This window comes from Leptosomus discolor, chromosome 10 (assembly GCF_034619465.1).
Source record: "Leptosomus discolor isolate bLepDis1 chromosome 10, bLepDis1.hap2, whole genome shotgun sequence".
In the NCBI taxonomy this organism is placed as follows: domain Eukaryota; kingdom Metazoa; phylum Chordata; class Aves; order Leptosomiformes; family Leptosomidae; genus Leptosomus; species Leptosomus discolor.
In genome coordinates this window covers 19036485-19324842 of record NC_141400.1, presented here as the reverse complement: position 1 = coordinate 19324842, position 288358 = coordinate 19036485, and the positions used below count along the sequence as shown (strand labels likewise).

The following is a 288358-nucleotide window of genomic DNA, read 5'->3' as shown; positions in this document are numbered from 1 at the left end:
AGGGTTCTCCGCTGTTCATCCTTTCTGTCTCTGGGACTCCTTTGGGATGTAAAAGCTGTCTGGGGGCAAGTTTCTCACTGGCAGCTTTTCCAGGAATTTGTGTTTAGCTTCTTTTTTCTTCTTAAGTAGCAGCCGCTGAGCACAGATGTCTGGATTGGCAACAATTATGAACCCAATTAACCCAGTTAATGGCACCGCAGCCCTTTGTGAAGTGACAGATTATTGCAAGCAGACACGGTACAGCCACTCACCCCTGTCGCATGCCCTTGTGCCACTGAGAAAATGGGTGGAGGTAGGAACCACCAAGTGATTAGCCGTTATAATGCTGTTAATTAAGTATTGGTAGGAAGTTTGCTATAAAAATAGAACTAAAACCTTCTTCATCTATTTTGTCTATCCAATGTTTGGCACTGTGTTATTAGTTCACACAAAATAATCTTAGCCCAGCATCTGGGTGGCAACTTTAGAAGAAGATGTGAACATGAAGCAAAGCGAGAGATTCAGGAGGTGTCGCCCTGCCACGAGGTATTCATTGAAGTGAATAAGTGAAGCAAATTCAGATCAAGCAACTCCTGAATTTCACTTGGGTCACCCATTCCTGCACCCCTGTGACAGCAGGCCATGTGCATCTTTGACCAGGATGGCAAGCTGGAGCAGCCAGGAGCTGTAACGTGCCCCGACTCCACAACCTGAAGTATGCCGGTTTGCAAGATTACAAACACAACCTGTTACTGCAAACCGGTGGATGGTTTCTCAGCTTCACAAAGACTGCACAAAGTAGGTGAATGCAAATTGCTGATTTTTTTAGGTAGATCTTCCTGCAATCCCTTCTGCCTCTTCTGGTCTGGTTAACAACAACAGCAGCTCACGCTTGTTGCTGGTGGATCCCACGCCATTTTACACAAGTAATTCATATAATTTTCCCCAAATTAACCAGCTCAGGACTCTTGCCACCCTATTCACTAGTTCAGTTACTCCCTTGAATTAAACTCTTTTTTTCTGTGCTGTGTCACAAGGCCCATTTTGCAGAGGGCTAAACAGAACAGCAGAGTGCCGTGGGAGACGGTGCAGCCAGGGAGCAAAGCTACTGTGGCACGCAGAAATGCTAAAACCGTGTTTCAGAGGAGATTTTAAGAAAACTACAGATAATATCTTGTACTGTGTTATCCATTCAGATTAAATTGAGTGTAATCCCTACCCCTATCGCTGCACCACTAAATGCATTTAAAAGAAGAGATTTATTCCCCTCCTGTTATCCTTCCTTTCTCCTTTCCTCTTGCACTCCATGCTACTTCAGAAATAAACAGTTCAGCATGAAACTTCTGCACTCTCCATCGTCTCTGGGAAATGTCTGGACTAATGTTCATTTATTTCAAGGCTCTCTTCCTCCCCTCTGCTATTATGATTCAGGACTTCAGGGATCCATTTCGTAGGCTGGCTTTAAAGGTTACTCCCTTTAGTACCTTAATACCTCTTACGCTAAGGTTATTCTGCCATTTTCCCCCTTAGAAGTCTTCAATTTTTGTTTTAAATGACAAACATCTCTTCCAACCCTTTTGAAGAGAGCTCCCCATTTTTGCACTGCTTTTCCAGCTCTTTGTCTTAGCACATCCTGGTTTTGATTGCAAATAACTGCAGCAATTCTCAGAATTCTTTGGGTGCTCTGGTCATTTACAGCCAGCGATGAAGTAGACTTTTAGGTCTTTCTGCATGGTCATCTGCATTCAAGAGCGAGTCTAGGCTTGGCCCCTGTTCTTGGTATTTTTAATTAATTTTTGGGAATAACTGGGAAATTGAGCCTTGCCAGGACAATAATGCTCACTATGTAAATTCTAATCCAGAATAGGCAGCATCATTTGGCTTTTGAGTTGACATGTTTCTCTGATTCTCCACCTTCACAACAGCACGACCCACCTCCTGCTGAGCTGAGATCTCTGTATCACTTATCGCCGTGAAAAGGGCAGAATGTAATAAATTTAATATTTAAATTCGTGATTTGTTGCTTAGTTACGTAAGTCACGACGGAAAAGCAATAATACTACATGATTTATGTAAGTAAATGACAGTCCAAATTTTAAGGCTTAATCATTGAATATTCATACTATGTTTATGCAAGCTATTGTCTACAGGGGAGGAATGTCAAGAACAAATTCAACGTCTTCTCTTGAACATTTTTAAGACAAATAAATGAAACCTGACAAATAAATTATTGGTTAGTCTGAACACTTGGCTGAGTTTTACAATTACATCTGTAAGTACGGTTGCGCACAGGGCAGCTCTTCTTTTTGCATGAAATTTTATCACCACGATGATGGACAGATTCTGCTCCCTAAATTCTGCTGTAATGCACTGTGTATTCGAGTGAGGGTCTGTACAGGCGCAGGGTGTGCTTCAGGAAGGGAAGGAATTAACTATTGAAGCATAATGTCTTCAGTTCCTCAGGGAACAATGAAAATGCATTTCCCCTTGTCTGCACCCTGTACAAAATATCCCTGGGACAATAGGAGAGCCTTTTTTTCCAGAAGAGCGTATACTTGGGAACCTGAAAAAGAAATGCCTTTGCCGTGACAGATGTACAGCAGCATTTAAAAAGTACTGTCTACTGAAATAAGGAGATTTGCAGAGTAAAGAACGAATACATTTCCTCATTACTTCAGTTGAAGAGGTATGAAGATTTTCGTTTTCAATTGAATGTGATAAATTCCTTTTTTTAAGAAATAATCTATAAATTCAAAAGATTTATAAATTCCTCTAAAATGCATACTTTCCCATAATATGCCAGGCTCTCTGAGTGGCAATCAGAGATAGAAGATGAGCTTCTTTTTGTGCACATATGCTTGGAGTGGTCCAGGAGTATGATTCAGCATTTAATGAAGTTAATAGGCACAGTCCAATAGAGTCTGTATCCGGCCTTTAAACACTAAATATCTTCTATATAACTTTGGGCAATCTCTCATTTCTTTTTATTAATTTAGAGCTTGTTCTCTCCTGCATGTTAGGAAGGGATTTATGTTAATCTGACAAGTACTGAATGGTCTAGTTTAAATTGCTGGCTACTGCTGCAATGTCTGGAAGGAAGACAAACCATGTCAGCTTTGTTATGTGATGGAATTAGAAGTCTGGAATTTAAGCAAAGTCCCAACATTTTTTTATGATTCTTTTAAGTTTACAAAGAAAACTACCCTATTGTCTGTCTGCTTACGTACATGGAAATGGTGCCAAAGCCTTCCTTGCTCAGCTCTGCCTCCCTGAGCCGTGTCGTTGAAGAGAATTACTTTCTTTGGGTTGTTGCAGGATTCTGCCTTGAGTAGTTTTGCGCATGAGCTGGATAATGCTTTTTCAACCAAATTTCATTTGAACTAAAAGTCCTGCAACAAAACCCAGAACAGGGGTGGATAAAGCAATGGTATTTAGGAAATCATACGTGGCCTTGAACAGGCACAGCCTGCAAGCCCCGTGGGAGCAGCTCTATTCATTCATCTACTGTTCACAAGGAGGAATGAAGTCAAGTAGCATCAGGGTTGTTCAGAGATCAATGGCTAACTTGCCTGAAGAGTTAAGAGTCATTTGACCGTAATAATTGGACCTTATATTGACTTTGTGATGAACAAGACTCTGTCATGAGAATGTAAACAATCTGGGAGCTGATTTGAACAGGTGGGCTCCACCGTGGTTTGGCAACAAGAAAATACACTTCACCTGTCAAAACATACCTTTGCACAATTTATGAGCTGAGAACGTTCAGTATGATGGAAGATAAACTTGTTACAGGAGAAATGATCTGCCCTCTAAGAGCCAAAGGAACTGGGGCTGGTCTGCACTGCTCAGTCAGGTGGACCTCGAGCATGATCCCTACCTGGGTTGGAAGGGCACTGGGGAGAGGAGAGGGGCTGCCTCAACTATCCTTGAGGGGCAGGGAGGGAAGGAAAGGAGGGGTTGTCCTTCAACAGGAGGAGGTAGGGAAGACAAACACCCTTTGGGCACTATAACCCGTGGTGGAGAGATACGTTTGGCAAAGAGAGTCTGTCCCAAAAGACCTGTTCACTCCCTGCCCATCGGATGTCACTTACAGCTTTGAATCAGTGGAACGTCTTGTGAGGTTTCATTACATGCAACAGATTTCAGCTAGTCAGCCTCGAGTGGAGACATGAAGAAAGGGTAAGTTTACCCAAAATTTCCTAACCCTAACTAGCTGAAGTGACTCTTACGCAGAAGAATGTTCTGGGCACTGTAATTCAAATTTATTTAGCCTTTCCAGAGCACTCTTCTCTGTCCTCTCCCGACATAATTTCTTGTAACATGGAAAATACTAATTAATTCTTCCTGTTGTGTAGCTGTCTCTGTACTCTGGACACAACGGGCTGCTTGGTGCCACTGTGCTGGTAGGAGAAGGGTGTCACCGTCTTTAGGGAACACTTAAGGTCATCACGCATCCTGCTGAAGTGACAGACCAGGCTGCCTTGGCTATAGTTTTATAAGATGCCTTTTCCTGTTTGTTACCAGAAAGTTCACTATCAGTCATGGGAGCTGGAAACTGGCCTTTCTCTGTGAGGCATTCGTTAGGTACCTCAGTAAGTGTTTTAATCGTGTGAAGGCAAAAGCTGAGGCCCAGCTCCACAAAGAGAGCTTGCCATCAGAAGGGGCCAAGAATGCTCCTTTACCTCCTGTGCTGGAGGTCATGTTTCTCTCTATCTTCTCATTGTTCGATTCCATCTACCCAGAGCTACCTCAGGGTCACTGTAAACTCATGGGAAAGTAATCATGCATCTGCCTGTAGAAATGATGTAACCTGAATCTCAAGAAACTTGTGCTAAATCAATGTGTTAATTGAAGCACTTTCTTGTTGAGACGAGAAATCCCTTTAAAGGCAGAATTTTTGGAGCAGAAGCAATGTAGAAATTCTTCAGGAAGGAAAATCTGAGAAAAGGGCCTTTGTTTCACCACTGTCGTGCCATACTAAAGGTACACCTTAGGAAGAACTGATATTTAAAGCACAAATAAAGACTTTCCACCTAGGGAAGAAGTCTAACCATCTGCCTCCCCAGTATACAAGAAAGCAGAATACAAAGCATTTTAGTTATAAGTTCTGGAAGACAGATTGTCAATAGCCACTGATGCCTCCAAAATGAGAGGTTCAAATGGAAACTATTAATGCATTCAGTATGTACTCAAGTGTTTCTTCTGTGACCCGTTGTTGTTCCAGGAAAGAACTGTTCATTTTTCACGTTAGATGGCAAAAATGCCTCTTGCTCCACTCTTCCATTAACCATAAACATATCCAACATAACAAACTTCATTAGACTTTTCTCAATAGTATCTCACCCATCACAGGTAGTTAAATGTCTCAATTCAGACCACTAATCTCAAGTTCTTTTAAGGTGACCTGGATTCTTTACAATGAGTGTCTTCAAAAAGTAACCCCTATTCTATTCTTTTTATTGTGGCCATTTTTTTTTTTTTTTTAATGCTGTCAGTAATTATTTTTTCCATTTTTCCCCAGAATGAAGATGTCTGAAAGAAGGATCATACTCATCATACATTTTCATTAAAGATGATGATACAGGTATTATGTGGTGCAGCACAGTTTGAAGTATAATGTCTTGATCCCACCTGTTTTTAGTTGGGAATACTGTGAGCAGGTCCTCTGAAGAGTATTGCATTAGTCCTTGCAGGTCTTCTGTCAAAGCCTTTCTGTAATTGAAAGGTGCAAGGCAAGATTAAAGTAACCAAATTAGTGTCTCCATCGCTGGCAGGGTTTACTGAAAAGCAGAACATTTTTATGCACTCAGTATTTTCTTGCTCAAGGCAAGTTGGATATTTTCTAACAGATTATCAGCAGGCGGTAATATTTTGATGCTCTAATGCTACCAAAATAAAGACATCACAAAAAGCACACTGTATGATTTTTATCTCGAGGAAATCTAATGCAATATGCCACTTCAAATATTAGTTATGTGTCCTTACACCATAAAAAACAGTAGGTATTTTGACTGCATAGCAGAAAATCTAGGTACAACCTTTCCCAGCTGCATGATGTTTCACTTTTACCTTTTTTAATACAGCATTATAAGGCAAATATTAGTAATGCAAAGAGCTTTCAAATCACACTACTTGAAAGTTTAGACTCTTGAGGAATACAGCAGTCCCTAAAGACACCGAGCACCACCAGGATAAGCAGAATAGACCTTCCCTGCCATGTCAACAAGTATTTTAAATCCTCCTTGAAAAAGCTCCACAATTACATTATGAGCGAAAGTATCTGAGCAAGTAAATACTCCCTGATTTCCCCTGATACAAGGGCATGCTGTCTGCCAGTCGCTGAGACTTTTCAAGATCACTTTGCAGTTCAGGCAGGAGCTGATGAACAGCTCATGATAGGTAACGAGGAAAAAACTTCACCAACTAGGGAGCTGGGAAACCCTCCAACAGGAGAAGGGAGTTTTCCTGTTTATCCCACAAACGATCCCTTGCAATGAGAGGGTTAAGGAAGATGGACAGAGACACAAGAGCTGCCCATAGCAGTGCCCTTCTGTTGCTGACAGATTATCTCTGTAAAATGCCAAATATTAAAGTAACTGTCCCCTAGGCTCTAGAGGGGAAGACTTCATCTCAGTTTGCTTGGAAAGAGAACTCTTCCCTTATTTCCTAGCGAGTGGTCGGAGACACACAAGTGAGAAGGAGAGCAGATCTGCTGGGGTAGGGGAGATCTCACAAACGAGGAGGGGAGAAGAGAGAGGAGCGCAGTGTTCATGGGGTGAATCCATGTCTTAGCACCAAGGAGTTTTTCCAGCCGGGTATTTTGTCACAGACCTTCCTGTCAACTCGTAACGAGGGGGAATATAGTGGGCGTTCGCCAGTTAACGCTGCTGGGGCAGTGAGACAGTTACAGGAGTAAAATCTGGTCCATCAAAAGAACTGAAGGCCAGCTATATCCTAATACTTACTGGTATTGCTGACTGAAAAAAGCCATTAGAGGTAATAAGTAACGGAGACTGATGTTGTTGATGTCTTTGTTAGTCGCCCTTCCCTCCTCTGCAGTGGTGCAGCAATACTGCTCCTTGCAAAAGCCACAGCAAAGCAGCGAATGTTACCTGAACCAGCCTTTTTTCTAAGTGTTTTAGCTGCCCTTAATGTTATAAAATTAAATTAAATAAAAATAAAACCAAACCCCTAACACAGCAGGACAAGAATCAATTTTGCTTTAAAATGGTTAGTCAAACGTGGTGCTGAGCTTATATAAGCAAAAACATGACCAAGTTTTGCACTTTTCCTCCACAGCCCTCCTTCCCTGCAAGGTCTTGTGGCTCCGTGCAAAACTCCCCACCCAGCTGCTGTCCTGCAGCTGGGTCAGGGCGAAGGCGCCAGGTCCATGGGGTGCCTGGGGTACCAGGTATCACTGCAGACCTGCTCGAGAAACTCGAGGAAGTCTCTTGATTTCAAACCACAGGTATGCGATGTCTCCAATTAATATTGGCACAATCTTGTAGCATTTATTTTCTGTCCATTTTCTAGCAAAGTTGTTTATTGACAGATACACTCAAAGAAACAACATTTTAGCCTGAATGTTCATTCAAATAAACTGCTGAAGCCCAAAACACGTGGCAAAAGTTCGTTTCCCAGGGTTACGGTCAGTCAGGGAGCAGGGGTTTACCAGGAGCCCAGCATGTCCCTCCTGCACTCAGAGGAATACCTTGTAATGAAACATCCATGAGAAAGTCTTATGCAGCTTTGAGGAATTATTTAAGACTAACTATGCTTAAAATCAGCAACTTTTTTGGTGGATAATTCACACACAATAAGGAAGATGGGATTTGGCAAACAAATTGTGCACTCAACAGAAGATGCTAAAGAGCTTCTGTAGGTTATCAAGGCATTTTTAGGCTCAGGGTGCCTTTTGAGCGTTTCTCTAAGCTACCTGGTTTCCAACCAGCTGTATTAGAGCATGGTCCCACTGGATGTGAGTTGAATTTACATAGCGTGTTCAATAATCAGAGTTATGATCATTTACACAAAACAAACAAGACAAATATTTAAACAAATAAAGAGTCTATGATTTTATGAAAGCATGACGACTGCATAATTATTTCTTTCCAGGCACTGCAAATTCCTGCATGGTTTGAACTGGTGTTTTCAGAGTGTAACGTTTAAAAAAGAGGAGAAAAAGTGCCGGGGCAAGTCTGAGAATATTGCCTTTCGTTGTGCTGGTGCCACGGCAATGCGATCAGCCAAGAGGACTTGACGGGCGGTTGGGTGGGCTCCTACCCTGTTCCTCAGCATTGTCCAGGTGCCCACATTGCCCACTGGGAAGGAAAGGCTTTCCACATCTTGAAGAGCTCAGGGCCCAAAGGCTGAAGCACACCCCCCAGGGGTGCCCAGCACTGCAGCTGGCATATTTCCTCTACTATCTTTCATTTTCTCATCCTCCTGAAACGTGAAGATTAATGACTTTGCAAAGTCTGCCCAAGCACTTTCCTCTTGATGTTCCACTTGAAGACTCCCAGTTTCCTCAGCCACTTCCACATGACCCAGTCGCTGGGACAGTAAGCCCCGTTTTGATCTGAAATTCTTCATATTAATAATGTCATACATTACGTTTGACAGCCTCTAACTGATTCTCTGACTTTTATATGGCAAAAACTTCTGGCAGTGTTATTGGCTTTCCCTTTTTTATTAACTGCTCTGACTGGCAGCGAAATCCCCAGCAGAAGCGGATGCTCCCGGGGGAATTTTTCAAAGGTTAGATCCTCTCATGCTGGTGCAACGTTTTTGTCATTATTCAAGAAGACAGATTAATCACTTCTTAGGCCTATATCCTAATCACAGTAGGGAAAAAAAAAAAAGTCAGTCAGGTGCTTAAAAAAGGTTTAAGCATTTAAATATACTTCACAAATTTAGTCCCTGGTAATCAAGCACTGGAACAGGGAAAGCAGGAGAGGGGAGAAAGAGACGACGGAACAGACGGTCATTACGAGCCCAAAGAGAACGAAGCGATACAGCATCAGGAATGGAAAATAGAGCTGATGAGATGTAGGAAACTGGGTTTTTTCTTAACAAGAAGGTTGAGACTAGCACAAAGTGTACTGACCCTGCAAGCAGAATAAAAACAGTAATAATTCACAGCTTCTGAGGACAGTGAACCTACAAGCCAAAGTCCCTCGCAAATGGATTCCAAAGGTTATGCTACAAAGTATCACTGTGGTTTCTCCAAAAAACATAATCCTGTACTGCGTTCCTACAGTGCAAACACATGGGCCAAGAAAAAACACAGATTTTTTTCACCTTGTCCAGTTGAAAAGCACACTTTTTTTTTTTTTTTTGCTTCAGTTCCTGCTGTCTTGTGTTGCGTTTTGCACATCACCCGTTGGTCTCAGCTCCATCCAAAGAGTGATTGCTCTCCACATGAGGCGATTCTCATGGCATGAATCTGGGCTCTCCAAGATCTCCATCTCAGCCTCTGGCTCCGGCAGCGGTTCCAGTGCGAGACCGAACTCACCTGCCTGGTTTGGCTTCAAAATTATCTGGATGATGTACGAGCACATTGGGTCAGCTCAGCACTTGTAGGGGAGAAATGAGACCGCACAAGGATCTCAGCGCCACATGGAGAACCGTGACTACATATTTCCTGAGAAAAAGAGATTGCCGGGAGCCCACGGACTGGGATCAGGTTAAAATATGTGTGTTTTCTAATCTCATAGGTTGCTAAGTGTGGCTGAAGAGCCATGGAGGTCTCTGCCTGAAATCTGCGGCCGCCCTCGCTGCTCTGGAGGGTTTATAACAAAACTTTTCCCAGTAATGACCAAGCAGCAACGGTACGTCCAGCTGCCACATGAATCCCAAAGAGAGAGCACTGTCTTGCCTGATCACGTCTTCTTGAAGTGACACACAGTGGGAGATGTCAGACTGTATACATTCGCCTTGTGACTGGTAAGAACTGTATTTAAAAAAGGTGATGGGGGGGAGGGGTTAAAACAGGGATTGCTTGAACATTAAGTAAATATTGGAGACATGGCTGGAGCCATGTCTGAAAATATCCATAGTATATCTTTATGCATGTAGAGGATGATGCTCAGAAAGAACAGGGATGACTTTTTTCTTTTTTTAATTGCTCTTCTTTGAGGCATTCTGGAAATCAGGACCAAGAAGCGCAACGTGGAGCAACTGATTGCGCTCTGCAGCAAGGAATGGAGAGAAGGTGTTTTCACTCTGAAGGTAAAATACCCCATTGGGGAAAACTTGCCCTCTGAGCACAGTGCTGAGGTCTGGATCAGTACTGGTATAGTCCCAGCACTACCTGCATCTGCAACAGGTCAGAAGCATCCTCTGTTTGTCAGAAGAAGAGACAAATTGAAGGATTTTTTCAAATCCTTCCAATATATCTGTGAGCATGAATGACACTGCTTTTATCTCGCTGGGTTTTAACATGCTAACTTTTCTGTATCTTTTGGGTTTCAGCTGTATCTCTTCGTTCGAGCAGAGAAATATTTCCAAAACACAGATATGCAGAGATAAACCCTCTGTTTCTCAGGCGTGTGTGGGTCTTGGTGGTGCTGGTGTTGCTGGGAGTCTTCTCTTCCCTTGTAGCATGCAATCTCTATTTTCCTCTGAAGAGATGCTTATTTTAAAATCTCAGTTAACATATGCTGTGCAGGCGATGAGCAAAGGAGAGAATAGACTGGAAGCTCCTGCTTGGAGGCAATGCTTCCAATTTTGGGGAGGGAGAAGAAAGTACACCCGTATGAGTGCGATCCTTGACCCAATGTGGGTCAGGGAAGGGGACTGATGCTGGGGCTAAGAGGAGTGGGCAGGGGACAGGAGGGGGCAACCAGCACCGTGGGCAGCTCCAATGCTCAGGCTCGGTTATAAGCTGGCCCAGTGGTCACCCCTCGGTGACAAAATGGCATGATTAAAAGAGGGAGCAGAATTAATACCAGATCAAAATATCAGGCAGAAAATTAATCAAGGAAGGAAACTATCTGGACTGATTACACTGAGCATAAATTCCATGTAGCTGGCGTTACTGAAACCAGATGAGGAGATGGGGGTGACTGGAATATTAAAGTCATTTTTTTATGATTTATTTAGCAGCTTCTGAACGGGCCAAAGGGGAGGGACACTGTCAAAGGCGTCATTCCTTGTTGGAGCTAGTGACAGCTCAGAAGCAAGTGACCTTCTGGGACTAGGGGTTAAAATATGAGCAGATAAAGTACAGAACTCGTTATAGCTGCTACTGACCCCAGACCATGTCCTCGGAACATGCATAAACACCCAGCTTCCCAGTCCCCTACAGCACAACCTCACCCCACGCTGAACATTGTGTACGGGCCTGTAAAAATTAGATGAGATCAGATGCTAGTTTCATAAGTATTGAATCCCAAGGAAATGGTATATCAAGATGTTATTTTAACAGACCTGGAGAATTCGAACACCCAGCTGAAATTTAGCACTGGCTGAATATACATTATTGTAGTTTTGCCACCTCAAACCTGGTTTTCATGTATTGCACGAGTACAAAACCATTAGCATCCATGTATGTGCATGCCTGTTCAAAGCACACCCACGTGCACACACAGAGGCACACATGTGCGCACACACACACAGAATGCATTGGCAGACCCAGACTGGAGAAGCTGGAAACTACTGAACCAAATCAATGAGAAGGAATTTAAACAGTTCCAATTATCATTCGTTTCTTTGATTTAAAAACCATTAGCGGATACCAGGGAAGTAACAATTAGGTGTTAAGAGACTGAAGGCCAGGTTAATTTATGAAGAAACAGGTTGATTTTCTAACAGAAATCAACAGTAGCTCGTTTAATTCAATTCAGGCATTTCATTTTATTAGAGGTATATTTGCTATGGTACATATCTTCGATTATCTCTATAAAAGGGACATTAGGGGCATTTTGCTGTTAACTCCATAAGGGAGGATGAAATGGAAACGCAACGCAGGAATGCCCTCTGGTAATTTTCTTATAAATCTGAAATGTTAGATTTACAGATTCCAGGAAGGTTAGCTATTCATAGGGCTACAAGGGATGCCCACAGTTACACCTGATGGAGAGAAACACTTGGGGAAAGATTTCGAGTCATGTGCTTTGCTTTTAGGTTAAATATCTGGAGATCAAGTGGGGAGAACATAGGGTAAAACCTGGGTCTGTGTGTCCTCTTGCAAGACACCTTGGACTGGGCACTCTCAGATACTGTATAAAGATGAGAAATCTCGGATCTGATCTGATTTGAACATTCCTCTGTGCTATGGCCAGCTGTAGCGGGTGTGCAAGTCCTGCTGGAAGCAGCAGTGAAGTAGGTGTTGCAGCTGTTTCACAGGGTAGAGAAACAGCAAAGGACGCAAAATCCTGTTTTCCATGATGGTGGAGGAGATCCCTGGTCTCGGGCAGTGCCTGGCCTTCGGGGCTCTTTGCTTACTGTATCACCTTGACTGGACGCCCTGTGCGAAGCAAATAGAAAAGGGAAAGAGGTCAGTTCTTTTGACTGCAGTGGATGTCAGTTCTGGGTTATTTCTTCACGGGCAGAACTGGATCCAGAGGGGAAAAGATGCTGCAGGGCCAATGGCAAGGGACAGTGCTGAGCCTTATAGTTTCCTACAGGTTTGGGTTTTTTTTTTTTTGCTTTCCAATAACAATATCTTAATCTCCTGAAACATGTTTCTGTTTCAGTGACTACAGCAAGCAGCGCGCTGCGTCAGTCACCACACTGGCAGCATTATCTTCGGGCTATTTTTTCGGCCTGAAAGGCTTTGTGTCGACGCTGCTCGCCTGGCCTACCGGCTGCGGTGAATTTCTTACCATGTTCCTATCTGCTGCCAATACACGGATGAAGATCACTTATTCCTCAAAGTGGGATATTGTGTGGGAAAAACCAATGGCAGCAGCCACAGCCTGAGGAAGTGCTATGGGAAGGGAGGAAAAGGAAGAGGCTGAAGATGAGGACAAATCCAGGAGCACTGAGAGTCCTTTGGTAAAATGTCCCAGGTAATACCAGTTTGCTGGCATTGAGTCTGTACAAGCAGTGTGGCCAGAGGTGGTGACGAGCGAGGGTCCCAGCTGCTTTGGCCCTTCACCTGGGCTGGGTAAGACCTGGGTTTCTCAGCATCTTTTCTGACTCTGGCAGCTCTTGTGACCAAGAAAAGTGTCCTAAGAACACTTCGTCCCTCCCATTCCTGTAAGCTGGTGTTCTCCTCGCTAAAGGTGTCCAGGTCTGCAGGGAAGGAGCTTGCAGGGTGAGCAGGAGGTGCAGGATCAGACCTTGCCCCAGTCAGACAGTGCAAGTGCTTAAAACTGGCTCTTCCCCTTCTAGTAGAAAGGCTGATGGTACCAGCTATTTCTAGGGTAGTGTCACACCAGAAAAAACTTAGAGAGTTGTCAAATCAGAATGAAACCAAAGTTGATGAGTTCATAATTTGTTGCAATATATATGTATACATCTGTAGTTATATAAACATCATATATAAAAAGTGTATATAGGTATAGGTATACCCGTGCGCACATAAATACGTGTGTGTAAAGTTTGGTGGCGTTACTGCTGTGGTTTTCTGGCCAGTCCCACTCCCCCAGGTCCCACTGGTCCCCAGGCAAGCTGGGGGCTGACGACAGCCCTCGTGTTCAGCTCAGCCCTTCTCGCCACTCGCAGCTCCCGCTGGGGCTCAGCAACGGGAAACGTTCTCATTCACTAAAAATTGCATTTTCATGTGACATTTATTTCAGTTGTTTGATCTTGTTGTCCTTATTTTCATTAATGAGAATACGCATATGGGCCCATGTACAATTACTTACCGTGCTGAATCAAATGTGAAATGGTAACTCGGAAAGATAAAAGGCTTTCTAATGCTTTATCAGTTTTGTGAGCTAGCTACTCCTGTTTCTATCTTGAGCTTTAAATATTTGCATTAAGATCCAGATTGCAAGTAACCGGTCTCAGAATAGCATATGAAACAGGAATTTTAAATGGAAATGTGGAATGGGAAATGTGGCATTCTGGAGCCAGGCTTATCTGAGTGTGCAGCAAAGATGCGTCAGTCTGCTAAAGCAGCTCCTGCCGCTCAAAAGGACATTCAGCAGGGCAAGCCGGCTGCTTTTTTTTCCTGACTTGAAAATGCAGGCTGCCTTCCTGCCATCTTTCTTTCATAATGCATTTTAATCAAGTCACAGGATGGAGAATTTGCAGTCAATCCAAGCCAGGAATCTATAATCTCAACCAGAATTACTTTATAAATAGAAACAATTTAATACTTTTGTATGAATTTATGTCCACTATGTGGTTTGGATTTAATATGAAATGCGTTTGCCGCGCACCTGGGTGGAAAGTGCATAAATGAAAGCTGCGGGAATGATTTAATTTGTATTTTTGCTGGTCATGCGAGGTGTGTTAGTCACGTTGATGGCTGTTCGCAGGCAAGCCAATTAACGAAGTGCTTTCTCTCACATTCTCCCTAGCAAAATCACATTAGTTAAAACAGCTTGCACACAAGTGTGTTGTATCATACATAATGAGGAAATAATTAAAGAACCAGCCATTCTGATTGAAATATGTCTCTGTGAAAGAGGAGCCAGAGCTGTAGCGGTCTCTGCCCTCCATTTCCATTTGCTGGGTGTGCGCAGGAAGGGGCGAGCGCAGGAAGGGGCGAGCGCTGGTGCTTCTGGTCCCCAAGCCCAGGGATTTTGGGGTTGATGGTGTGACAGCTCATGACCATGAAGCACTGACACAACACCATCATGGAGCACGAGAGAGATGGGAGCTGAACCTGAATGTGTTTGATAAACTCATCAAAATGGCAGTGTAAAGACGTGGGCTTGTTGCAGCAAATGCTGCTGCTGGATGTCTCCACTTGAGCAGGGGCCACTTACACTGATGGAGAGAGGATGCCCTGAGGGACAGGACTGGACCAAGCTGCTGAGCTCCCTGGCTTGTGTTTGCCATCGTAAAGACTTTAATTTTGTCTCTGTGATGTGCACGTTTATGAGCAAACAGCAAAGTTTTGTGCGTGTCCACTCTTCAGTCCCTCCTGTATACCCTGGGGATGTTTTCTTGCAGCCCTGCCAGGGATGACAAGTTGCTCCTGTGTATCAGCGCTTCTCATGGGTGCAGACATGCAAAAACCAGACTTGACATGAAGCACGTCTGCCCAGGAGCGGGGCAGCGAGAGCAGCGGTACCTGCTGTCACACAGCGTCTTCCACAGCAGCCTCGGAGTAACAGAAATTAATGAGGGCTGTGGAAAGCATAAAACGTAACTGATGAGTTAAGGATCAAAATTAGGGCTGGGGATAAAGAATAGAAAAATTATGGTAAATAAAAGAACTGCTGACAGCAACGGGAAACGAATTATTTTGTACAGCAGCTATTGCTTAAAGCTCTTGCAAAGGACTCGAGGAATTACTCACTTCATGCTAATTCAGAGTGTCCCAAGCCCTGGCAACTGCTGATAAGAGAGAGATGAGCACCACTCGCTTCAACATGAACGCGTTCAAAAGAGACACAGAACAGCAAAGGGAAGCGGGACCCAGGCTGGGGTGACTGTTGTCCTCTGTGCCGATGGCAGCACGGTGCTGGGGGCCAGCGGTTTGGTTTCACAGCGTGACCCCTCGGTCAGTTCTTCCATGGGTTAAGCCGCCTGCCTGGGAACTCTTGGCTTTGGTAGGGCGGTTCTCCAGAGGAAATTACCAACGTGTCATCTCAAACAGCTCCATGTTCTCACAGAAGATCATATCTCTAGGTTTTATTTAACTGATTTGCTTATTATGTTTTAGAAAGTTTTCCACTAAGGAGAACACAGGAAACAGTGTTCTTCATAGATAGTAAACTTGTCATATATACATATATGTGTGTATGTGTGTGTATACACCCACACATGTACACACATATACATGGCAGTTATTGCAAAGGTAGTGCATAATTTTTTTCCTGTTACGCATTTTTTAACAACACAACTTCGATTACTACATTACTGCATTAAGAGACTCCTTCTGCACTCTGGTTCACACAGGCTTTAGTCTGTGCTTGCAAAGACAGAGGCTGTCACAACGTTCTCAAGTTAAACACGCTGGAAGCCCAGCATAAAAAGGCAGGGCTGTGTGCAGAGCTGCTCGTTTCTTTTTGTCTATACATACATATTTATATGATACAATTAAAGGAAGAAAACCACCATAGTATGTAGGCAAAGCTGTATTTTTCTTTAAAACAGGTACAGTAAGAAAAAAAGCTACATTCAGACTGAAAGGAAAGTGAAAAGGAACATTTAATCTGAAATACTAGAGAAATCTGAGGGAATTTTTCTGAGGTTATGTCACCCTCTCCGCATTTAATCACATTATGAGATGGAGCAGGATTGAGGGCAGAGCTTTTGTTTCATGTCTTCTGAACTCTCTTCATCCTTGTTCATGCTTCAGCAACCTATTTTTTATTTCCTTTTCCCAGTGCAATCAAAGACAGAACATGGATTAGAGCCCTGAGAGCAGCTTTAAACGCAGTTGAAACCTGCACTTGGGTAACTGGAGTGAGAGTAAAAGTGTCCTAATTGCGGAGATTACTTGAAGTTTAACAAGGCACCTGTGAAAAAAATATCTCTAGAAATGATAAATCAATGTTATTACCGCTGGTTATTCTTAATTTAGGTTGTTGGCCTTTAAAGAGGACTTTGCTACCTAAGTTGGAAATTGGAAGGTTGTGCTAGACTGAGAAGGTGTGATTTTGAGTAGTGTTCTATCACATGGGACAGAAAAGTTTTAAAAACATGTCTAAGGTACACTGATTTTTCTTCTAACCAAAAATCTGTATTTGTGGCTAGACCCTTCCATTACTAAATTGATCCACATTTACCTCCATCTGCTGTGACCTTGTTAAGGGTTCCTCAGCAATAACGAAATTGTAGCTACTTTCAAAGGCAGCATCAGTTCCCTGCTCAGTTAAAACCCCCTGATATACCAGAGGCGCAGCTCTCCGTGGCGTGGTGCAGTCCTGGCTGGTGGCTTTGGTTTTTCCTCGGGGAGATACTGCGGTGGTTGTGCCAGAGTCTGCAGAAGTCACCTGCACCCGGGGTTGATACTGAGTTTTCTTGTTTAGAAAATTAGTATTGCAAGTTCCCAATCTTTGTTTTTTAAAGTCACTTCTGTTTATTATGTTCATAACCATCAGACCAAATACATTTGCATTTTGGCCTACGAATAAAATCTGTACATTTATTTTCATTAAGAGGATTATATTGTTCTTGTTCGAAACAACATGGCAAAACATCACAATTACTCTGAGTGATCATTGCGAGTGTAGCCAATAATTAGTGACTGATTTGGGGAAAAAAATATTCACTCGGGAAGCACAATAATTACCCACATATTTCTTTGGGTCAGGCAGTCATGTTACATCAAATGCTAGATTTATTATTCCATTTAAATCATTTTGAAATAATTAAGAATTGTGTTGTGCATCTGAGTGAGCAGATCCAAAGTACAAAATCATACATCTAAATTATGAACCGAATGGAGCATTGCTAGCAAATATGCAAAGCGAAATACTTTTCTCACTTCTGAGGAAAAAAGGAGTGAATATGTATTTTCTACATCACAATACCCCAAAACAATTACTGTTTTGTTTCCATTTGTTTTCCTGTGTCTGAAAATGTGCTAAAACTAAACAAAAAGGTTAAAATACAGATCCAAATAATAGTTGGAAAATTTCAGCATCTCTGCAGTGTTGGTGAGCTGCACCTGTAGGTACGATCAGGAACGGCCTTGACCGACTGCAGCGCTGCATGAGGTTTAGTTTCTTAATATCAATATGTATAATTTGATACTGATAACAAAGCAAAGCTGGCTACCTGTTGAGTGGGTGCTACCGAATGTGTTTGGGTACCATAACACAGATACCACGCTGTACCAGAGAGCATCCAGTCACTCTCGGGTCACCTCCACGAGCACTAATTCTTAAGAATAAAGGGCTCTGTGACCTTATTTCTGTATTTCCAAGGGATGAACAAAAGGTGCCTTTGGCGAACTCAACAAAACACCATTTTGACCAAAAAAAATTTGTTTCTAGGCACTTCAAACTGATCTATTGTCTCAGTGCTTTAACTTGACATCAGTATAATGGCAATAATTTGGAATGTGTCCCATATTTTCTTCTGTAATTTCCCCTTCCTCCTCAATATACAATGAATCATCAGAAGATGTTTCTATAAAACATGTATTTTTTTTCTGGGTAAATCCACTCAGCTGGAAGCAGTGAATTTTTTTCTGCATTGCCTTCAGTGGAATTAGTATCAGTAATGTTTGCAGTAGCGACAATGTATAGTGCTTAGGATATTTTATTATTTAATTGTGGTTCAATGATGGTTAAAATAATTGCAATGGAAGAATTAGGGATTTGCAAGTAAAAATATTACTTCTGGAATAAAAGAAATGCGGAGAGGAATGCGGTTACTTAAAAAACGGTAATTTTGTGCAGAATTTGGTAATTTCTCTAAGGATTGAAAACTATTAAAACTACTGCTTGTAAAGTAAGTGTGTTGACAAGTATCATCAGTCGTGCTCCAGTGCACACCGTGGCTTCTTCCTTCGATGCACACACAGGTTTAACACCGGAGATATTTCCCTGGAGCACGGGGAAAGGAGCTTCCTGCAGCCCCAGGGCTCCGTCGCTGCCTTGCAGAGTATCGCTGGTTTTCCTCCTTGTGATGAAAATCGTAACGATTTCACAAGATGCCTTGATAACGACAGGAGATCCAAATGGCGGTTTAAGAACTGCAATGATTTGCAAAGGAGGCTGCTGAGACCCAGGCTGACCTGTGGGTGGTTTATCGTTATTTATTGGCACAGCGGCACTATCCTTCCCTCTGGGCCAGGCATGGTGCCACCCCCAAGGGACTGGTCCCTGCTCCAAGCACCTTGCAGACGGGCTCTGACTGACAGACAACAGGCCGATGGGCTGATTTCCCAGCTGTGTCACTGGAGGGATCCTTCGGTTCATGCTTATTCACCGGTCTGCAGGCCAAATCTCTTCCCTCTCCCGTTGTTGGCCATAACTGGTCTTCCATAGCCTAGCATCAAGCACCGAAATACCGTATGGGGAATTTTTTACAGCCTCTTGTTGCCCTTCGGGGGCTTGTGGTGTGAGGACAACACGCAAAAAGAGAATAACGATCCCTATTCCAGCAAGGTCGGTGGTGCTGTGCAGTGTATAGTCTTTGTGCAGGGTATTGCGTTTAGCAGCAACATTAAACAGGTAGGCTTGGAGTAAAGAGTGCATGTCAGAGAAGCAAGAAGCCACTCTTTTTCTTGGTGAAGCTCAGCTGTATTAGGATGGTGGACTTCTATTTATTTTTCGCACTGCTTACCTTTATCAGATGCTCATAAAAGGACCCATGTACTGCTGGGATATAACATGATGTAGGTGCAAAGAGCAGCGTGTCCTGGTTAAACAACACAAGCCTCTGCTGCAGGATCCCTGCTCCCGGGGGGCAGGGAAAGTTTATTCCCCAAATACCAAAGGCATTTAATGGTCAAGTCAATGGAGCAAAGTGCTGAGAAGAGGCCGTTTTCCCCGGCGTTGCAAATGAGCGTTGTCTCTTCTGGAGCCGTCGTGCGAGGGGCTGTCAGGAATCGGGAATGAAGTATTACAGGATGGAGCTGTAACATGGCAGGCACGATGGCTTTTGAAACCACTTTTATCCATCTACAGGCTTCAAGGCATCATTTCTAACGGCGAACAGACCCGTCTAATGGAAAGCCTGCTCCCGAACGTCACGCAAGCCGTTTCCATGTCTGTAAGGCTCAGTAACCACCGTAACCCCCACCAAGTGCCAAAGTCAAATATCAGTATCGGGGCAGAAGGGTATTGCCAAGTGTTTTGGGCAGTGGTGGGTGCCCCTGTCAGTCCATCACCCTGAAACATCACATGGCACCTTGGGCTCGAGGAGCTGCTGGCCCTGACAGGGCAAGTGGCTTGTGATTGTGTCCGGCAGCCTCTCCAGGAGGTGTGTAATGCCATCATAAATCCTCCCCGATATGTGACTTGAGAAACAATAAACGCACAAAGTGAATGAAACTGTGTCAGACAGGAGCGGGTGCTGTTTGCGAGGCCAGCTGGAGGGGTAAGCCTCTTCAGGGGATAAATCTGCTGCATCAGGCTGTGCTAACGCTACCTGAAATGACATAAAACAGGAGAGAAAAAGGTGCTTGCTTTATTTGAGGCTAAAAAGCACATTCCTGTCTGATCTCTCTGTGTTCTTGGCCCAGGCTTTCCCAGAGACCCATTGGCATCCAGTCCCATATTCTCCAGAAACACCTGGGGTGAAAATGCCTCCAGCCCAGTGAAGTCTTCAACATTAAAGCTCTTAATGCTCAGAAGGACAAAGCAATCCTTTGCTTGGATTTTGTTTTCTAAAAAAACCCACAAGGCATGATGTCCTTGGTCACAGAGGAAACCAACCAGATGAAATGATTATTTTTTTTTAAAGTTGGTATAATGTATATCTATTCATGGTTTTTAAAATATAGTGGGTTTTTTCGTTTGTTTGTGGGCTTGGCAGGAGGACAGCGTCTCCCTTGGGAAGCTGCAGAGTGGCGCTGGAGCAGCAGCCAAGAGGTCTCCAGGGATAACAGCTACCGAGAGCGCTTGGGTCTGAGCCCCCACATCGGGATCCTCTGCAGGACTTTGCTTCGCGACAGCCGAGCTATCTGCTGCTGCTTTCCCTGCCCACACGGCTGAGGCACATCTTTCCTGCAGGGCAGAACCTGTTTGCATGCAGAGCGCTGGGCAGGACTTGCTCTGTAACACACAGACTTTCTTCATGCTATTTTATGGCAGGTTTTCCTTTTGTTCTCAAGTGAACCAGATCTACTGCTTGCAGGAAAAAGGATTGGTTTGACTTGCAAAAATTGCAGCCCCTAGGTAAATAAGTAATATTTGCGGAGGAGGTGATGGGAGTGGGCTGTGCTGGACACAGCCAGGAGAGCGGTGGGCTGCTTGTAATGGGGGGTTCTGCCACGCTGGGCAGAGCTTTGGCCGTTGTACCCACCCTGCCCTCTGGGGCAGCAAAACCAAACCTGTTTTCAGAAGACAAGCAAAACTTCAATGATTTAATAGGATGAGATGCAAATGCCAACACAGCATCACTGGTACCCACGAGCTGGCTAGAGCACATCCCCCCAGCAATGACCCCTGTGCTCCGCGGGTCTGTCTGGAGGAAAGGCACAGCAGCATCCTGCTTCTGGTTTCTGTATTTTCAGTTTTTTTCCCCAGTTTCTAGCAATTGCACTTTTCTGCCGCTCTGCCTCTCCGGAGTTTTTGCTGACAGGACAGAACTGCTGGTATCAAACACATTATTCATTGTGATTGAGTGCCTAGTAATTACTTCATATATTTTTTCAATTCTCAAATTAAAACCATTTACTAGCAGGAACAGATGTTAAATTCAGGGCTCTTGTTGATTGTTAGTGTGACACACACATGAAATGTTTTAAACGAGAAGGCTGATTGAATTTTAAATATGCTGATCACACTGGTGGAATTGAAAATAATTGAAACTGGGAATAACTGAAATGTTTCCAAGAAAAGAACACAGAGGTGGGGCTTGTTTTTCAAACTCCTGATTGCATAAATCATGTTAGATTCTGCGGATTAAATACAATAATTTACTGTATGTTAGAATACCAAACACGGCTGTCACTTGAAAATGGCAGGAGAAAAGAATTTTAAAAACAAGGCAAAATCTATTTTCAAATCAATACTTCAGGTATTATCCACTTGCTTGTAGGAGCTTGATTTTCTTTGTTTGCTTATTCAGTAAAATTACATTTTTCAGGAAATCCTACATTGTTGCTTACCAAGGGATTAGTGCCCATCACGAAGGCTGAGCAGATCTTTTGCAGTCCCTTTGCCTGTAGAAAGCCCCAGCTCACTGTCCCAAACTGGAGAAGGTGATGGTTTCACTCTGCAAGGGCCAGTGGTGAAAAAAAGCAAGCAAATTATTCTGCAGCACCCAACAGAGGTGGAGGTAAAGGCATCACTGTTAAAATAAGGTGGATTTTTTTTTAAGTCTGTGGACAAATTTTTCTGTGCAGGTACTTGTAAGAAAATAACAAAAATCCCACTGATATATTTATGAGAAAAATGTCTGTTTTAATAACAATGGAATATTTTGCAGCATTCCATTTTCTAGCAGCTCTCTGCTGGACAGGTGGCTTCTCTGGGATGCTCCTTGGGAGGGAGCTGTGCATTCTGCTCCCATGCCTGACCCCCAAGCCGCTGGGAGTCTGGCATGAAGTCTGCAATATCCCTTCGACCAACCCATAAGGTGGGTTATTTTCCAGGGAGACTTAAGTACTGTCTGCAGAACACTTTGCTATATTTGAATGAGAGAAGCTGCATGTCTTGTATGTAGAGCTTGGTGGGTTTTTTTTTGGTAACCTAACTTCACAGGATTTATTGCATACCAGGAATGAAAATTTGAGTTTGGAAACCAGTACAGCACCAATTGCAATTAACCTCCGCAACCCCCAGGTAACCCCCAGGGGCTGGGTTTAAATCACATTGCTTTTAATTAAGTTTAGTGGCCAAGTACTGCTTGTTCTAAAACATTTTACTGGCACTTCTTCTGCAACAAAACGCTTTAAAACCTGGATGTGGTGCCAGCTTGACCCTGTGTGAACCAATGCCAAAAAGTGACAACATAGGGAAAGGAAATGCAATTTGAAAAAGCAGTTTCTGAGCAGGTACAACTTTTATTTGTTACAAAACACTTTGGTATATATATACTTTCCTCTTACGTCTGATATAATTTACAGACTTGTAACACTTGCTGAACTTCTCAAAATGAGAAAACTCCCACTGAGACAGTAAATTGTTGTTGCATTGAATGATCCTTGTCACAATACGTGCCACATTAAAGCAGCCTGGCACTGATACTGGAGAAAGTCTTCTGACACACGTCGTCTTCTGGGGCTGTCACGCTTTATTATGTTCATGATCCATGGAGGAAAGGTTGCTAATAGCACACGTTGACCCACTGGTGGTAATTGCTGTGAAAACATTATTCAAGCTTATTATGTTAATGACAGAAGGATCAGGCGCTTCCTAAAAAGTTAGTACAGCATCACCAGAGATGCTTTATTTATTTAACTGATTGATCATTTAAAGGTTTATAAAATGCCTCTCTGTATAATAACGCTGCATAATCATGTACACACAAATTAAACAATCCGCAAAGCTAAAGGCAGAACGGTTGTTGCAGATCCGATTTTCATGTAAAAACTCAAGACTTTTATGGGCTTATTTACATAACAAGTCACGGTCTAGTCTCCTTTACTAGTGTCAGCCCGCCGTGGAGTTGGCTTCAGCTGTAAATTTTTACAGTTTGGAGCTAGTGGAATATAAGAGAACGGTTCGCATCTTTTAGTGATTTGAAATATTTATTTTTATTGAAGAAAACAGTGTAATTTTCTTCCAGCAGAATGATCTCTTCTTTTAAAATGTGATGCTTGCACACTTTCCCAGGGCAAAGTTACGACTTTTCTCCCTAGTTAATGCCTGCAGACTGCCTCCTCCGTATGTACTCTCTACCAGAAACAAATCTACTGCAAACTCTGGGTCTGAGCACTCCTGATCCCTGGAGGTGGGGGAAAGTATAGCTCACATGGCTCTCTGACTGGTTAAACAGAAAGGGATAAAAAGATCTTTACAGACAAGATGTAGGGTAGACATGGCCTCCAGCTACAAAAGTGCGGCAGAAACAGACGAACTATTTCTAAGTATAAACGGTCTGACCAAGGGATCGTAAGGGTCTCTACCAAATTTGGTGACAATAGTCTCTAAACCAGACACGGCTGAGCCAGTGAGGAAATAGCCGAGTGGAAGCTATGAGCCAAAGCCTGGAGACCGATGCAGTTTTGTCAGCAGAGCAGGAGGAGTGGTGACCAAGAGCAAAATGATGGCCAAGGCTATTCTGCTCTTGCTTCTGGATTAGCCCTCCATACTTCCTCTAGGCTCAGCCTTCAGGCTCTCAGCTCATTTCGCAATGACTTGACTTGCAATCAAAGGACAGTTGTAACAATTTCGTTTGAATCATCTTGGATCACAGAGAGCTCTAGAAACGGACTAGTAGACTTTCATGTTCAGAAGAGGCCATTCCACATTTAACCTATATATCTATTGCTACGGAATTTCAGATCTTTTGAATCTATTCATGTGTTTGAGAGATCTGACAAAATGGCTAAAACCAAACACATCTGAAGAATTTCTTTTCTCTTTCTTACCTTCCTGCCCCATCTAGTGCAGAACCACGCTTCCTTTTGCTTTGCAGCTGAAGGCATTTTTTGCATTTGAAACCCATACCAAGCTGCATAGAAGGTACCTCAAAATGCAACACCATTTGAGAAGTTTTCAAATAGTGTGGCCAAAATTGACATTTATGTCAGCCTGTATGAAATCAGTCCTGCATCTTTTTTAGCAGTTATGAGTTTGAACTTCTACATGAAACAGAAAGACCAACCCTTTACAGATGGACTGTATAAATAAACCTTTACTTAGACATCCTTTAGAAAAATCTGTGCTTTATTGCAAAAAGTCCCTAGTCACACTCCTCTCTCATGTATTAGAAAAAAAACCAAACCAAAACAGATATTTGCTGTGTGTTCAATGGTTGGAAGAGATTGCAGGTTTATTACCTTACTTTCCATCTTATTTTTTACTGGGCAATTCAAATCAGAATGAAAAAAAACAAACCAAACCAAAACAGAAGTTAATGTTTTGACATACCTCAGTTCTCGCCACCTTCCCAGCATCTGTGTTACATTAAAAAAAAAAGCAATCAGATGGACGGATGAGTTTTCATGGCTCTTTTTGTTCACAAGGGGCAACATCTGTTTCTCCTCAGCCTTTTCCTCCTTTGAACAGGAAATGAAATACAAATTACTAAATTAAAGTAACCTAAGGAATTAAATTAACTATATATAAGGAAGTTCAGGCTTGAGTCTCTTCATTTCTGTCCTTTCGAAGGTTCTGCCGCTGGAGCTGAGCCGGTGGGAGCATTGTCCACTTTGCAGTCATGCTGCTGGCTGCCACTCCGACAGAGTGTAAGGGTGGGTGCACGTCTGCATCTCTAAAGCTATTGCAGCCCTGCCAGCTGCTATTGATTAAACTGTATTTGATATTGCTATTGGTAGCTGATCAGTGCCAATCATCTTCATTCCCAGCTTTGAAAAGTCGGAGGTATGGCTGCAGCTTCCCCGACCGGTCCATTGCATGAATACTGATCAAGTGCCTCGGCTTAGGCAGGAGTCATTAAAAGAGCAGCTGATGTGTCGGTGATTCAAGTGTTTCTGGGGAGAGTTTACTGTTCTGAACATCCCCGTGTGAGCCCTAGATTCTGATATTCCGAGCACGAAAATCATCTTTCCAGATAGAAATTCAACAGCTCTCCCCAGAACTACCTGCTAAAACGCAGACAGTAGATTAAATATTTACTTGTTCCTTCTCAGGTACTTCTGATTCTTCGGGAGAATTGAAAGCGGTGCTAAACACAGAGGAGCAGCTGGGCAGCAGGAGGAGAGTGCCCAGGGCTGGGGCTGTGGGCTCGGTGGTGGTCCCCAGCTGAGCCCCGCTGGAGCCTGGCACCCGTGCCCAATAAGGCGCTGGGGAGTCCCCTCACGCACTCTTTGCACTTAGATGTTGTAGATGCTGTGTAAAAGGTGTCCTGGGGTTTGACACTGCAGACTATGGAAGTCCAGAAGATCTGCTGGTTCAGCAAAGTGATGATACCTGTACCTAAATTCCCCTTAAAAATCACTGCAACACGAACGAGTGCTTAGCATTTAAGAGACTGCATGGTTTTGAGTATGAGGGGGTTTAGGTTTGAGCATGGAGCTATACCTTGGGCTGAAGTGCTTTGAATCAGAGCCTGGAGAAGGTCTCCTACTGTTAATTTTTATAGGCTTGAGATACGAGCAGTGTGCTGGCAACTGAACTAGTAATTTTGTTATTTAAAATCAAATTAACTAGGATTTCAGCTTTCGTGCTTTCCCCCCCTTATTCCATGCTTCACCTCCCCCTTATTCTTAACTAATACCTGTGCAACCATTGAGTAGTTTGTTCTATTTCATTTCATTAGAAACTGATGGGGCCAAAATAATTCTGTTTTTACTGTTGGTGCCCAGCTAATGTTTCCTTTTATCTCTTTATTCAAACCATTCACTTGGCCAGAAATTGATGCTTGATTGTCATGTAAACTGCTTTTCAAATGCACTTCTGAACTGCAAAAATATAGGAGCGGTCATACAAAATATTCCAGTAATTTTGGTCCAAGTGACAAGACACAGCAGATGTTAATAAGGTCAGGATTTCAATGATAACCCACCCGAGTGATGCTTTTTTGTGTGATTTGTAAAGGTGGATTATAAACACATCCAGCAACAGTCAAAAAAAGCAATTTAGACACAATGATCTTTTTTCACTCAACCATATGGACTTTATATCACTCACATCCTTCACTCCACGCACAGTTTTTTTCCTCTCTTGCAAAGCTGCTTGCTGTAACAGCTGTGCAGTGTACAGAAAAGCCTGAAATCTGAACTAGACAGCACACTGATCTTGTATTTGCAAATAGATATGAATTTATTGCAGGAGCGGGGGATAACTGTTTCGAGTTTTGCAGGCTTCTCTGCTTTGGAAATGACTGGCAGAAGGTCAATGAATATGTGGAAAGGTAATAAGAGAACTTTGGCAGGTTCGCTCTGCAACTCATACTTTTTATGCATTCTATTTCATAAAAGACAGAAAAAGGAACTTCAGTGCAATTTACTTTGGAAGTTAATTGGAGCAGACATTCAAGTCTTAAGTAAATCAGCTCTATATCATTTGACACACAACATTACTTCAATTAGTATGACTTTCACCATTATCTAGACAGAGGAAAAGATGTGCCAGGCTAATCAGAATATTAAAGTGACACTAGCATTTATATATTATGAATATTTACTTAACAAATGAATGCATGATAAATGAGATTGGTCTAGAAATCTTTCTCAGCAGAGAAGACGTGGCTTTTTTTCTCCCCTCAGGAAATTCTTTCTTCTGTCTAATCCAGTTATCAAATGTTCAGTGCATCTTAAGCTGATACCTCCTTCCCCTCACTGAGCAGCTCATGTCACAGATCATACAGGTTTTCTGCACATATAGGGGTCGTATGCCATTGTCTGAACGGCCCATGAGGCTGAAAGCTATTTTGGGGCAGCTCTTTCACACATGATTTTACACCAGTTAACCCAACCACAGATAACGGGTCCAAATCTGGAGCATGAAGCCCCATATTCAACCCAATTTTCACAGTCAGAGCATTGTGGTCACAGGGTCCATAAGTTAATGTGTGGCCTATCTAAAGCTGAACAAGTTCCAGGTCCAATGCCAGTGCAGATGTGCCTGTGCTTAGGGCTGTGGACATACATCTTCTCTAACGCTCTCCCAGTAAGACTCACGTACTCTTCAGTATGTTCTCTTACAGTTATTTCTGGGTCACGCAGGCAAAGCACAGCTCGACAGCCGTATGTAGGGCTCAGTACACAGCCACAGAAGTACCTGCCATCCTCCAGAGTCTGTGCGGTCATAGGCTTTTTTGTGAATTTTGTTTGATGGAGTTTTTTTGCGGAAGAGGCATGTTTTGGGGACCAGAAGACTAAAAATAGCCTGTTTCCTATATAAAGCACGTTAACAAATGCTGACCTCAAGGTCCACGTTGAGACTTTACTTTGAAAACTCACGGTCAAAGTGAATTGTGCACATTTCCTCCATCTGCTTCTGCAGGTAACTGCCTGGAGAAGGACATAGGACAGGCAGGCTCTTCCCATCCACCAGGCAAAGGGTAGGGAATATACAGGGATTGGCTCCTCCGTGCTGAAAGCCCCAGGAATTTTTAATAACTTCTAGTCTAGGGTGGATTAATCTTGAGGATGTAAGAAAAGAGTCCTTTTAGCAGCTCACTGCTGAGCGTAGCAGTGAAATGTAACAGAGGGTCTTGTCCATAAAGGTATATCAGGGCTACAACTTCCAAGGTTTCGGTGCTTTATTTCCTGCTCCTTTGAACATCACAGAGCCTGGTGTTCCATGTTTAAGATGTGTTTAGCTCCAACGTTGGAGTATAGCACTTCATACAGTAACCTCGTACTGGTGTTTTCATGATCATTTCTTGGCCATCCAGCATGCCAGTATCTCCGTGTCCTTGCGCAGAGCAAGTGACACCTTCCAGCAGCCAAAGAACTTGGATTGCATCTTATCTAGAGCTCAGCATAGTGGGTAGCTCTCTAGTAGCTCTGTTGGGAAGGGTAAATCAGCTGTCTCTGCTGGATTTTCCCACCACATACAATATCTTAGGAGGGGACTTTGTTGTGTAGGTGACTCTGGTGTGGCTCCAGTGTTGATTTATTTTGTTTTATTTCATGCTGTTCAAGTTTGTTCTTACTAAAGCCTTTAATCTTCTTGGAGGGAAGGCGTTGACACAAAGTTGAAAGTGTTGACACAAACCATCCTTACACTCGATGACCCTCAGTGGGATTTGCCCCAGACTCTAAAAAGAAGAAAAGGGGATTATAAGAGCCCATGATTGCTAGTGAAAGCACAGCTACAACGGTCTTTCTTCCCAACGAACCTGCTGAGGCTCTCCCAGCAGTTTCACCCACAGTGAGCACACAGATGATGCAGCCCCATGCTTGTGCTGGGGGCTGGCTGTCTTTCCCACCAAGACAGATAAACTGTGAGTATTACCAGACTCCTGCCCATTAATACTACCTTGTTGGCTTCTCCTTAAACACAGGAGAACAGCAACTGCAAAATCCAGCAGCAAGCAAGGCTCATTTTCTTGGAGTGTGTGATGACCACTGACAGGGTTTGTATATGTGTGGCTGACACGGTAGATTAATTTACAATAAAAATGCAACTTGCACATAAATGACATCAGGAGATATCTTTAGTGCTATGCTCATCTGCCTGAAGGGACAATGTGGTTTTCTATTACTGCTAAGATGCACAATAGCATTGCTTGGCTGATTTGGTTTTATTTTTATATTGTGCTGCCAGTTCAATTACAAATATAGACAAGCTGCATTAATGGCAATAAAGCATCCGTCCTCCAAAAACCAGCTTCCCCTACCATTTAAACAGTGAGGGAATCTAAGAAATTACTGATGTCTCCTGAAAATGTGATATCATTTTGAAAAAGGTAGGTGTTAGGATTGATACGGTTCCTTAAATACATTGTTTTGCCCAAGTGAAAACATTTTTGTTGATCTTTTATAGCACCCTTCAGGTCTGGAATAGGCATGTCACAGCCACGGCAAGAGTAGATTTCTTAATCAAGAACATCCCTTTCTGTCACGTCCATTTGCCTAGTTTGTTGAGTTTACAAACCTTTGGAAAAAAATCGCAGTTTGTAGACACTTAGCTACGATATTTAAGATTTTTTTTTTTAAAAGTTGTATTAATCCAGGTTTTTGAAAGGGTCAGGCTGTGGCCAGGGGCGCTTCCTGCAATTGCATCTCTGACAGCAATGTGTATGCAAGGAAGGCAGTATGATGAAGTTGCTGGATTTCTTTTTTTAGGGCTTGATATTGTGACCTTAGCAATACTCTTTTAGCATAGCTTCTGCCTTTGTCATGCGTTTGGATGTGTGTGAGGCTGTGTGTGTCCTTTGCCACATGTAGAAGTGACCTAACTTCCACGCTCTGTCTTACCCTTTTTATTAACGTTGTCTTGCCATCAGACAGGGGTTGAATCCAAGAAGAGTCGAGCGCAAGTGGATTCTCCTGCTGTCTTATTGTCTGCAGTACATAAATCTTGAAAAGTGTGCTTTGAATGGGGAAGGATACCAACTTAATGATACATTTACTCTAACTACGGCTGGCCATGCACAGAATCCTAATGTGTGCTGCAGCCTCTTTATTGTAACAGATGTTGCTCTCCACTTATAAAGTAAGTTTATTGCATTAGCTGCCTGTAAGCAGTTTACTCTCTAGAAGATTCATAAAGTAAATTAAAATTATCTAATTATTTGTTATCTAATTTAATAGAGAGATGGTCTCGATCTTCCGATATTACACATATATTATTATATTACAAGCCAGTGTGGCAGAGGTCCCTTTCTGAGCTCTGAACAGCTACTGAACATGAAGAAAAACCTCTGCTCACACATAGACACGTCTCGGGATCGGCTGTGGTAGCTTTACCAGGGAGAAATCAGTGGACTATGACTTTCATTTACAGATATTTTTCTGTGGATACCTGTCCCTCTGCCCGTTCACCTGTCACCTAGCAGAGTCCTGCTGCTCTGGGCAGCTTGCTCTGCAGTCGAGAGCCCAGCTCTGCTGCGACATCTCTGACGTGTCCCTTCTCACAAGGTTCATCTTCTTCCAGGTCCCTGCAGGGACGTCGCGGCACAGGATTTGCATCCAGGCAAACAGGAACGCTTCAAGCAGACCACAGTGGTTTCTAGGCTTAGCTGACGGCCAAAACAGTTTTTATTTACTAATCCTCAGCTATTTCTCTTCTGCACACCTACCTGACCATCTTGCTTCCAAACTTGATGAAGTGTCACTTCCCTCCTGCTCTCTGTGCTCCTGGATTTTTCGATAACATCTTTGACCTCAGTCTTGCAGGTTCTTGAGTCAGGGTGAAAGAGGCCTGGGTCCATCTCCTGGGAACACTCTGAAAACCGCAGCATGGCCCGTTGACCTGTGCTTCGTGTTCAGCACGGGGTGAGAGGGGTCTTGGTTTGGAGCAGAAAGTCCCACACACTTGGAGGTGAGAACAAGCGAGCCCTGCTTTTATTGTAATGCTGCTCTGTACACTTTATCCTGTAATTTTCTGAGTCATTATGACAAATTGCTCATGCTGATGTCACTCATTTCCCCACGGATCTCTCAATGCCCAAGTCAGCCTGTAGCAAGCTGCAAATGGTATTTCAAAATGAAAAATCACAGGTGTTTTCTGGGTGTCATCCAAAGAAATGAGTGTGGATTTCAGGCAGAAATCAAATCAGACCACATGGAAATAGCCCACTGAACCTCTCAGACAGTCAACAGATGGTAGCGGTGACATGAAGAGTCAACCTCCTCACCTGGGAAACTCGTGGCCACCAGCAGCAGAAGTATACATTTAAATTAAGTCTTCTCTAAAAAGCTTTTAGTAAGGAAGGGCTGAAACAGCAGTAACACCACATCACAGACTTTGGAGATGTGATGGGAGAAACAGGGGAAAGAACATCCTTTGCTGCAGACTGTGTCCTGACTGCTAGACGTAATGAAAACCCACATCATCTTCAGAGAGCTGCTTGATTTTATACATATATATAGATACATATATACACATTTTGCTTCTTTGCACTTATTCTTTATTCTTTGGGAAGAGGCGCCCTGTGGTTTTCCAGTGCCAGGCACACATGCATGTGTGCTCTGCTATTATTAGACCACAGTAATGGCTTTTGCTGGCAGCTAATAGAGGACCATCCTGTAAAGGATCTTTTGAGACAATGTTAGTGCAGCCCTGATTAGCTATTTACGGAAGAAATTGCTTGGAGATAATGTAAGGTTTTTGTTAATGCAATTTAAAGTTCTGTACATTTCAGTGCTACGCAGGAAGAACTGTAATAAAGTAGTAACATCACCTTCATGCAGTTAATATTTGTATTGTCTTTACTAGTTTATTCTGTTCCATCCCTGATTTGCTCAAGATGTTGGGGAAGTCCAATATCTTTTCCTTATCCCTGTCTCCACCTGACAACCACATTAATACACGTCATTTAAAAAAGAAGATACGAAACCCTTGGCAGGATTCCTTATGTCTTTGCTTAAGCCCAATGGATAAATATAGTTTATGTAGCCTTCATTGACACTATCTGTTTCTGATGATGGAGAAACGAATAATGCAGTTACTAGAGAGCCTTACTCTCGGGTTATGTGGGACTCTGAACGAGTGCCTAAGTGTCACGCTGTGTTGGACACGTCAGAGTAGACCCAGGGCTGATGTAAACAAAAATCCATTTCTGAAATGGAAGATATGAATATTCAGGTAGACGCTTGTTAATAATCCAGCCTCTCGTTTCTGGAAAGATTTGAATGTACAAAATTATGAATAGCACTTACCATCACCAAAATGTAGCTACTCGTAAAAGCACATAAAATGCCAAAATTTATACAAAATGGCAGAAATAAACCATGGGAGAAAAATTAAAAGTACATATTATTTGAATAAGAATTAGTTTATGTTGAGGTTCAGGATTTCCCCGTTGCTGCTGCTGCTTCTCTGCAGCGACTACAATTGAATTCCTGAGATTCCTGCGTTAGTTGTGAAAAGACTGTCACAAGGTGTCTCAGCTTTAATACTGCAAGAACTACAAATCCTACATCTGTAGGAGAATATTTTGTGTTCGGCTTTGCAAAAATAGCTGTAGGGAAGCTATGGTGCTGGGTTTTAATGTAGTGTGTTGTTCATGATAACTACTTAATATTTCGCTCGTATATTCCTTTGGGTTCATTTAAACATCAGCTCTCCTAAGCACTGCAGAAAGATGTAAAATGATAAATTAAGTTAGGTCAAAGAGGAGAAATTATTTTAAATGAATACAAATATCAAATTTGTCTGGACTTTTAATGAATTGAAACACCACAGTCGCTAGAGATGACAGCGTTGTAAATCCTATTTATCTCTACTAAAATGTCCTTATTTTTTCCCTCACTCCTTCTTCCTGCACTCATACATCAAGTCAGCGCAGTGAGGCTTGCTCCACTAAAGTGGAAGTAGAAGTCAAGAGTTCCAGTCCTGGGTACCCATGGGGCCTCCTTTGGGTAACGCCTAACTGGTGCATACTGGGATTGTGCAGACCAAACCTGTCAGGGCACGGGAGGGTGTGGTGTAACCTGTATATGACACACTTCCAGTTGCCATAGTATTTGCTGGATTTATTTGTATTTATATATGGCCACTTTTAAGTAGTGATCCTTGACTGCCCCTCAAAGGTTATGACTACGTGTACCCCAGGCTATGCCATACAACCTCAATCCAGTCTTTGCCTCTGGAGTAAAGGTACAAGAACAATTTATTGAGGGTTTGGGGTTTTTTTTGTCATCACAGGATGTTTTTCGTACAATCCTAATAATAACAATTAATGTATGTGGCATATATGACTTCTGCGGTCTGGTAATAAAAGGCAGAGGCTGCTGCATTGCCCTGTCATTATATCATGTGGTGGCACAACCAAAATGTAGTTAATAAAATGGGACAAATTATTAAATAACTTAAAATTCACCCACTAAGACAAAAATATTATTAGTTTGTGAATATTTGTTATGGGACTGACGAGTTTAATGAAGATTTAAACATCATCTTCACTGAACCGATGCTACTTAGCTAAAATATTTGTTGCCGCAGGAAGATGAAATTGCATGCCCCATGTAGTGACCATAAAGCATCTTAAAAATGAAAAAAAGCACGCTGATTTAAACGTATGGTTCTGCAGTTAATTACAAACCGGTGCTGCAGCTGACGAGCTGCGGGCTCAGCAGCACAGTCCGTGAGTTGATTCACCCCAGGGCTCGGCGGCACAACCCCACTGACACCATCCAGGAGTAGGATGTTTGCTTCACATCTGGGTAGGGATCTGCCTACCCTGCAGGACCTTGTCTTCAAAGGGAATTAAGGGCATAAATCCCCATGTGCTGGACTGAAGCCATTAGTGATCGTATTATCGATACTCTTAACAACCCTCTGAAATATTACAGGTAGAAAGGATTTGTCTTTTTTCTTTTCTTTCTTTTTTTTTTTTTTTTTTTTCCATTTTGAAAATGTCTTTGCCTTCATCAATACCTGAGATATTGGCAAACCCAGTATTCCTATTGATTGCTCCATATTCAGAAGACCGTTGCTCCTTCCAATTATTTTTTTATGCCAGTAGCCCGTCAGGGCTCTGATCCTTTTTTGTTCTGGACACTGCACAGAGAAGGGAAAGCAACTCTTGCCCAGAGAGGCAGAAGGTGCAAGGACATCTGCGCTTCTTACACGGAGCAGAGTGGCAGACACCAGTCCTGCAATGAGCATCATTGTTCCTTGGTTCCTGCTTCACCTTTTCGTGTGCCCGTAGCAGGGATGAACATCTCCTGGGCAGCTCCATGCACGTTTTGCAGCAGGGGTATGTCCCTGTCCCTCCTCCCACCCCACTGATGTCGCTCCATGAGGTGGCATTACTCCCATTGCCCCTGCCATCCGTCTTGTCCTGGGGTCCACCCCTGAACCCAGGCACTGAAGGGCTCTCACGGACATTCCTCATGTTTAGCATGTGGGTGGACACCTGCAGTGCTTTACTCTGCTGCCTGTGGGAACTTCTCTGCTGTAAGTTGTGAGAGGTTGAAACCTCCATCATGTGTTGAGTTTCATCCTGCAAGGCTTTCACGTCTTCCACGAACCATCTGACACTTTGATTGAATCTAACCTCAAGAGCAAAAGTAAGTAAATAAAGGGAAAAAAAAAAGAGGTGTTTTTTTTTTGCTGTAGAAGCTTGCTGGGAACCATGAAGTGTGTCCTGATCTGTTAAAGGATTATAACAAGGTTGTATTCGAGTTCTTACAGTTCTTCTTCCATTCAGCACAGTCCCAGTAATCAGAGGGTGTCCTATCCCCATCACCCTGGAACAGTCACCCCCGCCGGGTGAACAGAGCAGCTCTGGGTCCCTGGTGGTGCTGGTGACACCTGCAGAGCCAGACCTCTGGTTCCACCATTGGTGCTGGCCCTGCCTCCACGTGCCAGCGAGCCCAGACCCGCCGGCGGGTGCAGCCAACCTGTTATACCCCTTCCCAACACTGTCACACCGGGAGCCTCTTCCACCTCACGCAGCCAAGCAAACGATGCCGGCACAGAGCGGGCGGGAGGGCCAGGCTGTCATTCGGCAGCAGACACGAAGCACAGGACGTCCCAAGGCTGGCGGAGCCTCAGCTGCGTGCCCGCAGCCTCCAAAACCCCCGTGCTCCTTCAGCTCCAAACTCCAGACACAGCAGCCAACTCACTACAGCCCTTCATAAAGTTCATCTAACAAATATTTTTCCCTCCGACAGGGGAAAGGACAGCAGGTCCTTGAAGATGCCACGTTCACTTCATTTGAGGTCTGGAAACCGACAGCCTGTACCTGGGGCTGGGTGACCCGGAGCTTTTTTTGGCACTGAGCTCTCAGCAACCTCATGGCAGGCTCTGGACCATCCCAGCCTTCCCAAGGAGGTGTGAAAGTGAGTGTAAATCTTCCCGGCTATCACTCACCCATCGATCGCCAGGCGCTTGGCAGCGGTCTGAACAGTTTTGTGAACAATGCGTGCTACACAGCCCGCATCCATTAGCCACCTCTCTCCTCTCTCCTGCAACACCCCAGATACATTATTTGCCCCTGGTGAGCATCTCCTTCCAGGCTTGCATTCACACCGTTGTCACCACAGCCCCTAATTTACTGGTCAGGGTCTGCTTTTCCGTGGTGTTTACAGCCTGGCTTAATAGAGTGTCTGCATTTTGTTTGCTGCGGATGGTAATTCAGGGCTTTGTTTGGCTGCCTTAAAGAAACATTTTGAACCAACTGCCAGTGGGTTTGATTTTATTGCTGGAAGGATTTAAACAAACACAAATTTAACATGTTCACTATCATTACTTGATGTTTTGGGAAGACTGTATCGGCCTCCATCCTGCTTTGGCGATATTTTGAAGGGATGTTTGACACAAACTTGTGCCTTATGCAGAGACCATTTTATCTGATACTGTGGCCGTTGGACGCTGCACCAGGAGACCTTTTCCCAGTGCTCTCATTCATAAGGCACCAGTAGATGTTGCTAATCAATGTAAGCCTGGTTATAAAAATCTGGCTTGCAGCAAGCAGCAGCCTCTTGGCTCGTTGGAGGGACGGTGGCCAGATTTGCCCTGTAGAGTGCCGTACTCTCACTTTCAGTATAATGCCAGGTAATTTTGCCAATTGTCCTTTTTCCTCCCTGTGATGATAACATGGACCAGTACATTTTATGGTCTTGCCCCGGAGAGGCAGGTCCTGCAAAGCAGCTGGACTCCTGCAGCTCCCGTCGCATCCAAGGACACCGGGGTGAGCAGCAGGAGTTGGGAGTCAGCCTGTAATTAAAAATTGCATCTTCCCTGCTGCCCTTATTCCTCCCACAGTTGCCAAAGCCATCCTGCCTCTACTAAAATATGCTCTAGTGTGTCTGGAAAACTAGTGGGTGAATTGCTAGTGGATGAAGCATTGTACCACTTGCACAATGGTTCTTACTACTGAACAATTTTTTTCCCTGCTATTTGTCACACACCGACGCAAGAGCAGGAGCTTTAGGGTGTTTATTAGCACATCCCCGAGTACCCCAGGCCCCTGAGCCCTCAGGGCCTCTGACAGGAGAAAACAAGTGAAGCTGCGTTCGCTGACCGTAACACAAATTGACTGCTACTTGTGCTGATGTTTTCAGCGTAATTCATTGAGGCTTGAACACGTTCGCTATCTGCATAATTTCTCCTTGAATAATTTTACTGCCATATGGGATACTGTGGACCTGGAGCTGCCGGCTCTGCGTATAACCCCTCGGTGCATTAGTGAGTCTCACTCGGCGAGCAGGGCACAGCAACCTCCGTGTCCCTGGGACTGAGCCCCCGGTTTCTGCTGAGTCTCCAGTGCAATATTGTCCAGCTGATGTGGTTGCATGAGGGTTGGTTTGCGAATACCCATCCTGGTATGAGACGAGGTCATGAGCGGTGACGGTCCTGCAGACCTTGGGGCAGGGCATAGAGAGCAGCCCGTGCTGGTGACGTGAGTTTTTAGGGTACAGAGAGGATTTTAGCTTCCAAAGCTGTCAAGTTGGGTATTTTCATCAGCACTGACTCGAGCTTCTAAAGTCAAATAGTGTTCAAGAAAAATGACCAGCTTAGCCTTGCTACATAGGAAAACTTTAGAAAATCTTCAAAAAGCTCCTGTCCTTTACCATTTAGCCTTAATGCAAAGCATAACCTCTAGCAGTATATGCTGCAGTTAATATTGTTGACAAGCTAGGATGTCTTTCAGTGCAGACTTCATGTCTTAATTAAATGGAATTTGTTTCAGCAAATAATGCTTGTCAAAAGTGGGGATTTTTTTTGCCTTAGGACTATTACGAAGATGCTATTAGACATTTGATAATCAGCCATCTGTGTCTCAGTGTTACAATAGCTCTGTGTGAAGACAGACTAATTTTTTCCTAGGCCAAAATTATGATTATAAATTAAATACACAGACATGGCAGGCTAATATTAAATATAAAAACCACAGAGCCGTAGTGCACTGTGCATGAGAAAACCGGGAGCTCACCTATCCCAACCTCATTGCTTCTAGGAGAAGGTCTGCCACCAGACTGGTCTGCAGAGGGGCCAGGTACGGTGTTGGCTGTTCTTCACTTTCCCTGCACCATCGAGGAGGAAGGCTCCTGGAGAAGCGTGTGGTAAGCTGCACGGCTAACCCAGAAAGACAGGTTGACATCTTTGACTCCATCAGCAAGGGCCAAAGGCTGCCCTGGTTGGCACCCTGCACAGCCCCATTAGCTGCTGGAGGATTTCACAGGGCTTGGGCTGACTTTCGCCACTAGGAAAGGGTTTGCTGAACTGCAGCCCTGCCTGCACCGGGCTGTGGTGCCTTCCTGAAAGACGTTCACCCCTGGCAGTGACAGGCGACAGGTCCCGTCCATGCCTCCAGCCCTTCCTGCACATTGCTGTGTATTATTTGCCCAGTCTGGATCTGCAAGCTCCCAGCTGTAAATACACCTTTAGAAACCTGTGCATATAAACCACACACGTACATACAGAAATTACACTCAGATTTTTTTTTTTTTTTTTTTTTAGGGCGGAGAGGAGCCCTGCTCATCACTTCAACCGGGTTTCAGCTGCGTGAATACACCCACAGTTTAAAAAGCCATTGACTGCAGATTTATATCCCGTGCAAAAGGCAGACAGCATCCTGTCAGCAATAATCCTAACACCCAAAGGATAAAGCAGACACTGTCAGAATGAGCTTTTGTCAAGTTTTATTGTAAAATTTGAAGAAAAAGAGCATTTATGTTATCTATAGAGAGCACTTTGTGTGAGTCTTTTTTTACCCCTCCTCTTCTGCACCAGTTTACTGCAAATATACCGTGTGAGCAGTACAATACAACACATCAAAATAAATGCAAATGTATTTTGAACGTTGCATACTAATACCGTGTTGGTACAAATCTCTACTAAAGTTGAGGTATTAAAAATACTTCCATATATTTTATAAGTAAGGGGGGGGAAAATTCACATGTACAAACTTGATATGAGGAGGCTTTTTCAGGCAAAGCTGATTTTCATTTTTCCATTACACATTTTCCAGTGTATGTCTTCAGTGCTGAAAATTACTATTAGCCTGTCTGGAGACAAATGAACCTGACTTTTAGCAAGTCTTAAAGGGCAGGGACGTGCTGTTGAGACGATGTAGCTGTGTATGTACAGGGCAGTGCACCTCTGACACCAGCTGTGCAGACACTCTGATGCTAAGGGGGAAAGAAAACCCACCCCAAGCCCACCCACTGAGGTTCCCAAGGTTTTTTCAGCAAGTCCTGTGGGTTTCTTTCGATTCACAATCAGCTTTTGTCTGCAGGGTGAGTGGAAGATACTGGTTTTGGCGAGAGTTGGGAGCACTCAGTGATTTCAGATATCGATGAAGTTGGGCGGGGGGGGAAATCAGCCGCTGGAAATGCTGTTCAGAGACAAGGGGAGAATGAAAAAAAGAAAGGTGAAAAAAAAGGCTCTGGAAAACAGCCCCTGATCAATTAGCAGCAGGCCACTTCATACACTTATCTTACGGCTTTGCCTGTATTATTTTGCTTGAGCTGTGCTACATCTCTGGTGGCTGGTCCCCGAGCTCCCCTCGCACGCTTCAGCCCGGAGCAGTGGGCAGGAGGAAGGTTTCCCTGTGGCTTCGCCTCCACACCGGCTCATTGCCATGGCAGGGTGGGAACTTCTTTCAAGATCCCGGTGCTTTTTCTAGAGTTGTGCTTCATGGTGGACCTAAAAGACACGCTGGAGTCCAGGATGAACAAGGAATCCACACAGACAAGTCATGGGCTTGTGTGTCCAAAATGTAAAGCTGTAGGAAAAGAGGCAAATAGTTGTCTACTAAAATGCAAATGAGGGCTGAACTGTTGCTCTCTGTTCTTCATGATTCGGGTATTGACAGAAGTGTGGCATTTTCAGCCACAGCATTCAAATTTAATCGCAAATCTTCCCTGGTTTTCAGGGTCCTCAGTGAAGTTTGGGGATAACTCAAAAAAGCTCTCAGCTCACAGTCCCCTTTTACCTTTTATCTATCTGGAGAGAATAATAGTTTGTTGGGTGGTTATTTATGGCCATTGAGTTGCCCAAATATTCATCCATGAAGAAGGGGCAGGATGCTTGGGACATCCTGTGCTTGGGAAAGCTTTGTGCCTTCAGAAGTGAGAACTTACAGTGTAGTTAGTGCACTTCAGGGATGCTATTAGTTTTCCCCATGCACATTCAGAGCTACCAGTTGTAAGTGTGTTTTAAACTATGCGAACAGAAAGTACCCAGCAAACTGACTCCATGAAGTCCCTGGCTTAACGGCCTCGGCACCAGCTCGCTGTGCCAGGCTCAGTGCTCCAGCATGAGGGGCTGGATGAAGCCACTGGATGGGCACAGGGAAGGACCAGCCATGGACCACTAGCACTGGATCCTGCATGTTTAACCCAGCAACTGCTGCTTTCCTTCCTAAACAAACAAACAAACAAAATCCCAAACCTGTATATTTACATCAATCCTCTTACTCCCCCCTTCCCCATGCAGTGTTCTGCTATACGCCAAGTGTCCAGTGGAGCTGATTTTTAGGTTAATGCAGGACACTTTAGCTACCTGGGCAGTGGGCTCTGGCACACTTTTCCAGTCTCACTGGTCAGAGCGCACAACTCAAGTCTGTATTTCCTTGGTGGCGGTAGCGATGCAGGGCAGTACTGTGCTTTCTGCTCCAGCATTTTCCCTGCCCTATTGGTGTTAGAAATTGCCAGTACCCACTGTGGCTTTTGGTGATGTGGTTCACGTGTGGCCTCTCACAGGATGTTGTCTACAAATGTGACTGGATCCTCTTCCCCCATTAAAAAACAAAGGCTATTGAAGGTAAGAAAATTTAAAAAAAAAAAAAAAAAAGACATAAAGAGCTTTCAGGCTTGAGAAAATGCCTTGAGAGAATAAAATCTGCTTAAGAAATCACAAAGCTGATGTATCTACTGGATTGAAATTATTTTACAGAGAGAAAACACTGAGTAATTTTGGCTGTGAGACAAAGACGGCATCCTGCGTGCCAACGGTTGGATGCCAGAGCCAGCCAGCTTCAGAGCTGAAGTTGTGCTTAACACAGAGCTGGCTTTGTGCTGAGCAAGCTTGGGAACTGGAAAACTGCCGAGGGAGCGGGGCTCGCTGGCGCTTGCTGTCTGGGTCGATATGTGGTGTCGTCCCGGAGGAGTTCAGATGCGCTCAATACAGCAGGGCATTTTATTTGCACTAGGACCGGGTGTGCTGATGATCTGGATGAAGAGCACAACCTCAGGCTTAGCTGTCAGGTGGGATATAGACCATTTCAGACCAGCCACTTGAAAGAAAGGGATGCTAGGGAGGGTGAATTTGTAAGCCGCTATCTAGCCTCTCTTTGTGGTCCAGTGATATTTTGGAAATTATTTTTAAAGTAATTGTCTTGGATTCCATAGGACAGGAGCCCAGTGCAACGCTCCAAGTAGAGAGAAATATAATTTAGCTGTTCATACAGAATTGTCTGCACAACAGGGTGTTCAGGGCTGATGTTGGGAAAATTCTGCATTCTTAATGCTCAGAAACAGCTTACAAGTGGGTGATGGCCTGCAGGGTGCAGCTGTGCTAAAACAGATGAGGGTTGAAAGTAGGAAATAATTCAGTTGGTTGAAAAAAGATAAACACGACTAGCAGATGCCTTATTACTCTTTTCCAGCTTTGTTGGACCTGCCTAAAGAAAAAGAGAGGTGGGAGTTGATGCCAGCCCAGCCTCCCTGCCTGACCCCACTCAGCTCAGGCTTTGCAAGCCCTCGAAGCAAATCCTCGGCAGAAATTATGCATTTTCTTATGCAGAAACTTCCCTCCACTTTCTGGAAGTCAATTAACACTGAGTTTACTGTGGCCTTAAATAAAACATGAACAACTCTTCCTCTGCAATACTCCTGGCAGTAAAAAAAAACAAATTTCCTGTTCAGGAGAGCTCCACTCTCTGCTCTGCCGGGATTACGGGCTGGTTGAAGTTCCAGCCATCATTGCACCCTCTTGTTTAAGTTAAACTGGAAAGCCGACGGCTCTTGGGTTGGGCATCCAACAGCACAGAGAACAACGTGGCCACCAAGCCACGCACGGCATCACGCACACGCAACTCTGGGGAGAAACCTTTGCTAATCTGGGAATTTGAGTTTTACTTCTGGAAATGCCAGTGCTCTGACCTTTGTAAATTGGGATGGGCTTCGTGTTTGATTTAGTGATTGTCTTGTTTACTGGACACAGCTGGCTTTCTGCTCTCTGCTGTGCTCACTGCCTTTATCTGATGGCTTTGGACAAGTGTCAGAGATGCCATAGACTGCCAAGGGTTCGATGCTGAAGTGCTTAATTAAACAAGCCTCTAGGCCATGGCAATTTGCATGGCAGAAGCACCACAGCAGGGCTCTTTTATTTTAATTTTTATATTTTAAAGTTAGCATGGGAACCGGTTAAAAAAAAGAATGACTTTTTAGGTTTTTCTTTGGTCTTGCTTTTTGTCTTGCAGCTACAAGCATTTGGAAAAATACGACCCACAGTCCCTGTTTCCCAAACTTGAGACGAGACATGCAAGAGCCTTATTCACCTTTGAGTGTTGTGCCGCTCGCATGAGCTTCCTTCCCTTTTTCAGGACTTTTTTTTTTTTCTTGCAATGGGGGGCACATAAAATTACAAGAAGGAAAAAAAACGAGAAGAAAACAGAGCTTCTTTACTAGCCAGTCACGTCTGTGAACAGGACTATAAGTCACCTGAGCACCCTGTGTCAAGGGTCACTAACAGCAGCGTGCGAAGGCACTGGTGCATCTTCTCACCAGGGTGTGCAGGGTGAACCTTTTGTGCCATACACGCTACTGAACTGAGTCATGGGCGTCAATTCAGCTGGTGCAGAGAGCAGATCGGGCCAAGAAAGTAGTAAGTTCTCCTGGTCATGCTCAAACCATCCTGCTCCACGTGTGGAGGCTGTAAATCCCACGTCATTGTCCTGGGCATCCATGGGAGTTCAGCAGCTGAGTTATTTTGGCAAGTGCATCAGGCTGGGCTGCCACAGCCGGCTCGCACTTCGTGTGATAAAAAGATAAATGAACAGTTGCAGCTCTGTGTTTGCAGCCCCCTTCACCACACAGCCCCAGCCCGGGCTGCAGCTCAGTCCTACCACTCGGGCACGAGCTCGGAGTTAGCACCTTTGCATTTTGGGGGCATCCTAATCTTTACCAGATGTGAGCAGAGGCGAGATTCCTGCCTGCCTGTCTCTTCTCTGTTTTCAGGATCATTTAGAAAAACCCTCCTAGGCTTGCTATTTTATTCTTTATTTTTAGAGATCAGTGTTAAAAAAAAAAGGAACCTTGTGGAGGCAGGATAAAAAGAAAGGTGACATTTCAGGTGTCTTTTTCTTCTTCTGGCAGACAGGAGCACTACATTCCTGGGCTCGCTGTGCTTGCCTGGGAATTTGTCCCGTCTTCAACACCAAACATTGTCGCACCATGTCTTATACAAAAGAAACACACAGATTTTCCTGGTCTCTACACAGAGAGATTTCCCTGTTTTATTTCAGTCTGCTTCAAGAAGTAACAAGGGGAAAATCACCCTAATAAAAACCTCTGGCTGCAGCAGGGACTGGGTAAAGCAGGCAGCGGTCTGGGTGGGAGGAGACGGCGGTGCTGGGGCAGGAGCTGTGCCCACACCACGGCCGAGGCACCGCACGCCGCAGCCACCAGGGTGGAGATGCACGAAGGGGAACGGAAGGGTGAAATCCAGAAAGGAGTTCAGAGCATTTGGGGAACAGCAGCTGGTGGTACCTGCCGTGAGAGCACACAGCTGGCAGAGGGGATGGATGCCAGGGAGGGCAGAGGCTTGCGGGGCTGGGGGAGGGAGTGCTTAGGAGCCAGCGGCAGCACTAGGAGAGGTAAACACAACACTGAGCGCTGCTTTGTTCACCATTACCTGACTGTACTGTAGGTTTCTGGGGTTTTTTTTTGGGTAGCCCAAGAGAAAATGTGCAAAGCAGCAAGTCAGGCAACAAACACAGCCTTCAGGGGGGAGGCAGAGCAGGAGTTGCCATCCGGTACGGAAGGCAGGCGCTGGCTGCTCGCCTTGTGGGATGCGCTCCATTCAAACACGCAGGATTTTTCCCCTGGTTTTCTAAGGGAGAAATTATCCGAGCATGAAGTGGCGAGTCATAGGATGCAGAGCAGACAGGGAAATCCCAGTCCCAGGGGCTCAATGAAGAGCAACAGCTACATCCCTACTCCCTAGGGACGTTCACTTAAAATAAAGCCCTGAATGGGGAGGGACAAAGCGAGTCCTGGGGAAAAAAATATCCAGGCATCATGGCACGCCTGTATCTTTGATGAATAACCAGGTTATTGCATTCATGTCAACTCTTACATCTCCCCCAGCCTCAGTTCCCACTTTCCTGCTCAGTTTGTTGACCTGCTGCAGGGTCACACGTGGAATCAGCTGTTATCTCCTGACAGAATCGAGATCTTGGCCTTTTTATCTGTTTTACACAAGTACCTAGCACTCTACCGGGCACTCTAGTAATTAAAACCTAATCATGGTATAAATCAAGTAAATAAGGACTTGCCGACAGGTCATCAGGACCGGCGTGTCTCTCGGGCAAAGCCGTGTGCGTGGAGGTCAGCGCAGCCCAACGGCCCCGCTCCTTCACGGCGGGTGCCCAGTTTGGCACTAAACCCCCCCTCGCTAAGCCCCTTCTGCGGGGGTGACCGAGCGACCCTGCCACTTTTCCCATCTCCCACCCATCCTGCGAGCATGGCCACCGCTGCCCACTGAAATCTGGTGGGCCTTTTGTTGATTTTTCTGTAGTGGTAAAAATATCAAAGCATTAAATGGTAAGAATGTGTTAATTATGGTCACAGATTCCAAATTAAGGCACTCGTGAGATTTCTCTCCAACTTAAAAGAAAAGTGGATGGTTTCTAAGTAGTCATTGAACTGCACAGCTAAAGGTGTTAAGTAAAAACTCTCATTCAGAAAGTGAAAATATTGAAGAAAACACTAAGACAAACCAGCATTTCCATTATACTGCTGGTTAACCTCAATGAGGAACAGAAAATGCTTCTGATCTGGGGACTAGAGACATGTTCTCAACCAGGGCCTATTTTTTCCATGATTCTAGTGTCAGAATACCCAACAGATATATATGAGTGTCATAGGATAACTAAGTGGTCATTAATTCAATTTAAATTCATTTCAATTAATCACTGTGATTAATTAATTATTAGCTAGGAATTAATCTTGAATTGGTGAACAGGAAGGGAGTGGGAAAGAAACTGCAAACAAGGAAATGTCTCTTTTTGACAGAGCTGAAAGGCAAAAATGAGTTGAAACATTTTTTGAGTACATATAAAATTTCTGTGTCATAAAAAAAATAAAATCAGAGTAACAAATGTGCAGCACTTTAATGTCAGATTTGACTGTCATTGGAACTGTTCACAAGTAGTGTGGACAATCTAAGTTGTACTTCATTTTCTAAGTATGATATATAACCATTAGGATAATTTAGAAAACACATCACCAGAACTTGGGCTGAAGAGGGAAGAGAGGGAACATCTTTGGAAGGTCCAAGTGGGGTTTTTCAAGTGAACGCAATTCCAGTATTTTGCGACAAACAGGAAGAAGTGAGGTCTGTTACACATCTTTCACAGCCTATATATAAACCAGCCTCAAGAATATTTACCTGAACAGATATATACAGTTGGGTTTTTTTTAAATATTCTTAAAAAAGTAATATTTGCTTGATCTATGACACAATGAACGTCTCTACAGGGAAACTTACCATAGGCATAATAAAATATTCAAGAAGTCATAAAAGATAACACGAGAGCAGTGTTTGGCCTTGGTAAAACACACTTAGGATGACTGCAATGTATGGATACAGCTATGTTCAAGAAAGGAGTTGTGCATATTTAAAGGTACTTACAAAGCTGGTCTTCTCCTTTCCTTGACATGGGTATGTTTGCTAACCAGATGAGTAGAAAATCATGGACACCATGCATTGCTAAAGGAAGGCTATGCCAATCTGTTTTCTATGTTGCAATGATGGGATAGTCTCTTCTAACCCCTATGGCTCATAAGTGAAAAGAGATGCAGGTTTCAGCCTACGGGTGTTGAAGGGCAATTTCAAGGACTCCATGTTTAATGAATTCATAGGATTCAGCTCCCCTTCTTTGTCTGTCTGAACAGATTTTTATATATTCTTTATAGAACCGAAATGGTTTAAATTACTTCAGGTCTACAGCCATGCTAAAACGCTACTCTTTTGGTAAAGTTTAACATTTAAAGCAAAGATTACTGGTGTTAGTCTGCATCCTTCTCATTTAAAATCCCTCTGTGTGCACTGTGAAATGGGTGACTTTAAGCATCTGTGTTGGAAAACCATTACTGCGCCGCTCCCTATCATCGGGTGCGCTCAGCAGCTGCTTCCGTACAAACTCTGGGCAACGAGATCATCCACAAAACGAGCTGGGACTTTCGAAAGGCCAATGGGTGGCTCCGATGCAAGAGATGTTCACCTTCCGAGGGAGTTTTCACCCACCTCAAGACCCCATTTTCAAAGCGGCGCGGGGGATGCAGCCACTTGGACGCGTCCGTTCGTGGTGGCAGTGGCGCTCGCCTGGTTTGCACTGCTCTGCGAGGAGCCATAGCTGCTCCTGCCCTGATCACTTCATGGTGACGGGTACGGAAAGTTACAAAAAAAAAAAAAAAAAAAACCTAGAAAAGTTTTTGTATCTTCCAAATGTGCGAACGGATCTAGATTTTTATGGGAACTCAACTGAAATTTGTCAATGCCAGCTGTTGCATTCTAGGGTAATTCAGCTGGTTTTACATGAATCTCTTTGCTCATAACTAAAAGATAATTGACTATAAACAAGTGTACTATAAACGGGAAGAAGATCATCACAAAGAAAAATTGTTTCCCAGGATGTCTGGAAAGAAATAGGCAAATTAAGGCTATGACTAGAAAATGAGTGAGTTTTCTATTAAAAATACTCTCTCTCGTTGTAGCTATTATTTTATGAAGAATCAAGTGACTTCAGTGCAACTAAATATTTAATGAGAGAAACTAAGAATTTCTAGAAGTGTTGCTGCCTCCTATGGGAATAACCCTAACTAGTTTGCTGCCCCCCAAAGAGCAGATTTTGCTTATCGTGCCCAAGCTGACCACGCTCACAAGCTGCTCGAAGACTAATGCCCCCTTCTCAACAAAATTTTTTACAACTTCTAACCCCCTCCCCCCCACCCCCGGCTCCTCCCCCAGCCCAGTGTTTCCTGGCTTTTACCCACTCTAACGGCCTGGATATTTCATGCCAAATTTCTCAAATACAGTCCCACAAAACGCATTAGAAGAGGGGGGACTCATAACGTTGCCTTCAGTAGTACCAAGAGCAAAATTAAGCGCAGAAGAGAGCGAGCTGACAGTTACTATTTCTGTTAATGCCTCCTTCTGAAATCACAGCCGTGAATCCTCCCAAAGCCATCCTGCAGAGAAAACTGATCAGTTTTCATTAAATTGCTCTCCTAGGTTTCTGTGGGTTGAGAACTGCTCTCTGATGCTTAAGTTTCCCTCATCATCCAAAGGCGAATTTTAACTGCAGTCATCGCTTCTGTAGTCTCTCTGTGTTGGGGTGGGGTAGTCAGCACAGCTAACGGGCAAGGTATGCAGGAAAGCAAACTGATGGCTTGAACGGAACATAAAAGCCCCTCAGTATGGAAACTCAAAATTGGTTTTGTTCTACAGAATCTCTAGGTTTCGTGGCTTATACGGTATCTCAGTGGAGATATTATTCGCTTCCCAGCATTTTTCTCATAACCACAAATCATACCCCCAAATAAAAAATATCCCTTCAAAACCACTTCCTATTAGCAGAGCATACCTTATATTATAAAACTCGCAAGTAGACCAGTGTTGTACCATGAAGCCTATACAGGTTTTTTTTGTTTTTGCTTTTTTTATCCCAGTGTAAAAATATACAATGCTACTGCTCACTTGTTGCAGTGTAAAGGTCCAACTGGTACTTGCCTGCTGAAGGCTCTACTGCCACTGCCCCTTCATACCTCTCCAACCCAGACCACTGTGTTACCCCTCCTTATACCTGAAACCTCACAGCGTAACGTATTTTGCCTCCCATTTATAACAAACAATGAATCTTTAGCTGGTGTAATGAGATACTGTCCAAATAATCCACTGTCTTTCATAATTCTGTTGTAGTTGCTCCAGGGCCAGTCTTTGGATGTGATAGGGTCCTTTAAATTCTTCAGTACATTCATTTTCCCCGTTGACAGCTCTACAAAAAGCACATCTGTGTGCAAATGTGAAGTAGCATATATATAGTACTGATTGCCTTCAGTGAAAGAGGGTTGAAATGTCAGATCAGATACGTGTATGTCTGTTTGTAAGTCATAAATCAACTTGATTTCCCCTTGGACGGTTACAGCCTGGACTTGGATCCTGCCACTGTCTTCATCCGCACTGACCAAGTAGCGTCCATCCGGTGAGATATAAGGGGTGCCCGAGACGTCGCCGTTGGGGCCGATGACAGCATCGGTAACACTGTCAATAATGAGCTGCAGCGATGCAGCCACCGACCTATTCCTCCTACACTGGACAAAGAAGTAACCGCCCAGGTGGGTATAAGCCATGGTCTGCGGTACGCAGCTGTAGTTTTTGAAGCTGATAGTCTTGATGTGGGTCACCGTTTCCAGGTCAATTTTGTGAACTGCGGATTTCGATTGGTTGAAGATGAAGCCAAACCTGAAACAGAAAACACGACACTGAAGTCATCTCTGGAGACATGGTGATATGCTTGAGAAGAGATGAAAGTCAGCAGAACCGGGAAACTCTACGCTGTTGGTTTTGGAAGCGTGTGCAATAATGCGGTCTCTTTTCTGTAAGAAATCTCTCTCTCATTTTAGTGCTTCTAAACTGTGCTAAAAGGAGGGATATCTTTCAGTTATAATTAGCAACCTGATCCTGGAAGCTTGAATATGTGCTTGGGTATTTGAATAACATCTTCATGAGCTGAAGCCTTTTATCGGGAAGACCAATTTACAATCGGAATGATATCAAGGCTTGGGTGTTCTGTTGTGTTGACCAGTTGTGTATTTAATCTGTTTCAGGTCTAGAGAGATGTCATTCAATATATACTCAAGACTTTTCCAATCCCAAAATAGAAAACCGTTCAAAATCAAGCGTATTGCTCCCAGGCTGGGGCCAGGGAGCAACTTCAAGCAATATGTACAACCACGGAGCGAAGACCATGTCCAACCTCATCTCTTCAATTAGAGCACCAGGGGGTAGCTGCGATGTGTGTTGGCTACCCGTGGTGCCTGGGGACCACTGCGGGGGCTGGCAAGGCTGAGGTGTAGAGCAGACTTTGTCAAGCACCATCCTGCCAGCCCAGGGAAGGTGTAAAACATTTCTCGAGGAACATAACCAGCCAGGGCGCACTGAAGGAAAGGGGTCTTTGTTTTCTGTCTCAAGAGAGGGCAGACAACAGTGAGCAGAGAATAAATGTTCTGTAAAAGATGTCTGCTGCAGCACATCTGACCTTTGCTGAAGACAAGAAAAGGTCAAGAACAGCCAAGAAAGGTTTCTGCTTAATTTGAGAAGGAGCCCATAGAAACAGCCTGTTTGTGTTCCCCTGGATTCACAGGTCACTGATACTGACTGACGAAAACTAATTTTACATCGAGTACCTTTTCATCCATTCAATGCAGACAGAAGGAAATGAAGTGAGCGCTTAGTTTTATATCTCTTCCCCAAAAGATGTAAAATTGCTTTGTGAAACCTGGAGGACAACGTGTTTGCGTGCAGATAATGTATATTTTGCTTAAAACACTGGGTTTATTTCTTTATTCTTAACCCATCCGTCAATGAGACGTCCAGCAATGATTTCCCTTCTAAAGAATGAGTCAATGTAGTGTATGATCCCATGAAAATCACTGGGCCAAGCCTTTCATTTTCCCATTATACTCGCATCCATTAGAGACTTCAGAAAATATCTGCAGTGGAGATTCGTAGTGCATTGTGTGTGGGGAAATTGGATATGACACTTGTATTTCTCCTGGCTGAATGCATTTTAAGTACACTTTAAAAAATGCTTTCCCTTACAGGATTTTTTTTCCAAGACTTCCTTAATACTTGGCCAAATGCCCGAAGAAGTTAAAAAATGGTTCTTATCATAAACTTTAATTTAAAAAAGTGGGTCAGAATGTGTTTTATGTGCACACAGCTGCAGAAGAGGAGCAGCGCTTGCATGAAATCTGTGATAGGAAATCTCAAAGAAAACCTTGCACTTAGAGAGTTTTTAATAGACAACAGTCTACCCTGGGAACTAATAAAAATGGATACATTTCTAGATATCCATCTGAAATAACATGCAGCTGAAATACATATGCAGGAATATTTGCATACAAATATTTTTTTGGCTTGCAGAAGAGATTGCTTATATATTCACCTTCCTGGGAAATGGTGGTCTTGCCATTTATCATTTCTGAATGGAGAATTTAGAACATGATCTCAGTAAGTCTCATTAGACTGTGAGCAATTATTTTTCTGCGCTGAGGGCGAGAGAGAATGGATAAAGATCTGGCCCTGAACAAACAAATTAGGAAATTAGGCAGGGCATTGTCTGCTTTGCACATGGAAAACTATAGACAATTACCTACATTTAATATTTCTGACAGAAAATCATCTGTATACAGTTGATCAATCACACTGAAGCAAGAAGACAATAAAACAACAAAAAGAAGTGTCACTGTTCCACCTTCCCGCCTTTGAACCCAGACCATACCCTCTCATCCCAGGCTTTAACAGTCAGCAGAGTCATTTACCTCCTGGCAATACTATTAGTGGTACTTAGTGGTATATTAGTGATACTTTGAAAGCAAACTGGAAAAGTGAGGTAGGGAAAAATTAAGAACGACAGCCATGAAGTATGTCTCATTATTTCATATTTTAGGAAGCAAAGTTATTTATTTTGGATCAGATTCAACACATAATCATTTCAGTGTGACCACCCTGTCCTTGCCGTACACTGCAAGGAACCTAAGATTAAGTAAGGGGTTACATGATGATTTTTCGAGTGTTTATCTTAGTTAACTATATTGGGGACAGAAGATGGTTAAACAGTTGTTATAACATGGTAAGAATAGTATAAATAAAGAATAGCTGTGCAGTGATCATCAATTTTGATAATGTTAATGGGATGCTTCCTGTGCCTGCTGAGAAGCAGCCAGTATTACTCCAAGTTATTAGTATGTTAGTTATAAATCTCATTAACCACTACATCACATTAACATTCAAAACTGATGGTTCATAGAGGTGGGTTTTTTAATATGCAGTGCATACCATTTTTCTGCTCAAACCGTACACCTCACACAGAGATCCAATATTTGAACAAGTTGGAAACACGTGGAAGAACCGTGCTTTACGCTTCAGGCAGAATAAACTTCTACCACTGCAGGCAATAAATCTTTGACACAGGTTTCTGCCCAGATCCACAAAGCATTTTGAGGCAGGGAAGGCAACTTTCTGGCCATCAAATTCCCAGCACAAGCAAGCCAGGGCAGCGTGTCACACTGCTGCAAGGAGGCACGGCTGTCAAGCTGAGGGCTGAATGCCTGTGCATGGTCTAAGGGAAGTCCAGGTTTGTTTCTGGCTGCTGCTTCATTGATTCACTGAGTATCTACTGGTAATTTGCTCGACCATTTCTCCATTTTACATGTGAAAACGGGGATAAGAGCTTGATCATAAATTCATTCATTCACATTTGTAAAGTGCTGTGAGATTATTCGAAGGTGCCTGCTAGAAGAGAGCAGCATGGTCACTGTTGCTATTCATTTAAGATAATTTCTTACCTAACGTGATTAATAATAAGATTTGTAGGTGGTATAAAAAAGTCATCCACTCCTTCAAATGGTGCGCGGATAACATGCTGATCCTCCCCTGCGCTTGCCTCTGGTATTACCTACAATAAACACACACAAGGAAAAGCAGCAAGTAAGGCAGAAAGGTAAATACAGATTACACAGTCATACATGGTTCCGAATGGCTCTTCCCAGGGATGTAGCAGACTCGAATTGATTAATGACTTCAAAATATTGTGTGGTGTAGCTGCCTTGAAAAAGGTGCGCTAATAAATAGGATTTGAGGCTTGACATTTGTAAGGTAAGTACCCAACTTGACTTTCATAAGATGCTTATATCTCGAGAAAGAGCAGTCATGCAGGAGCTGAAGCAGTGTGACAACACTAAGACCATAATCATTTATTCCTCACTGTCTAAAATAAACGTTTATTTCATGGTCATATTTATTAACCTCACTTAAATGCACAGCAATAATTTACCAGCTTGAAGGATCAAACACTAGCTCACAGCAGTTAATTATCACTTTGAAGGAGAAGAACTGTTCATCCATCTACCATGTCAAATTCAGGGAGAAGCAGAGAAAGGCCCTTTGGCTGTTCCCCCTGTGCTGTCCTCCCGCACAGCGCACACCTCCACGGCCGTGGGAAATCAGCTCCTCCACTGCGCCGGAAAAGGAGAAGTTTTCAGTAGTTAAAATGTTAAATACTCAAATTGTTTGCTCGGTTCAAGATGACTTTAGTCCATTCATTAGGAACTTGCTGCTCTGATGTGCAACAGTAGTTGCTTTGAATTTATAGCTACGTAATTCATTAAGGAAATGCTAAAACCCTACAAGGTTTAGTTCAGACAGCTGTTCTGGTCGTGCTATTTAGATTTCTTCCAATTAGAATGCTCAAGAAAGACGCCCGCTCTTGCACAGTGCTTTCAGAAGGCCAGACATTCGCTTCTCACAAGGCAGTACTGGCTAAACAACAGCACCCCATTAGTCGGCTGCACGGGCTGTTTGATAAATCCTGACTTCCAAAGAACAAGTGGAAATTCAGCTCAACCTCTGCAGTAGCATCCTGTTAAAAAGAGATATTTTATTGCATGTCTGTAACTAACAACTGCAGGTTTTAGGAATGAACTTTGCCAAATTAGTCACTGCCCACCTTTTGGGAGAGACAGTTGGAAAAATGAAAAGATCTGCTGATGCCAATGCTAATCTCGTTTTCTACATGTGAAACTGTGCTTCATAAAGATAACAGAGAGGACTATCTGAGACTTGGAGCCTTATAACAAGTTTCCAACTGTGCAGATGGTGTGTTCTTCTTAATAATCACATGCTTGTGCCATCTCTCCTTTAATTACAGAAATCTCTCACAGCTGGATGGAAGAAATTAAGTCAGAAAGGGTAAAGAGAGCCCATTTTGTCTCCTTAAAGCCTGTACAGGAAACTGCTCATCCCCAGGTGAGACAAGCTGGTGGCATTGCCTCAGAAACCTTTGTTTATTTGCCTTGGGCTCTGTTTCTGGCATCTTTTCCTGAAAACGCCCATGCTGAGTTGCTGGTCCACTCTTCGTTATTGAAAACCCGCAGGCTGCAGCCATTGTCTTGGATGAGCATGTGGCTGGTGGGGATGGCTTGTCCCACCTTCATGGGGAAGCATCTCCAGCAAAGCCTTGGGCAATCCCATGACTAAAGTAGACTCCAGATTTGTGGGGTTTTAGGCCAGAACACACATCCACCCTTCTCCTCTGCCTGCTGGGGAATGCTTTAATGAAGACCTAGAAGCAAACACTTCTGGTAGAAGGAGTATTCACATGACACCTGTTTTTCCAGAAAGGCTGGGCAGCAAGTGCCAGAAAATAACTGCTAGAGCAGGGTATGTCTGGGTGGATCAAATCAGCTCTGGTGTCCGCTGTCATACGACATACCGCAGCAGCAAAATGCCCAATTAGATGCCTGCACTTAGTGTTTCTCTACTGTCAACAGAAGAGTGAATCCTCCAGGGCAATCCAGACATGGAAGCTAATTCAGTTGTCCAAACCTATGCGCATTACTGTCCCAGAGAGCTCAGTATCACTGTGGGTCTGATGGTGCTGAGTGTGGAGCAGCCCCAGGGACTTCACTGGCACCCCTCCAGTCCAGACACTGGCACCCCATAGTAGAATTTGTCCCCGAGGTTTTACTTTTGCTGTTTATGCTTTTTTCCATGATGTAGAGAGCTCTCTTCTGCATTATACTATGAAAGGAACAATCCTACCACATTATGCTCTAACATCATCCAAAAGGAGGCTGGAGGCTTGTGAGAGACAAGCGACAAAACAAAGTTTAAGGAAAATAAGCAGTTATTCAGTGCACTGGCAGAAAACCTGGACTTCTCCTACATGGAAGACAGAAGAAGTAAATGCCTTTACCAAACTGGAGAACAGGGTGGTCCTGCTGAATGCATAACAAGGGTGCCAGGCTAGTAATCTTGAAGGAGTTATGAATCCTGAGGCACAGTACAATTCAGTCACCTTTTAATGCTTCTTTTATGTGCAATGCCCCCAGATTTTTTGCAGACAAAAATTCGCAGGTCATCCTAACATCCGAGAAGGGTGTGCCGCAGCTCTGCAGCAAACATGCACTTGGTCCCTACCTTGGGCTTATCCTTGAACGTGTTGCTTGGCCAGACTTGCACTACCAATAACCTGAAGAGTAACAGATTTCTCCGTAAAAAGTACAGTCCTTGTGGCTTCTTGGTACCCACTGCTTTTAGACCTCAATCAAGTTAAGAAGGAACCACACTCATGCAGGCTGCACAAACGAGCTGGAGCATCGCAGGCTCGCACTGCTTGCAGTCAGCTGCCAGCCCTTGCTGTATGACTTTACGGCGTTTGGCTCTGTCATCAGCCTTAAAACAGAACAGACCTTGGCAACAAAGCAGCCCTGCTGCCAGCCTACGGCACAGCCATTGCTCACAAACAAATTAAACAGCAGGAAAAATATGTGAGGATGGACGGAGGAGGGATGAATAAAACACACTAGATATGCAAATGAAAGAGCAGCTTTATATACAGACCATTACACGCTGTTAATTACCTACAACCAACCAGGCACCAGCTTGCTGCTGATGACGCCAAGCCGAGGAAGGGGAGAGGCTCAGTCGTGTCAGGACTTACCTGCAGCGTCGGTGAGGTCTTCCGCATGTCGCCCCAGCTCAGCACCCAGACTTGGTCATGGGACTTGTCATAATGTAATTTGGTTGGCAACGGGTCAACATCCAAGGACTTAAAAGAAAAAAAAGCAGAGGTAGGTATTTACACAGTGACCCAATTGCACATGACGAATATCGTACCAAGTTCTGCAGACATTGCCATGCCCCACCGTCATACCCATTCGTGCAATCAACTGGGGGAACAGCAGCAGCACCAGCAGTAGAAAAATCCCCCTGTTCAGTGCTGTTTTCCAGCTAGGTATCACTCCATCTTATGCTGTTACTTATAGCCAGGAGATCAGGGGCCAGTTTCTGCTTGAATTATACCCACACCAGTTCATTCCTCCCAACCTGCTTATAACCGAGGTCAGGCAGGGGCTCAGCGAGCATAAGCCAGAAATCATTTCAGCATTGTTTTAGCACACTAGCTGCAAGCCTGGCTGCAGATGCAGCCCCAAGATGATGATAAACAGCCTGTGAAGGAGTTTTTTTCCTGCCAGTGAGGTTACAAAGAGCGTGACCCCATGGGTGAAAGCAACACAGGCTCAACTTTTTAGTGATGTCAGCAGATCCACTGGGCAAAGTGGTCTTTTGCCACTACCAAATAAAGCATTCCCCCTGTAAGTACCTGCACGGCTTTCTGAGTCTGGATATCAATTATGATTACTCTATTCTGCTTAGGCTGTGTCACATAAATGTACTTGTCTCTGACATTGACCGCTGAAGCCCAGAGGCAGGACTGAGTGCCTTCACCTTCCACTCTAGGACAGATCTCTTCCTGAGGAAAAAAAAAAAAAAAGAAGAGGAGAAAAGGTTTAATTTCTACAAGTTCAGGGCCCGGAGCAGCAAGAAGCTTAGCCTTGAAAATCACAGAAAAAAAAACCATGGGGATTCCATTAGGATGATTTTTTTCCCCTTTCTTTCCTGGAAAACATGAAATAATTATTTTATCAGGTAGCACACCGCAGCCTGGCTCTACCCGGTGACATTAAACAGCTGGACCTCCTGCAAACTCACATTGAATTTAAATAACCACATAGTCTCTGGATCTATCTTTTGAAGTACACCGTGGTTCATCAAGACTTGGGAGTGCTGTCAGCATTTATTAGCAATAGAAATATCGCTCTGAGCTTTGCAAAACCAGAGATTTACATTGATTGAATCGCAGCTTTGTATTTTTCATAAAGTCTTCATTTTCAGTTCAGGAGAATGTGCTCAAAGATGCTTGTGCTTAGGGAAACAGCAGCAAAACAAGTAGGGTCCTACAGTCTATTGCTCCAACACAGAGACTTCCCCTGTTCAAAAGGAAACAAGTCCTGTTCACAACTGCCTGATGCCATATTGTGTCTCTGATCCTCCACTCACCCAGTCCTGTGCAAAACTGGTCTTAGCTTTAGGGGGAGCTCACTGGTACCCTAAGTTTGAAGAGCCACACGTGATCCCACACAAGCCTCTGCACGCTGGCTACTCCTCATCGCTCCTCCTCCTGCCAATTCGCTTGATGTGAAGGAGCATTGGTGTGGGACCAGGCTGTGGTGTGGAAACAAGGGCAAAGCTAAATGAACACGTATATATTTCACTGAGCACAACTCTTGGCTTTAAATCTTGTCAATACAACAGCCAGGTCACTGTAAATAATGGCACAACCTCCCTAAAAGCGATTAGAGCAGCGGAGCTTCTTCGAGGAAAGAAGAGGTACAAGAAAAAGCAACCCCCACACCAGGTCTGTATCAGAGCGAGGGTTCTGGATAAAAACATTTCACCCCTAAGCAGCCCAGCTCTGTCAGCTCAGTACCTTGGTGGAGACCACGTGTAAGCATTGAAGATACAAGACTCAACAGCATTTTCCCTTCTGACCCTCCAGCCAGGCTGGGGATCTACGCTACTGCAAGCTAAAACATGCTACAAAAGCCCAGCCTTGGGCTTCCAGCAGCTGTTCAGGAGGCAAGCACCTGACAGCCTCCAAACTGCCCTTCTCATCCTCGGCTGTGTGCTTGGGCTCTCACAACACAGCATCTCCCCAAAACCAACGGGAGCACGGAAAGGTCACTGGCCTTTCTGCTACAGCGCTCAGCTGCAGCTGCTCTATCTGGTTTTGTGCCCTCTGATGGCAAACGAAGAAACCTTTGTTGTGGAAACCCTCCTAAAGTTGCAGGCTGGTGTCAGTGCCTATGTGGCAAACACTCAAGATACTAAAAGGGAAAAAGAGAGGGAAAAAAATTCAGTCCTCCCTATACCAAGGGAAAGGGCCCTATGATATCTGTAGGAAAACCTTAGAGGTCTCTCTGAAAGGCAGTCAAGTAATGACGTTAAAAACCCCTTTTATGCCCACCACTGTGCTGACATTATTTCCTTAAGTGTCCTCTCTCCTTTGTTCTTTTCAAGCTGTTTCTCCAGAACCACCTCTTCAATATTTACAGCTCTTTGGAAAAGAAACATAAGATTTCTGTCTTTGAGTAGCAACAGCTCAAGTGCGGCTTAAAACTACTAAGCCCATGCTACGGACCAGTCTTGGGGTGAGCATCAGTCTGGATTTCTACTAACGTATATTAAAATCTAGTGGAAAAAAATCCAGTATCAACCATAAATTTATTGAGATTTAAAAAGCACTGAATAAAGACTCACAAGAATATCCTGACCCATGGCAGCAGAGCCTGACCCAGCCTGCTTGGGCTCACGATAGGGACCTTCCTCTTTTATTCCTCCCAAAATTCAAAGCAAGGCTGAGAAGGGAGACACATTCTCAGCTTTCCATTTAAAAAAAAACCCCAAACAACTACATAAAGGAGTGAATAAAAAAGCATTTTTGGATGTTTCAGCACTTGTGTTGTGTGAGAACTGACGGTTTCATGAGCATGCACACGGTGTTTGCTATTGTGCAGGAGCATATAACACAGGCCGTTGAAAACCTTGGCCTCATGGGGCCTCCAGGCATGTGTTATCCCACTTGCCACGTTGAGCTCCACTGCGTATGAGCCACTGCTTGATGTTCCACTGACACCTGAACAAATTTTCCCTGTGATTTCCTAACGCAAGGGTTAGGTAAACTCAGTGCTGGCAGAAAACGCCAGAGAGCAAACAAGGATGGTGCGGGCCTCTGGTTCAGCAGCCAAAGATGCAGAGGACCAGCATGCCAAAACCACCTTATGTCCCTGCTGTGGTTTAACCTGGGAAACTACTTCTAAAGAGCAGAAAGTAGCCTGTTCCTTCGCCTATAGAGCCACCAGTAAAAGGGGACAGTCAGCACCGGTGAGCGATGCGTGTGCCTCTCTGCTATTGACTTTTTTACTTTCCCCACAGCCCAGTTACAACTTTTGGGGATGGATATGTAAACAGTTCTAACAGGACAACTGAAAGCCTTGGCCTACATTTTGACAGGATAACTACTGAAATTCTCTGCAGCGTGTCAGTAATCCCCCATGGCAGCCCTATACCTTCTGTGGTTCACTCGATTTTCAAGAGAAGATGACGATATACCTCAAGGATGCCACATGAAGCCCACCAAGCTCCAACATCACTGTGTCAAATGGCTCCTTTAGCAATAACAACCTTTGAAGAGATTAAGAGAAAGTTTCCCAGCTGTTGGCTGTAGCTGCTGGGTTCAGGACTTACATAACTTGTGAAAATCCTCTCTTCGGGCTTGATGTGTCTCCGGATTTCACATTCGTTTGGCTGAAGGACTGTGATCCCATCATCAGAAAAGACATAGAACATATTCCCAACACTCAGGCCTTGAAGGGGGGATAAAGCAAAAGTAGTGGTAGGGTTTTTTTTTTTAATGTTTCCATAGCTGTTAGGACTTTTTTAAAGAACTCTCCCTCCTCCCCCAACAAACAAAATCTGCCTTACATAAAAGTTGGTCATTTGGATGCAGTCGGTGCATTCACAAAATCAAATTTCATGTCACAACGAGGGCTTCAAGGAGTGAAGAGGTACAGACACATTCAAAAATGCATTGCCTTGGTGGCGGCGGCTGTACACAAATAATTATGTTCAGGTCTTGTGCACGTGTACCAAAAAGCGGGATTTGATTACAAGAAGCCCCTGTATCGCATTGTTAACTCCCTCAGGTTACGACTTTGTTTCTTCTATGATTTCATGGAAAATAGCTTGCTAATGGTTTGAAAACTGAGAGAGAAGCTTTAGTTAAAGGTAGCTTGACTTCTTGTAACTGTGATGCAAAATGGAAGTGCTTAACATCTGTTCCATAAATGACTATATATATATATTTCTCTATTTTCTGCAACTATCTGGATGAACTAACTGTAGCCACCAAAACAAATACATTTTTGAAATCTTGCAAACTGTAATTCACAAATGTGGAGTAGTTCAGCATCGCAATAGCACTCATTTATCCAACTGGGGCATTCCAGGAGATTTGGGAAACTGGCTGTCTGTCATTGCCTTGCTGTTAGGAGATCGTATTTTATCATTTCTGTCATGCAGAAATGCCTTAAACCACTGATAATTTAGTTGTTCTTCAGCTACATGCAACTGCAGTAACGAGCATCTTTAAGAAATGTTCAGGATCTTTTCAAACACTCTAGTTAGAAAGATCCAAGCATCATTTCATCTTTTTCATACCACCACCAGTAAGTGTTTGCAATGACCACTGTCACCCCCAGTAATATGGATAGTGTACTTATCTGCCAAAGACATGGTGATGTGAAAATTTGTAATTTCTAATTAATAACATTTTACCATGGAGAAATAAGGTCCCAGTTCTACAGAGCTGAACAATGTTCAGTGTCACAGTTGCCTCGGTTGGTCCTGTGGTGGCAGCTCTAAACACTGCTCACAGCTACAGAGTTTCTCACATCTCTTAAGTGTTTGCAGGATTGAGGTCTAAATCATCATAGGAAAACTTCACAGTGAAAACAGGTATAATTTGGATAAACGCATTTTTGGAAAATTTTGTAAAATACATAGTATTTAGTAAGGCTAGAAGGGGTTTTTTGGGTGCTAAAAACCCCTCTTCTTGCGCCAAATAAGTGGCTTCAGAGTACAATGTCTCAGCACATGGTGTTTGCTGTACTGACAACGTTCAGGTTGAGTCTCTCTAAACCATACCACAGAAATACCCCAGTTAGGGCATCAGGCGGGTACAGGAGCCGTGATCCTTAAATGTGATGCCACAGTGAGGGATCATGCATGTAGGAAGAAAAGCTACCGAACTTCCATCGAGAATTAAGTTATCTTTATGGACTAAGGGCTATTTTTTTCTGAGTAAATTGTTAAAACATTTAATTCGGGTACTTCGGACCAAAATCTGCGCTCACAGCATGCACACAACTCCCATCTGCTTCAGTGGGATTTGAGTGAATCCATCAGAGGGCAGAATTTGACCCTGGCTGGAATGAGTGCACATATTTTCACGAGTAAAGGATTTTTATCCTAAGAAGTAGAAACAAGAAGGCAACAAATTATGACCATTGTGGTGATGCTTATTATTATTTTCATGCATAACAGCGTGATTTTGTCTGATGATCCTATTACAGTGAGGGTGTATTTCAGAACTAAGACCTTAATTAGTCACAAAAATGCTTTGATAATAATTTTACCCCAGCGGGTTTAGAGTTAGTGACTTGGCAAGTCCCACTGCTTATTTTACAGTAAAATGAGTGCAAGTTTTTCTGCCGATTGGTTAAATATGATACAAATTACTAATAGCACTCACCCTCTTTTTAAAAAAGTTTACCAATTTAAAATACCTTTTCAGAGAGTCATCTTCACCCTGAGCAGGTTTTTTTACGAGACAAACTAGGTGTTTTACTGTGACTTACAAAGTATTTGCCAAGTCTTGACTGGGGTACATCTCTGAACAATCTCACGGGCATCGGTAAAACAGACTCCACTCTTGCTTAAACTGCTGCAACTCCTCAGTCTGGGGAATTATTTCAGTGCAGAGGTGGGCAATGGAGAATTTTTCCCCCTTTTTAGTTGAAGACATTTCAGGATGGATGACATAACTAGTTCAAAAACTCAAGGCTTTATAAAAGGCAACATACCTCATCTGTATAACAAAAAATCCTCATGTAACAAAAACCCCATTAAGAACGGGGAGGGTATCCTAAACAGAACTGTTCTTATTTGAACCATTCCAGATGAAGGTGACCCTAACATCTTTGTGTTTTAAAACCTTTAGGAGGACACCTGATGAAAACAAGAGTTTTCTTTATTTGAGGAATACAGTCTCCATCGGAGCGTACCTTTGTATTTCCCTCCTTTGAGATTAAAGGGCAAATTTGTCACTGTGGAATACTCTGATCTGATAATTGAATAATTTTCCTCAATTTAATCTGAATGCTTTTAGAACTCAAATTTGGTAACAAAAAGGCTTTCAGTTTTTTAGGTGCATACTTCCATGTAACTGAAGATTGCCTGCTGGCATGATATGCTCCCTTTATCCAGGTATAAAGAAAGCAACACTCACCGCAGAAATGAACACCGGCATGAAAACAAATCTCTACCTTATGTTTGGGCTACTCGTAGTTTTCTCAGTACAAAATTAAAACCTAATTTGTCCATTGCATAAATATTGCACATGCTTCCAGTTCCACACTGAACTGGCTGGCCATGGTATGTGCACTCATTTCTGGAGGTTTTACTTGCGCGTGGTCTGGGAAAGGATTTGAGAACAGACTGATAGACTGACTTTTAAAATGACCAACTACTTGTGTTAAAACTTTGACTTGCAGCAAAAGCTTGTTCTACACAATACCCTGTCTAGGCATTTTCCAAACAGCTTTAGTTACTAGAGAGCTTGTGGGCATGAGGATGTGATCATTTTAAAGGAGCTCAAGTCTACCAATCCATTTGTTAATATTGCTACTTACACATGAGTTTTCATTTTAATGGAACTGAAAGAATACATTAAAATGTACAAATAAAAATACCATTCCTCTCTTCCAGCTTTCTCTGTACCAAGATTTCACATGCTAAAGTACGTTCAATGGATTCTTTGTCTAGAATGAATGTGCTGATCAAATACTATAGAACAAGACAGGCAGGTGAATAAACGTGCTCTAAAGATACTGAATTGTTTAGGCACATCAATAGTAAATCTGCTTTTACTGCCCATGGTTTCCCTGCACATTGCTCATGCTTTTATTTAAAATGTGCAAGGTTGAAAAGCAGCAAGTCCATACTTGTTTAGCAGAATTATTATAAGACTTTCTGCAACCAACAACTTAGTTGTTCTTTAAACATTATGATACTTCTACATCTGGTAGGGTTATCCAACTGCTTGCTTTAAAAAGCAGCATAAGGGATGCTGTATATAAACAGCCCTGTAGCATCCTGCAGATGATGCTGGACTGATGAGATGCATTAGAGATTTCACTTGCAAGCAGAAGGGAAATAGCAATTCTTAGTGCCCATAATGCCATTTATGGGAACATCAGCAGCAGAGAGACACTCTTCATTGCCGTGCACCGGGCACTTGCAGATGGCGTATTTGGGAGTAAATCCTGGCGAGCTGTCTTGGGTGGCTGGGCCACCTCTCGTGACCTCCAGCCAACTGCATCTGCTGCATCTACGTGTCTGCAGCCATCAGCGGGACAGTAGGTACGCACCGGGTGTTTGCATACCTGGCTGAGGCAGCACTGGTCACTAAAGGCTGGCACTTTCCTTCTGCCCCTAAAATCCTTTGGGCCAAGCCACAGCAATCCAGAAAGCTCCAAGCCCAGGGCATGAAACACAACTGTCATTTTGGGTACCTGGAGACACTATCGATGAAAGGGTCTTTGCACCCTCCAAAGGCAGCGTGAGTGTGCAGCGCTTCCCAGAGGAACAACGGAAGGAAGGGGTGTCCTGCAGCGACAGCACAGAGACCTTCCCTACAAGGCTGGAGGGACACCAAGGTCCCAGCTTCCTCAAACGCAACTGGCAGATGGAAGGACTGGCTTACGCCTGGACTTCAGTCCAAGAACCTTCCTCCAGTGAGCGGACACCCTGCTCACAGCCCCCAGGAGCCTCCCCATCCACACAGCCGGGCACCGCATCTCCGCCGGCAGAGATGGGCGAGCTGCGGGAGAGCTCCTCGGGCCTTTGCTCGATGCGTCTTACTGCGCGCTTTGGAAATTCTGACAGCACAAGCGCGCACAAAATCAAATAAATTTTCATCTCAAGTGCCTCCATAATGTCTTTGAGACAATTAGCTGTTTAGGATGTTTTTTTTTTTTATTAATTTGGCTTCCAAGATACACAGATGTTGACCTTGTGCAGAGCACGCTGTACATTTGATCAAACTAGAGATCTTAACTGCCTATTAAACCAGGGAGAAATGGGCAACCTTTATCCTACATTGATTTAAAGGATAGAGAGAAGCAAAATCTGTTGTGGGTTGGTTTTTTCTTTGCCTAACAATCAAGAACACAATTTTTGTTGCTCACCTAGTAAACATCAATACACGCTACGGAGGAGGAAGAGCTTGAATTGCTTGCTTAAAAATGCAGTGTATTGAATTTATGTCTTACTTGTTCAATTATGGTAATTTGGGAGCACTTCTGACACTTGTGCAATTGCTAATGCAACTCGAGAATCTCAGGCTACCCGCATTAGTGGCAGTTTATATAAAATTCACATTTTTATATGTTTTATGGTCATCTATTATTTCATAGTGGGAAAATGCAAGAAGTTACAGGTACGATTTCTATTAGGAGAGTGACATCTCTTATTTGAATAGTTTAGCTTTTAAATGTCTGGTCTGTACTTAATCTGGTAACTGTGAAAGTTGATAGAGTTAGTGGCAAGTCAGTGGAGAATGGCCCATCATGGAATTATTAAAGCAGACAAGCACATTATCACTACGACAAAAGAACTTTACTGCAGTACCTTCCTCTCGCCACAGTATGTTTGCAACTGCAGCATCAGAAAATTGGGAAAGCCAGAAAATAATCAGGAAAAGAAAAAAAAACAACAAAACAATGTCAAAATTTTCATTGCAGCAAGTAACTGAATTAGTACTCATGTCTACATGAACGGTTTAATTTGTGAGAACTTTGAAACATTCATTCAAATAAAATATCAGGAAAGATAGTTGTAAATACATTTGCTCCTTCTAGAGACAATTCTGAAGCTTCGACGTGGGAAAAATCCTCCCTGAAATGAATCCAACCTTAGCCTGCGCAAGGATCAAAGTCTTACTGGACAGAAGACACTACCTGCAGATGGAATTGCCATGGTACAGGCTATGATTTTCTGTGCAGGTTCAATCAGAAGCCTGAGACTGGCAGTTACACACTTTGCTGCGTTTCTTCTCGGAATTTCGTGCAACTACCTTCTCTTTTAGGATTCAAATACTCCTTGAAAGTACATCTGCATTTGAATTTCTGTTTCAGATACATCCAATTATTTCTCAACATACTGCAATTTCCCTTGCTCGAGGATTCAAGGGAAAACGACCCATATTAACAAGGGTACATAAATCTATTTAATAAGGAATAGAAAGTATTTTGCAAAGAATTGCCACGAGAGCACATATTTACTGCTAACTTCGTTTTCAATTCTTGCTCTATATAGCCAGAAAAGTAGCAAAAATCCCATTTGCACCCAGCCTTTTAGCATCACCATAAACCCAGGCTATCTCCCAAGTAGTTAAAGACAGCAGAATTAGGAAGGATCAGGCCTCTGGGAGCTTTTCCATTGGGGCGACCAATCACCTCCTTCATTAATTGTGTTTTGGGGACAGTGTGGTCAAGATAACACTGCTGCACTCCTACAGGAGACTTGCCACTGAGAGTGGCTGCGAGAATATTTGTCTTTGAAGTGGAAGATAATTTCACACCGAGGGAAACCTATTTTGCTAGCTCGTGATGTAAACACAGGTAAAATAAATAATTCAATCAGAACATTTTTCAAGCATCTAAATATTTGAGAACTTCGACTTGTAACTGGCTTTAAAAGAAAAAGCCTTGTACAAAGATCAATGAAATTTATTTTCTGAAACCGCACATAATTTGACAAAATATTAGGTTTTGGATTCTCTGATATCTAAAACTACTGCCAATTTGTTACTTTGGTAAAGATGTTATCCACGGCACACCTAGTGCAATTCTGGCACATGAAAGGCACCTTCGCCCTGGATGAGGAGATTTTATCTTCCCCACGTGATTCCTTCCCATAACAGTCAACAATCCTCTGATCAAAGCGCAGACAAAATTGTCGTAACCCTACGAGTAACAGTCCAACATACCGCATGCAACTGCACATATACCTTTACATTTAAATACTCTTTAAAGAAATAATTACACGGAAAATTAAGCTTACGGGTCTTTCTTGCTGAATCTTCTATGAAAAGTGAAGATATGTCCTCATCCACTCCCACCTCATTTTTAGCAATGCAGGTATAGGCACCGGTATCTTCATATCGAACGCTACTGATATGAAGTTCGCTTCCGTTTGCTGCAAGAAAGACACCCATAAACAGTGTTCCTCACTGCTGCTAATTGCTTTTACTGCCCTTAAATTGCCTCCCACTGCCGTCGCAGCACCCGGCGATGGCTCGGGAGGGTGGCTTCACCACACCATGTTTCCCTGTACATAACCAGAGGTATCTGGGGGATTCTTGGGAGAGATGATGTTTTGCTTCTTTCCATTAGCACATACACACTCTGTGCCAGAAATGAACGAAGAACGATCCCAAGTGCAAACAATAAATTACATTTCATTCATTTCTTCTCGTTAGAAAAAACCCAAACACTTCAGCTTTACTGGAGAAAAAAACAACTAAAATTTTGCAAACTGTTTTTCATCAGATCTCAAAAAACTTGTGTTTGGGAGGGGTCTCTCTACAGTTCCTCCTATCGTTCTGCTTTCTAGAGCGGGACTGGTGCCTAAAACCCTTGGAAGATTTTGAGACGTCGCACCCAACCATGCAGGGGTATCTGCTGTCAACACTGGCTGAGTGCTGCAATACAACACAGCCAGACTGAGGGGTGTTGGGGCAGGTTTTTAACATTTTTACACAGAGAACTGCAAATAAATTTTTTTGCCTTTCATTGTGTCTGTTGCATCCTCATTTGAACAAGGACCGACAGGAGCCCAGAGCCTGGTTCCTGCTGCAGAGGTGGGTGTGAGAAGGGAGGTGAACCACAGCTTGATTCTCAGCAACTTGCATCCACTGTAGGGCTTATACCTCAACAAATAATTTAATGTATTTCTCTTCTGACTGGCACAGCTGCACACAACAGGTGAGGCAGTGGAGAACCAGGCACATTTTCTTTTAACAGAACGCTGTTACCACTTATATCAATCAATACTGCATTTCCCAAGAAATTCACAGGAGAGAAAGGTAAAAAGAAAGAATGGGAGTTTTGTAACATGATTTCCCACAACTGTGGCTTAGTGAAAGTACAAGAACTTCTAGTTTAAAGTGCAAAATAATCCTCCTTAATCCCTGTCTACAATACTTTAATTAATCAAAATTCTGTCCTTACCTAGAAGCGTCAGCTGTTTGGATAGTTCTGGCATGATATCAATGCCGTTCTTCAGCCAGGTAATTCGAGGATTAGGGATGCCTTCAGCGTGACATTTGAGGCTTGCTGACACACCGGGCTCCTGCGCCTGCGTTTCGGGGTAGACGCGAATCACCGGTGGCACTGCAGGAAACAAGGAATCGGGGACTTGAAACTCGCCTGCTGGGGGCCACCCCTGGCCGGTGGCCTGAGAGGTGCTGCCTGCACACAGCGCTGGGAAGAGGTCGGATCCAGGATCCCGGGAGAGAAGCAACGTCCTGCTTGCAGCGCAAGCTGCTGTATTGATTTTTCTACAGCTCAACTTTGGGGGCAGAAAATAGAAAATAATAATAGAGTAAACTAATAAACCCACGCCAGGGAGCAACCCTGAGATCTGATTTTGTATTTAGACTGTTCTTGCTTTCTTTCATTAAGTGACTGACTGAGCTTAAGTAGCTGGATTAAAACCTAAGGCAGGCACTCACATATTTAAAAACTAAAGTACAATCTCCAGACCTTCACTGCATCTAGTAAGGAAGGAATTGGAGTTCTTGCCTATTAGAAGTAGCATATTATTCAACATTTTAACTAAATAACCATCAGGAAATAGCCTGTACATTCGCCACCTGTTATTCTGAACAAATAAAGTGTTTATAAATTACTTTTCCTTTTTTTCTGAGAGGCTTTCAAAACATGACTTACCTTGTTTCAGGAAGGCCCCTTTGAACTATTTAATATACTCAATTGGCAGAACTACTAATTATATTACAATTTCAGACAAGTTCATTGATTTTCAATCATGTTGCTTTCCTTGCTCAAATCAACAAGGCTTAATATCACCCATTAACTATTTCTTAATAATTTACTCACATAGTTTAAAGAGAATTTGCAATACTGCAATATCAGTGACAAATATCAATAAGACTCTCCTTCCTTTCACCTCAAGGGACATAATAAAAGGAAACGCGAGGATGTGCCGTACCGTCCCTGACGGTATTTGAAGAGTGGTCAGCTGTGTTTCATAATCAAGTGGCCAACTTTTCTACCAGATTAGGCCATTTTGGGACTCATGATGTAACTGTTGAAAAGTGCACAGTTTTGTAAAACCACGGTCAGAGTCAAATGTGGATGTGATCTGTGGCGCCCCAATTTCTTCCTGAACGAAAACCAATAACCTCTGCTGGCACTAGTGGGGGACTGAGGAAAATTTGTGGGTTTTTTTTTCTAAGAAAGCCTGAATGAGTTAGTAACAGACTTCTACTGGAAATCACTGGCTTAAGGTACCTAACTTACTGCTGTGTTTTTATATAGCCATCATTAGGCTCCAGGACCAGCAAAATTAAATTGTCTTAACAGTTTCTTTAGAATAAAATGAAATCTGTGTTTGGAGCTTGCTTTGTGTCTATAGATCCAAATGGGGACAGTTTAAATAATTACATTCATCAGCACACACTTTCCATCTTTCTATTTCTATTTTTCATGGGCCTTACCAGAGTGAGATGCATTTTACTTCTGTCTTAACCTACCAGCTGCCAGGTATTAACCACAGCTGAGTCATCAGCTTGGAAGGAAATCAGCCACGACAGAAAGCCCTCAAGTCTACTTGTTTTTTATAGCTTTAAAAGCAAGAGATTGTTCAAGTGTAATCTGAGAGGAAATGCCTAGGGGCAACTGGAGAGACAAAAAAATGGGGACTTCTACCAAAGGAATGGCTTTAAACTCCACCTCTGCACTGGACGTGCGGGCTTACTTCCTCCTCTTCTATTTCCTTTACTTGAGAAGAAAAGAAAATGTGTTGTAAGATGCAGGGCAGTGAGTAAAACACCATCCAAAAACTTTTAATCAGGAGGTTACCAAAAAGGCAAGGTTTGTTTCATTAAACTGAGTTTTCAAATTCTAAATAAAAGCATTTACTAGCTTTTTATCTTCTCCTCCTCCCATTACTTTCAGGGTTGCTGCTCCTCCCGACTTCGGGAGGTGCCAGATCAAGCGGAAGGCGAGCAAAGGAAGCGAACTGCTGCTGGAAAGGGCCGGCAACTGTCAGAGCCACCCCTGCCTGCCTTTAAGAGACAGTGCCCAAGCAATTCAGGGGAATAAGACTGAGATTTGGGAGCTTCTCATTCGGTCTGTACCTCAGAAAATTAATTTAAATTTCTGCAAGTCAGTGTCTCCAGGCGCGGTAGGATAAAGATAGTAATTTTTGATCACTTTGACATAATTTTATGAAGGTCCTGCACTCAATGCTTGTCTCACCTATGACTGGCTTGCTACTAAGTAATGTTTTTAGAACGAAATGATTCAGGAACTGAGGTCTGCTGAAAGCCTGCGTGATTTATTCAGACTCATAGATGGGAGCTGGTTTGGCTCCTACAAACGCATAGGATAAAACTTACAATACCCAAGGAGGTTAGATGCCCAAATCCTGGTGAAGCCAACTGACAGTTAGTACTTCATGTCTCCAGGTACCTCCCCAGTTCTCCAGATGGCACAACCTGCCTTCTCCAGTCCCCAAGCCCTGCTGACCCTCTCCGCCTGGCGGTTTGCCCGCCCCAGCCCCTTGCAGCCAGCTACATGAAAACCAGCTCCGGGGCGAAGCCTGTGAGGTCCCATGCCCCATGCAGAGCTCTCCTCCTGCCAGGACACGGCTGCCTGGCTCCGGGAGAGATGGAGATCCCCAAGCCGGGCTCAGCTCCTTCTTTAACATCACCCAAACGGCCAAAGGCACCAGAGCAATTTTACTCCACGCCTAGTGGTTTTTTGCTCACCCACCAGCTCTTAAGGGAGAGAGAGCTCATCCCAGACATCACCTATTTCATGTTCTCAAAACCAGCATGGGTTGATATTTTCTTGTGAAGGTTTGGTTTAGCTTTCCTCTTCATATGGGCACTCATGTCAGCACTCCCAACCACTGCCACAACGGTCATGTTCCCTAGAAACAGGGCACTCCTTCACAAAGCAGAGCTCACTCACATCTCTCAGGTTTTTGCCTCGCACCACGTTAGTCTGCATGTGACTAATCCATGTATTTTACCTGCAGAGCTGACAACACACCAGATTTATACTGCAGAAGGTAGCTCAGGAGTCCCAGACACTGAATCAATGCTCTGCATGAAAATTAGCTTAACTTGAACTTATAGCAAGGTGTCTTTTCAAGAGTGATTAATAAGGAAACTGCTTGTTTTTACCTACAAGTACGTGTTGCACCTCCATTCCTGCTCTCTTACCATTTTCCTGCTCCTTCTATTTTTAAAATTTTTATTTCTTCTCCCTTGTCTTACACAATTCATTGCACAGGTAAATTATTGCATGCAACTGCCTTGTGATAACAGCAAACTGCAGAATGCATTTTTATTGTCCTTGCTACAAATGAATACATTCCAAGTAAGCACATTTTACTTTAAACTTGCAAAGATTTCAGCTCCAGACTTTGGAATATATGGATTATCCTTTGGTATTTCCCTTGGTGAAGATATATCATTGCTAACCATTACTGTGTCTGCAGTCAAGGGCAACATAAAAATGCCATTATCTTAAGCAAAGTAGGAAAAAAGAGACATTCAAACAAGTACGAGATTGGGTAGATTGCCTACTACTGCATACTGAGTGGTACCTTACTTGTGAGCAGACCAATTCATTACTATAAACCAGCTCAGGTGATAAAGCACACGATGAGCACACATGGTGGTATCAAGCCCCAAAGACACACATTGCTGCTATAGGACCTGTATACTCCTAGGCTCAGTAATAATTAACAGATTAATCATTTATTGAGATGTTTTTATCTTTCCATTTATGACTTGAAAGGAGTTTGCAGCATTATATGTTTTCTCTTGAAAAGCCACATTAACAAACCATCCGTGTTTAAAACATCTCTCTGTCACTAGAAAATTTGTCCTATTGGACCCTTATGATTGGGCTGAGGGTCAAATGGCTTTTTAAAACTGTTTTCAAGGAATACAATATTCTGATTAATGCTGATGTTTTCCAGAGTGCAGGGACCAAGGAAAATGATGCCCTACACTCAGCAGTCTCTTGATTTGCAAACTATCAATTTTCATAGTTGATTACAATTTTATGAGATTCTTTATCCTTAGCAACTCTTTTTCTCTTCAAAGTGATAGATTGCTTTTCTTCCCTACAGTTAGTGTATGCTGTACACATTTCCCAAGCAATATCCCTACGTAGGAGAGAACATAATTTTCCTACTGTTCTTGGCTTCTCCTGATCAAAGGCGCCAGCACGCAAGATGAATTTTTCATTCTTAGACTTTGTGCTGCCTTTCAGCACGTTCTTTTCTTCCAAAGACATTAAGGGCCAGCTGTGTAAATACACTGACTTAAATTTCACCACTGCTGTGAATCAAAGATTGATGAGCTCAACCCAAACCTACCCCCTTCAAATGTCACATGTAGGCTGCCTTCCACATTGTGTGCTTTATGCTTCTTGCCCAGAAGATGTGAGCCAGTGGTTCAGGGCATTCATCTGGTGGTCTTCACATTTTCTGCCTAACAGGATTCTCACTTCTGCTTGTCGAAATGAGCATCTGGATCTGCCCATGTTATTTGTGGTATCCTGAACGACCTAATACAAAGGGATTCAGCAGCTGAGCAAAACAAACCTTCTTTTCCCCTTCAGAAAGGCTGCCTTGGAAAGGATCTGTAGGCAAGCCTAGACCGTGCAATGCCTGAGGATGAGTCAAACAACGTGGAGTTGCTTTTAGCATTGCCTTATGGTCTGGTTAAACAGCCCAAGCCCAGTCCTGCATGCTCGTGGCTGGGTTGGGCTGCACAGGTAGAGCAGCAAGCACCAGTGAAGACACTGCTGGCCTGCTGTGGATAAGCGCGGGCCCGTCTTCCAGCAGGATTTGACTGCAATGGAGTGAATTTACTTTCCTTGGGCAAGAAAAGGAACAACCATGACAACAGAATGGGACAAAAGCAAGGCTTTCTATGGATAAACTTTTGATAAATTTGATTAGTCGGTAGTACCTTCAACTAGAGCTCTGAATCCCAGAAACCTTTAATTTTTGTCAAAGCTGGGCTCCAAGCTTTCTGTTTAAGCTCATATTTCCCAGTTTTCTATATCACCTAATCAATGAGCTGTTACAAGCCAGTGTTATGTTCTAAAAAGAGACAAAGAAGAAAGCAAAATAAAGAGAATATAGTATGTTGGATAAAAGCATATGAAGAGGGTGCATATAACTAGGATCAGATTCTTTTAAGGAGAAAAAGGCAATAAAAGGAAAATAATTTGTAAGCTGGACTGATGGGCCTCGGTATGAACAGTAAGCCAGGGCCCAGGTGGTACAAAAAGGATCAAAGGACAGTGGAAGAGTTACTGCAGCTTTGAAAACACTGAATTAACTGAAACACAGTCTAAAAGTTGGGACCTGCCTGTACAGACACAGTGAGATTGGGAAAGGTTTGCAATAAACCCTTTTACTTCCAGTTGGTTCTCCTCTCTGCTCTTTCCCAATAGAGAAACCTGGAGTTTTCTCTATTAAAAAGAAAAAAAAAAAAAATCTGTCAGTTTTCATGGAATAAAAAACCCCTGTGTTTTTGATGTTAAAAGTGTATCAGTCCCTCCCTGGAGGAGACAGGCGAGCGGATACACCCGAGTTCTGGCTGACTTGGTTCTGTCACATTCTCTTACCATTTCAGTCCAATACAGAGGAGCAACAAAAAACTCCCATGCTGAAGATGGAGTTTTTAGTTTGATACAGACAGACAGAGACAATCCCCAGCGCTGAACAGAGCGCATCAATTATACTTAGATTCTCGGCATCTTCACTCAGTTCAGCTTAGCTCAGTTTCTTCCCTCTACTGCTGTCAAGAGAAATTCCTCAATTTGTCCTTTAAGTTACTAAAAAACGAGAAGGATTTCCTGAGCAGGGCTCTGCCTTGGGAACCCCACCACGCATCTGAAGGTAAGCAACGCCGTCCTGTCATCGGTGCTGTTGCCCCAACATCGGTTGCTGGTGGAAGCCACGACACAGGCAGAAAAGGAGAGAATTTAGTGATGCGGGCAGCCAGCCAGCCACGTCAAGAATGGCAAAATCCCCGCTCTGCAAAGCCTAATGGCTCACGTGGGAATATCAGATGCTGTAAGACAAGGATTTCTAGACCACGCAGTGTTTTGTAGCAAGCCTGGGTTGATACCAGAATGCATGGCATTTTTTGGAAGTATTTAGTGACTATATGGCAACATTAAAAAGCCAACGTGGATAGTGAGGATTTTTGTGTAATGGTGGTGTTCTGTTAGTAAGAAAAACCACATGCAGCTGTGGTGTGAAACTTCCATTTGAAAAGAAAATGGGATCTTTCAACAACAAGTTAAATCTAACTGGCAGGCATGAGTACGAAACGAATCAATCCCTCCCCGCACTCCATCTCGCTTTCCTCTCATTCTGGTTTTAGTTTCAAAGCCTTTGGGCCTTATATTCTCAGTGATGATAAAGTCTACATTGTTGTCTGCCAACTAAACTCCATTCAGGCCTCATAATATATCACATAATATACACGGGATTAAGTTGTTAGCTCGCTTTTCTTTCAACTGCCATTCATCAAACAAATAGCACTTTGAGGAAGGAAACCTATTTTCCCAGCTGCAGCGTGCACAATCTAGTTATCCACATTGCTGAGACTTTACAGTTTACTATCTCAAAAGATGACAAATTGTCATGTAGAAACATTAAGTCAGTTTTCATTCAAATCAATTGGACGCTTCATGCTCTCCTCCAAGTTCTCGCTGCGGGTGGGGAGCACTGAGACTCGTCCTGAGGACCTGAGCTGCAGTGAAACCTAAAGCCCACGTCCACCATGGCAGTTCTTAAAGTGCATAAATATCCCTTTTTACTGTTTCTCGTCATTAACCTGTGCATAGCTATCTGCTTTTACCACTTGAAAGCTCTCCTCTGTAGGAGTCATCTAGAGAAAGAACTAAATATTAATTTTCCTTATAATATATCCCTTGTAATAAAGTCACTGTATTTTCCTGTAAAACTACATATTTTTACACCAGAGCATGTCAAAATCTACCCATAGTGAGCAACGGGTTACCCTGTCTCCTGTTCTGGAGCCACTGCTGGTCATACCAGCACATGTAAATATGGGTTTAAAGTTGGACAACGATTCTGCTGCTGGGGAGGTGGACACTCCGCGGGCTAGTCCCTCGATGAAACACCGGTTTAAGCTAATGCAATTTTAAACTAAATCCAACTGACTGAGTTTGAGGGCAGAAGAAAGATAGCAAACGCCTGAATATAAGTTCCACCAGGCGCAAATGTGGTCCAGGGGACGAAGGTGAACGAGAACACTGGAAGATGGCCCATGTGATCTCCTCACCTGTAAAACGGTTCACCTTCATTTTGCAACCCAGCGGGCCAGATCTTTAGCCAATATAAACAGCCCTCAGCAAACCAGGCAAGAATCTGATACATAGCTGGGTGTTAGGCAGCTAGTTTTGGAAACACTGTGCTGTATTTATTTAAATATCCTGGGCTATTTCACGCAGCAGAAATTATCTTCTGGAAGAAGAAATCATCGAAGCAACACTTTTGTTGACAAAAGTAGTAATTAGTCTAAGAGATCCTTTGAAACACTGCTCTTAACTCTATGGAAATGTTATTGACAGGTTGTCTAACAGTTAAGATACCTGCCGAAGCCCAGGTAATTACACACACCGCCCCTTGGTACTTGTCTTTTTGATTGTCTGTGTGATAGCAGGAGTGAGCAAAGCCCAAGCTGCCTTCGCTCTCGTGCACAGACCATTTCACGTGTGGCTTTTCTCCTCTCTGTGAGAATGAGATTAACACGCAACTTTGCTTACGGGAACGTTTTCATGGATTGTCATATATGCCAGTATTTACTAACCATTCACCTGAAGGATGTGGGTCTGATACAGCTCTTCATAGCCGTAGGCATGACAGGTGTAATTGCCCATGTGAATAGTTGTTACCTTGGTGATGTAGAGGGAATCGTCTTCTCCAAAATCCTGTATGTAACAGAAGACAGGAAAGGTGCATTATTATTTAGTAAAATATTTTAAACACCACATGAAGGAAGACTACCTGTTCTGTGGTTTTGATAGCACTGCAGCTTGGGAACACAGCTTGAATTTTGAACAGTGTTTTGAAGTTCATAAATCAACACGCGGGGAGAAAATGAGCGGCAATTTAAGAGTAAGGCAAAGCAACTCACCTGAGAACATGAACTTTTGTGCTGGTTGCTAACAAGGTGCTCTTTGCACGTAAAAAAGATGGCAATCTCCAGCTGTTTAATTTATGGGGGAATTTAATATCTACCCGTTAACCTCAGACGCACAAAATGCTAACTTCTGGGTGGGTTAAGGTTTCCTTTATCTACGCCGGGTCTCAGAAAATGCACTGTAACCTTGATGAGAAAGAACTGAAACTGTTTGTCACTTATCTCAGACAATATCCTAGGCAGGAGACAAGGAAGAAGACAAAAAGCATTTTCTCAAAGAAACTTGTTTTGATCTGTAACTGCTTGACAAGTATCTTCCTTTATCCCCTTCATCTTCCTAGATCCGCTCTTGCATTACTTCAATTTTTGATTATGTATGGGGAGAATATGAGTTAGTAGACAGGTTTTGGCACTTGAATATGTTGTACATGTTCCCTGCTTAGGAATTTATTTCCAATTATAGTTAACAGAACCACAGCACCGATGGGTATATGAAGCAGCTTCTCTTGTTACTCCATTAATGTTCAGACTCCTGCAGCTCCAGAATGTTTGTACTATGTAAACCGAGAAGGATACACTTAAAAAACAGTTCAAAGAATGATTTTTCTTTAATTAGCTCCATGTATGAAGCATGCTAAAGTAAACTTTTTGCAGAATTTCACTGCAAAAGTATGGTAAAATTCAACTTGGAGCCAGAGTGGCACAAACCCAGTACAACAGGGTGAGTGTCGAAGAGGGGTTTATCTTGTAAAAAAAATTTTTCAGAGACTGCTGCCACCCTGCCCAGCACGGCCACCAGGAGTGATGTGCAAGCGCAGCGCTGCAGTGCGGTGAGGAGGTAAAAACTCACAGCCAGGATCTTCCAGCATGACTTGATCGAACCTACCAGGGCGGATGGTATAAAACAGGAACGTAAATTTGCTCTTGATTGGGAATCAAGAACTTGGGTCCCAGTTTCTTTGTGATGGAGAAAGGGAACCCGTGCACAGAGGTGCTGATGCTGCTCCCTTTCCCTGCTGCCCCCATGCCAGGTCCAATGCTACAAGGAATCATCCTCATCCACACCGTTACTGCCAAACCCCCTGCCACATGCTCAGAAATGATGAGCAAGAGTTGCTCAGTCATCGGATGGGCTTCTTCCTAAACCAAAACCATTTGGGGCTCCTTATATCTCACATTCCCTGCCTCCCCAGGGTGCACCCGCTTTACAGTTTGAAGCTTTCCTTTCCAGCCATGACACTTTGAGCATTTTTCCAAGGAAGCTGCGACTCGGAGGCAGACTCACAATGCCAGCTGGCACCCTTAAAGAGAAGTACCAAGTAGCTCATATCTCTTGCAGTATGGGATTGATCTGGCTCTACTTCTGCTGGCTCTTGAATCTTCTCCAGTAACTTCTGTCTGGCACCAGAGAACTGTCTCCATGCCTCTCCTCTCAGTGGCAGGCCAGCACTGGCAGGGGGGAAGGGAAGTTTGGGAACTCGCCAAGTTTTCAGACAAGGCAGGTTGAGAGTGAGCACCGAGAAACAGCGTTTACAGGGAGGACAACCACCCTTCCCAACGCACAGACCTTGACCTGAGAGGGTCAGACATAACCACCCTGGTTCTGCTATCTGCTGCCCTAAGGCACGTGCTGCCCCACTGTGCAAATGTATGAACAATTATAAAGAACAAGATTATAAACAATTGTATGAACAATTATAAAGAACGAGATTATAAACAATTGTATGAACAATTATAAAGAACAAGAGTAAATCCATAGATGATCCTCAAATTCATGATCTATAATCAAAAGCATCTCAGATATTACTGCCACCCTGGGTGTCAGGCAGATTTGGCTTCTACACTACGGGATAAGCTGGTTAAGCCACCCAATACTTTCTTACAAATATCTACTTAAAATTTCCCATTTCAAGCATTTGCCTGTTTTCTGGTCAGCTAGATCTTTCCTGACAGAAAGCAAAGATGCGTGAGTAACTGCAAATGGAAAAGATACCAACCCTGTTCAAATGGTATTTGCATGAGATAGAGAAAATGCTTGCAGTGGAGGGGACTTAATAACAGTTTTTAAAGTTAATCCCAAAGCAACTCAAATTGAGTTTAGATCAATAAAAGCAGGATGGCTACTTTTACCAAATGATTTATACGGAGTTGTGGAAAAATAGGACAATAAAATCTTCTCCGTTTTAAGTATGTTGCTTCCTTTAAGATGGCTCAGAAAAATATTATGAATGCTTGGTTTGTGCTCTGTAATTGTCTTTTTATGGACGATCTGTTTTTTTCCAATGCATACAAATGTATTAATATAAGTAAAGACCCTTGCAAAAACAAAGTGATGCAAGATTATAGTATTATTCTCTTCCTCTCCAAATGCGTATTTCTTGTAAAGAGAAGCTTATATTGGTAAAAGCACGGTTTATAACTTCTAAAAACTATTTTCTGACTTCTAGCACTTGAAGAAGGTTATCAACGATGATTTAGGTTAACATCGTATCATTCACGTCAGGCATAGAAGGAAATTATCTGCCCTGTATTAGAAACTTGTGTACACACAGTAAATTCACATAAGACTACAACGTTATTAAGAACGGCCGGTATTAGATGTGGGAAGGAAAAAGTGGTTACGAAATTCAGGTTCAATACTGAACCTTTTGTTGCTACAAAAAGAATACTGAATTCTCTAACAAATTAACGTCTGACTCTGTGTGTTTATTGCAGCTCACGGTTTCTCCCTGTGCTTCCCTGTGGATATAATTAGTACATTAGGATTTCACAGTTACATTTTATATATATGCACGTATTCTTATGCACAAGCACCTTCTGTGCGTATTTTATAAGGGTATATTTGGAAGTGCTGTAAAAACCCAAGCCCTAGAGCATTAGGAAATGATGAGTCTTTGATTCCTTAACAGCCTCTAACTCCACATCTTGCACTCCTCCCAGCCAGGAGTCCTGCAGCGCAGCGGGCAGGCAGAGGGCAGCCCTGGTATTTGGGCTCTTTCCCACACCCCTCCACACTCTACGGCCTTCAGGAGCTCTCAGGAGCTGCTCTTGTGCATCCCTCGCCACTGCCACCGGATCAGCCGGGTGAAGCTAACCCTGACAGCGCGCCCAGCTGCTGTCTTGGTTTGCTGGTGAGAGGTCCCTGACGGGGCATAATGCCGTAGTGCCGCACACCATTTTACCAACCTGAGAAGGAACTGCAGGTCAACAAGGACTTCTTGCCCCTCAAAACCATGTAGCAGGCAAGCGGGAGCTCTTTGAACAAAAGTTTGTAGGAATTGTTTAGCGCAAAATGTTTTTTGAGACTCAGGTCCCGAGCTCCATCCCTCCAACCAAACACACACACGTAAGCTTGCTGGGAGAACTAGCAGGGGAGAGGATGGGGTGGGCAGAGGGAAGAGGAAGAATTCACGCTGGAAAAAGGCAGAGGAAACATTTAATGAGCTTTGACTTTTCTCAGATGGCTTTTGCTTGCAGGTTTTCCAAGTCACCACAGGCCTGAAAGCAGTCAGAAGGAACCATACACACCTATAAAATAGATGGGAGCATAATTCTTCTCTCCCTAAAACCATCCTGCCTTTAAAGCAGAGTATCTCAGGGCTGCCCAGAGTCTCAGTGTGTGCTGCACCTCCCTGGGAAGTGGGGGTGCCCTGCTCCTACCCCCAGTAATGCCCAACAGTGAACTGAAAAGGTATTTCTATGTATCATCCCATGAAAAAGGATAGGCCACCAGGAGAAAGGCAAAAAAGTAACTTCTGAGACATGGGTTTCCTCACTTACCACTGAAGGTGGAAAGGAAGAAACAGAAGCAATGAAAATAGAGGCAGAAACCATTCTAATCCCGCAAACTGATAAGCCTTGCATCAAAGTGGCCAGATAAGGATAGGGTGTACATCACCTCTATTTTATGAATTTAATTAAAAAATAACGTTACATGTTCCGGTAAAAAAAATAATTCAGCAAGCTAGGCTTATAATTTCTCAAAATTGATAAGGTCAGCTCGTGGCAGATGATGAATTGACTTCTCCAGCAGTTTCTCTCATGCTTTCTTTCCCTTTTTCGAATAAAAAGTTCTCTGCTCTTTATTTGCTTCTTTTACATCTTGCAGTTACCCTTCCAATAAAGGACTGATTAAGTGACCTCAGAATATGTTTTAATTTTCGAGATTACAGAAATGCACCACCTTGCTTTTGAAAATGATAACAGCTCAGTAATCTAAAAAGAAAAAAAAAATGTTGCTACTGCACACAGTCCATTTCAAAAAATAACAAAGCAGATCCTGGAAAACGGATATGTACTTTTTTTGGTATTGTATTTCCTTTCCATCATTACTGATTACCCAAGGCATCGGTCTCTCCAAACTGAAGATTTTTCATATTTATTTATCCCATTCCTCCCTTCTAATGCATTCCCTGGTCATGCAATCTGCCGTGGCTCGGAGACACCGCGCTTACAAATGCGTAAAACATTGCATATTGCTTGTAAATCTCATTCGCATTCCATCTCAAGTGAAATCCAAGATATGACTGTAATGCCACAAATCTCCTGCGCTGACACTCAGGAACGCAGCCGGCACAGAGGGAGCCCACATTAACCCGGGGCTGCCGAGCCAGCGGCCGGGGACGACACCGGAGGGTGCAGGGCACTGGGCGCCTGCCTATTTTTGCCCATTTCAGATGCTTTTTCATGAAGCTTTCTAACATGTCTTGGGGCTGTTTCAACACAGAGCAGAAACATATTTTAAACCCTTTAAATGTTTGGCAAAGTTTCTTGTTTTCCAGGAAGTTTGAAGAGGAATTAGCATAGAGTAGATTCAGGCTTATTATTCTTTAGGATAACTTCCAGTCACCAGAGAAAAAAAAATACTTGCCTTATAGCTCTAAATAGGAAGAAGGAACAGAAAAACATGTCCCAGTGACACCAAACCAGACGAGCTCCCCATCTCTCCACTGTCTGGCACACGTCACGCCACGGTATGGCAGTATGGGGTACACACTCCCGCTGCCCAGCCCTTGCGATTTTAAATCCACATGGTGATTTTAAACCACCCCATGAAACTCATGGGGGTGAGTCCCAAAGATGGTTGAAATCCCCCCACCATGCTGACTTAGAAGTGTCCATAGCTGAAATAATGATAGAAGGAACGGAGCTCCCTGAGTGTTTTTTTCTCTTAGGAGAATCCCACCAGTTGCTGGGATTTCTTCCTAAAATAATCATCATCATCTTCACTTTTAGACCCTTCCATTTCAGGCCCTTCTGCCAAGCCCAGAGGAGCTGGGAGCCTTCCCCATTTGGTTTCAGTCCTGGCACTGGCGCTAGCTGGTGTCACTGATTTTCTGTGGGAGGACATTTATGAAATAAGGGACATGTGAACAATCCAGCCTTTCCAAAGAATCTGAGCTGGGACGTACTGGAACTGCTGAAAGCATCAACAACTTCCGGTGCAGGGGGCACGAACATCTTACAGGTGCAGGAGAAGAGACAGCCGCCATTAATGACACAGTTTTAATTTCTTGAAGAAGATGGGTGTGAACATTTGTGAACGTGACTTGAACATGACTCGTAATGTGGCCAGTCGGGTTGGACTATGGGCTGTTATTTGCAATGAAGCCAATCAGTATTTATTGGGTGTGGTCGAGGGTTATAAATTGCACTGGAAACACGGAAATAAAGGTTCACTTGTTAGATCACATTGATCGTGTCAGTGTTCTCATGCAGCTCCCGCAGTTTTCCACTAGACAAACACCATCACCATTTCAGAGTAACCAGCACAGCAACAGAAATGTCTTAACTATTTCACATCAAAAAAGCTTCCCTGATCCTCAGAGTCCTAGAAATCTCTCTGATAATATTTACAGGATTTTAAAACAAAATGTACCCAAGTGTTAAATGAGATGATTATTATGCAAAATCTACAACAATGGCTATCACTTTGAAAATGATTTCTCCTCACTAATCAAATGTCTCTGATCTTTTTTACAATAGATTCATGAGTGATTCATATAAAAATAATAAAAACTAAATTAGTCATGGGCTCTTAAATCACTTTCTTTGGTGCTTTTAATAATTCATTTCCAGCGTCAAGCTGAGAACTTATGCTTCATTAATATTATTTGTTCTTGGTTTTACACATGCTATCACTTTAGTAATTTACATGGAGAAAAATTCAGCCTTAAGCAAATGCCAGAAAACTATTGCAAACACAGCCTGACGGGGTATTAATTTATCTTTTCTTCTTTTTCTGCTCAAAGAATTTAGCACAACATAAGACTTTGCTGGTGAGCCAAGAAAGTTTTTGGCTTGAACACATGGAAATGAACTTTATAGATAGTTGTGCAATTATAATATAGATAAAAATGGATGACTTTTATATCTTGAGAAACTCAGAGACAACACAACTAGGACAATCACGGTAAGTCTTCCTGATGAAGCTGTTGGAAGGGAGGAATTAGCATACCAGGGATTTAGGGAAATGTTTCTATTAATTGGATCTACTGGATGTTTCAGAGAAGTGCAAAGACCACGACTGAACAGGTAAGTACCAATCTTGAGGGGAAAATACATTCATAAACTCCAACCTTCTCCCTACAGTACAGAGGTAGGTAACTGAAATTCACAGATTTTGGTCCCTAATTCAATTATCAGTTGCAACAGCCAGGGCAGGTATGGGAGACTGCCACTGATTTCAGAATCTAAATTCATCTCATTCTCAATTTTTTTCTAATGCAGTCTTTTAAGCATGCCAGTCTAGTTACTAGTCTTGATACTTCACAGCAGATGGGCTCACTCCTTTCTTCTTGCTCAATTTTAGAAGATTCACGCTGCATTCATAGTTCTACTTTCCTGCTATAACACCCAGACCGAGTACGTGCAATTCATCTATAGGAGAGTTCCATCAAACATCTCAGGTTTCTCAAAGATTTCACAAGGTATGTGCCCTATATGCCTCTAAAAAATGCAAGCAAAATAAAACCACCCCAGAGTAACATCTTCCTCCACAAAACCAGGCTGTTTAGGAAGGTGAAGTCTTATACTCCACCAGCTACTCAGGAGCAAGTGAACAACTCTTTTTCTCCATGAAGGTATTCCTGCATTTGCAGTACTCACCTCCAAACTTGGGTCTGTGACCTAAAACCGAGCTATTCCAGCGAAGACGCAAGTGGATACAAGTTCTGTGATCTTCATTATTGCAAAGCGAGAGACTACATATTCTGAAAATACTGTATTAATTTTCCACTTAACCTCTATTTTTGAGCCTGCGGAGACCAAACATACTGTAAGCGCTGTCCAATTTCTTAAACTTTGATTTGAAAGAGAAGAAACTTGGCTCCCTACATGCGACTTCCTGTAATTTACTCCCATCACTGTATTACTGCAGCGTGTAGGATGACACAGGGTTTGATTATTCTAATGGCCCAATTTCTATTAGCAGGGTATTAAGTGGGGTTATTCACACATGATCTTTTTATTATTTAACAGTGAAACTACATTAAAAACATCAACAGGAATATATCGCCTTCATACAGCCTGTTTTAATGAGAAATCTAATCCAAGTGACCGGCACTTTAAAGGTTGGCCGTTTGCGTTGGGTTTCAAATATTACACATGGAAAATGGACATTTACAGGAACATACATGAAATGCGTATCAAGGCAGGTAGGCACAGATCTCCTAAGAGCCATGAGATATACACGGAGGTGAATCCTCCCGGGTGCACAGGTAGATGTGGAATATGAGCAATCAATGACTTAGAAAGTGGTCTGTGCCCCCCAGGTCTGCCCCTTCCACATGCTCTTTGCACTGTGGACCTGGCAGAGGTTTGGTGGGCAGAGATGGAGGCAGGCTTGGATTCAGCCAGAGTAAGGCACGCAGAACTGTATGGGGAGGAGGAAAACCTGTTTGGAGAAGAGAGACACTGCTTCTCCCCCAAGCAGGGACTTACACCTCTAAGCTCAGCCTACGTGGGTCAGGTGCCTCCAAGGTCCTGGGTGATGAGAGGAACCCCAGCAGCAAACCCCAGACTTCCTGCACATGGCCTTTTCAACGGTAAGAATGGCTGAAGGTGAGAGCAGATGTCTCTCCAACTGAGTTTCCTTCCCTTGACAGGAGGCAATGGCCAAGGAGACGCATGGGAACTGGGCGAGCCTTAGCAGGACACGCTGCTGCACTCCCATCAGCTGCTGCTCAGCCATTCCCAAACCGGGGACTTCATCTTTGTGCTGAACAGCTTCTCCCTGGACTTGTCTCATCACAGCTTCAACCCATCTGCCTTTCAGCCTGTGTGACATCCTGACGCTGTAATACAACGCAGGACGTCGGATGGAAACGTTCAAGACTTCTCCAAGAACTGGCCACGTGGTCATCTTACTGGATGTTTCTCAGTGTGCTTTGTGCAAGATGAGCCGATTGATACATGCAAGTGACAACAGCAATCAAATGACATGCTGCATTGTGTTAACTCCTGGGAGAACGCTTTTTAAGGGCAATTACCGATTTTTCATCAAACAAGGAGAAAAGCAAGTCATAAAGTAGCTGCACAGCACTCTTGCTCCCCCGCGCTTTTAATTCCCTGCTGTGTTTTCCATCACATGGGACTTGAGTCTGGAGTCTTGCACTTGTCCCTGGATGGGATTTGTTGGGAGAAAGAGGACGTGCTATCCTACCTGGCACCAGCAGAAATGAAAAAAACTGTATTTCAAGAATCTGTGATGAAAAGCTTATTTTTGAACTAATGATCTAATGAATTTATGTTATAGCTACCTGCATTACACTCGGTAATTCATCAAATTCTTATCTACCAGTATTCTGTAACATTTGTTTTCTTATGGTAATATTCTCTTCTCTGTTGTTTGTGCATGCCTTCACCACGCTTCTGAAGGAATAACTTTTGTTTATAAATTTACGTATGTTTCTCTGGAGATAATGTCAAATCATGTGAAACAATATCCTATAAATATTGTATAAATACACTTGACTCCATGAGGAGTTTATTATATTTTCAAATTGAGGAATGCTTTCATAATCACATATTTGGGAAAACACACTGCTTGTTCCTAGGGGGCAAAAGTACATTATTTTGAAAGATAACGCATTTTAACCACTTCACTATTTGTAGTCAGAAATCAATTTATAGCTATCACAATCTTATCATTTGCAGCTACATTATAGTTATTTTCTGCATGACAAAAGTTGATGTGACTTTTTTAAAGTATAGCTCTACAGGGACTTCTAATGGATAAATAATATGGATGGGTAATTTATGGATAAATAATATTTTTATGCTAAAAGCAATCTTAAAGGCTTGCAAGAAAAATTGTTTAATTACATGTACCATTAAGATGGCTCTTTCGCAATAGCTATGTGACAACTCATTAATAGAGTTCTTCACAGACAGGACAAGACAAATTATTAATACGTTGCTTATGAAACCTTCTGATTAAAGAGCGCAATGAAAAATTATTAATATTTTTTTTGCCAATCAAGATATCACATAAAAATGATTTAAGTAATGCACTTAAACAACCAGGCTTTACGGTAATCTTCAACCTTTCTGTTCTGCACAAATTTAGGATTATCTAGGTTTTGTTGACTGTCTTTGTCACTTCCAATATTAACCTGGAACACAGTCAGCTTTCTCATACCACATTTGTCACGAATCTGGAGAGAATAAAGCCACCAAGGACTTTTCAGTGGTGCCTCTCCTGTGCTGCTCTCACACCTAGTTGGAAGGATTCGGTATTTTCCAGAGTTTGGCTTCTATTTTCATCTGATTTCTTGAATTAGCATTTAGAAGAGAAAGAATTTAATTGAAATATAATACGAGGATTTTTCCAATCCTGTAGCTTTAAATGTGATTACCTCTGTGCTATGAGCAGGGAGGATTTTCTTGAAGTTAGAAAGGTACAATTAATCTCCTGTTGCACTTCCAATTAGCCAAATTGCTAACCTTATTGTGAAAAGCAGAAATGCAATCGAGTTTCTGCTTGAGGCGTACTAAAAGAAAACTGAACTAATTTAATTAACTGACTTCAAGTATATTAGGAAGCACACCGCCTTTACTTTCCTGCTGTCAATACCTTTAAATAGATTATTGTTTAATCTGAGTTTCTGTACCCATGAAAGGCTGAAGCTTTGAACCGTCTGCTGCCACCCACCCCGACCCACGCTGTTGAGCATGCATGGCGGCACGTACTGCCACACCACAAACCTCAAAGCAAATGTTGATGCTACTTCCACGCCACACACAAGTACCAACCCCAAACACAAGTGTGTTCACGCTGCAGATAACAGCGCTCATGCGCCACGAGTACAGGACTTCTAAAACTTGTGATTAATCTAAATAAAAAGACTGGATTTACCAGCTGAAGGACCATCTCTTCATCCTTGCTACAAGCCAGAGAGGGGACACACCTGAGCTCAAGAGCCCATAGTGGAAGGGGGAAAATAAAAGATGGTGACCCCCAAATTGTGTCACCTCAAGTAACCAGACCAGAATACAGATGGAAGTGATATAAATAGAACATAAAAATCGTTACAGTTGAATTAAAGATGAAAAAGGTGTGGAGGTGTTTATTAGATTAAAAAAAAGTTGACACGCGCTAGCAGCAGATGTTATGTGACAAGGTGATGGAGGTCATAAACTGACACGTGAAACACTAAAATTGAGGCATAAAGCCTGTTTTTGCTCCTTGTAAGAATCTCAGAGTGCTCCTTTGACATAGCTTCTCAGTGATATACTAGTTCAAACAGATCAAAAAGTGATTTTTTTTTCCCCTACTGTATTGCATGGTGCTGTCCTAGGGGGTGTTGAATCATTCAGCAACCAGTTTATGTGGAAGGGCATAACTCTTGCTCTTAACATTTAACAACCAACGAGAAAGAGACTTACTCATAAGTAAACCAGAAATCCATTTGGGCCAGTAGTAAATTAGGGAGGAACTGGCATTTCAGCCTGAAAATGTACTTCTCAAATTTCTGTTTAAAGCAGTAGGAGTTGCAAATGAAGCCTCAGAGCCATGTGTTATCTACCCTTCAAGGATGTGTTTCTACTCCAATTCCTGGGCTGTCATTTTGTGTCCAGTGCACACATGAGCTTTAATCATTTAAGATTAACGTGATCATCACCAAACTTCCATAAAGGTAAGATAAATACCTAGAATTTCCATTATTTTTGGCCAAAAAATTCTAAGTGCTCTTGAGCCTCCAGAGTGTGAAAATAAGATTTCAGAACACGAACGCTGCTTCTAGCCCCAGCTCAGCCTTGAGCCCAGCAAAACTTACCCTAAAAACACAATGTCTCAGATCTATCTAGTGAATACAACAGCCAAAAGAAAAGGCTCTTACTACACTCTGATCACACAAAGCTGTTGAATTCGCTCACTCCAGATTAAACTAAGCACACTGCAGCAGGTGTAATTTTTACTAAGCTCAATCTGTGTCAAGGAATAGCCCCGTTCTGAAGGATACTGCACAAGGCAGTAGAGGCAGCAATCTGCCAGGTCAACCACCTGCACAGCTCATTACGCCACACTCCGAGCCCAGAGGCGAACGCCTGACTTGGCGCAGCACAATTTGGCAGGTTTCCAGGTATTTCTAGTGCCAGTAACCCCAAGGTCACTATTCTAACCCTGGCGCTGATGGATGTCGATAAGAAATCCGGTCAGGCACACCGGCCTCGGGCTGGCTATGCCACCCTGCGCGGCCCCGTTGCGCTTCCTGTACAGTCCTGCGCCGACCCTGCAGCGGGGGGTTTGCTGGTTGCATGGGGCATTTCAATGTCGTGCTCCCAACGGTGACAAGAAATGCATTTTAAAAGGGTGATACTTGCTTTGATGAAAAGGAAAGAATGTTTTGATGGTTATAATTACTGAGTTTGTGCACACAGTCATCACCTATACACAGTAGAGATGATTTTCCTGCTAAGGTAGAGTCAACAAGTAATGCACTGAGTTGCAGTGCGTATTTCTGTCCCGTCTGCTGTAATTTTCATGTATTAATGCAGAAGAGTAAAACAAAGATTTTTTTACACTTCAGCAATCCTGGATACACAACAATTTAGGGAGCTATAGTATTGACTGTAACAACTCCAAATTGAGTGGTTATCAAATTAACAAGTGCTGAACAAAAATATAAATCAACTCTTGCTGTAGTGTAATTAAAACAAAACCTGATTTACTGTGTACTGTAATGTAAAGAGAAATGAAATACAGACCATATTTTTTGCACACTACTTTCCACTCTCTCTGTAATTAAATGTTATTAAATCAATGAGTAAGTTTATACCATTATTTAGGTATTGTCTTTACTACAAACTGTGACTCACACATCAGACCAACACTGCGAATTAAAAGAGATTCATCTTCCTCCCTGCCAGGGTATGGTCACACCCCACTGAATAATCCCCTATTTTAACTGCTCAACAGAAACAGTAGCCAAGGAATGAGGGACAAGAATTGGCTGAAAGGCAAGTGAAACAGGAAGAACAGAGATAAAAATGTATTATTTGATTTAGATACAGGAGAGATTTCATTACCTAACACAAAGGAATTGTTTCATGCTCTTGATGAACCTGTTTCTTTGTACTAGGAAAGAGATCCCTAAGGACTTAATGGTCTGGAGAGCTGCTTTCCCCTGGGTTTCCAGGGCTGCTGTCTGTGGACCACAGGTTACACCAAACTGAGCAACAAGGGATGAAGTACCAGTGCTATTTAAGTGCTGGGTTCCTACAGCACTGAGTTTTAATTCCATAATAACATATTCCAAGTACCCCTGATCTCAGCTGCGTGCATGCTGTTTCACTTCTATACCTGAGACATATTCCCATAAAACCAAAATATCACACCAGCATCCAGTTTTCCATAATAATAACAAGATAAAACGTGTTCCCTTAAAACTATCATCTGTTAAATGAAGTCATATTCAACGCCCTAAAAAGAAAATGACAAGAGTAATTCCGGACTTACATTGATGTCCTCCAAGTCGAGGAAGTTGAGGATGATGCCGTTGCGCTTCCAGATGATGGGGGGCCGCAGCGCCCCACGGATGCTGCATGTCAGAACAGTGCTCAGGCCAACCGTGATGGTGGTAACGCTGATCTTCTGGTTCTCTGGCAGGCTCAGCCGAACCACCTCTGCAAAAAGCAACAAAGCCAGAATAATAAATACCAAATACTACAAAGCAAAGCTGTTCCCCTTCTCCCCCTCTCTGCCTTTCCTCTTCCTCATTCCAGGAATAACTCTGAAGGACTTTGACAAGGAGATGGATTATCTATGCTATAAAAAACACCCTAAACAATAAAGCCAAGAGACACAGAAATAGAATCTGCCACAATCAAGCTTGCTGCATCATTTTCCTGAGGCAACTAGCGGTAGTTGTGGCATTAGGGCACTAAGACGGGTCCTGTGGCAAGCCTGGCTGCGATAGTTAAGTCTACAAAGCTGTCAGCAACAGGAGGACAAGCAAAGGCTCTCCTGCCTGAGACTGTCTGTGTTTGTTTCTCTAGAGGACTCCTGCCAAGGTCCTTTGAAAAGGCACAAGAAGGAGTCAGGTTCTTTCCTTGAAGAAGCAGAATTAAGATAAAACTGTTGTCACTGAAATACAAATAAACTCGGTTTTAAATTGCTCAAATATTGAAAGTCACCAAGCACGAAAATTCATTTACCAAACGCAGCCACATATAGCATCTGAGATACAGCTGTTCTTCTGACCAAGGAGTGAGAAGCTTTCTCATATTTTCTTTAAATTAAAAAAATCCAGTTCTTTCGAGTACATATACCACACAAAAGCAACACCTGAGGCAGCAGGCCTTACTGAAATCCACACCAACATCTCTCTGGAACCACACATTTCCTACTGGCCAATGCTCACAAGATGTGTTGGCATATTCTGCCATGTGTGGCCACACAGAGAGGTAACACATTTGATACCAGGAGTACCATGGGTGCAGATTGTCATTATTAAGCATTCCAGCAGCAGCGAGTCGGCAACAGGGCAATCAGGTCACATTGTCAAGGCTGGTGCCTTCACAACTTTATCATTTGCATGATGTTTTGTGCTTACTCTCATTTTCAGGCTCTGCAATAAGAAAAAGCCTTGAAACTATATTGCACGTAAATGCTGAAAACTGGTCTTTCAAGGTAACGGCCCATTGAGACGAGCAGGGAATGTCCACAGCACTTTGGTGCTACATTGCTTCAGCCAACTCAGAAACTTGGGCTGCGGGATGAAACACCCCCTCCTGGCCCCAAGGTCCCTCCTTCCTCATGTCCGCCGGCATTCACTGCGGTAAAACAGGGATCAAAGCAACTGATGCTGCCTCACACAAGGACATGTGGTTTGGGAAAAACCACCTCGAGCAGCGCCGACACCATAAAATGGCATATGGGGTCAGGTTAGTCCCTCCCCTCAGCTGGCAAAATTACTCTTCACCTTGACGACCCACACAAGACCTGCGTTATCACTTACCGTGTATCTGCGTTGGTAAGATCTAAATGCTGTCTGCACTTTCTTCCAGCCCTCTGAAGAAGCACTGACTTTCAGTGACTTCAAACACTCATTTTTATCACGTCAGTTTACAGCTTAAGATGTGATTTTTTCCTTAAAAGTTAACAGCTTTGGTGGGAAAGCCATGCATTTATGGGGCTTACGCTATGGAAAAGCATGGAATAAAAATTAAAACCCCCAGTTATCTACTATTGGAAGCACCATTTTCCATCTCTTCACACATCCTCTAATTAAAAAATTGCTTTAACACCTCTTGAGTAGTGAATCTGTTAAATCTGTTCATAAATATTCATAAAATAGTCAGCATATTTCAGTAGCCTCAGGAAGCCTCACTTCAGTGCACTGGTCTAGCAACTGATTGTGAACGCTGAGTGCAAAACTCGCTTGTGCCGCAGCACCCGAACAGCGCTGCACCCCTTCTCCTCCTGCTTCTTCCACCTAAGCGAGAAGTTAATTGAATGTGCCACAAATTGTATGCCCCGCCGCAGACGTGAGGCTGACTTCGGGCTGCAAAGATCAATACAGCGTTGCACGCTGTGTCTGCCAGCGGTTAGCCATTATCTCGTTTAATATTCCTAGCGCTGCTGTAGAGAGAGCACAAGCTGTTCCAGAGACACGGCAGCTAGAGTTTTGATATATGGTTGATCAAAAATAGGAATGTTTGACCAACTTACTGCTGCTGTTTGGGCTGTGGTGGCTCCTGTAGGCGTTACATGAGAAGAGGGCCTGACACGGACAGATCGTCAAGGAGTTTCTGCACCCGAAGCCTTAAAATCCAAAGGGGGACATGGAGGAAGGCGGGAAGAAGAACATAACCCACCCAAGGTCACAGAGCAGGGTGGTGGCAGTGCCAGGAGCAGGTGATACATCACTAAATCACAGCGCCCTCAGGTACCTGCCGGAGATCGGAGACACGGCCGCTCAGGGCCTTGGACAGTGCCCGCAGGGGCGGTGAGGTCCCAGCCCACCACCCTCACCCAGCCGCCTGCAGCACCTAAGCAGCGCACAGGTGTACAATAATGCACTTATTTTCTGCATAAGAGAGAGCTCCTTTTTTATGAATAAAATATTTGGAGTGCACTTGACAGGATAAAGAACTGATAATTACCATAATTTGTAGCACAGAGTAGGGCTAATGAGGACATCTTTTCTTGAGGAGAAATGAAATAGAGGGTCATTCATTTAGGAGACAATTGTTTTTTCATCTTACTGCTGTTTTCCTTAATTTCCTCTGCTGTTCCCAGCACCGCCTTGAGTTCCCTCGCTCATGCTGGGCTCCCATCACCTCCCTCTTCAGCAACATCTTTTGAGCGTTTTGTTGCAGTAGAATTTAAGGCTCCCTGCCCATCTTCCAAAGGACAAATAAAGAGGCTTTCATTTTACATTTTAGAAGCACAGCAATGAAGAATACATCAGCTCTTAATTAAGGAGACACCTTGCATAGCTTCCATTCTTGGATGAACCGTATCAGGGCAAGAGAGGATTTTTTATGTTAAAGCATGTAATTAGTACAGACAACTTTAACAACACAAACACACTCCTTTTTTTGAGTATTTCTATGGAGTATGTTTGAGGGCATCTTATTACCAGTACATTTGAGGGCATCTTCTTAACATCTAAAAGCCTTTCCACTAATACAGGATTATCCTGTGTGGCTTTAGTCATTGCTTTACTGTCATAAACAGAAAAAAATTTCCTTACATAGCCAGGTGTACTGGGGAGGAAACAGATTCCCTGAAAGGATGCAAGAGCTGGGCTTTTAAAAAATCTTTTCAAAACCTCAGCATCTTGTACTTAAGTTACAGAGCTTAGACACACTGATGCTAGTTGGATTATGTGTACAAATTATTCAAGTCACCATAAAGATTTTGTGTAGAGCCTCTAGATTAAGTATTGAACACTGTTCATTTTATTTAAAAAAAATCTTTAGGAGATAAAAGGATTTTTACCACATATACAAAACTGAGCAGAGCAAACGGGTAATACTCGAAGTGCGCTCGCTTGTAGAATACAGGCTGGAATGGAATTTCGTCCCCAAATCAAGCGATTTTCTGTTTATTTGGAAATTCTGCAGGATGATGCGTGCAAAACAGCTTTCTGTACTCGGTAGGTTCAACCAGTATCAGTCCTAGCTGGTCACATCTACCAAGTCATGTCAAACCAGGTACTCTTCTCTGGGATGTCAGTTGAAGCAACTCCTCAGTCTGTTCCGGCCAGAATGAAGAAAGGTTGCTGCCAACTATTCTGCCATCAGAGAGAGATGCTACCATCGGAGAACGAGATGCTACCATTTTTGACTCAACTTCTAATAGTTCAAGAGAGAGGTAAAGCCTTCACAATAACAACCTTTAAGAAGGAACAGGTGGAGCTGTATCCCTGCGTATCAGAGGTCCCGGTGTAACCTTTCATGAGGTGCTGTACCGAACGCAGAACAGACTCACAGTCAGTACAAAGCAGCCAGGACACCGCAGACTCTGCTTTGGTGAGGGCAGCAGCTCAGTGCCTGAAAACCACGTGGCTTCAGCAGTTAGGGCAGTGCCATCTTCAAACCTGTCTTCCCCATTCAGGAGGGTGAGGGATGGCTTCCTGAGTGCCGGTGGTCGGTGCCAAGAGGTTATTCAGGGGAAGGATCACTCTGTCTTGTCTCTCACACCTTTTCTTTCTACTACTATATTCAGTCCGAGAGAGGCTGTGAAGCACCGTGGACCTTTGGTGACCCATGTGTAGTCATTCTGATGTTCTTATGTAAAATTTCTTGCAATACCAGGTCCCACGGTGACACCTCTGAGAACATGAAGTCTTACTAATTCCTTTTCTTGTTAAAAATGTCAAGATATCGTCGAACACTTTCCTCAGCCCCTCCTTCGCTCCAATTTTATGTCTTAAGGTGCTAAGCTGGAGTTGCACTGCACCTTTGCAAGCTGTGCATACTAATGTGAGCAGGTATTACTTGTTGTGCTGTTTTATCACGGAAATCTTTTTCTCTGCTGTCATTTGCAGCCCGCCAAAGGCAATCATAATTTCACAATGAAGACATGTATAATTGAGGTCATTACAGGGAGCAACCTGGAATGAGCATCTCTGGAGAAAAACTCATTGATTTAGCACTGCATGGAGATAATTTACATAGTAAATGCCGGTTGCCTGCCTGCCTTTGCTCATGCTACACTACATACAGAAACAGATTTCACACTTTAAAAAAGTGCTTAATATCATTAATCCAATCTTTTCCCTTAAATCTAAAGAAAACACACTTTTTTAACGCATTGTTGCCAGCTTTAATCATCGTTACATTTGTTCATGGATATCTTGCCTTTCTAGAGCAGCATATGGAGCAACTGACTCTACTGCTTAGATTCTGCTTAGGGGACAGGGCATTACTTTTTTAAGCCTGTAACTTGCTCTCAGCAGGGAGAGAATGAACCAAAACGTAGCCTTGTTTGAAGCAACGGGAGGATGACTTTCAAAGAAAGTCTTGAGCACAGATTCTTGCCCCCAAATTAACACTCCTGAGCAAAGAGACCTGTCGTTTGTGAACTGAAGCATGGGTAACGCAGTCCTAAATACATCAGCAATGTTTCCCCAGCAATGGTTCAAGTCAGGATTGATTTAATGGGATGAAAATTTTAGCCTCCACTCAATCCCCCAAGTCCTGCAGCTGTGTTTATGCACTGCATTGCATTAGTAAAATCTGTTTATTGCCTTGTGGCCCAATATTGCAGCATGAAGGTCAACGGTGATTTTAGCATTTCTTTCAATAGATAAAAGAGTCTTCTCTAGCTGAATACATTCTCAGGTGAGGAGCTAACTTTATCAAGAAAACAAAAACTATTAATGGATCAGAGGAAAAAACGGGATATATACCTTTTATAATTCTGTTTTTCCCCAATAATTTTGATGAGATGTATTTGGCTTTGCATAGAGAGTGGAGAACCATTTTAGACCCTCTTAAATTTGCAGCGACTGCAGCTAATTGATTTTAAAATGACCATGTTGTATGTGAGATGTATTCATAAACTCTCAATTGAACACGGAATTCGGCCAGCCAAACAGTGACTCTGGTGATACCCTTTGGGAGACCCTGGGATAAGATGTGGTCATCTAATTAGTCACTGCAGAGAGAGATGAAAAGAAATGAAGGGCAGTCCACAGTGGGTCTGAATCTGTAAAGCACTGTATAATATGCTTATAAATGACTTGCATTAGCATGTGACTTAGTTCCTACTCTACTCTATAGAGCAAATAAATGAATTAATAAAAACCTTAGTACACAAATCACCCTGGGTTGGCACGCCTTTGCAAACCTGTCACACCGGCTGTTTTTAGGACTACCTTCAGAAGAAGTGTTGCCATGCTGTCACCTTTGGCTGCTGATTAAGGTTCAAAAAGCCCATCTCACCTCGAAGTATTTGCTCTCTCCTCACTTGCCCAGAGCCAGGTGAAAGGACTATCCATCACCCAGCCCCAAAAGAAAACTCCATTTTCTGAACACCGACTCAGAACTAAAGGAACGTCAGTCATGCTACTGAAAATGTTTATGTTATTAATTAACAACATTAGAGCTGTTAATGAACATGATTAAAGTTGTTCCAAATTAATTAACCCAGAGGATTCCTACAGCTCCCCGCATCAGCTCAGAGCAGGTGATCAGAATGGGGCTTCTGGCTTTATAACCTGTGAAAAACACCATCAAGAGCTGGCTCTGCCTCTGGCCACCTTTGGTGTCACCCACCACTGCCCAGCTGGCCTCTGTGGGATATTCCAGGAGTTCAGTTTCTCTCAAGAGGTATGACTACACACCGTTCCTCTAAGGCTTGTAAGCTTAATTAATGTGAATAATAAAATGATTTCTACAGCTAAGTAGAAACGTTCGTATCTCAGCTTTATTTTGTAACTGCAATAATTCAAGTTCTTAATGTAATTTATAAATCCTCAGGACCTTGGGCATGCTATTCAGGAAGCATTTTATTGTAAATTCTCTACTAAATTGGTAATGCTGTTTTCCAAGTCATAAAAAGGCATAATCATATTTCTAGCAGTATGAAAGAATTTAGTACCTCAAGCCCTCTCCTGTCATTACTCTTGAAGGCCACAGGCTATGACTCCCTGAGGTAGGTGCCAACCTTGCACTGAAAGCTAAAACCTGTCTTGTCATGGAATTCAGAATAAATGTGTGCAAATCACCAGCAATATTCAGCTCTGGAGTGGTGCTAGAGGACAAGACCCCGTCTCTCATCCCTGTCAAGTTGAACAACTCTTCCAGTCTGTGTGACCATGACTTTTAGATGAAACGTAAGAGAAAAGTAGCTATTAAATCCCCTAAATATTACGATGCCTTTTATTTTTCTTCAGCAACTGTGTTCATAATACACTATCATTGACATATCACAGAACGTTTGAGTTTGAGTTGGAAGAGACCTTCATCTAGTCCAACCCCCTGTCATGGACAGGGACATCTTTCGTTAGACCAGGTTGCTCGAAGTAGTTGATTATTTAGATAACGAGAACAAGCTGAATAAAACAAAGCTTAACCTGAAGGAGGAAAAACAATAATCTTACATCAGAGTTTGGTCCACCTTCTAACAAAGAGGGATTAGGACTCCACATGCAGACCAGGCTGCCCTTGCTCCTGTGAAATACCTGCATATTCCCCCGAACCCTCCGAAAGAGTGAAGAGATGCCCCAGGGGAGGATGAGCACCATTTCCAGCCGTTGGATTCGAGAGCAACCAGGGATGTTTCTCGCCCAGCTTTGCGAGGAGGGATTCAGATCTCCTCAGCTTCAGAGATCTGGAGGCCAGTACCACCCCTGAGCCGGTCTCTCAATCCCTATGCGGGGCCCTGGGTCACCCCGCCTGGCTTGGCCACGTTGCAGGACGGGGTGAGTCGCTCCCAAGGAAGGCCAATTTCTCACATTGACTAGAGGGAAACTTCAGGTGAGTAACTCCAATAGGGCCACCTGCACTGGAAATGCCTACATCTGGAGACGCAAGCTCTGTTCAAACACCTGCTTAGATTTTTATCTAAATTACACATAAATTCCTTCAAAAAATCATACCCATGCAAGAAAAGAAGCCCAGCTTTCCCGTATGAATTTCTGTCAAGAGCATTCACATAGCTAATAAATTTGCTAAAAATCACCTATATTTACTTTTAACCAGCGCAGCTTCTTTATCTACTGTCGTCTAAAGATCAATTTCATTTCTTTCCTTTTTTAAAGAAAACAAGCAACACACTTTCCATCACGAAATCCCAGCACTGCCCTCCTGTTACTAATCAGGAGAACATTTAGTTTGTGCAGAAAGGGATAATTCATTCATTCTTGAAAGTACATGAATAAATATAAGTTGTTCAGTGCTTAATTATCTAATCTCCTGAGAGTGATAAGTGACGGATTCATTATGTAAATAGGCATAAGTAGTCTATTTTAGAGAATAGTTTACATAAATGCATTTGTTTTTATTTTAAATTCCTATTTCCCACAGATTGAGAGCAGTGTTGATATGATTAATTTTTGATAAAATATTCCCGTGTTGTGTCAACAGTGTCCTGACTAGATTGTAACAGCCACGCGTTTTCCTAGTCAGTTGATTAATCTGAAAAGAAAATTGCTAATGGTCTAACAGGCTCTCCTAATTACTTCTGGTAGTCACATCAGTTAAACATGGGACTCGAAAGACTTGTCTCTTTTTCTTAAGAGTCAAAACCATTCTATAGTAAATTATATATGTACACTACAGTATACATACTCTCTGAATAACTATGGGAGTATTAAAATCTCTCACTGAATCCACAGTAAAAAAGAGTATTATGTTTTTTGGGGACAGATGTGGTGCGTGACAGCTGCTCTCTGTGTTTTGCACCCTCTATCCTATCAGAATTGAAAGAAATAAATAGTTGTTTTGCTACAACAGTTGTCTCTTATTCAAGGGTGATTTCAGCATTTCTAGGAGTTTAAAAGTTTTTCCCAGTCCTTCAGAAATTCCTTAGCTTTGAAATGAAGAACTCTTTAGCATGGGCAGGTTCTTTCAAGTCAATGACACTTTTAGGAACAGCCACTATCTATATTTAAACTACCATATTTCAGAGTTTCAGAGGACCAACACACATATGAAACCACTGAACTTTTTTTTTGTAACTTCTGTAAGTTACAGCAGCTGAACTGATTTATACCTGATTTAAGGCAGAAAAAGATAGCTTCTGGTGGAGGATGTGGCATGCCAAGTTTCTCCCTGGAGTGAATTTTTATGGCTGCTCTATAAACCCCTAGGGTTTATCATGGAAATACTGTCAAGACCATTAAGTCCAGCATGACTTGTGGGAACCGCTGTAATGTGTACATAAATTACTTTGGAAATAGAGACAAGTCAGGCCATGGGATATTTGGGGTTCAAGAAGCATTCATATATAGTTTAAAACCACTGAGACATCAAAACTGGCTGCACTGAACTGCTCCAATCTCTCACTCTCCATTCATTTTACTTTGAGCTCCTGCCCAGCATTATGCAATGAACGCAATACACTGAAAAATGCATGAACCAGGAAACAAGGAGCCTAGAAAAAAGCCCCACATTGCTTCTAAACTGTGGATTATGGGTTTGTAAAAAAAATCCCAAGCATTTAAAATCAGGTATATTTATTTCTTTCATATTCCCACATTTACTGTGTTCATAAACAACCAAATCAGTGCGAGCATACCTTTTGAGTTGTAAATAAGCATTAGTAATATTTTTCATGGAGCTTTCATTGCTCTTTCTATGCATGACTGCAAATTTAGTTGCGGCGATTATATGGACTTTGCATCTTTTCTGACTGTAGCTACGCTCAGGATACTTAACAAATGCAAGGACCCTGCTCCCCTGTGCTCACACCATCCCAAGCCAGAACCTGAGCTACTTCATCCCCCGCCTTCACCTTCCACTCCAGTCACTGCCCATTTGGGTTTTCAGTCATTAAAGTTCAGCTTCTCTCCGAGGCTTTTGGTCATTTTCCTTACAAACAGCTTCCTGGGTCCCAGGCCAGCAGTAGAAAATCAGAACACATTTCATTTCTAAATTACAGTTACATAAGCAGGGAAAAACCAACGCAATAAAAAGCGAGCAGCTATAAGGCATACCCAGATATTTATGCCATGCACCCCTGGCTGGACGTGGGACTTGCACAATATCACTCAGAAACGCTGCCTCCCAGGCTGCAGAGCAGGATTACGGACATAAAGACTCCAGCTATGGTGGGGCGCAGCTGAACCTGCATCTTGAGGATGCATTTCTCCTTGTCCCGACGGTGCTGGTGGTCCTGCCTTGGAAGGTGAAGCTTCAGACCAATTTAACACCTGCTGCAGTGATGTATAGATCTGGAGCTGGCACGAACGGTGGAAATTTGGCTGGGGGGGACCGTGCAAGGTTGCAGCAAGGTTGCTTCGCAGCAACATTTATCCAGATAACATCTTGTATTTTAAAAATACATCAGTTGATAAAAGCTTCTGCGTCAGCACTCTCATCCCTGTCCTTCCCATAGTCAAAACCACTCAACTAAAGTTTAGGAGAAAGTCAGAAATGTGCAGACAGACGGCAGCGATTTGCAAAGAAACGGGTAATTAAATACCTGTTGTTTTGGGGTTTTTTTTTGGAGAGGAAGGTGAAGGGAAACCAGAGAGCAAAGAACACTATCTAAAGAAAATCCCCTGGTTCATACTTTCAGCACATCAGTTGCTGTGGGCAGGTTTTCTCCTGGTTAAAGCTTTTCAAGCCCAATCCCCTGCAGTTATGAGCCTTTTAACAACGGCACAGAAAGGGCTGGGTAATTCACCAGTGCTCCTGAGCCATGCCTGGCAGGCAGCTAGGACTTTTTTTTACAAAATTTTGAACCAGCACTTCAAAGCCAGCGTAGCTCGGTGTTTGGCGTTTCCGTGGGTTCAGTCTCTGTGGGGAATTGCAGGATGGACACCAGAAGGTTTGGAAGGGAGCAGCAGTGAAGGGGTAAGTGCAGGCTTCATGTGGCCGCCAAGGAGGCTGCTCTGGTGGAGTGGAAACCTCTGCAGAGAGCTTCAGAGATCGGGATGAGCGGTGGTGGCGGCAGGAGAAGCAGCTTTAAAAGTCCTTGCCCAGACAGTGAACCCTGCTCTGCCTCAGTTTCCCCCATGGGAAAGACCTCGCCAGGCCATTCTAGGAATAACACGTTTGAAAAGATTTCTCAACGTCCACGGTAATAGGGGCCACACAAATACCCACAAGCATGTTGTGTCTGTGGATTTCTCATTAAAACTCCTCAGAGGTTCACAGATAAAACCCAGATATAAAACTGAAATTTAATTACACAGGAATACTTTGAAGCAGAGATTTGCAGCTACTGCTGTGAGAAACTTAAATTCCAGTAATACAAGAATGATAAATGCTGCATCCTTGAAAGTAACAGGAAAAACAAATCATCCAGGCTATCATATTAAAAAGCATATTGAAAAGCAAGATATGCTAGCAAAATCAAACGTGGCCAGTCATACTTTCTGTACCAACCAACATTAGCTTCTTGAAACTTTTAAATCTGCAGAGCAAAATGATTTATAGAAGCTGTTCTTTATCATTCAGGCTTATAAGTCTTATGTCACATAAAACCCCCTGGCATTAGAAGAACATTCAGATTGCAAAGGGAAGCAACAGCAGGAAAGCAGAGCAGAGACAGCCTGCATCACCCGGGTCGCACACGCGCCTTTCTTAATTCCATCAGCATACGCTATTTTTGCACAGAACAGACAGGGCTTATTTAGAGAGCAGCTATTCAACACTTTGTTTTTCTTATCGTACATCCTCAACCTTATTTTCAACCACTCAAACGTAGCTCTTGAAGGCAGAAACGATTCATTTCTCCCTGGATTTTTCTGTAACACCCTTCACTGTTAAATCCGCTTCAGAAACGCTCGTGAGCACCTTTGACATGTTTGCTCTAAGTCAGCTGTGCGGCCTCAGTGGGGGATTATTTGGCACAAAGTACTCTTAGCCCTTCTGCCTCATTTCTGCTCAGCTCCAGCCTGCTCCCAGCTCCGACTTGGCCAAGACCTCCTGTCCCTGCCGAGCTTCAGTTCCCCCCCAAGGAGGGCTGGTCCCAGTCTCCCTTCCCCACTGTCACAGCACAGCTCTTCCCATCGCCTCCAGATTTGGCATCTGCCTTCCTCACACCTCCTGGGGCTGGCACAGGCGGACGGGGACAAAGCATGGCGCAGTCCTGCTCCTGGCTCTGCAGGGAGGGCCGCCGCTGCCACTCACCAAAGGAATTTCTCTGCCAAAACCTAAGAAGTATTTCCCCAAGTCTGTGCAAACTGCACCTACGTTTGCATCTTCAAGCTTAGCCCCACTCGGGCTGCTTCTGCCCCTACAGCCCTCAGCCCACCTCTGCTCTCCTGCCATGCCAACCTGCTGCCACATGTTCTTAGTCATCTATTACAACCAACCACATTTAAAGTAACGAGCATATTTCTGTTCCTTCTTCCTATGAAAATGGTCTTTTTTCCTCCCTATTTTTTAATTGTTCCCTTCTCAATATCCACCAACTGTATCTCATTATCTCTTTGTATGTGATATTAATTGGCTCTGTGCTACCCACCGCCTTCTTCCCATACAGGCGGTTATAGACCACATCACGGAGATTCCTCTGGTACTAACAGAATACAATCTTAGACATCACCATTTTGGTAATGGCTGTTAAATATTGACTTTTAAGGCTGATTACAGTAGGTACATGCCTTGTTTATGTTTAACGATCACAAATTAAAATCAGCTCAATAAACTGAACATTTGAGAAATGCACATTTCACTATATATAATGAATTATTGCTGGTTAAATCTATAACTTAAATACAAACACAATCTTTAAACATATATTTAACTTACAACAGCCCAGAAATCGAGTGGGCCAAATGAAAGCTTGTTTAATGCTAAAATATTTCCCAGCACAGCCACCATATGCCAAGTGCCACAAATAACAACGTTCATCACATCAAGAGTCTGGGGATAGTTTCTTTTTAAGATCTTTAGCACAGTGCTCATCACAAATATTACCAACCAGATGCTCTGTTTTTCGAAGAAACAATTCACTCGTAACGTGAAGAAAAATCCCCAGAAATTCTCTCAGACTGCAAGTGCGTGCCCACAACAACCCAGGCACAGAAATGGTTAACCAGTGGCCTTCCTCGTAGTCAGTTCCTCCCTGAACAAGAGCCTTCCTCACCTGCTCCAGCCAGACCTTCCTCCCCCTCTATTTTACGCCGCTATGCAGACACAGAAATAACATCCAAAATATATTCATTCACTCAGCAAAGGTCAGGTACAAATTAGTACACCATAAAAAGCCACTATCTTGTGCAGCACATCAGCACTGATGGCTCAATTGCTTTTGCTAATATTGTACCTAATAATATCTCTGTAATAGGAAAACCACAGAAAGCAGTATTAAAGCATAGCTACTCTCACGATGGTAATGTCAAAGTCAAAAATGTCCAACATAAAGCCAATACAATACAAATAAGATCAGTGGTTGGCTTGTACACGCCAGTGTGTATTATCCATTGTGTAAATCATGGCTTAGATAACGAAATGATTTTCACAAACGTAACATGACATTCATTCACTAAGATATAACGCATACCTGCAGGGCATTCGGTGAAAAGCCTTCTGCAGTACTTTAATTGAGGTATGGCCCTTTGCGGCTTGTATCTGTTCAAAGTAATCTCAAATCCTACATTTTTAATTGGCTCAATTGTATTACTATTAATTTGGGTAAACAATTAATGGCAAATTATGGAGCCATTATTTTGTTAGTCCCAACACTGTTGCAGCAACAGACATGATGCCTGAACAAGGTTTGGTTTGGATTTTACCCATGGCTGGTGAGACACAGCACACCAAAAGGGCCCAACCACGATCAGGGACCAACGGGGCAAAACTTTGTTCAAACATATACTCAAAAAACAGTTCAGGCCCTAGAGAGCTGCAGTGGAAATGCGCAACAGTGCGGGAAGAAGGCGTAGGAAACCAAGGCATGGTTAGATAAAATGACTTGCGCTGTGCAGAGCAAACCTTGACTCCCTGCTCATAAGCAGTACTGCCAACCCCCCCAAATGTCATAAATTATTGTGGGAGGAATTATTTATACCCTATCCCTGAATTCTGCTTTCCGATGTTCTCACTATGGTGACCAACTCAGCTGCAAGAATTTGGGATTTCTCTGTCTCTAGCAAGACCCCAGGTGTAGGAGTGAGTGTTTCTGGCAGTAGCTAACCCTAGGTGGAAGGGATTTAATAAGCATTAGCTTAATTATGCTGTTCAAACCAAGTGACATGCATACCCTTTCATTTATCTTAGTTACGCTTCATCTTTTGCCAAACCTCTAATTTCTCTACCTTTTCTACTATTTTCTCCCTTCCTTTTACTAAGGCTACACTGAGCAAGACATCAAAATGCCAATGTGTGGAAATGAGAAGATTGCCTCTGATCTTACAAAAAGGGCACTTCGTAAATGCCTCAAACTAGTGCCAAAAGCTGAGAGACGCAGCTTTGTCAGCCCAGGTCAGATCAAGGAGGACTGTAATTTTCCAGCCCCGTTTCATTAAGAGCAGAGGATGGCAGTGCTCAGCGCTGCTGTGAGCAAGGCAAACCTCACCTCCAAGCATGGGCAACAGGAACTTTTCAGGAAAAATCCTTCAGGCCCTCTGCAAAGTGGTGGTCAGTTGGCTCACTGCACAGGCTCACAGCACAGCAAGGGCTGTGGGCAATGCTTGAGAAACCTTGCCAAGTAGGTTGGAGCAGAAGTATAGGATCAGGTCCTGGAACTATTCAAGCGCTCTCTGAAACGAACCCTGCTCATCTGTGCTTTGGCTGTCCCCCTGCAGCAAGCCACCGACTGCACCTGAAAATGAAGACCATCATTGGTGTCTTAAGATGTGCACCGAGGACTGACTTGCATAGGCATCTCTGTTCTTTGCCCCAATTTAAAGCTAAGCCTGTAATTTTAAATCCCTCTCTGAAGAACGGCGCTCTCCTTACACTTCATGCACTGCAAATCATTAACTTTCAGTATAAATCAAGAGCAATGCTTATATAGGAAATGCCAAGGATGAAGTACTGAAGTCAGGGACATACTGTGAAAAAAGGCTCTTAATGATTCAGAGTAATATATTTCAGATGTTTGAGCAAACAAAGCATTCATAAACCACCGCAGAACAGCGCCTTTCAGACTGAACGGAGCCTTTATTCCCAAGTTACAGATAATAGTGATTGAAGGAAGGAGAAAAGCCAAGGACACTCAACCAGGTAAAGCAGTGCTCCCCGATATTTTCAAGCAAAGAGGCATAGAAATATTTCATGTCGATCTTCTGTAATACTGCCTACTGCAGTATGGAAACTTGCTTAAATTATTTTTTCCTAGCTTCTTCACTCAGCAATACCAAAGGGTATGAACTGCTCATCAAAATTTATGCTCTGTGTTTAATGAAAAAGCATGCTTCTCTCCTGCAGGGTTACAGAGGTTGGAAGGTGAAAGGCAGGAGATCCCTCCTTTCTAGTCTCCCATTAATACATGGCACAAGGGGTCTGCCCACCAGCCATGTACATCCTTGAAGACCACCCTGAGGAGAAGCCTGGCCGTGACGCCTGCCAGAGCACTGCTAGCACACTAGAGGAAAAACCTGCATGGGATGGTCTCTTGCGAACACAGTCTTGAAAATACTTTAGGTCTGAGGTGGCCTCACTCGAGGACCACGCGGACCTTATCACTGAAGCTTACACTTCGCTGCAACTTGCAGTGGGAGACGCAAACCTGCACTTGCTCTTGAGGCATGAAATGCGGCAAACGTCCAAGAACTCAAAAGGGTATTTCATGACAGAAGAGGATGTGAGTAGTTTATGTTTGATGACTAATAGAGAGTGGGAGAAGCTGGCATTTTCCCAGGATGTCAAGGTTAACAACAACCCCTCTATTACAAAAAATGTTATGGGTGAATCTTAAATGACTACAGATGGTCAGGTGTTGATTCTGCATGTCCTTTGAAAGACAGTACTGTCAGCAAAACAGTGCCTTCTAACCAAATTTTGAAGTTCAATACTCTGTCAGCAGGAAGAGTGTTGGCTCTTTAACTGACTCATCGAAATACTGTTCTTTAGTTTCCTCTAGTGACTTTCCATTCAAGTACTGCTCTGTGGCTGGTTCTCCAGGACAAGAATATCTTCACAATTCATAGCTGGGGTTTTTTTCTCTCCCCAGTAATATTCCTTTATGGAAAGAACGTAAAAAACCTTGCTTTACAGATGGTGAGCTGAAGCAGAGACAGACGTTATTTAGCTGCAGTTACACAGTGTATCTGAACCAGAACGAGACACATGCCTTTTTTCCCAAGGTTACTCTTCCAGCTTCTCCGAGATTACTTTATAATCCCATTACAGGTGGAATAGCTACGTACACACAGCTGCCTTCTTGGAACGTTCATCTTAAAATGTGAGCAAGGGTTGAGTTTTCAGTGGTCATCATGCCCTGTTCTGACCTTGGCTTCTGCAAGGGTTTGCAGAAGGGAGAGCAGCGACAGTTACCATCGAACGTGAAAAAACAGTCTGAGAGGAGACTTGGGGCTGAGTTAAAATATATGACCTCTGAGTTAACACCTAACACCACAAGAAATGTCATCAGAAGATTTCCTGCACCTTCATGCTGTTACATTACACTATAAGCCATCTGAGCTGGTATTGCTGTAGTCTTTCGATCCTTGCCCGGCTTTTGTATGTGCTCTGGAGACCTGCACACCAGCTACCCCTCCCCATGAGCAAAACAGGGTGTGCTACCCTGTGGCAATGGTGCCTATGGGACCAGGACAACAAGCCACCTCCTTGGCTGTGCTGGATCTTCCTTGTCTCTCTTCTACTTCAGCTGGAAGCTTTACTTCATCTCCCATTTCTGATGGGGAGATGGCCCCATATCCTAGGCAGGGTGCCCTCCATGCAGGTCAGGGCTGGGGTCCCGGCAGCACTGCTGCAGGGTGCTCTACTCCTCCTGGGCTCCCTCCCAGCTCATCATCCCAACATCGCTGTCACATTTATCATTGGGCGATGCATGCAAACAGAAAATACAATAGCCTAACTCATTTATTTCCACTTGTTATTGATGACCTTTCATGACTTTCCTAACTCCACCTCGCTCCACCACTCATGAGTTATGAGGTCATCCGTAACTCAGGGAAATAAATGAAGTTTCCCATCAGCCTATTGTATATCCCCATTTATTACCTTTTTATTACCAACCTTTAAAGTTTTATCCCCTAGTATCTTGTTTTACAGTGGCGTAACATTCAGATGCAGGGATGTATATGAATCAGGCCAAAACGGTTCAGTTGAGTTGGGTTTCAGTAGAGGAAGAGCTATGCTGACCCACAGATACAAATGCTATTTTTTCCAAGCCGTCAGACCATGTCTGAGCCTCTCCAACCAAATTATGCCAGTGCTCGGGATCCTGTGTTTGTACTAACTGAGGTACAATACTTCCTTCTGACTATTTCATGTTAAGATCATTTGTGGACCAGGGTTTGCCATAGAACTGAAAAGATGTATCAAACAAATCATTGGTTCAAAGGTTTAGAGATGATGTTTAAGGGCTAGCTGCTAGATGATATGATGGCTTTACAGCATTGCATATGAGAAGCTGAATAATGATCCTTTAAAAAGCTTCAGCTGCAGCATTCCTGAGCAAATGCGGTGCTTCTTAACAGAATCACTTTTGTCTTTGACCTGTCAGTAAAATGCCAGAAGAATTAAATCAGATGGTACAGTAATCCTCAAGGTAATACTTAAATTCTTGGCTGTATTTATCGCAGGAGATCCTCTGCTTCAGATGCTTTAACGACTAGTTTTGCAGGACACGGCAGCTGGTACATCCATCTTCACAGCCACGCTGCTTCCCATGGAGGTACTGCAGCTTCTTTGGGGTCCTCAGCTTCACAAATCATGAAATGAGCCATGGGCAGGGGACAGCCCTCCATGGGGAGGGGGGAGAAATTTGGAGCTACAGACTCCATGCTGGAGTTGGGGCAAGAGTGGTCCCTTCTCCATGCCACAGAAAACCAAAAGGGTCAAGAGGCTGCCTGAAGTCTAGAAGCAGAATAAACCATGAAGAAGGCTAGAGCTGTCTTCCAGGAGTTTTGCATGACACAAGAAACCGCAGCTGCAGAAATTAACTGCTGATCAGCTTAGACAAACGTGAAATAATTAGCCCATGAGCAGAGAACCTATCAAGAGAGCAGCTGCCAACTGCTGCAGTCATGTGCAACACTCGACAGGATGTGAGCATTAACTTATTAATTTATTTATTTTGAACAGAAACCCTAGAGACCACCATTTAGTGCACAGTAAGAAAATCAAAGCAAACCTATCGTGTTATGAGAAAACAAACAAAACATTGTGACTTCTCTTCTTGCTTACCATACCTAGGTGGTCATGGCAAGAAGCAAAGTGTCACTGCCCTGTAAAATGGATAATACAGCCCCAGAACCAGCTCAAGACCAGAAAGGTTGAGGGTACTGCACAAATAAAGTCCTCTATTTTAAGAGGAAAACACTGGGATCACCCACTGAAGCTTTCAAAATGCGAAAGAATTGGAGAGACCTGATAATACTGATATATTGCCACACTTGCAAGGAGTAAGAGAGTGCTATAATAAGGAAATATGGGCAGACTGGAGAACTCAGAGCAGCTTCATAAAATAAAACAAACAGACTTTCAAAAAAATTTTTTTCAGGCAATTAACTGAAGTCAAGAACAGGAAGGGAGGGCTGGCTTGTTTCCGAATGGAAGGTTAGAAAATGAATAAGGACAAGAAAATGATCTCTGAATCAGGACCAAATTCCACAGTTCATGGGACCATTTCTGCTGACTTTCTCTAAAGTAATTTGCTCTAAAAATACAAACATAAATGTCCTTCCCTGGACCCAAATGAAGGTTCCCCCTACCTGGATAGCGGGGAGCTCCCCAGCCCCAGTTCATGCTGAAGGGCTTATTCCCCACAGCTCAGGAGAGGAGGTGGGAACAGGGGGCAGGGGACTTGTGTCAGTCTTGAGCCACAGCTGGGAGCTGATCCTAGAAAAAGAACAGCAGAGCCATGGTTCCCTTCCTGAAAGGATGCTCAAACCCATGTAAATCTGTCCTGGAGAAGGAATACCACGTGCTTAAATAGCCACTGCTCTTGGGAACAGAAATAAGGTATATGAACCTCTGCTCTTCACATAACAGTTTCCCATCGCAGATCACACTTGTTTCATTTGTAATGGGAAAAATCTTTACTTAAGAATCCTTTTTTTTCCATAACTCCTCCTTGTTTTGTGAACTAGCACCTTCTCAAGTAACGTTTCCCTGCAAGTCCTGGGAAGAAGGGTCTACAGGAGCTGAGCAGGGAGCATGTAGCCTGCAGAAGACTTTATTGGCAGTAGGGTAGAAGTCTTTTACAATCCTTTACAGCTGAATGGGGAAAACTCAATAATGTTCACTATCATTATTGAGGATAGTTATTAGCTTTGAACGTTTTCTAAAATAAGCCTGTCATTAAGACAAACGTCTTGTTAATGGTAGGAATTTCCCAACTGAAGCATTAAAAAACCTGCAGTGCCTGCATCATTAGCTGCCTTGGAAAGCTCCTCTGCTCTCCCCAGCTCCATGTCACAACGACCGGTGCCATCTTCTGCTCCACTCATCTGTGCCACTTCCACCCCGCCACCTTTCCCATCGTGTTTCCTACTCTCTGCAAAGCCTGTCACGGCTCTGTCATGTGCTGGTCCTTTCTGTCTGTGCTGTAGACACAGAGAACATCTGCACTAACTTGGAGTGGAGGAGAAGAACGTCAGGAAACCAGAAGAAAGGCCACCATGTCATGATCTAGAGCTTGTTCAGCTGCCTGACGCGTGGGATGAGAATGACACGACCCCACAGCTGCAGCTCAATGTAAGGAAAAGTCAACCAGAAAAAAAAACAAGCAAACCAATGCTCTCCTGGAAATACAGCCCTATTATCTCCCAGATCTTGTCCAAGTCTGCGCAATTCTGTGGGATAGCTGTCCCTTAGGCCCTCCCCCAGCACTCCACTTCTCAGCTCTCTCCTCTGCTCCAGCCTATTATTGATAACACACCAAAATGACACTATCCAAACCAACAGAGTAGGTGACTCCTGATAGATGTAGTCTACAAGTTAGGACTTTGAAACCAGAGATCCCCTCCATAATTAACACTGAGAAAGTCTGAGGTACCTGTCTCTGACTAGTAAAAGCCCAGAGTAACCGAGGTTTCAATTTACGCCCCCCAGTTAGATGTCCTGGATTAGGTGGGATGAAGAACGAGTGCCTCAGGACATACTCACATCACCTTTCTGTAAATAAAAGCCATGTTTTCCATTATAAAATGCAATAAAAGGAAATAAATATTTTATACGCCTGAGGCAACCTGACATTTTTTTCTCTCCCTGCCAGGGTGAAGCCAGCATTGTGCTCCCTGTTTCAGTACAACAGAAGTTAGTACTTTCAGTATTAGTATGCACTATCCATAGGACTGAGGCTGATACCAGGTGGTTACCAGCACGTATTGTGGGAAGGGTCAGTGTTAGGGACAGACTACAATGTCTTATTTAAATATTTAACATTTTACGTTCGTAAGTCCTAATTCCTGTCTTCCAAAGCTTGATTTTTAACCTTAACCTGATAATCAAAATTTTAATCGTGACAGAGGTGTCACCGAGACTCTGCTCTGACAACAGCATCTGGAGCCAGCAAAAATCACCTTGCCCTTGAAACGACCTTGGCAAAGTGACTTCTATTGAAATAACTGAGCTTCCCAGGTTCTTCTCAAAATAACAGAAATACATCTTCTGTAATGTAATTTAAGAACTAGCTACCAGGCTGAGGGCAGTTTTGATTTTATTGATATTAGTTTAGCGAACACTGTATATTGTAAAACTGATAGAGTGGGAAAATGACTTCACTAGATATCAAATTTGATGGAGCTGGTAGCTGACTGCAAACGTAAGTATGGGAACTATCACCTAAGGAGGTACTCAGTATTTCATTGTGGATTTTTTAATGTTTCATATTCAGAATAACCTAAAACAGTGGCCCTGAAAACAATAAAATATGCTTGTGTAATACTGCCATTTATGTGCAGTTACACTTCATTATCCCTGTAATCTAACATGGTGGCTCAAAAAGGAGAACATGAACATTTTCTGAGTGATTTAGCAGGATGCTTTAATGATGTATTGAAAATGAACATTGACCCTATGTAATAGGTGCTAAACTGACACTCTTAAAGCACTCCATCCGTTTCACTCAGACTGCCTATCCTTCTTAAATCATCGGTGTGTCATTTTTATGATGCAGATCCATCTATTGAAACTACGGGACTGTGAAATGTCATAAAAAAAGGCATTGAGAAAAAAAATAAAATTAAGTTGCAGGTGGCAAGTATTAGCATTTCAAAAATGTTCTGTTGCATTACACTATTATTCCATCTTTGTCAAGGGGCAACAAGAGTCAGTTCTCACCTGAAGGAGCCGGCGCTGTTGAATGCATTAGCTCAGGGCACGAGGAACTCTTGTGCCAGCTGAAGGGCATTCCACAATAAAGGCAAAATATATTTAGGACTAAATTTGATAGGACACAAGGGTCAGCCTCCCCCTCAGATGACAAAGCCATGATTGCTCCTTTCCTTCCCTGTTGTGTTCCTTATCTCCCAGGCTTTTCACAAATTACAGCGTTGAAACTTTCTGCCCACCAGAAAAGCTGAAATAAAAGGCAGGGTGGCGAGGGAGTTAATTGTAACCCCAAAAGGTCAGGCTCTCTAGCTGGCAGAACTCCTCCAAGTGTTTATGCAACGCAGACCAGGACGTGTTGTTGCAGAAAACAGCACAGAAGTGGTTCCCTTCAGCTTATTTCTAACTCTCAAGCTTTAAGCTGAAGTGAGATTATAAACTGAGTTAAATCCCTTGAAATCACCACCAGGCAGAGAAACATCCCATGAAGGATGTAAAGGATTTCTAGTACTGTTTAAGGGCATATGTGAGACTGAGCAGAGCTATAATTAAAAGGTGTAATTATTCAGAATGATTTCCTAGAGAGGAGCAGGCTGGCACGGCAATGGTTGGATGCCATCAGCCATCCCTATTTGCAGCAATGGAAGGATTCATTCTAGCTCCCACTGAAATCTGCCACCACCAGCAGATTTTTATTCCTGGAGACCAAAGCCACTGGCTCAAATATGTAGTGAAATAATTCAGTAAATTTGACCATTTCCATACAGCAGTACCCAGAAAATTCCTTGTAATTACTAAAAAAAATCCAGTAATACGTGAGCACCTCCAGAACTGTGGCATCTGTCTGGTTTACCCCGGGAAGAAGGAGAAAGGGGATCTCAGCAGCCAGCCTGACCTGCTTGGGTTTGCAGAGACTCAAATTCCCAGGCAGTACCCCAAAGCATGATTCAACTCCAATACCCTTGTCTTAATAAGCGCCATGACCTAAACATTTTCAAAGATCCCTGAAAGATTTTAATTCTCAACTCCTAGAGAAGATAAAAACTAAATCTTTTGAACCCTTTGTGGGTGGTGTAGAAATAATGGTTACCTTTCCAAAGCTGTAGTTTTAAAGCCCAGCATCTCTGCACAACCAAAGGCTGCAAACATTATATTTCTCCAAATCAAGGTGAATGTCTTCCATGTTCATGGACGCTGCACCATGCTAATGAGTCATACGAGATCATACTTGACGCCTGCTGCTCTGCCAGGTGGGAACTTACTATCAATGTAATTCTAGGTGGAGAATTATAAAAAAAAAAAAAAAAAAAATGGGAGAGGAAGGAGGAAATATTGCTCTTTAGTGACTGTTACAAAATTTGGTGATGCAAAGCTTCCCTGAAGTCTGTACGGTTGCAGGAATTATGGGTAACAGTTGGTCAGGATACATCCCCACTAGGTTCTCTCTACCGACTACCTTGCCCTGCACACACAAAGCAATACTGTCAAAGACTCACAATTTTCACAAATTTTGGCTATTTTTTAATATGTATGGCAAATTCAGAAAAAAATTTCCTGACTCCAAACACAGCCCAGCTGCCAGGTTTAAATCCAATACTGCAAAACATCCAGTATTAAACCTTCACACTGTAATGGTAATAATAAGATTTTTCTGTAGGATGGACTAAACACTGGACAGTTCTTTAATCTCGTTACCAAAAGGTGCTGAGCAATTCTCACTGAGGTTTCCAGAAAGCAAATAAAAAAGACAAATTCACTTTCAGCGGGTTCCTGCCATGGCACATTTCAGCTCGAACAGATTCAGTCTGGCAAAGGGGCAAGAACTGGAAATCAAATCTCTCTGTGGGAAGCGCTGAGTGGAGGCTGCTCCCGGCCAGGCAGCCCCACGCCACCAGGCTGGATGGGGCACGCTGGCACCCAGAACCCCTCAGAGGGTGGGCAGGAGCGGAAAGCTCCATCTTCTTCCTAAACTCCCCTCATTTCTTGCCATGTTTTCCCTTTCTTGGCTTCTTCTGAAACCACGTTATTATTCCACAGTCTTGGCCCTACAACCCACCTCCTACAAAGACCTCTCCTCCCATCTCCAGCCCCGCATCCCTTCCCCTCTCCGTGACCAACCGTCTCTCTGTGCCACCAAACCCACCACCGAGGCGGCAGCTGGACCACATGACCCCCCGCTCTCCCCACGGCACGAACAGCCTCCCACTGCCCCCGCAGCTTCACCAGCCGCCTGCTTCAGCGGTCACAACCGAGGGTTCAAAGTCTGCTGATGACCAGGGGTTTGGGGTTACCACCACCGTCCGAAACCCATTTTATTTTAATCCTTCCTAACTAAATTTGGCACATGATGATTTTCAAGTTCTTGCATTGGCAGCCTCTGCAGCAGCCCTGCTGACGTCCACAGTATAGGAACGGGTGAACTCCCGTATATATCGATGCACACACAGTCATGGACCTCCCTAAAGCACGATTCAGTATCCGTGCTTCCCCCAAACCCAGTTAATTCCAAAATGGAAATGCACAAAAAATACTTTTGCTTTGAGAAGCCTGATATTTGTGCAGAAAGTGAAATGGGAGTGATTCACCCCTACGGTAAGGAATTTGCAAAACACATTCTAACTGTTTACTATATCAAACAGTTTAAATTATGACTGCATTTTATCTTTCCGTTCACAGAAGGCTGGCTTGTTCTTTATAGGCATTCATCTAATGGGATTCTGTCGGTGCTATTTTCCCCTGTGACTGGTAGCGGGAGTCTTCAGTCAGCAGTTTCGTTCCTGGAATAGGTTTTATTTCAATGGGTTCTGGAGTACGTGTTACTTGGTAATAAATAAGCGCTAACCAAGCCGGGACGATTAAAGATCAATTAAGGCATAATAAATTTTGTAATAGATTGTGGCAACAGAAGGTTGTTGTGCTTCTCAGCCCAAGGACTGAACCTCATGGCACTGGAAAAGCTGAACAATGGACAGTTTTCCTGGATTATTCCATGGAGGATGGTCTGTATGGATAGAGAGTGGAGGGAAAAAGGAAAGAAGGAAGGTGGAGGGTGGGAAGAGACTGGGACTCTCTATGCCGTACTGCCAGCAGGGTGCTGTATATGGTCTGTGGGTTTCCCAAGAGATGCAGTTAACAAAGTTGTCCCCTTTATTCCTATTGAAGCCAAGCAGGAAAGTCCATTTCAGGACTTCTATAAATAAAACATATTATATATTTTATATACAAAACTATGTATTTCATATATATATAACCTACTACAAAGCAGGTTCCATGGGCCAGTGCGGTATCTTTGCAGCTTTCACAGTTATCTGCCAGTAATTAATGTGATGGAAGAAGCAAGCGTAGCATGGGTCTGTTTAAGTGATTCATCAAATCTCCAGGGCAAACAAAAGTCATTTACATCACACTGGAGTCAACCTGCTCCCTAACTATGCATCCCATGCTGTCTTTGTGGTATTTAGGCACCCAGGGAGAGTCACCAATCCCAAACGCACATAAACAAGTTTAAGTAATTCACCAACACCAACAGAAACCCTCTCGCTCGCTCCAGAGGATTTTGGCTCTGATGCAGAGTACCCAGTCCTCTCCCAGAGGAAACGGGGAAGCAACTAAGGTTTTTCTAGATGATCATTACCTATGTATTCTGCTAGACATATGCAAAATACGTTCTGGCTTGTGCTTGCACTTAAGGTAGCCCCCAGTACTGCTGTTGTTGGGAAGAAACATTTAAAACTGACAACAAAGAGACTTCAAGCATACATCAGAGAGGAACTTTATGACACCGCAGAGCCACACACCACCAAATTACCTGCCCATTTTCGGGAATCAACGAGACACATAGACATCATATGCCTTTTACCCAGCACCGCATCTCGGCATTTCGGTTGGCTCAGGTTTTAAATATATTTTAATCATCCTAATATTCTTATTATTGTAATATATTACTGGGATATTAGATTGCAATTCAATTAAAAAATGTCATCTGCAGATAATTTCTTCCATGCTCATTATTAATGGAATACTGTAGCCTTGTTGGCACTTTCATATAGCAATGTAACTCACCGTACTACTCCATAAAAATACAAATTATATTTCATCCCTTAACAGCCACTGGAAGAGCTGGGTATATTTTGCCCTGCATTTTCTCCACCTGCTGCCAGGGGTACATTTAAACAGGATTTTGTCTGTCACTGTGAAACCACTATCGCCTATCGGCATCTCTGGGTTGGGTGATACATCCAGGACCAGCATCAGGGTGGAAGCAGAGTGGTTTGCCACGGGGCCCTCCTCAGTTGACTTGCATCCCTAACCACCCCAGGGAACAGCAGTATGTGTAGGCGATAATAAGAATATTAGGATGATTAAAAAGTATTTAAATACAAAATGCTTAAAAGCAGAGCTGGATAAACGGCCTTCAGCAAGTTATTCCAGGATTTTCAAAAGTCTTGTGGGTATAGAGTGGGCTGAGGGACAAAGTCAGAATTGAAGATAGGAAAAGTCTGCTGATAGCAGTCCAGCAATGATAAGCTACACCAGCAAATCTGTCTTGTCCACGTGCCATTTATAGGGGCATAAAATGAGCTTTGCTCCTACAGCTTATACCAGCCCTCAATGAAATACCTATCCTGGCAAAACACGAATGTGCTGAGTCCAACGCATCGATGCCGGGGTTATTTCAGGTATAAAAATATTACAGAAAACCTTCCACTCTGGACAGCATTATTCCACTAACAATCATCTCCAGAGCAGCCCTGGTCTCAGCAGCGATCGCCTTCTGCAAAGCGACGTTCAGCAAAGGTCCGCCCCGTCGGGGAACGTTTGAGCTCTGCCACCGCTCCGGCTGCGGGCAGCTGCCCCCAAGCCACAGCTGGGCCCGGGTACCAAACAGGGGGACCCGCTGCACTCGCCAACAACTGCCTATTCCTCGCCAGAGCACAGACACACTGTGCAATCTCTTCTGTCCGCTGGTTTTCTTGAATTTCTTTTTTTTTTATTATTCCATTTTGCAGCGGTGGATACACAGTGGCCGTTTCACTGCTTGTCCCAGCAAAGGAGACGCAGCAAAGCAGTGGGGAGGCAACGGCTGGTGCTTCCCAGGCTCTGCTCCCTTCTTCCCACTGCTGCGGCCGCCTCAGTGGGGCAGTCCGTTGGGGTTGGCCACGTTCCCCACACAGCCAGGCCTACACAGTCACCTGCAGCCCCAGAGCTCATCTCCCAGCAGGACCTACCAGCTCAGGCTGGGCTTGCGCTGCTGCAGCTCCAGATCCTCTGGAGCCAGATCTGAGCCAGCCAAAGTGCCCTTTGGCATGGTGGTGGCTCTCAAAGGAGATATTGAAGTGGTGTTTGCAAGGTCTGAAGTCCTCATTGGTGTGTGTGAGGCCCTTTGTCCTCATCGTACACCAGGACAACACCAAGCAGCAGCTTAGTGTGAGAGGGGTCCCATGTCTTCCTCATCCCACACCACTCCCAGTGTGGGACACTCGCCTCTGCCTCTCCTGAAACAGCAAGCGGTATTGAAGTGAAGTGCAAGCTTGGCTTCACTTCCCGCTCACGATCGTTTCAGTGCAGCTGACATTCAATTTGTTAAAGCACAGTCTTGGGTATTTTTTTTGCTTGTGGTTATGTAGACTGAAATAAATCAACAAACAAACCAAATCCTGTTCCGTAAATCTCTGGAGATATTTAAAACCATACTGGATCCTATGCCTCTTTCCCATCTGAGCTTCACTCAAGCCTGCTCTGCTCCCTCCTGCTCCTGGATCCTCCCTCTGGATCCAGGCAGACGCAGGAGTGCCATTTCAGGAGCCTGGGTTTTGATCCCAGGTAAATGCTCAACTGGGTGCTGAATACAGAAGGATTTAAGGCACGCATTTTAACGCCTTTCTGAACTGAAGCCAAAAGCTCTTCCCCTCCGTAGTCTCCAGAACAACATCGACTTTAAACAGCTGTTCAAACCCCTGTTTTGACCTTAGGCTCTCCGGCAGCATCGCTGCTTTTTTTCTGAAGAGAAAGCTTCATTCTTCCCTCTACGCAGGGACATCCCTGCTGCCACGGCTTTGCTCAACGAAGTGAAAGGATCTGGTGGAGAAGCAAAGAACCCCGTGGCAGGCCCCTCCCTGCATGCACGAAGCCACAGAAGCAGCGGGCATGTCTGCAACGCAGGACACCGCCAGACGCTGCCGTGACGAGACGCTGCATGAAGCCACGGGCCACGCTCGCAGCAAGGCACCTGCCCTTATTAGTATTCTCACTCACTGCAGCGAAAGATAATCAGCAAGAGTTCCTGTGCCTAAATAACTGTACATAAATTACAGGCAGAAAGAAGCAAAGTGCTGTTTCTAACTCTACTTAGCAAGTCAGTGGCATTACACCGTGCCATTCGGTGCTGGCTGGACCTCCACGGATGTGCAGAGGTCAGAGAGGGGGGAGAGCAATGCCTTTTGCCCCAGGGGATTTTGAGAAGGCCAGAGGTTGCCAATGACCCAAAATTTCCATTTATGCACCAGCAACGCAGCATGCCTCCTTGTTCTCAGGACAACCGTCTCGTGCAACCACCATCTCATACAACTCACCATCATCAAACCCTCGGGGAGAACCAGAGAGCCCGGACCGTCCCACAGACCACACGGGGACCATGTCTCACACTGGCTTTGGAGGGTGGGGATGTTTGCACAGCTTGAGCAACAAGATGTAGGCACTTGCTGTTTCTAACTGATGAAGCACACTTCACGGTAATTTGCATCAGAAACGTAAAAAATGCTTTTTAATGAGTTTCTGTGAGCTGGCATCTTGCAGGTGTCAGGAGAGCCACATGGCTTGAGCAGAAAACTGTTATTTCTGCTCGTAGGGTCTGGAGGGGAGGTTAACTAGCACCCCCCCCCCGACGGCTGCGGTGACTGAGGGCTGATAGATTTCTCTGCTTTTTCCTAATTAGAGGCAGATAATCACTGTGACAAGTGATAAATGATATCACACGCAGTAAATTTAATATCACAAATATTATAGCGCGGTTTTTACTACTGTGTCAAAGCCCTTAGAAGCAAATTCAATGCTTAGATTATGAAGGAAGGTTTTAAAGATTTTCCTTGTAAAAACCTACACCAAACCCAGGCAAGGTTACTTCAAGGCTCAGAGATCTAATTAGCAGACTGCTGCTTAAGCAGAGCATGCCTCTAACTTTCTGGTTATGGTTCTTGCATAGTGTTTAAATTCCAGCAATATATGTAAAGCAGCAATTCAGCATTAATGCCCCGCTGGATATTACAGCTTTATTTTCATTTAGTTTGCCTGAGTACAGAGCAACTCCAATTCCAGGACTGAATATTGCACATTACTTGGTAGGTAAATTACAGATTTTGGACTTTTTTTTTCCTAATTGCACAGCCTTGAATAAAATGGTTTTATAACAAAAAGGGATCCAAGACCCCACAGCATTTGAGAGTAATATTGATGCTGACGCTACACTGTACTGGTGTTTTGCATTCCCACAGGAAGGATGTGGATGCTTCCTATAGAAAGACTCAAGCCACATCAGAGAAAGATCAACCCTCTCCAGCTCCTTGGACACAAAAAAGCCTTGGAAAAGTGCACACTGGGGCAAAATGGAGCAAACCTCCAAACTAACAGCAGGAAAATACCACCCAGGAGAAGCGCAGCGTGGGTGGGAAAGGTAAAGTAAGGAAAACACCTCAAAATCCTCTCCAGCATATGGAGAACAGGACAAAGCATGGTCTTACTTTTACAGGAGGGTATCAAGACCCAAACTTCTATGGCAGGGGTCAGTAATATTTTGTTAACGACACAGCATTAGAACTCCACAATTATTAAAGTTAAGGTTTGCCTCTAAGTTTGGGCAAGCTCATTCTTGCAGGAGTACAACGCCTCTCACCGCTTGATGTTCCCAGGTCAGACACTCACATTTAACAGTCCTAAATATCCACTTTTATACCAAAATCATTGAATCATACCCGAGCACTGATTAAGGGACCAATTTACCTCTTTTCCTACAATACAGTGGCACGTATTAGACTGCTGGGAACAGAGAGGAAAGTTTGCTCAGAGTCTCCTTAGACTCTGCAGATGCTAAATGCAGTTTTGATTTCCCAGACCCTGAGCAGCTCATTTCCTCTGCCCAGGACTTCCACCCGGGTTAGGTGCAGACCTCTGAAAACATCTAATGAAGGATCAACAGAAAAACCACGTCAAATCTTAATGCTAATTTCCTTTCTCACTGTAGGCACATTATTAATGTCACACTCCTCAGAAAGGACCGTACATGCTACTTGAACGGACAAGTAAGAAGGTAATGAAATTAAATTAACAGCTCTGCATGTGGCTCTAATAGATTAGAATAGTCTAATTTTAAATTATGATAATTTCATCTAGACATCAACCAAGCTTCACATTTTGTAAGTATCACTTCATCTTAAATTACTGCAAGGTAACACGCATAGATGTTACCTAGATGCTGCATAGAACACAACATTTGGATAAAAACCTACTGTAGCAGCCACTAGAAGTAGGTGTAACTGAGAAAATAAACTGATGGATGGATTATGCACTAGGCCAAGTTAATATCACATGTATCTTTCTCTATGATTTTGTATTTTTAATTGTGGCGTATCATCATCCCCCCTCGCTGAACTTCCCCTTTTACAACAGCAGTGAAGGTGACCTTCCTAGTGCATTCATTTTAAAGTCTCATTTGCTTATTTTCTTAGGAAAATAAAAGTTTCCTGGCCAGTACAGCACTCCATGTGAAATCTGCAGCACAGCGTGAACTGAGCAATGCAATCAGCAACAGCAAAAGCCACCTCAACTCACCAAAGAACACACACGATTATTAGAATTATGGTTTGCATTTAAAGATCTTACAAATCTCCCAGTTAAGTTATGCACATATAAAACACACCAAAAAGTACCGTTACACTTTTGGAACGGAAGATAGCAGCGCAAACAAATTGTGGCAGGAAAGCTAATGTAATTAAAAATAATGCAATATAAATTGTTGTGGAAATTTAATATTCCATGCATGCCTTATTTCTTACTCCATTGGAAGTGGTTTTTTTTTTGGTTTGATTCAGATCCAGGTGGCAGGAGGTTTGCAAAGAAGCCAAAATAACCAGCACTGGTATTTCATTAAATAGCATGATACAGAAATACTGCTTTAGGACTATTAAAAGTGTTGAACCTATGATCTTAATGTTGGTATTCCATTAAAATTTTCTAAAATGCATTAACAATTTCAAGGTTGTTTGTGGTTCTACCTTTTTTTTTTTTGGTTAACTACAGCTCTGCCATAAGGTAGATGATACATGTGCGACTCTCCACCACCAGTGCTGGCAAAGTCACTGCCCAGCACAGAAAGATGCTGCAGAGTCCGTTTAGGATTGAGTTTTCCTTCCACCGCAAAAGAAGCCGGCTGGCATGGGACCATCCTCAGACCAGTCTGGACCACCTCAGATCAGAGCATCATTTTTTTATCCCATCATCTACGCTGGTAAAAGGCTCTCAGCTTTATACCATCTATACTGGTATAAAGATTACTGATATCGTTCCAACTTACTTTTTCTCAAATTTTGCTAACTCACATCAATCCGATTCTTCTAACCCAGCGTAACTACATCCTTCAAACACGCCCTTATACATCAAGCAGCAAAAACCTTGCAGCAAAGCACATGAGGTGCAAATTATACCAGCTCCTTCTGCAGGGAAAATTCAGAACTATATTCTTTATTTTCTTTGTGGCCAGAAGAATAAGACAGAATTCTCCTTCACTGACCTATTGGAGGAGAATGATTTCGCCTCCTGGAGAAGTGCTGCCCAGGAGCACCCGCACAGGCTGACGAGGAGAGCAGTCAGCTCCACCGCCCGCGCCCCGGGTTCAGCCCAGGCAGCTTTTCCCCTTCTTTGCAAGCACAGCCTGGCAGTAGCAGCAAAAAAAATGTTGGGAAGGTCACCTTGCCTGTGTCTCTAATGATTCTGCTATGTCCATCAGATGTGTATGTCCCCCCCAGCCTGACCCCCTCTTGTTCTTCCCTCCAGATTAGGCATGCACCTGTATGTTAGCATACGCTTACGTGCTAGCACAAACCTCCAAGGCAAAAGTTCAAAGCCAAGTGCCAACATGTCTATATTTACATCGCACAAGGAACAGGACCTCACAGAGCCGTGCTGAAGTGGGTACCATCCAACCACCCCCGTGTCCAAAGATATTTATGTTGCTTTACTCTCTATTGCATAATCTGCTCTCTACAACCGCCTGAAAGGAGGTTGTAGTGAGGTGGGGGTCCGTCTCTTCTCCCAAGTAACAAGCAACAGGACAAGAAGGGGCCTCAAGTTGCACCAGGGGACGTTTAGATTGGACATTAGGAAAAATTTCTTTACTGAAAGAGTGGTCAAACGTTGGAACAGGCTGCCCAGGGAGGTGGTGGAGTCACCATCCCTGGAGGTGTTCAAAAAAACGTAGATGTGGCACTGAGACGTGGTTTAGTGGGCATGGGGGTATTACGTCAACGGCTGGACTTTGATGATCTCAGAGGTCTATTCCGACCTAATGATTCTCTGATTCTCCAGTGACTAATGGCACACAGGAGAGGAAAACCTGGGTGTCAGCAGTAAAGTTATGCTGGTGCAGGAATGGCACTCAGCAGCAGCCACTGGGCTGGGCTGTGTCTGCTCAACCCCAGGGGAGCTCCATGGGAGCACAGCAGGCTCACCTTGCTCCCCAGGAAGGGAGTCTCTAGGCTGATTTTTCTTTTGACTTTTAAAATAAGTTTGATGGATGTGGTCAGTTCTGGTGAAATGATGGCACTGAAATCTGCTCTGGCCTCTGTCAAAAAGAAAGGATTTTAAAATCGGTATTTTCAAAATTATTGTAGCAATTGTACAGGCATTTTTTCCTATTTTTATAATGCAGGTCTCTCTGGCTTTCTTCTGTTGTTTTTTGTTCTTTGTGTCCTAAATTTAAGTATAAATTAGTTTAATGTTGGCCTTATTGCATGCATTTGTGTGTGAACATATAATACAGTGAATTGACTTGTGAATGAGATTCCAGTTTGAAGTGCAACTACTGCATTTCAAGAATTTCTTTTCTATTTCATTACATTTCCTAAAACCTTGTCAGGTTGGAGATTATTCCACTGTCTCCCATCCCACCCAACGAAAAAGCAGGAAAGCTCTCTCAGTCAGCGCATCCTGGGTTAACGACAAGGGTGTCTCCTGTCCTGTTAAACCACCATTAAACACTTCACATTCATGCCCTAAATGCCTCTGGCACTTGGAAGCGATATTAGTGAAACAGCAGGGAAAGCTTTCCAGTGAAACCGCAGGGCTTCCAGTGATGTTCTCCTGGTGGTCTTCCCAGGGACGCTCACCTCACACAGCAGGGGAAAGCCCAACACGGCAGCACAAGCTGTGAATTACAGCCATGATTTTCACCCCAAAGATAAATCAGGGCATGATGATGTAAATAGCAAGAGAAAAAGTAAAGTGCCATGATGCAATCCAAAAAAAGATCAACTACTACAAGCCAGATTTTACCCAGCAACCCAAGGGAGGGGGTTACAAGAGATTTCATGAACTGTACAGAGGGACCCTGACCTGCTGGAGAAATGGGCCACCAGGAACTCCATGAAGTTGAAGAAAGAGAAGTGCCAAAGATGGGCTAAAGGGTGTTCATTCCCGCAGGATGGAAAGGTCTGACTTCCTCAAACCACACATTGTGCTCTCTTTTCACAGCTTCAAGAAGATACAGCTCAGGTATGGACTCATGGCAGCTGCTGACCAGCTCTGAGACCTTGTGTTCATGTTCCTGCAGGCTGTTCTGCCACGTACGACCTGTCGCTTCATCAAAGGAGAACAAGGCTTTTGTCCAAGCTTCTAGCAAGCCCATCTGGTTAAAAAAAGAGGACGTATATTTGAATCTCGCTGCATGTGTTTCAGATACGCATTAAATTTCCCATCAGTGACTCCATCCATCTCTCACTTGCCATGGAGCTGGGTGGATTGTTTACAGATAAATGAGAATGAAATGTAAACTCCTTTCAGATGAGTAAGATATAGAGGCCGTGTCACTGGGGCTCTGCAACACGCATTTATATAGAACTATAGCCTGTGTGTGCATGGAAGAGCAGCTACTTCTATTTTGTGGTGACACTCACCCCTGTCTGATATAGAAGTATCATTACACAGGCCCCAGCTGGAATTGTTCATAAAGTGCAGGATTTTATTTCAAGTGCTCCAGTCTAATTTCAGAGATGTACACATGAGTATATGAATTTCTGCAGAGACACAATGTTAGTCTGATGATAGTGTATTTTATTAAAGAGAGCCTCTAAAATGGCAATTTCATTATTTCCATTTCTGCAGGACTGGTTACAAATGTTATCCACATGGCTTGAATCAGTCAGTTGATCTGTAGCTTTTGCCAAATGAAGAATTGGGGAAGAAAATGAAAATGTGCATCCTCACCTCATCTGCTGGACATCGTGCCTCGTGTGCTCAGCACCTACCACCAGCCGTATGGGCTGAGAAGTGGGCAGCTACGGTCTGCCCCTGGTTTTGGGGAGGTAGGGCTGGGAAGTCCTATGGGAGGACCGTCAAGGCTGGGAAGGTCCCCATCAGAAATCAGGGTGTGCAAAGAGAAGGAGATGTCAGGAGGGCCAGAGGGTATTTCAGGGTTGGGCTAAAGAGGATACTCGGAATTCACAGAAAATCCATCAGGGATGAAGACAAGACTGCTCCTACATTCCCCACAATATTTGGTGAATTTTATTGCATGCTAACCTTCCTGAATGGTGATTGCCACAGAAGCAACCACTGGCAGATGGACTCTTCTTCCTTGGATGGAGAAAGCTGGGGACGTCAAAACATTTCTTCTCCTACACTTCTCTGATACAATCATTCAAGTTCAGCAAAATAAGTATGAGCGGCACGAAAAAGTGGAGCTTTCATGGCACATTTTCCCTGAAAAAATAATAAAATCTAACAGTGAAGCACTGCTTTACGGTACCACCCAATTTCTCCAAGCTCTCTCCTCTTCCATCCAAAGATTTTGCCAGTGCTGACGCTCCATTCAGGTAACGGGAGTTTTAGGCTTTCCAGTAAAGGTCAATGCTCTTGAATACAATTTAAATAATCAGCAGCTGAGTTCTTCTCAGAACTTCAGAAGACAGACAGGCAGGGTGCTAAATAACCAAACTGCCATCTTTCCACTCTTACTGTTGCAAATTGAGAGTTTTCCAAGACAGCCCCATTATTAATGCTACAAATCTGTTACACATTTTATTCAAACATGCAGACAGGGATCCACGACCCTTGTGACAGGTAATTTACTTTAAGGGACTTACAGGAGAAACCTTGTAAATCAGTTTGCCGGTTTTTAAAAGGTAAAACTCTCAGCTTGAGATGAAATAACTTAAATTATTTTTCTTTCTCTGTATCTTAGATTGGGGAAGAACCATAGGTTTAAGAAGTGTGTTAAGATTTTACCTGAAACACTGGGATAGTTAGCTGCTGGATCTTACTTGACTGCTTCCTATGCTTTGTGAAAAAGATACCCAAAATAATTTAACATCCATAATGTTTGCAGCAAGCATTTGTTCTCATTGATCCTTTTTCACGCACAAATGAAAAATAAAGATGTGAATGCATTTTTCTGACATACACCTTTTTTTTTTTTTTTTTTCTGATCACCGAACAAAGAACTCTCATTCCTCTTTTCAGTCCCTGAACACTCGGATTTCACTTTTGAAGGTGGCACAGCTCTTTATCATGGGCTGGGACCAACCTCATCACCTCCACCCATCTCCGGGTTTGTCCTCTCAGGAACCTACATTTGATTGACAAATTCAGTCAATGAACGGCATGTTCACACACCCACACCTTTGGGTCTATCTCCAGGTGTAACACAGCAGAAGATCTGTATATTAAGACCCTAAATGGGATTTTATGAATTTGCCACAATGCATCAACAGTTAAAAACTGGGGATGATTTTGTGGCTTCACTCAATGCAGAACTGTAAACCAGGACGGTCTAATCTTTCTTTTGTTCTAGATTTGGTTATTTATTCACATTTTGTTATTTATTGTGATTTATTCTTCATTTTTTAACATGGTTTGGATTTTTAAAGATTTGAACAAACACCTTCTATGAACTTCAGGGACACCCAAGCAACCCCCAGCTCCCACTGACAAGCCACTGAAAATCTGTCCTCGCGCTTCTGAACTCCCACCATGCATTTATGTCCTTTTTGGATATTTAAATGCACTTGACAATGTGGCCCCTATCACCTGGTATTCTTCCCCTACACTCTCTGGGGCAAACAGCCAGGCCCAGTGAGACATTTTTTTTTTTGAAAATACAGATATGCAATTAATTCAATAATTACACTACAGTATGGAACAGCTCAGCAGTGAAAGCCAGGCATGTTATAAGAAAAAATGGACATAAAAACATGATCTTGAGAAGGAGACAAGGAGAAAAGAGACCCCAGACGTCCTGGAAAGTAAGGGCAGAGGACAAAGCAGGTTAGAACAACACAACAGGTATTTTTTACTGAGCACAAATCCACCCACTATGCAGTAACTCTCAATAACCCTCCGTAATCCTTTTTCTTTAACTGAATTCTGTGGCACAAGCAGCAGCACCGTGTCTAATTTAAGTAGAAAAGTAACAATGTAAGCTAATTGGTGAAAAGCTTTGTTTTTAATGTCACAGGTTCAACATACGCATTGTAATAGCAACTGCAGGAGTCTATAAACTGCCTTGGGCTTTGTTGAGCTCCATATGCTCCACCAGTAATTATTCCAGTCCTAAAACACTTATTGTGCCAAACCTATGCTGGCCAAACAACAGAAAGGACGGGTTAGCACAAGACAGCTTCTTCCACACTGATGTGTGGCAGCGGACGTTATCACCGAAGCCACCTGCGCACAGCGGCTGGCGGAGGCTGAGGCTTTGCTGTTCCCCACCAACCCCCCCCGTACAAGGAGCATTTTAACAGTTTGCAGCAGTAAAACGCTGACAATATAATTGTGCCGCTGACAAAACGTACTCTGCTCCATCACACGTTGTTCCTTGCAAAGCGTGTGTGTCCCCACAGCAGCCCCCAAAGACGTCACACCGAAAGTCTGCACAGCACATCTTAGACGAGGCCGTTAGGGACCACCCTTTTTTTTTCCTGCTACGTAAAACAGAGGGGTAGGTACACACCAGCATCTCAGCCAGAGAAATGCAAAGCATCGCACAGTAAAGGAGAACAACTTTCCTGCCATTAATTAATTTTGCGTGTTTAAATTCAAAATGCAGAAGTGAAACCTTTCCTAACTCGGCGCACGCCAGCTAATGGCTTTGCTGTCTGCACCGTCATTTCACATTCATGAAATAAACGAAATAGGTAATTGGAAAACTTGAAATTAATTTTAAGCCCATTAGCAACAGCATAATATTTACCCCAAATGGCAACGTTTCTCACGAGATAAGAAAAATACACAGGGTCCTACAGCAGCTGCACTGCCCTGGAATGAATGAGTAGTGAGAGAGTAGCTGTGGGTTACATTACAGGCTCTCACCATCAGTACTTGGATGAGAAGGAGAAAACAGCTTGCAATCCATACCTGGCAAAGAATTCTTACCAAATAAACCTGTAAGTTTTGCTACAAGTTTTACAGCACTTAATTTATAAAATACCAACGCCAGCAGAAGGGCAGAGTGCGCTTTGGGGCACCGCTTCTGTGTGCACAGCTCTTGCTCCTACACCACCACACGTTTTTAACAGAGCACGTGTTATATGGACACTAGCAAAATGAACATATCCACATTTGGGTAGAAGGTCTAAACAGAATGTCTTGGAAAAACACAGAAGATTGCCATATTGACATTATAAATTTTTAAAAACCTCAAAAAATTACATATACACATACATATGAGGCTTAGATAATTATTCTGCTGCAGCTGGCTACATAGTGCCCTAAGTGTTAGTTCAAGCATCTGAGAACCCAGCACTTACCACGTCCATTGCTGAGCACTCAACACAATGCAATCAATCTGTTCGCTGATTCAACAGAAAAGAGGCTTAAACTTGATTTTTTCCATCACAGGAACTATTTTTGACGTCCAAAGGAGGCCAGTAAGAAAAACAAGGTTGGGAGATGGAAAAAGAAATCTCAGAAGAGCTGAGATCTTACTAGCCACCTCAGCGTAGGAGACTTTGGTCTCCTGCCATGGCAGGTTTTGGATATTTTCACGTCTCGGGTGCTATCGTCTTTTACGCACCCGCTGGCTCCCAAGGGCTGCCTCCTGGCAGGCGCACACACGTGTGCCCTCTCTGCTGAAGCACGTCTGCACCGCTTCACACCAGCAGGAAGGTCAAACTGCATAAAAGGATTCTAAACTCCTCTGCCGAGTCGGCCTTGCCAACACACAAGCCAATTCTGCAGTCCGCAGCTGATTGTTTCTCTGCAGTCGCAGAAACGTTCCATTCCTAAACAGACCCGGCGAGGCCGATTGCCCCTGCTGAGACCACAGCAGGAGGTGTCTCGCACCCCCTGACAGCCAAGGTCCCCGTGCCTGTGCCATGGTGCCTTCTCCCTCTGCACGGAGGGTCACGGGTTACCCCGCTGGCGCCAGGAGAGTTTCTACGCCACGCAAAGATGCCGAAATGTCACCAAGAAATGAAGATTTGCAAGCGGCAAGAAAACCCGTGCGTTTCTGAGAGCGAGCTGCTTTATTCCCCTCTGGGCAAGGAGCAGCTTTCCACGGGAACCCTTGCTGTGAGACGTGGGATCCGGCAGTGCCGGCATCGGGCTTTGCTTCAGCCGCTGCCCTGTGCCAGGGGGAATTCAGAGCAGCACAATTTAGCACACACCAATAAACCAAGCAAGACTACCCAAAAAAACCCCAAGGGGAGCATTACTCTCAAAATACCCTGTCCCATACTGACCACTACCACTTAACCTAATCTCTTTAGGACTGTATTTTCTTTATCCCCTGCTCAGCATTGCATTAAGTATTACTGCATAACACACACAAAACCCCAAGACTGGCATTTCTGCAAAGGTATGTAAAAGACCCTGTTTCTCTATGATTGTTTACCAGCTACGGGCTGTTTACAGCACCATGTACAAAAATCTCATGATGCTTCTCTCCAAAGCAGGGGATCTCTGCATACAACCTATTGTAAGATGTCAGAAAACATCATTCCTAGAACCTCAATCCCATGTTCGGTCTCCTACTGAAAGCTACAGGCTGAAGTTCTCCAAAAGCACTGTATAAATATCCTCATTTTCCAACAAAGAAGTCTTCTGCAGAAGTCCTGTGAAGCACCACCTGGCTCCTTTCGCAGGTCCCAGCAACACACGCAGATCGACTGCAGAGTCCTTTAATTGATGCACAGAGCATCCAGCTTCGCTCCTTCCCCTCATCCTCGTAAATCCCTTTGCAATTTGTGAAGAGTATGTTCCTGCTGGGACTTCCACTAACCGCCTTTTCTTATTCTTACAAGATTTCTTATACTATGCAAGCTACTGCCACAGCATTTATCTTCCACAATCATTAAAGAGTAAAAAAGGATGGTGTCATGTTGAACGAGCTAGGATTTGAATCTTTATCTGGTTTTCAGGTCTGATATATGAATCCTTCTAAGATTCCTTTCCTGCAGCTTCACAGTCATATTTTTCCATGTAAAATATTTGCAAAAGAACCTCACATGCTGCTTACCAAATATTATCTTCCGCCGAATCAAGGCATTACAATAAGCCTGGTGGGGTGTGTCGTACAGTGTGTGTGATCACCCAACTCTGAAATAGTCTCCATTCATGTCAGCCACGGAAGGAACTAACAATTCCACTCAGATCAGGTAATTCATTTTAAAATATTCGCAGTCAAGTACTGTGGTGTTTTCTTTGATGGTCTGGAGGCCTGACCATCTGGGAAGAGAGTGAGCATCTTTGCATTTTCTGGGAACACTGGCATCACCTAACTGGTGCCGAGAATAAAGCAGCGCACACTCATCCTACCTGTCACTTGATCTGCCCCCTACACGCAGCAGCTCACATGGTGAAAGGGAAGGTCTCCAAAAAGTGTGTAAAAGGGTGAGTCAGACTCAGCAATGCCAAGAAAACGTGAATTATGCTGCACATCAGAAATAACCCCACGCTACCCGGTAACAGCCCCCAGACGTGGAGCTGAAGGAACCCCCAGCTCTGCCTAACAGAAGTGAGAGGCGGGCAAGTCTTCAGGCGGGTATTAAGTCATGTAAAAATTAAATCTCTCTCTCCTGAAAAGAGCATTGACCTTCTAGATTGAGAGGAAGTTTGGTTGTTTGGGATGCACACAGAAACGAGGAGACATGAACTATATGTTTGGATTAAGAAGTATGGATATCAGAGAAGAAAATGGTAAAGGTTAACACAAGCCATATTCATAAAAAGAAAGGGTTCTTTTAATTAAAAATATATCTTCATCTTTTAAATTAAATCTGTTTCATGGGTGATGGGCAGTCAATGCCATATACTCATATTAATAAATGTTCTATGATAACGTTGAAAGGAAAGGAGGAATATACATGCTCTAGGACCGCATCTGGATTTCTAAAATTTTAGCCTAAATCAGTTACATGTTTACAGCAATCAGCTCTCTCCTGAAGGGACAGAAGTGTTCTGGTAAACTGCAGCTGACACACATAATGAACAATTCCATTTCTTGAAGATTCAATAAACGATAATCTGAAGGGTAAAGTTCCTTGTTGCTGACAGCTGCCAGGTGCGAAAGGGGATTTGTTTTTATTAAAGACAGAGAAAGAACCAATTGGGTTTTATTCACTGGGATCTCAGCAAATATATGCTGACAAGTTTAACATTTGGGTGTTTTTTTTTTTTTACGTTAATCTTTGAGTATTATCTTAGTTAACTTTTTTTTCTGCGAGGTTATAAAACAGCTCTGCTGCTGACGCTAATGAGTTGTTGCGCACAACAGAGCTCATGGCTTTGACTACAGGCGTATGACTCGGACCTGTCATATTTAACATTGTCTTAAAACGAAACTAGAGCCTTCTCCACATCGGTAATCCCCTTCCAGGCCTACACGAAGGACTACTTCCATACAATCGGGAAGCACACACAAACATTAAGAGTTTTCAAGAATTCTCCTCTCTCCATTGCCACGACAGAGCCGTCCTCCTTCTCCCTCCTCGCAACCCCTGAGCACCCGAAACTGCCGAGAGAACCTCTGCAGAGACAGCGGAGAGCCGCAGACCTGCCAGCTCTGCAGCTGCCAACCCACAGCGAAGAAATAAAACCCCAAGATGATGGGCAACTTTGAACTGTATTACGCTGCTATTAAGGCTAAGTCCATGACAAATCTATCAAGTCCTGTAAAGATCCATCACTGGCTTGCCAGGCTGTAAGAGCAGACCATGGTCCAACTACCTCATGTGCTAATTTATACTCCTGTATAACAGATTTGGTTTGTGTAAGTGTTAAGCCTGCAACTAGAATGATTTAAAACTACATTAGAAAATACACTATGTTCTTCCCATTTCGTGACTACTAAAAGTCATGTTTATGAAAGTTACCTACCTCTGAGAAAGAAGGCAGTTATTTCAAGAGCTCTCCAGCAAAGGCTGCTCTTACACCGATTCTAAAAACCCACAATGAACAAATAAAAACGAAAACAAAACACCACTTTGAAACTCATAATACTTGGAAACTGGCACTTCATCCTTTTACTCAAAATCCTGCTGGACACCTGGAAGTTATCAGGCACAGTAATAATTTCTACTTTGCCTCTAGCCTACATTTTTCCTCACCAAACATTTTTAATCCCATAAAATAGAAACCTAATTCAAAAAGTATCGATTCCAGACATCTTTTTATCTTTCTGACTTCAAGCTTGCTCTCAGCTGGGTTGGTTGCCTGCACAGCTCTGGTGCACACGCAGAGGCACAGCACGATCTCACAGGTGCAAAACATTGCCATTACCTTCGTATTTTTACCACCCCAAAAAACTAACTTCGCTGAAACGTCACTCCTTAAACAAATACGTAGGTGACGTTTCACAGCCATAGGAACATTTGAAAAAAAGGTAAACTTTAAAGGCAGGAGTCACAGAGAAGTCCTAAGTCAGTTCTACTGCATTAATTGTGAATGAAAGGCAAAATACTGTTTTCTGGATGAATGGAGAACTCAAGTACCTCTCAATCAACTGTAAATACTAAAATTCTCATATATCTCTTCATAGTACAGGTAGAAATTATGGCTACTTGGCCAAATTCCAGCTTAGTTAATTACAATCTCACATAAAATAATATCCTGTCTAATTTAATTGGAGTATGACATAATAGGGGACTTATATTAATCAGAAATTTCCTGAATAATAATTCATTCAAGGAGTAATTTTATTACAGGCTTCTATCTATTAGTGGGAGTTTTCACTGAAAATGTAAGCTGTAACCACCACCTTATTATATTTTTGCAGTGATCTGTCTCAGGGTTTTATATGATTCGCATCACTGTAGTACCTGAGTACCTTCTATGTGAAATCAATAGCAGTATCAAAGCCCATAACTGGATAATGAAGTTTCTAAAATGAGAATAGAGCTGAAATCCCTTTCTCTTACACCTTTATTCTCCTTTGTTGTCATTTTAATTTCAGGGTTCTGCTTGTACGGGTTTTTTTATACTGTTTTTGTTGGTTTTTTTTCTTACCACCACACAAACACTGGTAAAAGAACTTGCAGAATCCGACATCAGATCTGACGCCTGGAACAAGCTGGGATTTTCTGTCATGAGGCTTTTTACAAGCGGATCAAATCCTTAAACAGCAACCAAATCACTGCTGAAGCCGCCGAGCCTGAGAACAGAGGGCTCGGAAAGAGTTCACTGGAAGGAGGAGAACAACTATTGACAACACGATACTGGAAATCAGTTCACAGCAGCAAAAACAATCGTGGAAGAGGCTACCTGGCATCACTGCCTGGTGGCCATGGCTGCTTTCCCATCGGTCTGTAAAGCTGAGAAGAGCAGCCCGGAGTTTCATCTTCGACACGCACTGGCTGTACGTTAGAAAAGCACCACTAACTCCAATGGCATTACCAGCTCCGCCGATGTTACACGTCCCTTTGCATTTAAACACCTCAGAACAGCATCACTGCCATCAGCAGCAGCCCATGCTCCTTGGGCTTGAGGCCACAGGGATGGACACCAGCCTCGCTGCAGGGGCAGAGCCTGCCCGGAGCAGCCGAGCCCGACGCCCACTCAGCTGCTGGGCCGCACATAATACATCTAACTCACAAAACTGGGCTCCAAGCTAAAATTCCGATGCACGTAAGGTTATTAAAATTTAATACACCTGGTTAGGAGGCGCCCAGTGCTCTCAGGCAGTTTGGCTCCCTGCTACGCCCGGCACTGCGCACAGCATTCAGCCTGAACTACGCGTAAGCCACCAGCTGGGCAATAAAACCCCAGGATTTGTCTCGCTCATACAAATAAACACAACCCACGAGAAGTTGCTGCCCCAGATAGGAACGTAACAGCTATAGAAAGTTTACAGCTGAAACAAAAGCTCGGTGACAGCAGGCAGCAGCACAGAGCGTGCTGGGAGCGGCACATCTCCACCCCAGCCGCACACCCTCCCCTTTTATTGAATGCTGGGAAAATAAATTTTATTGTAGCAAGAAGCTTAGATAATTTCTTCACTGAGGTTAGATGCTTCTTTGACTACACTGACTGCTACCTCCAGCAATCATGCCTTAAATCTCCCTGGGCAGGGTTTGATGGCACAGTAATAAAAGTGTCTGTGCCCTGTTTATACCTCAGCTGCTTCTCCTGTAACGGCAGTGATGAACAACACGTTTGATTTCTTCTGGTATGGAGACACCCTTGCCTGTCATCCCTGCTTGCTCTCAGTTTCTCTCCTCTTGTTTATTGCCAGAAAAGCAGATTCAAAGTTTTTCGGGTATGGCTGGCATCTTCCAGACAGTTTGCGTATCAGCCACCAGCACTTTGGGTCACTGAGATACCTCTGCCATGCTTTTTGCATGTTTTTCCCACCTAAGGGCATTCAGACCACGCCTCTCCAGTGAAGAACCCTGAGCATCATTTCTCCACCTCGATTACACAGCAGGAATGCCCATCTCATTTACATCAAGTGAGATGAGGGGATTCTGGCCCACAGGGAGCGCAGAGCCCTAATTTCATTTCATTTAGCCTGCAGTCACAAGACTTCTTTTTCTGTTGAATTATTACTGGATAGCATTAAGATGAATGGCCTGCCAAATATGTTTAAATGACTTTTTGGTCCCCATCATCACCAGGAGAAAGCTAACAAGATCTGTCCAATCTATCTAAATAGAGATGGGAGGGAGCTGGGAGGAGACAGTAGTATTTAATGAAGCAGTAAAGAACGGAGGCTTTCAAAAGAGATGATAGACTCTAAATAAGAAAATACAAAATTATAACAATGGCATGAATGCCTAATCCCATTTTCACTGTATGCCTGTTCCAAACAGTTGTATGTATTTACTCTCTCTGGTTTCTAGGCAGACACAAGCAATCTCCAAGTGATGCAGTCCTCTGAAGCAACAGCAAAAATTTATTAAAAACATAAAAATCCGCAAACAAAGCTGCATAGGCGCACAGGCCACTTGTTATCTGCTCTCAGAGCAGAACGGTTCGTCTAGGATGTGTGATGGAAGATCTGACAAAAGAAATCCCACCTCAGCCTTGGGACACACCATGTCTGCAACAGAGCCCACCGGTTTCCCCCATCCCTTTAGCTTGGACGCCCAAGCACAACCAGTAAGTAATTATTTTACTTTTGGTACAATATATACCTTACATAATGAGTAAGGGTCCCAGAACATAGATGGGAAGGCTGCTACGGTTTTTGAAGGGATAATGGGCAAAGGGAAACAGAAGACAGAGGAAATACTAATTCCTTAAAGTCTACCATTGTTGCAACTCCTAGAAGTAATGCAACTAAGAAGGAATAGGGAAAATGTTCTTTTATTTTGATGTTAGACAGTGTTTCAGACATTTTACACACCCACTGTGTGCTTGCTTTACCAAAAAACATGGGCAGAGACCCAATCTTTAGAATAGGTAAGCATGTGTAAAATGGATATCTGAAAACGGAAAACTACGGAGAGGCGTTTTACCTGAAAACATTCAAAATGATTGGTTTTAGGGGGGAAAAAAGCTTGACTTCAAGCTGCCAGAATATCCCGCACTCTTATTCAAGGGTCATATAAACTAAAAATGAAAAATAATAATGACATAAGAACTGTATTATAATAATCTCAACTAGTAATGGCAGCCAGACTAAATCTACCTGAAAGGTTCAGGGAAACAGATTTCCAACTTTCAGCCTTTTTTTGTCTGCATGAGATGATGCAGGAATTGTGACTGTATCGATACGCAGCACATGCAGTGACCAAATTTAGATGATTCAAAAACATCTGTTGACTTCCAAGAATATGGGATAGCATCTGATTGCAACGTATAGTTTACCTTAATACAACAATACCCAAAGTCTACTGTTTTCCCCAAGCATTCTGCACTCCAGATGACCACATCAGGGCACAGTTCTTGCCCCCAGGATCCTATGGTGTGAAAGATCTTGCCATGTTACGACGCACACCAATTTAACATAACTCTGCTTGTTTTGCTTTTTCTACTGCTGTCTTTGAGGAGGTAAAAATACAGAAAACATCACTGGATAAAGGAAATAGTTTGAATTGTATTTTTATGCAAATAAAGTAAAGATAAACTCTATGTCCTCTCTTAGCATATTTCAGCTTGCCCATAGATGCAATAAAAAGCAGCCTACTGAAAGCTTTTCATCTCTCCAAGAAAAGAATAGTCTAAAAGAAAAATGAGTACTCTAAACAATTCTAAGCAGTCAATTTGTTAAGCAACCATGCAAGTTACTTCTGCTTGGAGCAACAGAGCAATACCAACGTGAGCTGCAAACGGCCGCGTGTGCTGCATCAGGATTAATTATTTTATATTACACTGTCTGGAAGTAAGGAGAGCAAAAGAATGAAGTGGAATTGTATCTGTTTTTCGACCTGCAAGGAGGCTGTTTAGGCTATTGGGTTCTGGAAGTGAACAGACAGCTTAAACGCAGATCAATTGAGCTGCGTCCTCTCTTGCCATATGCTGATTTAACCTCCCTGAATCTGAATGCTCAGTGATGAGCAAAGCCAAGATGAGTGGTTTGAAACACAGCTGCGGTGGAGACGTCTTTAAACCGGGTTGGGCGACACGCTTGAACCATTATTTCTGAAAATCTTTCATGAAATCAGAACAGACGAGCAGCAGATACCTCATGATTAACTAGCACGTCCTACCATGGAAAGTAAAACACAGCGCGTAGCTAAGTCACTCCGCTGTTACTGCTCTCACAAATCAACGCAGTCAGAAGGTAATTTGCTCAACAACAAACACCCGAGCATCTGCCTTGTGCTTATGAAGGAGCATCTCCATCAGCATTGGAGCTGAAGCTGCTTTGTTTTGTCTGACACGAGCCCAAGGTCGGTTGACTTTGGCATCTAAGATGACATGAGCTCCCAAGGGTGCTCTCCCCTGCCAGAGGTTTGGCAGGACCTTCTCCTCGGTGTGTTTCCCCACATTTCTCCAGGCAGCGAGCTCATTCTCCGGTGCTTCCCTCAGTTGGGACAAAAAGAAAATTTTTGTTCCTTTACAGTTGTTTTTTAATAAGATTTGGCATAGTTAAAACTTTTGCCTCTCATCAAATGTGAGACTGAAACTAGTAAATTGCCCCAACAATCTGGGGGGAGGTGGAGCAAACAGATACCTGCTAAAATGCATGAAAACAATCAATATTGAAATATTGCCATCAGATCCCTTTCCAGACAGGCCGGCAAATTTGAGATGAGGGCTCCTCCCCACCCTCCTGCTTGCTCAGAAAAAAAATCTTTTCATATGTTCTTATTTGCTGTCTCTAGCCAGGTAATATGATGGATAAAGAGCCATTGTTTGCACTGTCCTGACAAGGCTAGTGATGTAAAGGAACACTGCTGCTTTTTAAAAAATCCCCTACAAGGGAACTGACAGGTGGTTCACTTCTATAAATTCAGGTTCACTGATTTAAGGACACAGCCTTGGAGCACAGACGCTACTGCATTCCCTTCCTTACTGTTTTCTACAAGAGATGTTATTTTTCTGGGAGACAGTCAGGCTGGACAGCCCCATATTCTGCAGGGCAGAGTTACTCAATTCAGCCTCGGAGGTTTTTTTCAAGAATCCTTTCTTCATCTTCTCCTGCCACCGTTAGAGTAGATTTAGCTGCAGAAAAGGCTAATACAGCTGTTCCCAGATAGCCACAAATACTGTCCTGCAACAGCTGTCGGGGAACCAGTTAACACTTTAGTGGCTGCAGCCAGCTGCCAGAAGCACCCTGAGCAGGTCTCACCCCCAGGTCTCACTGGTGTGGTATAGCTCTGATCCAACACGCTCCTGGTCAGCTGTGGAAACCAGGATCTGCCTCTCAGCCTCCCTCCACACGGCCATCCTCTCCCCGCTCCCATCCCTGACCTAAGTGGCTCCCCTTTCCCATTCCCGTGAGTGATGTCTGGAAGCAGCAGCCCCTATGTCCCTCTCAACGTTCCTAGTCGGAGAGATGTGCCCTAAGTCTTGGTGTCCGCCATCCAGGACCAAACACTCCTCATCTTCCTGCACGCTGAGGAAGATGGTAATAAACTTCATCTGTCCCCTGCACAGCATCAGAGCTGCTGCATACCCAATACCTGGTGAAAAGCTTACTCTTTTCTACAAAACCAAAACACTATCTTCTCTTGGAAAAACTTTCTTTCATGGTCCAGGGTCCTCTAACTTTTACAGTTAGGTTATGTTTATACATTGCACTGAAATGATGGCGTTTAAATCATGGGAAATCTGGCACCTCTGTCCTATGGTTTCTTTCTCTTTCTGGCAAACGGGGGGCTTCGAGAGAAACCACCTACAGCAAACGCATTGCTTTTCAAAATCCAGAGCATGATCCTTTACCCGCTTTGTAAATCACTCCTCAACATTACAGTCAGCTCGGCTTCAAAGTTACTCCAGTCCTTGCGTGTGATACACAAGGACGGCTGTCTCAGACTGCGCCTGTTACACTTCAGAGAAAGATAAATAGTGGCTGGTGGCAGCGATTCCCCTGGACCCCCGGCTCACACAACAAGCGCATCAGGTGGTGACGAGCAAGTGGCAACAGCAAGGTCATATTCTGGGGAAAAGTCACTCTGAGGCATGTTGAAAACGAAGTAAAGGTAAAGTTTTCTTCAAAAGTTTCCATTTGAACTAGAAGGCAGTTGGGCTTTTTCTAAGATGGGAAAAAAAATGCAACGTTCAGCATGAAAACCCTTTGCAGCAGCGAGCAGCGATGTCATTGTAGCGGGATCTGTGTTTGCAAGGGCCACGGCTGGCACCAAGAATCCCAGGCAAAGCCCTGCCACGCTTGGCACAAAGCTCTCGGGATCTTCAGGTACTGGCCCCGCTCTAACTCCAACAGAAGAGTCCTACCAGCTATCCATTTGGTGCTGGCTGCAGGAAAAGGGTCTTCGGAGACATAAAGCATAGAGAAAAGTGCACCTCTGGAGGGTGGAAAAACGAAAAAGCTGAACACTATTAAAAAAAAAACCCACACAACAAACAGTCTTCTGAAAACTGACAGCTTCAGTAAGAGTGACGGGGCACCCAAGCCCTTCCCCTTGGCCAGTGCTTGCTCTGCTGTCCTGCGACCCAAAGAGAAGCGTGGGGGGAAGCCCGAATCCCACTTCACAGAGACTTCGATTACTTGTAATTTTATGCAAACATTAGACTCACTTGAAAAGTAAACCTTGTGTGAGCAGGTGTGACAGAGAGGTCATCGGTCCCCTTGCTGCATGTAGTAAAACAAAAATTTAAGAAAGTGTTCACAAAAAGATGAAGACCAAAGCATTTCTTGGATAGTGGAATAAAAGATTCCCAGTCAAAATTTCCAGGCAATTTTAGAAATTAAATCACAATAATAGAAAGAAATCACAAGAAAGTTACCCATGTAGGTCTTGCTATTTCCAGCAGTTCTTCAAACTCATTTTCATATGTTTGCTCTACAAACTCAAACTCTAACCAATTTCTTCAGGTGATGGGTAAAATCCAAGGAAATTTCCTGTCACTTTGATTTAACTAAAACCCCATGATCTGATGAGATTGTGATGTTGACATTGTAACACTGTTCAAGCATACAAAATGGTGAATATTTTTTCTAATATACAGACAATTCTCTCCTTTGCTTTGTAGAGGACACAATCTCTGCCAGGATACACCACTCCCACAGCTACAGCTCACGCAAGTTAATACTCCGGTAAGAAAGACGCCGGTACTTGGCAGGGGCATTTCCACGCGGCTACCACCAGTCTCCAGCCAGCACTGGCCACGCTACGAACATGATGAGCAGTTCTAAGAAGATTACGTTATGTGAAATCTGGCTGTAGTTCTTGATTTACTGCCCACCAAAGTTGAGACAAAAGAAACTACTGAAGCGTTATCACAGCAGGGTGTTATTGTCCATCCACCCGAGCATGGATACCTCCCATCAGCATCCCTATTTAGAAACCAGCAGAGCTTGCAACACCTAATTCCCTCGGACAGAGTCACATTGTTATTTCCACATCTCCACCTGCTATAACATCAGGAACTGATGCTGATGTGGACTTGTCTAAGAAGTCTGTAGCACCGGAACAAGTAAACTGGCAACCTTTTTCATTTACAGTCCCGATGCATTTCTTTCTGCTCTGGAGACGACAGCAACACTGGAGACTACCCATGACCAGAGGAGCAGAAGGACATGGCAAGTTCTGTAACAGATACGGTTAAGAAGGGTTTCAATGGCGAAGAAACCATTTCTTTCTTACTCTGGTTAGAAAGATATCTGTGAGATAAGAGACATAAATTACCTTTAAATTTTCCAAATTTTCAATGTCTGTGAATTGAAGAGAGATGGCACAACGCCTGACAGCTGAGATCCATCTGCTATTGACATAGAATAATTTCTAAGCATCAAAAAACTCTTTGAAACATCCCTTAGACACTGATATTCAAATTTTTCAAGAGTTACGCAAGGAGGAGAGCTTAGAAATCCCTTAATTTGCCAAAATGGCAATTGTTCATGTTCCTCTCGTGCCTTCATTTGAAAACGTTTCCCTCTATTTCCACCAGAGCAGAAAGAGGCAGGTATGAAAAAACCTGAGCTAATTGAGATAAGAAAGGCAGCCAAGCGAAGCGTAGGGGTGGAAAGGCAGGTGGCACCTTCCCGCACCCCCGGGCAGCGGCGAGCAAGGCAAACCGGGGAGGCCGCGGCAGAGCTGCGGTACGCAACGAAACGGCACGCGGGCTCCTCGTTATTGTACTTTATTAGCCCGCTGAAGGCAGGGAGGGGTAAAAAGAAATATATTCAAAATGAGCAGTTTCTGTTACTCCTCGTGCTGTCTCTCCCTCCAGGGCAGTCACTGGTTTATTTATTCACTTAGGAGGCAGGCTGCCCCCATGAGAGGTATGTTGGCAATTTTATGGAGTGGGCAGAAGAAACGGATCAAAAGGAGGTTCCTCACAGCACCTGAGACTGCAAATATTTATAGAGAGGTGTGCTGTGACACAGGAGCAATTCCACTTAAATGAGCTTTTTAAAAATGATTAAAGTTACAGGAGTACGTGAGGGGAATTAGACAGCCAGGGGTCATACCAGCTTAAACCTGGAACAGGCAAAGACCATCAGAGTAGGCGGAATTTGCATTTCATACACAAATTCGATAGAAGAGATAATAGATTTACAAGAAATAAGGTACTTTGAAGTCAGCCACTGCTGGATTTGCTGGAGACTGAGCGCTGGGTACGTCAGCTGGGCGCAGCAGTGCAGCCCCCGTGTAACCTGGGGCTCACTCAATCTCCCGATGGCAAAACAGCCCAGACAACTAATTCAATAACACTTCAGCACAGCAAAATCATCTTGCTTAGTTTGACTGATGATGAGGTAATTCTTCACAAGATAATTGTAACAGAAACAGTAAGGCTCAGATACCACCTCTACTACCTCGATACAGCTGTTCCAACACCTGTAATGTTTCTTTGGCTGCTTGCAGAGCCCAGCACCAGTCACCTCCACCGCACCGAAACAAGTCTGTTATTCCAAACGACACAAAACGGTTTTCATCTGACAACTTCTGAAGTTGGAATTTGAAATTAGCTGGGGCTCTCAATCCACCTCCTACGGGGCATCGTCCACAAAAACTAGTAATAACAACAACAGCAATAATAGCTATAGGATATATATATAACCACCCATCCCCACAAGTAGTAGAACTGCTTCATCAGGTATTTCAAGCTCTTCTATGAGCAACTTGTACCTAATCCTCAGAGTAAATTATCCAGTGCACTGACAAGAGACACAGAACAAAACTGCCTATTGGCCCTATCAATTTCTCCAAAGTTTCTTTTATTTTAGGAAATGAGTGGATAATTAACACTTATTGAAGCACTTTTTGTTTCATGGGCAGAAGTATGCTTGCAAAGCCTGATGGAAGATCTGCAACTTAGAGAGTTACCAAATGGGAGGGTTAAGACGACGGCTCAGTATGACGCAGTAACGAGTCCCCCAGCTTTCTTCTTCCCTTCCCTCTTGCTTTCTCCCAAAGGAAATTACACCTGCCAAGTCTTCCCTTGTCTGAAGTTTAACAAAAGGAAAGCTGATCAATGATCGCTTGGAGCTGCTGGTCGTCTCCCAGGAGCCAGAAGAATGAAGCTAACCTGCCACTCTTTGCCACTCTTTATTTTTTATTTATTTTTAAAGCTCTTGGACACATAATGCCTATTGCAGGGAAAATCTTTTATTCCCCAACGTCCTCTGTTAAAGACCTCTTACAGAACAGGAATCCAACAGTTCATTACTTCTATCTGCTCAACCCACTTTTGACATAATTGTATTAGTGCCTCATGGCAGGGCTTGAAAAGTGAAATCCGAAAAGCGGCTTTTTGTCACCGGTTTATTTATTGGCTGAAGCCCTGTTTATGCGCTAGAATCCAAACAGTATTATTTGCAGTTCATATAATTTGTTTAATGCATTACGTTCAAGAGGCCACCTGTGCTAATGCATCAAAGGAGTAAGTGGGTTACCCTCACTCTATTTAAGAAAGGAGAAAACTATTTTCTGAGCCAAGTCTCTCCCATCCATGCTCTTGCTTTCACCAAATTCAAGTCAGCGAGGGTGCAGGGTTAGGGAAATGTGGAAAGGGAAAGCAGGAGGAGACACCAGTGGCCTCACCTGGATGGCAGCAGCTCAGTTTGTTCTTTTATGTCCTAAGCATCCCTTTCCTTCACGGGAGCCCGATAAAGCTGGAGGGATGTGCTGCTCTCTGGGAGTCAGTGCATTAGCAGCCCCTCTGGCGCCCACAGGTTGGTATTTCTGCCATGTCAGTGTGTTTTGCTATTGCCACAAAACTCCTGTTTGGCAAAGAAAACACATTTCCATTTTCTTTGAAAGCTGTTTGACTTGGTGGGTGTTCACGTAGCACTGCAAGATGAATGCATGCGATGTCCATTATAAATTGCTTTCATCTTCCACTCAGCTATAGTCGCTGGATGTCAATGTACTAATTACAATCCCCAGTGCCTGTTCATCACATTACACTGAAGTATTCAATAAATACCAATTAACACATTGGAGTCTTTCCATGAATGTATCTTGCCTGACTTGGAGTGAATGAGTTCATAAACACACGTCTTAAAAAAAAAAAAATAAGGAGGATAATAGCAATTCTGTAGCAAATTTAGACCCATATACATTTCGTATTTTAGCAGATGATTGGTCAGCAAACGGCATTAAAAGGAAAACAACTCTATTGGCCCTGCCAGAAGATGCATTACACCTCACAGCACACTCCAAACGAGTCCACAAACATGTATTTTTCACGGTTTACATTGCACTGAATATATACCAATGGTTGAAAAAAACACAATAATAATTAGTGTTAAAATAAGTGGAGATTTCTCTCTAAACCAGTTAAAATAAGTGGAGATTTCTCTCTAAACCAGTCAGAACACATGTCCATTTTACACCTTCGTAACCCTGTACATTACCATATGGGCTTGTCTCAGGGGCTGGAGATGATTTTGGTGGCTACCACAGTGTTACAGGAATTAAAGACAAACAGTGCGGACTTTTATGCTGTTTACTGCAGAAGAATCATCTGGCACAGAGCTCTTTTTGTGGCTACAATAAACTGCAGCCCCCTGAAGAGAAAAGATTGAAGGCAACAGCCTCTGATATCAGTAATGACCAAATGCAACCAGATGTTATCACTACTTCTGAAATAACTTTGCCTCCAGTCCTACAGGAATATAAACCCCATCTAGTGATGCTTGCATATCAGCTACAGATGTCCGGACTGCCATGCTCTTGTTTGGTTTTTTAGGGCAGAAAAAATGAGGTTTGGTTCCATGTGTTTTGGTCTGTTGGTGAATCTGGGTTGTCCTGCTGCAGGAAGCTGTGCAGGACAGGAAGGTCCATGCCTCCCACCCCAGCCAAGGTGTCCTCAATAGGCAACCACCGTCTTTTGCTGCAGGACTGGCATAGGAAAGAAAAACACAGGAGCATTCCTAAGAATAATAAAGACATGAGACTCCTGGTCCTACCAATCAGGCCCTGCCGGGTGGTTCATTTTTAACTTAATTGCTGTAAATTACAGGAAATCATAACTTTACATGCGGACTTACACCCACAAACGAGTAGCCATCCTCTAGAGGCATGCAAACCACCAGGTTTTTGGGAAATGCTGAGTAGTAGGCGTGTCATTCTCCACTTTCACCACACAAGCCTTAGCAAACGCTTTTCCTCCAGCTCAATTTTATTAAGGCCACTCAGTAGGGCTGTGCTAATGGAGATAGGTTAGATACTCAGAACCATATTAAGCTTGGACCAGCAGCAGCAGTGCTGCATTTGCTCTCATCAGATCGCTAAGGGCTCCCTACACAGCTCCTGCATTTTCATGGCAGAAATGATTTTATTTTTTTTTTAACCCCACCAGCAATGGGTTCCTTAGATCGATAGCTTTTTGGAGGTGAGCAGAATATAAAAGAGAAACATTTGTGCAGCAAAACTTTTGAGTCTAACTGTAAGAGCTATGAAATAATAGCTGTGGGACTGTCTATTAAAAATGCACATCCAGCACCTTTGCTGTAACAACAAACAGTGCAGTGGCACTGCCTGAACATGGCCGATACGGTGTCATGACTGGAAATGGCTTGTGAGTTTTCACAGACCAGGGTCACACTAATCCAGCTTTTTTTTTTTTCGGCTTCTGTGTGTGACCAGCAGGACAGCGATCCAGGCTGCAGGTACGGTTTCAGCAACGGGGGCGAGATGGACAACTCCACTTCGTGGTGGCACCAAACCCTGGAGAAAGCTGAATTTTCTCCACGATTAAAATGAAGCTTGAGTGACACAGAGAATCAGGTCACAGAGCCAGACGGGAGAACAAAACCACAGGAAAAGTCAGTCTGGGCAGCATCTTGCAGGAAAAACTTCAAAATCAGGCTCTACCTGAAAGCAATTTCAGCAGCAACCCCATCAGATCAGAGCCCTGCACCAAAACTACATGAAATCAGGCTGTGGGAAAACCCTGTGCAACACAGTTCACGTCGAAATACAGCCCGAAAGTGTATTTTGAATGCTACCCTGGTCTTTCAAGCTCTCGATTCTCCCATGTAATTTCATATTTAAAAGGTGTGTATACCTTATGAAATCACAGAGTGAGTATATTTTCATTCTCGCTTTTCACCCTGCTCCTTTTTTGGTGCTTTGCTTTGAAATTACTGTCGTCCTCACTCCCTTTTCTGTCTCTCTCTGCAGTCCATCATCACTCCAGCAGTTTTTGGGGCCGTGACGCACAGTGCTGCAAACTCAGTGCCGGGTTTCAGCTGGCCACAGAGCAGGATGCTGCTTCAAGTGTTTCAGTGTCCAGGAGGGACCCATGACCCTTTCTAACACGTTATTCAGGTTTGCATGACGAACAGAATAACAAATAAAAAAAGCCACATATACTTAGCATATTTCTTTTTTTCTTTTTGGTAAATCACGGTCACAAATTACTTCTCCAAGTTTCTGCTGGGATGTCAGTGCCCAGATTGAGGTGAAAGTTGTAGGATCTAAGCGTGGCTTAAAGCATGAGTTCAGTGGGACCTGTCCTTACCGGTTTGCAGAAACAGAACCAAAAATTCTGCAGATGTATTTTATATACTGCAGCGTCAAAATCTGACGGCAGAAGCGGTGCTTTGGAGGCATGGCAGGCCTGAGCTCCAAGTTATTTATTTCTATTGATGGCTCTTGATATTCTTTCTGAAGTTTTGATCATCAAGAAACTTGACACTGAGCTTTTTATGATGGTGCTAAGGACAGACATTGGCAACAGCTGAGTTTTACCTCAAATCCTGATGCCACTGAAGCATCTCCAAAGCTTTTTACTTTGGTCTATAGGCTAGCACCTTTTCTCAGTCTTTGTGGAAGTATTAAAGCAGAACCAACCTTTGAGTTCAGCTTATTCAATTTCCTATTGCTATTTTTTCCAGTTCTATCTGGACATCCTGGATTTGCCAAGGAGATTTTCTCCTTTGAAGAACATGAAATAAAAACATCTCAGCTGTGGCTCTACATAAATCGTATCATTGCACTGGGGATATGTGCTCTACTTGGTAATTTTCTGATGGCTGCTCTGGCATTTTGATTAAAAAATTAGCACTGCAGCTCTGTAGTGCTATACAATATCAATAAAGTGTGTGCTAAATGAACTAAGAACTGGCTGATGGACAGATCTCTACAAGTATCTGTCAGAGGGGACCACTCAAACGGGGCTGTTGCCAGTGGCGCTGCATGAAGAGTCATCCAAAGCCCAAATCTGTTCAATATCTCCATCGAGATCTGGAATGGACACAGAAATCCCAGCTGACACTATGGACACCAGAGAGTGATGGAGTGGAAGGCAAGACTGATATGCTGAGCTTTTTGGGTTGGCCAGTAACCTGCATCCGTGCACCATAATGTATTTTATTATGGTCACATATACAGTTATATGTATATGTATATTCCTCCAGGAAGGAGGAGCGCAAGGCACAACTATAAAATGAAAACCAGAGGAGGTAACAAATCCTGCCTCCACTTTTAGCAGGGTAAAAGGTCACTAAGTGACCAAACACACAACAGTGGCGGCCAAAGACCAGTGTGATCCCTGAGTGGACGGTGAGGAAGGGTAACAGGGGAGGGGAAGTGTAGTTTGGGAGACTTTAACCTCTGCACCAATGCTGGTTGTACTGATCCTAAAAGGCCCCCCATGAGCTAACGGAAGTCAAACGCAACATGAATCAGGAGCGGTAGCTGCAGTAGACAAATCTGAGACAGATGTTAGATAAACTTTTCCTGATATATTAAGGAACATTTTTGGCCTTAAAAGGTAGGAATCTACTCAACTGGTCAAAGAAAAAAATGCAGAGCACGTAGATGGAGAAGCAATTCAAGGCATCCATGAGATGCCCAAAAGGGCAAAGAGACCATCCGCAGCAGCTTTCCTTAGATGAAGCCAGATTTCAAAAGAAAAATATAGCTCTAGCAATTACCCACTAGGAAAAACAGGTAGAGCAAACAAGAAACAAGAGGAAAACAGCAGCTAAGATGTTCCAGTCTGTACATAATCAAACAAGTTCTAGGAAAGGATGCTACCATATCATGCCTTTGACTTCATGTAAAATCTTAATGCATTTTAAATACGATTTCCCCCGTTTTTAGCGAAAAGACATTTTTGTTTCATGACTATGCTGCACCTGCTTCACAAATTCCTCAGAAAGACAGATACTGTGTGAAAAGTAAAAGGAAATACAGTGCAGCAAGTTTGGGTCCGATTTTCAGAAACGGCCCGTGGTTTTACAAGACCAGAATGAAGCCCTGGGAAAGCCTGCAGTTCTTCATCCCCAGCCCACTGAAAATGCAAATGATACTTTTCAGATGCCGACATACGTGATCTGAAGGTGCCAATGTATGTCTAGGACTGTCAGCCATTTTATGATCTCACCAATATTTGTGTTTGCCGTTCACTGATGTAATTTTGTGTCTGCAAGTGACTGAAAATACTATTATTTGTGTGCGTGAAATTGCTTCAGTGAACATTGCCGGTACGGATCAAATAATTTTTTGAGAAATGGTATTTGCCTGGTTTTATGCGCCACTGAGTCACTCATAAGTACTTATAAATATTTAAACATTCTACTCCTGCAAGAGTGTGTGTAGACATTTGATATGGTTTGTACTACCTCACCTCTGAAGCACTACTCCAAATTGCAAATTCTTGCATTTAAAAACCAAGATTAACAAATCAATGCACCCTGAAAAGCATCTTAAAATCACCACTACATTGTATTCTAGTTGAGTTTTCTTTGCAATTTGTAGACAATAGATTTCCAATAACAACTTGTAATAAGTTCATTTTTTCTTATGCAGTCATTACATATTAAGCCCATTGACATTTTGCAGACGGTATCTCTTTCGAAATGAGAGATATTTGAAAAAATACTAGAGTTTGGCAACTCACACTCAAATGCACTGGTTCTGGCGAGCAACTAATACATCAGAAAGAAACAGCAAATCCAGTGTCAGATACTCTCCCTGTCTTTTCATGAAAAAATCTGGATAGCAATTCTTGACCAAAAAGCATGACATCACAATCACTTTAACCATATCCACATTTGCCGTTAATTCTGCCACAATTTTCTTTAAGGAGACTCTTTCAATTCAAGTCATAATACTGAAATATATAAACTAAGCAGAACAAAACTCAACAGCAAACCTGGTCAGATGAATCAATGTTTGGTCTCAGTGTGGAAACATTCCCCTTTTCGGCCTAAGGCAAAACCACGTCCCTCTTTCCACTGGTAAGCACTCATTCACATGCAATGCATTTATTCTTGATCTGAGCTCTTGTTTTTTTAACTCTGGAACCATATTTGATCTTTTGAAGCATTTTTGCCTTGATTAAATTTGTCTTTCTTGCTACAAATTCATTCTGGGTTTTTTTTTTTTTTTTCCTTTGAGAAAAGACATTTTGCTTTGTTCAAAATGCAGCAAAACAATTGAGAACACACAACACAGCCCGACTCTGACAGCTGTTTTGTGGAACTGCAAACAATGCAGGACACTTTGCTGGAGCCCAGCAATATATTTTAGACTTGAAGTTCAGAACTGCAGATTTTCACAATGAGAAGAGCTTTAAAAGAAAGGAAAAAAGAAATCACCTTTTTTTTTTTTTTTTTTTTTTTTTTTCAGAAAAAAAGTGTTTCTTTGATAGCAAGGGAGAGAGGAAAAAAAAAAAAAAAAGAAAACCAAGGCAGGAAAATTTTCTAAAATGGAGTAAGGATGAGCTAACTCTGATATGCCCAGCTGAGGCTTCCTACCAGTCAAAAACTACATTTCCAGATGCAACAGGATCGTTCCTAGTGCTCAAGCCAGGCATCTTACACTCCATTTACGAGCAAGGCAAGGAGTTAGGTGCTTCTGAAGATGATCTAAAAAGTCAAACCAGCTTGAGCAGGGAGATTCCGAGCGCTGATCAAAGGCACCTCCGACCTCAAGCATGTGCCTGGGGCTCAGCCCTGCGCTGCAGCAGGGGCATCAGCCCCAGCACGGAGAGCCCCCAGCGCCGGCTTCCACTCTGCGAAGCCGCTGGGATGCCTCCCCCACACCGCTGCCCGCTCAGTTCTAACAAAGCCTAAAAACCCAGCGCAGGATCACGGCTCAGCCGTGGAAATGCTGGTTACTAAGTGCTGTCGCAGCCACTTGGACGCTTATTGGTTTTTCCTGTCATCCCTGCTCAGGCAGTCTGCAACTGCTGCAGAAATCAAGTTAAATAGTTGTAAATTTCTGCTTTTTTTTTTTTTGCTTGTTTTTTAACTTTTAGTTTTGTTTTTGCTGTAAGATTGAACTATTAAATTCATCACTGCAGAAGATGCCCAATAAGTTCCTCGATCCTCAGTAACACGGCTGCGCATCATTCCTCAAGGCAAGCAGGAACGGGTTGCTTCAGCCAGCTGAAGGAAACCTCATTTCTTTCCCGAGCAGTTCACATCACCCTCAACACTGCCTCAAACCAAAAGCAGAGGCCAGCGCTCCCCCGCTTGCTAAGATGTGTTTGAAGTTTAGATATCACATAGCTCACAGGAGAAGCAAATCAATGTTGGTAAGCTAATGAATTATTTCCAAGTTTGTACCAATATCTGCAGCAACATGAAAGAAAAATCACATACCAGGGAGATTACAGCTGAGGAGGCAGAGCATGGTGCACAAATTGTCAATATTTTAGGACTATGATTTGAGACTGTAGATAACTGTTGCTACAGCATTGCTTAAGAGAACACCTCAAGCAAAACATTTTATCTCACAATATAGTTGTCCAATATAATTAACTGGGCTTAACCAATCTGGCTGGAAGGCAGCAGTAACAAATACCCAACCCTACGTGCCATGCCAGTGAGGAGAACAGCTTTGTAAAGATGTGAGTAAACACTTCATCCGAACGTGGAATTTACAGATGCAATTTCTCCTGGAACAGCTGGCTCGCTGGCTGTACATGGAGTACATATATTATGGACGTATTTTTCCAAACACGGGTATTCATTTTCCTCACGCAGAATTAATCTATCACCTTCCTTAAGATGAGATGTCTATCAAGAACAGATACACTTCTGAAATCTTCCTTCTTCATCCAACAGCTCCCTCTCCCACTTGACCCAACACCCCCTCTTTTTAGGTTTCGTTCCCCCTTCCTGAAGGTAGAGCTCAGCTTTTCCCTGACAAGCATCAATCTCCACACTTCTGGGACAACCACAAAGCTCTGGCCTAAAGTAGTTTCCAGCACATCAGAAATACACACACCTCGAAAATAAATCCGCTTTATACTCTGCACTTCTAATGAGCCTCTGGAGGATGCCTGGAGGGGTCGGGGATGGATGGCTCACTCCTCTGCGCCACGTGGTTGCATTGCCTGGCAGGGGATACAGCCACCGGAGATTCTGGGATCACTGCAGCAAATGTGGAGCCAGGCCAATGCCATTCGCTGCTGCTTCTCTGCATTGGCAGTGATTTAGCTAACATCCATGCCAGCCCAGGCCCCCGATACATTTTTTCAGCTAATTCATACAAATTCACCCTTCTCTCTGGCTTCCCAGTACCCAGCTGCAACACTGGGAAAGCCCCAGGACACAAGTCCATGCCATGGGCTGGTACCATCCACCCTCCCCAGCTGTTATCCAGCATCTCCCCAACCTCCCACTGCAAGTGCACAGATCCCATTTCCACATAGCTCCACTGTGCTTTTTTGATAAATACGAAGGACTGGTAAAAAAGGAAAATCTGAACTAAAAGAGAATCAGGGAAGAAAGCAAACTCCTTTAAAAGAGTACAACAGCATTGTAAGAGAAAGTTTAAGAGAAGAGCACACTGATCCTGCAGCCCCTTCTGCATTCATTCCTGCATGAAATATGCTCCTTTGAAACAATATTTGTGTTTTTTAGATAACACATCCATAGATGACAACATATCTCTCATCTTTGAGAAAGAGCAATTTTCTGTCTGTATGTTACGTGACATACCTGCTTGGGAAATAACGACTGAAAAACAACCATTCAGTATTTTTCCGTCCAAAGTGCCTTTGTGGGTTTTTCGGTCCAGATCTGACATCAAGTATCTCCAAATGTCGCTGCAAAGCCACTAGAAACCGTGTGATACAGCAGTCTTCAAGAGCCACACTGGGAAGCGCAGGACACACAAGGTGACCTCACTAAAACGTGATGGCGCCGAGACGGGGAAATTACCTTGAGGTGTAATTTCTAACCTGAGCTAGTGAAATACGCCTTGTCTTTCATGCAACCCCAGTCAAAAAGCTTTATAAACCCAGTGTGACCTACTGGGAAGAGCTGCTGTGGGGTAGCAGAGATGCCTGCAAAAGGCCTTTTCTGTGTTTTCCAAAATGTAATGAAATGCAAAGGCAAGCTGCGAGATGGGGATGTTGGTTAGGAGAGTGCTCTAATTGGCAATGAGCTAGAATTTACAGGGATTTTATCGTAGGGCTAATAACTTCGCTAAACAATGTTGACAAGGTAAAGCCATTTTGATGGAATGCATGTTTTCCCTCTCTGCGACATATTTGTGTTACAAATTGACCTGTCCACATTGATGATACTATAGATCTAGAAGATTACACGGATTTTTCTTTTTTTTTTTCCTTCAGCTAGGCTTTCATGTCTGCCAACCTGCTGCTTTCCCATTAGGAAAGACAACAGGAACGCCAAAAGTGACATGTCTAATTCTAATGACCTCCAGTCAGATTTGGTTCCAGAAGTTATATCCAAAAATCACTCATCTGAGCGTATTTAAAGTATGACTCAGCTGGGTGATGCACTTGCCAATTCACCAGACTATCTCCATGCTGATTAATTAGATGCATGCTCTACTTTAGCTCTTACGACAACTAAGCCTTTCATTTATCACTCATTTATCGAATCTCTGTGACAACATAAAGAAAACACAACAGATAAATACACTTGCTAGTACTCTCTATTTTTGGAATGAGAAAATCTCGATATCATCGTATTATTTTTTTAATTATGGCCCTGAGCCTGCTTATCTAATAAAATTTATTAATGAGAAATTAGAAGACACCTACAAGTTGTTCTAGCCAGAGCTGCCAGGAGAGCATTTCATCTGTCTCATACGTTACTTACATATGATTAAAGTGATTTGAAAAGCGATACTTTAATCTTGTGTTAACAGATATTTCTAGTCATCCTCATACACACAGCCAAACGTCTAAAAGTTACATTCTTGGGACTCAGGAACAAAAGAACTTCCGGAAAATCATGAGAAAGATGACAGGGTTAGTAGGAGGGCACTACTTCTGTCCATAATCCCAAACTGTGCATGAAGATGTGTACTCAAATGATGAGCGTGATTAGAAATTATTATTAAAACCAGCATGTATTAGATGTAGTGCTTGTAAGGGTGAAAGCATGTTTCAGAAAAGGGAAGAGATTGGATTTTTCCTCGTATGTGCAGTTTTCATTCATTTACAGCTGATCACGATGGATGGGGATCAAAAATGCCCTTTGAGTGACTGTGGGTGTTGGAGAGAGTCGATGGGTCAAGAGAAAGCAAGAGACAACCATGAAGTGAGAGGAAGAGACCATTTTGCAGCTCTGTAAGCTACAGAAAGGCCAGGAGACTCTTTAAAATGAAATTCAACTTCTAAAGCAGCACAAGAATGACAAATTGGGAAGCTCTTCACATTATCAAGGTCATCTTCAAACCTTTCCAACACTGTGATGCTATACCAGAGCACGGTGCACTGAAACAGATGTAACGGAGTTTTTGAGAGGATAAATTAGATTGACACTTTTGATGTCACTGAATTCTGGTAATTATGCTCCTCAGCTTGCTGAGCAGCCATCCCCGCAGCCTGCTGCCAGCATGCAAAAATGAGTGGCTTGGGTGAATTTCAAGCAACAAAAGGATCGCCCTAATGGGCCAAAAATACAAAAAACGTGCAGGATGTTGTACCTTTAGACTACTATTGCAAGCCAAATGCTGGGTCATAACAAAGCAGACATTTTATAAACGTTTAAGGACCGCAAACCAAAGCATGCACTTAAGACAAGTGTTTGAAGTATTTTTGAGATTTTTTTCCTACATTGTGTAATAAAGGAAAAAGATATACTTTCACCAAGCACTAAAGTTCACTTACAGAGTCCCCAACACTTCAAAACTTGCAAGCAATGAATTTCATTTTTACACTGAAAGCTGACGACCCATTAACCACTCTTGCTAAGAGCGGAGATTTTGGGAAAGCTGAAAAAGGAGAAGTCAGTCTGATTTTCAGCTTCAGATGGAGAACAATTCTCTTCATATCAAAACATATCAAAATCCTTTTGACAGACACTCATTATTAGGCCTTGGGTTTTGTTACAGTATTTTTGCAGTTTATCGATTACTATCTCTATTCATTGGCTAATATTTTGTACTTGTCTTATTTTCATTGCCTACTTAAAATGCACTGAACCAAACACTCATACAAATGACTCCTGGAATTTAGCTTCGAGTTGCTGTGACTTTGAGAACCCATTGATCCAAATATGCTCCCAAATAACGGTATGTCAAGCCTTTATAGCCAGGTTAATTCACTTTACAGCCTTCTTAATGTATGAGGTTTTATGTTTTACTGTATATCTGCTGGTCTGAGTGTGCTGTATTGAATTAAATGCATATGCGGTTCAAACAGGTCCAAGGTGACAACTGGGGCTAATTTTAAAGCACTTTAAACATTATTATCCAAAGCAGTTTCTTTTAATGAAAAGCCAGAAGTCAAGAAAACAGAAACCACTCTCTTTAGAAAGGAAGGCATTTGGCAAAAACAGAAGTTCTGCATTAGCATCGTAGCTGGCCAAAGAGCATCAACAAGGAATGCACTGGTGTGGGGCACGTGGCGACTCTTGTACACACCAAGCTTTTCCCGCTGAGCAGGCACTGGAGCAGGGTGCCCTGGTTATAGAGAACGAAATCGAGAGCTTCTGAAGTTACTTTGGCTATAAAGTGCCATATGCAAAGATTTGAGAATCCAGCTTCAGAAGTAACCAGCTTGTTACTGACTTTTTGCCTGCACTCAGCAGTTCAATGGTTGAATCCTGCTCTTCTTTAAAGAGTATTAACCCCACACAAGTACCCCATAGCTCACTATCCTGATTATTGAATGAACGCCCCACATTTTCTGGTTTTCTTTCTTTTTCTTCTCTCTCTTTCTCAAAGGGACAGGCATTAATAAAACTTTCCACTGTCCACGTGAAGGAGACAACATGGGCCTTTTCCAGGGAAAGGCTTCAATGAATCCTTAACTTAAAGCATGAACATAAAGTTATGAAGACAAATGGGGTAACACAAGTACTTATTTTTTCACACTGTTTAAGTAGCTTGGTCATCTAGGGATCCTTGCAAATGGTGCTCTGGTACGTATCAAGATTGCAGACTGTAATCCACTTACTAACACGGAAACAAACTGCAGAAAACATCATTCCCAGGCAGAATATTCAGTAAAACACCTTCCCCACAGCAAGCTAACTCACATTACCGTAAGAGATTTAGACAGGTTTCAACCCTGTTTCCTCAGCGTTACTCAGAAACCACATGCTCAAGACTACAGACCTGGCCAGTTCACTGACATCTCTCCACTCCCATCAACAAGGAGCACAACAAAATGCACAAGAAAACAAGTCCCACACACTTTTACCAATCTCCTAGTTCATGCTTATCCTTTGGAGCACAGCAACCTTTAGAAACAAGCCTTCCATAGTATTTCCATGGCATTAAATACAAAAATGGATTATTTCTGCTGACCATGTCTGGGAAGACAACATTGTCATCACAGATATTCACATGCTTTCAACGCCCAGGACAGACAAAAGCATCAGGACTCACGGAAAGCTGTATAGAGCTCCTGCAGAGTTAAGCGGCCGTCGTTGTTGTAATCATCAAACCGGAGAAGATCTTCTAGTGTACAGTCCAATAAATCATCTTCCAGGTCCTCCTTCTTCATGAGCTACAGCAAAACCAACAGGTAATCTTACCTAGAATGTAAAGCTACAGACTGTCGTCCTGGCTCACCCAGCAGATTTTCCATTACTGGAAAATCTTTGGGGAGATGCATATAGACATATCATATCTACCATCCCATATTTGCCTGGTATCAAGATACAACTGATACTCACATCTCTGCAGCACCTGGTGGGCCACAGACTGGAAAGGGTAAGGAGCCTCTTCTTTCAGCAGCAGCACAGAAATGCATTTTCACTTTGCAAATGTACTGAAAATAAACATTTTATGGGGAAAAAGGGAAGTCTGGTTTTCCTCTCTCCTCTGTAGGTAAGGGACAAAACCGTATTCCTTGCTTTTAGGACTAGCATGGGCAAGAGTGGATGGTGTAGTCAACACCACTGCATTTTGCCAGCTCCTGACAGTTTGTTTCTTACGTTTTCTAAACATTTCACACATTCTACATTAAAAACGAAGAGGGCTTTAGAAGTCATACATCCAATTCAGCAAATAGCCAAAATAAGACCCAAGCATAATGAAAAGGTTGGATTCTGTAAATTTATTGCAGAACATGAAGAAAACTGCTAGAAGATGCATCTTCCAGGCAGGAAGGGTTTTTGCTGTAGCCTAGGGACTCTTTTATTTACTATTCTAGTCTTGGCCCACTGTATTGAAGCAATTTAAAGTAATAATGCTAAAAAAATGACCCTTCACCTAGAAAGTAAAAATGGTCAATAAAAGTGAGATCAACCATAACTTCCAAGATCAATCTTCTAAAGATGGAAATTTCCCTTTGTCTACCTTTGTATTGAAAATTGATTAACTTTTCGTGAGACTGACAAGTTTTTACTAGTCCTTTTGATTTTACATCAGGAAAAAAACCCCCACAACACAAACCACTTCAGCTGCAACAAATTCAGTAGATTTATGAATATGACTTTAAAACACATTAAAGTTTTAAATGGAAATAACATTCCAATTACCATCGTTGTTAATAGCTCTGCATACCCATGGCTGCAAACCTACGTGGGCATTTCACACTGCTGGGTCTGGAGGGAAACTATTGGATGGGGTCTGCCAGCAGCCAGGAGGCAAAGCAGCTCTAAACAGAGGTGGACGGACCATCTGCTGCCACTTTTTTGCTCAAAGCAATTCTGCCACGGAGAACAAACAACTGGGCCAAGATCCTCACCACACCCTGCTGCTGGGTGCCGCCCCAATGCAGGACTGTCCTCTCCAGAGGGACTCTGCTTCTCCTTTGGGGCGAAACCCTCTGCAATGAGCCTCCTCAAGTCCTCCCTTCAGGTCTTAAAAATGACTTTTTTCTGCAGCAGTGCATGTTACCTGTCTTGAGTTTTTGCTTGCAGACAAGGTTATAGCGCTCGAGAGACTATTTTTCTTTTAAATAAAACAAAGAAGAGGCACAGCAGCAGCTCATCCAGCAGCCAGAGAGAAGATCTCACCATACCACATTCATTTCAGCTGCCTCTACCCGTGGGCAATGAAATTTCCATCTTTGGGGGAATTTTAAAGTTGCAGAGAGCTTCAAATTAAAGAGCTAAAGAAAATCAATCACAAATCTACCTAACAAGACAAGAAAAGTTATGGTAAGACTGTAACACAGACAATTAAAAATTGCTCGTTGCCTAAAAAACACCCCTTGGAAAACTGGGTGAATAAACTGGTCACGTAAGAGCACATGAAAATCATCATCTTGTTAGAGGCAACAAGAAAAACAAAGAATTGCCGTGCTACATATGAACTGTGAATGCTGCTGCTGTGAGAGCCCCAGAGCTGCCCTGCAGACACGTCCTCAGCCTGGTTAGGACTTCAGCCACGCTCCCACCGAGAGGCACAAGATCAGTGCCACTCAGCTCAGGATTAAAAGTATTCGTGGCTTATCTACATCCTGCATTAAGTGGCATTATTTTGCCTTTTCAGAGGTGATCACGTTGTCAACTCAGCGACGCTGGGGGCAAGCTTTTGTGGAGGATGTTTGGGTGAGAGGGCGCCTAGCCGAGGGCTGAACTTACTCTGGTCCATCCAACTGAAGTGAGCTCCAGCCCTGCAAGTGCGTTTACCAATTTCAATAACAGTAAGAAGAGAAGAATTAAAATAACAGTAGCCAAGGTTTATGCTTGCTCTTGTGAGAGCTCCAAGCACATCTGCAAATGAAGCCCATAGTAACTTCGAGGCAGACCTTAGAGCGCTGAATCCTGCTCCTTTAAAATGCAGGTCATTGTTTCTTCCTAATGGTAATGGCTTGCAGGCTGCCAAACCTCTATTTCCATGTGAATTGAGTTTTAATATCCTGACGGAGCAAGTTTCATGTAAAAAGGAGAAAAAAATTGGGGAGTAGAACAGACACTTAGATGTCACTATGCAAAAGCTGGCTTTGAATTCAGATAAAAGTGTTTTCTTATACCTACCATGTTTTTATAAAAAAATCATTGCATTTAGATGAAGTATTGTATATATTCATAGCTTTGAGATCTAAGGGAATTTACGCTGACACTTTGCATTGTGCAGAAAGGCTCATGCATCATGTCAACAGCCTGAGGATTAAAATTCAGTGCCAACTGTCCTACACAGGAGCAAGCTCAGGGAGGAGCAAGCTTGTGTCTGTCCTCCTGCTTGCTCACAGCTGGCATTTACATGCTGGAACTGCAGCGCGCTTCATGTTCGCTGGGAAGCGTGAGCACAGATGAGACGCTCCTGTGGAGCAAAGGGTGAAGGGCCAGCTTTGGAAACTGGGACAGGTCCCAGGCAGGTATTGGCTTCCAAAAGGCTCTTAAACAGCGTCTGCTTCTAATTCTTTCCATGGATCACACAACGAAATGGAAAAGACAAGATCTTCCCGCACCTGGCATAATGCATTTTCCCTCATTTACAGGACTGTTTTCTCAGGTCTACACATGCAAAGAGCAAGTTCAGGACCCAGAGTCATTGTCTCAAGTGCCTGGGCTGCGTGTTTCGTTCACTTTACCATTTAGATGAATTCCAACAGCACAGCATGCCCATCCTTAGAAAGAACAGGTTTTGTTCAAGCTCTCACCTTTCCTATTGTTATTAAGTTCTGCTAATCAACATTTCAGCATCTGCCTCGGGATTTGGGGAATATAAACCTGTTAAAAAAATGTTGCAACTTTGCTGTCATGTTACTACATGCTAATGCACAGTCCAGAAGGCAGGGAGGAAGAATTAAGAGATTTCTGCCTAACTTACACGCACCTAAAAAATCTGAATTAATTTTCCCCAAGCTGGCTAGCTGGAAATGCTTCAGAAGATGACGGTTAGCAGCAAGGATTAGTATCTATTTTCAGGAGCACGGATGGGGCTGGCAATTTGCCATGTTTTTTGTTTGTAGAGGAGCTTCAAATGTTTGAGACACCACCATCTCCCCAGAGATGCAGAGACTCGCACGCTGCAGTAGATTTTCCTCCTTTACCTGCTGCCAGCCGGACAGTTACAAACGACTGTTCTCACAAGAGTGCTGCTGCGTTACATTCAATTCACACTTTGAATGAAAAATGCAATCCATAATTCCATTTTCATTGAACAATAAACCCACCTGAGCCAGTTCAGAGCTGCTGAGATGCCCATCACTGTTTATATCCAAGTGCTTAAACATATCTTCAACTAAGAAGCGCTTCTGGGATACTCTGTCCTTGGGCAGGCTGCTCGGTGGGCTCTGCCGATGAGCCTGCAGGTCCAGGAGGATGCTTTTGAGCCGGCTGTAGTCTGCCATGGTACAGGTGTCACCTACAAATAGATAAGACGACATTACTGGACCATGATACATTTGCCTTGGTCTTTTTAAAGGACTGAGCTCCTAAAGGGAAAAATAAGGCCCAGTCCAAGCCAGGCTGTCTGCATATACAGCACCGCTCAGCTCTGCACTTGAGGAGCTCCTGTAGTCGTTACCTTTTGTAATTGCTGGCAGATTCTCTAAATCTTGCTGTCAAGGATGCCCTCCAGCATGTTACCTTCCCGATTACAGGGCTTCAGCTACAGACTTCCGCACTCAGCTTCGTAATCACCACCCATATTAAATTAGCTCCACGTTTTTCTAATGATAAAATAAATTCACCTATCCTGTGATTATACAGTAAAAAAAACAAACCTGGGGAAGCTGATGTTTAGAAAGCGCCACAAACAGAAGTGGCACCCCTGAGTGTCACCCTGTGCCAATCGTGGGGCCGATCTTAAGGAATCCTTAAAGCAGGCCAAGGAGGTAAGAGGGCCAAGAGGGAGGACAGTGAGGAGCACAGGGCTGCGGGGAGCCCCTGTGGCTGGGGCGGCACTGGCGCCTGCGCACATCACCCCGCTGCAGACTGACATCAATGCTTTCCTGAGTCCCTGACCAGGGAAAAAGGTTATTAAAACGGAAAAGCCCTCGAGCCACTCGCTCTGAAGTGACACCAGCTTGTCTGCAGGAATCAGGTTGAACCTTCATGACCCTGAAAGCTCCTGCTGTGCTCACAGCAGCCAGCTCTTCCGCGGTTCTTCTCCGGGGAACACCTTGCACTGATTTAGGGGCATCCTTCTAGAGGAGAAACACATCCACGTGCCCAAAGTGCTGTAAGATGTTACGGCCCTTTTCTGCTCAACTACTGTCTGGCAGAGCTTGGCAGAATGAAGAATGGCAGCTGCCTTTTTTTTTTGTGCAAATCGGTTTGCTTTAGCGTAGACCACAGCAGCCAGTGCCTTGCATGAACCTGGCTGCCTCTGCCTTGGAGCGGACCCTGGAGCGCCCTCATGCTCCAGCTGTCCCACACTGAGTGGGCATCAACCATCACCCACCAGCAGCACCGACACATTTGGCTGTTCCCATTAGACGCCCTTTTCTCTGTCATGTATGTTCACTATAATGTAGATGCCCTTAGTCTCTATAGTGGTGGTTTTCAAACAACTTTTTAAAGTCCCATCACTGATCCTATTGATTAAATCTAAGGGAACCTGCTCTCGTCTCAATTTAAAGGACAACGCCCTTGTAGATCAGCTCCCCAAAGATTCTAAACATTATTCCTCTGAAAAATAACAGAAGACTCTAGCATACTGACAAGGAGCGTTTCTGTCCTTTTCTTGCTGAGCTGCACGATTTCTGGTCCTCTGGTCCCACTCCAACCGAAACTCAATTAAAATTCCAGGTGGGAGGCATTTCTCTCATAGCAAACCCATGTTCTGCCAGGATTTTTTTTTCACCCTTCATATTTTGTACTCACAACTTCAAAAGCACCATGACTCGAGTAGGTGAGAGAGGCTGGAAACGCGTTCACCAGTCAGGTCAGTGCCCTACTGCTACACAAGCAATAACTGCAAGACAAGGCTTATTTTCCACCCTGAACCCAGACCCTTCCAGTTTGGAGAGTTTCTCACTGCTCAGGGATATTAAGCAGCTGCTGAATTTTTCCTTCTCTCTAAACAACCTCCAAAGAGCTCCTGGTCTCACATGGGATCAGTCTCATTTTATGGAAAAAACAAGGCTACTCAGCTACTATTAGTCTCGTTCATTATTTCTGCTTATTTTTTCCCCCCCTCAACCGTGTCATTTGATGGCTATTGTATAAAGAAATTTCTTTCTTCCAATCACATGCTTATTTAAGAGAAAAATTGATTGCCGTATCCAGTGTAATCAAGCAATTTCGCAATCCTGTTGTAAATACCCTTTTAGCTACTGCAATAATAGTTATTTCTGAGCTGGAGTTTTCTTTTCTCTTCAGTCAAATCTTAATCCCAGAGATGTATCTAAGGCTAATGAAGACAAGGAAATCTAATTTGCTTCCACCTCTGTTTCTGCTTTGTGGTTTCCATCTGTGAGCACAAGCACGGCTACAGGCAAGCCACAGGGTGACACCCGGGTGCACTGACCCACTTACACCGTTTCCCCCCACGGCAGGGACCACCCCGTGCCTGGGTCTGCCTGTGCATCACAGCACCAGATCTGCTCACCCTGACAGCTCCCTTGTGCCCTTTTTATTTCTCACTTCTTCCTCCTATCAACTTTTGCCAGTAGCACATGCCAAAGCAGCTCTTCCTTTATGCCCTTTACACCTTTTATCTTCTGCAGTTGGGTCTTTTTTTCCAGATATCCCTCCGCAACTGTTGCCTGGGGCAGCGCCATCCCATCCTTCCTCTCTTGCTGGCCTTCTGACTCACCTCCACCTTAACCCTCTTTCCCACCACAGAAGGCAGAACTGGAAAAGGACCTAAGTGCTTCGGAAGCCTCCTCATCTCTTCTAACAGCTCTTCTCACTTTATTAAGCTTACATTGACAACTTCTCTGGCTAACAGCTACCCCTGGCACCAGTCTGACACCACGCACACGCTTGGAGGACTTACTGGGTGTGATAGTTCCTTGAACACTGGAGCCCCAGCCAAAACTGAGCACAACTGCATGTCTAAACAGCATTTCCAGTATGAATTGTGTGTTAAAGCAATGGCAAAATATAAGCAATATGTGCAAGTAGCAGATGTTTGAATCCACACGTTACATCTCCGTTCCTGTGCGCGTGGGACCTGACCAGGTCACCCACTGGTAATGCACCCAGGCTCTCGACGGTGTTGCACGGCCTGAACCAGGAGACGGCGATCTCCTTTCACTGCATTACAACCCTCCTTGATTTTCCCATGCTTTGAAAACAAAGCCACCACAAAACTGCTCGTCTTGAAAAAGTCCACACTCATCGGGGCTGCACAACAGACCAAGGTACGTAGGCCCATCTGAGGACTTTCAGAGGGTCACGGCCACGCTGCAGCCTCCAGGCAAACGTGACGGGCAAAAAGAGTGAAATAAAGGAAACCACAGAAGGACAGAATAGCAACAGCCTCTGGCAGCAGTTCCCAAGTCCTGCTATAAACTCACTTACAACACTTTTTTTCCCACCACGCTACTGCTGTGTCCAAGGTCAGGAGCTACCCACCCAGCAGAGCCCCATCCTGCAGGATAACACCATTCCACTGCGTACACAGCAAAGAAAACCTGCAATAAGACAATTATGTCTCCTATTTAAAAAATAAGTTCAGTTTCACATGCTGTTAACACCACCGCAGTCGGAAGGTCAGACAGTGCTCTCGGCCCCTGTCAAAACTCCTCCAAAACCTCATTACCTTCACTTCCCTCTGGAGAAAACCAGACTCTTCAGCTCTGCTGGAAGCGGATCCCTCGGCATCTCTCCACAGCATGAATGTGACAGACTCCACAGGTCTCACACCTCGGAACGTTTTCCCCTGACATCTGAGACATCTGAGGGTTGCAGTGATGCACAAGCCAGTTGCTTCAGAGCACAGCACTGTACAGCTGCGCAGCAGCACACGACGCGCAATGCGATGAGTGAAAGCAATAAAGTTCTGTCCCAGGGGTGTGAGATTAATAATTTGTGCTTCTCTGGCTGAACTAAAACATTGATAAGAAAATGCACTAAAACTGTAGTATACATATGCATATAAATATATACATATATTTTTATAATTTATATATTTAATCTCACTGTAGTGGAAAAACAGGGGGGAAACCACTCCAGGTCAAAGGAAATACCCTGTTTGATCTGAAACTATGACTTTACAGTAAGTCTGGCCAAAATGTTAGCTCTATACCATCTATGCTTGGGATGTATGAGCTGCTACTTTCCTGTGTAACCTGGACCTAATGCTATTTCAAACACAACTTTAAGGCATTGCAGTGACAAGAGAAGGATGCTAGAAGCCCCCTGTAAAGGACACTGCCTGCTGCTCCACCAAGGAAGGGAGGAGACACGTTCCGGCAATTTGAATCGTTTGGCAAGCCAATGCCAAGGACACCTCGTTAGGCTTCTGGCAGCACTGCCACCTCTTGCATATTTGCTGTTCTTTCAGGTATTTCAAACATAGCTGTTAAACAACAACAACAAAAATCACAAAAAATCCATCTGTATTGCCCTCTCACTTATCCCCAATTCTTGTCTCTGCACTTTGCTAAGTGGCCCCAGCAGTTTCCCTTGCAACATAAGCTCATCATTAGCAGTTTATCTCATCTCAGACTGCTCTCATCAGTAGGTCTCATTAATAGATGTGTCTCAGCTTGGTTTCCTCGTTAGGCCTTCCCAGAGACTTGGATCCTGCTCGCAACTGCGACCAGCTCAGGCAGTTTTGTATTTCCAGAGGTGGTTTCTTCGGAGGTGGGTCTCCCAGCCCGCACACTGGGCGGTGCCCACCGCTGCTCTTCTGAGATGGTTTCGAAGGACTTCCTCCCTTCCCCGTCTCTTAACACTAGACTTGCCACCACGTGTGTTTTAAGCACCTGTGTTGTGCTGCTGCCAGCTGATCCCCTGTCCATACTGCCGGCTGATGCGCTCAGGGCGCCATTCCCACCTCACAGCTGGTGAACCAAGACACAGAGAGCCCAAGACACAGATTTGGGATGAACTGAAAACCGCTGTTCTGTCTTCCATGCCCTAAATTCTTTAAGTACTCGATCTAATTGATCACTTGATCTAATTCTCTACTTACTTGATCATCTTTCTTCACTACTTCATATGAGTGACAGACAGAAAAGTCACACATGTTGCTTTTCCATCTTGAACTATGATCTCAGCATGATTTATTTTGCTGACTCCAGGAGAAGAGGAGAGCTAAGGGCATACCGTAGGCATCCAACTTCAGAATTAAAATGCTGATCATCTAACACAGGTGTTTGGGGGGGGGGTATTTTTTATTTTTATTTTTTAACATGAACTTTAATAACATAATACCACTATATTTGGATTCCAGCTTAGGAATTAAAAAAAAAAAAAAAGGCCACCTTCACCATTTCAAGAGACTCTGTAGCACTTCTACTCTACTTTTTGAACGGAAACCTAATTTGATAGTAATGCTTTGCACAACAAACACAAGCCTTCCCCAGGAAAAGCTGCATGGTTTTTGTCCTGTGGCAGGATGCTCTGGGCAGAGACGGCTTTGTTCCCAACCCAGGTCAGCCTGTATCCCTCCTGTGAGCTCTGCATCCTGCTTTGTAGCCCTAAGAAGAAAACACTGGTGACTCTCAAACAAACCTCACACAAGGTGCTGCTCCCTCCTGTGCTTTTTGGGTAAAACTTCAATACACTTGCCACACTCAAAATACCGGGATTCCTGGTGAGGATTTTTGTAGAAACAGACCATTAAACACATCCTCCAGCAGCATCCTGCAGTGGGTTTCCATCCCTAAGCCCTACTCCTGCAGCAGCCCCGGTCATGTGATGTAGGTTGAAACTGAAAGCGAGGAACCTTACTGCAACTCCCCCGGCCAGGAGAGTCCGCGATTCCCCCCTCCGCGCCAGGGGAGATCTCCGAAGAAACGAGCCCTTTCTATCGCTTTACAGCACTTTCAAATCCAGTGAAGCCTGCTGCTGTTGGGATTTTTTTTTAAAAATAATAAAAAGACAGGCAAAGAAAAACATTAAGACAGAAGAGAAGCAAAAGAAAAGTCCAGCGTATTAAGGTCTGATTGCTAAAGTGTGGCCAATAACTGTCACACTCGCGTGCCCTGCTCACGCCAAGCAATGCTGTTTCTTGCTCTGTTTTGCAGCGGCTGCGTAATTCATCCTGTTTAGCACTTCTGCATGCTTTGGCAGATAAAATATTGATCAGCCTGCCAAGAAACACAGAGTGCCATTCTGTTTTCATGTCAGAACTCAGTAATGAAGTACATTTATCAAGAGCATCCTCTCTGTGAAAGGTCAGTGGTGAATGTGGCTAAATTGTGATGACAGATCATTAATCCAGTTCCCTCAATAATTGCCCTCTTCAAGAATTTTAGCCCTGCTTTCTGTGAATTGCAGCAGGTTTTTACAGTGGGATCCCTGAGCAATCTTCCACCCACTTCTGAGTCAAAGCAGATAACGGAGAAACAGCAAGTCTGGGGATTAAGCGTCCTTCAAAGGACTGCAGTTAACATAAAATAAAAATAAAGTGAGGAAGTGCAGAGCTTGCTTTGATGGGCGAACTAATCTCCCTGTAAAATATTATTGTGCAAGGTGCCTTACAATGCAATGATTACAGTACTTCTTTAAGTATCAAAAATGATCTGATAACACCTACAGAGCACAAATCTTGAAGTCCTTGGTCTACAGCTAGCCTGACAGTAGGTGTGAACCCAAACATGTACCGAAGTCTTTAGAGGATTTGAGCCCCACTGGTTACCGAGCTATTTTTCAGCACAACCACAGGGGCTGCACGAATGGCAGGCGGCCCCTGCCGCTCTTCATAAAATCCACGACAAAAGCTGTGCAGTCATTAGCATCCAGGCTAAGTCTAAGTGTATAAGAAGGTATATCCATGCAAAAAGGTATATATAGAGATTCAAACTTCTTGTGACCCTCCAAAAACTCTGGAGGAGGTTCCCCTGGGTGGCATCTCTGCATGCCTGGGCATAGCTACCCCAGGCAGCCCGTGTCCTCTCAGGTCTGGGCTCCAGCCCTTGAAAACCTGCAGTCCAGTGCTGCTAACCCCAACAATCCCAGTCCAGGACTGGGCACAGTGCGCTCCCACTGCAGGTGGGTCAGCACATCATACTGGGCATTGCCCATGGAGCTGCCAGCTCCGTCTGGCTCCCTGGATCCCGCACCATCGCCTGCCGCAAACCCGCCCCAACGGCAGGACCACGCTCCTGCTCGCTGCTGCCACAGGGGAGTGTGATAATAACCCAGCACAAATAAACCACCGCTGAAGGCGAACTCCAGCGGCACCCGTTTTCCAGGCAACCCTTTGCCACCACCAAATGTGGTAATAAAGAGCTGTTTGGAGCAGGCTGGAGAGTGTAATTTCTAAGGCAGGAGGCACTAGGGGTGTCATTTTATTTGACAGTTCCTCTTAGACTGCGCTGACTATTTTCGGCTGTTCCTATGGCAGTTTTCTAGCTCCAGGAAGAAATTCAGTGCAGGAGATGGGAGCACTAAGCTTTGTTTTCGCATCTGTTTCCATAGGGCAAAAGAGATGTGGTTAGAGAAAATAACATTTCTAGACAAAATTAAAGGATTTGAGAAAGGTTTTGTTTTCAAACAGCCCACCCTTTCACATGCTTTACTCAGGCTTTATCTGGTATTGTTAAGAAGCATCAGAAAAGGACTAAACTAAAATGTTATGGGATACAAATTTATTTATGAGCGTGGCTCCTTAATTCTTGTGCCATTTACGGCTAAATTGCCTATCAGCAACAGCCCGTTTTCATGCATACAAAATGAAAGTGTGGCATGCCTAAACTGCAAAAACGTGGTTCCAAAACATCAGACCGCTGAATTGGAGTGAGATGATTATGTGAAACCTTTACACCAATAATCCATGGCCTTGTGGCCTGTTTGACTTGACAGAGCGGGTTTACACAGGAACAAGAAAATTAAAGATGACTTCGGTTCTTCAGGGGTCTCATTGCAAATCCCCATTCCTCCATGCAAATTTTCTATCTGTCTCTTTCTATCTATCTACCTCTTCCTTTAATTGCTCTTTTTTGCACACACATGGAGAGATTGGATGGACGTTCCTCCTACTTTTCCTGCGTGGTTGGGAAGAAGGAGAAATAAAATGCTTTTCTCAATAAGTTGCGTGAACAGAGTCCTCTGAGCAAGCACAGCAGCTCGCTGCAGTAAGACAGAGGGGAATATCAAGAAAGCTTTGTGAAATTCATAGATTTCTTAAAATTTAGACACATTTGTGAGTTTTGAACCTTCCCCTGCTCTGATTTTTATAGGCTGTACTAGGTCTGAGCAAACCGGTTTATGATGAAGAAAAAATCAAGCCAAATCTTAATCTATGAGAAGTCATGATATCAACCATTTGACTTTTGATCGCTTAGACAAAGTTTCAGTGAAATACCAGGCAGTGCTTTGCAGCAATTACGCCCCAGGTAACCGCACTGCAGCGTTTCTCTAATGTCTGATAACAACACGAGGAGCATCCTGCTGCCTCCAAGCACCACCGAAGCCCTCGATCTTTACCGTCGCTGTGCACAAGAGGAAGCCACACGGCACAGACGTGGCATTTAGGCAAAGCCGGCTAATCGCATCGCGCTCCCATTGCAGTGCTACCTGCCTGCCTACTTCACACACGGCTAAACCCCTCGAAGGCTAAGTACCTGTTTTATTCCTGATTTGCATTTACAAGTTAAGTGAAACTCTGGTAAAGTTCCTGCTAAGAGGACCAGATGTTTAACATCATGCAAATTCACGAACGTTAGCAATCCTTCAACTGCTACTGCTGAAAAAAATTCAATTAACAATAAAAGCCCAAACTAACTTGCTTATCTTAGGGATATGTTTCAGTTAATAAGATGTACATTTATCAGATATCCATATATAATCTAGCAGCAACTGGGAGCTCACCGAATATATCACAGAAATGGAATATATTCTACAAAGTAGATACTATTAAACAATAGGCATTTACAACCTGGAAGAGTTAAAACTTGCCTCAGCGTATATTTATTTCAGTATTTCATTTTATTACAAGAAAAAGCACCCATCTATTACTCTGTGAGCTTTTAAAATATATTAAAAACTTACAGCATCAGAATATGAATTCCCCATGCTATAAACAAAAACTCTATTCCTACCTTAAACAATTACCTTCCAAACTGCATAAACCTAAATGAGTCCCACGCCTTAGCCCCAAATGCACAGGAAAAGAGACAGATGGATTTGCAGCCTTTCTCAGGAAGCCCAAGAATTACAGCTCGGTTTACCAAGCCCAAAAGCAAGTTTTAGATTTGTGTCCTTCCCAGGAGGGAGCAGGCAGCGGTACAGGCAGGGGACGTTAGGAGCAGCCCTGGGGGGGAGGCAGGAGGGAGCTTGCAGGTGGGAAAGCGCACGATAAACATAATTTATCAGGTGCCTATCACCGCCTAGGCGGTGTGCCACAGATTTATAAAGCCAGAAGGGATCACGTGCACACTCTGACCTCCTGCATTACACAAGCACCGAATTCAGCGAGAATTTCCCTGCAGCAGCTCCATAATTTGTTTGCTCTACAGCACACCTCCTAGGAAGGCTTCCAGCCCTGATTTAAGCACATAAGAGTAATTTTTCAAATGATTACTTAGTCTCAGCGGGCAAACATATTTTATTTTTAATTTGTTTAGCTTCAATTTCCATCTACTGAATTTTGTTATGCATTTATCTAGTACATCAAACCGTAAGTCTTATATCCCATACATCATCTTTGCAGGTTTGCACCAACGATGAGCTCAGCTCATGTCTTACCTATCCCTCTCTGATGGGCTGTGGGATACAGTGGCTCTCAGTAAGGCACCTCATGTTCTAAATGACTATTGTTGAGGGGTTTTTTCCACTTTTCTGGGAATTTTATCATCCCATGGTGGGCAACAAAACAACCACGGCCACATTTGCAAGAACCTTCAGCTTCTAGTCAGCAGCGGGCGGCTCTACCACAATTCAGTGCCCACCACCCGAGCAGGCTCAGACCCTTCGTGGCACTACAAGGTGATGCTCCACTACCCAGAGAGAGCCTGAGCCCATCCCCAAGCCAGGCATTTCCAGAAGATTACGATGCACAACTGCTCGCATCCCACCAGGACACCTCTCCCAAAGAAGCACTCAGACAGTGTTCCCAAACACTATTTAGCATAAAGAAGATGTAACTAACAGCAATGCCTGGGCCGGGAAAGTTTTTTATGTGATACCATAAGCAAACAAGGATATTCCTACTGCTGTTTTTATTACTCGCTGCTTACTGAGCATTAGCTGTTATTTTCATACTAAAAAATTAAAACTGTTTGTCAGACCAGAGAAAAGAAACAATGCTGTGGACATCAAAGCAGATGAAGAAGGACCACCACGCAGCCAAGGCAAACAACTCACAAGTAACCCCTACACTGCTCGTCCAAACTCTTTTGTGAGTGCAAATATAGTAATAGAAATAACGAGTAAATTATGCGTGATTCAAACAGAAAACTGGCTATGTCTAATGATTAATTTATTCACAACACAGCCCGCTCTGCTATAAAAATAGCGCTCCTCACAGAGTCATGATCTTACACACACGCACAGTCACACACCCAACTCTATGTGCCTGTTGTGTACTCCCTCCAAATTATATTTTGTCTTCAGATTGTGTTGTTTTTCTTTGTAAAAACTATTAAGCTAAATTAGCGATGCTGCAGCCTAACTTGCAGATGGAGTGAGTGGTGGGGAGCGGGAGAGGAAAATGGGCCATACACAGCTGTTTTTAACAGTGACAACAGAATGAGCTTAAGAATGTCTAATTACTTAAGATCCCAACCTAAAACAAATTCACAGTGTAATGAATTGGCCCAATTTTTGAGAAACACTGTATTGGAACAGCCTGGGAAGATAGCGAAGCTTTTGTAAAGGTTAAGAAGAAAATAAGCCAAGAGAGGTGCCTGGGCAGGTGGGTGCTGGGGATGCCACCCCCAGGAGGGACACACACACACAGAGGGAGGGAGCTGCACGTGGGGTCTGAGGGGCTGCATTTGGCCAGGGAGCTGAGCCGGGATGGCGAGGGCTGACATAGATAGGGAGCAGACCAGTCAGCACTTGTGAGGATAATTAAGCAGTATGTTATACACGCCTTTGAAGGGCATGGACTTAGAGAATCAAATCGTGCGTGGCTGCCAGCTGCCTTGGGGAATGAGAAATGCTGAGAGGTGACAGCAGGACTCAAACAGCAAATTCTTGGAGATACGGAGGGTGGATCCACCTGTGGCGCTTCAGAGGGAGCACAGCAAAGTGCTTCGCTCGGCTTGCGCAGGGTCCAGAAACAACTAGAGTCCCCAAATGCTCCTTTTCCCCCGCTCTCCTCCTGCTTGGTCCCCACGAAGCAACGTGGAACAAAGCAGCTTTGCAAGCTTGTCATGGGATATTGAGGCGGCTGCTTCCTGAACGCAACTCATTTCTCAGAGAGGCACCATCGCCTAGCCCATGTCCTTGGGAAAGGCACCATTGCTTTTCCTCCCACGGGAGCCTGGCTTCGCTGTGCTCAGCCTAGCCCATAAGGGATACTTCATATTATTACACTTCCCAATATGAAAAACAAAAGAAGGAAATGATAACAATAACAAAAAAAGGTAAAAATGCCTATCGATGAAAAGCCATGTTCCTGGATAGTGAAGGTCGAACAGAGCTCCTGAGAACAGGGGTGTTTCTGCATAAATCCAGACTTTGATTTCTGTTTCATTGCTTCAACAAATCGGAAGGAATTAAAGGCAATCCTAGTACTGTGTCAGACTGACCCATTTGTGTGATCTACGCTGTCTGGGGTTGAACCATCCATCCCAAAGGCCTGATGCTCCCGCACGCTCCTCCCTTCTGAGCTGCACATGGTGACATGGCACTTCAGGAACCCCCATATTCAGCCTGTACAGAGCTGTACAACTAAACCCCCTGCTTTTAGAAAGAATTAACTAGACTATACTTATTCTACATATTTCCTCGTGCTTTTGCTGTAAGGGTGGCTGGGTGAGAGACGTTTCTTTCCATGGGGTGAATCCTTTGGACCACCAGCGGTGGCAGGAAGGCTCTGGTTGGTGTGGTTTCACTGCAATGGACAAAAGGGGCAGCTGCAGGACTCTGGGGGAATTTTACGGGGCGTGGGGAGCAGTCTGCACTAATCCATACTTCTCCCTGTCCCATGTCTGTCTAGCTCATGTAAAGGCTCTAAGATGAGGCTCTCTCCACACATTCGGAGAGCTCCCGGCACAGGGTGAGAGCATCCAAGCACTGCCAAAACACAAACAATAAAAATAAATACAGCTCAGCAGATCTGCTGGGACCCTTCTGTCCACAAACACAGCAGCATCAGACGTGGTTGTCAGCAAAGGATTACAGTTTCAGTACAGAAGCAGCAAAAGCAGGAGATGGACAAGAACTTCAGAGCTATCATCCTTCGTTTGATGCACGTGGTTTGGAGGCTACGAACAAGGGAAAAACCAAACCAAACACATCAACAGGTGAATAAGAGAAGACTTGTTTTAAAGCCAATAATATCTTTTGCAATGCATCTGCTGGAAACATCAGTTTACAGCTGGTGCCACACTTTCGTTTTAATTTTCGCACCTGAAACAGCCATTTTTAAATTAAGGGAAAAGACCTGGCAGGCCATGAATATTTGGTGAGTGCTGCTTCATTAATGTTGAAGCTAAACCTTTATGAGAAATATGCAGGGAAAAAAAAAAAACCCAAACATTTCTTTCTGGCCATTTGAAGCACCTGAAGGCATCTATGACACATCCACTTGTCACCATGAACCAGAAGAGTTATTTTTTGCACAGCAATGATTAGCTTAGCTGACTTTTCACTTTCAGTAGTGAGTGGGGAAGAGTCTAGGTCCACTGGTCTGAGCGACCAGAAAGCCTTGGCTACCTTTTCACTGTGGCCAACTTGCAATCCTCATTTCTATATGGAAAATCTCACCACGACTTTAACCCAGATAGCTTGTAATTTAAATTAACCGAAGCAAACAGGCTTTTGTTAGACAAACGGTATGTTTGCTCCTTATGCCTGCTTCAGTAGGTGATGCTACACAATCTGCTGTTTGACATTTTACAACCCTCTACCTTATTCCTATTAGAGAAAGCAAAATTGTCTGGATTCCTCTGGGAAGTAACCAATGCTCACTTTTTTTACAGCTGACTGTCACATCTATCAAACGCTTCCAGATAGCAACGTATTATTTGGAAGCTTTAATAAACGTTAAAGCCCTCTGGCACTAATGTAAATTTTACTGATCCTGTTGTGATCTGAAACACTTACCTTTCCAAACAATGTACTCGCTTCTGCTATCAGGAGTGCTTCACCACCACTCCCTACTAGGGATTCCATGAATCTGACTCCTTGGGTAAAAGTACTCTGCTTTCTTGCTGTTTGGTTTCTTGTCTGTACCATGAAGTACGCATGGGAAAAGCGGTTGGCAACGTGTACAATAAAGGCTACCGCATGCCATCCTCGGTGATGGACGGAGTCAAGAACGTTAAACTTTTTTTCTTGGGCATTTGTGTAAAGAGGTTTCCCTGCTCCTTTCTTGGAGACACTCTTGCTTCTATCACGAGACTGCAAGATGTGCCCTGGGATGGCTTCACCCTCCATCACGCAACTTTTTGAGCAATTCTGAGCCAGCCATTGCCTACAGTTACCTCCCGGTAACATCCCCACTCAGGTGGTCTGTGGCATTTACGACTGCCCCTGCAGACAGGGAGAGCAAAGGGTACGTGCACAGGCTGGCAACAAGTTCTTGTGACATTTTCAGTCCAGCTGCAGTAAGAAAACACCATAATTCCCCCCAGACTGTGTGTCCTTCCACATCCTCATAATCAAAGACATTCAGCTGCTAAACGACTGCTGATTTCAGTAACTTCCCCACCTTGCACTTGAACTGTGAAGTCTCCGAGATCCTCTTGTGAAGCACTAAAGGACAATACAATTACAGAAAGCAGGAGTATTTATTACTGTTAAGGATGTGCGTAACAGTCTAATAACGATGTGCTGTGACTGTTGTTCAGATGTCATTAGGAGACCTCTCAGGCATCTCATTAGTAGATCATAATGTACACCCTAAAGGGCATTACTGTAATTATAAAATGTTAACTTCTAAAGAGGAAAACAGGCACAAGGAGGGAGAAAGTATTCTAATGTAAAAAAACCTAAAAATTAAAAAGGAGTAAGAAACTTCACATAGAAAACTCTTAAAGTGGTCCAGCAATCACAGATTAAAGGGAAACGTTTATAATATACACGTTTATGTGTGAGAGTCCACCTACTCCTCCAGAATTTGATGAGGTCAAAACTACCCCAATGCAGTCATTTTAAGGGTTTCCAACACTTCAGCTGGATCTTTGTTATTATAATCATCCTGCACAACAGACGCCACCCCAGAAATCCATATAGCCTCCCATGACAGATAATAAAAACCTGCCATTTAATGACAGAACGTCCTGACTCTGTAAAGTGTTAAACAAGATCTTTCTGTGTGACAAACAGTGCAAATGAGGACTCTGATTCCTATTGCACCAACTTGGCCAAATGACCACAACATTCAACCCAGCTACACCTTCGAGCACATCCTGACCTGCCCGTACCAAAGCAGCCGCAGCATTACAGCTCTCAGGGCTCCAACAGAGGTAGAAGAACACAAATACATCTCCTCTAACTTCCTATTTACCGCACAAACCCGTGCCATTCCTCCTGCCCTCTTCTGTCACAGCCCAGACGACAGAAACAATTAGATTTCTATTTCTACTCTAAAACCATGTTATGAGGAACAAATGCAGTAGATCAAAAACCAGAATGAATAAATAAAATGCTCAACAGGCTGAATTTTGGGGATGAATTCCTCTCCTATTTCTTCGTGGGATTTCTTCCCCCCACCTTCTCTTAAGCGCTATAATGATGGATGATGAATGGGACAGTCATCTAAGCACTGGAAGTGCTTTGCTGCTGACAACGCAAATAACCTTTCTGCGGTTCAGGGTAGCAATTCTAGAGTAGATCTGCTGGAGGCCTGTCAAGATAACAATATCCCCACACTGAACCGTCGGCAGGGGGATTTTTCATTATATATGTCACTGAAGTACAGAGGGAAGCTTCTTACTGCAGAAAGAAGGGGATGAAAACGTGTTTTTCCTGAAGATTTTCAGCACCGAGAGTGACAGATATTCCAGGGTAAAGGACGAATGACAAATCACTGCGTTTTGATCCACCAGAGCACTACACTGAGCCTCTGTTGAGAGGGAATTAGCACAATTTAAAAGCTGGGATACAGGGAGCGATGGCCCCGAAGGAGCTGCCCGCCCAGGAACAGCACGGTTGGTGCCAGCACTTCTGTCCCCATCCTGCAAAGCTTCAGCTTGTGCTGTGCCTAAACAGGCTCCCTGTAGACCACTCTAAAGAAAGGGGCTCCCCAAACTTCTGTCTTGTATTTGGGCAAGGATTGCCTCTCCCATTGCAAACCCACACACTGCCTGTTTCTCCCTTGAAACCCCCAAATTACAGCCGTGATGAAGAGGACGGAGGCAGCACAGGGCATCACTCTTGGTGCCCCGCTGTGTTCTGACAGCCACCCCCAGCATCAGGGAGCGTTTTGGGGTTAGAAGGGAAAGAGGGAAGAAAAGGACAGCACATCACTAGACTCTTCAGAAAGAAAGAGTTTAAGCCATTTACAGGATAGCCTTCAAAACATATTTACCCTCTTAACACCTTCTGGCCCAACAGCACCACAACAGACCCCCTCGACTACGGTGGTGAATTTGTTTCCTGCACCAGGAAATCTCTTAATTTAATTTCATTCAGGTGACAGATACAAGTGATGTACCCCTTGGCTCCCAGGGCTCTGCTGCCAGATGACCTGACACCACTCCACGTCCTTACGCTCACAGTAATCGTCAAGTGTCACAAGGGCTTGGGCTTATTCACAACTTACACCCAGCCTTCACCCCCGCAGCCATCACCGAAATCCCACCTAGCTGTGTCCAAACAGCACAGGACACAAATGAAACTCAAACCACTGAAGAGGATAAAACTCTGAGGTTTATTACAGTTGGGAGATTAAAATTCAATATTGCATCAGAGCAGCATGTTAAAATGCTGCACAGGCTGAGCTCCTCTCTGCTCAGAGAGGTGGTTTGATAATGCTAAGTCTGGTCTAACACAGGTTTATTGACATAAATTCTATTTGTCAAGAGCTCTGAAGGAAGAAGTGATGCTCGTGCCTTGCGCTCACAGCCACTGGGTACTCAAAGTGATTTTCTCTCTCTGTCAGGAATCGGATGCAGCTTAACCTGCCGCACAAGGGACGAGTAATTCACCGCCCCGCACCGCACGCGTCAGGCATTGCGGAGCGGTTGTGCTGGCATCACAACAAGAGCAAAGGTCTGGATACTGAATGCTCTGAAGGAGCGATGTAACGAAGTTTTACGTAAGGAAGTCCTCCCAATGTGGCAGGTTCTACAAGACACTAAGACTTGTTGATAACAGGCCTGTTTCCTCGGCAAAAAGCTTTTCTAATCATCTTGGCATCTTGCTAAAGCCCTCTGCAAGCACACAAAGACTCGACGTTAATGAGAGTCAGATCAGTTTATACACGGTCTTGCACAAATGCATTTCTCTTCGTCTTTAGCACCACATAAAATACAACAGCCACAGAAAATGAGAGAAAGTGCCTGCTCTAGAAGGTAAGCCAAGGAATTTAATGCCATTTATTAGAAGCAGGGTCAGGCCTTCAGTCAGGTCAAGTCTCTCTCATACGCCATTTGGTTTTGTGATGTACAAACTAAAATGTATCACCACAGGTTTCTGTTAAAACATCTGAAACGTGACAAAAGGGAAAAAGGGGATTCAGCGTTCAAGCTTTAGTTAAAAATTTAGCGAAACCACGTGGCAGGTGATGAAAACAACTTGAGCACTGCAGCCTCTAGTCATCCTCCTACAGGCCCCCTGCCTAGCTTCCAAATATCTGAAAACCACAGCCAAGCAAACTAAAACAGCACCAAAAGCCTGCCATGTCTTTACTGCTTTGCTTTCAAAGTAAATTAAAGGCAACACATTAATGTTGCAATGACAGAGTGACTGTATTTTCCTCCCACGGACTGCCCTTCTTGCACAGCACTGCTCCTGCTCAGCTCACCCCAGTTATATGACAGTGAAGTAGCAGTGAGTTTGCAGGACACCACCTTCACTTGCAACACAGAAGACTGGAATCAAGGTCTTATTTATTATCTTTTGCTTGCAGTCACTAAATATGTAAATAAATGCATTTTCTGTGTTTAGTTTCCCACCCAGGTAAGATAAAGCTTGTGCTGCAATGGTATCTCTAAGAAAAACAGCAGAAGATTCAGCCCACCATTTGATAGCTTTGTCTGCATCCACATCAACAGAATAAAAATAAATTAACCATTCCTTCTTTTGGCTGATGCACTCTGATAAGCAGTGCCCACTCACATTAATGGGACTAACCTCCCAGGTCAAGCTTATCAAAGCAAGTAAAGTAACCTCTTGAGTTTTGTTATTTTTTTGTTTAATACAATAGCAGACAAACATCTGAAAACTATTAGAACTGATATTCTAAAATTTTATGCTTCACATGCCAGGATTTGTAATATCACAGAATGTTTTGAGTCGCAGTCAGTCAAGCAGAAAATGTATCTATGGCTGTCAGATAAATTTATTTCCAGCTGTAAAAAAATTATATTGCTCTCTAGCATAAGGTAGCATCCTGTCATCCCAAAGATACCAGCCAACAGCCCGTTGGCCTAATTCATATTTCAGATATTGCAAGTGACCCGTACACAAAATGGGATGGCGGTATTCATGAGCAGATTTGTAGCCCTGCTGCACTTTTTTAAAAAAAGAAACCTACAAAGATTTCCTGTCTGGGTCTCTGTTAAGGGGTGCAGAAGGTCAGCACTGACTCAGCCTAGGCAGTCTGAGATGTCTGTGTTAGAGAGAAACTACAGCAATGCCTTTTCACACAGTTGTTTCTTTGCAGATCGCTGTGCCCACCAGTTCGTACCTCCTGTACCCATGTTGCAGTAATCATCAGATTTCGGATTTTAGGATACTGCTAGGATACTTTTCCCATCTTGATTTGAATATCAAGAATTCTAATTAGTGGATAATCATAGGAGGTACTAACGATTATTTTGGGAAAACAAGTCTCAAATAGAATAAATGATCAAATATAAAATAAAATCTGTATTGCCAATGTTGCTAGCATGCCCCTGTAAGGTGGCATTCATTAACCAATGATCTGTTAGTGGTTAGAAACAAGGCTAATGTGTTGTAGTCCAAGATGTCTGCAAGACAGTATTTATTACGGTACTCATTGTGTTTAATCTTTTAATCAAGACCAAAGCAGGTATGAGCCAAGAGCCTACGAGCCAAGGACATGTTCCCTGACCAAACATGGTCAATTCGACGAGTGATCGAGACCTCTAACTCACAGACCACCTACCCAAATTACACCCCCTACTCAAAAGGGAACCATAGAAGACTATGACCCAGGCTGCGCGCTAATTTGCATCAGAAGCAAGAAAAGAAGAACCAATCATCGAGAGAATGATAATGAATATGCATTGTATGGACTGAATATGTATGAATTTAATATATAAATATTTGTTGATTGCGATATACAGGCAGACATCTTTGGGAAGGATCCCATGTCCCTGGTGCTCATCGTTAATAAAGGACGTCTCTACTTATCTAACTTGTGTAGAGAAGTTTTTCTTACCACTGCAGGTTTGCACCATCTGCATGGGAAACACAACATACGCCGAGGCCCTGAGCAAAGCAGCAAACGTCAGCAGAGCAACGTTTTTTATGACGCTTGTCAAATTTTGGTCATAGTTTCCTACGACACACAAAGAACCGAGGCTGTTCTCTGGCTAAGTGTGCCACTCCCTAGCTCACCTTTTTCACATGTTTTTTAAAAATCCTATTTAGCGCCTTTGCCTTCCAGTTCATTCATTCCCTTCTGCTGTTCCCTCCATACATTCAGGCTGGAGGAAGCCATTACAGGAAACCTCAAGCACTTGAAGCTCTGGAAGAAGCCAACCCTAGAGGTTTACAGACCATGCGCTCACGCAGGAAAGCCACGCAGTCTCATCCTGCTGATGGACAGCCTTTCTCTGCAACGCTTCATTACGATCTTCTGTCTTGTGAGCTTTGTGGCATGTTATGGCATAACTGCTTTCTTAGAGATATTCAAACGTCAAAACAGTTCTTTGCTTCTATTCATTAAGTCTTAGAAAAAAAATAAATTTTCATGTCAGGCAAAGGATCTCCATGGTCTTTCAGGTTAAAAGACATTTTAAGAAAGCTAATCCTGAACTTTAAAAGAAAAACATTATCAGATCCCAGAGAGACACTGAAATCAATTTATTTTCGCAGTTTTAATTTATTAACTCCTCAAAAGACATTTAGAAAAGCTTTATCTGAGAAAGGGGTATGCTCCAAGAGCATCCTTTTTCCATGAGTACATATTTGTGAAGTGAGAGAGGTGAAGAGAGAAAAATGTTAATACACATTTGGCTAATGCCATATTCCCTGGTACTTCACTTCCCACATGCTCACTTAGCTGGTACGCGGTGATGGAGCAACGCGATGAAAACGAGGGAAGAACCCGAGATAAAACACAAATAGCGCAGTTCAACACAGTGATAATGGCACATTTAAAACAACACCTGGCAGACGTATCTGCAGATGGGACTCCTCCAAGTCATAAAAGGAAAGACTGCAGCTACAGTATTTCCTTTGAGTTGTGAAACACTGAAAAACTACAATTGCGGAAGCCTTGGCGATAAGAAAGTTGACAGATTACGACCATTTTGAAGGAAGGATGCCACCAGCAACGTCCTCCATCATTTCACCATGACGGCACCGCCATAAGGCAGCGTCAAACCTTGTAAAGATTGCACTAGTAAACAAAAAATGGGAGCAGTCCGCAACATCGAGGAGGTAAATTTCTTAACACTACAATCCTTTTCCTGGTTTTGTTAACAATATCAGCAGATGTCATTAATGAAACTAATCTCTTGGCATCAAAGTCAACAGCTATTGCTTATCTGCACCTCAGCTTTTCTCATACACTATGAGCTCAAAAAGATCTCAAATTCTTATCAAGGGCTTTTGGGAGGGAAGACGGGAGAAGGAGCCGAGGCCACCTTTTAATAGTATTTTTCACAAGTTACTGCCAAAAATCTCTCTCAATTTCACAGTCACAGCCGTGAACATCACTACTCAAAAAGCCCCACTGTCCATAGGAAAGGAAGGCTGCTCTTCTCCTGGGAAGCAGACAACACCGGCAGACATAATCCTCCCAACTCGCCCCAAATGATGTGGGTTGGAAAAACACCATGAGAAATGCCTTTATGAGGCTGCAGTTGAAGGTTTTGATGACTCCTAAACTTAGGAAAACGAAATAAATCAGCGGCATCTGTTGGATGGAACCTGGAAAATACACTGATCTGTATGGGTAGGATTACTTTCACTCCTTACAAGTTTAAAGATGGAGCCTAATTAAAAGGCACTCAAACATACTGTGATTCAGACTACAAAGACAGTAAATTACGTAATTCCTCCTGTCCGCTAAGGCGAGAAGTGCGTTTGGGAGCATCATGACCTACAAACTCAGGAATCCTTCAATCTAAACTCTCCTGAACTTGGTGGCAGCACACTGCCCTAAATTCAGCCAGCTCAGCAGGGCAGGCATATCACGTTAATACCTTTCTATACATTTACGCACACGATTGCACACACAAGGATACGGTGCAGCAATAGCACGGGCCAGACTCTCAGTGGGTCTGAGATAGGAGGACGCAGAGGAGCCGCTTGCTGCCTAATTCAGTGCTGGCATCCTTATCGCCATCAACTGTGCCCTAAACTGTATTAGCTGGCTGCTGCCTCCCTAACAGGTGTGAAGCTTCGGCCGTACATCTGCTTTTGCAGTGAATATCCCCTGCATGTGAAAGTTTAAGCTCTCAGAAAAATACATTCTAAATCAAAAAAATAAAAATCCTAGGAATGGAACTACATTGTGAGTTTCTGAATTTCTCTTCCCTTAATGCTGTATGTCAGGCTGCAAAGGAAATAGTATTTTTTGCAGCAAAAAAGGCATCTAAGGAGTCAAAGTCAACAGCTTTCAAAGCATCCCTGACATCTGTTTTGGAGTTACTTGCTTAATTAGCTTCTTTTCCTTTGCAATCTATGTGTAGTGTTCTTCAGCAAGGATCCATCACTTTTCAGCTCATCTGAGCATGTAGCTGTGTTCACGCTACTGAGAGCTGGTCACATCACCACCCTTCCAGCCTCAAAGCCCTCATCACCTGAGTGCTTGCAATACCTGGCAAGGAGCGTATTTTGGCAGAAGAACTGTTTATGTTTGACACTTACTATTTTAATGCAGAGCTGAAAGAAGTTTCCTTTCATTAAAATATGTAATTAGGGGTTCTTTTTACACATTGGGGAAAAATTCTATCTTGTTTTACACGAAGAGTTTTTGCTTCTTTGACTTGAATCAAAAAGCATCTCTTTTGGCAATCTCCTACCACATTCATATTATCAGCTGTTAAAAACATCTTCAAAGGCACAAAATGAAATTAATCACGTCTGGAGCCAATTTGGACACCTATTTGTTTTCTAAACAGTATTAAATTCAAATTAGCATCTTGAAATGATAATACAAGCTCATTAAATCAGACAGAAATAATGAGAAACAGTCTTATTCATACCATGCTTACTGTCCATATATTCTTAACAAAACAACCGTGATCGTAACTCCTAAATGACTTCATGGAGGTAAAAGATCACAGAATGAGACCTAAATGAAAACTAAATATAAAGGCAAGTACTTCAGTCACTAGCTACCCAGTCTGCCAGGCAGCAAGGCCTGCAAGAGGTACAATACTTGAACATCCACCCAAGCCATGGCTACTTGGACCAGAGAGGAAATATCCTGTATTTCTGTAAAATCTATAGCTTATTGATTCCTCTTTACTGCAATTATTTAGGCACCGCAAACATGTTAGTTTAAAACCCACTCAATGCATGCAGTTTGTAGAGCTGTGCTTGTTAGGGCAAACTGTGCTCTACTTGCAGAGTCCTCAAGCTTTGCACATAAAATACTTGTTCATTTGCTACCGAGGGCAGCAGAAAGGCGACAGCTCAGCGAGCGACACCCATCAGCATTACCATTCCCACTCTGATGGCTCAAGGAAGCAGGAACGCACACCGCTCCGTAACAACTCAACTGTCCTCCACTACCCTCCTCAACACGGCGCAACAGGCTCACGTGCCAAGGAGAACGTGACCCGTGCCCAACCCCACGTTCGTGCCTGCGCACACAGTCACTGCTTGCCCCAGCGCTGGGGCTGGCGTACCTTCAGGTCACCGAGATTTTCTCAGAGAGCTGCCTTTGGTTTGAGGTGATCTAGGCGTGATTTTTTGGAGTGGCAAAACCACTGCTCATCAGTTGAGCCAGCCGTGGTGGTTCAGGAGAAAGGTGCGATGCTGTCAACTGTCCTTTCAAGGCGCTGGAGATTTAGGAAGCACAAAACAAGTCAAGGCATCTCTCAAGTGAAAAAAAACTCTGTGGTGATGGTTCCTGATGAACTTCAGAGCCGACCTGGGTGCCAGTCACCTTAAGAGTCAAACCTTCTGTCTCACAGTGTCCTGACCACACTGGGCTGACCGAGAATTAAATAGAGATGACTCAGATTCATTATTTGGTCTGCAGAAAACAGGATAGATAAACCAACAGTACCCTCAGAAGTGTAAAATTGCAGGTAAGATAACAAGGTTTTGGAAAAGATGGCTGAGACTATAGGAAGAAACACAACAGAAGTAGCTAATATCACCAGCGGCACTCTGAGTTGGCTGGACACCTCCCTCAGTATTTTTTCCCATTGCTCACAAATAAAACATTAAATTATCACGAATAAAAAGACACAGTTTAATTAAATGTCTGTTCACACAAATCCAGGTAGTCAAGATTCATATGGATTCAGACGATTTGTGTGGATTAAAACAGACATTTCCCAGCACAGTAACTGGAATAAAATTTATAAAGAAAACACTCCAGTCTTTCAGGGTAACAAACTTCCAAGAGTCTTCCTATGTAGACCTTTTCCTCCAAGTTATCCCCAGGGGCATGAGGCTTCCCCTGGTGCAACCAGCCACTATCAAAAGCTAGAGCATCCCCCTGACCTGGCCCAGCATCTGCCCACCTCTGTTGGTGGCACATTCCCACTAGAGCAGATGGTTTTACAGACACCAGCAATTGCAGAAAGGTTTTACCGAAACGAAGCGAGGTCAGGAGGATCTAGTTCACTTACAAAAAAATCTTCAGGAAAGTCTGCTGCTCTTCCACCGTTATTTCAACACCAAGAGCATCCCTTTTATCCGGACAATGAATACGGAGCAATATAGTAATTTACAGCTGCCCTTTCTGCCCTCTGAAACAAATCAGCCATTAGAGGAAATCACATGCTGTCTTCCAGGGCGCTCGCTGGCAGGCGGAGCACAGAGAGCAAGAGCCTGTTAGAGGGTAAGTACGGAGGACCCAGAACCTGGCAAGCTTTGAAACGACCCCGTCTCACTGCGAGAAGGCTGCCGGCACAGGCAGCGAACACCCCAGCAGGAGGAGTGCAAGGAGGAACCAACGCAGATCGTGTCGCACACATCTCCTCCCAGTACCCCCAGGGCAGCCTCGGAGAAACATGCCCCATGCGGTTCTCAGAGGACCCGGCATCTCTTTCTTTCCTCGCCAGAAAAAGCGTTAGAAATACGGAATCTAAAAATTTTTTTTTTTCCTATTTCCATTTTCTAAATAAACAACTAAAATGTTATGAAAGGAATGTTTCTCCAGGGCCCATACTTTTCAAACATGAATCAAGCAGATGATATCTCCCTTACAGGCAGATGATCTCCTCATCAAAAAAACACGAAGACGGTATCTTCATCTTCAGAGACAGAGCAACATCCTTAATGTCATGAAGAACAAGAGATTAAAACTGGGCTGAAGGGAAGGAAATATATGCTATTTCTAACGCCTGTTCATTCTACAGAACAACTTTAAAAAACCACTTTCATCCCTCTCTCCCTTCCACATTTTGGGAGCAGTCGCTTCACACCCTGGTCCTTGCTCCTCTTTTGCTGTTTTCCCATGATCTAGAGGGTGTTTACAGCATGAAAACATCACGAGGGTAATATTTTGAAATCCAGCCTGGCTGCTGGTCAGCATTGCAGAAAAGTGGTTGAGTTCTCCAGCCCTACAGAAATAACTGGGGTGCCTATGACTGGGGAGTGGAGACCAGCTCTGGGATTCGGAGCAGGTCTTTGACTCCTGGCAGTACTTGCTGCAATAGGTAATAAATGCTCATAAGTATAATCCACTAATAAATGGCAAAACAACTAAATGACAGGGGAAATCGCATAGCTGGAAGAGAGGCCATATGCAATTACCCATATTAATAACTACCAACAATCTTTCCCAGGGCATTTCAGCAGCGAAACTAAGTCTTCCATGCATCAGAAACAGCCACAAACTCTTCTTTTGGCAACATAATTAATTGGAGAATGAATAACGCTATCAAACAGTAAAAGCCACGGGTCTTCCTTCCCGGTGGCAAATGATGCTTTGTTCAAGCACCACGATACGCATTCCTGGGATGACGGGAGCTAAAGGTGGCAGCACATCAGCGCTATGTGGCGAGCAGCCCTCCTGCTACCCACAGTGAGTTCCATACGTACAAACATGGAAGCATATTCAACATACAGCCAGTTAATACAGTGGGACAGAAAAGACATGTGTAAAGTGAGGTCAAAACACAGATTTCCATTTGACTTCAGATGGTAAGAATATCACAGCACTCCTGTAGCCTCCCTTGAATGTCCTCCGTTGCCCCAAGGTCCCACCCGAGCCAAGAGCTTTGCCTCCGCAGTGCTCAGAGATGAGCCCTTGTCACAGGCTGATGAAGCTCTGTGCTCCCAGTGAGGACTGAGGTCTTAAGCGTACAAAAAAAAAAATCACACAGCAGCTGGACAAAAGAAAGTGCTAAAATGAGCAATAAAATGCAGAAGGGAAACCTGAAAGATGTTCTCTAAAATCTTAATTAATAGGAGAATCTTGGGGACTGAGAGGCACCATAAATCCAAGCTGTATAGATCTCTGATTAAGGTTCGCCGCATTGTACCCTGCAGAAGAATGAAAATGGTTATATAGCCTGCAAATACACTCGGAAGATGATAACATGGTTTTGCTTTCAAAGATAAAGCAGAAAATAATTCCATTTAAAAATCAAATGGGAGGGGGAGACCCACGCTAGTGATGCCACGGGGGACGGAGGCGCCTGGCTCAGGCATTGATCTCTTGGAAAAGAGATAAAATAATAAAAGAGGATCCAGTCCTTCTATGACTTAAAAAAAGAGACAAAAACATCATATTTCCTCCACTATTGCTGCCGACGTGATAAGTCTCCTCTACAAGGTGTGCCCATCAGATCCAGTCTAAAATTATACAAAGCCGAGAGGGAACAAGCAGCAGAACGATACTCAAAACCCACCTGGATGCAGCCCTGTGCAACCTGCTCTAGGTGAACCTGCTTTAGCAGGGGGGTTGGACTAGATGATCTCCAGAGGTCCCTTCCAACCCCTGACACACTGTGATTCTGTGATCCACAGCTCATGAGCAGAAGGGTCTGGACCTGGCCTCCATCCACCCTTCAAACTTCTCCTGCCCCAACATCCATTGCTCCTTGCGGTCCACAGGGATGGAAATCCAAACCTCCCCCAACCAAGCAGCTGTGCAGCAGCAGCTACAGCAGAAACTGGATCCGAGGACAGCATGCCCCAAATGTTGTCCTTCCCTGGGGACATTCAAGAGGAGCAGAGTCCCTCCATCCTTCTCTGGCCCTGACGGCAAAGGGGGGTGGCGGCTCCTCCTGTGCAATTGCACAGACAAGAAGTTGTTCCCAGAGCACTGGGACCGACTGAGCCCGTTTCCAAGTATCTTCACACGTAACGGCTCCCTCTTGTGTCGATTTTCCACTGTCTCTCACCAAGTTGGGCTTCAGCCTTGGCCTCCCGTGGACAACTGCAACAGGTTCTCAAATTTTATGAAACCCGTCATCTGGGTCTCTGCGCCTCTGTTGTTAAATTTGGTTGAAATTAGCCAGAAAGCTGAAAACACATTAGAGAGAGCAGAGAGCACACTACATCGGTGTCCAGTTATTGGCAAACCAGCTTTAAATGGTCTGCAAGATCAGGAAGGCATTGAGGACTACCCTACACCTGGCCATTGAGAAACTCCAACCCAAGGTCACACCACTCTGAGTCCCACTTGAGCGCACAGAGCGGAGCAGAAGTTAGGGGACTGTTGCTTCCAAACTGTTGCCCGCACTGGTATCTCCCTTGGCAAAGTGGCGAGATGAAGAGACAAGGATATACTTATTTGTTTCCATATCAGTGTGTGCATTACCCCGTGAGTGCAAGGAGCCAGCTATTGCTTTGTTTTTCACTTAATTCAGAGATATCATCAATAGGTTCATCTATTCGTGGCATCAGAAAACAGAGGGTCAGCCAGGGCTAACACTGAGCTTCTTCCATCGATAATCTATCCACGGGATTGGAAAGAGAAAGTCACGTGGATGGAAACCAAAGAGCACTTCTCTGGTTTTGATTAGAAAGATGCTATTTTCAAAAGGGCTACAAAACCCAATGTCAAGAGCAGACCTTACTTGATCAAAGAAACAAAAGAAATGCTACCGTGGCCATTAGTCCTGCATTTCAGATCTCATTTTATTCACAAGAGCCCACGGTTTCTCCAGGGATTACGCAGGCAGGCTTTACGCTTGCACTATTCAGATAATCTGGAGAGATCTTTCTCAAAAATAAACCCAAAGCTTTTTCCAGAGCTTCACATTCACTGAAAGCAGCTGCAGGTCGGCAGCATAGGAAGGCACCCGAAAAGCTGCTGTCACCCCCGCACCAGAAACACGCTGCAGGCAAAGTGGAGTTAAAATTGTGTTTCTTGAAAGATGCATCATATGCCTCTATTTTTACCCAACTTTAGCACCCACATTCAAACTGAAGCACCCAAATCTCTTCAATAAAACTAGCTTTGAGCAAAATGGGTGGTGTTTACTTGAGGGGTATCTTCCCTTTTTCTAAATGCTAATTTTTGTTTGTTTAAAAACGTAACACAGCTCTAAGGCAGAGCACAGCTGGGGACAAGGAGTCATTCAGAGCACATTCTGAATTTTCAATCAAGTATTTCAATTAACCCACAGATAGTAATTCTCTTCAAAGCTTTTTTTTAAATAAAATGATAGCTTTTACTATATAAAAAATAAAATATTATCAGACTTCTAAAACATGCATGAATTTCCCTGAATAAAACCATGGGCAAATTAAAAAAAAAAAAAACACCAAAAACGTAGTCAAATTCTCAAGCTATCACAAAACATTTTGCAAGGTCAAATTAACTTCAAGTGCTCTAAAACGAAAACCCTTTTGAAACTTTACTTTCTTTTGGGGAAAATAGGCGACATCCTGAATCCACCTTTATTCACACCACCAATAAAACCAGGCAAAGTTCTACAACCAAGAAAACATTCTTTTTTCCTCTTAAAAGATACTAAAAACCACCCCTGGGTTACCTTAGTGTTCAATTCACAGGACAAACCACGGCAATCCAACCTTCCTCACATTAAAAAGTACCAAAAAAAGGTATTAACAGTTTGGATGTCCATTTAAAAAAAAAAAAAAAAAAAAAAAAGAGAGACAAACGATGCAGATTATCCTGCTTATAAAAGCCCACGTGCCTGCTGCCAGCACGCCCGTGTGTGCTATAGGTGCTTTGATGCCAGCTGGGAGGACCAGCACTACGTGTAACCACAGACGGAGCAGTAAGACACCTCCTGACCTGACCAATTCATAACCGACACGCTGCAGCACTCCAATTCTTTCCATTTGGGGTTATTATACTTCAAAGGCAAATGACAAAACTCCGAAGTAAAGCAGCCTGCACACACCGCCCACAAAGGCAAACGCGTTTAACTTAAGACACAGCCAGTACTGATCCCGCAAACAACTCCCCCTCTGACATTAAGGGGAGCTCCGGGCACGCAAGGACCAGAGTGTCACCACTTCCCTTTTCAATTGGCTAGGCTTTTTTTCAATTGGACTGAAGAGCCAAGAAACCACCTTTTTCATTTTGGAATATGCTGAAAACAGAGTATTTGCTCCGACACAGGTTTCGAACCTTTCCCCGAGCACAGCAGCGCGTAGGGATTACATGCAATTACGTGCTAATTGCAGTCACTCTCCTAAGCGCACGGCAAGACAAATCTTTGTTACCAAAAGGTTTATTTCTGTTGGCAGTCTTGAGAGGGCTCATTATAAGTGATCACCAGATGTCACCAATTCTTCATAAAATACAACAGAAAGCGCGTTTTTCCCAGCAAAAAACAACCTACAACAATCAAAGTGTAACAAGAGCCATAAATACACCGTTCCGCAGCATTTTCAGCTGCAGTACAGCTTCCCTTTTTCTATGATGTACCTAAAACACCACCTATTGAAATAGGAACAAGGCTTTCTAATAAAGTCAGTACTAATGACATGCTCTCATTAACAGATACTGTACTTCGCTCCAGCCTCCATAGGGAAGATCAACAGACCTACAGCAGAAAACACAGCTGGGTTTCAGCTCAAGCCCCCAGCAGCAAAGAACGAACACCGTCCATGGAAATGACACAACATCGCAACCCAAGCAAAGCAGAAGGACAGCTGGGACCAGGAGACACACCTGCATCTCTCTCTAAAGAAAACACACAAAGGTAGCGTCAAAAAAAATGACGGAAAACAAGTTTGTCGCACAGAGCTGTGTGTGTTACCAGGGGAATTCCCCAAGACGAAGGTATGTCACATGGGTGCAAATTGAAGGCTGGCTGCCCCGCGAACTCTCAGCCTGGTGAAATCCCTGCATCCCTCGTATGAGGAGGGTTAAGCTGAGGACTGGGAGGTGTTTTCTTTTGCTAACTTTCCTCTTGAAATCCAAGCGAGGAGGATTCCTAAGGTAAATGATACACTTCAGCTGCCATATCGCTTTCCCCATTTTCAGATCTCAAATCAAATTTGGTCACTTTATTTTCATTATCAGCACAGAGAAGCGTCTGAGCGACTGCCATCAAAAATATATTAGGACTTGTCACTCATCCCCCGCGCGCAGTGACACCGTGGGTATGCAGTCTGGCGCTCGGAGCAGTTCATCTATTTTTACCACTGGTTTGCTTCGAATGAAAAATATTCCGTGCACAAACTGCGCGTTGCTACTTGCAGATCTGTCAGTTATATTTATGTCACAAGCAGTTTAAGACATGACATGAACCAAGTTGCTGGTAAGATTTTACTACAAGCTATCAGAGTCTTAAGCAGGCACCATCTATAACTGTTCTCTTTCATCCTCGCACCCACCAACTCATGCTCCCGGTGCCAATGGTGAGCACAGCCACGGCTTTGAAATCCTCCCAACTGTCTGCAGAGTCATTATTTGGGTGCTGAGAGAAACCCAAACTCATCAGGAGAAATGTTCAATTCACGACGTTCAACGGGCAAACCCAGAAGGGAGCCTCTGCCCCTGCTACACCACAGGTCCGCACAGGGCACACCCAGAGCCCAAAGCCTGCCCTTCCTCCACGTGCCAACCTGCCTCTTGGGTTGGCTGTCGGAAGGGTAAGAGATGCCAGCTCGAGCTGAGAAAGTATTAAAGTGTCCACAAGAATTCAGGAAGAGCTACTAGGACCCATCCGTGTATTTGAAAGGCAACGGCTCTTTGGACCATCCAACTTCTTCCACTAAGCTCACTCCGCGACAACTTACTCCTCCCAAATAATTCCATTTTAACAGAGGCTGCTTTGGGATAAGCCCATAAAAATCAATTGGCAAAGCTTCATTGTTACATTGAGGCTTACGGAGATATTAGGAATTACTACCATTCTGTCTGAGCTCACCGTGCGTATGGTGTTCATTTCCGGAGTAAAAAACGATGCACCAGCCGCTTTTTTTTTCAGGCTGTAGGTGACTCGGGGTGCAAAACATGGGGGCTCCTCTGTAAGCACCCGACCTGCCTCACGTGCAGCCTCAGCATCAGCCTCCAGCCCCGGCAGGCAGCTAGTTTTGCTAGCTCTTTGCTGCAAACCTCAGCTGTAGTCCTACTCTAAACGTAGCGAAAACACTTGGCAAATGTGTTTTAGCTTAGGCTATGACCCCTGGCCAGTAGCACCAAGGCCTCAGAAGAAAGACAAAAAACTGCTTTCAGCTGTAGGATATGAGCAATTAAACCAGAACCCATTAAAATGACAAGGCATTAGACAGAGTGCACAACCCTGTAAAGTTACTTTGTATTAAAGAACATATTTGGCTATTTCTACATGTGAATCCATTCTGAAGATAAAGGTTTATCTATTTAATATTAAAGGGATTTCTGCAGGCAGTGTTTAAAAGCAGCTACTTAAAAATGTATATTTGACTAGAAGATATGAGCATGTTTTACAAATACACATACTTGCATTTCATTCTCTAAGTTACATTTACATTCACTTTTTCTTGTATTTATTGCAGTGCAATTGCTGAAAGCCTCATTAGGGCTTAATCCAGCTGTAATAAAATGCAAAAGTAAAAAAATTAAATCGTGACTTCTGTAAAAGTTGTACGAGGCCCCAAAAGCACAGACCCCATGAAAAACCTACATCATTACAGTACATAAAATACATACATACATTGCCTCACTCCCCTCTTACTCTATGGTATCTTTAAAACACGCTCAACACCAGCACCTGAGATTACTACAAGGGTGTTATATGTGTGTATATATATGTATATGAAATTCTGGGTGCCAGCAGTTTGTATGTGCAACAGATGATGGGCACAGAATAAAAACAACATACTCCTCCTGAGGCAGTATTAAAGCATCATCTTCCAGAACACCTTACTCTTGCCCTGCGTGTCTCCTCACCTAACAGCAACGGGCTGTGGGAAAATCCTCATCTTCTGCTCCTGTGGGATGGATCTGGCCAACACTCTCAGGCTTATCCAGCCAAGATGCTTCTCTTCAGTAGACAGGATCTCCCATAACACTGAGATTAAAAAGACAAACGTGGCAAGCAGCAACGCAGCAGCAGTCTCCCCTTCACTATTTTGAAGCCCTGAGCCTAAGCAAAACCACCGCGCTATCGCCAGCCCCAGATTCCCCCTTCCTGCAGCTCGTGCAGGAGAGCCAGGGCACGCATCAGCCTCCCTCCTCCCCAAGCACGTGCCTTTTGCGAGACACAGGCAGACTTTGATGTCTGAGCTCCACAGCCAGCGCACGTCATTTCCCAGCACCCTGCAAATGAGCTCTGGGGTTTCCTCTGTACGCTGCTCCGGCTGCCACCGCCCACCCCTCCACGTAGCCCTGCTTGGCTGCTTTGAACAGCAGTTGAACATCTTCTGTTGCTTGCTGAGCACTGACAAATTTTGCTGTGGTGAGCCTGGCAAGGAGCTTTGCTTCCAGCTGAGAAGTCTTCAGCTCTTCCTCACATCACAGATTGGATTTCCCGTTGCTCAAGAGTCAGCACAGCTCTGCTGTTAAGCTTCCCCAGAAAAAAATGCAGCATCTTGAGTTTAAAAAAAAAAAAAAAAAAAAGAAAAGAGGGGGAGACTTTTTCTTAAACTTCCACAAAGCATCCTGCTGGCTGCACGCTGTCCTCCCACACCAGAAGTTGTACCAGACAGCCTCTGCTTCTCCACTTCCCTTTCACTGCCATTTCTCATGGCTTTGTGATACAAACTCACCTGAATTCATTGTGACTTCACAAGCACCTTCCTCTTCACAGAGCTACATACATCGATACAGCAAGGTACTCACCGTCCCCTTTTCCACACCCACGTGCCTCGACCTCAAGAAAAATGAGTTCCCTCTCGCACTAGTGAGAAAGAATTCAAGGTCACGTTGATCACACCAGGGTGGGACTATTTCTTTTTGGATGACAGCTTCACCACCGAAAGCCTGGGACAAAGTAGAAATGATGCTCCACGCTGGCTCCTCTTCCTTCTCTACTCCAAGCATCTCGGACGCATCTTCTAGTAGGTGAAGTGATTTCTATACATTATTTCTGAAAATCATCAGGATGTACAAGTAACCCCTGAAGGGCCCAAAGTGACCCGAAATACTTGCATGCAGTCCATGGGGGCTCTGCCCAAACCACACGTGGATGTGAACCAACTGGTAGTTCTCCCTCTCAATAAGTAGTTGCAAACACCATGTTGCACTCTATGGCATTACTTTGCACACACTCTCTATATTACCATGATTTCCTACCTGGAAATTTTTTTTTACAGAGTAGGTCCAAGTTTGTACTTCTTAAGACTGTCCCCAACAGATGGCAGGAATTTGGGAAAACTGCCAGTATTTTCTCTTCAAAAGCTGGCTACTAAAGCTTCAGAAGATAGCTATTAGCATCTTCGTTTGCAACTGTCACATAAAGAAATTACACAAAAGGTAGATAAAGGTGGCTATTCAAGCGTGCAGGCTTTCTAACTCATGGAAGAAAAAGTGCTCGCTATTTACAACAATAAATAGGACACATTTTGAGCAGTAAAATTTACAGGGTTGGTTTTCAATGCTCACCTGCAGCTTTTAGAAGTGTTTTCATTGGCATAAAAGGAGACTGTGCCGCCTCCTCCCCCTCCCTTGCCCAAAACACATGGAAATTTCAATTTCTGCCCTGAGAAGAGCAGTAACGCCACGGATGCCTCAAAGCCCCTGCTGGGCTGGGGACTCCACCAAAGCACAGGACGCTGGGAAATAACCAGTGGTAAGAGGGATGAAAAAAATGTGGAAATGGGGAAGAGAGGCCAACGAGGTAGCAGGAAAAGCACGGGTTTTCCATCACGAGCAGCACGCGCAGCATCCCACCTGCCCACCAAGCTGCTGAATACTTGCCACCTGTCTGCTTATATAAAGCTTCTTCTACTTTACAACTAACAGCTTGAAAACCGGTATATAATATCAAAGTCTAAATCAGCGCTTCACGCTGACATACCATATGCCATCATGTACTTAGGTAGTCACCAAAAGTGGTAACAGCAATTATTTAAAAATTATTACAGTTTATTCATGCAGAGAATCCCTTCTTGCATCGACTCAAACTCTTCGAGCTGAGAATTTTCTTTTTTTTTATCAACTGCATTTTCCCCCCAAACTTTCAATCTTATTTTACACTCCTTTAACTATTTTAATTTTATTTTGTTTTAAAACGATAGACATGATTATTGAGGTATTAATTTACAGTGGTGTTGAGGGGAAATTACTTCACAGAACTAAAATTAAAAGGTGTGAGTTACTCTCCTTCATAAACTTTTTCATTTTTTATGGCTTAAAAGGGATTTAATACTTTATTGAAATTCTGAACATCAGTACCTCACCTGCATACAGTCTCCCAGCAGTAAATTCTCCTAAATGTTCCCTGTTTAGTTAAGGATTAAAACCCTTGTCTAACAGTAATAGCTAAGTACAGCGTGCCTACGACCACCCCGTATCAGTTATTATTGATCAGTGCTGGGCTGCTTCAATTATTTCTATGCTAATGCACAGTATCCAAAGAGCTTGGCACTTTCATTACAAAAAGTATTAAAATAGTGGAAGACTGTCTGGAGAGACAAACTGAACAGCTCCAAGAAAAAATGGAAGTGCAATCTCTAGTAGTGCAGGGAAACAGAGGCAATGTGTGGAGGTCACAGAAGACCTGCAAAGTGGGATGGGGAGCATGTTGTAGATTGCCCCAGGACACACAGCAGAGACATACAAAGAAACAAGAGATGATGCTTTTGGACAGGTTAAGGGAGAAAACATGAACTTCTCAAAGTGAATGTTGTCACATGATTGTGCAAGAGTCTGCAAAACATGAGGATGAGCAGAGCTGGCAGAGGGCTCTAGCAAGGGGCAGGATTCCCCGGGGTAAAGCACTGCCAGAAAAGCGATGAGGATGAACCGGCTGCGTTGGCCACAGGCACCCCATGGTCTGGCAAACAGCCCAGCCAGCACCTACCCACCTGGGTCATCCTTGTGCCCTGCAGGACAACAGCAGGGCAGGGGACAGCACACGAAAAGGAAGAGAGAAAAGCTGAAGCTTTTTTGTTACGATTGCAGATTTCATCACACATCACTGAACTTTGCAATAAAACCATAAAATGTATTGAACGTAGCTCAGCTGAAGGACTGTAAGTATCTAAATTAATTTCTCATACTCAGAAGATATCCAGACAAGCTTTATAATCCCAGCCTTCCCTAAGAGCTCTCCGTAGACTTTCCTCCTTGCTTGCATGGTAATATTAACAACTAGAGGTGAGCAGCTGAAGTGCTTTGCACTGGGGGAGCCCGCAGGTGCAACCCAAACTGCTCCAAGATCCCGGCCAGTCAGGGATGCCACTTTCTGCCACCTTCTCTCCAGGCTTGCCCCAGGCTTGTCTCTGCCCAGCATCACAGCATCCCCCACCAGAGGATGGGACACAGCCTGTTTCAATGGGGCTGCAAGAAAGGGCAGGGTGACACAACGCTGCTGGGACCGCAGGGTTTAGTGATAGTTTGCTGTAAAACCTCAGGGTCACCAATGGCCTCTGCACCATCCCTCATCGCAGCCTCCAAAACCAACCCCCATTTCACACAGGCTGATTTCTCCTGGATCAGCCACTGGAACTCCTCCTGTGGGCAGCTCAAGCCCTTTCTAAAACCAAGAGTAACTAGAAGGGTTATCTCTGAAGGGGGGTCTTCTAACAGCACGAGGTGCAGATCTTCATGTGCTACTCAAGCTCCTTCTCCTGCTTAGCCTCTGACTGGTTTTCCACCCAAGCACAGCATCTTCTTAGTGTTTCCACGGTTCAGAAGAAGCAAAGAGACTCTGTCCTGACTCCTGGTGCTGATGACTTCAGAGAATTTGACCACTACATCTGGAAACAGCATCTATAGAAAACCAGTCATGGCACAAAAGTCCCTGGGTGCCCTCAGGCCTTTCATCAGAGAGCAATGCGGACAGAAATCTGCACGGAACAGCCTTTTTTAGCTTGCTCACAGGCTTAAACATGGTGGTGCCCATCACTCAGCTCTGTAAAACTCTTTTTGCAAGTTGATGCATATAAGTAGATTTACAAAGAAAAAAAAATTACAGTGCATAAACCCCCACAAAGAATTGAAAATAAAAATAAGGGAGCAGAAGGGAGAGCCCATTCCTATAGATGTTCTCCAGTGGTACAGGCAGATTTGGGAGGCTGCAATCAGCACTGACTCAGGTTCTCCCTTGGATGAAGAAAGCATAAATAAAAAGTAATTAATCAAGTAGGGAACTATTTAGCAGCTAATTAAAATACCCAATTAATCATAACTTCTTCAAAACAGTCTGCTAAAAATGGGCCAAAAATGCCCAGGCAGAAAATAAACAGCCTCTTTTGTTTGCATTTCATGCCTTCCACTGCATGCCCGATGCCACCTGCCTGCCAGGCTGTCCGTCTCTCAGCTGGACCCATGCCAGATTCCTGGACTGGATCCCGGATCCCTCAGATCAAAAGTGCTGAGAAGATCCCTTATCGCATCAACCATAGACAGAAAAGCATAAATCAGCCTAAAAAAACCCAGCATGTCAATTCTCCTCCCTGTTTTACACTAAAAGAATCTATTTTTCCATTTATCTGCACCTTTCACCGTATCGATCAGCAGCACAGAGCGAAGACTGGGGGAAAGTGACTTTTTATAGAGTCAGTGGGAGCAGGGAGCTGCGACGCAAGTGTCACTGGCTTGACAAAAACCTGCTCGGGTCATCTGTCATCCTCACAGCTCCTCACTGCTATTACAATTTGGGGAGGATTCATGGTACCAAGACACAGAGGAAAAAGCAGCTTCCAGTTTCTCCCGGTTACAGGTGCTGAATTCCTACAAACAGCCATTATTGACAATAAGCTATTTTCATCATCGAGCTCGTGCTTTCACCAAAGATAACTGTGAACCGCCAGCAGAAATATAACAGCAATAAACCAATCACCAATTTTTTTTAAAATTTAATTATTCTGGGCTTTTTGTTATGAAACATTCAGGGGTTTGGTTTTTTCCTACTGTAACAAGCACCAAGCCAAATGCAATAATGAAAGAAAAATTCAGACTAACATCTTCCAAAGTGCTCAGGAGTTTCCTCACTCCACATTACTTACCATTCAGCTCAGAGGAGAAGATACACATCAATGCTATATGGTTGGTTGGGTTTTTTTTTAAACTTTAAAAAAAAAAAAAGATTCATTCAGGTGCTAACATGTACCTTAGAAACACGCATAAATTCATGCAGCATATAAAGGCAGGACTTACTACAGAAACTAATTTGTAGATAAATCTCCTGCTTATTCAGTATTTGAAATGTCTCAATAGGGATAAACCTCACTTGGCTTGGCTTTAGACGACACCTACTCACTCAAAAGCTCATCCAGCCCAAGAGTAAGTTAGAATATTATTTCTACAACAGTCTAAAGTATTTTCTTCCATGCACTAAGCCAGATTTTTTTTTTAATCTTCCTTAGAACAAGTTTTTAGAAGGTTTTCCAACTCTATCATTCAAAAGCCACAGCAGTCAAAGATTATCCCTTCTACTGCCAAAAGACACAACGTGTTCCAGCCACCTACAGAGTTTGAACATAGTTGTCAATGCCCCTAGAAAATGGTCTTCCTGCATTTCAACTAAATATCGATATTCCCTTTAAAAAAATACCCCAAACCCAACCATTCACAATCCTATTCACATTTCCTTTTAACTTATTGATTGCAGCTATATTTTACCATCAGATATAGCTTCTGAACTTGGGTAAAGCCACTGTGGGTTTTTTTTATACCGTGGGATACAGGCGAGGAAGAGCCGAGTGACCCGACACTGCCACTAACGATGCTCCCCTCTACCCTGCACTGCTTTTTTAACCTGACTTACACCTGCGGTTTCTCGTTCCTGCCTGGCAGCTATCGCTCCAGCAGCAATCCCAAGCTCTGCACCCAGACCGACAGGCCCCTCCACACAGCCACACATTTGAAATACGGCTAAAAAAATACCCGAGCCAGGATCTCCACCGTTCTTGTGGGCTGACTCCAGTTTATGCTTGGTTGTGAAAATCCCCTCAAAGAGCAGGGCAGTCTATTGCCTGGCGCTAAGAGTATGTATTTGTTGGGTGACCAAAACGAGGAAAAAAACAGAGTGATAAATACACATGGAAAACCATAGACATTTAAAAAAAAAAAAAAAAGAAGAAAAATACAAGAAATATGATATTCCATAGGAAACTTACACAAAGATTTTGCATTCCCAGATCAAAACACTTGATGAAGCATTTTGCAGATGGGGCTCTAGGCTGTTTTCTGATCCAATGAACATTATGAGATGATGCGAACAAAATGTCAGTAAATAGGTTAAAGATCTTTAGAGATGCAATAATTCTACCTGATCACGTCAAAATGTCAGAGTTCTCCAGCTCCTTGTTGGGGATGATGGCTTTTTCTGGAGCCTTTCTGAGCAGCAAGCAGACAAGAGCCGGGGATTCAAGGATGCTCCTTTCTTAAGTCAGGTTTCCCTTAGCAAGTGTTCTTTTGGGATAACTGTTAGTATTTTATGTACGTTAATGTCAGGAAAAATTAGTTCTGTTACTACACTCCCAGTGCTAAGGTTACCAAAGACTTCACTTGGGTAGACAAGACACTACAGATCAGATGCCACTGCAAACTAGATCCACTCACATGGCCATAACAGCATTGAACAGGATAATGAAGCATTTCTTAAATGCTTTATCAATTCTTGATCTTTTTTGAAGCCTCCAAAACAAAGGTGAGTGCAAGGAAGTGTTAAGCAGATAAATGTGGCCTCCTCTGCTCCAGAGCACATGCTCTGCAACCAGACTGAAAAGAAAAAAAAAAGAGGAAAAAAGCCAAATGTCTGTTCATATAACATGATGAAAAACACCTCGGCCCAATGCAGAAAATAAATTAAAAAAAAAAAAAGACAAGACAACAGTGTTCTTGCAAACACAAAAAAGCCCTTGGAATAATTTCTATCCATTAGGAAATTGCCATCAATTTCAGAAAGTGGTGAAATCCAACTCAAAACATCTGCCAAAAATCCCATCGGGCCAGCAAGGGGATGCATTTGGGAGGCAGCAGCTCGGGAGGAACAGGGCTGCGACGGCTCCCCTGAGCTCACTGCGGCTGGAGCAGCCCCACGCGCTGCCCGTGCCCACGCTGCCTCTTGCCAGGGAAAATGAAGCCTTTCAGTTTTAGGGGAGCCAAAGGAATTACGGCAGCCTGCAACCTGTTCACATTTCTAAACCGAACCCAAAGTAACTGCACTCAGATTTTCACCAACTCATTATGTAAAATAAAACGCAGCTGAAAGCCAGTGTGAGGCCACAAAATGCCTTCATTATCTTTCAGTTCTGTTCCAGTAAAAATGCAGCCAAAAATCTCATGGGTTCAGAGGGGCTGGGGTTTTTGTCTGAATACTTTTACTTCCTCGATGCTGTAGAGCTTCAGCAAGGTTTTCTGCCCGTTTATTTGGACCTAACAAGCTATTTTATCATTAAAACAAAACACAGTGTGTCCAGGAGTATCAAACGTTTTCCACAAGGCCTCGTTTTACAGCAACTCCAAGAATGACAATGCCAAACTACCAGTCTGAGACAGATGTTTTCCAGATGTGCTGAGCACCTCATGTACACGTTGGATGCGGAGCTCTTCCAAAACGCTATCCGAGTTGTTCTGGCTGCGTTTAGATAGGCTGACCCTTGAGTTTCTGCTCCTGGGAAACTATTCTTATGAATAATTTTCTCCAGAAAATAGCCACATATCTCACATGCCTACAGCAGGGTGAAAAATAAAGTCTGATGATAACCATCGTGTGGAACAAATGGGAAGGTAATGGGAAGCCGTAGATGGAGAGGTGCAGTGCTGTGAGTGTGACTCTCGCTCCGGGTCCTGCCCAGATGAGCAAATTGCATGAAACCACCCAGCATCAAAAACCTGCCAAAGATCAAGGGCTTCAGCAGCCTGACATTTTGTTAACACAGATTGCTCCGTTCTCGGGACAGAAAGGACAAACGCAGGAGGCTGATGCCAGCCCAGCGGAGCAGGAGCAGCCACGCGGCGCCGGCGTGAACCTGCCCCTCAAACCAGGGCTGCACTCGGAGTGCACGAACTCAACAAAACCCCTTGGCTCCAGTTCAGAGCATGGATTTTATGCTCCAAATAGTAAATATTTCTTACTCCAACCTCCTCTCCCCCAAGCAGGCAGCCCAAGTGCCAACTCACCCATAGCATCGAGCCCATGGGAAAGAGCAGCTCCCTCACCACGCACCACTGTGATACGTCTGCACAGCTTAAACCATGGAGCTGTTGGGAAAGAGCTGAATGATCCTTCCCGTTGAGTGAACAGAAATCTCTACCCCCCTGTGCAGAAGCACCCCTGAAGCCCTTGCCCAGAAGGACCCAGGCACATAATGCCCACCCCACGGTCCCACACTGCCACAGCCTTTTGCACAGCTCAGCGAGTTCCCAGCCCTCAGGGTCCTTGAGCTGAGTAGGCATTCATGGTACATGATTTTCTTTTTTCCCCCTCATGTTACTCTAGAATTCAAGTATAACTACTGGAACACTGGCCATATGAAAATAGCACCATGGCAATTTTCATTTAGCCTGTTTTACAGCTCAAACCAGAGGAATGCAGCAGAATCCAGAGTCCAGTTACCCTTCAAAAACCTTCATGGGACACCCCAAATATAAATATTTATTTCTTTCCCTCAGAACAGCCTGAGCACAGCTCTCATCCAAAAAGAGGGCCAAACACCAGAGGTTCCTGCAAGCCCAGAAGAGATTTTGCTATTGCTCCCAGTTTACCTGCAAGGCACCCAGGTGCCGTGCCGAGGGGTAGCTATCCACAGTTGGTGCAGCTGTCTATCATTCTTTGATTGAGTTTATTCATGGGCTGGGTTCTGACAATCACATTTCCAAACAAGATGTGCTTTAATTGGCTATGCCGGTCCTCCCAGAGGAGTACCAAGATGGGGCTTCCACTGGGAGTAACTGCAAATACAAAGTTAAATCCCGTTTTCTACAAATACTCAGGAACATTTGCTTCCTGGCAATGTTCCTGTTAGTAAACCAATTTGCTAAAATATTCACGAACAGCAAACTAAAAGGGCATGGATACAGCCAAAGCACTTACGTACAAAAATACAACTAAATATTCACCGCAAATGTTTTCACAGTACTTGGCTTGCCTGAGATTTGATGGAAAAAATACCCCTATAATAATGCCTGGCATTCTGCATCGTGGCTTCCACTGGAAAACCTCTGGGGAGCAGATGGGTTGGCATTGGAGAAGGGTCCCCAAAACTGACCTGCACCCACAGGGTCCTTGCATGTGCCCTAACCCCAGAGAGGAACCATGGCAGCACCGGGGCACCAACACCCCCAAACCCCACTGCAGAAGCTCACTGGAGAGCTGTTGCGCCACAAGCACAGCAGAGACGCCACGACACTGCGACAGCAGAGCCTTGCCTGAGCTCAAATAGCAAAGCAAAAGCCTCGTGTATATTTTAGATGTGCTCAAATTCTTTCCCTTGAGCTTTTCTGCGTCTTGATCACAACCCTCTGAACAGGAGAAATAAAACCCCAGTAAAATTTGAGCTATTACTCTGAAATAATTTAAAAAATAAAATTCCTTGCATTACTCCTGAAAAGCAGATGCACTCGCTAAACTCTCACCTAAATTGCCAGTGTGGCAGACAAAAAGCAAGCAAGGAGGGAAGGGGAAAACTCTGACAGGCCCTGAAAGGAGATTGCAGTCATTGCAGAAAGAGACAAACTCCACACATTTTCATGGCAAACCTCTTACAGGTGAGCCTTTATTTATCCCATCAGGCTGTTTTCAGTGAAAACAAACCCTCTCTCAAAAGGGAAACAAACGTCTTCCATTGGACTTGTCACGTCAATAGGCTTTTCACTATGAAGGTTATATTTAAATGCCATTGTAAGTGAACAAGTTCCTCACTCCACATTGTGTGGTTCTTTCCTCCTTTGAATTTTCAACTGAAAGAGCAGAAGAGGAACAAGCTGTGGTTTTCTCCAACACACGCGTTCATTATCGTGGGGATGTTTTTGTTCAGCAAGATTGTTACAACACGAGGAGGCTGCAACTGAATTTGCAAAACTGTAATATTTCCTTTCCCTTCCAGAGCCCCAAACACTGGGTAACTCTTTATGCGAGTACAGCATCTATATGGGTTTCAAAAATTATATTTTGGATATTAGGAAGAAATTATTTACTGTGAGGGTGCTGAGGCACCTGCACAGTTGCCCAGAGCAGCTGTGGCTGCCCCCTCCCTGGCAGGGTTCAAGGCCAGGTTGGATGGGGCTTGGAGCAACCTGGTCTGGGGGAAGGTGTCCTGGTCCATGGCAGAGGGTTGGACTAGATGATGTTTAAGGTCCCTTCCAAGCCAAACCAGTCTGTGATTCTATGAAAACTTGCCGCCCTGCATGCCAAGGACAGCACAACTCCACGCTTACAGACATTATGCACCACGATCACACCTCTACTGACCACTACCTGCTACATCCCTGCTTGGGCACAGGGATTCTGCATGCAGCAGGCCCAGCCAGTCCGTGCTCCCCCTTCACTCCTGCAAAGCCTACAGGAAAAACAGCACACGCCAGGGGATTTTATAGGCACAGGGAGCCTCGAATTAGGATGATTTAACAAGAGCTCTAATAAGTCATTTAATATGACCTTAAGAAAGTCATCAGCTCTCTTCTAGGCTGCAATTCCTCCTCTGTAAGGGGTGGATTACTATTTTCCTGGCATGCAAGGGTGTTGTGAGGTTTAATTCATTAATCTTTGTAAAGCATTCTAGGACACTTTGATGGAAAATGCAAAATATTATCAGTAAAAGCCTCCCATTTAAATCTCACCTGGAAACATTCCTCTTACTCCTTAATTTGTCATTGATCCCCACTCAATTAGAGGTAATGGGATTTACATGTACACTCCAGCAGCAGAGCAGACCCCACAGGAAGGTGCCAGCCACCACGTCGGTGCTAATGCACATGAAGCAGCCAGGCTGTTGGTACCTGCAACTCAACGAGCCACGGTTGGATGCTCCATCCCTGCTCTGCACATTCACCACCCAAATCAGCGCCAGGCAAAGGGATGGGACACAAATCCCCCACCCCCTGCCACCACAGCACCCATCCTTACACAAACACTGCAACTTCTATTTAACTATGCACTTTACAACTGAAATTCCTCTCCATGACTCAGCTTTTTACAAAAGAAAAAGTTTCGACTCAAAGAGCCTTCGAGTCACTAGCAGGCAGACTAAATCTGCAAATCACTCATTAGCTCATTATGCCAAGTTTTCGTGTTTGTGGGAACCAGTTTCACTTCACGTGGGTGAGGGAAGGTAGATAACCTCCCCGCTGGCATTTCGTGCGCCCCCGACGAGAACACGGCTTCAATGCAAAATGCAAAAAAGCAACTGGGGAATTACCAAGGGCTTTATCAGCACCTTGCGCTGCGAAGCTCTGTTGGAGTGCTTATTTTAAACGGTATTCCTCCAACTTCACACCTCCGGTAGGATTCAGCCCTCTGGAGCATATTAGCAAAAAGTGCCTGTTAAATCCTAGAGCGGAGAGGCAGGAAGGGAGCCAAGGCTGGTGGAAGCTGCACCGGCTTTTTTTTTTTTTTTTTCCTTGCAGCCACTTAATTGAATCTGCAGCATCCAGCCTGCTGGTATTCCCCAGCACTCAGAATTTCAATTTGCTCCACGGATTTTTATACTGAACACCCAGAGAAATTAACATTTGTGCTGAATAGCTTTTAATCAACTATTCACAAGTGTCAATCCTTTTTATCTTTAAAGCACTTCCAAATCTCCTTGCCTGAGCCTCCCCTAGCCCTAAAATTCATTCTACACATTTGTTTTCCTCCATTCAGTTTCCAGTGTCCTTTACCACAATCTAATCATCTTAATCTTTAATGCTCATCTCTACCTTTTAACCTTTTCAGTTTCCTTTTTAAAGCAATCTCTTGGTCTCTTTCAGTCTTAGGGTTCTGTTGTTTGGCATTTTTTGTTTGTTTTGTGGGGGTTTTTTGTTTGGTTGGTTTCTTTAATTAAGGTTTTCCCTGGCCTCTGTCTCAGCACAGAGCTGGAGGCATCCCATGGAGAGTCACCTGGCACCAAACTGCACATTACCTCTTAAAAGGTGAATTGCGAGGCCCTTAATTAAATCAGTAATTTTTCTCTGAATACAATTTATATCATTTTAGAGAAATGAAGGCAATTTCACAAGGGTCACAAGAGCACTGAAGAGCTCAGATCCTGATTCCTGTGGTCACCCATCAGCCAACACACCTAATTCTGTAAGAACCCAAATTTTTAAGGAACATTCCCAGCATTTTTTACTAGGGGAAAAGAAAACATTCATGGTTTTAGTTTTCAGTCTAACCATGGCTCACAGGAAACCTCTTCAAATTACTTGGCCTTTTTTCCAGCAGCAACTTCACACCAAAATGGGACTTGGTTTCCTGCAGAATTGTAATGGCTGGGGGGAAAGACACCTGTCCCTGAGGAGAAACCCTGACCTAGGAGAAAAATCACCATATAGGGTACTCTTTACATGCAACCAAATTAACCACGTTGTGCCTCTGAAGTGATCTGTTTGTGATTTCCGCATGTACCTCCACGGTCCTTGCTCCCAACCAAGCCAACTCCAGGCTCCTTCCTCCTCCTCACTGCCTCCTGCTCTCACATAAACCTCCCAGCACAGTGAAATATTTTGCTCTTTGTGGTCACAAGGAAATGAAGCTGTAAGATATATGCTCTGTAGGTGACATTTTGCACATACATAAATTCCCCCTCTCTTGAACCAGCATCCTGAGTTTCCACCTGATGCTCTCCTAGGCACTTAAAGAGCGTTCCGACAATGCTGAACTGCTGCAGCCCAGCACTGAACACTGAAGGTTTTCCAACACAGAAAACACTTGAATTAAACAGAAATAGGAATTCTTCATCTCTGCCAGTGAAGAATGTATTAAAAAAAAAAAAAAACAACCCTATTTGTTCTCTATTTTTATGCAATATTTGTCTTCCTTCACTTAAAATTACTTGGGTAACACATGGCACGAGCTATCCTTCCCTTCTACTGGGAAAACCATGGACGTAGACGCTTCATAGAATCATTCAGGTTGGAAAAGACCTTTAAGATCAAGTCCAACTGTAAGACTGATTTAATTCATTTTTGGTACAAGCCCTCAAAACTCAACTGAATCAAACTTTAATCTAAATATCCCTTCATTAGGAGATTGAGGAGGAGTCCATACACAAAGCTGAGCGCAGCCCCAGAGTATCCAGAATCAGGTTCGATCCTTCCCAATGCTCAGGGATGCTCAGATGACCAATGTTGCCATCAGCTCCAGTTAGGGTCAATGGGAAACAGAAGAGTCAAAAAAGAAATAAGGGGCGGGGGGGAAATTGTTGTTGTAGTGTTGGTGCAACCATGACGGTCTTAGAACCAAAACATGCACAGGATTTACAGGGAAAGGCAACAATACCTTTGACTAGACCAAAAAACATTTTGGGGAAAAAGAACAGGTAAACAAAATTTTGAGCACCCAAGCTCTTTTCGGGACTATGTGAGATTCAGCAATGCAGAGGCTCAGGAAACGTGTCACACTTTAATCATGACTTTGTAATACCATGCCCCACTTTGCTGGCATTTCTCCAGTTTATTCACCTCCTAGAGCGGTTTGGCAAATTGCTGATAGAACAGTGAGAGTTGATATTAACTTCAACAAAATAAAAAAGTAAAAGTTTTCTTTAACGCGTCCTACAGAGGGCTCTTCAATATTTAAGTGTGGTTTAAGCTCCCAAATTCACGTACAATAAACATTCACCTGATTTGCAGAGAAGAAAAGTGAGGTGGACACAGTCAGTCTAGACTGCCATCAAATCATGACAAGCACATGCCAGACATAAACGGCACACAAAAATAGGTAAAAACGAAAGACAAGCAGACAAACATCCCCTGACATACTGAGTGCTGTAGGCAGCAGTACCACAGTTTGTACAGGAACTCCAGCCAGCAAATGCAAGCTACATCCCTGTGTCTCTTCCCACATCCTTTACTTTGATTCTCCATCCTCCTCCGTCCTCTTCCTCTGCTTTCATGCCCCATCACAACTGCTAAGGCTACGCATCAAAAGAAGCTTCATTATCACCTCTCAGCTCTCCTGAAATCGCTGCAGTGAAGGTTTAGCAGTGCCAGGCTTTGAGCCAGCTGAGCAGATGCCACCCTAAAGAATAACGAGCTGCACCTCGTTTCTCTGCTCTCAACGATATCAAGCTGCAACTCTGGATGCTTTAAATTGACACCATTTCACACTACCATTGTCTCCCTCCACGCTATGGAATTTTAGGCCGAGCTTTTCTATTTTCAATGTGTAAACAGTTCCTTAAACCCCTTTCTTGATCACCTGTCATATCCCCCATTATGTTCATGCAGAGCAGGGATTCCTAAACAGTGCTTGATGCTGGCGTGGTCCTCCAGCAAGGTGGAAAGGCTGCGTATTTCATTAACTGGGGGATTTGGTGACTGCAGCTCAACCTAAATTATAAGAGGGAAAGAAATGAGAATTTTGACACTTTTTTTTTTTTAAAAATGTTAATACTGCTGCTGTCATCTTTTAATTCCTTTGTTCACTAGTTGACACATAATATGAAGCTGTTTAGTTTTACGGGAGATACTGTGGCCATACATGTCAGGACTAGTAACTGGAGAAGATTAATAGACTGGTCCTTAAACAAGACGGAACAGATAACAGCCACCAAATAAAACCTGTTCACGGGGGGCCCGGTTGCATGACCGCTGTAAAAAAACAACTTTACACAATTTCCTATTAAAAACAAAAGGCCACATTACAGTTACTCCTGCACTCCCCAAATGGCCATTGCCTCAAATGGTGCTATAAAAACACCCAGAATGCTGGATAGGGATCACTTTAGATAACACCACTTTTTCCACTAGCTTCATCCATGTTACGTTTTCCCCCATTTCAGTTTCACCAACCGCATCTGAAATCTGTCACCAGTCCACGTAGAGTGGCTGCATCAGGGAAACAAGAGATTTGGTTTTGGCAAAGCAGAAGCAGGTAACGGCACCGCTGCGAAGAGTTACAGTGGACGTAATTCACCTTTTGATTGACTACGTCAAATTTAGTGTCTGTCGCAGTGCTCCAGCCCCACTTCCCTTTGAACCTGTAGGATTACTACGAAGGCTGGAAGGCGCTCAGCTAAGGCTTCCTATTGCTAGTATGTATTAGGTCTCAAAGACTCATTTTATTTTAAATTCTTACATGCATTTCTTCTTTGGGGACTTTTTGTGGGACTCCTTTAGGACCTTTGCTAATTTCGATTCTTCTTCTTATGCTTAAACTTTCCATGCTCTTTTGTTATTGTCAAGACCTAGGACACACTCCTACAAAACTCCTATTGCCAAAGCCAGGAGCAGACTGTCTCATGATTGCATCCTCACATAGATCAACAGAATATCCATAATTTACCCCAAAGATTGATGCAGTCTGTTTATACGGAGTTAAGCTGTCAATCACATTTAAGAGGACTCAGCCTGAAAAGCCAGGTAAAATCGATCCCTCCCCAAAAGACTCAGCAGAAGGAGGAGAAAAAGCAGCATGGGGATTGTAAGGAATCCCTTTGGTACCCAGAGTCCTGAAGTATTCAACATAGCAAGAACTGTATCAGCTCTGCCGAGAGCAAACACATACCTCCACTGTATACAGCACTTTTCTCTCTTTGTAACACTTGAAATTCCTAATATATTCACACTGGACACTGAAGTGATCATTACAGGCCAGACCAACACATCGAAGACCCCAGCCTCCTCCCCAGAGGATTAATTGCATGCCTCCCAACAGCTCTGAATCCATCTCACTGCCCCCGAAGCAGCCCGTCAGCAGCGCTGCAAAGTCAAATCAGCAAATATTAATTGCCAGCTGGGAAATTTGCCATTAGTTCACACTCAGATTTTTTTCCAGCTGGAAAGATAGAGCGTGTTAAATGGAGCAGATTTCTTTGCAGTCTGCAAACCAGCCGACGGAGCAGGTTTGCCTGTTTTGCAAGCACTAAATGAGCAAAACATTCAACACCTTCTCAAAGATGTTTTGAAACGCTATTCTCTAGAACAAATTACTTCTGGAAGTAACAAAGCACTGCACTAACACATGGACAACAAATAAAGTACAGAGGAAATAAACCACTACCACCTGAGGCTGAATTCATATCTACTCCAGATTACTGCGGCGATACATTGCATGAGTTATTAGCCTGCTCAGTCTTTTCTTTCCAAGTTTGTAATTTATTTACAATCAAGCATAGAAAATTTTCTGTCAACATGCAGAAGATGATCATTTTCCATAATTAGAAAGAAACTTTTTGAGAACCGGAGGAAAGTCAGACGAGAAGTAGAAATTGAAAGATGCCATTTAAGGCCATGAAATCGTAAGATTATGGGATGGTATGGGTTGGAAGAGGCCTCAGCATTTGAACATTAATGCAGGGTTAGACCGGGTTGCTCAGGCTGCTCCCAGCCAAGTCTTGAAAGCCACCAGAGATGGAGGTGGCACCTGGGCAGCCTGCCCCACCACCCAGCCATCCTCAGGGGCAAATCATCTCCTCACACCCAGGCTGAATCGCTCATTTTGGCTTTTCCCCTTCTTTCTCATTCTGCCCCCATGCAGAGCCAGACTCCGCTCTCTCTGCTACATGTGCATAAATGCCACGAGAGAACAAGTCATTCTCGTTCTGTCAATGTGCACACACACTTGCACACGTACGTGTACACGCACGCATGACCCAGCACATCAGCACACGTGATTTGACCCAGACCATATTTAAGTTCATGGCATGAAATGTTCTGAGCGTCAGGGAAAGGCTCAAACCCAGCAGTGTGACCGCATATGTCAGCTAGAGGAGAAAGGCAGGTGGTTTTCCACAGGGATTTCCTTCTAAATCCTGTATAAAATCTGTACAAAAATGATTTCTTACAGGGCAAGAATTGACCTTGTGTGAGGAGGAAAACTGCTGTCATGTATTTGCTTAAAAGAAAAAAATAAATACATATTTTAAGCAATGGGACCAAATTATTGAAAAAATTACTACTGACATTTTGGAAGGAGAAGAATGGGACTGGAATACCAGACACAAACGTGCTTTTATAGCGCTCCATCTCTGCACATAAAATTCTGACATATCTCATAAAATTAGAGCTTTAGTAGAAGTTGGACTGAATGGACAAAATAAAAATGAATAAAGTAATCAGCACTGGTACAGTGCATTTACATAATGGAAAGTTCAAGAATTTGGTCAACTAAGTTGGATTGAATTCATGCCAGAGCACAAAGTAAATCTGACCAGCTGTAGTACAAAGCTGCTACACAGCCCAGCAAGAAAATCTGGGCTTTTTATTAAAAAAAAAAAAAAAAAAAAAAATCCAATACACCTGGATAAAGGGAGGATGTCAGAACCAAAGGAAACAAGGAATGAGCTTGGGCAAGCGACGTGGCTGCCTTCTCTAGCAGCAGCTTGGCTGATGCAGGGGAGCTTTACGAATGCTGATCTCACAGAAAAGAGCAGGGAGGGAAAGAAAGGAAAGGAAAAAATTACTCCTAAATCCTGAAAATGGAAAAGCATAGCTCTAAACAGAAAGAATTTCTCTAATGTATGTACACTGCTAGAGAAGTGCATTGCTCTGATGTTTCTGGAGAAAGGAAGGAAGCACGGGAAGAAAAACTGTATTGAGTGGCGTATGCACAGCTCTCACTGGCCAAAAATAATGAGAGAAAAATGAGTGAAGAGACCAAGTGGGTGTAAAAAGTCAAAAGAAAAATTAATAGAAGTGGAAAAAAGGGGACTACTGCTACGAGAAGGTAAAGCCTCATCCAAATCACTGCACTAAAATGATATAGCTGCATTATCCAAGGCATTTATTCAAATAAGAATGTTTCCAGGCCAACTGCTCATTTTGGACATCTGCGGGACAATTGTCATTATGAGCACAGAGATCTTTCTGGTTTTCATGGGTATTGGGAGTGCTTTTGGGGAAGACAAGCTTCTTTCTTCTCTTCTTTGGCAACGAACAAAGGCATTTTATCCTCATGTATTTTGTTACTCAGTCAAAATCACCAACGCTCAAGTCAAATGACTATGGAAACTCACAAAACAGTGAAAATATATAAAAGCAAATAAAACTGACACATGGTGCAGAAGTCTTAAACAGAATGTTTTCCTATGGAAAACCAAACTGTGTTTCATACCAGTGAAAACAACCAGATCAAGAGAATTTGAACAGCTATGAGTACAAGTGATATTTCTCCCGAGATGTAGGACTTCTGCTTTTGATACTCTCTTTGGGGTACAAACTTCTAATGAAGTTTTCCACTCATTTATCACCTGCTTTGTCAAGTGAGAAAAAGTGATGGCATTTTTGTCCATGGCAGCGCTGGGGAACTGTGCTGCACCAGAGGGGGCAGGATGAAGCCTGGGGTGATGTCTCCTGCTGGGACTTCCCATTGCTTCACTCACGTCTCCATACACCCCCACCTTAGACATCATGTCCATTTGCCAGCCCAGCCAGCCCAAGCCTTGGGCATGGAGGCCAGCTCAGCCCAAAGTCTGCACATCAAGGACTGACACCCTCCGCAAAAATCTTTCAGAAACACAACACTGATGCGATTGACCCACGTTTGGTGATACCAGAGAGACGACGTCTCCTCACCCAGCAGGTCTGTTTGATTTTCCAGATTGCTCTCAAAGAGACATGTATTAATTTCAGACAATGCCATGGGGCAATCTGGATGTCTGAAGGCACACAAGGTTTGGTGGTTGTTTTTTTTTAACTTCTTGGACTTTCAAGGTTTCATGGAGCCATTTCATTCCAGGCTGGGCAAAGGACAAATCGCTCGTTTGCCCAGAGGAAAAGTCTCTTCTGCTCTTCGTACTAGTAATGCTAGTACAGAATGAAATGCTAGTGAGGTAGCAGAAACCAAGCAGTGCTGCTAGTCACACACGAGTATTTGCTATGCACCAGTATTTACAAAGCACTTCACATGTGATGAATATGTTAAAAGATGAAAAAAATCCTTTCCCAAAATACACAAAAGAAAACAGTATCTCTGCTGTTTCCTCTGTTATCGGTTTACTGTGGATAGACCTAGCTCAGTCAAAGTGGAATGGGAGTATTTGATCTCTGTCATACCTTAAGGCCATCCAGTTTGTCACTGATAACTGGGTAAACTGGCAGAGCACACAGATGCAATCTGCGGTGTCCCTCAGCTCTATGCAGGGACTTAAGTCTTAATTGAACAAGTCAACTGGGACAAAAAGCCACAAAGCAGCCTACTCATCAGCTAACCATACTCAAATAATTAAACTATCTACTTGAGAGAAAACAAATAGAAAGTACGCACCTACTGACAGGCATGCACCTAACATCCAGCTGAAACAATACATTTTGCACCTTCAAGATTTTTCTTCAAAGACTTACCCTTTATGTTACATTTATAGTGTTGCTTATAAACCTGTAGCTTAATTGCTTACTACAAACTTCTATGTAAAATAAAACACTGTCATTCTTGATTTACAAATAAGAGACTAAAGTACAAAGAAATGAAAAGATACAGAGAAAGTGACTCAGGAACCGCATGGTAGAAACAAGGGCTGAAGCCAAATATTCCTATGGAGTCCCCCACTCTCTGGGATTACTCCCCACTTAAGGTAAACGTTTTTTTCTACATTTTATCTCTGCAGACAGCGGTGTGAAGTGCTTTTTTATTTATTCACGTGGGAAGAGAAGGGAGTTTGTTTCTTTCTTCCCTTCCATAAAGCCGTTACTCTGCTGAAAAGCAGATTTAAGCAGTGTTCCATGGCACGAGTTTAAGGGTTACTTTAAACTGGGACACAAAACTACTACTTTCTGACATCATTTCATGGTGTGTTCAGGAAAGTATTCAAGCGTGACATGGTATCATTAGGTGTAATACAGCCATTGCAGAGGCACTGATTACTGCAATGAGAACCCATTTTCTTTAACAGTATACGCGATAAGGAATGAATAAAAACCCAGGCCAGAAGCACTGTTGCAAAAAGGTGGGCTATGTACGAGAACGAAAAACCTGAAGACACTTTTTGGGGACTCAGGGGAAGAAAACACCCTGCATCAAGTGGGGCTGGGGAGGGGGGCTGCTGAGCACCTCTGGAATTAAGATTTCCCCCTTCTTTGGCAGGTTTCTCATGCTGCAGTCCCATCTGCATCTTATGTGGGGATGGAGGTAGTTTCCAGCCAGATCCGTGCCCTGATCCAGCTCTATACCCACAGGCAGAAAGACCAGCGGTAGGAGCAAGGCAAAGTATCCTTTTCAGATGCTTCTTTTTAAACAAAGAAGCAAAAATCCCTCTTCACCTTGACCTGCTCATGGGCTGTCCCTCCCCATCTGCCTTTAGGTGACCGCCTTCTATGATTAACTTCATACAATGTCTCTTGATGCCAGACCTAATTACCTGCTTTAGTAAATTTAGAGTGTGCCTGTGACAAACTAACCCAGCTCAACCAGCGTTCACCAAGGTGATCCTCTGACCAACTCCTCTGTCCCATCCAGAGCCAGACCTCCAAAATAAATGCCTCGCTGTGCAAAGCAGTGCCTGGATAGCCCTGGAAATTTTGGGCCAGTCCCAATCTCCAGGCCTTCTCCAAGACACAAGAACGGGAATGCTTTTCTATCTCCAAAGGGTATCACGAGGATATATTAATAAGACTTTTGGAATGGGCTCCTGTTTCTTAAATAGGCTTTTCTGGCATAATGTTAGTAAACGAGAACCTCTGATGGATAGCTCTGTATACAGCCAAGCTCCTCAGGGGCTCAAGTGCCCAGTGAGCTGAAGATAAAGGAATTATTTTCATATTTGATCACATAAATGTCACTGGATATATTTGCAACAACCCACTCAAATCTTTCTGTAGGTATATGGAGTCATATTTGGCAATGAGTTTTCAAGACAGACTCTAGTGAGGCCTTCATAAGATCTCTCATTAGAAGTAAAATAATTTACGACTCCTTCACTCCCTGACATTTTATCACACGCTCCTGCTACTGCAGCCTCACTTGATTTGTGACAGGATGGTACATGGCATACAAGATACTAATGGAAAAGACACAGGACTCCATCCCTTTGGTGCTTTGGTGCAATGATGATAATGAAATTTGCTATTGAACCAGTAAAACAGCTGAAGATGTATGCATCCTACCGGTAACCAGAACTGCCTTTAAAATTATTTAAAACTCTTCTGGCAGTACACTTCCCGCTCCTCCTCTTTCAGCTAAACAGCTTCTTTCCTTTGCCCATGTCATTTGCCTAAGTGGGTTTTTGTTTCTCATTTTTGCAACAAAATTTTGGTAATACTGTATACTTTTTCTTAGCGTCTTTGTCTTGTTCAAAGCCTTAACAAATGAATTGGAGTATAAAAAGTTATTGCACTGGCAGTTCAAAGTACCGAGCAGCACAACTACAGTGCACACAATGTATACAGTGATGTTAATTATTTACCAGTTCCCGGTTTGATTACATTTTGGATGGTGATGACACTCAGGGGCTTAATAGCTGCATAAAACATTGTGTTGTGTTCTACAGTGCCCTAGAATAAATCATCCTTGAAAAATTTATCTCTAAGAAATAAAACATAGCATTCAGCCATTTAGCAGGATTACAGTAAGATGAGGGATGGAAGTTCTACAGAAGTATTTATTTTTAATGACGCCCTACCTTTGAAGAAACAGTCCTTGCTGTGGATAATGTAGATTTTCTTCCTCTGCAGACAGGAGGCTTGATGCAGTTGACAATGGTTTTCATAAAATTTGCCATCAGATCCACACACGGGCATGTAGCTGGACTTGCAATTTTCTACACATCTGCACTCGGGCTGGTTGGTGTCTTTGTTCACGACACACTTACTCCCCCGGCCGCAGTACTTCTTCTCACACGATGCATGGAGGCCGTCCTGCCCATAAAGCACTGGGAAGAGCAGAAAAGGTCAGTGAGAGCAGCGTTTGCCTAACAGATCACACTCATTTGTTGCAGCAGCACAACCATTCCAGGAGCAGGAGCTACAAGGCTTCTGAGGTGAAAAGCTCACCCCTGCCTTTGAATAGCATCAGGTTGAAGAGCGTCTTCACATCTGTGCTGGCAGACCTCCAGCTCTCGCTCATCACAACACAAAGCACGTGCTGAAAATGCTTCCCTGAAAAGTGACAGACATGCATCCTCTTGTTCTTTTAGCCTTTTGCAAAACTAGACCATAGAATAAAATCCAGTGAGAGCATGTCAGTGCCCAAACTTTGGCCATGAGTTACATTCAGAAAGCAATTCTGAAAACCTACATTCCTCCAGCCACAGAACTCACAAGGAGCTTCAACTTTGGGCAGCAGAGTGCCCTAAGTGCCTGCACCTCAGCTTGTGCACCGGTGTCCGCATTCAGAGTCTAATTTCCACCCTGCGAGCCAGAAGCAGAACATCTCCAAGGCTAAAATTCACACAGGTTTCAACGGAAGCTCAGACAGACAATTGCCGAGAGCTTTTGAAAAAATAACCCCTAAGAAAGACTATCACTGAAGTCAAGGGAATATTACAGGAAGATGCTTCTCCCTGTAAAAGTGACGCTCAGTATCTACCCCTACACTCTGAATAATGACCTACAATGAAAAATAACTTTCTACTACTTTGAAGAATTCACTGGATATAATGTTCTGAACATTATGGTGCTATTTGCAGATTGATACTAGTAAAAGGCTAAGGAAGTTGCCCTTGTGCTATAACACTTTCTCCTTCTGAATTTTCCTCACTTAAAGTCTTACAACAGAACATTATTATAATTCATACAGGACAGGGTACTTCCAAACAAGCCACTACTCAGAACAATAATTAGCATTATCCTCAATAAAGAGAGTTTCAGGAAATTATTCTATGCTAATTGGAGTACAAAAAGTTGAGAATTACAAAAGGGATGCCACAAAAGGCATAATTAAAGCAGGAATAAACATTTCGTCGCGCACAACCCGCTGCCAGTCTTGCCCAGCCTTCCAACAGCAGCAGCCTCCAGCTGCACCCACATCAGTGACTCAGTCTGGACCAGCAAGACCATTCCGAAGCCAATCCCTACCGTCTACATTTACCACATGCAGGTTTGGCTCTCGGCGAGGTTTCACGCATGCTAGCTTTCAGAGGACGCCCAAGTGGAAGCACTGCTCCAGATGTGCTCCACCATCCAACGGGACAAATCCTGCAGCAACTGTAGTACCACAACCACCTCCAAAATGCAGCCAGGGCTCTTCCCTTCAAAGACTTTCCAAGTAGCAGAACAGCTCAGCCTAGGAGAGCCGACCGGACCTCATCCAATGACACTCCTCCATCACATGCAATGGAGATGTGAGGATCAGCACTAGCTGCTTCAATCTATCAACCCTTTTTTATTATCCTCAATTTCTTGCTAACATCAACGTAGCCCCTGCCTGGCCAGCATTTTATGCCAATATGAAATGCCCCAGTGTTGAAGCTACATTTCCCCTACTAGTGATCAAGGGGTTAAAGCACGTGCACAAAGACAAGCAAAAGTTGCTACAAACCCCCATTTTTCTTTGTCCCCATTAAGCCTTTGTTTTTATCACTGTAAATCTGAAAGGGAAAAAAAATCTGTTATTGGAGGATTAACTATTTGACTCGATAACTCATTAAAATTCCTCCAACTTGGCAAGCTGAGAAATATTGACTTTTCCTGACTTGTAATAAACTAGAAGGTCAAAGCATCTGTGAGCAGTGCAAAAAGTACAGTACCTGGAAGGAGTATCTGAATACTCTTTATTTACTTTACTAATTGTTCCAGAATTGCTGCAAAATGTCCTCAGGAATGCACCTTCTGTGACCTCCAGACGACCTCACTGCCAAGGCCATCTGCTTTTACACTGTCTGCTGTAGATCAGAGCCGCACAAAGGATCAAGGCTTGAGGAAGCCCTGGTCAAGCATCCTCACACTCTTCCACCTCCCTCTTGGTGGAAGGACCCACATCTGTACAGGCACTTGGCTTATCCATCGCAATGTGCCTCAAAAGATACGTTTTGGAGACTGCTGTTGATGCTGAAGATATTTTTAGAAAATCAAGATTCAGGAGCTATTATTGTCTATATAAATGTAATTCAGACACAACCACAGTACAGCCCTGTCCTGTCTTGACTGCTAAAAGCTGATCTCTCAGAGCTAGCACGAGCTGAGGACTGCACCACGCATCTCGCTGAAGGTTATTTCTGCCTCCTCGTTCACAGTGGGCTGCTCTGACTTAATGCAGCAGGTCACATCTGGACAGGACACAGTTGCACCCTGCCACCAGCAGCAAAAACCCTCTCGGAGTCTCAAGTATTTTTTGGTATTTTGATTTTCAACATAAATTTAGCATTACTGAAGACAGACGTTATTCCTATTGCAATGGGAATTTTAAGTTTTTCAATGACACAAAGATTTGGTTAAGCACCAGCTTATTAAAAAAAAAAAAAAAAAAACACAGACAAAATATTTCGGCTTTTCTACATCCCCCTTCGTTACTATGGAGAAACCACAGAAAGCTTGTCTGTGTTTATGCCTCACTCATTTTGTTCACAGTTTGGTTTATTCTGCGTGCCCAGATGGAGAACTCCTGTTTAAACACACCTAAGCTGGGTAAGGGGGCAGGAAGGCTGCCCTGCAAACAGATGGGAAGGGAAGATTCACATATTTGGGAATCCTGATGTGCTTCTACCAGTCCAAGTCCTCTGAAATCTGTGCGTCTGTAGGCAGAGTGTTAACACAGGATGTCTTTGCCAGAATCTGATAATGTTGATAGCAGCTCTAATTCAATTACTATTTGCATAATCCTTTGAAGAACTACAGCTCCCCACAAGCACACTCAGCTGTACAGACAGAGGAAGGACAGTATCAGGATGCAAAACAGAACAGAGTCAGTGGAAACAGAGAGGAAAGAAGGTATCTGAGTGTAAAAGCACTGCTGTCTTTATCCAGGTAATTAATTAATCCAGAGCAGCATCATGCACCACAGAAAGGAACTTTCCTTGACTGCATCAAGGCGCCTGTTCCAGCTGATCCCACGAGCAGGCGCCTGAGCCAGGAAGGACACCGGCGTGAGGCTCAGTGGCATGAAACACGCCTGCCATCGCTATTTCTTTGTCACATTATTAAAAGTGACTGAATTCCCCAATCTTACAAGGATTACTAAAAACAGAAATGGGAAAGGTAATCAAGTGAAACTACCAACTAACTGCTCACAGTATTTACAAGCCCCACTGTACTGCCTGGAAAAAGGCATAATTTATTTAATTTATTAGTCACAAAGAAAGTAATTTACTTTGGTTAAAAATTGATCATCTTGCAGAACAAGCCACTTTTCAACACTAATTAAGTTTACCCAACGTGGCTAGAGTCTGACTTGTATTGTGTTCAATCCAGAAGGATGGAGAGAAGAAGCCCATTCACATACACCCATGAAAACACTTGACGTTCTCAAGCGGATTTCTGACTGCCCCTGAGAAATTTGAAATTCCAGTGGGAAACAGACAAAAGGTTGGTGCTGGCAGTAAAATAACCGCACTCAGGAATTTCATAAGGCTGGTTAACAGGCTGCTTTCATCCCAAATCAAGACTTCAATAAGAAAACAAAGATGTTATTGCCACACTGGAGAATATGAGTCCTCTGACTGCTCATTAATTCATAAAGGCAGAGACCCCATGACCCCATCTACCTTTTACACACCACTGAGTATGTTACAGATCATACAAAGGCTCACAGATTTTTTTTACTCCCGAATACAACCCTATTCCTTACTTCAGCAAAACTCCCAAAGAGTTCAAGGGAAGGTTGGATTCACGAGAAGCGCTGACTTCAATTAAGCCCAACCAGACGAACCCGTCAGACATACAGCAAAACCCCAAACCAAGCAGCTCTATCCTATCGCTACTCAAAAGTTGCTTATACACTGCAGAAATGTAAATTACTACATTTACATGTAAAAAGCCAGTTTGCCTTCAAGTAATAGTGAGCTCCTGCAGGCAGCTGGACATCCAATTCTATTGCTGAAGGAATAAGTTTAGACATTACATCAGGACTGAAGCCGAAACTGGAAACTTTAACTACGGAGCACTGGAGAATGGTCTAACTGCAACTGGAATCTTCCATGCCAAGCCCTTCAAAGGCAATGCTGCACCTTGCAAATGTTGTAACAAAATAATAATGACATAAAATCCTCTATACCGTGACAAAAAGATCCAGTCTCTAAACTGACTTTGCTACTTCCATTAGGTAAAGCAGTGAGGTAACAGGTCACGAGCTATTTCTCCAGCATCTTGATGTCGATTTTCCAATATTTTTCCACATTAAATAATCTTCTATGGTCTAAAATGTCACAGCTATAAGCGCTATTTGCTGATGAAAAAATTATGTTGCCAGTACACGCAGATATATATACACACAATGCACACACACAGAGGTGTATGTGTTCCAGTATGTATTTACACACATCCATCCACACACACAGATTATGCACGTTTGCACATGACTAGACACTTCCCACACACTTCACTTGCCACAACTTCACTTGTGCTGACAATACGAAGTCAGATGCTGCAGCACAGCACCTTAAACCTTCCTTCCCCAGCACACCTTTAATACACACCTTGAATAACTCATGGTTGGAATGAACAGAAGTTCAGACCGAACCAGGCTTCTGTTCCGTTAGCAAATGCGTGCGCTACGCACATCGTTACTACCGCAATAAAATAAGAAAGGAAACATAAAGCAGGAATTTCATAATAATCTGCTCTATGAGTTTCTCATTTTTTATTGCATGCCTGTTATGAAAGTGGAGAGGCAGAAAAGCTATGGTAAATCACCTGGAATAGGGGCATGGCAGTCGTGCATTCATTACCTCTGTCACTAGCTTTCGGTGCTATAATTTATTTATTTATTTTTATCAAGCAAAAACAGTGATTTACCCTGGAGAATAACACAGAAACTGAGATGTGCTTCAAGCTTACGTTTTGCTATAGATGCAAACTATTTTCTTTCAAGGTCTAGGAGGTAACTGCCTGCGTGTATGTGTCCTGCTCAAAGATGTGCGCACACATCAGCCCTGAACAAGGAGGACAGAAAATCGGTCGCTTCTGTTAATTTAGATGCTCTACACAAAACAAAAGATGGGATGATGTGGAAAGCCTCCTCAGAACAAAAACTAGCAAACCTTCCCAGATGGCCATATTATTTCAGGATGACTCCTGCAGAGTTTAAAAGGCAAAACAAACACAAAAAGGAAAGGAAAATCTCCTCTGGAAAGGACAATTGCAACAAATGGTTACACTGATGACACCAACGCCGAGGGAACTGCTTGATCTGTGTCTGCAGTTTAAACTCAAATACAAACAAGCAGGGATTGCTCAACCAAAGTCCAGGAATAACGAGCAGTTATTCTGCAAACACCACCAAGGAAGCACTCAAAAAATCACAGGAAAATTTTCTACATAAATTTTAACATCTGAAAATGAGGATTAATGTTTCTTGCTATATCTATCAGGACTATGAAATCCATTAGAGGTGATATCACGAAAAGGCAATTGAAATTTCAAGCACTATGCTATACTAGTGTAGTTAGCCTAATTTTTGCCCCATTTCAAATCCATTTAACCATTATGAGATCAAAAGCTTCATTAAATATTATTTTTGGATGGTATCATGGCTTATGAGGGTCCTAACATGAAAGAGACAACAGACATGTACAAATCAAAAGATCCCGACTATGTAAAGCATATACACAGATTACTGAGAAAGAAATACCAGACAATATATGAGACCATATATATTTAGATCCTTGCCATGAAACCCAACCACGCACAATTTGCTTGATTGTTCTCTTCTTGGAAGAGCTACTAAAGAGGCAGTTCATAAAATTCCTCTTTATTAAATATTTAGATAAAGTTACCTATGATAGGTACTGCATATTGAGGGCAATTTTACTGCATCACTCCTGTGCAGCAAGTATAGACATAGACCTAAATCTGTTGGACTGCTGGGCTGGGCAGCCCCTGTTGGCACCACACCTCGCCCCGCGTTTGCAGGCTGGCGAGCAGGAACCCACGACCCACCAGCCAAGAACCGTCACAACATTAGCAGATGACCAGTATATTGTCTGCATTTACCAGAAGGACTTAGTTTAACATCTCCTTGGGCATCTGTATTTACAGTGTTGTGAGCAACCCAGTGAAGCTGGGTAGCAGCGTGTGCACATGCATGTGTGCGCACACGCGCGTGTATTTTACTTGATCGTGCATTTAATTATCTCTGTAGTGCACAGCCCAAAGAATGCAGAAACTTTTCAGTATCAGATCTGGAGGAATGGATCACGCTAATACTTTGGTTTCTTTGGTAAAACTCCGTATCAGAAGAATACACTCTTCTGAAAAAAGGCAATGAAATTCCTATAGGTCACTGCTCAAAATCAGTCTTGTTGCCTTTCATCTCGCTCATCAATCTTCTGCCTGCCTCATTCCTTCACTCTTATTCTCAGGACCAGCCTTACTGCTCTTCCTTGTTTTCAGTGGTCTTTCATCCTCTGACCAGCACAGCAAGCCCTAGCACACTACAGGCTACTATAAAAGGCACGAGAAATCAATAACCCTGTGTCATGCATCTTTCTGCTATTCCTTCAATGAAGTTTTCGTGGCAGAGACCACGAGAATGTTAGAATCCAATGATGAAATAACTACAGATGAGTTGCCTGTTTCCTGGTGATTTCTCCAATTACATTACCAGTGGAGTTGCTGGAGGCAAGCTGAACCGTCCAGATCTTCCCAGCTGTCTGCTTATTAACCTTTACATCTGTCCATGCACATAGCCTTTTGCTTGCCCCCCTTTCTCCCCGGACACACCATGCGAGGCTCCCCCCCTCCCAAGTTGCTCACACCTCCCCTGGCTCCTCCACCCTCCAAGAGCCCCAACTCATCAGAAACCCAGAGTCCTCCACACAGTGCTACCCCAGTACCTCCATGGCACAAGGCAGCAGTCTCTCACTTCCACTTATTTTCCAACATCTGATTCCAAAACTTTAACCATTTTACCCTCACTTTGACCATTCCTACTTGGAGGAGGGTGAAATCCATAAATCAAGGTCCATCCTGCAGCAGTAGGGGGACATGCATGGCCGTTCTTTATCACACCTATGTAAAAGCACAGGATGTCTTGCAACATTAGCAATGGTTCAAGAACAAAAGATGTCAAGTTTCCACCTGAGGGCTATTCTATAGCCTCACAGAAATATCTCCTTCTATTTTTTTGACTCACTACTTTGCAATAAGACCATTTACCAGAAAATAATTTCATCTGTTTATTGTATGCCTATTTTCCCCTGGCATATGCACAAACAAAATGTTATTTCAGATGGGATAGAAAGATGTTTTCAGTTTCCTATTTATTTTCTCATTCAGTGCATCAGTTTCTAAGGCTCATTGAGGAAAGAGAACAGAAACAAAAAGCCAGCTCATCATCATGTTTGTCTGAAAAAAGAACATTATTCTGATTATTTATTTTTGGTTGGAAAAGGAACAGATAACAAGCTTTTATAATTAATATCCATTCAGCTTCCTTATTACATTATTCTGGAATTCTGCTTTTAGTAAAAAAAAAAAATCAATCATCTGACTTGCACCAAATTGTACAAGTGCCATTGCATGAGGTTTCAACGTGATTACAGAGACCTCAGCATCATCACAGCGATGCCTGTGTCAGCACTTCCATTTTAAGAGGTGCACATCACAAGTCTGAACCTTACAAATAAAGCCACATTCTTGAAAAGCATTTGTAAAGCTATGTTAAAGCACAGCCCAAAAATGTAATAGAGGTAGAAACACCAGACTTCCACCTGTTTCCCTCACTGCTAGAAAAGGATGGAGGCCAGCGCTGGGTACAACCTGAATAGACAGTAATTAAATACCTGGTCTTCCAGTTACTCCCATATTCCACCCGGTTACCAGCACACTTGAAAACTCCTTTGTGACTTGGAGGAACAGGCTTCATTCTGCTCCATCACAAGCATTTAGCTGTGCGAACAGTAAGGGACAAATAATCAAAACATGAACCCCAGCAGAGCTGCCTCAACGAGCCCCTACATCCATCACATCTCCTCCAGCAGCCAGAAATAAAATTCCCAAACCAGACACTTTATGAAAGGAAAGCTCTTACCCTCAAAAGGAAACAACCATGAGCCTGCAATTCCACCTCCAAGGACAACTCCATTTGGTCTGTTAAGACAATAAATCTGTGGGGTCTTTTGCTGTCCCTTCCCCTGCCCCTTTCTCCCAACTAGATTAATTTTCAAGGACAAAAGTTTCCAGAGGGAATCTATCTATAGTTGCGTATATGTACAACTTGCAACGCTTCCGTCATTTACTACTACACGTAAATGAATGCAGACAGCTGTGTGAAAATTAGGGACGGGGTTCATTTCGTGAGTCTATTTCTGAGCACTGATGTTTTTCTGTAAAAGTTGCCATTTGCTGGAAATAAATGGAGAGAAAAGGGAAAAAAAAGTATTAAAGCTATTTAGTTGTAATGGAGTTTGTGTTAGTGCAGGTGTTTTGTATTTGGGCAGTTTTTTTTTTTTTTTTTACTTCTGGGTGAAGTGTAATGCATGTTTGACTCATGGCTACTTTACTTGATTGAAGAGGCAGCCAGGCAGCAGGATTAGTGGCATTCCTGCATCACGCCTAAATCAGCATAACCTTCCTGCTGGAAACTGTTGAGGTTGCACAGTGTCTTTTCACATTTTTTTTTTCCTAAGACATTTCATTTATGTTTTCCCAACTAGATGCCTTAGAGCCTCATAGATTACAAGCGTAGTAGCGTTACCAGATAACAGAAGTGTGAGGCAAGAGTCAAACAGGTCCATTATGGGGAGAATTACAGTCACGCAACTACTGAACGAGGATGTATTGCATCTGTGTTGGGACATAGGAAGTTTTTATAAATCAGTTTTGAGCCATTCTTCGGAAAGGGAAATAACTGGTGAAGAGACCTTCTTACCGATTCCATGCAACTAAGTTGTTTGCTCGCCTGCGTGTGTCCCCTCTTGTCTTTCTTAACGAACCATTTAATTTCAGTCTATCAGAAAACTGCAGCATGCAAATGGTCTGAGACACAAAAAAGCCAAGGAAGGAGCCTGCAGCAATGGACCAGCAGCAGGCAGCTGCCACCTCCAACTCCTCCATTGGTGGTTCAGCTTTGCAAAGAAAAATAACATAGGGAAAAGGTGAAGCCGTGGGGAATACCAGTCTGAAGTCATTGGCTAGTACAGTGTAACAGAAAGATTTCCTAGCTGCTGTCTACAACCCCCCTGTGGTCTCCAAGAGCATCACAGGTGACCGGCAGCTCACCCACAGGATGCTCTGCAGATTGTGTAAGTGTGACCTGGGCGTGGGCTGCAGCAGCTGATGTGGTGAGGGATTTCCTTCTAGGTAAAGGGGGAAAAGTAATTTTGGCATACCACCTCCCTGTACTGAGGAAAACCTTTTCTTCTGAAAAGGCTTCAGAGGGACCCCAGAAAAGGTCAGTGGGACAGCGAGGAGAAAGCAGTGAGCATTTTCCAATCCCCAGCTGTGCCGGCACAAGAGAGACGTCCAGGACAGTACAAACTCCAGCCACAAACCCCACTGGATACCCCAGCCCTGACTCAGCCATTTTCCCATTCAACTTTCTTTGAAGCTGCTGGAACAATCTCGCAGAAGTATTTTAAAAGAAAACCGTATGTGTACACGGGGAGGCTTTTTGTGTAGGTATTTTTGTTGTTGTTCTCCCCGCCCCCCCCCCCCCCCCCCCCCCCAAAGACAACCGCTGCAGGAAAAGACCCAACCATTTCTGACCATAACATGAATCAAACACCTCTCTGAACACAAAAAGCGCTGCCTCATCAGATGGAGCAAAGCACTGCTCAAACCTGGCCCCACAAAGCCTGGCTCACACACAGCTGAAACGATTTTCTTCAGCTGCTCTAAAACAAAAGAGAAACTTGAACTTCAGAAGACCCAGCCTCACCCATACCTCCTCCAAGCTAACGGTGAGATCTTTCCTCCTAACCCTTCATGCTGGGAGCCCTGCTCCCAAAACCACTGCACTGGAGACATTAAATTTGCATAAAGAGCAGCAACAGAAGCCCTGCTTCACTGCCTGCACCCAGCAGGGATGCACAGGAGATCAGCACATCGCAGGCATGCGGGGTACATCGCTGTCAGCAGGTCCAGGACTGTGTCCCATCTCGGGAGGGACAGTGGGGAGAGGAGGGTACAGGCAAAGAGCCAGTGCTTTGTGGAGCCAGCAGCGACCCAAACTTATACCAAATACTTCATTTCTTGAAAACCTGCCCAGCTTTTTGAGCCCAAAGGGAAGCTTTCAAAATTAGCTGTTGCTAGAAAGAGAGGCAAATTGAAAAACAGGACTGCCTTTAAGCTTAGTTAAGGATATGTCTTTAAAATGTTTTTATATGCATTCTGCAATGCTTCTCAGACAAGGTTCCTAAAAACTCTGTCAGGAACAAAGTATGTCGGATTTAAAACGATAGCAAATCAAAACAAAACCAACATCTGCCAGCAGGACAGTCACAAAGGCAAACGTACAAATCTCATTGAGACTGCAAATAACTCTCAAATGAACACAGTGCTGCCCAACGATGGTGAACTGCTCAGCCACTCAAAGGCTGAACAAACTCGTGTTAGCAGCGGATTGAGGATGTTCTCAGATCATTGACTAAGAGAACACATGGAGTGAGTAAAAACCATATTCTGATGTGGGCGCTGCCAGGCAGAGTGAGCCAGCTTTAATTTCAATATCACCAAACCATACAAAAAAATATGACATACCCCCCAAATTCCTCGACTGTAGGTGTGCCTCAGCAACTCCCTGGGCTCTAGTACAAGAGACCGCAGCACCTTCAAGCTTTAATTCAGTACTGGTCAGCGTGAGGGAGCAGTAAACACTCCGTGAGCTTGAAGCCAGTCTGAAACATCGCCACAGCACGACATCAATCAATAACCATTTGCATTCCACTTTCCCACTCTCTGTTATCCTTAATGAAGTTATTTTCCAAGACTATGAAATAAGGAGAAATATCATTTCTAAGCAATCGTATCCAGTTCTTCTGCGCCTTATGCTAATTTTGCAGTTCTCCTCTGGTTTAATCTTCTATCCATTGCGTAACTCCAGGACACCACTATACTCCAGCACTCCCGTACTCTGCAGGCACACCATTTTGTTTCACTGCCTGCTCTGTCTGAGGACCACGTCAATGCACAGAAACCTTCATCTCATACAGGACAACACCTTGGCATTTCGGTCTCTATCAGCAAACGCACCCCAGACCCAGGAGGCTGTAGGTAACACCTCTGTCCGCAGGGCACATCTATTTCTCGCCCCCTTCCTGAGGATTTTCTTTTTCCATCAATAAATGAAATTACCCAGACTGTGACTGAAGATTTGTCTCTTTCTTAAGGCACTTTGACTAACAATCCTGCTCTTGAATATCATACTTCAAGATCTCTTTCTGCTCCTGGGGTAGATACTCCCAGCACACATCCCCCCTCCTTTGCCAGTCCTGCCACATCACCCCTGCCACTGCACCGGGCATACGCATCAAGATCTTAAACTCCTAAATTAAACAAAGGCATCTTTTTTATCCCCACTTACCCTCCAGCAGTTACTTCTCCCCTTGCTTCTTCTACAAAGGGGAATGGAAGTATTAATGCCATTTCCACTGCATTACAAACCTTTTACTCCCTCCGTGTTTGCTCTGTGCGGAAGGAAGCATTTTAACGTGCATTTACCTGATGGAAGAGTTACAGGCTATTGAAAGGATAACGCAATAAAATGAAAAACCTACTAAAAAGCTCTTTTGAAAGTGAAAAGCCTTTAAACTTCACATACTGTTAAAACTAGCTCGGAGGGTATCAGTGCAGAAATGAAGCATTAGCTAACATTAGCTGCCTTTTTTTTTTGGTATTCTTAGGAATATCACCAGTTTCTCCAGTTGAGATTCACAACGTAAAAAGAAAAATCCAGAAAAGGTGAAAATAGATAAAAATCAGTAACAAATAAGGGTTTCTGCAGTGGGTGTATTTTTGTCTCAAACATTTTTAATTTAATGTGAATTTTCTTCATTTGCGCAGCTGGGCATCTGGTTCAGGAAAACGTCCAGCAGGGCAGAGCCCTGGAGTCACCCACAACGGGCTCTATCCCCTTGCATGGCACCAGTGCCAGTCAACAGCCATGCAAAGTCCAGGACTTATCTTGCTGCTAAACAAAGGCAGCAGCCTGCACCTAGGGTGCAGGAGGACTCATTCGTTCATGCCAGGGAAGTATGCGGAGAGCTGAAACTGAAAGGGGAGATTTAAGAGCGCTTGTATTCACTACCTTCCCTTTGAAAGGGCTCTGTACAAGGAATAAAAACAAGCAACAACTGATAAAAATCAACAAAACATTGCTTCCCTTTGAATACAAAGGCACCAAATGAAAACAAGAGGGTCATATTTAATAGCAGAAAAGGAAAAGCTTGGGATAAAAAGCAGGAATAAGCCGCAATCATCAGTCATCAACATCAGAGTATGCCGGGCAAAAGCAGCATTATGGGGCTTTTGATTCTTTTAAGAAAGGGAATGGAATAAAAAGCATTGTGGTGCAGGGCACATTTCACATGTTAAGCTGATCCACACAGATATGGCACGACTGTACAAACAGAGGAGCACAAGGTTTGCACAGACACCCACAAGGCTAAGGCAGTGGTCACATCTGAATGTAGGTTAGACGAGTGTCATGAAAGCCCCAGAAAACCCGCGCCACCAGTTTAAAGCCGAGACACTATAGGAAGGGCGCCCAGCATGGAGCAGGCAGGTGCAGTATTTCAAAGTGGAGGCTGGAATTAGGCTTTTCCATCACCTTAGAGTTCAAACCCATTCCCTTGTGCCTTAGGAAAAAAAAAAAAAAAACCACACTAAGTAAAACTACTCATTCTAAAACTGAGGGACAACACAAGAAACTCCGCAGTCTGTCTTCCCAGTTCTGTCATTACGACTGGCTCCTTTGGATTAGCACATGCATCTCTCTGGCAGTTTGGTGGGAAAGATGCAACCATGAACCATATCAAAAGAAATGCAAGAGGGGTGGTGTTTTCCCTGGTTGCTTTGGACCACTGACCAGAAAGGAAACAATAAGTGAGAGTCACTATACTGGATTACATCGGAGTAAAGGGAGGTAAGTAGGAACATCCCATGTGAAGGACACAGCCCTTTTCCCTACACATACAGGGCTCAAAGGATGAGTTCATCAGCAGAGAAGAAACTGGCACCACCACCTCCCCATGAGCCTGGCGTGCACCTAGGTCTGCTGGAGTATTTTGCCATTCGGCATTTCGATACGGGAGATGACGGTTTGCAAAGGAAACGCGTGAAGGGCGAGCGAGGGATAGCTGGAATGGCCTGGGGAAAAGTTCCCTTTCAAAAACGTTTGCTTTAGAGACAAAAATTCGTTCATTCACCCCCAGCCTGGCTCCTCACATCGCACCACGGCTCACAAAGGGCCGTCTGCGCCCACAGCTGCTGACAGCCCCCAGCCACGGGCAGACAATGCAGCGCTCCTCACGCCCTCGTCTTCCCCACGCGTGGCTCCATCAGATCAACTGCAGCACGAAATTATTCCAGCCCATTCGTAATGGGAGAACGTACCCAGCAGGCAAAATCCAGCTGGTATTTTGTGCTTGTGGTAAACAGGATTACCGGCAGCAGTGAAAAGTGAAGTTCTCTGCTGAACAACACACTGGGGATGGCAGCTGCTTTCCACCCTTGGACTGCAAATACCATCTCGCCAAAGCTTTCTGTACTAATGGAGCCTATTTTCTCTATAGGAAAGGAAAAGGCAGGAGAGAACTCAATTTTTATGCTTCCGAGTCTCCTATTGATGCGCATGTGTTCAACTGCTCCCATTCCCATTAACACCCAGCATGGGGAGATTTAAACAACTTCATAGCTGCTACAAGCTGGGGTTGTCCAACAGATACAGCAAATGTTGTTTTTTTTAAAAAAAGGTCTTATTTTATTTGAAAATTTTCCACGCTAAATAATGTAGCACAGCTTTGACTTAAAAACCTGTACTTCTCAATGGAAATACTTGTCTCTAGCTGAAGTACAAACCAGAGCTGCCAACTATTCCCATTCATAATCCTGACCAACGCCAATGGGAGTTGCATTTGCAGAGTAGGTCTCCACAGGAATCCCAAAGGGTGATTTACTGACTCCAACACGACTTGCAGGCACTAAATGGCTGCCTCCAGGTTACTCAGGTGGAAGAACATGCACGGTACCCATTTCAGGAGAAAAAAGGTCTGAAACTGTCAATGAAAAGAAAACCCTCGGGTCTCACCGTGAAATGGAGTGACTGACCAGCTGGGAAGGGGGGGGGGGGGGGGGGGGGGGCGGGGAAAAAAGGGAAAATGAGTAAAAAAAAAAAGAAACTGCTCTCTGTGTATGATGGCAGGAGAGATCCTGAACCAAAACCAAGTTTCCCAGAAGTTCACTACTAAAGTCCTAACTGTCTCAACAGCACCCACTTAAGTGGATAAAATGCACAAAAAATTAAAAATTACAAGATCTTTTCCTGTGTAAATGCCTCTCCATTAGAAACAGAGCTCAGATTCCCAGGAACAGAGTTTAGGTGCAAGGAGAGAGACGATTTTTCTCATTTTGTAACATGGAAACCCAAAGTATGTACCTAGTTAGCAACAAAAGGGCGACAACTCCCCAAGCCAGCACAAGCATCTTTGTGGGCTCAAACCCACTTAAAGGGCCACCCCTGCCAGAGCCACCAGGCTGCAAAAGCTGGTTGAGATTTTCTCCCGCTGGATTTGTTCTGCACATTTGTGCTGGCAATTTAAATTGATTTTATACTGAAATGTTGCTGTGGGATTAGATGCCATCGTGTGAGGTGCAGATGCATTTAGTACAATTAGTAGCAAATACACAGTTATTAAACAGAGGGGTGGGACAATGAAAGACTTGTAAGTCAATACTCTCGCTTAAAACAAATACTGTATTTTGAAAGGAAAAGCAAAGATCTTGTTTCTTCCCTTCTTGTGCATCTTTCCCGGCACAACTATTCCACGCACTCCAACTAAATAAGCACCTTAACGTCTTTGAAGGCATAAATTGGGATAGAGCAAAGGAAGCTGCTAACACCGAGCTTTGTACTGCACGGTCCAAAGGGAGTCCACGCCACGGACAAGGCAGAATGCATTAAATCTCAATTAGATCATAGTACACAACAAAGCACAGAACATTATCATCATATTTGCTCACCCAAGGATTAAGTGGTTTCCTTCGGAGAGGTCTGCGCTTGCAAAGCGTCTTGGGGACCGAGTGGCTCTTGGCAGTGCAGAGCAGGCACCGCTCTGTACTCTTTTAATGAGCTGCACCCATTAAATGCACCTCGTATCACAGTATTTTACATGTATGCGGGTAAGTGACAGACTGCAGGCTGTGAAGAGACACAGCTCAACATTTTGGAAGTGCTTCCAGAGTATTTTTAGCTAATATATCTCACTGGTGACTGCCTGGATATGCCTGAATGTCCAAAACAGCAGTATAGAAAGAAAAATAAGAAAACAGAAAAATAAAGAAAATATAAAAGAAAATAAAGCTTTGATGGCATACTTTAAAAAAAAACATTAATAAGGTAATGTTCTAGCCACTTTTAAAGCAATGATTTAGGCACCATTATGAAGTCATTATTTGCAAATGTGTTTGTTATACAATGCTTAGTATTAATAAGCCCTCATAATTATGCGTGCAAACAGTTTACCCTTGGTATTATAAATACAACCAGCCGAAGTGCAGCCGACAGCCAGGCGTGCAGCAATGTGCAGGCAGGGCTGGGCAGGCAGGGGAGGCAGCAGCACCCAGCCTGGGCTCCTGCTGGCTTCTGCAGGCCAGTCCTGTCGCCCGAGCTGCCGCGGCAGCACCTCCTTCTGCAACGGAACCTGCAGGGGGATTCATCCAGCCACATAAAAGGATTTTTCGTCCCATCCCCATCTCCTCTGAGCCAAACTATGGTTCACTTTCATACAACTCCACAGCCCTGAAAGACTTTTTCTACCAAATGTTGTGGGTTTTCCCCTTAAGCAATACTTGCCACGACACCTGACCATACTAATTTCTTCAACCCAGTCATTTCCATAGCTCTAACCTCTGCTGTCTCCACTCCAAGAACAACTTTTGTCTAAAATCCTCTAGTACTGGGCATTTCAAGTGCTACCAGCAAGTTCAGACTTCACCCAGCGCAAATAGTTTGCACTTTACTCCTAAAGATCAGTTAATGAAGTGCAAAACTTGAGGGCTGTTTGATTAAAGAGCTAATGCTTGTAAAATCAATATATGCTAGGGAGTGAAGCCTTCTTCATATTTAAGCATAAAAAAAAAAGTCTTAAATTTTATGTAGAATCCAAATGCAACAACAGGAGTGCAGACACACTGTCTGTAGCTGTTCTACATAATTTACAAACACACCGCTAGTAGACCTTAAAACACACATTATTCAATAAAAGCTGTGGAAGTTATCTTAAAAGCAGCAATGCCTTGACTCACTTCGGCAAAAGCACCACAAGATCGGTGCACGGCACCAACATCTTTTAAAAGGTCTTCCTTTCTGAGAAGCAGCAAAAGTAGTCAAAATCACAGCAACACCAGCAGCTTCACCTGGATCCCCACCAGCGTTGGGGTGTACGACTTCAGTCTGCACCTGTCAAACCTGCTCCTGACCCACCGAAGAGTATTCAGTCAACTGAGCGCATGGCTTGATGAATGCACTGCACCACCATGCATACGGGCTTGAAAACTTCAAAGCAAGCCAATCATAATATTTTCATTAAAAACAGGAGCTATTATTCCTCCCCACAATGAAGCCTGAAAGCCAGTCTCTGATCTCCACAATGAAGGGCTCTCTTGAAAGGGGACATCACGCTGGCTTTCATAAACCCATCTGGGACATGGAGTTCACAGCTATGAACCCTTCCAGCCTCAGTGGTGTTTTCTTTTTTGTTTTTTTTTTTGTACAAACCTGGCATCAAAGCATCCACCCTGTCCCAAAATAGCTGCGAGTCTCAGATGCTGTAACTCCCTTAATGGTTAGGATACAAGCTATATGGTCACAGCCCAAATTATATTATGCATCCCCTGACTGCACACACTGAGATTATGACTGCTCAGTGCACTCAGCACACACACGGTCACAAGGGAACACTAAAAGCAAATTCTGGCCCTGTCTATCATCCATAATTCAAGAGAAATCAGGGTTAAAAAAAGTGCATGAGCAATTGACATAATTTATATGCTGCAAGTGGGAGAGTTGGCAGTCTCTCGCATCATAAAGTTTAAATAACGGTAGTTTAACACCAGATGTACCCACAGCTGTCCTGAGAATAATGCCATTAGCTCCATTACGGCACAGAACGAACCCTTCCTTAGCTCCGTACCCCAGCCTTGCCCCACCAGCAGCCAGCTTAAGGCAGGATTTCACCAGGAACGATCAGTCAAGCACCAACTACTCAGCACTAACAGCACCAAAAAAAAAAAAAAAAAAAGCAAGCAACAACAACAACAAAACCCACAAAAAAACCCCCACACCTTGAAAAGTTTTGTGATGCAATTAATTGTGAAAGATGCTACCTTTAAAATAAAAGGAGGAAAAGAAAGGGGGAAAGGGAAAAAAAAGCGTACTGGCATCTCTCTTCTGAAAATCCAGCCAGTCTTCCAGCAATGGCTCAAAGTTTTGGAGGTGCTGTTGTGAATTTTGATCAATATGGTGACATTTACCTTTGGCGGATATTCTTTCTTCCTGTTGTAAACTAACAAAAAATATTCTTCTTTCCACTGACTTTACACAAGGGATTATCAAATTAATTCAGTGTGTGTACACGCTGAGGGGTATTAATTGATTGTTCAATCTAAACCAGCTTTTAGTCAATATTTCTTACTGAAACAAGAGAAAGCTGGAGTGACTGCTTCCTCCCACCATCCTCAAGTTCATCCATAGCATATTATTTTCAGTGGAAAACCTAAACTTCCCAGAAATGAAGAATCCCATGAATCCAAGAGCAGGGAATGAGACTGCCAGAAGTCCCCCCTGTAAATTAGCTTTTTCAACTGATTTGTTCTCTGTCTCATCATCCCTCTGAAATTACTCATAGGATGACTCTAAAGAGACAGAATATAACTGATACCACCCACAAATGCAGAACACTAAATTTAGTGAATGCCTATAACCTAGAAAGCCTAAGCCAAGCCTACAGCCTATCCACTGCTCCTGCTCTTCAGCCAAATTCTTTTCAACAGAGGAATTTTGCAGAAACCACAGAAGTCGTCAAACAGAGAGATCCCTAAAGAGACGGAATTAATGAAAATCACCGTTACCTTCTTGGTTTCACAGTGCTCTGCACATATCACAATGCCATCTCACTATTATCAGTCTAAAAACCACTTTTCTGCAGTTAATGTTGTAATACCAGATTTGCAGGGGTTTTGCTTCCTTCGTGCTGTGCTCAGCTGGCAAGTATAGCTACTCTGTGCTTAATAAACAAGTCAGCATCAGCACAGAGCCTGGTCAAAAAGTCCCTTTTCTACACTCCACGTGCAGATTCAGCACCTCCATGGTAGAAAGATGATGAGATGCTTCCCGATTTATTCTTGAAACACAAAACTTGGTGACCACAAAAACCACCAAGGGTATTTTTTCCCCCACTGATTCAGCTAACAAGCATCAGCCACAAAGCAGAGCAGGTACGATGGGAAGTGGTAACACTGACATAGCTGCTCCCTCCTCCCTTTCAGAGCAGAACAGGGAAGTTAAGCAGCCAGCCTCAGAAACCAGTCACCTAAAAACCCCAAAAGACCTCAGTGTCTCTTTTATCCGCCCCGCCCCCCCCCCCCCCCCCCAGCACCAGCATTTTTTAATTTCAGTGCTTGCAGGGAGATGGGTCTCCATCCCCAGGTGTGCTGAGCACTGTACCATGTTATCTGACGGGAAAAACGGCCCCTGATTTAAGGTGGGTTTTTTCCCTTTTTTTTTTCCTTTTCCCTAGGTCATGATCTAATATTCTTATCTGGGCTTGCAGAGCGTATCACCTAGACAAACTGCTCATCCTCTCCCCTAGTCGCACCCAAGAGCACACTTGCGCATGTAAAATAAAAGGTGCAAGTTTGAAATACAGCCACGAGCATCCCTTTTAACGCAGCCACATGAACTGCCAGCGTAAAGCCATTCACATGGGATTTACAACACACGTTTTTCCTCTACATGAGCTGGGGAGAGAAATCTGCAAAGAAGGCAGAACGTAATTTACGTTTATTTATGTTTTATCTTCTTTATTCCAGTAGCTGGAGAAGAATTTAAATTGGGCATTTCCAGCACTTGTCTGAACACCTGAACTTCCACACACCCAAGAAGTTCAGTGAAAGCTCTGGACTACGTTATCCCCTGACTAACAAAACACAATATACGGCATCCCCGCTGCCACCTTATACTGACATAGTGTTAAAATTAGTGGCACATCTGGAACCAGCAAACATTTCGAGCAAATTAGCAAGACAAGTGACTTGATAAAATAATCCCTTTCTGAGCTAGACAGCCTACAGCCAAGCAATGAAAACAGAGTGGGGGAAAATCACCAAAGTCCTATACTCCAACCTGAACAACCAAATTCAGGACTTCTGCAGCCTCCCTTCTGCACCAAAGGGCACCTCAGAATGAAGGCTTTAAAATATTCCTTAACTTGTTTGCTGCTGAAGGGTCCCTTTCAGTTTTTCCCAAGTCATCTCACAGTCACATGGACAAGCAGAGTGATGGATGCTCCACTGCAAACAATAAACCTCAGCAAAGCTAATTGTTCGGGAAGTTGTATATTGTTAGGGAAGTTAGGTCAGTGCAAGCAGGAGGGTCAGAAGGGTATGTCCAGCACAGGGCTGATACTGCCGCAAAGATCCCTGTAGGCTCTTAGAAGGCTCTGGATGGTAGTTATCCAAAATCACATTCAGGAGAGAACAAAGCATCCCTGCTGCAGAAGCACTTCTTTACTGACCTGGGGGAAAAGAAATCCCACGTTGCAAGTCAGAATTACTTCTTGAAGTACTTTGCTCGCACTTGGATGTGCCCCTGCCAAGCATGAGCCAGGCTCTGCCTCACCTAGCTGATGAGAGCAGAGGAGCACAGCCCAGGGACAGAGCTGCTCCTCCAGCAGCTGGAAGCATCCATCACCCAACATGAACCTGCCGGAGGCTTATTTTGTTTTCCTATTTGAGGAGGAACAGGAATGACACCTTCCAGCACACGCACCCCACTTCTGTTTTCCTCTGCCGCTGTAAGGAGCCTGACATTCAGTCTGTCCCCTGGGCCATGGCACCAGCACACACTCAACCCTCCCCTGCCACACGCTCTGAGGGAGCACCAGCCCTCAGCGGGGACTGAGGCCCGCACTCAGACCACACACCCGACAAGGTCGTTCAGACACGCTCCTGAGACAGCAGCCAGCACAGAAAGGCTATGTCACTGCTTGGCAAGCATCGGCCAACTCTCCCAACTCCTCTCCAAGCCTAGGAAGCTCAGCAGAGCCATCTCACAGCACTAGGAAGCTCAGCAGAAACATCTCAGCTGGCCAACCCGCTCTCTCCCAAGAGCAGACCAGGTAGTGTCCTCCACAGCGGGATACAACCCCTGCTGCTAGGTCATCAGACCACGTGAATTGTCTGGCCACTGCCACCGTAACGCCCTGGAGCTTGCTCACCTGAGACACCCACCTCTGGCTGGTGCTTTGCCTCTTGATTGTCATTCCCAAGCCTCTTCCCTACTGACTCTGTATGACTACAGAGAGGAACAGCAAGGCAGCAACTGGAGGGAGCCTGGATTTATCAGGCCTGAAGGTGCTCCCCACCCCTTCTCCAATCAGCACCACCAGATGCAACAGATCAGTAAGACTCAGCCTTGCTTCTCCTGCTCCCATCCACACCTGAGCCCCATCACGTTCACACAACTGATCTGTGTCCCTAGGAGGAAATGTGTAGCCAGGTTACATGGCAGAAATGGATTTCTCACTTCAAATGAAGCAGAAAAAATGAAACTCTGGAAGTGTCAAGTTTACAGTTTTTAAATCTAAAGCATGTTAGGGACAAAGCGATTCTCCTCTTGAGACCCCTCCTTCCCACTAACATGGGCTGCCTGCAGAACCACCCAGTGAAGGTTCTCGCTGATCCCTGTGGTGACTTTTACATTCAAAACATCTGAGAATCACAGACCTTCAGTGATGCTACTCGTGTGCTTAAAATGCCACGGCACAGCCCTCTGCCCCACAGCACAGAGCCTCGGTGTTTCAGCTAACCACAGTGGTGCTGTTAACGGGGAGCGTGTTGCAAATTCTCCACTACACCCAGCGCAAGTCTGAGCTTTCACCTTGCGGGTGGAGGAGAGAAGTCAGACCATTCGCTCATTCAGCTTGGTAACAATATTCTTTGGAAAACACATGAAAGATTAAAATATAAGGTGTTTGTTTCGGGAGGCACTGCACAGAAAACTCAGGTCTTCGCTAAATTCTGACACTGACACTTTTTTACGTTCAATTTTGAGACACAGTGAAACTGCTTTAATCGCTCAGCTCATGCAACTCTGCAGGTAACATCCATGCTGACTCTCCACACTCCTACCAATTTAAATGACACACGGTTTCTAGCCCAAACCAGCAAAACCAGGGCCCCTTTCACTGGTGTGCACGAGGCAGCATCTTACAAAGCACCCACAGCTGTAGGCAACTAAAAATCCATTCCCAGTATACTTCATCAATAAGTATTAGATTACACGAAGCATTGCAGACACATAGTTTATATTATGCTGTGACTGTCTGGTATCGCATCTAAGACTCAGATATGCCTTCTGATCAGCTGAGAAACCATAAAGATCAGCAACTCCCTGAAGTGCACATCCCTAGAGGACAGAGAACTGGAAACCTCCCAGACAGAAATTTAACACGGAAGACTTAGTAAAAAAACCTTACAAAATTCAAGAAGTGTCTTCTCATTTCTAAGGCATCATGGACGAACAACGAGTTTGAACTAAAAGCAGGGCCAGACAAACTGGCAAATGCAATGTGAGTACTTGGAGCCAGCTGCCCTCACTGGCTTTTGCTTTGTAAACAGCAGTTTGCAAAACCTCACTGAGCTTTTGTGAACTTGATCCTTGGTATGATTCTATCCCTGCTTACGACTCGCATTGCAAGAAAATAACAGTCCTGGGAGAAAAAGCAATCTAACTTACTTCAGCCATTAGCATAGTGAAATGTTCTCATTTTGGTTGGGAAATACAATAGGTTTTGTCTGCTCTATGTTATTTTGATGACTAAATTTCAGGTTTCCACCCACAGAAACTACAATTCACCTCCCCAGAATGCTGGAACTAGTGTTGATACAAAGACGGCTGCTCATGTAGAACGGTGATGAGCAGCCGCTGCCACAGCCCGTGGCACCACCAGCCACATCCTCAGCCAAGCTCCTCCACGCCTCCGACAAAGGTAGAGTTTTCAAAACCAGTTTGCCACATGCGTGAATCAGCAAAGTAAAGGAAATGGGGTCAGGATTAAGCCACAGAGATCCCACTGATGTTTTAGTGATGCTTGTTGCCTTGGCCCTCCCGCATCACCAACATATTTCATCTGGGGAACATCACTGGAGGAAAGGAAAGCAGTAAAGCTCACATGGGCAAAATTTCACAGTGTGACAAGAAATGCAGGAGTATTGTCCGGTCTCATCCAGAGGAAATGTTACACCCAATAACTATAGTGGTGATTACTTGTATAGGACTGCGTTCAGTACCTCTGCTCATCTTTAGCTGCATTTTGCCCCACGTACAAAGTGTGAGTGTGGATGGCAGGTGCTGCATTTAGAACCTACCATAAAGAAAGAGAAACTAAAATTCCCTCTTTTTCTGGAAGCATCATCAGGGTCCCATCCAGAATCCCCTGAAAGCAGTGGGAGCTTCACCATTAATATGAGTGGGCACAAGAACTCCTGGTTTTATCTATTCCTTCCAGCCTGCCAAGCTATATTTAAATCCTGTTCCTCAATAGGAAGGAACTTAACCAACCTGGAAAACAACAAATCAATGCTACTTGCATTGTTTTTCATGTCTGACTACACATTAATTCTGTGTCAGACAACATCAGTGTCAAAAGAGGCATCAGCCTTTGCCAGAAACGTAGCATTTTCTGAATGAAAAAGGAAAAGAGATGAGAGGGATGAGAAAAATTATTAATTGCCCAAGACACTTTCTGTGCTGAACCTCCCCTGTGATTTGGGCCCCTGGAAACAAAAACTGGGAGGTTTTTCCACAATGAGAATAGGGATTTCCTTACAGCACAACTGGTGGATGGAGAATTGGTTTCTTCATCAGTTAAGATGATCCTGAAGGCCCAGCTGGGCGACTGCTTTCTGCGCAGATCGGGAGTTTCTAAGCGATAATATTAAGCCAGAACTCAACATTGTGCTGTCAGATAAAATTCTTATTCTTGTAAGTGCAGCAGCCACCTTCCCACAGTCATCAAAAAATCTGCTAGCCTGAGGTATCTATTTGGCACTATTTAATCAGCTATGGTTAACGGCTGAGAGTTGTTTGCAACATTTACATGTTCAGGTTAACTCATTTCAGAAGAATACAGCTGCACTGACAAGCAAACTACAAAAAAACACCATAAAAACATGCAGGTTTTATGCACATCTTGTCCTTATGTATTTATTTACATTTCAGACTGCTTTTAATTCCAGATGCTATACAGTTATGTCTGCTGGTCACTGCTGGGCTCCCTGGGAATCCTGCAAGCCAAAGGGACATGGCAAAGTGTGACAGTTAAGTATTTAAAGACAGGAATCACAGAGGCCAGGTGAGTGGAAAGATTTAATTCATTGCTGCCAAATATAAAATGAATATTGAAAGGAGAAAATAGGAGAAAATATATACAGCTGTATGCAAAGAGAGCTGAGTATGGAAAGGCTCCAAAACCAGTACATTTGGTTAGCAAATGTTATCCCATCGAAATTCAGGAAAGCCTGTAAAATTATTTTATGATTTCTCCAATAAAAATTTGGAAGGACTATGGTAGAATGCAAGGAATAAAATTAATCCCTTTTTCCAAGAGGGAATTTAAATATATTGTACTACTAAAAGTTTGTACAGCTAAGACCTTCTAGCAAACATTGAAAAGACTGTTCACAAAGAGCACTTAACATTACATAAGACAATAAAAAGACAGTGGAGATTTGCAGACCAAGGCCGTCTGTTGTACTTAAATTAAAATATAAGCCCACAGTAATGTATTCGCCCTGCTAGCTCTCCTAAAACAGTAACCAGGGTATACTGCAATAGACTGTGGAGACAGAAAGGGAAGGATCTTTAAATACAACAGAGGTACATTTGCCCAAGGACAGAAGAGCTCATGGCTCTTTCCTGCATATTACCTTAAAGATGCTGATATTTAACAACCCTTAAGGACCAATAAAGAATGTAAAAAAGTCCTTAAAAAAAACCAACCCCAAACCACCTAAAGGGCTTTTAAGAATAATAAATAACAAGTCCTTGAGATTTTCACAGGAGCAGTCCCATATTTACAGCACATCAGCTTGGCTGTGCACTAAGGGGAATCCCTCCAGCCATATCATGGAGCCTCATCCCAAGAGAGCGGCATCAAAGCGATGCTCACGGGTCCTGCCCCTGCTGCATCAACCCGCCCCAGAGACCGTGTAGGAGCTGAACACCGGAGCAGCAGGTTCACTCCTGCCACGACAGGGACATCCATATTGTTTGGCTTGGAACCGCGCTGCCAGGCTGCAGGTCCCCTGCGGGAGAACGGCCACGCTGGCAGCAGCGCTGGCATTAGCACTGCCTGTACCCTGCCAAAGACCAGCTAATTTGGACAACTGGGAATGCATTTCAGACTGGTTGAGCTTTAAACAATTCCTCCTTCAATGCTTCTCAGCCCAGGCACGTTACAACAGTTCACAGACTATCAAAGCTCTGCATCTGAGCTGGATTATTAGAGGACTGAGACCAGGCATTTCAGTAATTAATTTCTTTTTTGGTGGCATTGTTTACTTCTGCATATTTGAGCAATGCTATTTTTCCATCAAATACGGTTTTGTAGCTGGAAAAAAATGGCTCAAGTACATTACAGCACCTTTAATCTTTGTTCACATGCAGCACCAAACTTCTTTGAAATATTCAAAGTTTAACCAATTGATTTTGCTTCTGGAAAGTCTCACTTGCATGTAGCTTTGTTGAGTGTGAGGATCTGCACTCTGAAATGACTACTTGTCACCTACCCGATCTGTTTACAGAAGAATGAACAAACATCCATTATTACAGATCTAAAGTCTAGAAGACAGAGTAGTCAGTACAGAGTAAAGAAATCAGAGTAAAGAGTAAGGAACTTCCTTTGATGGAGAATCCCAACTTCCACCGCCTTTGCTTTGCAATAGGGAAGGAGCAAGAAGGATAGACAACAGAAGGGCTGGGGATGCACAATGCTAATACCCATCCACTTTGGTTTGCTTGTGGCTTGTTTATTCATAGATTTCATATTAAGTTTATCACTGGAAAATCATAGAGGAATTTATCAGCATACTCCTTCAAAAACCCACGTAACTATTAATTACCCTTACTTAGCTTAATCACTGTACTGTAGGTGTTAATGAATATTATCTATGACACAGAGAAGTTTCTGTAAGCAGCCAGAGCGAACAAATCATTCCAAACCCTTCACGTTTTCTCGTCACATCATCAAAACTGTTGTACGGGCCTGTGCCAGAAAAAGGTGGAGCAGCAAGACGCAGACGACAGCAAGGAGCACTGATTTTTTGAGAAAACGGTCTTCTCTCCCAGCTTTGTGCATAAACATCTTATCAAAATGCAGCGCTTAACAGCAAGTGGATTCTTGGCACAGTGATGAGGCTAGAAATCATGATCCGAAGCATTACAAGCGCATTGCTCCTCCTCATCCCCAACTATTCTGCCACCCAGACTTCATGTGCTTTTCCTATGTCGAAGCAAGAGAAAAACACTAATGACCATAAGTAAACTGAAAACTCTGCGCTTGCCAGCTGAAAGAACAGATTGCCATACCTCATTTCCTATTAATTCTGTAAGACTCAGCTGCCTCTAAAGATGCGTTTTCCTCCTTTCCAATTCCACTCTGCCCAGCGACAGTGGATGGTAGATGTCACATAACTGACACGGCTGGGTCCTGACACCGCAAAGCAAGGCGGTCAAATTAAACCTTCCGCAAAAGGTACGCGCAGCTTCCCCACTGGTTTGCTGGTGGGGCTTGCCAAGGCAGAGCCTTCCCCGCTGTCTGGAGCTCAGTGCACAGCCAGACCTCCTGTAGCACAGGTGCCATCAATCAGATCCGTGTCAGCAACCTTGGTGCAAAATAAGCTCGCCTGTCTGCAGAGGGTGAGATGGCATCACTGACTGCAGAACCTTTCAGAATGGAAAAAATATCAAAAAATAAACTAACACACTAATCGTTCTTTTTAGTAAGGTCTTTAGAAGAAAAGTGTTTGGGTTTTTTTTTTACTTAATAAAAACAGAGTTGCATGAAGACAAAAGACAGCAGTATTCATATTTATGACGCCTTAGACCCTAACGGTTTCCTGCCTTCAACTTAACTCAGCCTCTAATAACCTATTAGCATGAAAATGACAGTCAAGTCAACGTAAGCTTAGATGTTTTTCAAGATACAATTCCCTTTCACACTGCAGAGATACTCTTCACATCAAGTCAAGCTATGAAAAAACCCCAAGCCACCCCTTGAAGCGCTCCAGAACTTATCAAAACATTTGAATGCTTTTGAAAATACATCTTGGCACTTCTGAACGCAATTAATACTTTTCTCCTTCAATTAGACACGCTGATGCATATATTGAAGTATAAAAAAAAATCCTTGGCTAGGTTGCCCTTTTCAGAACCGTACTCTCCTTGCTCTGTTCCTCTGTCCTTACAGGACACTTTAAGCCTGCATTTCTATCCGTGGTAGCTTTCTCTCTAGCTTCAGTGAGGGCAATATTTATTTCAGCGTGGGCACCTCTTCCATCCCAGACTGGCTCCTGGAGGCTTCTCATCACACCATGCCTTGGGCCCGACTTCCAGCACAGCCGAGCGCCACAGGTCCTCCCAGCGCAGCTTCATCTGCTCATCCCAGCTCATCCAACGCTGCTGCTCTTCACAAGGCAGGAGGACGTGTGTGCCAGGAGCAGCCTGCAAGGCTTTTCCCTGTGCCAACATGTCCACCTGTTAATTCTCACTATTTTGATGCAGCTGTTAAAGCTCAGAAAGAAGTTACACACAACTCTACTGCAAGGTTCCCAGCAGCAATGACTTTTGTATCTCCTGAAAGGTTTTTAAATAAGCAGAGTCCTCAAATGCAGATGGGTATGCGTGTTCCTTGTTTCTGGCAGACTTTGGTTCTACTTCAGTAGTTGAACTGTTTAGCTTACAGAAGGAAAGCATTACAAACTTTTTCCGCAGCAATCAATTGGGACCATTGTGATTTACCATCCTTTTTTGCCCTGAACGGATGCAGCAGATCTATTCCTGAAGGAGTCACTTAAGCCACACGAGGCAGAGATGGGCTTTGTTTTCAGCCATTTTGGCAAACTGCAATCCCTCACCAAGCTGAAGCTGCTCACAGGCTGCCTGAGCCGCAGCTCCATGCCAGCACCACGAGGAACAGCTCTGCTAGACTTTTTCCATCAAAAATCCACCTTTCCCTTTCAAGGGCGTTACTTTTTATGGCAAACCAAAATGTAGGTTTAGCCCCCAACTCATCACCTATCTCAAATACCCCTAGGACATCCCACACAGGCACGGCCCAGCAAGCTTTTCTTCTCACCAGACGAATCCACAGTGTGCACATCTTTTCAGTAGAATATAACCACTGTTGCATTTTCTATGATGCACATCCAGACAGCCTCCTGCACACGCTGCAGTCTGCTCTATCAAAATCTTGAATCTTTGCTTGAAACTCTTAACTTTGTTAATAAACAAGAAAGCATCTGTGTGCCAGCTTCTCTACTTGTTTGGGGAGCTGCTGCTGTCTCTGATAGAGAGGTGGAAAAACTGTACACATCACCAAAGAGAACAAAAGATACATTTTCAAGCATGACACCATCCCCTTTCAGCTCTTTCAATGAATTGCAAACATAACTGCAGTTTCTTCTGTGGCTTTCTTTTTTGAGATTGAAGTTAGGTCCTCTGGGCCTACGAGGAATGATGCTGCGTAATTACCTACCAAGAACACTGGAATTTGTGTACTGAAGTTGCTTCATTAGTTTACTTCACACTTTCCAAATGATCAAAGCAGATCTCCATTTTTCATGAAGAGGAAAATTGCACCTTTTTGCATGGTAGAACTGGGTTAATCGTCAACATTAATGTTGTATTTATTTCTCAAGAAGCCACCAAGCCTTTCTATCATAACTTAATGTGAATCAAGGCACAGTCACTCCAGAGAGTCAGGGAAAGCTATGGTGAGTCCTTCCTTCAAGCATGTACACACAGCACACCAGTAGTCAGGACCTGGTATTTCAGTTTCGCATTTTGTGATGACCAACTACCTACCTCCAACAGCTCATTTCTGCATGGAGTGGGAGGTCTTAGAGCACTGCAAATATGAGAGTTTCTGTCATTAAGAGACTTCCATCCAGTTTTCCATATTCAGTTGACTGTTGTATGCTTTAGGGAAAAGCAACTATGTCTTCCTTTATAGTTAAAAACATGTAGCGTATTTCAAACATTTCTGAAGCCTTTAATGAAGCCTGAAAGTCTTCCTATGACTTTCCTTAGCAGTTCAGTAGCCTGCGGGTCATCACATTGATGTCCACATTAGAAAAGACACTACAGGCATCATCAAGTGAAGTTCCACAGGCTGGATTTAAGTAAAGAATATGACTCTAAACAAACCTACCACTATAAATACACACTGAAATTGAAATCTGTGAGGTGACATTGATGGCTGCTCTCTAGCGAGTCAAATAGAAGAGGTGGGTAGGGAAAAGAAGGGTGTTCTGGCTCCATGAAACCAACTGTTTCAAGCTCAGCTGGCTGGTACCTGCCAAAACTGCTGATGGATCTTAATGCATGGAGTTTCAATCTGGACCCGAATCAACTCCAGCAGCAGGAGGGGAGTATCAGACATGCCAATACCCCCCCATTTCTTTGTGAATCTACAGTATCAAGAAATAATGCAACCACCCCATTCCCCCACATAGCCGCCTTCTCACTTGAACGGAAGTGACAAATTACATCTAAAAAGGGAACTTTAATGAACAGAAATGAACTTCTAATGAAGGCAGTATTGATAAAACGTCACCTGCAGGGGCTCTGCTCCCAACTCATTTAAATACACACGGAGAGAGAAACAAGTAGGTACGCTTCCCCAGGGGTGCGGGTCTGCACATCCCCCTCAGCCCAGGTCTAGGGGAGCAGCAAGAAGGGAGAACAGAAATAGAAATTAATTGCTGGGCACACGATCTGTGCTACAGAGCATGCAAAACCGCATGGGACAATTCAACGTGCCTGCACAGGTACAGTGCAATGCTGCCATCTTCCTGGCAGGGATGCCCACGTGGCAGCATCCCGCACATTTTATGGCCAAAAAAATAGAAATAATAGAAAGGATGAGTCTGGTTCCCACAGAAAAAGTAGAAATAATGGAAAAAGCATGATAAAACCATGAGACTGGAGCAATGCTGCACTGCGTTATTCAAAGCTCCATTAATGCAGTTATAGACGGAGACCTGCAGTGCGGGATTTTCATGTACTTCTATCACAAAGCACACTTCAAGAGACAGGGCTCTTAATGGCCTCTGGTTTCATCCATCTGTGCAGTGTACTTGGTGTTCTAACCTCAACTCCTCTTCACCTCGTTTTAGGGAGAAAGTCCTCCGAAAGCACAAAGTCAGTACTTACCAACTTGGTAAGTTCACGGTTCTGACACCGCTTCTATGAATGCAAACTCCTACTATCTATTTCGTATGCAACAAGAAATTTTGATTTTTTGATGAACATGGCTTCGTACACTGCACATGGGCTTCCCACAAATTAGGCACTAGCCTGGTTTGAAAAGCAGCAAAGAAACTTAAACATGCTGCTTTTGTTCACATTGTGAAAGGCAGGTGCATTCGAGTGTCAGACTCATTAGCGTAGCCTAAGCAGCTCCCCCAGGGTGATAATACAAGCAACAGGACAACAGCTTGTCTAATGGGAAACTGGAATATGAGCGTGACTGACTAGATCACCCTCAAAAAATGAAAAAAGGGAATGGGGATTAAATGGAGGCAGAGCAGTTTTGTATGGTGGGGACAAGAAATAAACTCTACTGCAGAAAAGCTGAAGACTTTGGGCTGAGTTTCATCAGCTTTTCAAGATAATACCTCTAGTAGGAGCTGCATCCTCAACAAGGTTTCCTCCCCGTGACACAGGAGAAATCCTCCCCCATTTCTGGATCCAACAATTCCAAAATAAAACAGGAGAACAGAGCAGAACCATATCAGCAAACATTAGATAATTTAAAATGTATTTTGATGTTTTTATTGAAAGTATCAAAAAAAAAGCAATCCACAGAAAAAGACTTACTGTTACCAAAACCAGAATAGTTCGACATCGGTGACAATACACTCATCAATCCTTCTAATGCAAACAGTATTTTCATTTTATACAGTTGTGGGTATTAGCCAGTTTTCTCCTTACGGAATGCATTCTTTACTTGCAATGTTTTCACTGAATACAAGAAGCACAACAGCCCTGACAGAGGCTGGGCAAGATATTATGGCACTTGGATGTCCTTGAATCAATTTGCAAGCATTCACAAACATCTATCAAAGGGACATAGTTATAGATGCATTTTAGAGTCTTAACTATGTGGTTTGCCAACACATTAATTTTCTGGGTTTGTTGGCAATGTTGTGATGTTTACAACACTCCTTCATTCAGTTTAATTAAATGTCTCCCATCACATTTACTCCAATCACACCTTATTTAGAAATCAGTAAATAAACAGCTGATTTTTTTTATTTATGACAATGTTTAGTTTTACTATAACCTCACCACAGGATGTATTTTACAGCCTACTGTCTTACAAATGATTGAACATAACTGCCGCAATATTACAGACCAAGTAAAATTAATATCCCCTTTTACTTCTGATCCTTTTTATTAACCATCATGGTTTAAAGTTATACTCAAGCCACTGTACAAATGCAAAACTTAACCTGACTTTAATCACCTGTTTCATGCTTATGGTAAACCCCCCTCGTTATTAAGAGAAGTATAACTAGGTGTGCAATGTCACTAAGGGCACTGTCCTGCCAGGTGCATTTTAAAGCCTACTTTTCCTTTGCTGCCACACACGGGGACTGCAGCGACTGGCAAATGTACTCATTTTGTGTTGCTATTGGTGTCTAACGGCATTATTTAAATTTTCAGCAACATCCTCACTCCTTCCGTGAGACATTCAGATACACAGAGGAGTTTAAGTCATTGATTTCAAATGCTCTTGATGGAAATGCTTGAAAGGGAAGAGAGAGGCATAACAGGAGATCCTCTGGTTTAAATAGTGTTAAATCATTGAATCACTTCACATATTGTATGCACTCCTAAATTTCTAACTTTGAAATTATTTGAAACTGTTTCTAGCGGAGTGAATGGGCTCCACGTGGAGACGCAGAGTCCATCTCTGTGCAATCAGGCTTAGCAACCATGCTAGCCCATTAAAAAAAAAACAACAAAAAGCATCTTAAACCCTTCTTTCTCTGGAACTTGAGCATCTCCAAGTAAAAGTGGAGATTTGGCATCTGGAATCAGTGTTACAGTTACATTCGTACAGAAGAAATCCCCAGCTTCTCCAAGGCTGATCAAAGTCAAGGATGCTTTAGCAGACTGCAAAGTAGTATTAATTACTAGTGGTTAAACATTTGAGGAACGAATGTGTCAGCCAGTTCAACTGCAGGTGTCAATGAATTCTATTAATTAAGTTTACCCCTGTAAAATAATTAAGTTTTACAAGTCTACAAAAAGACTCTATTTTGCTCCTATCTTGTTTGTAAAAAGATCATTAAGACTTAAGACACCAAGATCCCAGTTTGGCTGAGACCTTGTTGTAAAGCCAGCAAGCCTCAGTATCTGTCCAATGTGGGCAAAAAACTATGAGGTGGCACATGATCATATTGCTCTAATTATGTGCAAGTTTCGCCTTCTCTGTCACTATTTTCACTTGTGGTGCTGTACCATTTCTACCAAAAAAAGGACAATAAACCCTAATGAAAATCCCCACTAGCATGGCCTTTTCAGAAGGTGAGAGTGGACTCCTTAAAGACAGACTTAAAACTGGTTTTCATAATGTTTGTACCAGAAGAAGTGCTTTTTGATCTTCTTACAAAGTCCACTGGCTCCCAACACTGCACAGAGAGGGATGCAAGTTTCCATTAATCTATGGTAGGAAACCCTGAGCTGCCCACATTGCCAGGCAAGCTACGTTTCTGCCCTTGGCAGGCAGCTGCAATGCATCTTCCCTCCCTAGGAAGAACAAGGAGAAACTTCCCATTCACATTGTATCTTTTAAGACTCTACGTAGTATTCTTATTCCCGAGCCTGCTCTGCCTACTCCATCAGTATCTCCTGTCTTACCCTCTGGAAACAGGAAAGCAATATCACAAGAAAAATTTGTAATACCCTTAAAACATCCTATAAGAGAATGTGATTTAAGAGCCTTACGTACTGATCTAATTTAAACACAACTTTGCTGGCCAAAAGTGGACCACTTTTTGGCAAAAAATGGTAAACCTAGCATGATCCTTCCCTTCCTCAGTAGGAACTTGAGCATTTTTCATTACAAGGTATTTCCACCACTTTCACACTTGCCTGGTCCCACTGCCAGAAAGCTGCTATCTGGTCAACTCAACAGCTCAATACCCCAGCCAAGTATAGGATTTGCATCAATCTCCCCCTTCCCTTCCCATTCTCACAGTATTTATTTCCTCATCTCTTCCCCTGCTTCTCCTTTCATTTCCTGAAGTAAGGAGTGACAACCAGGCAGCTAAGGAGAGAATAAGACATCTGAAGACCCTGCTAGTCCCACAGTTCTTGGATATACAGTGAAATTGCAGAGCAAGAAGAGGAACAAGCCAGCATCACTAGCAGAAACTATCATTCAAATGGGAAATCCAACAGCACCTTTATTACTTTACTCACCCTAAAACCTAAGAAAGATCAAGATCACCTTTAAAAACAAGTCATTATCTAGAAGAAAGAGGTGCCCTACAATTGAATTCTCTGTTACAAATGCAGAATGGGGAAAACTCCACAAGTGCCACGGTAACAACAGGCTTGGGGTACCAAAGATGCTCCAACACCCACCACTGTGCACCTTACTCAGAGTTAAACAAGAGACAAATCCTTCAGTCCGAAGGTATCTATTGATATCATGCAAGAACTGCATGAAGAATTAAGACACAAAAAGGATGGATTCATTCTGGACTCTTAATGTCCTTTGAGCTTTGTAAAGATCAAAATGCTGGGAGAACAGAGCTCAAAGCAATAAATTTCCATCATTCTCTCACCCCCTCCATTAAAGCTCCCTCACCAAGAGCCCCACAGGCATCTTATCAAAAGGGCACACCCTAATGGCATCGCCACCTTCAGCTGCATGGGCTAAACCCTAACTGCAGCAGAAACAAGCCTCCTCTTTTGTGTGCTGCTTTCCTTCTCAAGGCTTTCCTTCCCTTTCCCTGCCACTCTGCCTTCTGCTAAGAGCCTGGCTTCAGTCACCAGGTCTTCATGTTGCTACAGTGCCAACAGCCCTTAAACAGAGAGCATAAACCCTGCCTCAAAAACCCCAACTCTGGCATAGGTTAGTCAGGCTGTGCATGGCTGATGTACTCAGGTTTATTAAGGAAGATGCTTATAAGCATCATACAAACTACACCTTTCCTCCTTTTATGTAATGTTTGCCTTGCTGCTTCTTCCAGAACTGGGCTTTAAACAGCTGTGACAATATCCCTGGGCCATCGCATCCAACTTTTCCCCCAGCACTGTCAAAACTGGGAACCTTCCCTATGAAAGTCAGCAGAGGGAGAGGGAATTAAAGTTGTTGATGAAATTAAGTCTTTACTAACTTAAAACGTAGATGCTTTGGTTTTCCCTTTACTGAGTTTTATTCTATTAGAAAAGCTTAATATTAGTTGTTGTCACAAAAGCAAATAGCCCTATACTTTGAAAATCCAAACTGGGATGAGCTGTTCTTATCAGGTAAAAAACACTCATAGCAACTTTTGACTGTCTGTACCATTTATCTTAAAATCCTATTGAGGAAGCATTTCCTTCATGAAGCAAAATTTTCCATCACCAGGACCAGAGACCTGGTTTCACACCTTACCCCTCCAAGCAAGTGGTCGGAGATGCTGTCTGCACAGCATGACCTGCTACCAGGGGCTTGGAAGGTATTTAGACAATCCTCCAAGGAAACTATTGGTGTATGTTTACTATTGCATTTCATGCTGAAAGTATCATTCATGCAAATCACTTTATCAGATGATTTTCTGAGCCAGTATGGTTATTCCCAAATTGATTGCACAAGCAAGTACTTTGCCGCATCAGTAAACTCCTGCACACGTTGTCAGACCATTTTTCAAACTGATCAGGGGAAAAATCTGTCCTTATTTTCCTTGCCATTGGAAGGGGAACATCCCAGCACACCACAGGGGAAGGCAAAGCAAACCCCCCCAAAACAATGCAGAATGAACTAGAGACGTGCATAATTATACAAACATTTGCAGGAATACACAACAGCAAACAGCAGCAACTAATCCCACAAAATCCTCCAAGAGAATAGGAAGATTCTTCACTCTCTGAATCGTGATAATGAAAAACAATTCCCAGATGCTCCACCAGATGAAACCATCTTGTTTGAAAGTTTATAATTATATATGTTAAATGCATCAGTCCACTTTCAAGATTAGTGATAATGATCTTACATTTTTAATAGAGCCCTTCATCATTGGGGATTCAACGTAAGCTTACTCCAGGATCGCTGCAGCTACCTCTGGCTTGAGACCTGGCAGCTGTCTAATATCACTGCATATGCCATAAACACCATGCTGTAGTACAGAATAAACAAAGGATATTTATCAGAGGAAGGAGAAGGTTACAGAGAAGCCCCCCTCAACCTTTCACTTCTCCATAAAAGAGCTCAAGGACAACAAAAAGGATTATCTGCACCTCTGGAAGGCAAGAGAACCACAGGGATCTACAGCACTTCATGTCCATTGGGAAGCATAAGCTTCATTTGAGGCAAAGACATGGCAGCTGGCCAGATCAAATGCAAGGACCATGGATCTGAGCAGAGCCCGCAGCCTCCACTCCGTGGGCAGCAGCATCCAACCACCATGATGCCTCAGCCCCAGGAGAGCTTTGGACTTGGCACATGTTCAAATTGGCTGAACACAAACCCAATGCCATGGCTGTGATGACCACCAGACAAGTGCCCCCACCTTCTGACCACGTTGGCCACCTTCACTTCCTAAGAGAAGGACTGTGACCAGAGAAGTTACTGTAGACCAGAAGAACTAGCATTAAAGTCTTCAAGATGATTGTATGAATATCTGATGAATGTGGTGTGACCAAAGAAAAGATCAGAAGGCCCTGGCCATAAGATGTCACAAGTTAAACGTCTGTGTTATCCCATAGCAACTTGAAAGGTGGAAAGACCACACAGCTGTGGGCTCTACAATGGGACAGTGCAGACCATATGCTGCCCATGAGCTACAAACTCTGTATATTTACCTAAAACCCTCTTACTGATGCTCTCCCCCTCATCCACTTCTCAGGTCAGAGCTGTACCATGGCAAATCCTCATGCCCTTGATGGTCTGTGCCTCTAAGTATGGGCTCATTTTCTCAGCTTTCGGGCACAGCCTCACAGGCTCAAGACAGGACAGCTCACCAAATCCAGAGTCGTGCTGATGTCAGACACATGAAATGCAAGCTATGCCACTGTGCTATGAATGGAAAAGAAGGATCAGCCCCGGTCCCTCAAGAAACACTCTTCAAACTGACCTTGAACTACAATTTACAAACAAGACCTTCATTTTCTGCTCTGAAGTGTAGCCCTTGAGCTTTTCTTGCAGGTAACCAGAGATGGTGGAAAAGCAGCTATTTAACCTCCTGGTCTTTTAAATCATGAACAGTCAGCAGAAAGTAATGACACCGAGAAAAGCTAGCAAGTCATTATTGGAGATATGGTATGAAATAAAGTACACGCGAAAGAGGAAACCTTCCAATAGATTTTAATAGGTTTTGAATTAAGCTCTTCAAATTGGAGAGCAGACCTTAAGAGATACACAGACTAGCAGACCGAATTCACCATTACAGATGTTATTATGAATTCACAACAAAAAACTCTGTAGTAAAGAGCATGCCTGAACACTGTCATTGAGGTACAGAAGTGGGAGGAGATATTGCAATTTTCTAGTTCTGCATCCATTCCTTTATTCTTTCCCATAAAGATAAGCTCAAGCCACAGAAATTGTTGAGGGGCTTTGACCTTCTTTAGACACTGCAAGTCTTCATATACTTTCCAAATAACTGCTCCCAGAAAAAAAAATATACTTTAACATGCTGTTAACACTCTGGTCTGAAGGCTTAGCATGGCATACAGCCACTCTTTCCTCATCACAGTTTGAGGCCAAACTAATCAATAACAGGTTGTTAATGCCAATGAATTCAAACTAGCAGTTTGTTTTTAAAACGAAAAGTTACTGAAACAGAACTAAATATTGCCTAAATCAAATTAGCTGCAGTAGCAATAAATAATTAAAGCAATAAACTAGTTCATAAATAGAGAACATAATTTAATTAATCTTACCACCACACACAGAAATAACAATACTGCAGTGAGAGATGGAGTGTACAGGAAAGCAGGGAGCTAAGGTGCTTTTGTATCCACAGCCACACACAACCAGCACAATAGCAAAATGATTGTATACATATAAAAATCAAATCCTAGCAGTAATAGAGCACTTTGAAAGAATAAGTAGCTGTTGAGAGCCAGATAACTGGCTCAAGCAGGGAGACACTGTGTACGTGAAATACATTTTGCAAAGCTGAGGGAGAGATAGGAAGGACAGAGCAGGATGAGTTATTTGAGGCAATATCTTCACAAGCTCTAGATAAGGAGCTGTGCTCATGATCTGTTCCTGCCCGATGCCACCACATGCCCTCTCCCGTGTTCCCCATGACCACAGACAGATCCATAAAGGCTTCAGTTTTCTCTTACAGGTGTAAAATCCCGTACAGCCTGTACTGAAAATGTTATGAGCAGGTGGGTTTCTGACGTGTCTTCCCGGCTCAAGCATTACTGCATCTACACTAGATGCAGATACACATGCAGGCTCCCAATCCCTGGCATGCTGTGCGCTGGCTCCAGCACCCACAGGATTTGGGGTCCCTTGGTTGAACTGAATGGAAGAGCACAGATCTGCTTGTCCTTCAAACTAAACCAAAACCTTTAGGGATGAATAAAATCTGTCGAAATAATGAAATACAAAACTGAAGGGATTTTGCAGATGTCAGCTGTACAGTATTGCCCCAGCACTATGGTATTAACAAAACCGCCTCCTATTTAAAGAAGTTGCTACAAAATACCAGAGCAACACTTAGTTACCTCAGGCTGTTGAAATGTTTATTTGTTTTTAAGGAAGATAAGTGCAGACCTTGCAATCTCATCTCTCACTCAATGTAAAGCACTGCCTTCCCCAGAGAGAGCTGCAAGAAGCTGTTTTGCAGAGCTGTGTATCACAGTGAGGTACAGAGGAAAGTCATTTGAGGCTGGTCTGTACCACAGAAACATCTATCAAAAATAATTCAGCACAGCTAAACAGAAAAGTCATACTGACTTTGACAGTGGAGTTCTCCTCTAAAGGTACTCCACCTCCAGCATATTCAGTGCTATTCATTAAATAAAGCAAGGGTTGTTGGAAGGGCACACAAGGATATCTAGCAGACAGGAGGGTGCTAGTCCTGGAGGTACCAGCTGAGATGCTGAATTTTGTCGCTTTTTCTTTAAGCTTGCCCTTGCTCCCGCAGAGGCTCTGTAACACAAACACCACGAAGGTTGTCTCAAGCCTGGCTCAAGCAATAACACCAACCAGGCACTTAATAATTATTCATTGCACACACTCGCATCCTTCGGTATGTTCTGCATGATCTCTCCAGCCGTCAACAAAACGGGAGACCAAGCAGCTAAAGGCCAAATTTGCAAACACAGCCAGGCACACAACTCCCACCGCTGCCGCCGGAGGGGCGAGCCACAGCAGTGAGCAGCAGGGGCTGGGGGGAGCAAAGGCAGCTCCGCGAGCAGGTCTGGCCCACAGCAATGCTGCAGGGTGATGGGAAGGAAGCCACTTCTTCTAGGGGACTTTGGGGCAGGAGGACAGGTTTCCCCTGCAGAAGCGAGGTGGTAATACCCTGCAGACAGAGGACACAGCAATCTTTCTGCATTGAAGAGAGGCCAACATCTGTCATGGCATGCCCATGCCAAAACGCCCTGGGCTTCCCTTTAGATTTGCTCTGACGAGTGCACCTAAGGATGTCAAGCTTTCTTCTTCTGCAATAGCCAGAGTTCTTCAAAAGGAAAACCACCTGCTCCAAATACGCACATAGGAGAAAGTGGAAAGCACCAATAAATAGCAGCAGCTGCCCAGTAAATAACTTCTGCAGAGAGCAAATCCACCTCCCAGGCTCCTGGCCCCCTGCAGTCACTGCCTCACCTCCATGAATGACTAATTCAATGAAGATTTAGATCAGTAAACCAGACTAGACCTGGGGCTTTTCTCTTTCAAAGCATTTGGTTCTCTTTTGTTCCACTCCATCCTCCTTCTCACCCTTTCTAATTGCCACAGGACAGAAGTTGTATCTCCCTGATCCTCCTGCACCTCCTGCTGGGTTTCCCTTCCCAGCAGCAGGCAGGCTCCCTGGCAGCTTTTTCATTATGCTGCTGCTCCTCTTTCACAAGTGATCCCATTCAACTTTCCTTTAGCCAATAAATTTACTTCCAGAGAAGAGAGCGCCTTGAAGCTCCTTCTTAAGAGACCTGAAGAATCACTTTCCCTGCCCATCCACATGCGATGCAATATCGCAGTGCAAGCCCAGCAGGAACCAGTGCTTTTGAAGGGTCAGGCTCTGCAGAGGATGAAGTGCAGCTCAGGGCAGACCCTGCAGCAGAGACCTTGCTGCTTTAACCTGGGTCAGACCCAACCTCCGTCAGCCCCAGCACTCTCCAGCATCATTGACAGGTACAACACAAGGCCAGAAATAAACAGCCTCTTTTATCTTAATCAGCTTCCCAAAGATCTAACATTTCCATGTAATTTTACATTTAATGTCTGACAGCATCAGGCACGCTTCAGTCTGGAACTACACCAGGGAAAAGAGCTCTGCTGGGTGAAGGACCAGAGGAGCACAGCAGATGACTGCCCCAAGCACAGAGGTCTACATGGGGCAAGGGGTCTCTCTGGGCCTCCGAGGGGCAAACCACGGTCCTGCCACACGCGTTTCCTTCTCCACTTCCATCAGTGGGGGACAACAGCCTCAGTGAGAGCCTGCCCAGCCCCTCCTGTCCCCATAACTCAAATCAGACATCCTGCAGATTTTGCAAGGGATGCTGCTGAGGAATATTCAAACCCCACATGTGGATGTCAGGCAAGTCCTGACCCAACTACCACAGCAGTCCCCAACCCGTTAATAATTTTAGCAGCTTGCTCTAGCTGCCTCTGTCACTGACCCACAAAGCGTCATGTACTGAACCTGGGCAGAAAGCTGCCGCCTGCCAGAGCAAAGTATATTGCTGGCACACATGCACACAGTTTCTTTCACAGCTTTATTTTAGAGATACCAAAATACTTCAACCAACCCACACTATGCTTCTAAGTTTACCTAGCGTTATCCCCTTTTCACACATGAGAAAGAGAAAGGTTAGGTGCTGTGATCAAGATAATACGGTGGCTTTCAGGGTAAAAAAAACAATAAATAAAATTCAATATAAAACACTGGAATCCAAGAACATATATATAGCCAAAGATACAAGAAATTCCTGATAATTCCTGTTATTTCCAAAATTGTGTGAAGAGGAGTTAAAAGATTTCTGAATCCAAGACACTCAGCTACAGGCTTATAATAGTCAAGATACATCTTTAGGACCTCCAAAGCCATTAAGACCAAACAACAGAGTTTACTTACTGGTTACCGCCTGACTTGCCAAAGTAAACAACTTATTGATAAAATAACTAACACAAACCCAGTAAATCCATACATTCAGCACAAGTAGCGCTGATGCAGGACAAAGCGTTGGAGCACCAGCATCCCGGAGGAGCCAGCATCTCCTTGCTGTCATTTCCAAAGCAGTGTCTGTTTTTCCAATTACAACTTGTATTAGATCAATTCGTATTACTTTCCTTTTAAAATTGCCTCACTGAAATCATGACAAAGGCACAAAATAGCAACTGAACGAGGTTTGCACACAGAGAAAGTAAAGCATACCAAATCACTCAGACTAATATAGCTGCAGGAATCAATAGGAGTATTTTTAACCACTCTCAAATTTCTTCTTTGCTTCTGCTACTGGAAGTACCAGAATAGATGGAGCCTCTCAGGCACCAACAGTCTAATTCATGGTATTTTGGTTTGCATCTGCAAAAGCTTTAGAAAGACACGGCGTGCCAGGAACGGAGTCACAACTCACAGCCTTCAACGTATCGGCCACTTTGCTGTGCTCCTAATCTTAAAAACGACACGCAAACAGCAGCAAGGAACAGCAGCAGAAGCTCCTTTCTGTGCATTTTCCTCCTCCAGGAGATACACTACAAAACACACTACAGATTAATCCCACCTAGGGAGAAGAGCTTTCTTCACACCATATAAAAGAACCCTTCCTTTTTTAGACAAGTAATTACACAAATAATTGTGGGACTGCAACTCCTAATACCAGCCTGTCTCCCTCAGAGGCTCACATCTTTCTTGCAAACTACACGACCCCAATTACAGGGGAAAATGCTAAAAGCCACACTCCAGTTTTGCAGGATATTCTGCTACTTAAGCTTCATGCCTTTTTTAATATACACACATGATTTTAATTATTTGGAGCTCAGAGTCAATAGGGTTGGATCAGCAACGATGACCGACTGCAACAAGCAGACAGCAACAAGCTAAACTCACCAAGACCTAAAGGATTCACTACCACTCTGTAAGGAAAAAGGCATGTCATGACTATTGGATTACATGAGATTGACATTTGTGATAGTATTTATGAAGTTAAATATTATGATAATTAGTTTTAAGCTGATTTTATCTCAGAAATCATACCAGCCTTGGTGATGCTCGCACTGCAGAGAACCTTGTTTTCATGTGGGTTTTTTTCCTATCAGAGGATGCAGAAGAAAATCTTAGGGGAAAAAAATACTCAAGAGCATGACTGAAGAAGTGATTGCTTTTTAACTTCTATCAGAATTAATTCCTACTAAATCCTGAACGAGGTCTTGGGACAAGAAACAAGTACAGAATTGTAGCTAAAACCCTTGCAGCTTGGTGCCAGCTGGCAGCACGGGTCAGCCTGGCGGCACACACCAGATCTGCAGGCAAAGACCTGGGATCTGCGGCTGCAGCATCATCCACTGACAGATTCTGGTGTGAATATTTGTTCTGTAAATTTTCATTTAATAGCCTAACTCTCGGCTAAGATCTAACTCTGGGTGAAATAATACCCCAAACAGCTAATGCAGAGATTGTGCTACACGCTGGCCACCCCACTGCAGCCCCACACTGGCATCCATCCATGCAGCAGCCCCGCTTCGTCTGACAGCGGGGAGCCAGCAGCACTTACTGCTCCTTAGGGCACACATCACCCATAGACAGACATGAACACTGGCCCCACACTCTAGAGGATGGTATGAACTTATTGCTTGACCTTAGAGGACACTTAGAGCAGGGTGGCCCCATCCACACACCACCAGCAAAAAGAAAATTCCAAAATAGCAAGTCTAAATTCTAAAATATCATGTAAATAAAGCAGAAATAGGCCAGTCTCAGACTCCATCAATGTCCAACCATTATAGCGCACCCCCAAAGCTCTTGCTGTCAGATTACAGTCTTAGCTAAAGTCCTGAAGTCAGTTGGTATCACATGAAACACTCTCCACCAAAGTCATCTTTATTTTTTCATAGAAAAAGGAAAGATTAAAAAAAACCCAGATCAGGGAGATAAAGATGGGAGACCTGAAAGCCATTTTTATCATAACAGCTAGCAAACACACATAATCAGATTTTTGATAGCAAGTAAAAAGACTGTTTTCAGTGACTTTAAAATCAGCCAATTCTGTTCAAGAATAAAGGGAGTGAATCTGGTATCTGATGATTGCCATTAACATTCTAGACCTGACAAATGGCTCCTGTGCTCAACAGCTTCCCAGATTTCCTTCTATCTCAGTTGGCCTAATAAAAGATATTACTTCTCCCTACAAACCTTGACTGTCATATTCTAGTGCCTGATAAACAACCAGCACAGAAAACACAGATTTTTAACTGAATTCAAAGAAGAAAGTTTGTGTGTTCTTTCCAAGGACTAACTGAAACCCAACCCTTTGCCTTTAGAGAACTTTCCCAGTAGCTCATGGGTATATTCCTGGAAACCTCGGATCTTTTTGCCATACGGCATGCCTGAAGGGAAACTGTGGTGGCACCAGCATTCTTTCCAGTAATTAAAAAGAAATACTAGCATAGGTGGTATTTGTGGAAAATAACACATTTATTTTTACAGCAGCATGCACGGCATCAAATAGTGAGGAACTTGTTTTGCTATGGATCTAGGCAATCCTTAGCTTCATCTCTGCTCATGAAGAAACAAAATCTGAATTCACTCCTCACCAGAAATTTTAAAAAAATAAATTTGTTGTATTTAAGTCACCCCAAGTCCCAGTTTTAGTAACTATTAGCTCTATTACTTCATCTTATTCTTGCTTATACAGACTTTAGCTATAAGTAAAACTACAGGGTGCTTCTTGACACATTGCAGATGGGATTTTGGAAGGGTGAGCTAAAAACATCTAGTCTGCAGTTAGTTTTTTGCAACCCCCCCCCCCTTTTTTTTTCAAATTGCCAACTCAGAGCAGATCTCACCAACTGCCTTTAACTACTTCGTCACCTAAAGCCCTCGGAGCCACCAAGGACACGCAGTCCCCTCCCCTCACCCCAGCAGTGACCAGCTAGCACAGGTCAGCAGGGCTTCAGGAGAGATCTCAGGGACCCATCACCTCCTCCTCAGAGCCCTTCCCAAAAAGAGGAGATTTGCAGACAAAAGCTCCATCTCCAAAGCTGCAGAGGAGAATTTTAAGCTAGCAAAGGAGTGTTTGTTTGTGCTAAGAAAAAGATTTAATGTCTAAATTAAGTAAGTGCACTATGCTTAGCTCCCAGTGACAGAGTGGCTAGATATTAATGGCTCTCCTGCTAGAGCTGCCTCTCTCCGGGGAACACCATTACCATCAGCCGCTTGCTGATCGGCACATCAGCACACGGAGCCACGGGCCCCCCTGCTCTCTCTCCACTGCTTCCAGTTAGCTTCTCGCAAGAAATGGTGTTGCTGTTTTGACAGAAATCCTGTTGTCCCATGGGAATACATTGAAAGAATGAACGGGTTTGGTTTAAGGAAGGTCTGGAATTACTGGTACAAAACCACAACAGTAAAATGGAAATGCCAGCATTAGAGTACTCGGTCAATATTAGTTTCTCCATACAAAGGAAAATAAGTAGGATATTTTAATTTTAATCATGTTCCTATTGTTCAATGAACACAACAAAATGCATTTCAGTTATGTCATTCCCACTATTAATTGCTGTGATCTCCAAAGCTGAAAATAATCCTTCAGGTTTCCCAAATAGAGAAAAACCACAGCAAAAGTCTGTGTTTGTGCACAGGCATTCGACAAGGCCAGCAGCGCTGCTGTTCTCATGACAAGACCAGTCTCTCACCCTCCAGTGAACAAACATCATCTTGTGAAATAATCACATTAGAGCTTCTGCCTGATGGAAAGGCAGAGGGGTGAAAGGAAAGACAGAGGGCTGTAATTATTATTTCTGTTCTAAAATACTAGAGGGTGCTCAGTTAAAGATGTCTGAAAGCTGATGGGGTCATCTAATGGGAGGGAACACAGCTCAGCTATAATAAACAAGCCCCAATGAACACAGTTCCTTTGAAGGGAGAATTGCAATGCCTGATACAGAGATCAGCAAGGATTTATTCTGGTGATGTTATTTATATTGGGTGAACATTAAAAGGTGATAGAGAGTCATTTTCAGCTTTGTCTCACATTCAAACAGAAATCTTTTCAAAGTTCCCTCAAAGCTCCACCAGCATCTCCACACTAGTACCCAGAGACACACCAAGACACTCCAGTGACAACTGCAAACACTGACTCACCAAAAATCCTCACTTAGCAATGCCTCTAATCCAGCTGACCTGTTTTGAATATATTTAGAAGTGTTGTCCAAGTGTGAACCTCCAAATGCAGGAAGCATTTTTTTATCTTTCCAAAAGGAAAAGAGATTTCTGCTGTCTCTGCTCCTTTACTGCTACCTCCACATGAGATTCCCCTCTAATCAAGATGCCTCGTAGGATTGAGGGGCAGTCAAGGCTACCAGGATAATGTACTTGTAAGGGCTTTGATTTATTCCCCTACAGTAAGGAGTTGCTCCTTACTGATTTTGAGACCACCAGACCACTGTAAGCTGTGACAGTCCTGTACCCAGTACACATTCTGCAGCCCAAGCTGCCAGTTCACCCTGTCACAATGGCAGAAACAATCTTGTTTTTACAAGAATGGCATGAGCCTCCTCTCCAACTTTTCTGTGATTCTGGCTGCTGCCCATCACTCCAACTCCCAGCATAGGAACCCAGCACACTGGTCCAGCCACCCTGAGCAGCATGTGGCAGAGAAACCATGAGCTCATCCATTAAAGTAGCCCAGTTATTGGCTGCTGATGAGGTTTGCCATTTAAAGCATTATTATATAGTTAGGACAATATAGTTCTTCATTTATTAGGGTTTTCTACAGGTCACATAGTTGTTTCATTGTTCAACAATGTTGAGACATAGCCCAGATCCCAACTCTCGCACGCCAGGCAAGTCCCATCAGCATCTCAGGGTGCAGAAACAGTCACCTCACATGCTCAGCAGTACATCCGCTCTAATTACAACAACCCTCTGTTTTCACAAACTATTGGTTTTCCATAGAAATGTCTCCGGCCACGGATCATCCCTCCTTGACACAGGTGCCAACAGAGTTGGACGTGTTGATAACAGCTGAGAAGCTGCATAGGGCTGCTTCCAACTTCTGGCTTCACTGATTCTATTCCCAGGGAATAAGGTTTGCCACAAAGTTGACTCTGCTAAAAGCAGTTGATGAACTTCTGTATTTAATGGGCAATAACAGTTAAAACCTAAATACGACTACCATATAATTTAAGAAAAACTAATAATTTCAGAAAAATAAATATGTGTAAAGAAAGAATACTATGGAAATAAATGCAGGAAACTTAAAGGATAAAAAAATTAAGTAACTGAGAAAAAGTTATTCTTTAAAACATACAAATACGAAAAGTAAAGAAAAAAAATCACATTACAGGCAATTCACATCATAGGATTTCAATGGAAGAAAGAAAGCAAATAGAAGGGGCACTGCATGCCATTGTCACCTGCTTTGCAGTTGCAATGACAAACTAAATTGAAATCTTGTAAGAAGTAGCATTCTGAAAAACTTCCAACCCTGCAGACAGAAAACTTGGCATTTTTTCCTTGTACTTTATTTTCCAAGCAAGAGCATAACTTTCTGCTGTTATGTGCCAGCTGCACAAGGTGGATTTCAGCTGTGGCCTTTCCACTAACCACTGCACACAAACCACAGGAAGAGACATGTATTGATAACCTTGACAGAGCTGGACCCATGTGCTGAATAAATTTAAAAGCCAGAATCCAGCTTACGTCTTTGGACCTATAGACTTTCAAAGCCTGTTCCTTCCAGAATCACTTTTCATCCATGCTAATTTCACTCTGGTAAAACATGCTATGAGGAGTCCAGTAGTTTTACGTTCAATTAGAAAAAGCATCTGGGCTGAGATTCAGCCCTACTGAATGTCACATCTTTGGGGCCACTTCAGCAGACAGAAATGAGAAGTTCAGCAGAAAGAAGGCACATTTTAACCTCACCAAAACTGAAAGAGTAAAAGAGACAAAAAGGCATACCACCCACGAGGCAGAGGCAAGCATGGAAAGGAGGAGGAAACAGGGACAAGATAGGAGGACCACTCTTGTGCTACTTCAAACACATGTAATGCCCATGCTTCTATCACATGCAAAACAAGAAACTTCCTAATATTCTTCAGAAGATCTCATCAAACACAACAAACAAGCAGCATGGCATGGATAAATAAGTACTGCCTCATGACAAACAAGGAAATATTTATGGAAGGCTATTAAACTTGGATTACTTATCTCAGACACTGGAGCAGTTGCAGAGTCGCCAATCAACTCTGCTGACTAAATACATATTTATAAACGCTTTAGCTGTTTTATTTACCCAATGGACCAAAATGGCTTATTCATTCTGTTCTGGTTTTATTTTAGTCTATCAAATACAGTAAATGTGCAGTTAGGTGCATAATAAAGACTCCTTTAAAAAAGTAATTACATTACCTTACACACAGTAGATTTCTCTTTCCCAAACAACAACAACAACTGGACCATTCACAGGCTCATAAGTTCTTATTAAAAAATATACTGACACACACTAATTACTGAGCTGAAACCTGGCTTGGAAATGTAAAGTTCAAAGGAAACATTTACAAACAAAGCAGACACCCTGGAAAACCACTAATTTAAGCAGAGTATTTGCTATGGCACCAACCACCCGAACGGTCCGTCCTCCACATCCTGCAGGGTGAGGTGAGACTTGGATGTGGTGGAATAAGGTAACAGCTCCACATGTAAATCCTTCAAGGACCACGGATGCTTGCCTCAACCACTGCCCTGACAAAGGGCAGCACACCCAGAAGACACCACAGCACCTTTAGAGCCTCCCCCTGCTGTAAACCACAGTGCTCCAAGCTGGGCTAACCCAGGCTGACAGCTCAACATGCTGCATCTGCCACAGGTAGAGGCCACGGCCACCTGGTTGTAAGTGCCTGAACTAAGAGAGCACAAAGAGGGTAATTTCCATTTTATCTCATCTTTGGGCAGTGAGTTGAAGCTCTGAAAATATTAATATAATTGCTCTGCCTTATGGTTAAAGCTCAGAAATGGCACATTGAAACCTAATATGTCTGTAATTGAAAATATCCCATGCTTTTACACATTAAGTAGACTAGCAGCACATTCAAAAATTGACTCAAACACCTGATTGAGCCCATAAGTTGTCCTGGACTTCAGGTTTTCTGGCTCAAAATCTGCATTACTTATTTTGGTGATTTCTGAGACATGCTGGATAAAGTGACTGGTTGGAGAGTATTTGCGTATTACATTATACTGCCATTACCTGAAATATCTGCTGTAAGTGCTGAATAAAAATCTGGCAAAGAAGTTTATTTTACAGCTGGTCTGAAAACTCAAGGTTTCAAATGCATTTGCACCTCTCAGTGTCATGTGCAAGCAGCATATGCCCTCTCCATATGAGAGAGGCTTCCACATCATTCAATGCTCTTTTGTAACAACGCTATTTCAGCAGAGTTACATGGCCAGACAGAAAAGTAGTATTTCATACAAATCGCAATGCGCCACCCAGAACGACAGCCAACATTACCTCAAATTTCATTTTGAACTTCAACCTGGCAGCTGCTAAGGATGCTTAAGTCAACAAAAGCCCATTTGTCTGAAAATCTCTCCTCTTATTCTTGAAGATGGGTTGTTGTAAAAGACCAGTGCAAACCAGTCCTGCTTTACTCCTCTGGGTCAGTTGGAGGTAAGTGCTTTGGGGGAAGGGAAGATGCAGCCAAGACAAGGTTTGTAGGACAAAGTGGTGTCTTCCAAAAGGCTGCCCAGTTTAGATGGAAAAAGTAGAGACGCTTGTGGAGTCAAGGGATGTTAGGGAAGGGGAAAATGTTGAAGTAGTTATCTCTGAGGGAAAGACAGGTAATTTACAGGCTGTGGAACACAGAGAGATTAGAGAGAGAAGTGAAAAAGAGAGGGGAGAGACTGCCCTGTGGAATAAAACTAATCTATTAGGTCTTCATCAAAATCTGGCGTTCGAGCTGGCAAGGAGGTCATCCATCTCAGGTAGGAGCTGGCAGCAGGCAGCACCACCACCACAACACCATGACCTGTTGATCTCCTCCCTGAAAGCATGGAGGATGCCCTTGACATGCCACACTGAGGAACACGGGCATGGGGCAGACACTGCCAGTAGTGCCCCAAGAGGCACAGCACTTGGCATGTACCAGAAATAAAAGCCCTCTTAACTGCAGGAAACATGCCCATCTATCTCCCAAAGCTTTCAAATAACATGAACCAATGAGCAGGAGGAATTTACCTTCTAGGTTGGACACCACATGCTTCCTGCTGCCTTCCTCAACATGGCTGTTTTTTTACATGCTTTTGACTTAAAATTCTTGCATAGCCTGAAGCTAAAAGTCCACTCAGTAAACTGCCTTGCTCTTAACGGTTCCAAGAAGGTGAGTTGATGAAGCTGGCTTCATGGTGTGTATTTTGGTCACAAGCTTTAAGTCTGCAATTCACAGGATGTAATTTGTTGTGAAAAACCTTAAACATATCAAGTGATTCATGTTTCCTAGACATGAAGTAGTTCAAGGAGCCTTCTGGACCACACCAGCAGATAAGGCCATTGTATGGCTGCAGGTCAGTGCAAGGTTTCATGCTCCATGTCTTCTGCTGTAAATGAGCATCACTGAGGGACAACTCCAGCATCTTGCACTACCCTGCAGTAGATCTAACTGCAGTTTGAGATTCCTACATGTCTGGTTTTGGGACCTGATATTCCTGTGCTGTATCTACCCATGGATACTAAATAAGGAATGCAGGCAGTGGCAGCACCTGCTTTTTTTTTTCCTCCTTTTTTTAGTAACTTCCCTTTTGGGCCAGGAGATCATACATTTGACTGATTTCCAGCTGTTCCCCACATGTTCAAATTAGGAACTGGGACTTCTTTAAAAGGTGGGGCATGGCCAAACAAGGCTGCAGTGGGCAGCATGGTGTGGAGCCAGCCCCGGCAGCACAGAAGCCAGCAGCACAAGCTGCTTATTCAGCTGCCAAACCAGCACAGTTCATTCTGCTTTCAGATGGAAAAAAAAAAGATGCCTTTGGGCACATTCAGCCTCAACACCCTGTGTTGGAGACACCTATTTATGAAGTACAGAAGTATGGAATACATATGTGTATTTTCCATCTGCCTGTAAATTCTCACAAAGTCTCATAGTTTTCTAGCTTATCTCCATCTTCTCCCTCTCCCCACCCAAGGAACTGAAGTCTGGCCACTTCCTAAGCTTGCCTACCAGCTCCTTCCTCTGACTTGCCGCTGGTAACAGCTGCCTGGTTTCCTGCTGATCAAGAAGTTTTCACTTCAACTCCTTTGGGTCCATCAATCTGCTGCTCTAGCAAAGCCACATACTATTATATTTACTTACTAAACATTCATGCCCATTCTGCCATGAACAAAATTCATTCCTCCTCCTGCCCCAAAGTACTTAACTACAGAAACTGATGTATCAATTTACAAGCGCCTTAAGTCTGCAAAACCCTTCTGCTTCCAGCAGTGAGAGAGCTGGGCTTGCAATGGGTTTCCCATGTCTGCTGGCAAAGCTGGGCTAAACCATGGCTGCATTCACGTTTTCAGAAATAATCCATCTGAATGAACACAGGGTCATTTGGAAGCCAAACATGACCACCAGGACCAGCACTGTTTGCTTTAGAAAACCACTTGGAAACCACTTAGAGCCACAAAACCTTCCAAGTTATAATTAAACACCACTGCTGACAGATATGTGGGAACCAACAATTTCACCCCTTCCTCCCCTCCTCAACCTGGGGTAACCCAACTCTAAAATAAATCCAAGCTAAAAAAAAATATGCCTCAGGCAGCTCCTTGAATAAATTTTCACCTTCATTATTTCTACTTAATTCCTTGCCGACATTGCAAATCTGGGCATCCCCACTGCATCATGTGTGTGAAGAATAATGTTCAAGTGGGGGGAGGTACAAAAAATGCTGAGGAACTGCAGTTTCTCAAACTTAAAAAAAAAACCAGGAGCTAAACATCAGATAAATATTTCTGACTCAAATATCCTTCCCAAGGTAAGGGATTGCCATCCACTGACAACATATGCTCTGAAAAGCCAGAGATAATAAAAATTTCTATGGAAACAAAGCATCTGAAATGGACAGAGACATAAACCTCTGTTTGAAGTAAAGACTGAGTAATTTTTAAACTCAATATAATAAACATGGAAAATATTCCTACTTGTGATGCTACAACAGATATTTTTAATGTAAAGTCTGTCCTGACCTTGTGGCATGTCCTAAAGATACAGCTAGTGTGTTTCTGAACATCCAACTCTATAGCATATACATACAGATATGTATATTTATCATAATCTGGATGTCACTGGGATAGCCAGACAACCAAGATCCTGAGGGTACAACTGCTTCTAGAGAGCAATACAGACACAGCTACTGATCTTTGGTGGGTTTTGACCAGGTCATAAGGAACAAAAACAAATTTCTTGGACTCTGGCAATAAGAAAAGAATAACAGGATGGGAAATTAATAGGCAATTTACTACAAAAGTAATTACAGCTGATCACTTCATTGTCTTTGTGAAGGGTTTAAGGAGAGAAACTTGCCATTCCTGCCAAGTTCTGAGAGCCTTTCATCTTCCATGGATAGGTGAAAATTTGAAATGTGCAAAAAGAAAGGACAAAGCAAATGGAATTTCTAAAGGGCATTACTTTTATAACCATGAGTCAGTTTTTCATCTAGGACATAAGAATTGATGTCAAGTGGCAAGTAACAAAATATTTCTTAAGCTGTTGGCTGGATCCTCCACCACTGCTAACCGATGAAGTCTGAGATTTTTCGACAGAACGATGGCAACTTGTGAAAGCTCAGGGTGTGCCATATTCTATTGCATCTCACTGTGATGAGGAAACACACTGTAACAATGAGGATTGTGTATCCTTCATAAATATATATAAATACGAACAGGACATGCACAATACAGAGCTTGTGAATACTTCAGAGAGGTTTCAGCCTCCTAATTCAAAACAGATAGTTAAAGTCCATATCTTTATGGTAGTGTGATGTCATCTGTCTGCATAAATCGGGAGTTGCATCTCATTTAATAAGATTATATGGTCAAACAGAGTGGAAGCAATCTCCTTGAACATTTCATGGCTGAATGGTTTCAAAAGCATCTTTTGACACTAATTTGTTGACTGGCTGATTGTGAGCAACCTAAAAACAAATTAAGTTTTCAGTGCTTGGGCTAGATCCTCAGCTAGTAAAAAGCAGAGGTGGTCCATTAAATTCAGCATGGCTTTGCTCATTTGTACCTAATGAAGATCAGCTCTTCATGCTTAATGTGACTATACACGCACTTGGACACAGTTATACTCCGCAGACAATTTATTCTACTACTGAACATCCTTTAGCCCCACATTGAAAAACAGGAGTGGGAACATTTGTCATGTCCACAAGTTGTATAATTAGTTCCTGTGGTATTGCAATTAAAACAGCTGGGGAAGCCACCAGAGGCCCTGGTCTGCTAGACACAGGGAATTTGATGGGCGTGAATATATACAGCTTTTACATATGTAAATTGTGTGGTCTAACAGCAACGGATAAGCACCACACATTTACCTACATACCCTACACAGTGAAAATGCACCAATCTTTTAAAATTAAGTCCTGCCACTGTTAAGCCAAACACTTACAAGTGCTCCTGTTCAGAGCTTGGTCCACTGCTTCTTACAATTTACCATAAACCCTTTAGTCTCCCGGTTTTCCGCTGCATGTTCTCCATCCTTTTCACTAAATGCCTGTTGTGTCCACCTGATCTGCACAAACTGCTGCTTTTCCCAGCTCCCTACTCCTGTTTTGCTCTTTTCCGTCTGTTCTCCCACAATATTTCACTGTCCTGGGCAGCTGATGTAGATGTGCAGGTTAACATTTTCGCTTAGTTTCCCATTCCTATGCACTAAGGGCAGATAGTGCAGAGGAACCAGCAACAATGCTAACATCAAAATCATATATGAACATATGGAGTAAATGGAAAAATGTTTAGATAGAAATCAGAAGAGAGAAGACTGGGTAACTGAAAAAAGGTCTGCTGCTCTAACTTGCCCCCCTGATTTTACTTCAAAACAGCAATATGAAGAGATGGTATTCAAATCCTGTGCTTGTTTACCACATGCTGGGTTTTCTTGAGTTTGTAGGTGTCAGGGTTGATTGGGTTTTTTTTAAAGCTATCAACACAAAACCTGGCACCTCACACCATATTCTGTTTTCCACTATATGAGCATAATGCAGATGGAAACTGCAGTGGGTCATATGCGTGACCCACTGAGAGCAAAATTTCAACTTAATGGGTTTAAACTGAATTTAGGAAAATATTCTTGCAGCTTCCAATCGACTACCAGAATGAGTTTTTCATGGTTAAAGATAATTTTTAATCAAAAAGGGTAATATTTGATCACCAGTTAAGCATCCCAGGAATGGGATCTGAAGCCATTTCTATTTAAATTCAGAAGGAAATCAGTCTTCATATATCACAGTGGAAGATGGCTGCCAACTGCAGTCAGGGAAGCATTTCCCCTCCATACCGCAGCAATTAAAAGATCATGTAATTATAGTTGATCTAGCGCCCACAGAAGTCAAAGGAAAGCCATTCATCGACCATAATGGGCTTTGGAGCAGCTTCAAAATTTCTCCAGCATATGTAGCCCTGACACTTTGGACACCAAAAGCCTCCCAGTTTAACTACACTCATGCACAGCAAAAAAAGGAAGAAAGTGTTTTCACATCTCTTTCATCCAATATAAACACAACCCAGCACAACTGACCATCAGCTGCCTATTAAATGGACTATTTGTTGAAGGAGGTAAGTATGGCGAGTTAGTATTTACCCATGGACCTGACAATCAAGGCTTTCTTTCCTTTCAAAGAAGAGAGTCTGCCTTCAATCTAAAGGACTCAAATCTTTCATCAGAAAGAGAAAAAATTCTGAAAAGTGTAAGCCAGGATCACCCCTCCTTTCACCAAAAGCTCTTTTTTTAATTATTCTGGTTCATCCATGAGCATGGGACAATAAAAGCAGGCATATAGCAAGTTTGCTGCAGCTCTCACCTTTGTGGTGGTTTCTATTAGATACTTTTAAGTTTCAGAGTTTTTCAGGTTTTCAAACAGCAAGCCAAATCTTCCACCAAGGGACAGGAAAACAAACAATTTACACCCACCCTCAGACATTTTCCAATTATCTGATTTCCTCAGGTAAAAACCATTATCCACAAAATTACCATTTTAGGGAAAAAGGGCCTGAATCTAAAAATGAGGTCATACCATATCACAAAATTTGTAATAAAGCCTTTCATGGGCATAACAAACATTTCAACCCTCCTGTTATTTTTTTCCCTAGCACTGAGTGCTATCTGCCCTGCACACATTTTAATACTGAAGTTTCTGACGGAGGCTTTTGTTGAATTATTTTATAGGCACTATTGAGGACTAACTCCAGAGATGAAGATACTTAATCATTGCTGAAAATCCCCAGGTAGCTCCACAAATCCACAAGCTTTGGTGACCAAGGTGTGCTTACCATGGTTTTTTTTAGCTTTTTCTTGACTTGAGGAGTTTGCAGTTCTTCAGACTTGATTATCCACAGATGGCATGCTGGGTGTAAGCCAAATCTATCTATAGACTCTAACTCCCCAACTACCACCCCTTTCTCTTCACTCCATCCACAGATCTAACAAGTCTGCCGACAGAGAAGTTCATTATATTGAATTCATTTCTGAACGAAAGGTATGGTTTCACCCAGGCTTAATCATATCTGAAACAGGACCCAGGGTACTTCCACAATTTTATTCATGCTGTCCATTTTCAGAAAACTGGATTCAGTCTCCATGTCTATGATGAACTGCACCACAATCTCTATAGCTAGAGCATGGCTGAAAGGTCTCCACATCCAGGATGCCAAGATGCTCTTCTACATCTCAAAGCCACCTTGAACCATCGAAGGGCCCTCCTCAGTCTGAAATCAAAGGAAGCCAAATAAAACCGGATTTCTTCATGAAGAGCAGCAGAAGTCTGACCAAACACACACATGCTGGAAACCTAAACAGATTTCACCTTTAGCAGCAGCCACACAGTTAATTTATACAAGCCTCTCTGCTGCCTCGGCCTCACAGAAAAAAAAAACACCAAACAACAAAACTGCCACAAAAAACCCAAAAGGAGATTATTTGCCCAGATGCCAAGCTACCCTTGGACCTGACTTTTCATTTATGCAGTACAACAGTGGTAGTTACAACCTTTTTCCAATATACAGGACGCCTGAAGCAACTGAAGAAGCTGCTGGAACAGAACAGGGGGATGCATTAATCTGTTGAACACAAGAGTGCCACCCGTTTCACATTATAGCAAGACAGATGAGGCAAGCAACTGCTTGATCTGGAAAACATCTGCTAAACAAAAATAAAAATTAATGATAACCAGAATGAGCTTTTTGATGGCTAACTCTCACCCAGCTGCCAGGAACCAAAGAGCCACTCACAGCAGCAGCCAATTAGTTACTAACACAAGAGTTTACAGGAGCAGGAGCTGAGCTCAGGGCACCAGCACGACTCACATTTAACACTGCTGCACCTTTTGGGTGGAGCTGCAGTGTGCTGATGCATGGAAAGCCTTGTCTGAGCCTTCTTCTCCCTGAAATGCTTCAGGGTCAGAGTTTAGATCCTCTGCCAGCATCCAACAAACCTTGACTCACATCCCCAACACCATCACAAAGTTCTGTGCTGAAAGAGCAAATTTTCATTGAAAATAATTCCACAATTTGTGACACTAAGAACAGTCATGCAAGCATTAGGAAACAGTCTCTTTGAAATTCCACAGCAGGACACGCTTTCAAATGTGTAAACTCATATTTGTCTCACAGTTACTACAAGAATATTCAACACCAACACACACACTGAAAGAAAACTGTTCTTCTCCTACCTTTTCTTCTTGTAGCTTCAAACCTTCTGGAGTCCTACAAGGAAAAAGAGAATTTTGAGGGGTTTTTTTTAGATACAAGAATTGTTCAAAGGCAGCATGAACAGAAACCCCTAGAAGTATTACTCATTATCCTAGAGAAGCATCTATGAAGCTCTACATAATAACTGAGGAGTAATTACAAGCATACATTTCAGTTTGTCCACAGATATTTAATGGATCAACGTATCACCTAATTATCTACCAGCAACATATCACCATTCAACATTCAGTGATAAGTTACACAGTAGAGCACAATATCTTCCTTTAAAATGGATTTTTTTTCTTTGTTGATGTTTAGCAGCTAGAAGGGTCACTATTACTATACCAAGGATTTAGGATTGACAAGGGAGGAGGCATTATAGATACTTTTAGCAGAGACTTGTTCAAATACCTGAATAGCTTTAAAGCAACCAGACAACTCACACTTAGAGCTGGGGGCTCATTTCAATCTCTGCACACCTACATCATTTGCCCCATTTCTTGCAAGGCATCACTACCATCTACTAAAGAAACTTCTTTTAAAGAGACATTGCATGAAGTCCCAAAGGGTACTGCATTCCCAGACAACATTATCTACTTACACTAATGGTGAGACTCCAGAGAACTAAATATTTAATTCCAAGCAGTAACATTATTTATGGGTTAGTTACAAATACTTCTAATTTCCATCATTCAAGTTACTTCTTGCAACCAGTATTAAAAATAGTGAAATGACAGAGGACTCTAAAGATCATCTTGCCTGGAGTCACATTGACCTGGACAGTGCTCACTGATGGATGACTCAGGATGCACTGAATGCAAATTTAAACCTGGAAGACCCCAAAGTGCCATCAGGCCCCAGCACTGGCTCCACCATGGTACCACCACAGCACAGACGGGGAAGAGGAGCAAGCTCTCCAGACCCCTGCCAAAGGCTCCTAAGGGAAGCTTTCACTCTTGTGGCTGTGCCTTGTTTAACCTCATTTAATTTCCTTAGTGTTCACTGTTCTCAGGTATTTGTTTATCTGAGAATGAAATAACAAAAAGGTTTCTCTCCTTTTGATAGGAAAATAACACAAGTCCTCCCCAGGCATCTGAGCTTTCTGGCCCACCTGATGCTTAGAGTTTTATTTGTACTTTTTCACTTTTTTTAAAAAAAATAAAGTATCTCCCTGCAGACCACATTTAGACAATAGGAAGCATAGTGCTACACATCTAATGCAATATATCCACAGCCCCCTTCTGCGGTATGGAGTGCCCTGCCACAGGGTAATTGAAAATACAGAAAGCTGCCACTGGAGCACATGCTAAAAAATAGAGCTTTTTCAAAGCAAAAAGATAGAAACAAAAAGAAAAAAAAATCAGCTTATGGAAGTAACAGCAGTACCTGCTCAGCTATCTCCTGAAGGCTTTGCCTCCCTCACCTGGGCACATCAGACAGCATCAGGTAACTCAGAATAGGTGTTTTATTCAAGGATGTCATATTACACACACTGCACACTACAGTGTTGTAGCTATGCATTGACTGCCCACAGAAATGCTCCTTTCTGCCCTGTGTCCCTCCCCCAGGACCCCCACGATGTCTCAGCACAGGACAGGGCCCACCACCACCAAGGCATCCCTCCATCCCTGTGGACCACACCACATCACACGTTTCCCAGCCCAGCTCCCCTCAAACATGGTGACAGTTCCTACTTTCTCCATTGTCACCAGTTGTGTAGGCAACAGATGCTGCTGCTCCTTCCTACAAGCGACCAGAAAACAGTCTCTCAAAAACAAAGCTTTCAAACCCAAGAAGGATCAGAACAGCAGAAACAGTCTCCTTGGCGCCCTCCAAATCAGCTGAGGGGGATAAACAAAAAATGGGTATTTGCTTATAAAAATACAAAGTCATTATTCCCTGTAGGATGCTACCTCAGTGATCTTGAGAAGTATGTAAAATGGCATTCAGGATCAGTACAGACTTCAAAGCATTTATCCTCTTCAGGCAGCAAAACTCTCAGCTGCATAGACAGTTATACTTCAGGGACCCCTCAGAGCTTTTCAAAATATTAGTTTGAGAGGTGGGGCACAGGATAAAAAAAAATTCAGATACAGCCTGCTATCATTAAGCCCATGTACATGTAATATATGCAAAAGGGAAGAGTACTTTTAAAGTTCCCCTGGAGTCCCTCACTTTAACAAGCTGTTTGAATTCTCTGCAGTTCAAAAGCTTAGAAACACTAGAACTAATTACAACTATTACATTGATCAAAAGAAAAAAAGACAATCATACTCTATAAAAAATGCAAGTGTCAGCTCACTTGTATTAAATACCCTTTTGGTATTTCCATGAAAGGAACTGTACATACATCGTGAAAAACAAAGGATGGTCTTCAAAGTTCTCCTGCTTTTACTCTGTTCCCCTTATAATTATAAGCTCTAATGAATGTAAACTACCTCAAAAAACAGATGCAGGATTCAGAGGAAAAGCTTGTTAGAAATGCAATGGGAGACCGTGAGGTCAGGCTGCAAGTCATCATTTCTCATTACCTGGGAGAATATGAGCACTTCTATTCCCCAAAATATCCCCTTCCATGGAGGAAAGGCCAATGGCATTGAGAACCATAGAATCACTCAACATTTCAGGAGAGCACAAAGAGAAATGGGAAAAATGCCTGGCAACCATGGCAGGGCTTAAAGAGCAGCCACAAAAAGGCATCAGCTCCAGGCAGACACACAACTGTGGTTTCTGTCCCTCTAGTAACATGAAATTATGGCAAGGACTCATTTTTCTAAAGTCTGCCTCAGCCAAATCATTTCTTTCTTCTGTAGCAGAGAAAAGACGAAACAATACTGATTTTTCTCCTTGAGGGCATGTTGAGCATAAGACCTTTCTATTGGTGATCTAACATACCACTAGAAGACATTACTGGCAAGTCTGGCCATAGCACAGCACCGTGCTGCATGCTATGACTCGGGTGATCTCTTCACAAAAAGAAATAGCTGCCCTTTCTTTGAAGTATAAGATACTGCTCTCAAGTGAAAAAAAGTCACACAGAGGTTTTAATAGTGTTACTAGTAGAGAACCAAACTATTTTGATAAAAATGACACTAAAGTTTTCAGATGCATTGCCTGAGGAACACTTTTCTGCAGATGCCATAAAGCAGATGGTTATAAATGAGACTTATTTCATGGGCACCATTTAATGACTGCAAATTCCTTTAACTAAAAATCTAATTTTATCAGAGCATAAATCATATGCTTTGAAGGGGAAAACGGGTTTTGGATTTCTCATTCCTTCTATAAAGCTTCTTCATGAATACCATTTTAAACAGCATTTCATTAATGCAATACAACAGTTTTATTTGTCAAGGTTTGCTTTTAGCACCTCTTTTCCTCCTTTTTAATGTTCATTAATTGAATGCAGAATAAAAGGTCCTTCTGTTCTAGTATCTGAAGCACCTACTAATCATTGTTACATGGGAATCAATGTCTGTTTGCTCCAGCACTGCTTTTGACCAGACACGTAGCTACTGAAAAACTGCATCTCCAAAAGGCCAACCAACCCCGTGGTCAGCGCATTAGGGCAGACATAGCTTCATCAAGTACAATCACTAATCCTACCTCAATCAGGGGGGACCAAAAAAAATCAGAAACACAGTTTGCTACCCACTGCCACACAGCTTCACTCCCCCGTAGCTGCCGTGTGTTGCACATCAAACACCCATGTGAACCTTACGCAATTTAACAACTGTTTTGCACAAAGCACTTTCCTGCTCTCACAAAAAGGGAACGCCAGCCTTTCAGAGACAGCACCTAGATGTCCTGCCAAGACATAATAGCTGGTTTGTGTTATAGGTTCCTGATTAACACTGAATCATGAGTCCATGGATGAGCAGAGCACTTCTGGAATGAAGAATCAGATTTCATTCAGAACAAACATAGCGAGGGTGGGAACTTCATTGTGCAGAGTTAAAATACAACCACACGGAGGGAATACACAATATAGTACAGTACTGGGCAGCCACTGTGCTGCAAGCAGATTCACTGACAGTCATGAGTGATGAATCCAAGCAGCAGTACCACTTTCAGGTTGTTTAGTATCAGTGTAAATAAAGCCTTTAAACACCTCTGTACAAGCATATCTACATTTGGACTATATGCCCACAAAGGACACACTGTGCACTATACAAGGCAATGCTCTCCTACCTGCAAACCCCTGTTGCACGAAAGCAGCCTACCTGAGCTTCTGCTCTTCTGCTGCTGAAGAGTCCTCTCATCTCCTGGCTCTGCTGGAGAAGGGGGGAACGCAGCACCTCCCTAGCTCAGGCTCCCATTTCCACCAAAACACTTTACAGAGACAAAAGTTTTCTTTCTCAAATACTGTATTTTACTTTAGTCTTCACCAAATTCATGGGGTTTTGCACCCTTGGATAATAGAAGATTTGGCTTCAACTCTCCTGTGGTTGAGCAAACACAAGTTTGCTGACAGCCCTCTTTGGTGTCTTGGTGTACGGCCTTCGGGGTGCTGCTTTTGAGTGACTTTACCTAGAGAAGCCCAGGAAACAGAACAGCCACCAACCACTACAGTAAGAATACCAGTTTCCCTGTTAAGATGACTTCAGCTTAGCTTTATTACACCAATGCTAACCACCAGTTGATCACTTTTGCTTCAGAGCTGTATTCAAGCAAATAGGGGGGCAAGGAAGGACCATGTACATGTTCCTCTTGGCTTTATAACTATAGGCAAGACCAACATCCTGAAGGGCTAATTTCTGATTTGAAAATTATTATCTATGAAGCCCAAAAAATTGCTGTGGGGACTGTTTGCCATGTAGAAACCTAATTCCCACACCTCAGGGACAATCCCCTTTGATAACATCCACATATTCTCTCCAGCCAAGGAATGAGCAGGCAGAGCAGAGCAGTCACACAGATGCTCTAACTACACAAAATTATTATTGCAGCATGAGCAAGGGGAGGTCGTTCAGAAACAAAGCTAATCCAGGACAGTCCACAGGCAGCAGAGCTTCCCCAAAGCTTTGGAACACCCATGAGACTTGGGACAATATGCAGACACACAAACAAGCTGCTCTTGAAGTTCTCCTCAACTCTAGAAAAGCGACAGAGTCCAGCCTTTAGGCAGGTAATATTAACTATCTACAGCAGGTCAAAAAAGTGTCATTATGTATCCAGAATTTATAACTGCTTGATGCATGTATAAAGTCACACCAGTAGAAGCTGCTGTGCATGACAAAGCAATCTGCTAACCTGAATCCTACAACTGTGGGCTAGACATTCAGGTGTATGCCTAATACACACCCTCAACAGCCTTAAATAAAAATATGCCAACCCACTACTTAAATAGCCCACGGTGTGACAACAATCACAACCACACAGGCTTTGTCATACACATGGTTCTCCAGTTCAGGGCTGGATATATTTGTGCCACACGCTCCTGCCCACAAGGCATTCTGAGGCATGACAGCCCCAGCGCTGCAGACCAGGCACAACAAGGGATGGAGCAAGGGACAAGGCTCCCTGACCTAAAATACTGCTCCAAAAGTCATGCAGAGTCGAGCACTGTTCCAAATTACAGTAGCTACAGGGTACTTCATGCTTGGTTTTCACATGACACGCAATGCACATAGACAACCTACCAACAGGGAGGGGAAAAAGGACTGTTTCCTGATTTTTCTGTAACCGTTCTTCCTTCCGTCCCTGCACATCCACACGTGGCCACATGCAATTTCCTGCATTCTAACCTGAAGAGAAAAGCATACTTTTCTCTTCAAAGTGAGCACACTTTGCAAGGTTAGCAACTAAACAGTCACAATTAGGCTTGAAATTAGGAAAGACAAGTTCCTGCCTGCTATTTCTCCCTAGTTTTCCTTTGACTGAAACTGGAGGATGAGTGCTTATAATCCAGATATGCAGAGGCACCTCACAAGCAGGAATCACTGAGCAACAGCTCAATGTAGTATTTTAAGGTGCAAAACTTCACCATACAGTGTCTTTGTAGTTCTCTTTCCCGACTTCCTCCATTTGCAGACCAGTATTTTCAAGGATTTGTATATAACTGTGCATTTGCCACCCTCTTTTTGTTAGCAGCCTCTGATCCCACAAGCATGATGCTTAACATGTACCATCAAGTGCCAAACAGGTATCAAGGAATTCATAGGATAATTTTCCAGTGTTTTCAGTCTCCTGCCCTTCAATACTGATGTAGATTTACTCAGGAGTCCCTTTTTTATGACCACAAGCAAACGTTAACATAGGGGACTTTGCCAAAAAAAACCCAATTAATGCAGCAGATGGAAGAGATGTAGAAGACTAGGTAAGACATTTCAGATCCACAAGCTGCCTGAATTGCTGGACTGTAACCCTCTTACCAAATACTTTGTGGAAGAGACTGCAGTGCTTGTGCAAGGGGATAAATCAAATTCAGCCCATGCAGCTGGGCTCACACTGGGTCTATCACCAAATTAGATGTTACCTCTGCACACACCAAGTCTCCATGGACCTGCTCTTGGGATCAGCCTAACTGCTGTACAATTTCTAAATATACAACCCTGACTCATTTAGCAAATTTATAAAGAAGTGGCTGTTCCTATTAATGGATTATCATCCCAGGGATTTCCCCCCCGCCCTGCTTCAGAGCATGCTCTTCCTTATCACAAATGAGGGGTCAAGAAAATTACACTGACATGCAGCACAGGGCTCAGTGAGGCACTCTGCATACAGACTGCAGCATTTGCAGTGGTAATGACTAATACACAGCTTAGTTTGACAATCAGGATTTTCTGTTTACAACCATGAACACAGAATATTTTCAGAAAAAGATGCTACTAATGAGGCAGAGAAGATCCACTTATTTTTTTGAGCAGGCATGAGGAAAAAAAATAAATCACGCACTACTGTTCAGAGAAAGCTTGCTATCAGTACAGACACTGGCAATTTAGATTTGTCCTGTCTGGTATAAACATTGAGAGAAGCTCTGATGTATCACATCACACAGTATCATCTCCTCATCCATACGGTAGCTAATTGAGATAATTGCTGCATCTCTGATTTTCTCACTACTATTTCTGGACTTCAGATGAAAAACTCAGGTATATCTCCATAAAGTTCCACATTGTCATAAAGAAGCTCATGGGATACCGCTTTTTAGAAACTCCAAATCTGCAGTAGTGTTCTGGGGCTTTAAGCTATTTATAAGAATAAGCAGTTGTGCTTGGTCAAGAGGTAACACTATTAAGCTTTGTCCTTTTTTTTCCAGTCCTCATCTACCCTCATCTCTGCATCCCAAAATTTGGTTTTCAGGGGCTAACTCATCACTGGGGCTAACTGGCATTTATTAAACCCCCTGGGTACGCAGAAGGGGGTAGGTGGGGTTTGGGGATGCAGAGGAAGGACCCCAACATGTGTATCCAAACATTATGAAAACATTCCACAGCACCTTGAACTGCAGATACTCTGATAACCAGCACTCAGAGCAAAAGCTTCTCATCTCCACAGAGATAATAAACTAGTTAAGGTTTAGAATGGTCTACAACCAGCAACTGCAGCTTCTTAGAGATACCACAGAAATGCAGGTAACAAGGAGTGAATTATCAGTTCCTACCAAAGTGATACAAAAATAAATTTAAGTCTTGTCTCCCTTTACCACTCCCAGTATCCTCCTCAGCCCTGGGCAAGCAGGAACACAGGGAGCCAGCAGTCCCTGCTGCCAGAGCGCTGCTTCACCACCTGCACAGCAGTACCAGCACTGAAGGGGCCCAGGGCTGAGCTGTCCCGTTCTGCACAGACATAGCTGTTGTCCCTGCAGGAGTGTGGGGTGCTGTGCATGTCTCTGGTGTCTCATGTGACTTCTTAAATAGGTGGATGGGTGGCAAAAGCAGAGCATGGCATGAAAGCCAAATAAAAGCAATTAAGTATTTCTACAAACCCACAGTGCAGTTCCGGCTCCGTAGCTGGAGCAGACCACAGGGCGCCTGCCAGTCTGTACTGTAACCACTCAGGAGCTATCAGCAACATCCAAATATTTCCTTTAACAATTTAGCACAAAACAACTATACATGTACCACAACACAGGATTATTCTCCACTTTCACACTATCCAGCTAGGACAATATTGCTCAGGCTACCTGCCAGCAGTGCCCTGGTAAACATAACACAGAATTTAATTTCCGAGATGCAGCACTGTGCCGATTTGTGTTTGAGGAGCTCCCCGCAGCAGATGGGAGACCCACTCCTGGAAGAGCTGATGAAGACCTGCAGGGCTGCTCTGCTGCACCACAGGTTGCAAAGAGATGAGAAACTTGCCCCAAGAACCATGGCAAAACCAGCTTGGCTTTGGCACAAACACAGCCTCTTGCACAGGAAGCGGGGAACAGGACAGCTAGCTGTCAAATTTCAATATTTAGTAAGGTGGTTTTGTAAAATATCCCAGTAGGCTAAAAAAACCCAGTCTGAGCTACTAGTGTGGATTACCTTGTAGAGACTGAGTGGAGTAGTACCCCTGGCTTTCCATCAGAATCTCCTGGCCAAGTCCTCCTTCAAATCTGAACACCAGGGCTATTTCAGATCCAGGTTGTTTATGTCTCTTGTGCTATGCTCATGCTGAAAACTCCCTTCACAGACACTGCTGCTGGCAATGACTCAGAGGTAGTTTTGAGAACTCCTTCCAAGAAAGGAGAGGTGACCCCAGATCACACACTTGGTGCTTCACAGGCAACTCAAAGCCCTTCTGAGCCAACACAGAGCTGTCCATGAAACGTGGTCACCTCTAAAATGTCCACCTTTAGCATGGAATCCGCCTTGCTGAAGGCAGAGGCAAAACCTGTCCAAAAATATCACCCCAGACCGGCAAGTTCTGCACATTCAGGTATTCTGGCATACATTCCACTCAGTAGGACTTAGTCTCATGAGGGTTCAGCCCTGGGAAGCTTCACCTCCCAGCTTCACAGAAGTCCATGTGCAGCACCCAGAAGCTTCAAGAGCTTTCAGCACCCTCTGGAACCAGCCTATGACAAGCTTAATAGCATATGTGACAGCACTACTCTCCAAAACTAATATGGACCAGGCAAGTTGCAGCTTTTCAGTTAAATACTAACATCCTTTTTTTAAGTAGGTTTTTTATTTTAGTTCATTCTACACCCATGGAATTTCAGGCTGCATGCACATATTAACTCTCCAGGATGAAAAATACTTCAGAAAACAAACCTCCTCTTAGAAACACCCCATAGATTTGAGAGGTGGAAGGCTGAGCATCAAGGAAACACACCATTGCTATGCTAGAGAGTTAATTTCTCATGCAGGAAGGACTGCATACTGCAGTCTATGGCCTCAAGACTTATTTTTCCTTTATAAATGCAAAGCACAACTGCAATAATTCTACCACAGACCATGAAGAAATCGATTTAGCAATCTGAACATAAATTAAGCAATGTTTTTGATTCAGTAAACTTGTTCCTATGTAGATCAGAACAAGTATTAGTGAAGGCCACTGACCCATACCCAAGTATTTCCTTTGATGAAGTTCATAAGAATTTTAGATCAGAGCACACTACAAATTATTTGACCTGCAAATTAACCCTTTACACATCTTTAAAGCAATTTCAGTCCATTACTAGGAGCTTTCCTATTTGTGATGCAGTGTTTTAAATGCATGTTAATGGAATTACATATTAATCAGACCATGAATTTGGTAACTAACAAACTTCTCATGAATAAGTAGCTTCAATTTGAACAAAGCTCCGTATCACTAGAAAAGGATTTCCAAAGTCTTATTATTCAACAGATATGGCTAAACTATTTGCTGAGAGTCAAAATAAACACCTTTTAAGAGAAAACAGCAGTTCTGAGTTACACTGACCTACCTGAAAGCTATTCAGAGCTTCCAGAGTCATCTGTGTTTGGTGCCACACTCTACAAACACTGCTCTTTGTGGAACAAGCTTTCTATACAGTTATTTTTTTAAAAAACTCAGCATTATCACAACATCCCTTGAAGCAATTTTAACTGCATTTGTCACACATTAAAAATTTTAGTATTCACACCTGTTAATTTCTGTGCAAATTTGGACAAATAACTTTTCCAGCTTAGATCCTTCCACCTCAAGCAAGATCATGTAATTGGTACAGTGACTCCATGGTTTTTAAAAGGGAGATCAAATGAATTAACGTATTTGAAGTAATATAATAGTTCTGCAATTTATGTTAAAGTAAATCATTTGAGTAATGAATTTAATTCCTCAGAGTAACTTTTTCGAAAGAATCAAAACTAATTGGCACTAGTGAAGAATGAGATTTTATTTTGCATGCTTTTGCATTTTAAAAATTTAATTATTTTTATTTGAAAAGCAAAAGTGATCAGAGTCAACACAAGAAAATGTACACATGGCAGTGTACTACCTGAGTCTACACAGCAAAACACAACAGGAGAGGTGTGGAGGAGAACCGTTTTTCTTCACTTCTACAGAACAGAGAATGTCTACCTCAAGGAAAAAAGTGCATCTGAGAGATCTCAGAACCACAGCATCTCCAACTCCACTGAAATGATTTTTGAGTCCTGCTAAGCAGCAAAAAAAGCATCTTTTTAATTGGCTTAAACTGCTTTATTGAAGTAAAGCACACAACTGAGTATTTGTAGATGAGACATGACTGGGAGAAAAGGGATTCTCCAACTAGAACAAAATCCTGAAGCTTAAATAGATCCAATTGCAGTGTGAATCCATCAAGGGCTTATTAGCCTGGCACTGACTCATGTGTCTACCAGTACCTACGTGTTCTAGGCAATGGCAGTTAAAAAATACCAAAGTCTCCCTTCCCTTGCCTTTCCCACCATTCCCCACTTTCAGGCATTTGAGCAATCATCTAGCAAACTGATAATAATCAGGAACTAATTAAATAATTAAAGTGGTTTCAGCATTCGTCATCTTTTCATGAAAGTCACATTTCTAGATTTTTATGGCCTTATTCACATGACTCAGACCTGTGAAAATCTGAGCCTACTCACATCTGTGCAGCAAGCCACACTGCAAGCTCTGGACCAGAAAGCCGCCATCCCTGCTGGGAGAGCCTGCACCAGCCACTTGGAACAGAGACCTGCTTAATCCACATCACCGCCATGAGAGCCAACACTGTCACCTTCAGCACTGACAACAGGATCAGGTGCTTCTCCACTCCCACAAGCCCAGGGACTGAATCCTGAAGAGTGCGTTACCACCCTGCATCAATGCACAAGGAGTCCCACCTCCCCACCAAGCCAGGCATGAGGGGTCCTCCCCAGCTGGATGAAGATCCCCATCCCTCCCTATGGTCACTGTGCCCCCGATTACTTTGCACTTCGCAGGGGTTTGACATCAGAAGGTCAGGAGGGAAGCACTCCGGGCAGTAATTTCGCTGGTTCTCTCAGAACCACCTCTGGCTCAGGGGTTTTTTTTAAGCAGGAAAAGGACTTTTTCCTGTTTCACCTGGAGGTCCAGTGACCCAAATGAAGAGCCAGGACAAAGTTTGCTTATTAAATCTAGTTTCCTTAGCCCCAGCAGCCCCAGGACAGAGCACACTGTAAAGTTTCTGGGGCCAAGACAGCATCTCCACCACAGCCAGATGCACCATTTCCCTCCCGGAATCATGTCAGTATACTGAAAAAGTGTAAGAGCTTCTGCTTCACTGTTTCTTCACTGACCCCCTCAGCAGGTGTTTAATACAAGTATACACGGATAAGCCCTCGCTTGTTTTCTGTTTTCACAGCATGGAAAGCCTGAACACAGCACAAAACTAGAAACACAAAGAGTTGTAGCTGCAGCAGCAGCTGGTGTACAGTACCTCTTGATGCAACCTCCCTGCATCCGAATACAGCCTCCTGCTCCTGTCCGCCTCCATCCATCCCCTTGTGACCAGCGGGAAAACCCCAAGCAATACGAGAGAGAACCAAAAGCTTCTTGATTTCGTCATTTCACAGCTGTTGAAAACAAGAGAACAGTCAAAACAATCATCTCAACAAAACCCAGCTCAGATTCAATACCATGGCAGAAGCTTCAGCTGACAGCACCCATCCACACTTGGTCAGTGCTGATGGAGCTTTGCAAACTCCCATGGCACATGCAGCAAAACACCGATTTTCCTGTTTTGCACCCATGAGGGTACAGGCAATGAATTCCCACATTGTAGCAGCTTTGTGAAACTTCCACCCTAAAACTATCCTCCACAGGACATGCTGTTCCCAGTCTGTTCCCATACAGCACCTGCAGGGAACTGGAGTCCTGGGATATCCAAAATCTACTGTGGTCAAAGGGAAACCACATGAAAACACAGTATTATGGTGCTGCAGAAGCCAAAGATGACTTTATCCCATCTCCACAACCCCTAGCAGCACAGGGTCACTCAGGGACTCACACTTGTACCCTCAGCAGATCTTCAGGAAAGCCCCAGACACCCGCATTCAGTTCTTTGACCACCAGAGGCTTCCAGCAATGTGACAGAAAATGTCATTATTCCCCTCCCATTCAGCAGATGACACTGCCTCCAGCGGATACAGCCACTGCCACCCCCTTAGGCTATGCTCAGGTTTGCAGGGCCAGCCAGGGTCTGATGACTGACACCCAAAACACAGAACAGCCATTCTTCCCCTAGATGAGGGCACCCACCCAGATGGTCACCTAACCCACTAAAACCTGCAAGACATGAACCAAATTCTGTGCTGAAGAGGACTGAGGTGTTTCTCCAAACACCACATGGGCAAGCCCCACCTGGGGCTGCAACTTCTTCCCTCATTTGCCTCAGTCCCAGAGACATTTCCAATCCCTCCCCGACTCAGCAGCAGCAGCACCCCCCAGCAGTGCCCCACATCAGCTGCAAAGATGCTAGCAAGGATTTCCACCACAACTGCATCCACTTTAAGCAGTGGTTCTTGTCTTGTGGGTTTTGTTTTGGTTTGTTTTTTTAAATTAATTTGGAAGTAAAACCAACACAGTTACTCCAAGTGCTGTCAGATGGAACTGCCACGTGGTTCATACATGCACAGCCCCACACTGGTGCCCTGGAAGCTCAGCCAGGAGAGCCCCGTACTTCACCTGAACTTTTCTGGGGAACAGGACACCAGATTCTGTCATTATTTTTCACAATAAAACTACCAAAGGAGTCTTCAGGCCTGGTACCATTTCCACAGTAGCTGAGGGAAGTTTTGACCTTTCATGGCAGCTGCAGAGGATGCCAACACAGACCCGAAATGAAGCATAATGACCACTTAAAGCAAGCGATGGCATTTCTATAGCATGCAAGTGACAGGCTGCTGCTTGGTCTGAGCAATCTACATTAACGAGGCAGGTTACCTGCTAATGGCAAAATTAAGCCTAGCTGAATTAAGTCACCATGACATACCTTGCCTTGACAGGACTCATTTTACAGTCTTTTCACGCCATGTATTTGCTGCAGGGTATATCCAAGCCTTCGTGCATCACTTAATTTTAGAGCCATGACCAGCACTAACTCGGTCTTGGCCATTTCACCTGCCCAAAGACACCCCACCAACAGCACAAGCACAGCCTGCAGCCACCACACACCACGCACCCATGGAGCTCAGGCATTGCTTTTTCTCAGCACTAATGTAAACACCCTGAATTGAGAGTACTCAGGATGAAATCAAAATTTATTAGGCTTTCTAAATTCCAATTAGAAACCTCAGATGTAATGTAACTGGGGCTACAAATAAATGTTTAATAAACCAAAGTCACTATATCAATAAGCGACAAGTACATTGTTACATTATGAATTGCTCTTGCACAGCAATACTGTTTCTCACGTTTTTAATAGAGGTATTTTGTATGCTCAGTTGATACCATCAGAGCAAATACAACTATTTCACTTTGCAGTTCCAGAGACCTCTGACTCATATGCTGCTTGAAATTACAATCCCAGAGCAAAACAGGGCACTAGCTAGTTTCATGTATATTTAGTAAACAACTAACTGCTAGAAAACATGACTCTGTTTGGATTAGGATGCCCGTAACACTGACGAAACTGCAAGGGCAGCCTCTACCTGCCAGAAACTCCGGTTGTTTTATAAACAGAATTTGTAGAACAACATCTTTCTCTAGACAGTTAAGAAATTACTTATTTTTATTGCATAGCCACTGACAGCACACTAATTGCTCTCACTCATTGTAAAAGAAGGACACACTAAAATACATTATATATCCGAATAGCCTAAACCAGGCCACAAACATGCACCATAAATCTCGAGTGAGGGTTAACTGAAAGCATACAGCATTTCCACGTCACTCGGCATCCTAAACCATAGCTCAGTATCGCCTTACCCTGAGCTAAGCAGAAGGCTCCTTGCAGAATCTGGTCTGCAGCTGCATCATGCAACACAGCCACCAGATTGCTGTCTAAAGTTCCCCGAGGTCAACAGGAAAATCTAAATTGATTTAATAGATCTGGACTACCACTGTAAACTCAGACAAGTTTTACTCCCAGTCTCCTTCCCTCACGTGAACGAGGGACAGATTTGCAGGCTGAGAGCCCATATGGACATCGCTGCCCCGATAAATCAAAGTTTGCATACAGAAATGTCTGCCTAAAACCAGCAGGTGTACTCGCAAAAAGAAAACAAACAACATTTGTGGCTAAACACCAGAAGCCTCTCAAGAGCTGGGGGTGGAGGGGGGAGCCTATCACACCCGCTCTTCCCAATGCATGCGAGCAGCAAGAGAGATTTTAATCTACTGTGTAATGCAGAAATTGGTCATTGTAATGCAGATGCAAGAATTAAACCGAACTATTTTAAGGTAAACAAAGTTGAGCATCACATTCATTTGCGACACGTTTCCTTTGGTTTCTGGGGAATTACTTCCAAACCAGTTTTGGTTCTTACACTAAAGATAGCCTGAAAGTTTAGGTAAAGGTTGCTGTTTCCTCCTCCGAACTAGAACAGCATCACAGCCTTCCTTGCAGCTGGCCTTGCTTTACGAAGCAACACTACCACCAGCACAGCTAGACCACACGCCATGCCACTAGTGAAGCAGCTCAAACACGATGGCTCTCCCACAGGGGCAGTACAGGCACTGTCGGAACACCAGGAATTGCACAACACCCATGCCGAGCTCAGGAGACACCAGCACACTGGGAGAGTCTCAACTCACAAGCAAACTGATCCAACCGCCAGGAATAACAGCAAGCAGACGCAAGGCAAAGGCACAAGCACAGGTTTTTGGGTGCAGGCTTTAGAGCTGCTCAACCAAAAAGGGGTCACCTTGAAAAAGGAAGGGCACTAATCACATCAGCCATTTGAGTGGAGAACACCACAAATTGTTTAAAGCACTTCTGTGACGCACAAGACGAGCTGTCAAACAGCCAGATCACTGCAGAGATCCCACAACTTTTTCCTCCACAACACAGAAGCTTTAAGAATTCAATTATGGCAACTATAATAAGATTAAGGAATTTGCCAAAAGCAGTTACTGGGTTTGTTTTCAGGTCTACTTAAATTGCAGCTTATTTTTTCAGTATTGAGAAATTAATCATTCACAATAGCTTTTTTTAATTTCCAACAAGCTTCACATTAGAGAGGGAGAGGTTGAACTTAATTACCTGAAGTTATGACTGTTGCTATAGTAAAAGGAAAGCACTCAGACCAAACCATTACCTCTATATAAATTGGCTCTATTAACACCAGATAAGAATCTGGTCCTCAGTTCCTCTGCCATCAGCTGTTCCAATTGCTTCAGCCTTATCTAAACAGCATTTCTATGGCCTGCAAAATAATTTCAATGTCCATAATTTCTCGTTGAGTGCTACAAAATTAAGCAGAAAATCCAGCCTAAGATAACCTTTCAGCAAGGCATAATGAAGCCAAATAACAATTCCAGCTATCTGCAGCATCTTCGGTAAATGCTTAAAGTTTTGATGCATTGAGAACTCAGTGGCATCAGCTATGATGTTTAAGTACAAACCAGGCATTTCATCTGTGCAAAACACTTAAGAATATTTCATTTGATCTTTAAATTCTCCAAGAAGCTTCAACGTCCCCAGAAGAAAATCTGGAGAACATCAATCCAGCAGGGATAAAGGACAGCCAAAAAGCTCCTAAACCCCACAGGTATTTAACCTTTCATTTCAAGGCTGCCCCGGGGACACCTCGGCACGTTTCAACCCCTCTGAGGTTACACCCGGCGCAGCCCCGCACCATCCCCTCCATCACCCTCCGGCCGGGCACCCGGCGCTCCGCACCACCCGCAAGCCGCTGATTTCCAGCACGCAGGAGCCGCTCGGACAAGGCGGGAAAGGTGCCCAGGGCCTCTTACAAATTAAAATAAACCCCTCATCGCTCGCCGCTGCGAACTCAGCCCGCTGGGTCGCGGACGGAGGCATCGGGCCCCGACGGGGCGCTCCGCGGGGACGGCCGCCGGCGCCACCCAGGGGCCGCGGGGGGAACCGCCGACCCCACTCGCGATCGCGCCGGGACGCGCCGCCCGGCCCCCACCGACGGCCCCGCAGCTTCGGCACGGGGGACACACACACACGACACCGCCGCTCTCCGCGCCCGAGGGGAGGGAGCCGCGTCCACCCCACGGGCGGCATCGCCGCCTCTTGCTTCCCACGCGGGGTGGGGGGGGGCGGGGGGCGACATGACACCCTCCAAGCCCGTCCCACCCCGCCGGCTTCCCGCCCCGCTGAGGGCGCCCACCTGTTACCGCGCCCAGCCGAGGGTCCGCGGCGGCGGCCGGAGGGTGCCCAGCCCCGAGCGCTTCACACACACACACCCCCCTCACCCCACCCCCTCACCGCGGAGCGGACAGCGGAGGGAAGCGGCGCGGTTCCAGCGGGCGCTCCGCCCGGGTGAGCAGAGCCGCGGGGCAGCGCGGAGCGCAGCGGAACCCCCGCGGTGCGGGACGGGCGGTGCCGCGCAGCCGCTGCGGGGCGCTCCCCGGCGGCACTCACCTGCGGAGGGGAGCGGAGCGGCTCGGGGGTGGGGAAGTGGGGGGTCAGCAGCCGGGACCGGCGGGCCGGGACGGGAGCGGCGGCGACCGAGTACGCGGAGTGGTCCGGGCCGGCCCTATTTCTGCTCTCTGGGCCGGAGCCGCCTGACGTCACCGCTGCATTTGCATATTCCACCCAATCGCCAACACCTGTGCGGGGACGGCGGGACCGCCCCCTCGGGGCACGCGGCGGCGGGGCGGGGGGGGGCACGGAGCGGGCAGCGGCGCCGCCTCCCCGGGGTGGGGGAGACGGACGCGGGCGGGGGTCGGCGGGGCCGTCCCTGGCCGGGGGCAGCGGGGGGCAGCGGGGCCGCCCCCTCGGGGCACGGGGAGCAGCATCCCCGCGTGGGCGCCAGAAACACCGTGGGGGGACCCCCGTGGGCGGGGGGGGCAGTGCCCCGGGGGGGCTGCTGGTGGTATGTGTGTGTGTCCCCCGCGCAGCCCCTGCGGGCGGGAGAGGGGCGGCGGGGCTGTGCGGGGCGCAGGCTGCTGCGGGGCTGGGTGAAGCGAGAGCGCTGAGCCCTCGCCGTGGGCCCAGAAACCGAGGGTGCCCTCGGGGGGCACCGAGTTGTCGCCGGTGGGACCCTGTAACCCCCCCACGGGGTCGCACCGCCCGACACGGAGCGCGCTGTTGGGGGGAGCGCTGCTGTTGCCACGACCCCGGGGCTCTACAGAAAAGCAAACGGTGAAATTCACTCCTTCTCCTCTTCGCCATCGCATCTGGTTTCAAAAAAATATATATATATATATAAAAAAAGTCGATATAATCACTTCTCATTTATTTTTCAAAAAGGGTTGGATGTTTACAGGGGAGGGAAGCACCACGGGGCTGCAGAAGCCAAGAGGTTTTAGGGCTTTTGGTCTCAAAGTCTGCAAGGAGGATTAGGCATAATGACACATCGCAAAGGTGGTGTAGTGCCCACAATTAACAACAGAAGGAGATGAGCAGTCCAAAAGACCTGATAAAACATGCCAATTTTTTGTGTTTCTTCTGATAAAGAGTCTTACGGCTGGGTCCTGCTGAATGAAATTGGATTTGTCATTGGCTTCGGCGTGAAAAGGACAGGACTTCCTAGTTCAGGTGCTTAAAAATGACAGAGACTGCTCTCGGGAACTGGGTCTAGTCCTGAAGAAAATCTGCTTATTAAAAAATCATTCCATAAAATTAGGCACGAGGTACCAGAAGAGGCTCTTTCATGAGATTAAGCTTTGGGGTTTTTTGTTGTTTTTTTTTTTTCTTTGCAGGAAATATCAAGTGATCAGACAGGTTAGTTTTCTGGAATTTTTCCCACCTTTAGTTCTGGCCTGTGAAATGCAGCACCTCTGAAATATTTTCAGTGTTTACAAAAATAAATGAGCCTATTCTACCCAAACCGTGCACAAAGGCTTGTAGTGACTCTCGGGTTTTTTTCTGTTTTCCTTCTTTAGGAAGGAAATGATCTGAAATTGCTGATTTAAGGTCTGGATTAAAAAAGAAATCACAAACGTAATAAAACAAGAAGTATCTGCTGTGAATTGTGCATGGGCCATAGAAAGGAGGTCTTTGTAGAGCGTCCTAAAAGAAGAAATGAGTGCATATTTCACAGTTGGCCTATAGGTTTAAGAGGTTTTATAAAAACAAAGCTGAAATCTAATCAGAGGCAAATACCTTGTCTTCAGTGAGATCTTTTTCCTGAGGGAAAAAATTCGGAAACAGTATCAGTGGAGACAACTCTTCCTCATTCCTTGAAGGGAAGGAAGAAAAGTCTTGCCACTTACCAACACCATTTATTCTATGAAAATATGCCTGTGCTGTCAATTTGAAGTATTCAGTAATCTCTCTGTATCTCTTAAAGACGGACATAAACACGAGATGCATTTGTAGACCTCCGAAGCATCCGCACAGCCCCTGGTTATTTATATCCACACACGCTGGAGGATACAGAGTAGGGAGGCAATCGTGATTCTTCACCACCAACAGCTTGCCTGGGCGCTACTTGCCACCTCACAGTTGTAGCAGTAGGTGTCTTTTGCTCATTTTACATCATCTGATGCCGTTTTGAACGCGCCGGCTGGAGCTCCTGGGTTTCTGCCTGACCCTGGTAGCCCAGACTGCTGCTGCCGCCCCCTCCCCGACCCCCAGCGAGGGGCTGCCTGGTCCCTGGGCTCACCCACCTCCTGCACTGGGAATGCTGGTCCCTGCTGTTTTCACGCCTCTGCCCGACCCCGAGCCTCTCGCTCTCGACAGCTACGTAAGGTAAGTGGATGCGTCGGGCAGTTCGGCTCATGGTACGTGCCCGTCTGCTCCTCCTCGGTTATCAGGTGCCGAAGGTGACCGTCTTCCTAACCCAGGTATCTCAGGATGCCCCAACTTCTCTTCCCCACCGTTGGCACCAACAGTCGTCTCTCGTGTCTTCTCTTGCACGCTTGGATCCTATGCAAGTCTCTGGTACTTTAGTTCAAAATCTTTTGATATTTTCCAACCTTTTGACAATACTATTTATAAAAAGCGACTGGCAGGCACCCGTCCTCACACCCTTAACTTCTGACCAGCTCCATCTCCCTCCTTCTCAAACACTTTCAAACTGTCCTGAGACCTTTTAAAAGCCCTGAGGAAGCCTGGCTGCGTCCCAAGGGGTGGTTTTGAAACGATGCTGTGGCAGCTTTGCTGGGGGGGGGGGTGTATGTCTGCTGTCCCCTTCACACTGCTTCACCCACCTGCAAAGCAAACATCTCCTTGTAGAATTGGAGAAATAAACTGCTGCTTGCTCCAGAGTGGGCTGGCAATGAAAAACTGATAAATTCCTCATCTTCAGGGCTGGATGAGTTTGAAGCAAAATAATTGTTGCTTTCCTTTGAACTGGGAATTGGAGAGGCCCAAAAAACAGTGATTGGCGTTAGAAGGAAAAGAAAAATGGATTATTTTAAAGACAGTCTTGAGGAGGAGAAGATTCTTATGCAGAGAATTTTTTTTCATGAAAACACAGGGTAACCCTTTCACTGAAATGAGAATTAAGCATCCTCCCCTTCCCTCAGTTAAAAAAAAAATGTCGAAACCGGAAAACTCTGGTAGTTTAGAGGAGTTGAAGCTGCAAGTGACAATATATTTAATGTGATGTGGGCAAATACAAGGACTGAGAAGGTGGCGAGACCTGAGCCAGTCCTGGTCTCGCATACTTCAGTGAGAGGAGCTGTAAATGTGCAACCTGTTGTCAGCTTTGCCCGATGCGACTTCGGGAATTTTATGAGAAATTTTAAGCAACAGATTGGCAAGGCAGAGCTCTGTGTCACTGAAGATGCGATAGCGTTCAGGGGTGACCACGGCAGCTAGTTTAAGGGAAAGAGTTTTGAAGAACAGATGGTCTTCTCTTATGGGGCTTTTTTTTTTTTTAATTCAAAAGAACAAAACAAAACAAAACAACCCACCCACAACAGAGCAATGCACGTAGCTGAGACTCCCTGATTTCTACCAGCAAAGGAATTAACTGGTAACCATCTGAGCCATCTGAAGTACTTCCAAAATCCTACGAGTGATGTTCAGAAGAGGAAGATAAGGTTTCCTTTTTGAAAATTCAGACTTTGAACAACAGCAGATCGCCCACCTAATCCCCCCCTTGTCCAGTCTTACTAGCTAAATGCAGTGATTAAACATGAGTTTTTAAAAGAACATTGTATTCACTGGAAACAAGGAGCTGAGGAGGTAATAGAACAACAAGATTCATGCTCATCACTTTTAGTTATTTGAACCAAGAGCCTAAATCAGACCTGATTAAAATAGGAACTCAAAACCAGATTCAACCAAAACTAGAGATATTAAACAAATACAAATGTGACAAGAGTCATGATTCAATTATTAGGAGTCCATCTTTTAATTGCTCATTAAGATGACAGTGTGTATCTTTGCCTACATACATTTAGCAAAGCCTTTTCACTTTGACAGCGCATAAAATTATCCATGCCAACTGTATATCTCTTACTTTTTATGTCAACTTTAGAGTTGCCAGTTTTTCATTATGCTCTTGGTCACAAATTAATAAGGAGGAACAAATTTAATAGCAGCCTCAAACCTTTAGAGATTGTGTCAGCCTTGTGTATCTCTGCCAGTTAAATTACCATTTATTTCTGGTTAAATTTAATGTGGTCATCTTCATACAAACACACACATATTTAACGCCTGCTCTCAGGGTACAGCATTAGCGCACCGAGGGGCTGCTCTGAAAAGCTGACATGGAGCTTGGGCTTGAACTTTCCTCACCACATCGCTCTGTTTGAGATGCAGCAGATGGAGAGGACCAAGGTCAAGAGTTCCAAACATGCAAGAGTTTTTGGTGGGCGCTCTTCTCCCATGCCATTACTGGCTGGGATGTCTATGTATGAGCCTCCGCAGCAGTGGCGTGTCCTTTGGGTGATCAAAATGGGTCGAGGCCCAGCTCTGGGTAGGTGCTGCCCTTGGTGACCCATCCTTCTCTGGCTTCATCATGTTTCAGTGAACAGTTCCTCTGTTTGATAAGTGCCAGCAGACACTGGATGCTGGGTTGCAGTGCTTCCTCCCTGCCTTCATAGCTGTAAGCCCAAAATAATAAAAAAATAAATTGTAAAAGATGTTTTATACCAAAGGAAATACTAAACGTAGAAACAGTGGTTTGATTCATTTCACAGCTGTAGTCTTTTTTGATTTGTTCGTAATTTTCTACACTACTGCTTCCAATTTGATAGTGTCTGGGCCTTGGATGACAATGAGAATGGGATAACAGATGATGAGCTCGAAATACTGAACACAATCATACTCGCCCCACATATACCCACAATCAATATGTCACTTTGAGGAAGGAACCATCAGCCACTGGGCAAAGTTTGGAATATAAAATGTCACAGGAACTCAAGGCACATTTCTTGTTTCTTAGGAGTTGTCAGAGCAGCTGGCTTGTTGCTGTGTAGGGGACATGTGGAGGGTTCCAATAAATAGCCCCAGATACCTGAATTAAAGCTGATGTGGCAGCTTTCAGCAGCTCCCTCCATCTCCATTGCCCTCGGAAGCCAAACTGCAGGGCTAACTGTAGAGCTAACGGCGGGACCAGCGTGAGCAGGTCCCACGGCCATTGACTGAACTTGTGGCTTTGGAAATGGCACCTGTTTTCCTCAATTTACTCATCTCTGAATATTTTGTTGGCCTCTTCTCCCAGACGCACAGGCGAGATCGTCCCAAGACAGTGGACAGCGTTTATCAGAAAACAAGAAAGCACTTTGATCCGTGGGCACGGATAATAACAAGGTATTTCGGTTTTTTCCCGAGCTTCTTGGCTATTCGTACATACAGTCGAGTCACAGGAAACTCTTGGTGCTCATTCTGGAGCATATGGTGATCTTCCTTTCAAGTTTGTTTTCAAGAGGCAGTTTAAAGTGAGGCGCTTTAGCAGAGCTCTTAACGGCGCAGGCTGTACAGCAGGTGAGCAGGCAGTCGGTCAGAGGTACGAGACTCCTAATCCACATCGTCAAAACTCCCCCTGTCAGAGAGAAAGAGACAAATGAATGAAACAGGTGAAGATGAAAGAATATACACCAAAGCAGAAGAAAAACCAGCAAGAAATGTGAGCCTGCCTCATCCAGAACATTTGTAAAAGTTTTCTACGGCACCTTTGTGTTTTATCTCATCACTTAATAGGATTTACTTTACACCTATGCGTATCTATGCTGTGCATCGAGTTCAAGAAACACATATGAGGAAGGGTGAATTGGCTGCAGGTTCCTTAAGTTGCCTCTGCAGACAGGTGGCCAGCAAGCAGGCTGGGAGGGAGAGTATAAGCAAGAAGGACATCGTTCTTCAAGGAAAATTAAGAAATGTAAATGGCACCATCAGCGCTAAGAAAGGCAAACCCCTGCAAAGCATGAGCCAGGCTCAGTTCAAACAGCAATTAAATGATTTAGAACAAGACCATGATCATTTACAATTTTTAAAGGTGAAAGGTGTGATTTTGGTAATACCTTAAAATTAAAAGGCCAGCCACTCCATCTTTAAAATGATGGTTTCTCTCTTGGAAGACTTATCTCATTGTCAGTCCATTAGCAGCCAGCCAGAACCCATCCATACAAAAGTAATTGGCTATTGATATACGGTAATGCTGAAAAGTTATTCTTTTTTTTGTTCATTGCTACAGAAAGATGTCCTCTCTAGCCTACTCTTTCAATCATTATAAATGCTACTGCGAAAAACCAAAAACACTTTTCTGAGATAGATTAAGATCTACTTCACAAATAAATGTATTTTATCACTAAGAGAAGAGGCAAATGTCACTGGTACTGAGTGGTTTATACACAGTAGAGACCACTTAGGCTGGAATTTTCCCCTCATGGTAAATGAATGTCAGTGGCTCTGCAGAGTCCCCTCCGCACAAGCAGGCTCTAATGCAGGGTTTATACCTGCTGGACCCACATGAAGAATCGTCTCTGAACCACAACAGCAGCCCCTCCTTTTCCTTTGACCATAGTGAGCTAGAAGAGGATAAAAAGGATGGTTTCGCTCTAAAAAGGATGCTTTACCAGAGGGGGGCAGGGACCACTGCTCTCCACAGGTACCGCGGTCCCGTCTTCCCCTTTGCTCAGAAAAGGGTCGCATCCTGCACGCTGCTGCGGCGCCTGGGTCACGGAGGAACCGGCAGCCTGGGAACAGCAAAACCCACAGCCACCTCTAGCCACCGGGGCCTCATAAAATGTTATTTGTGCCCAGGCTGGGGAGTTTGTGCTCAGGCTGTTAAAGCTGCGACGAGCCGGTGGCAGATGCTGCACTTGCCAGCTAAGCACCCCTCAAGAACAGCTAGTAAAAGCGGAGGACTTGAGGCTGCGTAATGCTGTATTTTAAAGATAAAGTGTCTCTGGTTGGAATCGTGCGGAGATTTTTACTTTCTTGCGGACAGCTATTTGGCTGCGCTGGAACACAATCCCGAGCTGAGCTGAAACAACAGGTTATAAACCCCTGGCTGGGACGGTACGCGGGGAGATGTAGATGGCAGGATGGAGAAAGTGGGGAAATAATCAAGCTTGACAGCAAATTTTTGGGACCAGAGTTTGATCCAGCAGTCGAAATTTCTCATGCTTAAGGCTCAAACACACACCAATGAGAAAGCAAGGTGTGGAATGGCTTCAACAAATCTGTCTTGGGACCTAGTGTAGACACTGAGTTTTGGTCGTTTTGCCTTATTTATGGCCATTCACTTCTAACAGTTGTTGATAAAATGTTTAAAGGAGTAAAAATTTAATTTTACATTTGTTTCAGCTGCTTGTGGAATGATTTTTCCTTGTATATTTTTCTTGTCTGGCCAAGTTTCTGCTGTAACTCTTCCAACACAAACAGATTTGGTTGCTTTTGTGTTGCTATTAGAATCGTATCATTCTTAGTAGGGACTATATTGAGTCTCTGTTATCCCTTTAGCAACAGCCTCTCCCACAGTAAAAGGAAATGCATTTGTTCTCTTGTCTCTTATTGTCCAGAATTACTCTTGAATATTACAGTCGTCAATGTTTAGTATTAAATCATTTCCCTGCCAATTCATCGTAATCAAATCTTCCACGAAGTCAATAGCAATAACGTTTTTATAAGGCATTGTCTCTTTCAACCTATTAGGTGCTTTCAGATCTTTGAATTTTCCATTCTGAAAGTAATAGATAGTGACCTGGAAGAAAGCATAAAATCTGTGAAAGTCACACGAGCAACCATGTAATTGCTCATACTGACCCAGGCTTTGGGTCAGAGCTTTGACTTGTTCAGACAGGTTGCTCAATCATACGAGTCACTTTTATTTTCTGTAGAAAAAGATGCAAAATAAATAAACGAGCTACCAGGACGGCTGGAGCCAATAACAACATTTCCATCGCATTTAATGGGACCAGATGTTGGCTTTGCAGGGTTATACGTGGTGTTACACTGCGTCCGTCTGTGCCGCAATGCAAGTGCCACTGCAACTCACAGGGAGACGCTTCAGCTGGTTTGGAGGAAGCACTGAGAGCCGTAGCACTGCGGAACAGAATGAAGGGCTGCAAAACCCACCCCAGCCCTGGGTATTTATTGGCGCCGTGAACTTCTGCATAGCTGGGCGCTGTCGCAGCCGCAGTGCTGTTAGCTCCCACGGCGGCGGCTCAGCGGTGGTGCGGGGGCGCATCTGAGGGTGCTGCGGAGTCCCCCGCGCCTCCTGGCTGCACCACCCAAAGCAGCGGGTGCTTCACAGCCCGTGGTGAAATGCTGAGCTAGAGACCTCTTCCTTCAGCATCCTTTCAGCTGAAAGCAGCCTTCACCTGCCTCTTAATCAGGTCCTCAGGATAAACTTCGGTTTAATTTCCTTCTGTCTTCAGGAGGGGCAGAGTCACGCTGCTGGAGGTTACTCTGGGTTAGAAGGAATCAACACGGGCTGCAGACAAAGACAAAAAATGATAGGCCATCTTAATTGTAAGTGTACAGCTTGCACAGAAGCCAACAGAAGTTTTGTATGAAAGGAAACGGCACAATTACCGCTTCCTATCATAGCTGTTTACAAACACAGATGGA

At 43.6% G+C, this 288358-nt stretch overlaps 1 protein-coding gene across 4 annotated transcripts; it reads right to left on the bottom strand.

The window, feature by feature from the left end:
- Nucleotides 1-47413: 47413 nt before the first annotated feature.
- On the bottom strand, nt 47414-274819 carry FSTL4 (follistatin like 4). Of its 4 annotated transcripts, XM_086470996.1 has the most exons (17): nt 274691-274819; nt 262860-262893; nt 262456-262466; nt 235889-235894; nt 207182-207392; nt 154348-154538; nt 150663-150783; nt 87035-87201; nt 73741-73861; nt 65852-66013; nt 64683-64817; nt 63249-63275; nt 58026-58144; nt 55042-55191; nt 54379-54486; nt 51224-51333; nt 47414-48116 (listed from the first exon to the last, which is right to left on the bottom strand). In XM_086470996.1, the coding sequence occupies exons 1-17, from the start codon at nt 274817-274819 to the stop codon at nt 47414-47416; spliced, it is 2505 nt and encodes an 834-aa protein (XP_086327122.1). The 4 variants fall into 4 exon arrangements, with proteins under 4 accessions (XP_086327122.1, XP_086327119.1, XP_086327121.1 ...); XM_086470993.1 differs by lacking the exons at nt 63249-63275; nt 235889-235894; nt 262456-262466 and adding exons at nt 215352-215355; nt 222011-222084 and having other exon boundaries at nt 207182-207430; XM_086470995.1 differs by lacking the exons at nt 235889-235894; nt 262456-262466 and having other exon boundaries at nt 207182-207430.
- Nucleotides 274820-288358: the final 13539 nt, after the last annotated feature.

What these genes read in the sequence shown, in the direction of transcription:
- FSTL4 (XM_086470993.1), bottom strand. Translation starts at nt 274,819, where the DNA reads ATGACGAAATCAAGAAGCTTTTGGTTCTCTCTCGTATTGCTTGGGGTT. An exon ending in CAGGGAGGTTGCATCAAGAG is followed by an intron (nt 262,894 to 274,690) that starts GTACTGTACACC and finishes TTTTCCTTGTAG; the next exon opens with GACTCCAGAAGGTTTGAAGC. An exon ending in GGAGCTCTATACAGCTTTCC is followed by an intron (nt 87,202 to 150,662) that starts GTGAGTCCTGAT and finishes TGCTTTTTGCAG; the next exon opens with AGGTGGTTCGGCTGAGCCTG.